The 240,779-nt window shown below is 32.6% G+C and overlaps 5 protein-coding genes and 1 long non-coding RNA gene across 11 annotated transcripts; 2 read left to right on the forward strand and 4 right to left on the reverse strand.

Moving 5' to 3' along the window:
• Positions 1-17,188: 17,188 nt before the first annotated feature.
• Positions 17,189-37,650, reverse strand: LOC145304036 (F-box/WD repeat-containing protein 4). 6 transcript variants are annotated; one of them, XR_013873956.1, is made up of 16 exons: positions 37,495-37,650; positions 36,732-36,848; positions 35,614-35,668; positions 35,059-35,132; positions 29,110-29,220; positions 28,580-28,683; positions 27,234-27,333; positions 24,163-24,438; positions 23,517-23,558; positions 22,760-22,880; positions 22,150-22,231; positions 21,669-21,797; positions 20,262-20,330; positions 17,873-19,877; positions 17,503-17,663; positions 17,189-17,289 (listed from the first exon to the last, which is right to left on the reverse strand). XR_013873956.1 is itself a non-coding variant. In XM_080145797.1 (14 exons), the coding sequence occupies exons 1-14, from the start codon at positions 37,579-37,581 to the stop codon at positions 19,799-19,801; spliced, it is 1,446 nt and encodes a 481-aa protein (XP_080001923.1). In that variant the 5' UTR covers positions 37,582-37,650; the 3' UTR covers positions 17,799-19,798. The 6 variants fall into 6 exon arrangements, 1 of the variants encoding a protein (XP_080001923.1); XR_013873953.1 differs by having other exon boundaries at positions 17,189-17,663; XR_013873957.1 differs by lacking the exons at positions 17,189-17,289; positions 17,503-17,663 and having other exon boundaries at positions 17,799-18,712; positions 19,400-19,877.
• A 270-nt stretch (positions 37,651-37,920) lies between these two features.
• LOC145304040 (BLOC-1-related complex subunit 8 homolog) lies at positions 37,921-43,411 on the reverse strand. The gene is made up of 8 exons (XM_080145801.1): positions 43,227-43,411; positions 42,411-42,577; positions 41,866-41,967; positions 40,694-40,791; positions 40,046-40,144; positions 39,346-39,462; positions 38,415-38,483; positions 37,921-38,068 (listed from the first exon to the last, which is right to left on the reverse strand). Exons 1-8 carry the CDS (start codon positions 43,237-43,239, stop codon positions 37,960-37,962), a joined length of 774 nt encoding a protein of 257 aa, XP_080001927.1. The 5' UTR covers positions 43,240-43,411; the 3' UTR covers positions 37,921-37,959.
• Positions 43,412-45,024: 1,613 nt separating this feature from the next.
• On the forward strand, positions 45,025-54,657 carry LOC145304535 (double-stranded RNA-specific editase 1-like). The gene is made up of 12 exons (XM_080146440.1): positions 45,025-45,494; positions 45,954-46,016; positions 46,597-46,656; positions 46,796-46,894; positions 48,644-48,724; positions 49,846-49,899; positions 50,226-50,333; positions 50,809-50,922; positions 51,306-51,380; positions 51,811-51,898; positions 53,352-53,422; positions 53,973-54,657. Exons 1-12 carry the CDS (start codon positions 45,402-45,404, stop codon positions 54,012-54,014), a joined length of 948 nt encoding a protein of 315 aa, XP_080002566.1. The 5' UTR covers positions 45,025-45,401; the 3' UTR covers positions 54,015-54,657.
• Positions 54,658-62,834: 8,177 nt separating this feature from the next.
• On the forward strand, positions 62,835-216,244 carry LOC145304038 (serine protease 3-like). The gene is made up of 19 exons (XM_080145798.1): positions 62,835-62,859; positions 65,745-65,817; positions 68,424-68,509; positions 69,344-69,485; positions 70,184-70,351; positions 72,436-72,515; positions 74,515-74,613; positions 113,661-113,759; positions 119,577-119,642; positions 119,770-119,919; positions 149,778-149,829; positions 151,586-151,607; positions 171,602-171,734; positions 172,774-172,873; positions 184,983-185,011; positions 197,344-197,403; positions 213,169-213,218; positions 215,371-215,412; positions 215,939-216,244. The coding sequence occupies exons 2-17, from the start codon at positions 65,745-65,747 to the stop codon at positions 213,211-213,213; spliced, it is 1,404 nt and encodes a 467-aa protein (XP_080001924.1). The 5' UTR covers positions 62,835-62,859; the 3' UTR covers positions 213,214-213,218; positions 215,371-215,412; positions 215,939-216,244.
• Positions 127,556-128,905, reverse strand: LOC145304039 (26S proteasome non-ATPase regulatory subunit 14). Its single transcript, XM_080145799.1, has one exon. The coding sequence runs from the start codon at positions 128,877-128,879 to the stop codon at positions 127,941-127,943; it is 939 nt and encodes a 312-aa protein (XP_080001925.1). The 5' UTR covers positions 128,880-128,905; the 3' UTR covers positions 127,556-127,940.
• On the reverse strand, positions 129,838-130,560 carry LOC145304041 (uncharacterized). Its single transcript, XR_013873958.1, has 3 exons — positions 130,483-130,560; positions 130,186-130,260; positions 129,838-129,968 (listed from the first exon to the last, which is right to left on the reverse strand). It is a non-coding gene; the product is annotated as an uncharacterized LOC145304041 (long non-coding RNA).
• Positions 216,245-240,779: the final 24,535 nt, after the last annotated feature.

Below are 240,779 nucleotides of genomic sequence, written 5' to 3' on the forward strand. Positions count from 1 at the left end.
CGAATATAAAAATGTACAATCATAAGATTAAAACCAGTTTTTTTTAGCCCGTGCCTTCGGCATTCTTTTCATTTTAATAAAATAAAAATTATTTAACTACATTGGAAATAAGTCACTTTGTGAAAACACTCTTTTTTAAAATGTAAAGAATTGAAATAAAAGAAGACTTCTTATTGGTTCAGACTTCAGAATTATATGTTTTATTGTATATGTTAGATTTTTAAATAAAATTAATTGTTTAAAAAAAAATATTTCTATTGAACAGAGTAATGTTTTTTTTATTGTATCAATATAAAGTGAACTATATAAATTGTTCTAAAAGCCACAATATTACCCCGAGTAAAAAAGACCTTTTGCTCTAGTCGAAATGACTAGAGGAACACTAAAAATTAATTTTTAAATCCCCCAAAAAAAGGTTTATTGGGGACTTAATTCAAATTTGGGCTCTGCAGTCTGATTCTATAGGTGTCCTAGTATATTTTTGACCCCCCATTCAAAAATAGGTTAAAAACAGTTAAAATGCTATAATCGTTATACAGAAAGTCTATTTAAAACAGCAGTTACAGCGGTGTATTTCCTACAGGCTTCTTTTCATCTTGGTAACTGGAGTATGCAAATGTGTGTGTAGCAGACAGACCTATGGTAAGAGTAGCTGCGATCCCTTTAAATGTTTTGTTAAAATTTGTCTATTTTTATAAATTCTAATCTTAACCTGTGTAACCATTGCATATTTGATTCCTACCCAAAAATATATACAAAGAGAAGGAATCTAGTTATATTGGATTTGACCTATCCTAATTTTAGATATAAATATTAGAATTGTTAAAACTTTAGAATAGAATCTCTGTTGTTGTTAGGTTTAAAAGCGAAGCTTCTCTACAATTGAAAACAAGTAACGTCCTTCCGCCGTGTCCGTAGCTTACGTCCATATAACTAAAAATACACCTTAACTTCATCTAAATAATTTACTATGATTTTTTATTTCTTGGTTTCCATTGAAGTGCTAATTAAATGCTATACTTGAATACGAAATCAGGGATCTAAAGTAATAAGACAATTGTCGATAAATTTATGTACTAATGATGATGCATGAAATTACCCTTTCTGTAGATTACAATTGATTGTTGAATCGTTTGAACCAGCCAATCATAAAGTCAATAAAAGTCCCCAAAGTAGAAAAACCAACGAATAAGAAAACGTTATTAAAAAGTAACCAAATCTGCTTCAAGTCATTAAAATTTAAGAAATCTAAAATTATATTTTCACTAAAACTAAACTTAATGGATTTATAATTACTTGGATATTGCACCAGATTTTCGCCTACTCTTATACAATAAATCTTCCGGCTGGCCAATATAACGATAACCACTAAATGAGGACTATAGTATCAACCTAAATAAATGACAAAAATACCTCTGTCATACTATCCAGGTATATTATGAATCCATTTGTCCTTTTAGGTGAATTAAGAGCAAAGCATTCGTACAATTGACCTCTTTAAAAACATGGCCATACCATATATTTATACTCCAACTCTCAGAGAGGGAGGGGAGAGGACCTTGAGCTGTTTATTAAATTAGTCCCCAAAGTTTTGCTATAGCGTTTTCTTATTTATTGGCTTAAAAACTTTTTAAAGCCTTTTATTGAATTTTGATTTGTTGGTTCATTTGGTGTACATGTGGTATCCGCCGAGGATAAATGGCAGACACCGGAGTTCAATTAGATTACGGCAGTGTGACAGACGTGGACACCTTACTATAGAGAAGCTACGCTTCTCTAGCTTTCACTAGATAATGATCAACATCTATTTTCAGTTGTCACTTTATTGAAGGGTTAAGAGATACTGAAGCTATATACAACAAACAATAATTACATGGATAGGAATAAATAATCATAACATAAAGGCATAAATAATACATATACAATGGTCAGTTTGGGCAATAATGATTCCCCCATCCCTGGAAAGGGTGGGGGAGAATTAAGAATACAGTTAACCATAATAAACATGACAGATTCAATCATTAATTCTAAGCGTAGGGAGGGGGTCACTAGACCCCTTCCCCAGGACTCGGGGGAGGGCCATTGACCCTCCACCGAACCCCAGATCAGGGGTGCCATAGACATGGCTCACGGTTGCCGAATACCACAACTCTCCCCTCGGAAGGCTGGGAGGTGGTTTCCCTACCAGACTTCCGACAGTGGTTGAGGCCTTCGGCCCGCTCTTTAGGGCTGAAATATATACAAACGATAATGATTCAATGGAATCCTAGTGGTGAGTATCTTCTTAGGGTTGATGGGCTCCCAATATGGGATAAAAGGCAGAGGCTGACTTGGGTTGGATACGTTGGTCAGCGCCGGCAGGTATCAGGTTTGCTAGTGGCACAGTTGTTGCTGGAACGGTCAGCAGTGGGGCCTGCTGGTTGTTGTTGGCAGCGGCTGGGGCACTGGCTGCCAGGTTGATTGTCTGAGCAGCGGCCTGTCCTCCTGAGGGGCCGCGGGGTCTGCCAGAGGGCGGTCCTGGCCTACCTGGGCGGTCATGCCCGCTGTCAGTTGATTTCATAGACACCATTTCCTCGGCTGCTTCCCTGCCGATGGGAATGGCATCCCAGTCCACTGAAAAGTCCCGGGACTTGGCATGGTTGAGCCTGGCTCTAGCCAGCGCTTTCCTATATAAAGCTGGATGGAACAGGAACATTTGTGATATCGCATTCAGGGCTGCCCGGACTCCTCCCTGTGCTGCTGCCAGAGAAACGATGGTTAGGTCCCCCAGCAGTTTGAGGATCAACAACAGCAAGCACAGTATGGCTGCGCCATCTCCCCACTCGTGGATGGCTTGTCTAAATCCTGCCCAGACATCCAGGGCTGCCTCTCCTTCCTCCGCCAGTCGGTCAATGTTGTAGGACACTATCCCATGGTCTCCTGTGGCCGAACAGCTGCCTTGCTGAACGCAGGAGCCATAGGATAGGCCGGTCAGCATGGCACTCTTGTATGCTGGGAACGCCAGCAGTTGTTGCCAGTCGTTCAACTCAGCCTGCGAATACAAACCACCTGAACTGAAGTCATCTAAGGGTTCTGTCAACAACTGCTTAGGCGTATCCAGCGGGGGTGGCCTCTTCTTGGGAGCAGGGGTTAACTCTATCCAGCCTTCCTCCGCGTGCACAGTCAGGGGGTAGGTGGAGGAGCAGGGAATCTTGGTGGCGTGCTCACTGTATACCCGTGTCACAGCGTCTACAAAACCTGTGGGCTCTACTGGCACTTTGTCCCAACACTCCTTGTGTTCGCGGACAACGTACTTGTGCCTTTGGCAGGTCAGCTGCAGCAGGATGTCTCCCCTCAGTACCGAGAACGTGCTCCCCTGGACACGCACCGGGTGGGCCGGATCTAGTTGCTGGAGCTTCCAGCAGTTGGCCGCTACTTCTTCTGCTGCAGTGCTTTTCATGCGCGTTTCCAGGGTAAACCCAATATAACCTGCATGGATCTGTGCTTGGAGGGGAACGTCAACATCCCTGGCCGACACTCTGGGCAGCGCAGCCGCGGCTGGGTCAGCTGCCACGAACAACGCTGGATGGTTGGTGGCATGGGCCTCGAAGTCGCAGTTCACAATCGAGGTGGGGTTGGTCATGTTGATGAAAAACTGGGCCTGATGGTCAACCAGATATGCATCCATCACCAGGCTGGGCTGGAGGCTGCGGATCAGCCTCAAGGGGCAATCTCTTCCCAGGTGGTCCCACACGTAGGTTGCTTCCCCAGTGATGCAGGACAGCTCAGAATGGGGACACTCTAGGGTCAGGTGGTCAGACTGGGACTCCACCCGTCCATCCTCCACCACATAGGTCTCCTCCTTGACCAGCAGCCGCCGCTCCTGGAGCACTAATTCGTTGCGGTAGAGCTGGCCCTCAAAGTGGACGTCCTCCCCCTCGCAACCCACCCCCTCGGGGCTGTTGACGAGGGCGCCCACCATGTCGATGGTGAAGAACAGGGGGTGGTTCAGCTGGAACGTCAGTGGCTGGGTCTTGCCTGGCAACGTGTATACTCGGTTCCTGGCCAGGTCTCGGCACGCTTCTGGGTCTATCTTGGTTGGCCTCATGAGGGTGGGGACCGAGGTCACCTTGAGGTGACCCCATACCCCACACCTGAATGTCCACTGGGACACGGTGAGCTGACAGCTGAACCCAGTGGTTTCCCTCACCTTGACTTGCTGCAGGACGTGTACTTCATGGCCCAGGGGCACCTCCTGGTGTAGGGGCTCCGTGTCACACATCTTTTCTTTATTGTAAGACATGACATGGGTGGGGTTGGCACAGTCCCACCCCACCAGGACGTAGCTGGTTGTAGGCCACACGGCTGCCAGCAGGAGGCCCCACAGGACCATCCACCAATGGGAGAGGCTTCCAGGTAACCATCTTCCTCGTACACGCGGCTGGGGATCTTCAGCTCTGGTCACGGCTGCTTCTTGGGGCTGGACACGGCTGGGCTGCTCCTGGCTAGATACAAATTTCCATTGAGCGTTATCTGTATGCGGCCGAGGCACCCCGATACCCTCCCCAATGACAGACTGGCAAGCGACTGGCACTTGCCTGGGTGTCGGCTCCCCTAGCCCCAAGTGCTCCCTTCCCTTGTCCAAGGCATGCCCAGTGGCATGGGGCTGAAGTGCATGTGGCACAGGCTCGCCCTTACTCACTGCCCTCCCCTGCCCTAGGAACTCAGGTGCATGTGGCACAGGCAAGTCCTTATTTTCCCAAATTTCAATCTCCCCAGCCTCAGGTGCAGGGGGCACAGGCAAGGCTGGGTGTTTACAATATTTTGGATACAACACATTTAACAAATTCAACTTATCCTGATGTTGAGCAGCTGGGTTCCCTTGGCTGGCAGGGGGCTCTGGACGGCATGTAGCTGGACTCTCCCTGCAGGCTGGTGGCGCTGGCTGGCATGTAGCTGGGCTCTCCCTGCAGGCTGGTGGCGCTGGCTGACTGGGGGTGACGGGTGTCACCCCTTCCTCTGGGACCGCTGGCTCGTTCCAGGACTCAGGTCTCTCGGTGGCGGCGACGGTTGTCGCCCCAGACATCAGGTTGGAGGCGCTGGATAGCACCCCCCCATCATCCCAGGTGGCGACGCCGGGTGGCGTCCCATACATCGATGCAGAGGTGCTGGCTAGCACCTCCTGCCTCTCTCGTTCAGCGGCTGCCAGGGCCTCCCCATACACCGTCTCAGGGACGCTGGGCAGCGCCCCTCCACTCTTGCTGGGTAGGCTCAGTCGGGCAGGTTCCATCATGTTGAGGCTAAAGGGCTGGGGCCTCAGCACCTCTGGCTCGGCTATGTTGTTGGGCTGTATCAGCTCTGGCCCCAGATGGTTAAGACTGAAGCCTAGGCCAACCCGGTTGGGTTCAGCCGCGCCGCCAAGTACGTTGATCCTAGCTGGGACAGTCCCAAACTGCGGCATCCCATCGGCTCGGTCCGCAGCTCTGGGGGCGGCTGCTTGCTGTGGTGGTGCTGGGGGCGCGCTCCCTTCCATATGGGCCACTCTGCTGGGCTTCCCTGGAGGGGCACCCTTGTCGGCGGTGCGCCTGCGGCTGGCTACCTGGGCCCAGTCGGCTCTACAATCGGCCGCCGTGTGACCGTCATAGTGGCAACGCTCACACTTGGCAGAACGGTCACGGCGTGGCTGGGTGCGTCTCTCCTCTAGGCTAACTTCCACAGGCGTTGGGCAGTCTCGAGCTCGGTGGCCTCTCCCCTGGCAGCGGTAGCAGCGGCCTGGAACCTTGTCATCTGGAGCGACCTTCCCCATCTGGTGGAGACCCGGAGCCAAGGAGCCAATCTCCATTGGCTCCGACTCGTCATATTGGGGCAACTGGATGCAGGCAGATCCAGTCAGCCCGTCGGTCGAGTCCACTAAGCACACACCTTCCTTCAGCTGCTTAGTAACCATGGTCACGGTGAACATGGCCTTACGAGTGTACTCAGGTACACTCGTAATTTCATGGTTCATCATGAGGCGTTTTACGTTGGCGTTACGAATTCCACGATTTAATTCGTCCACCAACAACTCAAGATCCTCATGGTTGTAGGCGTCCCTATACAAGGCGCACTTAGTTGATATGTACGCTTGTATAGGTTCTGTCGAGTGTTGCTTGTAATCCCTAAACGCTTGTTTAAGCGTTTGGGATTCAAAAGCAGGGCGAAATAGCGACTCACACTCGGTCTTGACCTGTTCGTAGGTCAAGGCTTGGCCTGCCTCGCCAAACAGATGGGACGCCATTTCCGCCGCTTGCCCTACCAGTGACAGTAGTAGGGCGTTGCGGCGGTTGAGGGAATCATGAGGTGGTACGCGGTAAGCCGCCCATGACATCTCAAGTCTGCGGATATGTGCCGACCAGGATTGCTTGGGCGGCCCTCTAAACTCCGGCAGATTGCTCAGCATCAGCTTGCGGTACTCGGCTGGGGCCGGCTGAGGGTCATCCTGGAGCCATCCTGGGGCTTGGTCACCTCCTGGGGCTTGATGCTGGTCCATTGGGTCAACGGTGAAACGGCGGGCACAAAGTTATACAGTACTAAAATTGAATGGTTTGTCACTTGAGGCTTCCTAGCCTAACAGCCAACACTGTTTGTATCACTAGGTTGGGCGTTTAGTTACAAAGATATAACTTAGCTGTACTTATCACTAGTTAGGTGTTGAGGTTGTAGGGTAGGCTGGTAGAGGTAGATAGATGTTGAGGGTCTGAACTGCTGTCAGGAACTGATTGGGTTTTCCCTTATCACACTAGAGCTAGAAGGAAAGAAACTTGCAATTCTTTATTTGCTAAAAATACCCCTGTTAAATGCTATGGAGTAGCTCCGCTCTGGTGTGAGTGTGTGTGTGTGTGTGCATGGAATCTCCTGTCCTTGTAACGCGCGTTCGCGCCGTCAAATCCGCGCACACGGGGAAAACGCGCTCTCACCCCTCAACTCGCTCTCTCATTGGTCCGCTTCGTCCGTTGGATTTATGATATTTTCCGCACTCTGTTGCGCTACCCGTGAATGGCGCTCTGTGTATCCGATCGCTAGCTCCACACTACAGACGGACTTAGTCTAGTGTGGGTAGGAAGGGGGAAGCGCGTGAGGGGACGGGGGTAACTCCGTCCGTTCCCCCTGTGAGGGAGGGGGGTAACTGTGTGCTGGTGTAATAGGGCCTTTTCTTCTTAATCTTAGGCTTATCTATTATATCACCCTGATTGTATTTGCCTTCAATGGAGAGGGGCCCCTCCCCTTCCCTTGGAATAAGGGGTGTATTGTTGTTGTGCTGTGGGCTTGAGATTGTTTTGATTATATTACATCTAGCTTCTATTTTTGTCCTTATCACAATTGCATAACAGATTTGTTTACCAACTCTGTTCTATTTTTAGCTGTTATCACAATACACAGTAATCCAAGCCTGTTCTATTCTTAGATTTATCACAACACAACAATTTGTTTGCCAAGCTTTGCTCATAAATCTATTGTTTGGCCATCACACTAGGGTGGTAATCCCTGCAAATGTGATATAATATCTGTTTTCTAGATGGGTGGCTGCGTTGTAGCTTCTCAGGATACTCGGGGTTGACGTAGTTTTTCTCTGTTCTGGTGCACTACACTCGTATGTTAGCTCGCAGCTTGCAGCTATGTGGCATGTTTCAGCCTATCGGCGGCAGGGAATGTCCCGTCCTGCTAGCGCCGCTGATCCAAATCCGGCTGATGGCGGCAGGGAATGTCCCGTCCTGCTAGCGCCACTGGTTCGGATCCTGCTATTTCTTGCAGTAAAGTTGGCCTATTTTCAGCCGTTTACACTTATTTGGCTTGTTTCAGCCGGTCCGCAGGCCTGTTTCAGCCCTTTTGGCGCTCAATTCTCCGTTAGATATCAGCGCTGCTCGCGGTTATTCGTCAGATTTCGCTGTCTCGATTCCACAACTGCCGGATGCCGAGTTAAACTTTGCTGTCCAGGGTGGGTAATTCAGGTTGCTTGCGTCAGTTTTGCCAGATTCACTGCTGGGAGTACCTTAGCCTCAGATGCGCGTCTGCTCTACACTTGTGGTTCGCCGTAATCTCACAGCTGACACCAAAGTTGTGGTATCCGCCGAGGATAAATGGCAGACACCGGAGTTCAATTAGATTACGGCAGTGTGACAGACGTGGACACCTTACTATAGAGAAGCTACGCTTCTCTAGCTTTCACTAGATAATGATCAACATCTATTTTCAGTTGTCACTTTATTGAAGGGTTAAGAGATACTGAAGCTATATACAACAAACAATAATTACATGGATAGGAATAAATAATCATAACATAAAGGCATAAATAATACATATACAATGGTCAGTTTGGGCAATAATGATTCCCCCATCCCTGGAAAGGGTGGGGGAGAATTAAGAATACAGTTAACCATAATAAACATGACAGATTCAATCATTAATTCTAAGCGTAGGGAGGGGGTCACTAGACCCCTTCCCCAGGACTCGGGGGAGGGCCATTGACCCTCCACCGAACCCCAGATCAGGGGTGCCATAGACATGGCTCACGGTTGCCGAATACCACATACAAACGTTTCAGCAACTAATAATAATTCACAAAAGGGGTAATTTTGTGTAACATCATTGGGAATGTAAATAAGTTTATCGGCCATTGTTGTTTACCTTCGTCACAAATGCTTAACTTTAACGTAATTTTTAATAAAAAAAATATTCTTGTTTCAAACAAATTTATTGATCTTATAATTTGATAAAAAAAACACGTAGTTATATTAATAATATTGTATAAGTGTAACAGGAATTTATTCCTTCAATCTCTAATTCTTATTCGTTCTTTACATATATGTATACTAGTTGCTACTAACCTATAGGCCTCTAGGGGTACTTGATGTGGTGGGGGGTTGCAAGTCGACTCCTGCCCATTTTCAATCTTAGTTTAAAACGAAAAAGTAAAAAATAAATGGAGAGGTGACATTTTTTTCTTTGGGCGATTTTACTTGGGAGGGTATTTGAAGCTTTACAATCATAAAACGTAAAAATGAGGGATTATCCATCTTTTTTTGGGGGGGTTTTCTTTCCCACTACTCCTCTCATCTCACTCATTTTTATGACGTCACATGGCTGACACTTTATCCATTTACAATAATATGGCTGGTTTGTTCCTCCGTTTTGTCCTTAACAGATTAGAGATCTAAATCTAATTGTAGATAGAGCCTTCAAAAATCTCTATTATCTGCTGCACATAAGTTCAGGAACGTCCTAAGGGGGGGTGTATAAAGTGGTTATTACCCCCCCCCCCTCCTTTAAATAAATTTAGTTTTTTTTTTAATATTTACCTCCCCTCCCTCAAAAAATGAGCTTGGACGTACTTTCCTCTATAATTTCTCTCCCCCCCCCCCCCCAAATTAAAAAGCTTGGACGTCCTAATAATTTCCTTAATTACCTACCATGGAAACTAGATCAATATTGAAACAATATAATCATCAGGGCTCGGCAGCCGCGCGTCAGCCGCGTGTAAGCCTCGGCGAAATCGGCACATTGGAACTTTAACACTCAGTTGGATGTCTAAATCTGGTACTAAACAGAAATTTTTTTGTGCTAAACGGGTTTCAATATGAGGCTTATGCTTGGCTAAGGCGCTGCTGCCGAGCCCTGATAATTATAGAAGAGAAACGAGAGTAAAGTTTTAAACAATGTGATGTACAGTATAATTTAGGTCGTTCTACATTTAATTCAAACATTTTTTTGTTTAATTCATATGATTCCTATCTCATTTTGTGATTATTTATTTTCAGTGAGGGAGGGGGGGGAGAGTTCAATGGAATATAAATGAATTTATTTCCTAATTATGAAAAATAAAATTTTTCAAAATCTAAAGCTAATCTATTCGTGGTGAGGTTTGATACTTTGTACTACCCAATCAAGATACAGTATTTCATTTTTACATTTATCGTTCCTCGTTATTAGTGTTTCTTATGTATTGTCCAGAGAGGTATAGGACATTGAACTATAAATTGCATTTGTACCTAAAATATCATAACCACGTTATAATCGTTGGTTCAAAAACATTGGGTTTTTTTATTGAATTTTGATTGGTTTGTTCCAAACTCTTAATGTCCAAACTTTCAACCAATAATTTAATCTACAAAAGGGGTATTTTTGATTATCATAATTGGAGACGTATATCAATTTTTCGTCCATTGTCTTGTCCCTTGAGATCACTGGAATAGTCTAAATACCACTCAAATTCATAATAGTTATTTCTCGCATCGTATTATGAACGGCTTTTAATATATAATATTATATAATCTTATGATTGTACATTTTTATATTTGTAGAAAGCTGGATATAATACGATGCATGCTAGACATAGTTTTTTCGTATGGATGAGAACCGGTTCTTATCCACCGGATTCGAATGAATACGAGAATAGTTATTTCTCGTATCGTATTATAAACGGCTTTCCGCGGATATAGAATGTACAATTATAAGATTAAAACTAGTTTTTTTAGCCCCGTGTCAAAACTATTGATTTCAAACTTTGCATGATGAATCCTATAACCGTTAGGTACAATTTAGAAAGCGTAGCAAGTTTATAATCGTTACCAGAAAGTCTTTACGTCCATTCAAAACATGCCTATTCAAAAAATTGTAAAATATAATTATTCTTTTCCTCTGATTTTTGGAATACTGATTTTTTAGGACAACAAGGTACAGTATCATAAGCAAGGCATCTCTATAATCAGATCTTGAAAATGAAAGTATGCCCTTTTACTGTATCCTATATTTACGCATTTTTGTAATCCTTGTTTATTGATAGATTACCTGAAAATGCCAGAATTGGAGGTGTACAAAAGGAAAGTTGGTTTTATGCTGCTCATATTTGCATTTGTGATTGTCGTAACCAGCATCCCAGTTATGCCAAGGCAGGGATATAGGAATGGGATAATGGATAAAAAATCATTGGACTTTGGGAACTAGATCTAATGCAACTTTACTTATTTTGGCTAATTTTAATGATGTTGGGGACTAGCGCACAGAATGCCGCGAAACTTGTTTGGGTCCTAGCAAACCAAACTCGGTAAATAATCTACACGATTTCCCATCTCAATATCCACGTGATGCCAAGGTGGTTGGTGGTCAGCGTAGATGTTCTGGCTTCTATCTACTGTGCCCTTATATATTATATATAACTAGCTACTACAGGCTTACTCATATTTATCTTACTTTTTGCTCTGTCCTCTAGGGAGCAATTTACTGTAAAACATTGAATAGAAAATACAAAGAAATATATTAATTGTAATAAATTACAGAATTAGGAGTTTTTTCTTGAGGTTCCAGGCGAGAACAGAAATCTCATGCCCAAATGGCAAAAGGGTTGTTAGCTTTTTGTTTGTTTGTTAATTACTTTAGGTCAGGTTAGGTTGAGTTATATTGGGTACCAGGCAACCCGGCAAGGTTTGAGCACCCTACAGTGGTTAAGCACACACAAAAACTCCCTCTTTCTTTTTAAAATCCAAATTAGGAGGGGGGGGGGGGAATCAGTCATACATTAGAATAACTAGGGTGCTTTCCCTAAAAAATTCTAGCGAGAACAGACCCCCCGCCCCCTATCAACTCTTAAAGGGACTGTGAACGTAAATTTTTCTCATCTTAATATCAAATATTAACATTATCTCATTCATAATATTTTGTTTGCTTAAAAAACGGCTTTTTCCGACGATTTTTATAAGGTACGGGGAAAGGAAGAAATTTTCCGTATTATATAAAATGTGCATTAAATTGCTTTTTTCTCCCATTATAGCTAAAATTAAACTTTTTCACATAGTTCTAGATTTTTCCTAACAGTTAAGCTGACTTTTAACATAATCCTTGCTTTAATCCAATGTATAGTTACTTAGAAATTGATAAAATAAGCAATATTTTTTTATTGAAAACCAAATACAATAACAAAGCCAGAAACAGGTTTTTTATTAGTATCCAATTAACTTTAAATGGCCCATCTCTCGCCCACCTTTAATTACAAATTTGTAAATAATAAAGACGCAATATTTCTTTATAAACAGTCTGATAAAAGTGTAAACTAATTCTCCAAAGTGGGTTATTTATTGTTCAACACAATAAAAAAGGATATTATTATTTTATATAGCCTATGAGATTCAACCCTTTGTAGACAGTAAGGTATTTTTTTGTCAATAATACGAATTTAAAATATGTCTTTATTACCTAATTACTACGTTATAAAAAAACGAATTGGCAATTTTATAGCATAAAATAAATCCTTAACAGTAAGTAAATTGTTTCAACTATATATGACAAGTTAAATATCCCTACAAACATTATAAGAAACAAAAACGTTCAGATTTTCCCTGTTTTTTCCTTTTTCCCTCTCAAAATACCATAAAATCAAGGCATTATTTCTGGATATTTTTGTGAATAGGACATTTTTGGTTGATCAGTGTAGTGAAATGTGCTTAGTAAATGTTAAGATTTGATAATCAGATGAGAAATTTTTACGTTCACACTCCCTTTAACCTTAAAAAATATTTTGAAAATTTAGGAGAGGGATTGCCTAACACTGTGGGGATACACGCCACCTAAAAGTACATAACTTAATGTAAATATTTCTTGGGGTTCTGTGCTCGCTAGGGGTTTTTGGGGAAACTGCCTAATAAAAATTTTGTGTAGAGACCTGTTCGAGTCTCAGCTGGATATAAATGCAGCCCTAGATTGCAGAACAACAAATTCTTTGAAGCACTGTTGACTAAACCTTTATCTGTGTGGAGAATGATTACCCTGTTATTCTACCTGGTGGGGCTGTGGTGGGACACCCAGAGCAATCATCATGATGGCCATCTGGAGGTTGGGCTGTCTGGTACCTGCCTGCTGGGTACTCAAATCTGATAAAATTTTGTTATATTTTTATAATAAGTATACCTATTAGAGATCATTAATAATATTAATATTAATAAAAGATCTTTTTTTTATGTAAAATTATATAATTAACAGGGTGACTGTTTGTCTATGTGTAGCGAATTATCATGCTAACTGCTCAACCGATAACGTTTTCTTTTACAATAAAGTTCCTATAGGTCTAGGAAAGGTTTAAAACTATTTTAGGGAGAGGGTACCTCCATCCTTTTAAGGTTTAAGTTTAATTGAAAACACTTTACAAATAAAATGCATAAAATAAGTTATCTTTATAGAAATATTTACTTTAAAACGAGGGTGACACGATCCAAGAGTGCAAACCCCACAAAAAATCATGCAATAAACAAACGGACAAAGTGAGTTATAGAGCAAGTTATCAGTTGTAAAAACAAAAAAAAGAGAGAGATAATATGCAAAAACTCACAAAACCTTTAATAAGCATGACCGACACACAGATGAAAAAAACATGTATAGACTAGATGCACATATTTCATAGGAATTTTCACTGAAAAACGTCAATAGCAGCCGAGAAAATCATGACGGACACACAAAATAAATCATATAGTAGCTTCGCTACTAAAAATATTGATATTTTGATAAACCTGTTAGAAATAAAAGGAAAATTTAAAAGGTTGATTTATGCAATTAGCTTTGAAGAAAATTAGGTAAAAAGTAAAATTCATTTTTTACCTAATTTAATCTTAAGATAAAATGTTAGAAAAATAGCGAAGCACAAAAAAAATGTTGTTATGAAATGCTGAATAGTAAGCTATAAAAATTGGAAAGAATTTTAATGAATATAATAGATTTAAAATCTGCATAAAATTTTAAGGAATTTTTATAAAATTCGTTTTTTGTATAATTCTTTATCTATAAGCGCAAATACAAATTAAGTTAAATAATTTTTACATCTGTGATTGGTGGATTGAAAACTATCTGCGCCCTGATTGGAGAAGCTTAAGTGACGTACATCATTCAACCAATTAGAGCGCAGGTAGTTTCCAATCCACCTATCCTATTGGTCAAAATTTATTAACTTAAATTGGATTTGCGCTTTTAAATAATGAATTATATAAAAAAACGAATTTCATAAAAAATCCTTAGAATTTTATGCAGATTTCAAATCTATTATATTCATTAAAATTCTTTCCAATTTTTATAGCTTACTGAATAGACAAAGAAACACAGCTCACGGTTGGTTTTTTATTAAATGAATAAGTTAGGGTACAATGTTTGGCACTTTCGATATAAGTAAATGATAATAAACAACCCATAGAATGCGATAATAACTTCATAAAAATCGACGAAAATAGTTTTCATACTTAATTAACGTTTTTAAGTTTTTCTTCAAAAAGTTTAGATAAGATGCCTTTAAAAGTCGTCTATGATTTTGTCAGGGATAAAAATGTAACTTTAAAATAAGAATTACAACATATTTTTTCAATTAGTACAAAGTAAAATTTTGAACATTTTATTGATCAGTATATTTATTAAAATGTGAAGTAGAAACCTGAATATTTTATCATGAAAATTGTGTTATGATTTGATTGTCTGCTAGATTACAAGAAAAAAGATACTGACAGAGATCGGTTTTTAATAAATGCCGCGTTTTTTCGACAATTTTTTAGACATTGATTGATTGAACGAATGGAATAAGGTTTTTAGCAGAGTATACAACTTAAGTATTCAAAATTTTAAAATTATTATTTTGGCCATTTGTATAATGTCTAATACAGATCTAAAAAGATGCATTGATAAATATGTAGCGAAAATGGATTTAAGTTGTATGGCTAAAATAATAATTTTAAATTCTTATGTTGTATACTCTCCCATCGTCTTGGTTCAATCAATCAATGTCTAAAAAATTGTCGAAAAAACGCGGCATTTATTAAAAACCGATCTCAGTACTTGTTGGTTCTTTAAAAAAAATTATTAGGTAGATTACTTTCAGAACCCCTCTTTTTGCAACGTTATTTCAATAGAACAGAGCCGTAGTCTTAGTGTACTCAATATCTAGACAGCCAACCATTGTTTTAGAATTGTTCAATTTTTTTAACTTCTGATAAAAACAGAATTAATGGTATTTTTGTAATATTATACCTCCAAGAAATGGCTATACTTCCCAATCATATGTTGTGTGATATTTAAGAGGAATTATTTTGATATAATTTAAAATATTCGTTGAAAAAAGTGCTATTCTAGCTTATACTTTACATTTTAATGTGTATGATAATTCAAATAAAAGATAATGAAGATTTATATTATATCTAATTGTTGTATACAGTGTAAAAAGATGTTCTCGTTTTAATTTTAAGTAATTTCAAATGCATTTTAATACCTTTTAATGATTTATTTTTTGAAACATCTTTTTTATAAAATGTTATTGATTTTTGAAGTTATATGTTAAAATGTTTTTAAATTTTGTTAACGTTTTGTTTTAAATGTAGAAAATTGGTAATTCTAAACATTCAAAAAATGATTTTATTAAATTTTCATCACTTAAATTGCATGTTTGATGAAATTTTCAACTGATAATTCAAGAAAAATCGTTTAAGTTTTATTATATTTTACTTTGAAATGTTAAAAAAATATAATTATTGTCAAAAATGTGGAAGTTATACTTTCCTCAAAAAAAGACCTACAACATGCAAATTAACATGTGTAATGAGATTTTTTTTCTTTCAGGTTTAATTTTAAGTAATTATTGATATTTTTTGTAAAAAGGATTTTATATAAAAAGTTTTAAAACTCGAGTTATGTAGTGGTTCTAAAAAAGGTTGCGAATTTATGCAATTTTCTTGCAAAAAAAATTTTCTAGGATTTTAAAAATAGCAAAGGGTGTTATTAGACGTACTTACAGATACAATTGCTAAGTCATTTTGGCCAAACACTAAAATAAAGTTTTTACATCTGAGGGTCCAACCGTGAGCTAGAAAGTTGTTGAGTTGAGTTATTTACCTGTCCAGAGACAACCTGGAGGCATGCAGCACCTGAACCTGGAGGCCAAATCCAATTTTTTTTTAAATAGAAAAACTACATCCCAAAAATAAACTTTTTGGTGAAATAATCTATCCTCTCACTTCAAAGACAAAGCCTATAATCAATGTTTACGTTAAAGTGTCAGAACTTAACCCCTCCCCCCTTAATTTTATTGGTGAATATACTGGTTAATTACCTCGTTATAGCAAGGTTCACTTTAGTTTTCAAAACATCTTCTAGCTCATTATCCGCTTATAATAGAATCATTGGTAAAGTAATATCCAACTGACAACCAACCCGGTGGCGTGCACAGTCCTAACTGCATAGTAATGCGTTGCGCCTGTATATAAGCCAATTCACTGCTTCTTTACGTCTCTAGTACGACACGACGTGGTTCAAACTATCCCTCCTGCAGGCACGATATCGTTTACGCCAATGCCGCGGGTTTTGAAAATATACTAGGATTCTTATACATGTAGTTAAATTAACGAATGTTTTTATCTAAAACAAGGATGACAACATCCATAAGTAGCAAAGCACAAAAATTATGTATAAGAATTTAAATATTAGTTGTCAAAAACATGTAAAAATCACGAAACCTTTACAACATTTGTTTTTAATTTTTTAATACTTATATATCAGTACTATGACTAACAGACTGACGGCCAAAGTAAATTACATACTGGATGCTCAAAACAACGCGAAATTTAATTTTGATATTTTTAACTAAAAAATTTTTGAAATTGGACCATAAACACCAAAGATATGAGGAAAAATGAAAAAAAAATAAAAATAGCCAAAAACCTGCAAAAAGGCAGTCTGGCCCCATTGATGTTTTCTTGAAAAGACGGGAAATTTAATTTTGATATCTATAACTGAAAAATTTTTGGAAATCGGACCATAAACACCAAAGGTATGAATAAAAATGTGAAAAATACAAAAATAGCCTAAAACCTGCTTAAAGGCAGTCTGACCGTCATAGTTGTTTTCTTGAAATGATAGGAAATTTAATTTTGATATCTAAAAATAAAAAAAATGTTGGAAATTGGACCATAAACACTAAATATATGGAGAAAAATGTAAAAAATACAAAAATAGCCTAAAACCTGCTAAAAAGCGGTCCGACCGCCATTGATATTTTATAGTTAATTGGGCTCCTTAATCATGGGAGTGTTGTCAAAAATTTTCAGCCTTTTATTTTTCATAGGAGCCGAGAAAATCACGTTTCCCCCAAACTAAGACAGACGGACATTTCAAATTATAGAGTAGCTTCGCTACTAAAAACATTCATATAGGTATATTATTTTCAAAATTTATTGTGAATAAATGTTCTTTTTTTCTTGTTTTTCAATAATAACATAGTTTATTACAATCTTAACAATATCGTCACAATGTTGATCCCTTTAAATTTAAAAAAAGGGTAATCTTTTGTGTAATTCCGTAAACTTAGCTGTTGGGTTGATGTCAAATGCTCTAATTAAGTCAAACTGTTCTTAATTATGAACCAATTCATATTTATACATTTGGTTATATAATTAAGAACACTTTATACTTAATAGGAGCATTTGGCTACAACCCAACGCCCAACTTTACGGGATTACGCGAAAAAATGACCTTCTTAATTCAATATTATTATTTGGTTTTATGTTTTGACCATTATACCGTATATTTATCAAAATAAACTAATGTATTAAATCAAAATAAACTAATGTATTAAATCATAAAAACTGATATCTTCAACTAGAACATCAATAATATTCTTGCTTAAATAATTTCTAACAAGTCAGGTACCAAAAGTTTTGGTTACAAAGGAATTTAAAAACCGGACCTTAACAAATTGCAGTTAATTTACTTTTTTACCAAAGGATATAAACCGGTAATAATAAAAATTGACAAAAAAATTATATAAATTTTGTTAGCCTGCAAGACCTAGTCAGTCACTGGTCCGGTTTTGTAATTTTAGTGTGACCAAAATTATTGGTACCTTTTTTCTAATATCCATGAAAGTGTAAAATGTGATTATAATATATAGATTTGGATTGTGGTGGGAGTTCGTTTCCGCATAGCATCACATTCAAATCATAAATTCATTCTTACAAAAACACTTAATAGCATTATATATCGTTGGATAATGAGGGATCTTAAGGGATAAGACAATGGACAGTAAATAGCACATTCTCTAGATAAAAATTATTGGTTGAAAAGTTAGGACACTACTAGTTTTGAACAACCATTCACAATTTGAGTAAAGAACCTAACAATATAAAATGACGTAGTTGTAAAACTTTGGATACCAGTGTAATTAACAGTGGTATAGAGCAATGGATAATTTGCAGTTCTTATGAAAGGAATGGAGGGGACACATTGTACTAAAATTTAAACAACAGAAGAGGTAATTTTGATTATCATCATTAGAGAAGAACATCAATCTATCGTCCATTGTCTTATTCCTTAAGATTACTGTGATAATGTAATACATATGCGGAAATGAAAGAACATTTTCTTGGCTACTACTTAAAATTTTTTCCCGTCTGGCTTCGAAACCGATTAATATCCGCTGGATTAGAACCGGTTCTAAGTCATACTGAGAAATCATGTATAGCAACGTATTAAAGACAATTTTACACGAATATTTAAATAAAAATCATAATATTAACAACAGTTTTGTTAGCCCGGGCCTATAGTTACTCTGGGTTAACAAAACTTGTTTTAATCTTATAGTTTTTCATTCTACTAACCGCGGAAAGCTGTCTATAATACGATGCGATAAATAACTATACATACATACTTGGCTAATTATGGATTGGTTCTGGGTGGCTGTTCTCTTTCGCAGGAAGGATAATTATAGGTGGTTTCTCTAAAAGTTCCCGTTGAGCACAAAAACTCGCCCCCCCCCCCCCCCCCTAAAAAATCATAAGGAAGAAAGGTCAGTTTTTCATTTGTTTGTTTGTGTTTACTTTAGAGCAGGTTAGGTTAGGTCATAGCGGGTACTAGGTAACCAATATGCCCTAGCTAGTAGCTAGGGTTAGGACTCCACGTGGGGGTTAGGCATGGTCATGGTCAACCCTCCCCCCCCCCCCCTCGCAGCAATTCCAAACTTATTTAACAGGGAGAGGTGGGTCAGTCCTCAACAAGCACTTTAGGGCAAAGCACCACAAGGCTTTATAAAAAACGATCCTATACAAGGTGCTGACTCACTATAATACGCATAATACTATAATATTTCTAAACATAAAACAAAAATATTTTTAAAAGCAAAAAAAATAAAATAGAGTTACACACATAGGCTAACTTCAATAAAATATATAGAATTTTTTATAACACACCAGTTTTATGAAAATCTGAAAGAAAACAGCCATTACACTTTGCGGTGTAAAAATAGGCAAAATATTATGAAAATAGACTCAGCTAGGGGGTAACTACATTTGTTTATCATTAAAAAAATATTTTATCATAATATTTGACCTATTTTTAAACCATAAGTGAATTTCATAGGTACGTTTAGACTCACTTTTTTTCAAAATCATACAAGAGAGCAAATTTTAGTTTAAATTATTTTTTACCTTTTTTATTTTTTTTTCTGCTGTTTTGTATAGGTATTACCAATATATTATTAGCAATCATCAATAATGAGCAAAAATTATTTGCAAATTTTATAATCTCTGTCTAGGCCAAAAAGGAAAAACATGTATCGTAATTAAGACAATTTTCTACGAATAATAAAATAAAAATTATAATATTAACACTATAGCCCGGACCTTCGGAAAACTGGAATTAATCTTCATTTTACTAAACCTTTATTTTTCTTGGAATACATACATAAGGAAATACTTAATGTTCAAACATTTTATGCTCACTATTGGTGATCTTTTAGTTGATTAAAGTTGAAATAATAGTTAATAGGAGGATGTTACTGATGATGATTAAAGTTGAAATGGTTGAGAGATTGGTCCAGAGCAACGTACACATTTGTTGAATCCATAGCAAGACTGAAATAAGATAAATAGTTAAAATTAAGTAATACATCTAAAGCCGGAACCAACACCTGAATTAGTTTTAAAAAAATATTTGGTAATTTTAGCTGTTTTTTTTGTGATTTTGAGTGGCAGCGCTTCGTAGTAACGACGACTTTTTATCTACCCCTTAAATATTATTTTAGATTTATTTCGCTTGTTGGCTATACCATATTCCTGAATACATCCCAAAAAGTAAAGATTAACATAATATAGCAAACGAATATTTACAAACATAAAACGGCTGACATAAAAATGTATCAAAATGTTCTAGAAATCAGCCATTAAAAACTCAAATAATATGACAATTATATAACTTATATAAATTTTAGGGTTAATAAAAGAAACCAAAAAGTATACCTGTAGATTGGGCTTGACTGTCCTCTTCTGGCCGGAGTTGAGTACTTGCAGTACAAGGATTTTGTACTCCTACAAATTAAAATTAAATAAATGGATCATGGAAAGAAAACGAAGTTTTGGATTTAGTCGTATTTTCACTTGAGCTTTTCTCCTATTTCTGGTCACTGCGGATGGCTCTAACCCTGTAGGACCTATTTCCTGTGGGGCAATCATTAACACTTACCTAACCGTCCTTAAATAACCTTTCAAAAGCTACTGTGAAAATGTAATGAAACCCGCAACTTCGTAGAACATCTAGATCCCTAGTCATTAAATTGGACTAACAAATAGGAACAATCGGGTCATATTAGGTATTAAAATAAAATAAAATTTTTTTTTTGAAGAGTTAGAAGTCAACCTATGAAACAAAATATGCATATTTTTAAATGTTATTCACATATTTGAAGAAAAAAATGCATATTTTGGTTCATAAGATGACTTCTAACTCTTCAAAAAAAAAAATTTTTAATTTTTACCAGTACAGAGAGGACCTGGAGGCCTGCAGCTCCTGAACTTGGAGGCCTATCCAAAAAATCTTTAAACTTGGGAAAATCCATCATATAAGAATGATTTTATCCCTAATAACCTATCCTCTCAGTCCAAAGATAAAGCCTATACTCACTGTTTACGCAAATGTGTCAAAACTCCCTCCCCCCCTTAAATCAAATAAAAAAATCAAATGTTTTTTTCGCGACACACAAAGCTGTTTCATACAATTCAGAAAGATGATCATTACATATCATATAAAATTTATTGTTAACCTTACAGACAAGGCAGACAGACAGATTATATAGACAGACAGACAGACAACACTATCAGATAAATAATTAGCTCATATTCCAGACTCTAACCCTGCATTACATACTAGTGCCAGTAATCAGGGTGTTAACCTTACAGACAGACAGGCAGGCAGACAAACAGACAGACAACACTATCAGATAAATATTTACCTCATATTCCAGACTCTAACCCTGCATTACATACTAGTGCCAGTAATCAGGGTGTTAACCTTACAGACAGTCAGACAGACAGACAGACAGACAGACAAACAGACAGACACAGACAGACACAGACAGACACAGACAGACACAGACAGACAACACTATCAGATAAATATTTACCTCATATCCCAGACTCTAACCCTACCATACATACTAGTGCCAGTTATCAGGGTGTTAACCTTACAGACAGACGGGCAGACAAACAGACAGACACAGACAGACACAGACAGACAACACTATCAGATAAATATTTACCTCATATCCCAGACTCTAACCCTGCCATACATACTAGTGCCAGTGATTAGGGTGTTAATCTTACAGACAGACAGACAAACAGACACAGACATACAGATATAGATATATTTACCTCATATCCCAGACTCTAACCCTGCCATACATACTAGTGCCAGTGATCAGGGTGTTAACTTTATCAGTACCCAAACTATAGACGGTCTCATCATATGGTTCCATCCAGTACGTTACACATCTTCCAGTTCTAGAAAATTAAGAAGAAACTTAAACATCGTCCTTTTATAATAGTAATATGATGTCTGACAGTCTGTTTGTACCGAAAAATCTAGCTGACCGCTAACCGACATGGTTTTCCTTTACTATGTAGCTTCTCAAAAGGTTCTGGGGATTACTAACTTGGGGGAGGGTACCTTTACCCTCCAAAGAGATATAGCCCCTACAAAAAACACCCCCCCCCCCCACACACACACAAAAAAGAACATTCCCTATACCAATGAGCGTCCAGTCAGCCAGTCAGTCATGCTAAAAAATTCAAATATTGAAAATAAAAAAATATGCGTGAAAGGTTTCGTGATTACTTACAAAATGAAACTAACCTCGTATCCCAAAGTCTAGCACATGTATCATATCCACAAGATAGAATCATATTTCCATTCAGAAACTGTGTGTCCAACATTCCTAAACAGATAAGGTATAATATCCACAAGATAGAATCATATTTCCATTCAGAAACTGTGTGTCCAACATTCCTAAACAGATAAGGTATAATATCCACAAGATAGAATCATATTTCCATTCAGAAACTGAGTGTCCAACATTCCTAAACAGATAAGGTATAATATTCACAAGATAGAATCATATTTCCATTCAGAAACTGTGTGTTCAACATTCCTAAACAGATAAGGTATATCCACAAGATAGAATCATATTTCCTTTCAGAAACTGAGTGTCTGTCTAACATTCCTAAACAGATAAGGTATAATATCAACAACAAAAAAAATAAAATTTCCATTCTAAAACTTCTTTAGATCAAAACTACCTACTGAACTAAAAGTTTAGGTAAACACAAAAGGTAGGACACCAACCAATCAAAAATTAATAGAAATACTTTTATTATTTTAGACCAATAGATAAGAAAAAGTGGTTAAAAACTGTGATTTTAAGTGTAATTTACAGTTTTAATGTACCCTCCACTGCACTGCATACCTGCGCCATTCTTGAGATTTGCCCCCATGTCCAGAAATATTTGCCCTGTACCCAGATCCATAAGCCTGAGGGGTGGGGTTCCAAACCTCGCCCCTGTTCCCACTGCTGTTATACCAGTATCCTAAATATAGAATCAAGTTATTTAAACATCATCCAGTATATAGTTATCTATTTACTCGCGGCTACGTTCCATGGGGCATTTTGATGTGGTGAGAAGTTGAATTCGCCCCTTCCATTTTTTTTCTTCAATTTTTAAAATAAAATATCGAGTCAGAAGTTTTTGAGATTCTGCGGTAAAAACACAAAAATATCATGTTACTTTATTATAAGGATTTATTTTAAATAAGAAGCGGGGAGTACTGTGCTCGACTAGGAACTTTCAGGGAAACCACAGAAAAATGAAATTGATCAGATTTCTGAGATTCTTCACTCAGACAAAAAGACCTATGAAATACAGAGAGAGAGGGGGGACAATGGGCTGTTTATTAAACAAGTCCCCAAAGTCTTACATGAACGTTTTCTTATTGGTTGGTTTAACAACTTTGGGGACTTTAAGTCAATTATAAACGGTTTGTTTAGGTATTAAGTTCAGTGTTCTAACGTTTCAATCAACCAATAATTATAATCTAGAGAAGGGATAATTTATAGTGTTATCATTGTGGATGTACATCAATTTATCGGTCATTGTCCTATCCCTTTAGATCCCTGATAAAAATATTCCTAGTAGATATTCTAAAGTGATTTAAATAATCCTCACCTGACAAATTCCAATACTCCACACTCTATCTCCAACATTCACCTATATCAATATGAATAAATAGTTAGGATAAGAATAATAGATAAGAATCACTTTTTCAAAAATTAACTAGTTTTAGCATGTTTTTAAGAATCATTTGATTTTTAATTATTTTTTCCTTGGTGATATATAAATATTTTAGTAATATAATTTAAGGAGGGAAATTAAATTTTTGGTCTCAACTAGTAGTGTCCAAACTTTTCAATAAATAAGTTTAAGCTACCAACAGAAGAGGCAGTTTAGTTTATCAACATTGGGGATGTATATCAATCCATCGTCCATTGTTTATACCTAAAGATCCCTGGTAATATTATAAACAATATGAATCTAACTTAGTCCTTATACCCAGAGAGAGAGAGAGATAGGTGACAATGGACTGTTTATTACACAAGTCTCAAAATTTTTATAAAAACGTTTTCTTGTTCGTTGGCTTAACAACTTTGGGGACTTAATGAATTTTGATTTGCTGGTTTATTAAATTGGTGTCCATACGTTTTAACCACTAATTGTAATCTACAGAAGGGGTAATTTTGTGTATTTAACATTGGATAATATGTACATCAATTAGCCGGCCATTGTCTTATCCCTTTAGATCCCTGCCTAATACCTGATTAGCCAACAGAAGCGAGTTTCCCTTTTCCATTTCCCTGGCCCATACGGCCACAGTCGCATCCCTGGACCCACTGACCACAATACTGCCGCCGTAGCCGGCGGTGTCCACTGCCGACACCTCCATGGCGTGGCAGTAACGGCGGGAGAACAGGAATTCGCCGGTCTTGGTGTCCCACCCGAAGATTGACTTGTCGCGGGCCCCGCAAACCAATACGCCGGCGCTCTCGTTCACCACAAAGCTACTGACGTCATCTTTTGGGCCTCGCAACATCTGAGATAAAATTTTTTCGTGTATAGATGTATAATAATATTGTACAATTCTTAGTAGCATTTGAGACAAACTTTTATTGAAAAACACTTTTTCACCTTATACACGTGCATTTTTTTGGTTGAGTTGAGTGCAAATATTAGGTCAACTTTTTTGGAAAATAATAAAATTTTCTAAATTGATACAAAAATGACATCTAAACTTAAACAATGCATTGGTTAAGTTTAGATGTACTATGGTACATTGCAATGGTCTAAATATCAAGCTAGAAACTTGAATTTTAAGCCTAGTCCTATAGGTATTACATCTAAATGGCAAAAAAATCCAAAAATTTTACTTTTTAGGTTAGGTTAGGTAAGAAAAACTCTGCGGAAAAGCTGTTTTGAAGCTTATAAGGGGAAGGGGTGGCGTAATGACATCTGAACTTAAACCGTGAGCAAAATGGTCTAAATATTGAGCTAGGTTCTTGAAACTTGGTACATAAGCCTAGTCCTATAGTTACTACATCTAAATGAGAAAAAAAAATCAAAAGTTTTTTTTTAGGATAGGTTAGGTACGAAAAACCCTGCGGAAATGGGACTTTAGGCCTTTTTTGGTCTATTTTGATGTAGAAACTTTTCTTTAATTGTTTTTTATTAGGTTCCCATTTCAGCAGGGTTTTCTTACCTAAATTAAAAAAAAAACTTATTTTTTCATTTAGATGTATTACCTAGGGTAACGCGGGGTAATTCCGGTCAATTTTTTTCTTCAACTTAAAAAAAAACATACTTCCCAAAAACTTTTTCCGGTTTTTAAGAGTGCAAATGAACGATATGGCAATAACGAAGAAGCCTGTCTTGGTCCCATTAAGATCTCGCAACTAGAAGTCGGTCAAAAATCGGTTTAAAGGGCGGCGGTTGGCCTATACCGGAATAGCCCCACCGGTGGGGCTATTTCGGTCAGTTGACTTTGGGGGGGTGGAACACCCTCTTAAAGTATTTTTTTTTTTAATTTTAAACTATGAGTAGAAAGCTGTGGTCATTAGCTTTCTAACAGTACTAGTCGCATGCAGATCAGACAATTTTTTTTCAACATTTTCCCCATTTTAAAAAAGTCGGTAAAATCGCAAAAAAAAACATCAATTTTTTTCATGCAAACTTTTTAAAAAAATCATACTTTTTATTATATGATTAGGTTTTTTTAAGCTTTATACATAAATTAGAGGCAATTTCTGATTCGCAGGTCTTGGAATTTCTTGAAAAAAGTGATTTTTTCCAAAAAAAATTTTAATTTTAAAAATCCTGCCAGTTTTGACAGCAGTTTTTGATACAATTTTTCTTGTCTCAAATTGGCTAGGATTGACCTACAAGGGTGGTTAAGGTGTCTAAAGATGCAAAATTACATGCCTGACAATTAACTCGAAATGATATGGGGTCTAACTCTAATATTTCAACACATTTTATGCAACAGGAATTTTGAAAATGCAAAATTTTGAATATGTACTCTAAATCTTGGAGATAGAACCCATATCCTGGGGAGTTTTTGTTAGGACATGCAAAGAGCTTTCTATAGACACCTTAAACACCTTTCTAGCTTAATCCTAGCCGATTTGACATAAAAAATCCAAACCGCGCAAAAATCGCGAACACCCTCTTATACGAAAAAGATGTAAGAGTTTCATATGGAATTTAAAATCTTCTAGCGGTCTTTCTATTAGACATACCCCTTCTTACATGAACCAATGCAGCTGATACATCTTCAGGCAAATATTTAAGGCGTTCCTTTGGGTGATATACTCTTCCCATTACTATAAAAATGTGTCTGAAAAATTTTAAATGTCTTTACAATTTGAAAAGCTTAGGCAACAAAACATGACATAATACAAGCAGTAAAATGACTAATAATGTACATCTAACAACAGGCAAGGGAAGGTTAAAGCCTTTGTCATGCATTGAGGTTGTTCATGCTTCCAGATCACCTGAAAAAAAAGTTAGGGTATTATAAATTTATAAATACAGTAATAAAAAAAAAGTAAAAAAAGTGACCGGAATAGACCATATTTTTGAGACGAAAAAAAAATTATGAAAAAATCAAGTTAGAACAACGCCTCCAATTGCAAACGATAAATCAATGCCATATCTTTCATTTTACAAAAACCCGCGGGTCAATAGGACTTACCATTTTTTCACAATTTTAGGTTGAACATGGCCTATTTTGAAATTTTTTTTTTGCAAATTTTTTGCAACTTTTTGAGGGCAAAAAAATCATAGAAGGAGTGATCTGACAAAAATTTGCTGATGTAAGAAATGAAAGTATAGGCAATAAACTACAACTTTGCTTTTCTGAAGATCTCTCGCAAACGTTTAGAACACCGTTAAAAAACGGTTTTAAAAAAGTTAGTCGAGTGACCGGAATTAGACCCCCCTACCGCATTTACCCCGCGTTACCCTATAGGACTTGGCTTATGTACAAAGTTTCAAGAATCTAGCTCCATATTAGACCATTTTGCTCACGGTTAAAGTTTAGATGTCATTACTCACCCCCCCCCCCCCTTTAGCAAGAAAAAGCAAAAACGAATTCCATTTTGTACCCCATTAGAGTAACTGCCATGCCAAATTTTGAAGTTCTAATCCTGTTTTCAAGTTTTAGAACACATACCTCTTTTAAATAAGCAGAAAAAAATACCCCCTTTGTAGTCTGACTCTACAACCTTCGCAAAACCTAAGTAATGCTCAATAAAATGAAGAACCCAGAGGTGCTGCAGTTATCGAAATCTTTACCTACAGATAGAAAAACCTTACTACTTTAAGAATTCCAACCTTGGTTGTAGTAGATCTGATGGCGCCATTCTTCACCCTTGGATGACACCAGATTGTTCGTCCCCAGGACACCCATAGCTTGTCGCGTTGCAGTTGCAACCTAGATAGATAGATAGTTAGATAATAGATAGATAGATAGATAGATAGATAGATAGATAGTTCGACCCCAGGACACCCATAGCTTGTCTCGTTGCAGTTGCAACCTAGATAGATAGTTAGATAGATAGATAGTTAGATAAATAGAAAGTTAGATAGATAGATAGTTAGATATATAGATAGTTAGATAGATAGATAGTTCGACCCCAGGACACCCAAAACTTGTCTCCTACAATATTACCTATATTACATTAAAATCTATTCCTTTTAAAAGAAAAAAAAAGATAGCCAGAAAATTGTGTCTTAATACTATTTAATAAACCAAGAACAATTGTAAATAGCAAAGATACTCAAATCATACATCCAGATATTTTGGCAGACAGATAGACAACAAATTACCTACTAAATAGGTATATCGACTGCAAATTTGATTTAAAACTTTTAAAGGCGGTTCTTTTGAGACAAAAAGATTTTTTTGTTTTGTTTTTCAAGAAGAAGTAAAAAAAATAATTACCAACCTTATTATTAGGGTTGGGCCGGATATCCGGTGTGGCCGGATATCCGGCCATTTTCAATATCTGGCCGGATATCCGGCTCTATAATTTTTTATACTTTACACCAAAAATCTCTGCTTTTAATATTTTAAATGGTTATAATTTTCTTATTATTGAAGCTAGAAGAACATTTTTTCTGAACAAGTTTAACTTTATGTAAATTTATACCTATAAGATTTCTGAAGAAATTTTTTTTTGCTACTTTAGTATCTGGTAATTTGGCCGGTTATCCGGCCGGATATCCGGTAATTTGGCCGGATAACCGGATATTTGACGGATATCCGGCATTAGCCGGATATCCGGCCGGTTACCGGATATCCGGCGTTTGAAATCAGCCGGATATCCGGTATCCGGCCAAAAAAGTATCCGGCCCAACCCTACTTATTATAATGAAAAAATATAATTACATTCAAAGCTAGAATATCAGATAGATAGTCAGTTAGGTATATAAGATACCTTGTCAAATATATTTGATATTGTGAACAGTCAAGATAATTTTCCTTGCTTATGTCAAATGGATAATGATATATAGTTAGTCAGATAGATAGATAGATAGATGGCAGATAGATATGATACCTTGGCAGATATTTTATATTGTGAACAGTCAAGATATTTTCCTTGCTTCAGTCAAATGGATAGATAGTTAGATAGATAGATAGCTAGATAGATGGCTAGATAGTTAGATAGATATGATACCTTGGCATATATTTGATATTATGAACCGTAAGGATATTTTCTATACATTCTCCTTTCTTCCATGCCAAGCCAATTCTCACTCTATCTCGAGCTGTTAATCTTGCCTAAAAAGTTTAAAGATATTGTACAACAGCAGAAAGTATCTCAAGTTTTTAAACAACGAATGAGATAACATTTACAGTCCAATGTCCCCTCCCTAGCTAGTAAAATTGACAATAATAAAAAGTAGAGATGGATTAGATGAAAAAATATTATGCTTTAACTTATTAATTATTGATAACACCCCCGTAATTGTCAAAAATTGAAATAAAGACGAGTAATTTTTATATAGCTAACCCCTGCGTGGCATATACTTGCAGTGTCCTAACCCAGTACCAAATAAAAACCTTGCCGAAACTGATTTAAAGTAATAAACAAACATATAAAAAACTAGGTACCTCCTCATTAATGTCCATTTAATTTCTTTTAAATAGAGGGTAGAGACATCAGTGCTCGACAAGGTAGTTTGTGTGAAAGCAAGGTCCACTTACCTGTGATTTGCTCCTGCTGTCTGGATGTAGCTGGTTGCTGGCCAATGCTCTGGCCGCTCCACGCACCCACAATGATTCTGTATAGGCCAAGGTACGGAATTGCCGGCATACCTATGAGAAAAAAGATTGGTTTAATCTCTATGACAGACAAGTGGTCAACAGACAAGGCTATACTCGGCGAGGGTGAGATAATAATGAGGAGCTCTCGTGTGATAGCGGGTCAAGTCATAATGTGCTTGAACGTTAAGCTTGATCTGGCCCTCTGGTGGATATACAGCATGACCCTCGAAAAAGTATTTTTAAGCATCTGCAGCCCATATTTCTCAATTAATTATCAAAAAATGTATATGTCCTTGTTCTCTGTAGATTTCCACCTAAGTAGATATAAATATATTTTTTTTACATCAATTAACAGCTGAGATTTTTAGAGCCAAAGTTTTGAAAAAGTGGCTGAGGAAAAAGTAACTTTTCAAGAAAAATGTTTTTTTAAAGTGAAATGACGTGTTTTCCTCATAATTTCAAGACTTTTTATAAAACTTATATAAAGATGATTCCAAGAAATTTATTTCATGCTGAAAGCACTTTTTTCACTTGATCTAAAAGGCATTTTTAGATTAGTGTAAATTGCAAAAATACCCTTACAGAAAGAAATCCTATAAAAAATAGGGTAAGGGGGGGGAAGTTTCGGTAAGGGGCTATTCTCGGTAATTTCGACCTACCTTCATTAAATGACCTTTTTCTCCATGTTCCTTTCAAATGACAGAAAAAAACATGAAAGCAAATTTGTTCCTTATTAAATTGCCTACAAAAAAGTATAAAATGAATTTTTTGTGAGATGAATATTAAGGGTACTTAGGGTAACGCGGGGTAAATGCGGTAGGGGGGTCTAATTCCGGTCACTCGACTAACTTTTTTAAAACCGTTTTTTAACGGTGTTCTAAACGTTTGCGAGAGATCTTCAGAAAAGCAAAGTTGTAGTTTATTGCCTATACTTTCATTTCTTACATCAGCAAATTTTTGTCAGATCACTCCTTCTATGATTTTTTTGCCCTCAAAAAGTTGCAAAAAATTTGCAAAAAAAAAATTTCAAAATAGGCCATGTTCAACCTAAAATTGTGAAAAAATGGTAAGTCCTATTGACCCGCGGGTTTTTGTAAAATGAAAGATATGGCATTGATTTATCGTTTGCAATTGGAGGCGTTGTTCTAACTTGATTTTTTCATAATTTTTTTTTCGTCTCAAAAATATGGTCTATTCCGGTCACTTTTTTTACTTTTTTTTTATTACTGTATTTATAAATTTATAATACCCTAACTTTTTAGTAGCGAAGCTACTCTATAATTTGAAATGTCCGTCTGTCCGTCCGTCTGTCCGTCCGTCTGTCCGTCTGTCCGTCCGTCTTAGTTTGGGGGAAACGTAAATTTCTCGGCTCCTATAAAAGATAAAAGGCTGAAATTTTTTGACAACATTCCTATTATTAAGGAGCACAATTAACTATCAAACATCAATGGCGGTCGGACCGCTTTTTAGCAGGTTTTAGGCTATTTTTGTGTTTTTCATATTTTTCTCCATATCTTTGGTGTTTATGGTCCGATTTCCAAAATTTTTTCAGTTAAAGATATCAAAATTTAATTTCCTGTCGATTTAAGAAAACAACTATGACGGTCAGACTATCTTTAAGCAGGTTTTAGGCTATTTTTGTATTTTTCACATTTTCTTTCATACCTTTGGTGTTTATGGTCCGATTTCTAAAATTTTTTCAGTTAAAGATATCAAAATTTAATTTCCTGTCGATTTAAGAAAACAACTGTGATGGTCAGACTGTCTTTAAGCCGGTTTTAAGCTATTTTTGAATTTTTCACATTTTATTCCATACCTTTGGTGTTTATGGTCCGATTTCCAAAATTTTTTCAGTTATAGATATCAAAATTAAATTTTCTATCGTTTAAAGAAAACAACTATGACGGTCAGAATTGCCTTTTTTCAGGTTTTTAGCTATTTTTATATTTTTTACATTTTTCTTAATATCTTTGGTGTTTATGGTCCGTTTTTTTAAATTTTTGTAGTTAAACATATCAAAATCAAATTTCCCGTTGTTTTGAGCATCCACTATGCAATTTACTTTAACCATCAGTCAGTTTATCATAGTACTGAAATATAAATATTAAGAAATTTAAAAAAATGTTGAAAAGGTTTCGTAATTTTTTCCTAATATACATTGCTTTTGACAACTAATATCTAAATTCTTATTTAATTGTTTGTGCTTCGCTACTTATGGATGTTGTCATCCTTGTTTTTCAGGTGATCTGGAAGCATGAACAACCTCAATGCATGACAAAGGCTTTAACCTTCCCTTGCCTGTTGTTAGATGTACATTATTAGTCATTTTACTGCTTGTATTATGTCATGTTTTGTTGCCTAAGCTTTTCAAATTGTAAAGACATTTAAAATTTTTCAGACACATTTTTATAGTAATGGGAAGAGTATATCACCCAAAGGAACGCCTTAAATATTTGCCTGAAGATGTATCAGCTGCATTGGCTCATGTAAGAAGGGGTATGTCTAATAGAAAGACCGCTAGAAGATTTTAAATTCCATATGAAACTCTTACATCTTTTTCGTATAAGAGGGTGTTCGCGATTTTTGCGCGGTTTGGATTTTTTATGTCAAATCGGCTAGGATTAAGCTAGAAAGGTGTTTAAGGTGTCTATAGAAAGCTCTTTGCATGTCCTAACAAAAACTCCCCAGGATATGGGTTCTATCTCCAAGATTTAGAGTACATATTCAAAATTTTGCATTTTCAAAATTCCTGTTGCATAAAATGTGTTGAAATATTAGAGTTAGACCCCATATCATTTCGAGTTAATTGTCAGGCATGTAATTTTGCATCTTTAGACACCTTAACCACCCTTGTAGGTCAATCCTAGCCAATTTGAGACAAGAAAAATTGTATCAAAAACTGCTGTCAAAACTGGCAGGATTTTTAAAATTAAAATTTTTTTTGGAAAAAATCACTTTTTTCAAGAAATTCCAAGACCTGCGAATCAGAAATTGCCTCTAATTTATGTATAAAGCTTAAAAAACCCTAATCATATAATAAAAAGTATGATTTTTTTAAAAAAGTTTGCATGAAAAAAATTGATGTTTTTTTTTGCGATTTTACCGACTTTTTTAAAATGGGGAAAATGTTGTCAAAAAATTGTCTGATCTGCATGCGACTAGTACTGTTAGAAAGCTAATGACCACAGCTTTCTACTCATAGTTTAAAATTAAAAAAAAAAAATACTTTAAGAGGGTGTTCCACCCCCCCAAAGTCAACTGACCGAAATAGCCCCACCGGTGGGGCTATTCCGGTATAGGCCAACCGCCGCCCTTTAAACCGATTTTTGACCGACTTCTAGTTGCGAGATCTTAATGGGACCAAGACAGGCTTCTTCGTTATTGCCATATCGTTCATTTGCACTCTTAAAAACCGGAAAAAGTTTTTGGGAAGTATGTTTTTTTTTAAGTTGAAGAAAAAAATTGACCGGAATTACCCCGCGTTACCCTATTGGGTCTCAAAGTCGGACGAAAAATTTTTTTTTTCCAAAAATTTTTTAGTAGGTGTGTAAAGATCGACCTACACAAAAATTGGTAAGACCTAGAGCTGATCTGAAAAACTTTTTGAACTAGAAATTGCCCGCTTTTTCCAAATCCGTTGAGAGCTTTAAAATCGGGTTAATATTTTTTTAAAAAATGACCAAAGTTGGCGCCGGGGGAAAAATTGGTAATTTCAAAAGAAATTAAAATTCAACTTTTAAGGTCATGTTTTCATGTTTTCTTTTGTCAAATCTATTATTCCCAGTGTTCTGGAGCCGGAGCCGGGAGCAGCAACATTTTTGGTGGAGCCGGATCCGGAGCCGTATTTTTCGTTAAAAACGGCTCCGGCTCCGGACTAGCTAAAAATGATTTTTTAAAGTAATATTATAATTTGGCAATGGTCTATTTCCATATAATAAACTGAAAAACTATTGTTACTTAACAAATAGACACACATCCTTCTACTTCTATATAGCTTTAATCAAATAAAAGCAAAATATTTTATATTATTTATTTTATTTTATCAAATTCAATAATGAAAAAAAATTGATATATTAATTTTAAGGTAGGAGCCGGAGCCGGAGCTGGAGCCGGAGCCGTATTTCCAAATACGGCTCCGCGGAGCCGGAGCCGCATCAAAATTATACGGCTCCGGCACCCTGATTATTCCATATGGACTTTTTAAGAATTAGGCCTAAAAATGAATAGAACAGATAAAAAACAAAAAAAAATTAATTTTATTTTTTGAATCAAAATTTTGCGAGGAAAAAATCAAAATTTCTGGTCCTTTAAAAAAAATATTTTTGACATAGGAGGAATAGTCCGATCTTTATGAATTTTTTTGTGGTTAATCCCAATCACCTATACTAATTATGATTTATTACGCTTGTTTGGTCGTTTGGCCTTTTTTCATCGATTTTTTTAAGGTTAAAATGTAGTCAAGATTTTTTGCAAAGATGACACTTTTGCTTCAAATTCAATTTTTGAGGTCAATTTTTAATCAATTTTCATGTTTTTTGGGCTAAATCTATAGTTCAATGTGAGCTTTTTTAGGATCAGTCCTAAAAAGTAATAAAATACGTTTTTTTCTTATATTAATTTTAAGTTTTTTAAAAAAAAATTTTCAAAAAAAAAATCGAAAATTCGCGTCTTTCAAAAAAATTCATTTTTAACATAGAAGGAATAGTCCGATCATTATGAAACTTTTTGTGGATAATCCCTATAACCTATACTAATTATGATTATTTATGTTCGACTGTCCGTTTGGCCGTTTTTCATCGATTTTTTTTAGGTTGAAAAAAATTACCGATATTTCCCCCGGTGGTGGGGAAATATTGGTAACTTTTTTGCGGTCAATTTCGGCCAACTTCTAAAAGTCCTAGGATAATGTCCTTTTAGGACCTGATAGTCCTTTCCGTAAGCTTTCTACTGGTCTTGGTTTCATTTGAAAATATTAATATTTACCCCATTTTTTTTCAAAAAAAACCGAAAAAAAAAACAAAATTTCCCCCCCCTTACCCTAGTAGCAAATTGAAAGTTTACATAAACAGAAATCAAACACTTTTTATTTTATCAAAATAAGTTAAAAAACCAAAAAGTTACAGCTACAAACTTTTATTAAACATTTAACAATTGAAATGATTTTTATGTGTCTTAGATTAATTTGATGAGTGGGCGTGAATTTATTGGTAAAGGTGGCGCTAATCCTTCTGGTAATGAGCATAAATTGGGGAGGGGTTTATTTAAGGTCATATTAATAAGTGGGAGATATTATAAGATTTGAGGGAAAATGGTTATAAGAAAAATGTATTCAGTAAAATTTAAAAAGTAGTTTTTTATATGTAAAAGTAACGTTTTTTAATGCAATAAAAAAAGTATCAATTGTAAACTTGCTCTTCTTTCTTAATTGTTTTTTAACTGGTTGATAAAAAGTAATATACTAATAAAAAACTAAGAAATATTTAGCAATATCCAGTTTCTCAAGCACTTTTTCCAAACTTTGGCTTTAAAAATCTCGGCTGTTAATTGATGTAAAAAAAATATTTTGATATCCTTTTATGTAGAAAATTATAGAGAACAAGTACATATGAATCTTTTAATATTTTATTGAGAAATATAGGCTGCAGATGCTTAAAAATACTTTTTCGAGGGTCATGCTGTACAAAAGTGCCTTGTCCTGCTCATGACATAATAATTCCAAACACTAAGAAACTTTCGCTGATCAATCAATCAATAATAATACCTGAGCAACTCCTACCAAAGATCTGATATCTAAATATTTGAATACACATAACAGGTCATCTAATGTCTGTCTGTCAGTCTTTCTTGTCTGTCTGTCTGTCTATCTATCTAGTCTCTATCAAGTAATACCTGGGCAACTCTACCCAAAGATCTGATATCCAAGTATTTGAATACACACAACAGAACATCTACTGGCAGGTAGTCTAAATACAAATAAAATATTTTCCCCGTTAGCTTCGAAACCGATTAATATCCGCTGGATTAGAACTGGTTCCGAGCCAAACTGGTATAAACCTTATATTTAACTATAATATAAGTAAAAAGCTTTTTGATCTGTCCGTTGGGGTTCTCCAATTCAGGGAAGCTTCTTATTTGTAAAGGAATAGCTTTAAGCTATTTTCTGCCTCAATCCCTCCCCTCAAAAATAAAGCCAAAAGTTAATCTATAATTCAAAATAGCCGTTCGTCTTAAGATCTCGGTAACCGCTTGGTCTCTACCCTCTACTCTATCGATACTGGTCCTGCAGTGGTTTTAAGCTATTTCTTAACGAAAGGGACAACCCTTAACTCAAAAAAAACTATTGGGTATCATGTGGTGCAATTTCCCTTGATTTCTCCTCTCATGGGGCAAAGCCATTAGTTTCATATCTAATAAAACTACTAATTTTTGCTATAAATATTTTACCTAGTTTCAAATAGTTGTCGTTCTCGTCTTTATTCTCCGTCTCCATAACAACATTCTAAAATAATAATAGATTATTTCAATTTCCATTGAAGTAAAGAACAGATACATTAACATCAAATACAATTAAGGTATAAGATAGTCAGAAGTTAATTACAACAAATTTCAAGTTTTAATCTCAAATAGCAGCTGAGTAAATCACAATTTGCTATAATGCGGTGCCGTATTCCTACCTGACCTGAAGTCATAAACGAAAAACCAACCCTTCACCTTCTTTATTTTCAATTTATTTTTTTTAAAGGGAGGGGGACCTGTGCCGAACAAGGCACTTTGAGGGAAACGCCGGTAATCTTAACAAAAAAAAAATCATCTTTCTTAAATGACTACCTACTGAGATAATCTTTAAGATAGACACTTTAAATTATAAAAAAAACCATCGATACAAGCTCTAAAAAATATAATTTACCAAATTCATAAATAGCTTGATAAGCCATGATGTAATTTTCAGTAAATATTCTAATAACTCATAATCTATGCTTCTTGTAAGCATAGAACTTTTTAACTAAAGACAACAAAACATTTTTTTATTATCTCTTAAATATGAAAGTAATATGGTGCAATTTCAAAACTATAAAAGTATGACTCATTTAAAGTTTCATGATGAAAAGACGACATTTACAACACTATTCAATTTTGTTGAATTTGAAGAAGCACATAGTAGGCAAGATTAGTTTTCATTTCAGCAATATCGATTCAAATTTAGTTCAATTGGCCCTGGGCAGGTTTTAAGCTATTTTTTAGCCACTCTTCTAAATAATTTTTCTTTATTCTTAGGTAGGTAAACTAAATTTAACCCTCAATAATAGTTCAGTGCTATGGAAGACACTATTCTTATAAATTGTGATAAATTTAGAGAAGTGGGCAGTTTACCTCAAAGTTCCTACCGAGCACAGAACTCCCCCCCCCCTCCAAATATTGAAATAATTTGTAAATAAGTTGATGGGAGGGATAATTTTTCGTGTGTTAGTATTTTGCCTTAAAGTAGTTTAGGTTATAAGAGGTTCATCAAGGTAGCTCCCGCAAGATTAAAGCCTCCCACAAGGGTTAGACATAACACTAACCTCTTCCCAAATGTAGTTCAATCTCTCGCTGGCGGCCAAGGCATTCTCTCTGGAGTCCGGATCCAAGAGGAACAGGATGTCCACCAGGATATGATCTGGCAGATCCAACAATCCAACCTAAAATGTAAAGTTAGATCATAGATGCCACTTGAATTGCGTAACAGCACTGGTATCCTAAGGGATAAGACAATAGACAATAAATCAATATTCACTCCCGAAGATGTTAAATATAAAAATTATCCCTTCTGTAGGTATTACAATTATTGAATGAAAAGTATAGACACCACCTTTCTACTTGCCTGGAACCAACCAATGAAAACTCAATAAAAACACCCACAACTTTTGAACCAACGAATAAGTTAACGTGGTAGGTTGGATACCAGTGTAATTTAGAGAACAATGTCTCCTCCCTCCCTCATAAAAATAAGTTGAATAAAAACAGGGATTCCCACATCCATAGAAAAGAAGCGAAGCAAATGAAAATCATACTCTTTTCTTTAGGAGATTACCTATATCGTCTAAATAATGCGTCGCTTGTATTATTGGACTAAATCTTAAGTCTATTTTTTAATTATGTAGTCTGCTAGAAACATCTCTATAAACTGGGCGGATTATTGAGTTAGATTTACCATCTAGATCTACTATATCTATTAGGTATCATATAAGACTAAATATAAAATTTCTTCTAAGTTAAACAGATTATTTTGTATAATAGACCATTGGGGTTTTTAAATCTCTTGCTAATGATTAAGTATGAACGTACCTCCTCCTTCTCTTCCATATCTCCTCTCTCTGCTAACTCAATCCTCCTGAGCTCTGCCGAGATCAAGGCTAGATCTCTGGCAGACATTCTTAATATTACAATACAACCCTGTCTCAAAGTATAGGTAGAATAGCTGCGCTACGCAAAATTTTTTATTTATATACAATTGTATCAAAATGTCTGTGACATGAAAATGAGAAGGGTTTTGCTGTGACCTTACTGACCACTAACAACCAGCCCCCCTTCAACAAGGGGGAGGAGCCCCTCAACACTCCCTGACCTCTGACCTTGGAGGCCGGTCAACTGATTTATTCACTCAATTATCACAACAAAAATTTGAGAGAGGGGAAAATCCTCAAATTAGGATGAAATTTACTGTTGTTTTTCTTTTATTTTCACAAATTCGCTACATTTTAAGTTTTTATAAAGTTTTGTTTGTCAAATTTAGTTTTTTTATTGGAAAGTTTATGGTTTATTGTTCAAAGCTTCATCTTGGCTGTTATTGGTTGGCAGCAGCTGCTGATTATCAGCTGTTTTACTGTTGTCAGCCTGGCTGTCACTGGTAGGGTTATCACTAGTAATTATCATATTGTTATTTTCATTAGTTAGATTATCCCTATATAAAAGAAAACGATGTCTATGTATCTATGTGTCTGTCAGTCTGTACCTGAGAATCTTGCTAACCGCTGTGAACCGATAGGATTCTCCTTTACAGTGTAGCTTCTCATAGGTTTTAACTATTTCGGTGGAGGGTACCACACCCCTCACCCAAAAAAATTCTTTTTCTTTTTAAAATCAAAATAAATTGAGGGTGATGGTCTATTTCCCCCCTTTTTGGATGGGGAACAGGGGTACAATTAATTTTCAAAAAGCCGTGCAGACAGACAGACGGACGTACAAATAACAAATAAAATAAATTCCTGGTATTAGTCTCTGACTGTTGGTGGTGTAGTTGTTGGGTTCTGTCTGTTCTACTACCCCAAGTTGACCTAGAATAACAAGAGTTAGTTCTATAGGTTTTTACACCAGGGATCTAAAGGAATAAGACAATGGCAGATAAATTGATGTACATTGTACAACCCCGTCCCCAAATGATGATACACAAAATTACCCCTTTTTAGATTACAATTAGTGGTTGAAACTTTTATTCACTTAACCTAATGAACCAATCAAAATTCAATAAATGTCTCCAAAGTTGTTAAGCCAACGAATAAGAAAATATTATTCTAAAACTTTGGAGACTGGTGAAAAAATAGCCAAATGTCCCCTCCCTTCCTGGTTTTCTCACACCTGTTAAATACCTCTGGGTAAAAGATAAAAACCAGTTAGGAAGGGACATATTGGACTATAAATTATATTCATATTGTTATGATTGGTTGAACGACGAAAACCCTCCAGATTTTAGTAGTGAAGCTACTCTATAATTCACTCTGTCTGTCCGTCCGTCAGTCAGTAACGCTATGATATTTACTCAGCCGCTATCAAAGCTAGAACTCTGATTTTTATTGATAACATTCCTAGTATTATTAAATAAATAATAATAATAATAGAACTTTTATTCAATAACTCTTCAATCCTGTTATGAGTAAATCACATAGACAATTAATTATTAATTATTATATTGAAATTACATGTTAATAATTCATAATATATCGATAATAATTATATGTTTTTATTATTACTGGTAAACATAATTGCGGATTTTGATAAACTAGGTGATTTCTATTGAGCATATTTAGGAATCAACATCCCTGGGGCGGCAGCCAGACTGTTTTTAAACAGCTATTTAGCCGCTTTCAACTTTTTCACAGTTGTTCTTGTATTTATTATGGAAATTGTAATAAAGTTTACCTGCGCGCAGCGCCCAGACTGGATTCTGTCAGCTCAGACTTGGAGCGTGTACACGCTACCTTGCTCTGGTTAGTTTTGTCCTTGTTTATTGCACTCTCCACGCGTTGAGCAGTTTCCCTGAAAATTATTAATATTCGGTATTTAGATTATTTGCTTAAAAATAAAGGAAAGGACAATTATATCCGTATATAGCGCAGTAATAACAGTAAGAATACAATTACGATACAAATGCTTTGTCAAATTCCATTCCTATTAATCTATTTTAGCTGAGTAACAAAGGTCGGGAAAAACATCCCCCCAAAAATAAAATGCTAATTTTAATGATCATATATCAATAAAGCTATGAAATGACTTCTGATCAAACCATATGATATACTATCTATCTATCATGCTATCTACTTTCTATCTATCAAACTATTTATTATCTTCCTAAAGTACGTTCTTAAATTCCGGAAGCTAGATGTACTTAATATCTATCTTCTAACTGTATATCTAGCTTTCATCTATCTACTATCTATCAAGCTATCATCTGTATATCTATGATTCTACCTGGCGCTTTCCATGAAGTCTGTAAGGTCTGGAATGTCTACTGAGGCCAGATGTACTAGGTACCTATCTTTAAACTGTATGTCAAGCTATCTAATATCTATCTATCTATTTATCTGCCAATCCAACTATTTCTATCTATCTACAAGTCTACCTGGCACTTTCTCTGAAGTCTGTAAGGTCTGGAATGTCTACTGAGGCCAGATGTGCAGAAAATCTCTGGTAAATTGAACCAGCTCCTCCTTTTTTCACCCTAAATTGAAAAAAAATATTTTTTACAAGAAATAGAAGACTCTAGGTAGTCCATTTAGTTTTACTTGACTGTTGAACTTAACGTTATTGCGTCATGTAGAGAAACATTGGAGTGCACAGTGATTCACCAGGGGGTGTGTGAAACTATTAGGGGGCTAAAAAAGGGGGAAAGCAGGGCCAGGCCTTCCAGATTTCAATTCTAAGAACTTGTTTAACCCGTATCTCGTAGTGAAATTAATGGGATATAATCCTGTACTATAAAAAGTATGAAACTTTTTGTGTCAGAAGCTGGTCCGAAGGGGTTGCATTTTTCAGGGTATCTTGGGGGTAGCTTTATGCTATTTTCCTGACCTCCCCCACCTCCCCTAAAGGCTAGAGGATTTTGTACTTGTCTAAAATCACTAGAGGTTGAAAAGTGTGAACCTAACTAGTCTAAATCTAACCAATCAAAGTATCGTAAGTTTTTAAGCCTCCAATAAGATAACGGTTTATAAAACTTTGGGCACCAGTGTAATTTACAGTCCAACGTCCTCTCGCTCTATGTGTTTACCTCTTTTGTGGAGCATGATTAATCTGTTGCTGCAAGGTTATTGACTTCTGCAGCAATACCTCAATGTTACCAAACATTGGCAGGCTTTCCTCCATGGCCTAGATAGATTGATAGATGGTGGATAGATAGATAGATGGATAGATAAATGGATAAATAGATAGGAAGTTAAATAAATAGTTAGAAATAGGGATGGGAATCCGTCGAATTTTTGGGCCGGATTCGGATTCCGGATTCTGAAGGAATCCGTCAAAAAAAGTGACGGATTCTTGCGGATTCCGGATTCTTATTTTTGGCGGATTCCGGATTCGGATTCCGGATTCTAGCAGTATTTTAAAAGGCCGTCCGTCACAGAGGGATAGCTTTTTTCGTTAATTTATCACTATGTTACTTGGTTGAAGCCTTGATTTGTTTAAAGTGTTGACTTCCAGCATAACTAAAACAAATACATAACATTAGTAATTATTAAAATTTGTTATGTAGAAAATTTTTTTTGATCTTTGCCTTCAAACAGAGGGAGTTGTAAGATAAAAGACGGTAATTTTAGCCTACCAATTTAGAATCCGGAATCCGCTATAAAAAACGGATTCCGGATCCGGATTCGGATTCCAAAATTGGCCGAAAATTGGGCGGATTCTGGATTCCGGATTCGGATTCCGGATCCGGATTCCCATCACTAGTTAGAAACCTAATCAGACTAAATTAACAACATCCTAATGTTACCAAACATTGGCAGGCTTTCCTCCATGGCCTAAATAGATATATTGAAATGTGGATTGATAGATGGACAGATAGGTGGATAAATATATTGATAAATAGATGGTTGATAGATGAATAGATAAGAGTTATGGATAGTTAAATAAATAAAAACCTTCATGACCAAGAGACCTACCTACATAGATAGTTACTAGATAGTTATAACAACAAATATTTCAATTCCAAATAAATAATAAGAAAACTTTTTTTAAAGAGCTATATTGATAGAAATATAGTTATAGATGGTATTGAATTGATGACTGTTGCCGAAAATGATAGATACCTAGTAGAGAAATAAAACATCTACATAGTTGAACAATGAAAATAAAATAAGTGTAGAAAACTTCCGATGTGATTTAAACAGTTACAGAATAGCTATTTAACCTGATATACGCCATTTGGGTACCCAGGGCACCTACCTTAATGTTGTCAAGTCCATATTCAGCATCTGCATGAGCTCCCTGGAGCTGAGCGTGCAGACGCGCAACTTCACACCGGGACTCGACAGTCGGGGGCAGAGCCTAATATTGAAAATTCATTGAAAAAAAAATTAATAAGGTGAATCCTAGTTTTAACAAATCAGATGGACACACGAAAAATGCCAATCTTAAAATGAAATGTCTTTTGCTAATGTAACTAAAATCAAAACATTAATAATATATGTGTAAAAACTTGATAAGGGTAAACAATAGGTATTTAATATGCTTGAAGTTAGATTACTACAGGCTATTTGAAATCGACGTACTGACGTTATCAGTCTTGATTATAGAGATACTTCGCTTATTACAAGTTACTAAATCATTCTCTAAATCAACAATGTAAAATGATTGCTAAAATATCGAAATTAATGTTTAAAATGGACGTACATACGAATGAATTGTTAAGGACCATAGAGGTACAAATTAGTCATTGGTGCTACTAAGTCAAAATTGTTTGAGGAAGTTTTATTTATACTCCCATTTACCTTTCTGACGTGCTCAGAGATGCGATAAAGCGCGAGACTTGGCTCGTTCGCAATAATGTGCAAATTTTCACAGATTCGTCGTGTGGCTCTTGTGACGCGGGATTCTAGTTCTGGGTCAATACGAGAAGTGCAGCTGAGAGAACTTGATTTGTTGTTGTCTTCGGTAACTGAAAAGTAAGTAATAGATATATACCGCATTTTTTAGAGACAGCTTTCCGCGTATATTAGAATAGAAAAAATTAATGATTTAAAGCATTTGTTACCCAAAAGTGGCCGAAGGCCTCGTATAATAAAACTGGTTAAATTTTATTATTTTTATTTTATTATTCGTGGAAAATTGTCTGCAATACAATGCAAATTATGATTTTTAAGTTTGACACAGAACCAGTACTAATCCAATTAATAACACCTTATCAGTTTCGAAGCCATACTGGAAATCCAATTTATGGGAAAATTTCAGTATGGGTAGGTATTAAATTGAAATAGTTTATTCCTACTTAAGCTAGATGACGTTAACACTACAAGGTCTTATTTACTCATGTACCCAATACCAATTATTTGTCTGGGTGTCCTAACAGTGCGTGCATGATAATGAAATGGGCCTTTTCTTGAACCAATGCCATTCCCTTGTATATTACAATTCATTAACCACGTAAATTAAGGTACATGAGACATCTAAAAACATAATAGAAAGCAAAAACCTTTATATAGCATTCTAGAAAAAGGTATAAGTTATACCTAATAAAATACCAGAATGTTTATTTTTCAATTTAAAGTTTGTTTTGAAGTTATAAATTAAATAAAAAAATTAATTACCTTTATATGACATATCTCTTTGGCAAAGGAACTTATTTTAGTTCATTGTTTGTTACAACTATCTGTTTGAATTACAAATCTCCGTTTTATGAGATCAATATTCCACTGTATTATAGCGGACTATTGGCAGATAAGTGTAAACACCCAACATCTTTCTGATAAAAACATTTTGAACACACGGTAATATCTCTGAAAAAAATGGATTGGTAATATTAGATCAAGCTTAAACCTTATGAATTGTTCTATTGATTTTAAACTTTAAATGAAGATTCCAATAACATCTTAGTGCAATCAATAATCGTTGCTAGGAGGTCCGTACGTCCATTTAAACATGCTAATTTTTAATCTTTTTTGACAAAAGTTTCTTTGTTAGATATGATAATCATAAATAATAGGACAACACAAAGTATATTCAATTTTCGAAGCAAAGCATCTTTATAATCAAGTCTTAAAATGCAATTGTTTCGTATCTTCATGCAATTTTTCAACGAGGCTATATACTTTTTTGTTTTAACATTGAATTGATACTCCGCTTCTTAAGTTAAACTTCTTTAAACCGAGCAATATTCACAAAATTTTACATTTTAAAACAAAAAAGCTTTGATTCTATTTATATGCATTAATGACATTCTAATTTCTAGTCAATTCTTGAGTGACAGACGAACGTACGTAGTGACATATTTTCTAATTATAGTCGAGTATATATATTTTAAGCTACAAATTCAAAATATACTTTTTAAAATATATGGGATGGAAATAATTAGATAACAACGGCATAATATTAACTTTAAATATCTTAAATTTAATAATGACAGAAATGGTCTAAAAGGCCTAAATAGGCATTTTGTTCCTAAAATAGGCCTAGACAACATTCTGAGGCCACAAAAGCGCATAAACAAATAAATGCAGCTTTCATTTTTTATTTATTAAAACGTCGTCTTTGCTGAAATGCTTGGACTAAAACTATACAACAAAACTTTCCCATTTAAATTGTTTTGATTTTTAACTATTTTTTATTTCTTTAGTGTAACTTACTTTCTTTAATTTTAAATTTTTTACAGAAATCACCAAAATGATTCAAGATTCAAATAATTTTAGAGTAAACAAATATTATTTTTTATAGGGAAAATATATTCAGAAAAATTGTGTAAACCACCTGAAATTTTTTTAATGTTGCCAGATTAACTTTTTTTGTAAAAATACATTTTTACATTTATTTTGTAAAAAAAATATTTACCGTTGTTTTCAAATCAATTTTATGAATAAAACTGAGCTCTATGTTATTCAAAAACAACCTTTTAACCCCCCCCCCCCCTAACTCTCTTTCAGATCTATCAATTTAGAACCCATTTTTCAATTTTAAGTTTTATTTACAAAAATTAGGTTAGGTAAATGTCGTTTATAATAGAGTGGCCCTGCAGGGTAAGGGTAATGCGTTTCAGGCCCAAAAGGGTTAGTGCCCCCATTGGGATTAGGCGAAAAATTCAGACCTAATTTGCAATTCATCCACCCAAATCAATTTTGAACCCTCTTTTTTTTAACCTTTTTAAGTTTTATACCCCACGTTAAGTTAGATTATTTTGTGTAAAGGGTAGTAATGCATGGTTAGGCATTAGATAAGTAAGTCTTTGATACGATGCTATACATGATTTTTCAGTATAACTGAGAGCTCGTTTCTAATTCTGCGGATATTTATCGGTTTTGAAGCCAAACGGGAACTATATATCTGGCAACATTATTAACCTCGGCTCCAATGGCTACGGAGAGAGGAGTGGGGGGAAGGGAAGGGGCAGGCAGGTGGAGAAAATCCTTTGATGCCGGCCCAAATTTTATTTTGAAGTTTACTTTTCAATGTTGTTAATAATAAACAGTGATTATTTCATTTTTTAACAAAAGATTGTTATCTGTAAGTTAAAGTTTATGCTAGATTTTTAAAAATATTGATTTCTCGGCTATTATTAAAGATAGATTGCTACTATCTGGTAAAATGTTGGTGTTACTGTCAAGATTCCCCTGTGTACCTACCAATATCATCCGTCAGTATTCTGCATGTCAATCTTTCAAAAGTTTGTAAATTTCTACTTTCTTTAAAACTATTTTTTTAATGCACTGAATCAGTGCAGAATATCTTCTTTCGATCATTTAACTCAATTTAATTGTTCGTTTTGTTTAAACATGTATGTTCAGATATTTATGAAAATTTTGATTTCAGACCTTCAACCAATCAACAATAAAATGCCCCGCGTCGCCGCCAATACAACTACCCAGGTATAGTAGATCTAGATGGTCAAACAGCTAGCCCCCCCCCCCCCCCCCATTAATCTTCAAAACACAGACGACAGACGAAACCTCTGTTGTTTCATTCTTATACTAAGTATTCATTGCAATAATACGTGCGACGAAAATTTTTATGACTTAGCTATCTTATTCCTAAGAAATATAACTATATTCATAATTATACTAAATTATAACTACTCTCTCTTACTATATAAGGTTTGTCCTATACGCTTCACATACGAGGAAAAAACATTTTACATGATATATTTTACCAAAGAAAAGCTTTTAATCCTAATAATAAAACCATTTTTAGCTAATGCAATTTGCGAATGATTAGGTAAAAAATAAATGCTCAAAATCTGTACACTTTCTAACCAATAATATGGCGTAATTGTTTGCCTGTTGGATGATTTAGAGTATGTATTTAGTTTTATAATTTCTATTATCCAGGTGAAGATGGAAACTGAGGGATCTGCAACCAATGGAGATGCTAAAAACGACTGGTTGGCCAAGGTAACGTTTCATTTGTTTCACCAGTGGCGTGGCCTAAGGACGTCCAAGATTGAAATTTAATGGGGTTAAATTGGGGGTTTCAGAGGTTTGAAGGGGGTAATCTAATGTACTTTTTAAAATTTCAAGGAAGTTAAAATGAAGGGATTCAAAATATGACGGAGACAAACCCCACCACCCCCCACCCTGTGACTTCTATGGCGTGCACAGGGTTTACAAGAGCAGGTTCATGAACCTTGAGGGGATAAAATAAATTTTAATGTAATGGGACTGTTGACACCCCCCTCCCTCACCAACTAATAGGGGCACAAAAAAGCCTATAACATTATCCAATTAACCCTAAATCTAAAAATGTAATAGCTTAAAAACAATTCCGAGACCTATTGAAGCTTCCATACAAAGGAGAACTCAATAAGTTGTTCAGTTATTGAAGTTTTAAACTTCAGACAAAATAACATTACCACTTTATATAATAGGATACCTAAGCAATCTGGATTTTTTAAGGGCAATTCTATGGACAATTATGTATTTACATATGGACAATTATGTATTTACATATGTTGTAATGTTAGTTTAATTTCAGAAGAAAACAGGACAAATAAAGAAGCTTCCCAAGGATGTCCTCAAGCGCAGAAGAAACTCCAGGAATCATTCTTAACTAACTTTTATTTCATAACAGACATTACCTAACTCAAATGGATGCTTTGTCATACACTAGGTAATATTTAGGACTTTAAAACAAAAGATAGATTTATAAAAGTGTTAAAAATGATTGACTGTATAGGCTTGGTCGCTTGTTGAACCCCAAGCCCCCAATGATGGTCCTCATGGAGCTCACTAAACAAGGAGAAGTCACTTTCGAGAAGTATATTTCTGATCCGGTACATACATTTCTCTCACACACACCCACCCTCCCTCCTTGCAATTTATCCCCCCGGATAAGGGTTCTTTCTATGGACTGTACCATGTCAATTTAAAGAAGTCAATTAAGCATTCTAGACTGTCATAATCTGCTAAAAATAAAGAGTTACAGTTCAAGGTCTTTTAATTTCTTTGCTTTAATGTTAAAAAATGTGGAACCGTGAAAAAAATACGGCGATGCAATCGTCGTTTCTGCCGAATATCGTATTTTCTCAGTGATAATTGTCCCAACATTAAACTGCGAAATGGCGGTTTTTCAGCTGTTTCTTCACGGTTTCACACTTTACTTCATTAAAGCAACTGCTAAACTAAATTCCAGATATGTATTTCTTTTTAACTGTTTTATTTACTTCCAACCCCCTCAATATTTTTTGTTTAGTTGATTAAAAGGTAGGTAAATAACTAAGACGATGCTATGTTGACTATTTTCATTTGATACCTTCCATAGAAAATTCCCTTATAAGAATATAAGATTTTCTTGAAGACCACATTAGTCTTTGAAGAAAATCCATTAAAACATTTATTCTCAGTTATTTGTCATTGTTCTAAAATATGAAGCTATACTATGTTTAGCTTTGTCTGTCTGTCTATCTCGTTAATATATTGAAACGAATACATAAAAGTTATCTATGTTGATTTTACTGAATAATGGTAAGTTTTCTAACGTTATAGAATCAATGACAAATAAATGTAGAAAATGTGAAAGAAATATTCTAGAAACTTGCATCCATTGAAATTTTAGTTTATTACAACAGGCATCATCAATAAATGATTCTTATTTTACATGGCTTTTACTTGAAAAATACCTTACATAAAAACGTAGGTAAGTAAAAGAACTTGTAAAATATGAATTAATTTATGTTATAAAGGAAAGTATTTTTAATTTAAATTATTTTGGATGCAAATTTATCTCGTGTAACAGAATTATCATGCCAATATTTAGCTTTTTTAAAATTTAGACTTGATAAAGCTAATTTTTGTCATGAAAAATTATGTTATGAACCCCGGAAAACCCCAGAGAACCACCCGCTACAACAACTGTGAGTGCTCGGATTTGGAATATATTTTACTCTGAAATTGTCATCCGACATTTTTTAATCGAGCTAAAGCCTAAGATTTGATAAAGATTAAATAGAATATTTATTTATTAAACATTTTTATCGTTTCTTAGGCACAAAGCAGATTATTTTTTTAGTTACTTTAATGAAAGGTTTGTGCTTTGCATATTTTTTGTATAAAGAACATACCTTCCTATTGTTTTATAAATACCCCATTCGTATTAATTAAAACGCAAACAGACCTTCTAATTCGATAGGTAACGGCATTTTTTTGGGCTTATCTGCAGCCAAACTACTAAAAGCAGCAGGGAAAGTAAATAGTTAATAATTTCTCCATTTTTAATATTTATATTCTTCAAAACAGCTTGGCGCTTAGGTCAGGTCTGCATAATAAAGAAACTTTAAATCTTTAATAGCCACTACTCGTTAATCTTAGTTTGTGCGCGGCTAAGGTAAACAAACGCTTTTATTATTTTAACTTATACAATTTAAATGTAAAATGGAGAATGGTTGGAATGTTGATTGCCTAAGAAAGGAAAGGAACAACATAGGTTACAAAATCTCAACCCCCCCCCCCCCTTCCATTTTTTTAAGTAAGTGCAACTAAAACAAAAGAAGCCTTTAAAATTTTGAATTATTTTATGTTCACAGATGAGCCGTTTGTTGAAGTGCACCGCGCAGTATGATGGTACAACTTTTGAAGGTGTCGGCCCAACAAAAAACATCGCCAAGGTATTTATTTACAGGGAGCGAGGGGACATTGGGCTGTTTATTACACTAGTCTCGAAAGTTTTATAGCAATGTTTTCTTATTTGTTGCTTTAACATCTTTGGGGACTTTACTGAATTCTGATTCGATGTTTCATTAAGCTCTGTGTCGTAATCGGGAAATTGTACACAAATTATCGGCCATTGTCTTATCCCTTTAGATCCCTGATTTATTTCGCACATTTGTTATGTGCACACCAGAGGAATAGGTATTGCAGTCAACCAACCCTTTGATTGTACGGTTATTTTTGTGTGGATTTTGAACTACCCATTGGCTTTTTAATGCCTTTTTTATTTAAAGTTTTTTTGGGTGCCTTATGACATATTGATATTTATTTTGTATTGTGAATTTTAATAGAGATTTTGTTGAATTTCGTTATTTTAAAGAAAATGAATAACATGGGAGTAAATTGATCTAAAACAATTTTTTTTTAAATTCAATTTTATTTAAGGGGGGGCTTTTAATGCAACCATCTCGTAATCAGTGATTAAATGGCACTTAGAATTGGAATTTCGATCAGAAATTTTGCATGAATAATCCTTGGTAGGTCTATTTTCCCTAAATCGAACAAAAAGTTGGAAAAGTAACGGCTGGCGGCTCAGCCGTTTAGCCGTTTTTTTGCCTATTTTCAGGGCAAATTCATCATTAATTACGTAGGAATCAACTTTTTAAAACATATTTTTGGTTTAATTCATGTTAAATGATAGCAATAACCAATTTTTAAATTTCTAGTACCAACAGCTACCGGCTAGAACCGTTTGATAAGGTTTTTGAGTGAGAAAAGTATTATGTGAAAATAGGTTTCGTGACTTTTTTGCTCTTAAGATAGTAATAAAATGGCAAAACAGCTGAGCCGCCAGCCGTTAGCCGTTACTTTTCCAACTTTTTGTTCGATTTAAGGAAAATAGACCTACCAAGGATTTTTCATGCAAAATTTCTTATCAAAATTCGAATTCAAAGTGCCATTTAATCATTGATTACGAGATGGTTGCATTAAACCCCCCCCCCCCTTATTACCTACACAATTTTTACCAAAATACATTTGTAGTTACCTACCTAGATAACAAAAACTTATTTTATTTTAGAATATTTGCTCAGAGGCAATCTTGCAGTACATTGCATTCAAAGCTTGTGAGAAGGTAAGTTTTCTTATAGTTTACAAGCGGATACGCCCCTAGCGGCCTCTAGGGAAGGGGAAAGTCGATCCTGTACTTTTTATTTTAGTTTAAAGGGATTATTTCTCACCTCTCTAAAATGGTTACAAACCTTTTCCTGACCTATAAAAGCTTTAGGTACTGTAATGGAAGATCATATCTGTCTAGTGGTTATCTAGATCCTTTGCTACACACAGATAGACATCATGTAACTTTCATATAAAATTAAGATACTTCTTTTTAATCATATTTTTAATGTTTGAATACATATGATCTTTTTCTTAAATAACAAGAACAATAATTATTCACAGGATCAAGCTGAGGCAGCTAGCGCAACCAAGGGACCCCACTCGGAGGAGGAAACACCCTGGACAGCCCTAGCTAGTGTGGCCCTCTTCAAGATGTTTAATGATTGGCAGGTAAAACTTTGGATACTTTTCTTAAATCCTGATTGGATGGTTGCGAAAATAAAGTAAGAGAATATAGGGAGCAGGAGTTTAATAACTATATTAAAGGGTTGGGATGGGACTTAGAATATCAGCCGATAGCGTCGGAATTATTAACACAGCCAAGTCGCTTCAAAAAAGTAGAAAGCAATTTGCTAGCTGACGATAAAGGAACCTAGTAGTTATATGGGATATATATCATTATCTATACGTATACATTTATTGTGACAAAATTACTTTTATGTTTTAAGACCCAACTTTCTCATTATCACCTAACCGAACCTTCCCTAATGTAATAAACGAACGAATAACTGTTAACCTCCTACCCCCCTTCCCCCCAAACACACACTTTACTTTCATTTCAATTTAAAAATAGGGAAGGGAATTGTTTCTGTGCTTGATTAAGAACTTTGATGGAAATCGCCCAACTATAAATTTATCTATTAAGGCTCAAGGGGCAGTGATCCCACCTGAACTGATGAAATGTGTGCCCCGCGCTGCCAATAACTTGGGTCAAGCTGGTCTAATTGAGGACATCAAGATGGAGGACGCTACGGAAAAGGTGGGTGTCAATTATATCCCAGCTCATTGCAATTTATATTTAGTAGATCTAGATCCTAAATTAGACAAAAAAGATTAATAACACAGGATAACGATAGCTTTGGGGAAATTATATCAAAAGTTGGCAAAATAAAATCTCTTCTAAAATTTTTTTGACAGGTTATTTATTAGTTGCCTATTTTAATTTAAAAACAAATCTTAAGATTTTATCGGGATAGGAAATTAAAACCTTTCCAAAATACTATGGTTGACATTGATATTTTATTTTTGGTAGCTGGTTAATATTGGCACTGACTTTACTATCTAGTTCAAATGTTTTATTTCAACCCGGTTTTAATGTTCGCCCTATTATATAATCATAAAATTATTGATTGAATGTTTCAGAAGCCCGCTAAGCCTAAACCAGCTAAAACTAAGGAAGCCAAGCAGTTACCAGCTGATGCAGCTACCAGACATCCAGTAAGTATTTATATATCCAGAAGGTATCTAGCTATCTAGACATCCCCATTTTAAATTTAAAAAGGGGATAATTTTTCAAGGGGCTATTTCTCTCAGTTTGGTGGAGTAAACGTTCCATAAAATAGTTTAAAACCTTCCCGGGACATTTGAGAAATTATAAATCGTAAAAGAGCGATACACTGACATGCATCCTGTTACTTTTGTATTAGAATAAATTTTAAAGAAAATAAGGGGCTATATTTTGAGACAAATCTTTGAAAAAAAACATGACAATTGTAACATTACAGCACCAAGAGACATCATAATTACAATAAGCCTTGCAAAAAAATAATATTAAGACACATCCCTCCACCAATCCCCACTCTTGGTATTGCTTAGGTATTTTTTTACCTACCCTCGATTGGATATGGCCAACTCTACAATACTTTAGGTCCAAATGTTGCACGAGATGGTCGGAGCCTGTAATTACGAGACAGTGAGTGATGGTAGCCCCCCAGATGTTGTCTATCATATGTCAGGTATACATAAGAACTATAGTATGGGGGGGGGTAGGAGCCCCTGAAATTACGAGACAGTGAGTGATGGTAGCCCCCCGGATGTTGCCATCATATGTCAGGTATACATAAGAACTATAGTATGGGGGGGGGGGAGCCCCTGTAATTACGAGACAGTGAGTGATGGTAGCCCCCCGGATGTTGCCATCATATGTCAGGTATACTTAAGAACTATAGTATGGGGGGGGGGGAGCCCCTGTAATTACGAAACAGTGAGTGATGGTAGCCCCCCGGATGTTGCCATCATATGTCAGGTATACTTAAGAACTATAGTATGGGGGGGGGGGGGAGCCCCTGTAATTACGAAACAGTGAGTGATGGTAGCCCCCCGGATGTTGCCATCATATGTCAGGTATACTTAAGAACTATAGTATGGGGGGGGGGAGCCCCTGTAATTACGAAACAGTGAGTGATGGTAGCCCCCCGGATGTTGCCATCATATGTCAGGTATACATAAGAACTATAGTATGGGGGGGGGGAGCCCCTGTAATTACGAGACAGTGAGTGATGGTAGCCCCCGGATGTTGCCATCATATGTCAGGTATACTTAAGAACTATAGTATGGGGGGGGGGGGGAGCCCCTGTAATTACGAAACAGTGAGTGATGGTAGCCCCCCGGATGTTGCCATCATATGTCAGGTATACTTAAGAACTATAGTATGGGGGGGGGGGAGCCCCTGTAATTACGAAACAGTGAGTGATGGTAGCCCCCCGGATGTTGCCATCATATGTCAGGTATACATAAGAACTATAGTATGGGGGGGGGGAGCCCCTGTAATTACGAGACAGTGAGTGATGGTAGCCCCCGGATGTTGCCATCATATGTCAGGTATACTTAAGAACTATAGTATGGGGGGGGGGGGGAGCCCCTGTAATTACGAAACAGTGAGTGATGGTAGCCCCCCGGATGTTGCCATCATATGTCAGGTATACTTAAGAACTATAGTATGGGGGGGGGGGGGGAGCCCCTGTAATTACGAAACAGTGAGTGATGGTAGCCCCCCGGATGTTGCCATCATATGTCAGGTATACATAAGAACTATGAAATGGTGCCAGTTTTCTTCAAAGTACCTTGTTGAGCACAGTAATCCCCCATTTTTTTAAATATTGAAAAAGGGGGAAGTTTTTCATTTTTTCGTTTATTATGTAAGTACTTTTGTTTTGTTTAGATTATATTTTGTATTAGGGCTCCCTACAGTGTTTGGGCATTGAAGAAAAGATAACGCTCCGCTTATTTTAATTTTTTTTTAAATTAAGGAAGGAGGGCTCAATGCTTGATAGGCATTGCACTATAAGGGAAAATACCATAACGACAGTGTGTCATTTCCGCTATTCCCCTAAAAAATATGTCTCAAGTTATTTATTTCCATGTCATTTTTAAAACTTCTTGAAATCTCATATTTTTGTGTTTTTTTAGTTATTATAAATGAGCAGAAGTTCACCGGAAGTGCGAAGAACAAGAAGGACGCAAAGAAGAGGTGTGCAATGGTAAGATTTTATTCATTTTAAAAACGAGAGTGATAACATCCATAAGTAGCGAAGCTAAAAAAAATATGGATAGAATTACGGAAAAGAAGTTTTAAATAGCATTCATATTAATCAAGAATAGATTTATTGGAGAGAAAAAAAGAACTTACATCAAGAAACCTTTAACTCGTATTTTTGTTTTCGATGATAATATTTTGTAGCATGTCTTACAGACCGATAGCAAAGTAAATTACATAGTGGAAGCTCATTTGTATAGGGAATATTCACTAAGTAATTCGACCGTCTTTCTTGAATAGCATCCGAGAACAATCACATTTGCTATGCTACTAAAAAGAAGTTTGTATTTACATATGGGGGTGAAGTTATATAAAATATTAACCTAAATTTACAATAAAAGTATCCCAAGTTTTTGAGCTAGCGAATAAGACATCGTTGTTAAATACTTCGTGTAACATTACCAATGTAATTGACAGTCCAACGTCACAACCCTTCTTGATTTCACTATAGTTTAAAGTTATTGTCTGCCTTATAACTTTTTATTTAATTTCAGGAGGTTATGAGAAACGTATATGGCGTAGTCTACCCAGAATAAATTAAACATCACTATGAAATAATAAATCCACCAAATACAAAAATGATTTTTCAATGAAAAACAAAATAAAATTCCACTAAATACACTTAAAGCAGTTAAAACATTTTTTAGTTAAAATCAAATGATTTTCTTATACCTACCGAAATAATATTTATGTTTGTAAATAATGGAAAAAACATGTACCTCATTTTAATTTTACACAAATAGTTAAAATAGTTGGTTATCGCATCGTATTATAGACAGCTTTCTGCGGACAGTAATATACAAAAAATAGGATTAATTCTAGTTTTATTGGCCCCCAAGGGTCGAAGGCCATAGGCAACAAAACTATTATCAATTTTATAATTTTAATTCGTGTTAAATTGTCTACATTACGATACAAACCATGGTTTTTCAGTATGGCTCAGAACCGGTTCTAATCCAGCGGTTTCGTAGCCCTACTGGAAAAAAAGTTAATTTTTGATCTGAAATTCGCACGTTATACTTTGTTTGTTTTGAACTTTATAACTAAAATATTGTAATACTACTAAACCTGTTATCTATATTACCTACCTACTCTCCTAGTAATGTTTTTTTGGACCGTTTTGTTGTATAATTTACTTATCTTAGCATTTTCATTTCAAAATAAATTTTTTTATAGAAATAATTTTTATTTTTGGGTGATATTACACTACATGTCTACTGTTAGCTTATTGTGTAGGGATATACGTTAGTCTGGTGCTTTTCCCTTAAAATAAAATAAACCTTCTATTAAAAGCGAAGCTTTTCTATAATTAGGGTTGGTATGTCCGTGCGTCCGTAACGGATAGCTCTTATCGTTAATTTAGGCATGCTAGAATTGTCCTATAAATTTTAAACCTGGCGTGGTGATTCCTAAAAGCGTATGAACTTAATAATCGTAACCATAAAGTCTGTATGATTTAACTTGTTTGATAACTTTTTTCTTCTATTCAATATATTTCTAAAAATTAGCCATGGGGAGTTTTGTGCTTGCCAGACTTCCTAAGGGAAAGCACCATCTCTTAAGAACCCCTAACACTCATTTCATTTTGGAAAAATTATTGAAGGACATATAGGTTGAGAATTTCCAGGGTTCGGCAGTCGTGCCGCTGCGAGTGAATTCATGTTTAAGGCTAATATTAAGGTTGAGGGTGGCTGACACAAAGAGAAGCGGTGGCTGACTAGCTCTCCAAATCAGCACAGTTATTTCCTTCAGCTTCTTTAGTTTTGTTTAAGCTGTTTTATTGAGTATATAAACGGGTCCAGCTTCTAATTAGCCGTCTATAGAAGAAAGAGTCTTTATGAGTGGATGTGGCTGCCGAGCCTTGCAAATAACGTTTTAAACGCAAATAGAAATAATTTTGCAAGTGTTATTTAGCAAAATTGATTATATTTATTGAAAAGATTTAATGAAAGCCCTTTTCAAAAAAAATGATATATTGATTTTAGACACGCAATTTATTAATTCATCATTTCTAAAGACACATTGCAATTTAAATAACGTTTTAAACGCAAACATAAATATTTGGCAAGTGTTACTTAGCAAAATTGATTACATTTATTGAAAAGAGTTGAATAAAAGCCCTTTTCACAAGATTTGATAAATTGACTTCATACATGCAATTTATTAATTCATTATTTCTATTTAAGATATTACTATTTAAATGGCACTTCAAAATACAAGCTTTTCTATAATTAGGGTCGGTATGCAGTGGATAGCTCTTTTTGTTAATCTAGATATCAATGTAAATAATGTCCTCTTGATTTTAAAGATTGCCAGTTTATTTATGTATGAGTTAGATACGATTTAGAAAGCGTAGCAACTTTAAAACCATTACTAAAAATTCAGTTTGTCAATTATAAACATGATAATTTTTTATATTTGGTAAATTTTTATTCTTTCAAGAAAAACCTCCGATGGTGTAAAGATTTAATGCTTAATCTTATTGAAGTTTTATCCATTTAATATTAGTTTGACTTTCTCGAGGCATTTGATAGTCAATTTTATGGTTCTTTGTTATCTAAACAAGAAAGCATGACTGCTCACTGATAGGTTCTTCCGTTACTATGTAAATCTCTTAGAGTTAACTTAAGCATGTCAGGATTGTCCAATCAAATTTCAAATTTTGCATAATGATTCCTTATAAAACTTAGCAACTTTTATCAATTACAGATATTTTGTTTTAAAAATGATGATTTTTAAGCTTTTAAAGAACAAAATTTTAAGAATTTTGGAATATGGATGACTTGGACGATTAGGTATAATATTATAAACGAAGCTTTTCTATAATCACGTCTTAAAATGTAAGTATGTCTGAGTTTAATTAAATTTCGGATAAATTTATACAAATTTTCGTTTAGACTACTAAATGACATTGAATATTGAATGCTTTTCTACTCTACATTTGCTAACTTTTGTTTGTCTACCTGTTCGATTAGTTAAACTTCGCTGTTAAGAATACTGTCATCCTTGTTTTTAAATACATTGCTTACGTACACATAGACACGACACAAATGCAATATTTTCTTTATAAATAATCCAGTTTTTGCCAGAAAAACAATTTTTATTTTTAACTCTTTTCATATTGTTTCGTAAATATCAATAAAAAGGCAAAATCAATAAGAAGATTAATATTGAAAACAAATTGTGGTAGGGGTCTGTTATTACTTGACAGTAAGTGGTGGTAGCCCCCTTAGAGGTTGTCAGTGGAAATGCAGCTCAATCGGTTCAGTGGTTACTGAGATCTTAAGCTTCAGACAGACAGACATCGTTCTAATTTGTATTATAGATACATCTATTGGTCCTGGGTATTTTGAAGCTATTTTCTTAGGGTTTGAAACACTCCCATCCCCCCTTGGTGCGACGCACGATTAAAAATTGTAAGAATTTTTTTTACATTTCTTATATTTTCATTGGTGCAGCTGCTCGATAACCTGATAGTTCAACTATATACAAAATCTTTTGTTACCGACATATATTTGTTACCTCTATTTCAAAGGATGGTTAAAATCGTTTATCGAGAATGTCATATTTTCTTGCTGAGCCCTAAAGGCGTGGACACGATCATCGCTGGGCGATACGTTTTTATTAAGATTTGTTTTCTTCATATCCCTCCATTGCATTGGTAGACGAAGAAAGTTCCTCAAAAATCAGCATGTTGCGTCATAAAAACGAGGGATTATTCATCTCTTTTATAGGGGTTTTCTTTCACACTCCTCTCCTCATTCCTCATTTTTATGACGTTATTAAGGCACTTTCTTCGTTTTATACTATTGGGAAGAAAGTTGAGCCATATTTCGATGGATCTTTTACAGATTTTTTTGGTTTTAATTATTTATACAATAGTTTTATTCTCCTCCACATTCCTATAGCTGCCTTTTTAGGTTACATAAGTTTTTTCTCCTTCGCAGAATACAGATGTTATTTGAAATATTCGGCTTTATTGAACCTGTCATCCTTTCACAATATCTTTAGAAATCACAAGTGGAGATATTAGCGAAACAGGGAAAGGAAAATAGAATAAATTACCTGTCAATGCTGGAAATCTACATGTCTAGAATGGCATTTCCAGGGAATTGTCATAAAAAGTTTATTTGACAAATTTACTATTTCATATATCCCTAGAACACCCTGAGTAAATAATATTACAAATGGTCAGCTGAATTCTAGTTTCCAATTGTGTACGTACATAGCACCCTCATCCTATCTCAATATTTACTACCAGCTAAAAAATCGTCAAAATTAAAAAAAAATCTAAATTTTGAAAAATTAAAATTTTGAATGTATCATGTATAAATCGTTTATACATTATATCACTTTTACCGGAGTAGCTGAAAATAGCTTTTGCAAAAGTTAGGTTATCTGCTGTAAAACTTCGGAAATTAGAGAAGAAATCGTTAATCAATTTTTAGTTGATCTTATACCTAAATACCTTTAACATGCAAGGTGTGTTCCTTTGCTTTATGATTGGAATATCATTTAGATTGTGTTCAAAAAAAAAATATTTAGTAGTGTGTAAAATATTATCTCTATATAAACCTTGATGTTGAAGGTTTGAAGTATGTAAAAAAATGAATGAAAACAAATTATAAGTAAGATTTGTTAAAACTTGGCCCAATTCGGCCAAACAGTGTTAAAATTTTGTTTTCATTTTATTTAAACTTTGCACGTTTTCATTGATGCAATAATTATTTGCAATTTAGCTTTAGAAAATTTCTCTTTAGAAATAACAGGTGAATTTAATGAAAAGAAAAATGACAGCTAGTATTGCATCTTAAGCAAACAAATATCTTACTGAGACGTAGAAGATTATATTTATAAATTAATTATTCTTTTTTTAATTATAAAAGTGTAATCATGCAATGCTTCTTCATAATCAAGTCTATGTAGACACATTCAGTAGTATCTAAGCAGTATTTTTGCGGGATAATTACATACAGATTTTTTTTCTCCAGACTTTAAAATCATGTTCTCATCCATTAAGTCATCTCTCTATTTGTTAAGAAGCATTAACTTTACTGATAACCTGATAATATAGATCTTTCAACTTTTAATTACTTATTAATACTTACAGGATACAGAATACAGCAGGCCTCGGATTCTCGGGCGCATCCGCCATCTCGTCCAAGGCAGGGACCCAATTAATGCTTCGCAATTGTCCATAGACTCTTCTGCTTTGATCCGACTAGGACCTAAATAATGCATGTTAGCACTGTCTAAGGGTGGCTTGGTGATACCATGCCTAAATGATGTATTAATGATCAAGTACCGATTGATGTTTTAGCTTTTAGTGAATTATTTAGATTTGGTCACAAATTTGCAAAATTTTCTTTAGTTCTAGGATTTGGAAGTCCTTTGCTCGTAAGGTGTTGTTACCAAAAAGCTCCAGTCTTAGCTTGTTGTGTCTGGGCCAACTTCCTATAAGATGTTCGATGGTTTCCTCATGGAATCCACACTGTTGACAGCCCGGGTTGTCTGCCAGGATCTTTCTAAATAAGTGTTAATAAGTATTTACATGACCGGTTAGAACTTGACATGCATACATAACGCATGTCCTGTTCTTGTTCTGGATATGTTTCCAGACATTGTTTCTAGCCTCTTTGAAAACATGTGTGTCTGCCTACAGAATCTTGGACCGACTGGATTAATCTACTTATGTTGATGAGTCCTGTCAGCCCATTCCTTGATTATATCGTTAGTGTATGATGTTGGGATTGGTGCATATGGTTCTGGATAAATTACCTGTCTGTCATTCATTTTGGAGCCAAGTTTGGCTAGCATGTCCGCGATCTCATACCTTTCATAAATACTTAATTGTAAATAAAAAGTAAATTTGTTTTCTCTTTAAACTAATTTAAATCTTACGGCAGAGTTTCACTGGCAAAGTAAATATTGATCATGATATCATATGATACTTTTATAGTTTAAATGCCATGAAAAAGTATTGTTTAGGCCTGTTTTTTTAAAGTTAGTATTTCCTGTTTAGCTTGTTTTTTTTCTATAAAACTTTTTAAAAATAATTGTTGACCATAAAAAAAAAACATTCTAAAACATTTTTAATTTGAGTGCACAGCGTGAACAATTTTTTTAAAACTAAGAAATTAAAGCAGAAGGTCATTGGGACAGGGAAATACAGTTATGTAACCCCTTCACCATCTAGTGTTTTACTCTAATGTTTGTCCTTCCTTTGAAATGGAGCTTCGCTTTTTTCAATGTTGTTATCCTTATAATAAAGTAACAACATAACGATTAATTTAGATATGTAAATGTAGTATCCAGACCGGCTGGATAGCTGGCGGGTTCGTGGTTATAACGGACTGAGGTAGGCAATATACGTACAGATCCAAAATCTAGAGAAGCTTCGCTCCTATCCCAATTGATCAAAGAAGATTAAGTCTATTTTAATTGAAATCAACAGTTCACAAGCAGCTAACTACAAACATATAATTCATTACATTCATAGGATCAGGTATAAACATATACAAAGATTAAATTAGAATAGATTACATATTAATACTGCAATGGCTTAGATCAAAACATATCCCTGTCCTTAAAGGATGTGGGGGATTAACTCAATTTATTAAGAATCTATTGTGCATAACTGCAGGTGCTGAAATAAACGATTTAGATGGCTATCTATAAATGCCTTAGATCCTTTAGTACAAACAGACTCACACACACAGATCTTGTTACTTTTATAAAAGGATTATACTTTGGTTACGAGATCGCCGTGTAAATCCTGTCTTACTTTGCAATTTTTTAACAAGATTGAGTACATAGAAATAGCTTATATTCACAACGATATTAATTCGGAAAAAAAATCACTAAATAAATACGTTATTTTAGCTGTCATTTGGGGACAACACAACGTAAAATTGACGACTTCTCCATTTGCCCCCCAGATATTATTTCCGATTTCTTTCGCTTGTTAGCTATACCTGACATAGAAATGTAAAAAACGGGAACAAAATAATTTTTCAACAGTTAAAAATCTAAAATAATTATTGCACACAGATGCACAAACTCTTGCCACGATTAAGAAGCTAAAAAGCAAGGACGTCCAAGATTTTTTTAAAAAGAATATACAAATACCAATAGGGGGGGTTTAGATAGCGTTAAGATTGATAAGTCGCAGTTTGAGGGAGAAAGACAATTATAAAGATGCTATGCACTAATAAAAATGCGCTAAATAAATTCAAATCTAAAGTTATTGAAAATCAATTATATCCTATAGAAATAGCAAGTGAAAACAATTTCACCAATACATCACAATATCTTTAAAGAAATTGCAATTAAAATACTTATTAGCCAATATCGCAAATCGAGTGACAATTTTAAATTCAATAATTATATTTGAAAAGAATTTAGTTAGAACGAATGAAAGTTAACCCAGCCATTAATTTTGTTAAGATAATCAAAAATTGGCAAAAGATAATTGTAGGATCTAAATTTAAGATACAGATATATAACCCTGTTTTTTAAAAAACAACCTTAAATCTGAAAGTTGTTATCTTGGCTAACAAACTTTAATATGCGTTCTAATAATATACACAAGGTGTGCTAAAAGACTTCTACTCCCTTGCTCTATCTGTAAGATATCAAAAAATTCTTTGTTTAAAATAAATAAATTGGTTCAGTTAAAAGTAGTATATTTCAGAATTTAGACCTTACACTTTTCTATTATGGATTGAATATACTTTAGTCTCTTTTTTTATTTTTTTTATTTGATCACCCAGCAGATATTTTTTCATGCTTATTTACGGTGTTTTTCACGAATTTATTAAAAATTTTTCATAGGCGTTATAAGTAAAAACATGAAAAATTTTTCATATGTTTTTAATAAATTATGAAAAAAAAAATTTTCACAAAACCCAACGCTTGTTTTTCATCTTTTTTTCCCGGTTTTTTTATGAAAAATTTTTCATAAATTTGTGAAAAATTTTTTCAACTTTGAAGACACTAATTTTTCATGTTTTTCATAAATTCATGTAAAATTTTTCATCAAATTCAGTAAAATTTTTCATATTTCTAATTTTTACCTATAAATATGGTTCATTATTTGTAAAATTTTTCACAAAGTGTAAAATTCTACACAAATTTCACAGATTCATTATTACCCAGATAGACAAAGATTATTACCCACCCAGATAGACAAAGCTGGGTAGATAGCATTTAGATGATACCATCTAATGGGAGGGCATTGAAAATAGTAATTTTCAATTAATAATAACAGCACCTCCTTAAAAAGATCATTAGTTTCTGCATTATTATAAAGCCCCGATTATAAAGCCCCGATTAAATAATTAAAAATATACAAAATTTGAGTCAAGGTATTGTATAATTTAGTTACAATTCATCTTTATATATTTACAAAAACACCACCTAGCGGCAAAATTATGAACTACATATAATACAAGTTATAAATTTTGAATTATTGACACTTGAAAATGAAGTTGAAAATTTTTTTCAAAATTTTGTGAAAAATTTTACAACTTTGATTTTTTTGTACAAGTCCAAATTATTAACACTTAGCCTGAAAATGAAGTTGAAAATTTTGTGAAAAATTTTGTGAAAAATTTTGTGAAAAATTTTACAACTTTTGGTAAGTCCGAATTATTGACACTTAGCCTGAAAATGAAGTTGAAAATTTTTTCAAAATTTTGTGAAAAATAATGAAATTTTTTTTTTTGGATTATTGACACTTACAGAAAAATTTGTAAAATGAAAAATTCATTTTTTTGTCTAATTCTGAATAATTGACACTTTTTTCATAAAAGTTCATAAAAATGGTGGTTGAAAAATTTTTCATTAATTTATGAAAAATTTCCAAATTTTTAAAAATTTTTCATGTTTTTCATAATCGTGTGAAAAATCCGGAAAATTAGCATGAAAAAAATATGAGCTGGGCAATTACATTTATCAATCATTTGAAACTCAAATGTCTATAAAAAGGTCTTTATATGCCCCATCAAAAACTACATATAAACATTTTAAGGCCATCTACAAGATTTCAAGGACTTTTCAAGATAGTTTGTTCTTATTTTAAAAAAAACCCTGTCTTTATTTGTAATAAAATATGCACTCTGTAGGGAGTGCAAAATCCTTCACAAGGGATAGGTTTTAAGCCGTAGTTCTCTGTAGAGGTGAGTAGATTCAAAATTGTTGTTTTAACACCTTTTACATACTCTAATAACTTTGATACTAAGAGCACTTTAATAGCATTTCAGATAGACAGACTTCATAAACTTTGTATTCTTATTGATACTAAATAGAAACACCTGTTAATGCCTATAAATACAACATAATTTAGTAAAGTTTTCGTAGTGATTCATTATCCATCTCAAGGTAACTATTCATTACTAACAAACTATATATATGTGTTTTATTAACCTCAATTTTTGGCCCCTTGCCGGGCTTATTTATTGGACGAGGGTATATCTTACTTTAATTTATTCAGTTTCTGATAGATCTAAAGAGCTAGATGTTTTTGTGTTTCCTTTCTTGAAAAAGAGTAACACAGTCTTCTTTTCTTAGTTTTAAGGTCCTGTTTTTTAAAATACTGTTAAAATACTGTAAGTTTAAAATAATTTGTGGCAGTTGCACGAAATGTATTTAAACTTGAATTTATTGAACTGCATATTTTTCCTGTTCAATAGTTTAAACTACATTTATAGGGTATATTATATCATACAGAATTTGAATTTTCTACCAAGTTTTAAATATATCAAGACTTGAAAATTGTATTCTTGTGATATATGCAATTTATATAGCTGACTTATTTTAACAAAAACAGTATGGCGACTAATTTAGTAGTGATGTTTAATTATTCGTTATTTATTGTAATACAAAATTATATATATTTGATGGTATATTTGTAACTTCTGCTTGAAATCATTTTTTTTTTAAATGCACTTTATGCAACTATACCTTTGTATTTATTATTAACATCAAAAGCTTTGCACAAATTTTAGCACAAATCTAGTTTTTTTGGTGCTTATTTTCAAAAATGCTTTACATTTAATTTTCACTTTCTCAAATTGTAAATAGCAAAATAAATTCAAGTTCTATATAAAAAATCTTGAAACTGTACAGGGTGATTCAAATGAAACTTTGCCCATTTTCTAATACGACTAGAAAGAATACAGAAAAAAACAGAATCATATATCCATATTCTCTTTTGAAAGTGATAAGTGATAAGGATAATATTAATAGATAATATGCCAATTATTGTGTTGACTTTTTAAAAAATCATCTATTTTGTTTCTTTGCATTTTGTGTAAATGTAAAAAACAGCTTTTTTAATATGTAAAGTGAAAAAAGTAACACTGAAGATATTTTTTGTCTTAAGTATGTTCTAAACTAAAATATGAACAACTTTGATAAAAAGATTTCTTCTAAATCATTTAAGGCATGATATTAATTTTGTAAATTAACATTCCATTGCAAAAAACGCGATCTTTGGTTTGTTTAAATGTTCATTTATTTAGCATTTTTCAATAATGTCAAGCGTGGGAAAATTTTTAGAATGTGGGAACCATTTATTTTGATTTAAATGGTACATATGATTTTCATTTAAATTCATTTTTAGGACCCGTGAGAAAATTTTTTTAACGTGAGAACCATTTAATTTTCATTGAATTTCATTTTTTGGAAGTGTGGGAAAAAACGGGAGAAAGAATATGTTTTAGTATAAAGAAATGTTCTATCAGTTTCAAACCTTTTCCATTCGATAGATCATACTGACTTTGGAAAAACTGTCAGACCGATTTTTGAAATTCAATCTGTGAAAAAAGATATTCAAGTTTTAATTTTTTGTTTTAAAAATATTATTTTACATGTATTGACGCCATCTTGGATTATGATAATTTGTTTTTGTTAGAAGATTTTTTTTCTAAAATATTTTTAAAGAATTAACTTTTTACAATAAAAAAATCTTTGAACTTAAATTGACCAATAATTCAAAGATTTTTTCTCTTTGATTTAGAAGATTTTTTATGATTTTTATTTTTAATGTCAAATAAAAACACAACAGTGAAAAAAATGAAAATTAAATGAAAAAACGTTTTATGATTTTATTCAAGAAATTATTTGCTAACATCACCTTTTTGTTGCAATAGAATGTTATTTAAGCAAACAAAATTTAGCATAAATGGATATTTAAATCCCTCGGTATTAAATGATGAGCTAACGCTCGATCATTTAATACCTTGGGATTTAAATATCCATTTATGCTAAATTTTGTTTGCTTAAATAACTCATTGCAAATGTTTGCTAATAACTTGCAAATATGATTTCTGCCGTTTTTCTAATTAACATAGGCGTTTTCTAAAAATACCCCTCTTGTGAAGATTGGATAAAAAAACTTTATGATCAAGATTCCAGAACTGTGTAGGAGAATGAAAAAAATAATTATATGTTCATATTCTCTGTAAAATATATGAATAATTTTTATAAATGGCATTTTTTAATATCTCTTAAAACAACAGTGCATATTAGAGCATTTTGTGCTATAAAGTTGTATTAAAATTTTTATTTACTTGAAAACAACATTATAGCATGGACAACAAAACATAGACGTCCAAGGGGGGGGGGGGTAATGGGGCGATTACCCCCCCCCCTTAAAATTTTTTACCCCCCCCAAAAAAAATAGCTTGGACGTCTATGCAACAAAATATTATAATATTTTCTTTTTGCTCGAATTTAATTGAAATATGATCAAAATATGGTTAAAATTTTGAGCGCGCATAATCTATACCTTCCACCGTTTTGCCATTAGCAGCATATAAAGTTCATAGAATTTTGGAGAAAATCATTACCAGAAAAATTTCACCGTGAATCGCACTAGATCCATGTTTTCTGATGCCTAAAGCTTTTGAAGAAAAAATAAATGAATAAAAATAAATTATTATAAAACGAATTGACCAATTTAAACATTTTAATGGGAAATTGTTCATCATTCTGAAAATACTAAATGTCCAAAAGAATTAAAAGATATTTGACTGGCATTCCTAACCCCCCCCCCCCACACCATCTCCATAAAAATTTTACTCCTATGTCTCCCCTTTTTTAACATTTTTAGGGAGTAATGTTCTCAAAAAGTCTATGTAAACCCTTTTAAAAAAGGTCTATTAAGCCTTGAGTTTTGTTGTTGGACTTATTTTTTGTTTTTGGGGAGAAAATATGATTTAACCATCTAAACAATTTACTTAAAATAATTAAAAAATATTTAGATGGATGTGAAAGTTTTTGCTGTGCTCTTTTGGGCATGTGCTACTTGGCAAATATCAGTCAATGCAAATGAAGGTAATTGTGTAGTAATGTGATCTATTGGTACTTAGAAGGTAGTGGGGACAAAACACCTTATTTAAAAATACCTAATTTAAACAAGGATGACAACATCCATAAAAGCGAAGCACTGAAACGGTAGGACAAACGGACATTAGCACTTGTATAGTGTCTAAACTAAATTATCAGAATATAAAAGTATAAGAGTCGAAGCAAAATTGTAAGTAAATTTGTTGAAAAACTTCTTGATACAGGATAATGTTTATTGAGTTTATGGGCATACTTACATTTTTAGGATTTGATTATAGAGTTGCTTCGCTTAAAATATTGTTCTTTGTTGTCCCAGGAATCAATATACCAAAAATCAGATCAAACGGATAATTAGATCACATAAAAATTTGCTGTTAAAAAATTAGAAAAATCAACATGTTTAAAATGGACATACGGACATTCTGGTAATGATTATAGAGTTGCTACGCTTTCTAAATCGTACCTAACTACTACAGGAATCATCATGCAAAGTTTGAAATCGATAGGACAATTCTAACATGCCTAAATTAACGAATAAAAGCTATCTATCTCGGACGGACGGACGGACGTACGGACGGACGGACCCTTATTATAGAAAAGCTTCGCTTTTAAAAAATGCCTAATTTTATAAATGTCTAAAGTGACAAAACACCTAATTTAAAAATACCTAAATTCTGTAGTTGTAATTAGTAAGTAGCCTTGATTCAGTTGCTAATTAAATATATCTGTGCAATTTAACTCTTAATTATTATTTCCACAATTTCAAATCCCGTTAATTTCTGAAGAATATCATTGTTAAATTGTAAAAGTATGACTAATACATGATCAACATTTATCAAAAAACAATTTTGTCAGGCATCTTGATTTATATACACTGGATCTTTAAATCATTTAGTGGTGAGCCGGATCGGGGTGCGCCAGAGGTGATCCAGATTGGCTCACCTCATATCGATCTTTAAATCAAAATGGCATTGGCGAACCGGCTCTCCAAGTGAATCACCTCTGGCGCACCGGCTACACTCGTTTGGTATAGCCACCGAGGCGGATCGGGGTGGGTTGTATTTAATAAATTGATATTTTTTCAATTAGTTTTATACTGGAACCCAAAGTTTGGATCTACTGCAGTTCACGGTAAAACATTGCTGGTAACGAATAATGGCTAAAATCTATAAATTTTAGAGGCTGCTAGCTGCCAAACGGCTGAACATACAGATCATACCCGCACACCATTTTGAGTAGTATAAGAAGGCCTACAAATAATTTGGAATAGCCAAGAACCAATGATGCACAGGGAAAGCTTCACTGAAGAAAAAACGCGTAAAATAGGCCTTTTTCGCGCATTTCTCTGCACTGCGAGATAATTATGCATTACTGATTTATGGCTATTCCAGATTATTTGTAGGCCTTCTTATGCTGCTTAAAACAGTGTGCGGGCATGATCTGTACGTTCAGCCGATTGGCAGCTAGCAGCCTTTAAAATTCATAGATTTTTGGCAATATTCGTTACCAGCAATATTTTACCGTGAACTGCACTAGATCCCAAAGTTTTATAATGGTACCCAAAGTTTTATACTGGTACCAAAATTTTATACTGATACCCAAAGTTTTATACTGGTACCCAAAGTTTTATACTAGAGCAAAAATGTTATACTGGTACCCAAAGTTTTATACTGGTATCCAAAAATTTATTCTGGTACCCAAAGTTTTATACTGGTACCCAAAGTTTTATACTGCTACCCAAAGTTTTATACTGCTACCCAAAGTTTTATACTGCTACCCAAAGTTTTATACTGCTACCCAAAGTTTTATACTGGTACCCAAAGTTTTAAACTAGTACCCAAAGTTTTTACTGGTACTCAAAATTTTAATCTGGTACCCAAAGTTTTATACTGGTACCCAAATTTTTATACTGGTACCCAAAGTTTTATACAGACAGGTACCATAAGTTTTATACTGGTACCCAAAGTTTTATACTGGTACCCAAATTTTTATACTGGTACCCAAATTTTTATACTAATATCAAAATTTATACTGGGACCCAAAGTTTTATACTGGTACCCAAAGTTTTATACTGGTACCAAAATTTTATGCTGGTACTCAAAGTTTTATACTGGTAATAAAATTTTATACTGGTACCCAAAGTTTTATACTGGTAATAAAATTTTATACTGGGAACCAAAGTTTTACACTGGTACCCAAAGTTTTATACTGGTAATAAAATTTTATACTGGGACCCAAAGTTTTTTACTGGTACCCAAAATTTTATTCTGGTACCCAAAGTTTTATACTGGTACCCAAAGTTTAGTTTATTTATTATTTGGAGATTTTGTTCTTTTGGGGGTGAGCCAAAAAAAAGTATTTAAAGAATGATATTTTATTGAGTGTCACTAGTGATCTTTTAAAGAACAATGTTTTTTAGCAGTGGCTGTGGCTCACCTCCGGCCCACCTCCAGATCACCTTTGGCGCACCCCGATCTGGCTCACCACTAAAATGATTTAAAGATCCAGCTCTGCTTAATCTTATGCAATGGCAAAGAAAAGTATTTTAAATTGGATAAATATAACCTTAATTTAATCTGATAAATGTTTCTTAGGATGTATATATGAAGGAAAACAACTTAAGAAAGGCCCATTTCCCTTTGAAACCCATCCAAATACTGATACAGAAGAAAAATGCAAGGTAATGTCATTTCAATGCTAAAACATTTAATATTAAAAATATCATAGAGCACTTTTTTCAAAATGAATCTTAAATTCTTATGTTATAAGTAATTTTCATAGAATAATGCCTTAAAAATTACGTAAAATATATATAAAGCTTAACAAATTCAGCAAAAAATTTATTCATCAGACAAAAAAGAAAAATTTCTCATTTTGCAAAATCATCTCACCTAGCTTAAGATGATCATGAATTTGTAAACTTTTTTTTACATATATCAAAGATCTATTATAATTTTTAAGAAATAAAAACTTTGAAAAATTTTGTTAAAAATTCATAATTTAAACTTAACACATATAAGGGATCTTGGACAATTTAGCTTCAGACATAAAAGCCTCGGACAAAATAGCCTCAGGACAAAAAAGAGTCTCAGGAAATTTACTTGAGGAAAATAGCCTCAACTGTTAATACATAGGTAGTTTAGAATTTCGTGGATTTTACAAAAAAAAAGTGGTTGGTAGATTTTTTTAGTTTAGTTTTTCATATATTTTGGCAATTTTTAGTTTAGGCTAGGTTTGGTTATATGGCTAGGAGGCTGAGCGCTGTGGCTATGATCAGTAATAACAGGTAATGCTATTTTTCTAAAGAGGCTATTTTGTCCGAGGATATTTTGTTCTACAAGATATTTTGCCCGAGCCTATTTTGTCCAAGACCTCATAAAATCAGTCTCTGAAATGTTGTGGTCCAGACTGTATATCTCTCTGAAATTGGACACTACTGATCATGCTAATGCCACAAGTGCTAAGCTCCTCAGACATTTTTGATTAACTGAATCCAACTAATAACATTGTACAGGATATATGTGATTCTGACCCACTCTGCGTCATTTGGCAATGGCAACCAAAACAAAAGAAATGTTGGATAATTTATCCCGATTTCAAGAGAGATGCAAATTCAGATTTTGGCATCAACAACTGTAAGGACGGAAAGCCGACAGGTAATATAATTTTTCTACATAATTGAGGAGGGTTAGGGTATTCCTCCAAGTAGAGGAGTGTCTATCATGCAAAATTAATACATACTGTAGGACAGATTCCTCCTTAGTTTAACTTTAGATATAGGGATAAGTGATATAGGCTAGTCTTAAATTCATAAATGTCAAGCTTAAGTAAAGATTTTGATAGGCATACTTAATCCTTACATAAAACTCTCATCATAACTTATCTTTGTTAAGATTAGGGATACTTAAACCTGTCAAATAAGTGTTAGGTTAACCTAATCATATACCAAACCTTTCTTATTACATCAACTTACAATAAAAATAGGAATATTTTAAAATCTTTTTTGGCTTATCCTTTGTGTATTTGTTTATTTAAAATTATGTGGATTTAATATTAGATATTTCACAAATGTATTACAGTTCTCTTTATGTTATTTGTAAAAAGATACTTTTTGTATGATTATCATATTTATATTGCCCTTTTTTTCAATGTAGAAGAATTTAAAGAAGATTAATTAATTTTAGTTTTAGAAAATTTAAAATTAAATAGTTAAAAAAATATTTTAAAAATTTTCTGGCAGTTTTTCAGCAGTGTTAGAGCGATGTATCTCTTGCAGGCTTCCTTTAAAGGGCTAAATAGTGCTCACAATTTAATCAAATAACAAATTATGGAAAAATTTCTATCACTATTTTAGAAAATGCTCCAGAATGCAAAGTAGAGAAAGGAAATCGAGAACATAAATTGAAAAACCATTGGCGTATGACAAGGGAAGAATGTATTGCAATATGCAGTGAGGATTCAGATTGTCTTATTTGGCAATATTTTAGAAAAGAGCGTCTATGCCAAATTCACAAGCTTGAAGGTAAGTAATAAATATTTAGATCTAGAACTGTTCATGGTAAAAATGTTGCCTACCAAAAAAAAACCGATTAACTTTACAAGCTGTTAGTGGCCAAGGAGTGCACACTAATGTAAATTATATATTCTGAAAATAAATTGATTAACCAATTTTTAAAAAAAATAATAAGCAAATAATCTTTAAAAATAGATATAAAGAATTTACATTAAATTCACAAGAAAAAAAGAAAATGTCAAATTTAAAGGCATCTTCTGCAGACAGGTGCTCTATATGCAATATTGGCAGGAAGTAATGGGAAAATGGACTTAAATCACAATGGTTTCCATAGTTTATAAACAAGCTTTTTCATTTACTGTGTTCAAGTTGGGTACTTTTATCAAATCCTGATTGGCTGACAATGAACATCAATAACAATTTATTATCATTTACCTATGCTAATGTCGTATGGGTGAGTTGCACCTGGACTGAACAGTCAACTTGTCAACTCAAGGCCAGACTCTTGGTCCTTCACCTCATACCCGTGGTACAGTACATTACAGACAACCAACTCTCTGTGATGCACGACCTTTGTCTGAGAAGTCCTAACTGTGCATGGTAACGAGTTGCGCCTGTTTTGGGCCAAGGCATTCCCCCCACTCTAACTATTTACGTCGCGCATCTGACATAGTAGCAGTGGGAACCATTTTTAACGTCTTTAGTTATGACGCGGTGTCGGACCGAGATTCGAACCTAACACCTTCCCGACGACGAGCGGATGCGCTACGTGTTGAGCCACGGTCGCGGGTATCATTTACCTAACTATATCTCTTAACTATATATAACCATTAGCAACTATATCTCTTAAAGGCTTAAATTATTGGCTTATGACTATTTGATCTAGATTAAGTGAGACTAACTGAAGTTGCTCATTACAATATAAAAATTATTTGTAACATCCAACTAAGTTTTCAATTCAAGAAACATTTTATTGTGAACTGTAACTGATCTGAAATTTAGTCATTGAAAATTATTCAATTTGGATTATATCATTTTGCCGGGAGTAAGGGGGGGACAATAGATCGAATATTCAATTTTTAGGAGTCTCAGACTTTGGGTACTGGCTTAAAGGGAATGTACAAGAATTTAGCAGGTTCTGACTGACTTTAGGTACTAACGCATCATTGCTGCTAACTCACTGAGTTTGATTTTAATAGATTTGATAGTAGACAAGTATCAATGAATTTAATTTTTAGCAAATTTTTCTTTCTCCCAAAAATATCATTTCATAGATGAAAACTTTATTGAGATATTTTTGTAATGAACAATCTAAGAACCCTTAAATTTAATTCTTTTATATAGTGGCTTTTTAAAATTCAGGAATACGGGGTGAATGAGTTCCAGGGACAATTTTTTAGTAATTAATTACAGAATGGTTACATCAGTCTGATGTACTGGTAATCTACTTTTCAAACAAATGCTTTTTTAAAAAGTTTTCTAAATTTGATTAACACACCCTTTACAATTTCCTCAGATTTTCTGGATAAATCTAGATTTCATGGCCTTTCAGCAAAAAACTCTTAAATTGAATTAATTGCCAATTGTCCCCTTCCTTACTCCCTGGGACAATTTTTTGAATAAATCTGGTTTTCATTGCTTTTCAACGAAAACTCTTAAATTGAATTAATTGCCCATTGTCCCTTTCCTTACTCCCTGGGAAAATTGGCAATTAATCTAATTTAAGAGTTTTCGCTGAAAAGCAATGAAAACCAGATGTATCAAAAAAATTTGAAAAAAAATAGTAAAGTGTTCATGGTAATCTAATTTAAAACAAAAATTAGTTCCAAGAAATAAGCATTTACTTGAAAAATATTTTGTCTGCTAGATATTGTGTTACTTTTTTTTTTATTGGTTTTTGTCTGCTAGGATTATAACAAATTAAGTGACAAATGTGCGCTAGTTCCCAAAGTCCCCAAATTCTTGCTAAATCCTTCACAAACACTTTGGGCAGGTGTCCATGGTTTTAGACCCCAAATAATTGAATATCAGTCTCTTGTCCCCTCCCTTACTCCCTGATTATTTTGACTTTTCATATTTATACATATATTTAGTTGATACTACAAAACAATCTCAAGTTGGAATTCATTACTGTAGTTCTAGTACACAAAGTACATGCAGTTCATGCAAGACGGTAAGTGACTTTGATGCTTTTATTTTCTATATGAAGGTTTGGTCATGTAGAGCCACACATTTTAACCCAATAAACTACAAAAATACGACAAAGTAGCTTTTTTTAGATGGCTCTTAAAACTGACAGCAATGATCAAACAAATAAATATACAGCATGACCCGTAAAAAAGTAATTTTGCATTATTAGATCACAATCCTTGATATTCTATTTTATAAAGTAGTAAGGTTTTTTGTCTGTAGCTCAAGATTTCGATAACTACTGATCCGATTGAGTTCTCCAATTTATGGAAGCTTCTTATAGGTCCCTGGATAGTTTTAGGCTATTTAATTTTAATATCCAAGTTGGTTTTAGGCTATTTTCCTACTTTCCATACTCCACTGAATACAGGGCTCTTAGATGCTAGGAGCGCACCCGCTAGTATTTTTAAAAGTAGCATAGGTCATTGTTCTCTTAATATTTTCACACCATAATATATAGAAAAAATTCACATCAATTAATAACAGAGATTTTTAGGGCTAACGCTTTAAAAGAGTAAAATGAGGAAGAAGTAACTTTTAAACCAAAATGATTTTTTAGTATAAAATGATTTTTTTTTATGAAACTTGTATATTATTGATTCCAAAAAAAAATTCGTAATTTTTTCACTTGTAATTAAAGGCATTTTAGAAGCGTGTATACAGCAAAATATACTTTATACTAGAGGCCGCGTTTTAAAATTATCCCGCTATGTGCTAGATTGAATATTAATCTTTTTCTTCCATTGTCCAGTCCAATTCCTGAATATCAACCCCACTACAAAAAAAGTCACTATTCATAAAGATTACTACGACTTTAGTTTCGTTTTTCATCAGGTTTTAAAGATAAATGTCCCTCTCTCACACTTCCCTTTCCTTTCATCTTTTATAAATTTCATTATTCTTATTTAAAACCGTATTTATAATTTTGTCTCTCTTTTTTAAAAATATTTTAGGATCCTAGTATTTTTTTGTTTCAAATTATCGTCCTAAAAGGGTTAAAATGTTTAGTTAAATGTTAAATTTTAGTTTAATTTCTGAACACATTACGGACGCGTCGCTAGTATCACATTATTTTAAAACTAAGTTTTCTTTGATTTACTACTTTATAAATTTAAATTTTCTATTTTATTAATAGAAATTTAATAGTTTTATATAATTCAAATAGCAACATGAAATATGAAAAATGAATTTATTCTTAATAGAGTAAAATAATAGGTCTTATCATTCTGGTCAATGAGAGTTTATTATGGATTATTGGAGCACTATGAGTATTAAACACTCTACTATTGGAAGATTCAAGCTAATTATAGACATTTATTTCCTATACAGATCTGTAATGGATCATAATGCAATAGGGCAAGCCGTTTTATAAAAATCTGTCGAAAATAATTCATATAATTTTGAAATTAGTTACCGGTAATCTAAGTTTCTGACAAAGATAAGGTTATAATATTGTGTATAGGTGACGTAATTTAATATTGTAATTTCTTTTAATTTAACCAATGGAAATCTTTCAAAATTTTCATTGCAAATAAAATGTAATTTTGGAATGCCTTGAACTTTTTTGTTATTGAAGCTGAAGGCTTCAAATTTTGGGTATTGGATCTACTTGTGGCAGTCTTTCAGCAGTTAAAGCGTTGTACTTCTTGCAGGGTTCCTGTAATGACATTAAGTTACCAAGGTATTTAGTCCGATATAGTGATTGAAAGACTATGACACAATGTTAATTGATATGTCTGTTTTTTTCCGGACACCAATGGACATATGAAAATGAGTCTGATTTTTTAAATTGTGCTAAAATATTTAGTCAACCACTATCATTTAAAGTCCAATGGTCTAACACATAATTTTCGCAAAGTGCCTGAGGATTGGACTTTGTTGATTTTAAATCCTGAAGTTCTTTAAATTAGTTAATTGCTTTATTCAATCTAAATATTTTGATGAAATTTAAATACTTAAACTTTCCAATTGTTTAACTTTAGTGTGGTGTACCTGTAAGAGACAATGCTTCAAGAAATGCTTCAATGCTTTCTAGAATAGTAGGAGGAGAACCTGCTACCTGGACCGATTATCCATTTATGGTAAGTTTTTAGAAATACTTTATTTCAGTAAATTTTTTTTCAGGGCTGGGGTATTCCAAACTCGTCCTTAATTTCAATGTTTCCACACACTAAAAAGTGTTAGAAAAACATAAAGATGAAGTTTTCTATATATTTTTTCAATGTTTTCAAAGGTTTTGATGTGATGTTTATTTTCAATGTTTCTCTGGGTTTTTATTCAATGTGTTTCAAAAACATATTAAGAAAACAATCTTTAAACTGAAAAACATAGAGAAAAAAATCCTCTGATGAAAACATCCATAAGAACTTTTAAAATCTAGTCTATTTGAGGCAAGGAAGGGAAAGGGAGGGTAATTTTCCCCAAAAATATTTGAGAGCAGCCGTTAGTGCCTAATAAAAAATGGCGCCATACAGTCAGAACATTAAAAAAGTATTTTTAGCGTCTGCAGCCCATTAATAAAATATTAAAAGATGCATATGTCATTGTTCTCTATCAGTGGCGTGCGAACCGAAGGGGGAATTTGGGGCAATCGCCCCCCCTCCCTAGCGACCAAAACGCCCCCCCCCTGCCCCCCCCCTAAATGTTGAAAAATGCCCCGTTTTAACCCCCCCCTAGTCAACAAAAATGCCCTTTTTTGCCCCCTACCCTACAAAAAGCAAAACTATCCCAGTTTCCAAAAAAAAGATCAAGAAAAACTAAAAAAAAAAATTGTATATTGTTGCCAAACAGACAGTTATTATTCATTTAACCTTACCAAATTTTTTAATTAGTGTAGAAATTTTTCTCTTTTCACTGAACATAACAAACCAGGTAATAGGAAGTATTTTATTTTGTATAATATAAACATTTTACCAAAGAAATTTTGTACATTCTAAATGATGATACACAAAATTACCCCTTATATAGATTACAATAAGTGGATGAAACGTATGGAAACTGAACTTAATTAACCAACCAATCAAAATTCCATTAAATAGGTTAGGTTATAGGCTAGGGAGCCGAGCGCTGCGGCCACGGATGTTCGTTGTCTGGGGTACTTTAATTTTCTAAATTTCAAAAAACTATTTTAGGTTAGGTTATAGGCTAGGGAGCCGAGCGCTGCGGCCATAGATGTTCGTTGTCGGGGGTACTTTAATTTTCTATATTTCAAAAAACTATTTTAGGTTAGGTTAGGTTAGGTTATAGGCTAGGGAGCCGAGCGCTGCGGCCACATATGTTTGTTGAATATTCACGGCGAATATTTTGGTAAACTTCCTGACTAAAGAGTGTTAACTGTAATGACATAACTGTGCAATTTATATTTATATTAGGTGTGTGTCCCATTTAAGTGCGTGAGAGCGAGCACTCGCTCTCCAATTCTATCTTAAGAGGGTGCCAGAATAAGAGTGGCTGTTATTGGTTGGATTTTATTAGCGAATACCAGAGCAGAATGTTCGACTGGAAAGGAGGGAGGGGTGGGAGGGAGGGTATATAAACACGTAGTGACAGCTTGTAAAGTTAGTCTACCTCTGACTGGCTTGTAGTGCGGAACTGAGTTTCTTAACTGGTTGCCATGGTAGACTAATGAGGCAAGGCTCATGTCTCGCTCTTTATATACCCTCCCTCCCTCCCACCCCTCCCTTCCTTCCTGTCCAACCTAATAATAGTTTACTTAAATTATTATTTTGTTGTTGGGGGGGGGGGGGGTACTCAAAATTTTGAAATCGCTAAAAATAATACTAAGAGGAAAATACCAAAAAGAAACAGCGTTGATATTTATCTAAGCCTTTTTCTCAACACTGTATGTCTGTCTAAATGAATAACTATATATGATGTCATATGATCGATTTTAAGGATAAGTAAGATTTTTTTGTGTACATACCCTTACATAAAGACATGTTTTTTTATGGCAATTTTCATTAAAAACCCTTAAAACTAACTACACTCTATATTCCTAACTTGATAAAATACGCCACTCTTGTTGTCTTTAATTGATTTTAGTTCAAAGGGGAAGTAAATATTTTTAGGGGTGCTTTGCGCACCGCCCTAATAAATCCTTGGAAACACCACTTCATGAAAAATTGACATATTTATAAAGTGCCATTTGAAGAGGGTAGGATATGTTGATATAACTTATTAGCTTCTCTATAATTCACTATGGCTGTCAGTTTGTAATGCTAAGGAGAAAATGTGATTTTCTCAACTGCAATTAAAGATAGAAGGCTAAAACTTAAGGTTAACATTCCCATCATTATGGAGTATAATTAACTATTAAAAATTCATGGAGGTCGGACTGCTTTTTCAGGACGTTTTTGGCTTTTTTGTATCTTTCACAATTCCCTCATTGTTTGGTCCAATTTACAAAATTTTTGTAGATAAGGGTATCAAAATCAAATTTTGGGTATAGTCCATTTCGTGGCATTGCCTCTTAAGGGGCGTTTCATAGTATTTTCACAGTAGCTTTTCCCCTTTTTATAGCTCCTGCGGGGCCAATTGCCTAACCCTGCGGGGAAATCATCTGACCTAACTTAACCTAGAATAACATATTAAAAGCTACTGTGAAAATACGATGAAATGCCCCTTAAGAGGCGTTGCCACGAGAGAGACTCTACCCCAAAGTTAAGACAAGAAGATTTAAAGAGCATTTGTTAAAATAAATATTTATTTTAGGTAGAAAAAGTCACAAATCCTTTTTCCTGTGTGTTGTGTGATGACAGTCAAAGTAAATTACATACTGTATGCTCGAAACAACGAGAATTTTTTTTTATATAATAATCCACTTAAAAATCCCCCCCCCCCCCTAGACAAAGTGCTTCCCACGCCACTGTGAATCTCTATAGATTTCCACATAAGAAGGATGACAACATCCATAAAAGCGAAGCACTGAAACGGTACGACAAACGGACATTAACACTTATATAGTGTCACAACTGAATAATCAGAATATAAATGTATAAGAGTCAATGCAAAATTGTAACTTGTAAATATGTTGAAAAACTGCTAGATACAGGATAATGTTTATGGACATACTTACATTTTTAGGACTTGATTATAGAGTTGCTTCGCTTATACAATTATTTTTTGTTTTCCAAGGAATCAACATACCAAACATCAGATCAATCGGATGATTTGATCACATAAAAATTTGTTATTAAAAAAGTAAATAAATCAACATGTTTAAAATGGATGTACGGACATTCCTGTAATGATTATAGAGTTGCTAAGTTTTCTAAATCTTACCTAACTACTAAAGGAATCACCATACAAAGTATGAAATCGATAGGACAATTCTAACATGCCTAAATTAACGAAAAAAGCTATCCATCTGTGACGGACGGACGTACGGACCGACCCTAATTATAGAAAAGCTTTGCTTTTAAAAGGATATGAAAATAAGTTTGGAATAATTGGCTAAGGAAAAAGTAACTTTTTTAGAAAAATATATTTTAAATTAAATTATGTACTTCTTTCACAATTCCAATACTTTTTATAAAACTAATGTAAGATGTTTCCAAGAATTCTTTTTGCTATGGAATAAGTAAATTTTTCTGAATCGAGATGTGTCTTTTCTTTTTGGGTAAAATTCTTGCCTACAAAGAATTTTTCTTCATAATATGATTAAAAGATAATGATAGTAAAACAAGGATGACAACATCCATAAGTAGCGAAGCTCAAAAATTAGGATTGTATATCAGGAAAAAAATACTATAAAGCAGTGTCATATAATAAATATTAATAATGGTAAAATAAGGAAATCATCACACCTTTAAAATCACGCAACCTTATAATCATGAAAACTTAAAAATCTAGGAATCGATCTAGCACCGCAATTAATAGACAAATCTTAATGAAACTTGATGGAAATATGTAGAACACGAGCATACTCAATCCTTGAAAAGGAGTTGAGAAAATCACGAAAACGTAAAATTATAGGAATCGATCTAGCACCCCAAATAACAAACAGACGGACAAAACAATGTATATATTAGATGGGCATATATAGTGGGAATCTTCACTAAAAATTTCAGCTGTCTATCTTAAATAGGAGCCGAGAAAATCACGTTTCCCCCAATTCATTAATTATGGACAGACGGACGGACGGACAGACGGATAGACAGACGGACGGACATTGTGAATTATAGAGTAGCTTCACTACTAACAAGGATGACAACATCCATAAGTAGCGAAGCACAAAAAATTGTGGATGGGAATACGTAGAAGTAGATTTAAAGTGTATTTATTAAAATCAAGAATATATTTATTGGAATAAAACACGAAATCTTGTTTTATTTTGTATGATGAAGACGGTTAAGGTAAATTACATACTAAATAGATGCACATAACAATAGGAAAAAATATTTTGAAACTGTTAATGCAAAAAAAGTTTTAAAATTGGACCAAAAATACCAAAGATATGAGGAAATATGTCAAACATATAAAAATAGCCAAAAACCTGTTGAAAGGCAGTCTGGCCGCCATTTTTTTTTCTTAAAACGCCAGAAATTTGATTTTAATATCTTCAAACGATGGAAAATTTAATTTTGATATCTTTAAAAATTTTTTTTGTAAATTGGACCATAAACACCAAAGATATAAGGAAAATTTGGAAAATATAAAAATAGCCTAAAACCTGCTAAAAAGTAGTCCGACCGCTTTGATGTCTTATAGTTAATTGTACTCCTTAATGATGGGAATGTTGTCAAAAATTTCAGCTCTCTATCTTTTATAGGAGCCGAGAAAATCATGTTTCCCCAATTCATTAATTATGGACAGACGGACGGACAGACGGACGGACGGACATTGTGAATTATAGAGTAGCTTCGCTACTAAAAATAGCTCTTTTGATTTTATATTTATAGTAATTCATTAAAAGTTAAAGATGTAGGATATATCTGTGAAATAACATAAAAACTATGAGGATTCAGCATTAACCAATGACAAAACTAGAAATCTTTAAATTTTAAATATAGTGTTTTCATAAAGTGACTTATTAGTAGCGAAGCTACTCTATAATTCACAGTCATAAGGAAAAAGGATAAGAGGATGAATACTCACCCCCTTTTCATGGTAAATACTACTTCCCCATCTCTAAATTTTTAAAGAAAATCTAGCAGACGAAAATCAAAAGCCGCCCAGGGCTTTTTGTATGTTTATCATAAATAATATTGTGAATAAAAAGAAAAGCGATATTAAGCAAATAGCCGTGGGCGGTCAGAATCAGCTGAATGTTACTTATGAAAAGAATTTCCCTTTTTTTAGAAATTGAAGGATTCATCCTTCATGCAAAAATTTTTTATAAATAAAAATAAAATTTTATTTAATTCTTAATTAAAACATTAAAACGACTATATCTAAACATATGATTTTATTTTTAATTTAAATATTATATTCTAATTATTAAAGCTTTACATATTATTTTTTAATCCTCCCATTTGAAAAGAGGTAGAATAGCAATAAAATTTAGCGCGGCAACAGCGCTGAGTAGGCCTCTGGGCCCACTGCCTATTTTCGTCTTCTAGTTGCTTCGATTCCTCTCTTTTATTTTTTTCTCTATGGGTTTAAGGCTATTTAACTGACCTACTAAAGTTTTCGTTGGGTGACAGTATAACACTAGTCCTCAAAGTTTTATTGTGACGTTCCCTTGTTTGTTGGATTAGTAATTTTTGGGACTTTCATTTTTTTCTGGTTGGTTCATTAAGTTAAGTAGCCAAATGTTCAAACCAGTAATTGTAATCTGCAGAAACATATTTTGTCTCATTCATGCTAATGGGTTATTTTTGTGTATTACTTTTATCTCCCTACCTCCCTCCCAACTTTTATCAATAAATGGAAGAACGAATAACCCTACCCCCCCCCCCCTCCTATAACTCTCGTGTGTCCGTGCTCAATTTTTAAACTCACTTCCTCAACTTTTTTTTTTTTTTTTGGGGGGGGGGGCACTTAAATATTCTTGTAACATGCAAATATGTTGTTTATATATCAAGGACCAATTTTTAAAAGCGAAGATTTTCTGGCGTTATCCTCTTATGCTAGACATGCAAGGGAGCCGAGCGCTGCAGCTAGGCAGGCTAGGGAACCGAGCGCTGCGGCCAGAGTTCATAGTTCGCTGTCGGGGGGGGGGGGGGGGGTAGATATACCACACTTTTCTGGGATCTTGCCAGATCAAGTATCAACTGTGGGGAATACCAAAGGATGACTCCATGCAAAATTTGAGCCGGGTCCGGCCAAAACCGGCCGGGATTTTTATAAAAAACCGTTTTTTTCCGGTTTTTAGGGGGTATCTGTAAATCGAGCCCCCTCCTGGGTACGCCCCAATGATGATTTTTGCTTTAAGGTCTGATCTGAATTCCTCAACACTGGATATGACCCCTAGAGTTGAAAAAATGGTTAAAATCCGGTCTTTTGACCGGTTTCCGGCCATTTCCGGCCCCCCAAAAAAATTTTAAAAATCAAAATTTCATCTAAAATTTAAAAAAAAATGCTTCTAATTCCATTTTTCATTAATAATTTTTCAAAAACCAAAAACCTTAGGTAATGAAGATAATTTTTGCAACTTAAAATGTGAAAAAAGATTGAAAATTGACAAACTTGTGTCAATTTGAAAAATGTTGGTAAATCTTAAAAATTTGACGGATTTATACATACATTAGAATTTAGGTTGACTATGGTCTTTAAGACACACCATATCCAATAAAATTGCAATAAGAAGGTCTAAATGTTTTTCTGAACCAAAATTCTACATACCCTGGCGGTTCCAGGGATATATCATTAAGGCCGTATGGCTGGCCAGAAAGCTTTTAACAGGTGGCCGACTAAAAGCCGGATTTGATAGTCATCAACTGTAAAAAGTAGCGATTTTCGTTTTTTTGGCCAAAACTCATGAGGCCTAGACTTTATATTTGGTGACCCTGGGGTGACGGGTTCAGTGCCCCCCACACCCACGAAGTGGGCATACTTTTGAAAATCACGTTTTTTCAGTTTTTCCCCTTAAAGGAGGGGAAGGAGTCGTTTTAGAGACTTCAAGCATCTCTGTGATGTTGAACAACTCTTTGAGGCAGACATTTCTTTATTTATGTTTCATTCGCCTCCGGCTGACCGTTTAGCCGTTATTTGCCGCCGAAGGCGTGATTTTTGGCGATTTTTGCCGTTTCCGAGGTTTTAATGGACATTTAGGAGGGGAAAGAGTTGTCCAATCAAGTTGATGATGAAGTACATTTTAGTAGGCAATTGCATTGGCTAAATTTCATGTGAAGTAAAATTTTTTGTACCTCTAACCGGTTTTGCTCCAGCTGAATCGATTTACAGATACCCCCTAAAAACCGGAAAAAACCGGTTTTTCATAAAATTCACGGCCGGTTTTGGCCGGATCCGGCTCAAATTTTGCATGGAGTCATCCTTTGATATTCCCAACAGTTGATACTTGACCCAGCAAGATCCCAGAAAAGTGTGGTATATCTAGGGGGGGGGTACTCAAATTTTCAAAGTTGAAAAAAACATTTCTAAGAGGATAATACCGATTTTCTAATATCTATAACAGATAGCGCTTATCGTTTATTTAGGCATGTTAGACTTGTCCCTTCGAATTCAAACTTGGCATGGTGACTTTTGGAATACTTATTCTATTGTAGGATTTAGAAAGCGAAGCATCTCTATAATATTTACTTACTAGCCCACAGCTCACGTTGTTCGCTGGTCTGTAATACTCTTGAGAATATTAAATATCCGTACTGGAAAGGTAGAAGGCTAATGCAATTATTAAGGTATAAAATCCGATCAGTTAAGAATTTGTAGAGAGCCCGATCTTTCAGGGTTATGACAGAAGAATTATTTTATGTTTGCTGACCAATGCACGTCTACTCTAAGTATAATATTGTCTGTCAGTCTATCAGTAATGCTCTTAAATAATTTTCCCAGCTTTTATCAGAGATATTTTTGTGTAAAGATTCACTATGCATCATTACTTTATATGTCAGTCTGTTGTGCACCCTTTTTGCTTTCATTTGCTTTGCCTTTTGTTTTTTAAATTTAAGAGGTTCTATAGTTATGGATGTTATCATCCTTATCTACCTGTTAAATGTTAGTAGCGAAGTCAATTAATTTAAATTTAAAAAGTTTTATTCCACACTTAGTCCGTTATTCCGTCTTAAGTGCTCTGAAATAAAAAGAATTACTGTAGGGGAAATGTTTATTTTCCTTTTCTGCTATTTAATATAGAAGATTTTTTTTTTTTTGAGATCAATGTACTTCTGTCCGCCTATCCGTTGATCAATCAGTACTGCACATAAACACAATTTTATTTTCTGATATAAAAGACTACTAATATTTTGTGTAAAGATTTGTATGACCACTGCACTGATCATCGTTCGTCTGTCTGTCGGTTATGCCGCGTTTTCTTCTTTTTGCTTTTGTGTTTTTACTTTTACAATTTGGAACTTTGTTACTTATGGATATTATCATCCTCTTGATGATTTTTAAACTCAGGGATCTTAGGAAATAATGTTTTATATTTATTTTACATCCCCCATGATGATAAACAAAGGTAAGCCTTCTGTTGATTTAAAAGTTTGAACACTTCTTGTTTAGAACTGACGAAACACTGATTAAGTTTTTTAGTCAAAGTGGTTACTAAACTTTGGTTAACAGTGTAATTTACAGTCATATGTTACCTCCTTCCCTGAGGAAAAGAAATTTTGTAATTGAAATTATCCTTCTTACTCTATAATTCACTCTAAAATATTTGTTTACTCAGCTGCTATAAAAATTAGATGGCTTAAATTTTTAATCAAGATTATAATAGACATTTGTTATTTAAATTGCTTATTGCTTATTTATAATTAAAAATGTCCGTCCGTTCGTCTGTTGGCTAGGATTAGAGGAAAAAGTAATTTTCTCATTTGCTATTCAATGGCTGAAATTTGTGCTAATATTCCCTACATAGCTTGCCAGTATGGACCTTATTTATTGGTCAGTTCGTTCATCCAGTAAGAGGGAAGGAAATGGGTTAAAAGAGTTGTATAGATAGCCCTATCACCATAACGTTAGGATGTCCATATAAAATAACTTTTATTTAAGCTATTAAATGATATATTTACTTAAATTATTTGCTGAAATCTAGATATTTTCTCTTTTAAGTGCAGTTACTCTATATTTCTTAATGTTCTTTAGTAGAATTGATTAATGTTTCTCTTCTCTTTTACGGATTTTGTCATCCTTGTTAATGTTATTAATTATCAGAGATAATTACTCTTTTTAAATATTCTCGCTCTTTGCCTTACAAATTTTATTCTCTTATTCTTCAATTAAATGTTCATTTTTATTATCTCTTCAATTTCTCTCTTCCCCTCTCTCTCATTCCCTCGTTCTCTCTCGGTCTCCCCCCCACCCCCCTTCTCTTTCTATCTCTCTCACTCCCTCTCTTTTTCTCTTTCCTCTCTCTTTCTCTCTTTTCATATACGTTACACATAATGATTCGATTACTACGACTTACGTCTTACGTTAGAATATCTGTTTTAATATATATTTAATCAATAATTATTAGTTTTATATTTACACCCAATGTAACAATACACGATTTAACGTTTTGCTCCATTTTTTTATCATATTTTAAAGATTGAAATCCTTATATTCTTCATTTCAATTTATCGTCCTCAAGGGGTTGAAATGTTTAGTTTAATATCTGACCGCATTACAGGGGTGTCGCATGAATCATTTCATTTTAAAACTAAGTTTTCTTAGATTTACTATATTATAAATTTAAGTTTTCTGTTTTATGAATAGAAATCAAATACTTCAATGTTATTTAAATAGCAACATGAATTAAAAAACTGAGTTTATGATGCTAAAAGTAGAATAATGGGTCTTAACGTTTTGGTCAATGAGAGTTTAATAGGAATTATTGAAGCACTATGAGTTGTATACACAATATGTTTGGAAGATTCGAGCTCGATTATAAACGTTTATTTCCTATATAGATCTGTCATGGATCTTGATGCAATAAAGCAGGCCGTTTTGTACATGTTAAAAATTGGAAGATTTCATTAAATAAAAGTTGTTGCAAATATATTTAGTAAATAATTTTGTTAATACTTATACATTTATATTCTGATTATTCAGTTTTTGAAAACAGACAATCTACAAGAGTTAATGTTTATTTTTACTACCATTTTGTTTATATGGAAGTTGTCATCCTTGTTGATAAAGTTTATTTGCAAGGGTTAACGAGTGTAGAATCTTAGCTTAGAAAACTGAATATTGTTTGTTTTTAATTCCGAGGATCTTTCAGTATAAAGGATAACAGAAGCAATAGTTATAATCCAATGAATATATCATAAATGGGGGTTTAGGTGGATTATATGGTCTAATTCTGTGTAAAATAAGTGAAACAAGAACGATAATATACAAACGTCAAGCAGTATTTAGCCTTAAGTAAATAAGTAGACGATTAAAAAAAGGTATAAAGAACATTAAACTTCAGGATTTTTGAGTCAATTTATGTTTTAAAATTTTATTGAATCATCTTAGATTTAAAGTTTAGTTTATGGTTTTTGGCTTTCATTTTATTAAATTTCTAATAAAGCTTCCTAAATTGACCCTTTAAATTTTATGCATTCTATTAATCAGTCGGAGTGATGTTATGATTTACTGACAGACCTGAGATATTGAGAAGCTATACTTATTAACAATGGGAAGGGGGTAATATTAATTCCTGGGTTTACTTAAAGCAAGCCGGCAAGAAATACAATGCTTTATCTGCTGAAAGACTGCCACAAGTACACTGCATGATAGACTCGAAATAAAGTATTACCAAACTTTACCAATAAACTGTAAACAAATATGATAAATATACAAGCAAAATAACGAGTTAATGTTGAATTTCAATTCCTTCTCATCCCTTCTTAAGCATAAAATGAATTTGAAAATTTTGAAAATAGATTTTAATTTCCTTATAAGGATGTTGTTTTTATATGTCGTCTTTATGACAGGTAAATATTTTATAAATATATTTCTTAAATTATATATAAAAGAAAATATTATACAATAATATCAAATTAAATTAAAAGTATTTCAACTTGTTTTATTTTTTTGGTACTAAACTCATCCCTGACTTGAATGAGAGAAAAAGTTTATTTTGAATCAGATTGCAGAAAGAACATAATAATAAAATACACAATAGTCTCTTTGTGAGTTTAAATTTATAACATTATTTTTTGTTAATGAATTAATGAAAATTATTTTGTTTAAAATTTGACTAAATGACATCTCGTATAATATACTTTACATTACATCTTAAAAATAAATCTGTAAGGTGTATATATATGTTTAGATATCTGTAAACCACCAATTTATGACTATTGATTTTTGATCAGCTGTAGGTTTCAATACTAGATATTTTCTTTAAGTAGCGCAGCTACTCTAAATCTAGAGAATAAATCTAATTTTGCTTAGAATTTACTTTTAGGTGTTTTAAACATTGTAAATTAAAGATTTTATTTTAATAATTAATATTTTACAACAATATCTTCTAAAAACTGTGAGGAAGTTTGATAAAATTACGTTTATTTTGCAAGCTTATTTGAAAATATTTCATTATTTTTATAATTCTGACAAAATAGATTTTCTGTTTAAATAAATAACATAGCCACAAAAAGGTTTAAGTAGTTATTGAAATATTCTATTACTATTCTTGCTAATTAAATATTCGTTAACTATGTTTAATTTGCATTTTTAAAATAGACAAGAAAAATATCCTACTTAAATGCTAATTTTATGAAGTTATCTAAAACCTTTTCCAAAAGTTTGTTTTATAAATCTTTTTTATTTTTCATTGATTTTATTGATTATATAGGTTAAAAATATCAAAAGTATTTTTCAAAGGCTCTAGATAAATTTTGATTAATTTCGATTTTTGATTTTTTTAATTTTTTTAAAAATCTGCAAGAATATGCATGTCTATTCAAAGAATAGATTATATAAAAAAACAAAATTAAACATATTTAGGCTATCAAAAAGAAAAAAATATTCTTTTTTACCATTAAATCGCAAATATTAAAATCATTAGATTTTAAGCTTATTTTGCATGGAAACACATTTTTTCAGTTATTTTTTCTCATCAATGGATCTTAAATGATTATTACTGGAAACTTTTATGAAAATGTTATTATCCAAAACTTCAAATAAAGGAAATAATTGCTGTTTGCAAAAATGTGTGCAAAAAGTTGCCAATATCTCGTTAGAAGGGACTTAATGGATTTGAATTCTTACTGCTTATGAGTTAGTGGACTATAAACTATTAGAAAAGTATCACTTTAAGGTGAAATTTTGAGGGTCAATTTTTTTTCTTTTAAAATTCGCAGTGAGTAGACCTAATACCCCAAATTGGAAGCCTCCAGCTTCAATAACAAAAAAATTAAAAGCATTTCAAAATGACATTTTTAGTTCCATGAAAATTTTCAAAGATTTCCATTTCAAATGGTAAAAAATTCAATATTAAATTACGTTGCCTAGACACATTATTATAAGCATATCTTTGTCATAAACTTAAATTGCCTGTAACTGATTATAATTTTACAATATTAATAAAAACATCATATTTTTTGATTGGCTGGAAATACAACAGTACTCTAAGTACAATGCAGGTTAAACTGAATTTTTTTCAATGATTTTGATTATAAAAATGGTCATTATCATTGAAAAATCTTATAAGTTACAGGCAACCTAAATTTCTGACAAAAATGAGCTTACAATTTTATTTCTAAACAACGTAGTTTAATTTTGAAATTTCTATCATTAGCAATGAAAATCTTTTAAAATTTCTATGTAACTAAAAATGTCATGTTAAAATGTCTGTAACTTTTTTGTTTTTGAAGCTGGAGGCGTTAAATTTGGGGTATTAAGTCTACTTGTGGCTGTCTTACTGCATATTTCTTGCAGGATTCCTTTAAAATCATAATTGCCAAAGAAAGTGTCTTAACTTTATTGATTTTTATTTAGTAAGTAGAAGATGTAAAATGGTCTATAGAATTTAAATATGCAATTGTTTTTTTTTGTAGACCTCTTTATTTGAAGTAATTTAAGTTTAAAAATAAAAAACTAAAACTAAAACACAATGAAAAAAGGTAAAACTTGTCATTATGAACAAACATAGTAAGACCTTTAATTTGACACCTTACTTTTTGAATTTTGTTGAGTAATTATTGAACAAATCAATCTTTTTTAACCTTGGTGAACAAAAACTTTGAACTTAAATATATCATAATACAGGCATAAAAAGTATGTGTTTATATATACCTTTAGAATAAGCAAAATTGAAAGCAAATAAACTATGATAAAAAAAAATTATATGAAAATTGTTTAAATCGTATGAATCATAAATGGTCCTTACAATCAGCAGGTTTAAAATCCCAGTTTTTAAAATATTTTTCACATTTATATTGCATAAAAGAGTAATGAAGATATGGTAATAAATAAAAGTTTTCTCTAAAAAGATATCTCTTTTTTACCATCTACAGTATGACCCTCGAAAAAGTATTTTTAAGCATCTGCAGCCCTTATTTCTCAATGAATTATTAAAAAATGCATATGTCCTTGTTCTCCATAGTATTCCACGTAAGTAGATATAAAAATATTTTTTTTACCTTCATTAACACCGGAGATTTTTAGTGCTAAAGTTTTGAAAAAGTGACTGAGGAAAAAGTAACTTTTAACATGAAACGACTTTTTTAGCAAAATTAAGCTAGAAATCCTTTTATTTTTGTTACTAGCAGAAACTTTCTACAAAAATGAAATAAAAAATTTAGTTTTTGAGTAAAAAGCATTTTTTTACACATTTTTTTTGAGTCTTTTTAGTTTAATGATATTTTGAAAAACTTACTTATTAGGCAAAATTGTTTAAGATTAAAAAACCAAATAAATCTCTATGAATATAGCAGGAAAATTGTTTTTGTTTCACAATCCTAAATTTAATAACAAAAAAGTTATAAAGAAAATAAAAATAAAACATAATGATTTTTTAGTCTAAAAAGCTTAATTTACCCCCTATTAAATAATTGAGATGTCAGAAAAGTAGGCGGAGCAACTGTCATAATTAATCCTTTTCTATAAATAAGGATTAATAAATAACCTAAAATTTGCAAATAATCAATTCATTCAGTAGTATTTTTTGCCATTAAAAATTTATATTTTTTGGTGGAATAAAAAAGAAATATTTAGTTAACTTGTTTTTCTTTGTGTCTCATTATTCAGTTGCCAGAAAAACATAATATAACCTTCCAAAAAATAAGAGAAACAAAAAAAAATTCTTTTTCTCAGTCACTTTTTCAAAACTTTAGCTCTAAAAATCTCCGGTGTTAATGGAGGTAAAAAAAATATTTTTATATCTACTTACGTGGAATACTATGGCGAACAAGGACATATGCATTTTTTAATAATTCTTTGAGAAATAAGGGCTGCAGATGCTTAAAAATACTTTTTCGAGGGTCATACTGTACAATTGTGACTTTATGTAGATTAAACATAATTGAATAACCTTAAAAAACAATATGATCTGAGTTAGTTTTACTTTTGTTATTTTCCTCTCGTTTCAATGGTCTTTTAAGTAGGAGCACAAATAACCCTTCCACCTTATTTTGATCAGCTGATTGTAAGGGCCATTTATGATTCAACATTTAAACAATTATCATCTAATTTTTTTAATCATATTTTGTAAACTTTTCAATTTTGCTTAGAATGGATTCGTAATATTTTTCCGATTCTAAAGGTATGTATAAACACATATTTTTTTATGCCTGTATTATGATATATTTAAGTTCAAAGTTTTCGTTCGTCAAGATTTAAAAAAAACTTTTCAATAATTACTCAACAGAATTAAAAAAGTAAGGTGTAAAATTAAAGATCTTACTATTAAAAAGAGGGTGTTAATGGGTGGAGATTATAGCATCTGCTAAGAAATGAAACAAGGATGAAAACATCCATAAAAGCTAAGCTTAGAAATGGTAGAACAAATATCAGCATTTGCAAAGTGCCAGAATTAAATATTAACAATCAAAACATAAATGTATAGAAGTCCAAACAAAATGATAAGTAATTTTGTTTAAAAATTGTTAAATACAGGATAATGTTTAAGGAAATACTTATATTTTTAGGACTTAACTTTAAAGATGTTTTGCTTAAAACATTGTACTTTGTTATCCTAGGAATAAGTATTTCTAATATCTTAACAATTGGATAATCATATCACATAAAAAATGGTTGTTAAAAAAGTTTACAATCAACAATTCTAAAATGGACGTACAGACATTCTGGTAATAATTATATAGAGTTGCTACGCTTTCTAAATCATACCTAAGCTTTACAGTGCGGACTAGCTCGTCATTGGGGAGGTGATAGGTTCGAAACTCGGCTTAACACCGCATCATAACTAAAGATGTTAAAAATGGTTCCTACTGCTTCTTTGTCAGGTGCACAACCTTAATAGTTAGAGTAGAGGGAATGCCGTGGTCCAAAACAGGCGCAACTCATTACCATCCACAGTTGGGACTTATCAGACAAAGTTATAACTTTTAAAACTCTTCATGTTTAAACATCAAGTTCCTATTGTAAAGATTTCTTTGGGTGGGGGGTGCTCATAAAAAATTCTCATAAAATTAATCCCTTACTCAGCCCCCACGCTCCTCTTCTTGGTACCCCATTGAAAACTATTTATTAACTACCTACTATCCTATTATCCATTGAAAACTCTCTTTATAGATTTCATTCATGGCCAGTTCTTTAGTATTTTGGACTTCACTTCATCATACTATGAGAGAGGGTACTTTGGAACGCAAATAATATTGGTCTTGATTATTAATTATGTTTTACAAACTATCAGTGCCATGATTGATATAAACAATGTTTACTGTATTTAACTTATAAATCCACACAATACAAGAAATTTTTAAAAACTAAAAAACAATTTATTCTGGAATCAAGATTATTTATAGATTTAGTAAACAAGTATTTACCCCCCCCCCCCCCGGCCCCCCAATCACCAAAGGTGGGTTCTATAAACAAAACTGTTAAGGTATCGACAGCTGCAAATACGGTATCAACAACAAAAATCTGACGCTAGACGTTCAGAAGTCATCTCACTGTATACGCAATCGCTGTAACATATCGCTGTTATGACGTCATCTCTTAAAAATATTTAATTGAAAAAAAAATAGGTAATCTAAAAGTAAGTAAAAAAAAATTTCCGGGGGGGGGGGGGAGGGGAGATTTCCTTTCCCCCTCTCCCTTCACATTTTCTGTACTTTAAAAAAATAGGCTGAATTGACCAAAATTCAAAGACGACATTTGCTTAACATCCCATTTTTTGTAGTTTTGCTGTTGATTTTGTTGTTGATGACAGCTGCAGTACTGCAGTTCTATCACTGTACCATATTACCGTATTATCTCTTACAGTAATGTTTATAGAACGCACCGACACACAAAAATGGCCGCCAGAGGTACCGCAATGTGAGATACCATGATAGAACAGCAATGTGATAGAACTGTGATCACAGTTCCGACTATAGAACCCACCTCAAATACATAGGTACCACGTAATAATAACGCCCATTTAATGGTTTATTTATTGATGATTCTATTATTTCAAAATCCATCCTGGCTCCCTTTAATTAAAGTTGCTGATAGGTAGGAAGAATTATAGATTGGTGTTAAAAGTTTACATTTTTTCCACCCCTCCCCCCCCCTGTTCCTAGAAAAAAAATTTATATATAAAGATACCCCCCCACTACAACCACACATACATTAACCCTCCTCATATTTCCCTATCCCCTAATACAAACTTTGAAAGATAAAAGGCGGGTTCTATAAACAAAACTGTTATGGGATCGACAGCTGCAAATACGGTATCAACAACAAAATCTGACGCTAGATGTTCAGAAGTCATCTCACTGTATACGCAATTGCTGTAACATATCGCCGTTATGATGTCATTTCACATTGCTGTAGATTTCACAGAAGGATCTGTGATAAGAGCAGCATCTCACAGTATAAGCTATTAAAAGCTGTCAAAATTCCTACTTTTACAGACGAAAATAATGTAAACAAAACAAAAAATCATGCATTGAAAGCATGATTTATTTTGAAAAAACAGGGCATTTATAAAAGATCTTTTTGCAGAGGATAAAAAAATTTAATTAAAAAAATCTAAATGATTAATAGGTTTAATTTTTTAAATATTCAGTTCAGGCGCGTCTCTCTTTTGGACTCTGTAGTCCAGAGAATACGGCCACCCTATTCCTCCATGATGTTTTGTCCTTGGCATGTTTTTCAGCTTCTCCCCATTTTAATTTTAAATTAATGAGGTCTTTTTCAGTGCTCTGCCTCCAGGTCATTTTTGGTTGTCCCTGTTTACGTTTACCAGTGGTGGGGTTCCATTTTAAGCACTTTTTTGGAATCCTGTTAAGTTCCATTCTCAGCACATGTCCTAGCCATCTTAGTCTTTTATATTTCACTTCTGCTTCGATACTATTGCACTTGGTCTTAGCATACAGTTCAATGTTTGATATTTTGTTTGGCCAAAATATTTTTAAAAATTTATTAGACAGCTATTGTGAAATGTATTAAGTTGATTTGTTTCAGTTTTCACAGTTCTCCAACATTCAGCTCCATAAAGAAGAACTGATTTCACATTGCTGTTGTAAAGTCTGATTTTTGTTTTCAGAGCAAGTTTCTTTGATTTCCAAACGTTGTGTAGACTGTTGAAAGCAACCCTAGCCTTATCAATCCTGGTTTTAATATCAGCTTTTGAGCCATCTTCACTGCTGATAACACTCCCCAGATAGGTGAATTTGTTGCTTTGTTTCAATTGTTCACCATTTATTGTTATACTTTGATCTGGGTTTGTGTGTATATTCATAATTTAGGTCTTCTTGACATTAACAAAGAGCCCGCCTTCTCCTGCATATTTGACTAGTCTATCTGTCTTAGCTTGTAGATGTTTGATTGTTTCTGAAATCAGTGCCAGGTCATCAGCAAAGTCCAGATCTTCTAGGTGTCCTAGTATGCCCAGCTGGACGCCACGTTTTTTGTCCTCTGTGGTTTTCTTCATCACCCAGTCAATGACCAATAAAAATAGAATAGGTGATAAAATGCATCCCTGTCTAACTCCAGTGCTTATTTTGAAAAAATCAGATGTCTTAATGTTTCCAACTGAAACACAGGCTTGGAAGTTTTCATAAAATTTAGTTATCATAATTATCATCTTTTCAGGTATACCATAACTTCTTAGTATTTTCCAGAGTGTTAGTCTGTGTATGGAGCCTTAGAAAAATCAACAAAATTTAAATGAAGTGGCTTGTTAAATTCAACACATTGTTCAATAATCATCCTAAGTGTAAAAATTTGGTCAACACAGCCCCTTCCAGCACGGAATCCAGCTTGTTCTTCTCTCAGTTTATTGTCAATTTTCTCATCAATTCTGTTTAAAATAACTTTACATAGGACCTTGCTTGGGATAGAAAGCACCATAATTCCTCTCCAATTATCACAGTTGTTCAAATCTCCCTTCATAGGTAGTTTTATGATAATTCCTTTAGACCAGTCCGTTGGTATCTTTTCTTGCCTCCAAATTTTATCAAATAGATCAGTTAGAGTCCTAGCAGAAAGATCTATGTCTGCCTTAAGCATTTTGGCAGTTATCAAGTCAGGTCCAGGTGCTTTGTCATTCTTTAGACTATGTATAGCAGCTTTAACTTCTTGAATATATGGTGGTCTTATATCTATGTCTATTTCATGTCCTGGTTCTGGTTCAGCAGTAATTTCTGGTTCAGGTCTGTTCAACACTTCTTCAAAATGCGATTTCCACCTTTCAGCAACTTCTTTTTCTGTAGTGAGTAATTTACCATCTTTAGCCTTGATAGTTTCACCACTCTTTTTGTTATATTTGCCACTTAATTGCTTAGTTATGTTGTATACTGTTTTCATGTTACCGAAGTCAGCTGCTCTCTGGGCCTTTTCAGCCAGATTGTCAATGTAATCTCTCTTGTCTTTCCTTGTGCACTTTTTGACTTCTTTGTCTTTAGCAGTATATTCAGCTCTTAAATTGCTCATGTCAGCCAAATGTTGAGCATTATGGATTTTGTTTTTAAGCTTCTTTCTCTCTTCTATTTTGTTCCATGTTTCTTCAGAGATCCAGTCCTTTTTCTCTGGTTTCTTGTGTCCTAGGATTTCCTTAGCAGTAGATTGAAAGTTTTCTTTAAACTGTTTTTAACCTATTTTTAAAACGTATATAAAAACTATACTATGACACCAGTAAAATCAGACTGCAGAGCCTAAATTTGAATTAAGTCCCCAATAAACTTTTTGGGAGGGATTTAAATATTAATTTTTACTGTTGCCGTGGTCATTTTGACCAAAGCAAAAGGTCTTTTTTTTATTTGGGTAAAATTCGTAGCTTTTAGAGTGTTTTGCTTCATAAATATTGTATTCTGGTATAGAGTAAAATTAGGCCTTATGATTTTACTATAAAAATTCACTAAAAAGTTAAATCTTTACAATATACCAATGAATTAACATTAACATGTTTGTGTTCGTTCACCTTTTTTAAACACATAAAAATTGGCTGTAAAGGGTTAAATTTGTTGACAAGATGACATGATGTCAACAAATGTTTATGCAATACAACAAAATTATTTTTGACACATATACAAGTAAGATTATTCAAACTTATTTTTTAAAAATATTGTTAAAAAGTATGTATCTTTTACGTGTATAGTTTTCATTCTTTTCATTTTTATTAAATAAAAATAATTTAACTACATTGTAAATAAGTCACTTTGTGAAAACACTCTTTCGGAAATTATAAATAATTAAAATGAAACAAGAAATCTTATTGGTTTAACTTTAGCATTAGTTTTATTGTATTATGTTAAATTTTTTACTGAAATTGATTGTTTAGAAAAAAAATTATTTCCATCGAACAGAGTAGAGTTTTTTATTATTGTATTGATATAAACTGAATCATATAAAATTGTTCTGTAAGAAACAATTTAACCACAAACTAAAAGTTGCTTTTGCTCCCGTCAAAATGATCACAGCAACATATAAAATTAATTTTTAAATCCCCCCAAAAAGTTTATTGGGGACTCAATTCAAATTTGGGCTCTGCAGTCTGATTCTACTGGTGTCATAGTATATTTTTGATATATGATTAAAAAATAGGTTAAAAACAGTTTAATTGAAGTCCATGTGATCTCAGTCTTGTCATTTAGGTCCTCTAAGACTTGAAATCTATTTCTGAGTTTTAGGACAAATTCATTCTTTATCACAGGGTCCATTAATCTTGAAGAATCATATTGTCTACCAATCTCACTCTTTTTATCATGGCCAGTACGCTTCAGCTTTAATTTAATCTTACTGACAACTAGTTCATAGGCACTAAATATGTCGGCTCCTCTATAGCTCCTACAGTCTTGCATTGACTTGACCCATTTCCTATTGATCATAATGTGGTCAATCATGTTTCTTGTTTGTCCATCAGGTGTTGTTCAGGTATATTTGTGAATGTTTTTGTGTTGGAATAATGTACCTCCTAAAACCATATCATTATTTAATCAGAATTCAAGTAAAAGTTCACCATTTTCATTTCTTGTACCTATGCCAAAGTGTCCCATTGCATTCTCCACTCCAGTCCTGTCAGTTCCTACTTTAGCATTCATATCTCCAAGAACTAGACACATGTCATGTTTGGGTACTGAGTTTCTGATTGATTGCAGTTGATCATAAAACTCTTGGATAATGGTTAACTTGCAGTGCCTTGATTGGAATCTAGCCTTAATTATTCTGTCTGATATAGGTTTCCAGTCTATTAGTAAATTGACATGTTGTTTTGAACAATTATAGCAACACCATACATATGTTGGCTTTCATGACCAAAATAAAGTATTAGGTGGCCATCTTTGGTTGTGGTTTGTCCTTGTCCTGTCCATCTATATTCTGCAATTCCAAGTATTCCAATATTGTAACTTGTCATTTCTTTAACTACTTGAGCTATTTTAGTTGACTCATACATTGTTCTAACATTCCAGGTTCCTATCTTACAGCTTTCCTTAGAACTTATTGGTCCTGTCATCAAGTTGATAGCTTCCTTTCGGATTTCACCATCATCTTTCATATTCCTAGTAAACTGAGCATCAGTTCCAACAGTTCTTGTTTCATGCAAACCTCTGGCTGTGTTAAAGCCATAAGTGTTTGAGGTTTTGCGGGAGGGTGAAGGGTGACTGGTAAGGGGAAGGACGTCAAAAACCCCCAGTACTTCAAGAAGTACCTCCTGCCCAAATTTTTTTTTTTAAATATAGATATTTAAAAAAAAAAAAAAAAAAATTTTTGATAATAAATAATTTAAAAAAATAAAATTTTTTTTTTTGGAAGATAAAATATTTCATTGGAAAAAAAAATAATCTATAATTGAGTAAAAAAAATTTAATCAGATGGGGATGTTAGGGGGCTTTCCTTCTCCCCTCTCCCTTTTCATTTTCTGTACTTTAAAAAAATAAACTAAAATGAACTATGAATACGACATTTGGTTAATATTTTATTCTTATGAGTTCTTGTCGATTTTGTTGTTGTTGACAGCTGTAGTATTGTTGTTCTATCACAGTTCCATATTACCGTATTACATCTCACAGTAATGTTTATAGAATGCACTGACACACCAAAATGGACGCCTGAGGTACTGCAATGTGAGATATCATGATAGAACAGCACACTGCGAATTTTAAAAGAAAAAAAGTTGAACCTCAAAATTTCACCTTAAAGTGATACTTTTCTAATAGTTTATAGTCCACTAAGTTGTAAGTAGTAAGAATTAAAATCCATTAAGTCCCTTCTAACAAGATATTGGCAACTTTTTGCACACATTTTTGCAAACAGCAATTATTTCCTTTATTTGAAGTTTTGGTTAATAACATTTTCATAAAAATTTTTAGTAATAATCATTTAAGATCAATTGTTGAGAAAAAATAACTGAAAAAATGTGTTTCCATGTAAAATAAGCTTAAAATTTAATGATTTAAAAAATTTGCGATTTAGTGGTAAAAAAGAATATTTTTTGCTTTTTGATAGCCTGAATATGTTTAATTTTGTTTTTTATATAATCTATTCTTTGAAAAGACATGCATATTCTTTTAGATTTGAAAAAAATTTAAAAAATAAAAAATCGGAATAAATCAAAATTAACCTATAGCCTTTAAAAAATACTTTTGATATTTTTAACCTATATAATCAATAAAATCAATGGAAAATAAAATAGTTTTATAAAACAAACTTTTGGAAAAGGTTTAAGATAACTTCATAAAATTAGCATTTAAGTAGGATATTTTTCTTGTCTATTTTAAAAATGCAATTTAAACATAGTTAACGAATATTTTATTCGCAAGAATAGTAATAAAATATTTCAATAACTACTTAAACCTTTTTGTGGCTATGTTATTTATTTAAACAGAAAATCTATTTTGTCAGAATTATAAAAATAATGAAGTATTTTCAATCAAGCTTGCAAAATAAACGTAATTTTATCAAACTTCCTCACAGTTTATAGAAGATATTGTTTTAAAATATTATTTATCAAAATAAAAACTTTAATTTACAATGTTTAAAACACCTAAAAGTAAATTCTAAACAAAATTAGATTTATTCTCTAGATTTAGAGTAGCTGCGCTACTTAAAGAAAACATCTAGTATTAAAACCTACCAGCTGATCAAATTTCAATAGTCATAAATTGGTGGTTTACATATATCTAAACATATATGTCTTACAGATTTATTTTTAAGATGGAATGTAAAGTACATTATACTAGATGCCATTAAGTCAAATTTTAAACAAAATTTTTTTCATTAATTCATTAACAAAAAATAATGTTATAAATTTAAACTCACAAAGAGACTATTGTGTATTTTAATGATATGTTCTTTCTGCAATTTTAATCAAAACAAACTTTTTCTCTCATTCAAGTCAGGGATGATTTTAGCACCAAAAAAATAAAACAAATTGAAGTACTTTTGATTTAATTTGATATTATCGTACAATTTTTTTTTATATATATAATTTAAGAAATAAATTCATGAAATATTTACCTGTCATAAAGACGACATATAAAAACAACATCCTTATAAGGAAATTAAAATCTAAATTAAAAATTTTCAAATTCATTTTATGCTTAAGAAGGGACGAGAAGGATTTGAATCTCAACATTAACTTGTTATTTTGCTTGTATATTTATCATATTTGTTTACAGTTTATTGGTAAAGTGTGGTAATACTTTATTTCGAGTCTATGCCATTGTGGCAATGTGATAGAACCTTGAACACAGTTCCGACTATAGAACCCACCTAAAATCAAAGGTTTTGTTTGTTGAATGACCCACTGACTGCCCATTGCTTTTAGGGCAAATATAGGTTCGATATGTTATGAGCTTATATCAAAGGTGCCATTACATAGTTTTAGAATATCTATGCCAAATTTAAAAATTCAAAAAAATCCTTAAGTAGATTTTGCAATTTTCTGTTTCAATTGAACATATAATAAATCAGATGGCCTACAAAATCGTTTATTTTAGCCCTTTACAAGACTTTTTTTGACTAGTTTTCTTAAGTTTAATTGATTATTTCATTGGCATGCATTTTAAATGATAATTTAAATGTTTATTTTCTTTAATTATATACTATTTTATTCAAATTTTAAATAGCGTCAAAAATTTTGCTTTATAGTGCATCATTAAGATAAATATTAAGTTTTTAAATTTATTTTCTCTACTAAGATTTTAGATTGATTCATGATGAATTCAATATATTTATATAAAAATATATAATATGTAAAATATATTTACCCTATGGAGCCCACAAACATAATGCAACTTTTAGCAAACAAAAATAATATTTTAATTTTAAAATATTTTTAAAAAAAAAGTTTTCAGCCCTCCCTTTTTCGATGTACTTTTACAAAATTATGTTATGAAAAATTTATTTGATCAAAAGTAAAAGTTGCAGCATCCTTTTTTTTCCCATTCCTTTCGTCTTCATTATGACTGATTGAACAAAAGCTTTATAATACAACCTTCCGACACAGCCTTGTGTGATGCAGGAATGTTTGGATTTCTAAGGGAACCACACTAGTTACGCGAAATGGCGTAATTATATCGACGAATCAGTTAGGTTTTAGGCTAGAAACGGACTTATACAGTTAAATATGTCAATGTCTTTAAGTTATTTATAATCTATATAATTGCACGCTTGAAATAAGCTCATATCATATCAAACCTATATTCGCCCTTTATTGCCCCCCACACACACACATCATATTATAGACATTTTTCTGCGGATTCGAATTTTTCAATCCAAGTACATATTTATTGCATCGTAATATATGTGGATTATTTAGAGATTGGGTGATTATTTTACAAAATATTTATTCTAAACTTTATTAAATATATGCATATCTTTAGATATATGACAATAAAAATCATTTGGAATTAGTTCTTTGGGGAAAATTTGCACAAACCAAATGAAAGCTCGAAGCCAAAATAAAATGGACTTAAAACTGTTTTAAACTCTAGATAAGACATTTGCAATTACTTTAGCAATTATATTAATTTGCCCCTAACATAAAAAAGTATGTCTTCTTAATATTTTTTATTGCAATAAATCAAATTTCAAAATTAATTTAAGTTCAGGTGCATCACTCTTAAGGACTATGTAGTCCAGAGAATACGGCCACCCTGTTCCTCCATGATGCACTGGTGGGAATCCTTCTTGAAGGAAGCCTGCAAGAAATACACTGATCTAACTGCTGAAAGACTGCCACAAGTAGATCCAATACCCCAAATTTGAAGCCTTCAGCTTTAATAACAAAAAAGTTGTAGGCATTTTAAAATGACATTTTATGTACAATGAAAATTTTATTGCTCATGTTAGAAATTATACTACATAGCCTAGAAACAAAATATAAGCTTATTTTGGTCATAAATTTAGGTTACCTGTGACTAATTATATTTTTGCAATCAGCTTGAGAACCAATCATAGCTGAGTTTGCATTAGTTTTATTTGCATGATTTTACACCTAAAAATGCAAATTAAACCAATTTTTTTTCAGAGATTTTGACTATGAAATGTATTGTTTTATTGTAAAAATGTAATCAGTTACCGGCAACCTAAGTTTCTGACAAAGATAAGGTTGTAATTTTGTGTCTAGGCGACATGATTTAATATTCTAATTTCTATTATGAGCAATGGAAATCTTTCAAAATTTTCATTGTACAAAAATGTCATTTTAAAATGCCTAGAACTTTTTTGTTATTGAAGCTGGAGGCTTCAAATTTGGGGTATTGGTTCTACTCGTGGTATATAGCTGTTAAAGCGTTATATTTCTTGCAGGCTTCTTCTAAGCACTTTTTAGAATCCTATTATGTTCCATTCTGAGCAAATGTCCTAGCCATCTTAGTCTTTTATATATCAATTCTGCTTCAATACTATTGCACTTGGTCTTAGCATACAGTTCAATGTTTGATATTTTGTTTGGCCAAAAAATTTTACAAATTCTTCTTAGGCAGCTATTGTGAAATCATTTAGTTGATTTATTTCAAAATTATGTCACCCAAAACTGCAAAACTAATTATTGCTCTAGAAAATGAATTTTTTTAGCTTGATTTATGTATATCAGTTTTCTAGAATTAAAATAACTATAATTACACTATCTTAAAGTTAAAATATAATTTTTTACTATTGCAATTATTGAGTCACTCAATTATTGTTAAATTAATAACCCTTAAATCAGATGCAATTTGTAAGTGAAATACAAACAAATTAAAAAGATTTGTGAATCATTGATTTACTGTTTTTGAAAGCAAAACTTTTTATAATTAGGGTCAGTATGTCTGTCTATACATACATCATTGTTAGCTATTTTTTTATTAATTCAGGCATGTCGGAATAGCTATCAAATTTAAACATTGGATGATGATATCTGATGTTCATTTAAATCATGCAGTCTTTTAACTTTTTGAAAATCAACAATATAATTATCCTATTCATCAATAGACATGATATATCTAGATAGTCCATCTGACCCCATTTTTATAAAACTAAATAAGATATATTAAAGGGCGAAATAAGTTGAATATTAAGATATATAAGTTGGAAAGAATTTTAATGTTTGAGGGAGATTTAATATCTGCATCAAATTTTAAAGATTTTATGTAAAATTCGTTTTTTGTCTAAAAGCAGAAATACAATTTAGGTTAATTAATTTTGACATCTCTGATTGGTGGATTGAAAACTATCTGAGCTCTGATTGGAGAAGCTTCAGTGTTGTACATCATTCAACCAATTAGAGCGCTGGTAGTTTTCAATCCACCTATCACAGATTTCAAAATTAATTATTTTAAATTGTATTTGCGCTTTTAGATAAATAATTGGTAATATCCTCTTGGCGCTCAGCACTCAGCACTCGGCCCCCTTGCCTGTAACCTAACCTAACCTAAAATAGTTGTTCTCTGTTGGGGGGAGGGGGAGGAGGGGGTACTCAAATTTTCCAAATTGAAAAAAAAATTTGAAGAGGATAATGTCAAAGAATTATACAAAAAACTAATTTTATATAAAATCCTTAAAATTTGATACAGATTTCAAATCTCCCTCTAACATTAAAATTCTTTCCAACTTATATATCTTATGAAACATGATTGAGTATCTATGCCAAATTTAAAAATTCAAAAAAATCCTTAAGTAGATTTTATGTAAGTTTAGTGGTCAACTCAACATATAATAAGTGAGATTACCAACAAAATTGGCTTTTTTTTATCCTTGATAAGACTTTTTTTTGCTATTCTTCTTAAAGGGCGAATATAGGTTTGATATAATATGAGCTTATTTCAAAGGTGCCATTATATAGATTATAAATAACTTAAAGATATTGACATATCTAATTGTATAAGTATGTCTATAGCTTAAAACCTGTCTAACTCAAGATAAAATTATATAATTAGTGTGGTTCCCTAAGAACTCAAACACCCTAGCATCACACAAGGCTTCGTAGCAAGGTTGAATTAAAAAGCTTTCGTTAAAGGATAGTCGTAATAACGTGGAAACCAATTAATCAGGGGTAAATATACCCATCTTCTACCTTCATACAAATTATATAAAGTAAAATATTTAAAAGTTTAAAAAAACATCAAATAATGTAAAAAGTAAAAAAAAAAATAATTGATAAAATTTTCTTGGAGGAAGAATGATTTCAAATCCCTGTTTTTTTAAGGTTCGTGTGTGTGTGTGTTAAAATGGCGTACTTGAGGGTTTTTATATTTTCCAGAATTAACCAATGATCTTTGTACAGAAAAAAAACTTTAAGACGTATTATTTACCCTACACAGGTCTCCTTAGCATAACCTTAGATTTAAAAAAATCTCGAAAGAAACGGACAACAGGGCCTTCAAATAGGGCACAGTGGTGGTCAGAATCCGTTGGAGATTAAATCTTAGCTGCTCCTTCTTGCCAGATATTGCAATTTGAAGTTTTGTGGTAAAAATGCATAAAATTACAAGAATTCCAAGGCTATATATGTATAAGTGAACACCTTAATTCATCAAATAAAAAGGGTGAGTTTAACATTTGAGGAGTTTATATGTCTCTGCATATGTAAAATACACAGTCCCTCCCCATTTAGAAAATTTGAATACTTGAAAGAAATTATTCAATGAAAAAGGTACATTTTCCAGTTTACAACTTTAAGCTAGAGGCTGTACCCTGTAACCAGTAGAGAAAACCTCAGTTCAAGTTTACATATAGCTAAAGTTAATTATAAAAATACTCTCCCCCCCCCCTTCAACCCCCCCTAGCAACCCATACATTTTAGGGGGGAGGGGTTGGGAAAAGCAACAGTATTATGTTTTACTCAAAACTACTTGAAGTATTGTGAGAAAAAATTACATGAAGAGTTCTTTAGATATCACTAAAGAAATATATAATCTTTAGTACTTGAACTTTAGTAGGCATCTTTATCTCTTACAAATATTGCTGCAACAAACCCCCTCCCCCCACTAGTAAAATGTAGGTTTTTTAGCCAAAAAGAGGAATACTCTGGAAATTCGACCTGTTATCATTTATTTATATCTAAATAGAGAGCCCCACGTCTCTATTTAAATCATAAGTGCATAGCCTAATTTTTTTCATATTTTTATATTTTATACCTAATAAAACCCTCTATTTTCCAAAAATCTAACATCATTTCAACAAGTTTTATTCATTTATTTTATATGAAGTTCTTTTAAATCCACAATAATATTTGTTTTTTTGTATAAATACATTTAATTAACTAAGATGGCATTCAAAATTTAAAATAAATTTCAAAGTATATAAAGATTTCAAAAAAAATATTATAGCAATTCAGATTCTCATAATGGAATAGGTCACTAGGACGAACGAACATCAACACTTAGAGAATAATTATAATATATGTAAATATTTTAAATGTCAAAACAAAATTGGAGTAAATTTATTGAAAAACTGAGTACGGACATTCTGGTAACGATTATACAGTTGCTACGTTTTCTAAATAAATACTTAACTACTAAAGGAATCAACATGCAAAGTTTGAAATTAATAAGACAATTCTAACATGCCTAAGTTAACAGGGAAGAAACTATATGGATGGGCGAACGGACCGTCACTATTTTTAGAACAGTTTTGCTTTTAATAGACACATCACTTTGAATTTATAATTCATAATTACAAATATGTTTTATAAACATGTTTTACAAGTATTACAAAACCCTGTTAGTTCCTTCATTTGCACAAGAACAAAGACTGTTTCATTTTTCTCTTAATCCTGGCAATTCTTGCCTTTTCTTTCACAAGCAAAACAAATTGTTTTAGAGCTTTTAAATGATCTATTGCAAAATATGGTATGTTTGTAATTTATGAAATAATCACACTAAACATGAATTTTATTACTAAAAAGCTTCCCGGATTTTTCATATTTTAACTTACGGATTTTTTTTAATGAATTTGTTAGGTTAAAAACACATTTTTACAGCTTTTTTCAAGAAAAAATACACTTAAGTTCAAATGCAATTTATTCTTTAGGCTATGCACTTATGATTTAAATAAAGACGTGGAGCTCTCTATATAGGTATAAATAAATGATATCTGGTCGAATTTCCAGAGTATTCGACTTTTTGGCTAAAAAACCTATATTTTAGTAGTGCCCCCTTCTTAGACCAAAAATTATTAGAAGGTGGCAGTGGATGTGGAAAATACTCTTGTGTTACTTTGAAATCATTGAATTATATTAAGCAAACTTTGGATTTAAGCTTTTTTAGGATATTAGTTACTTTTAAAAATATTGCTGAATCCACCCCCCCCCCCCTCCATCTGCTGGAAATATTGGCTAGTGGCATAGGTTAATAATATTGTATATCATTTAGAAACCTCTAGAGATATTCAGGGTTAATATTTTAAGTAATGTAGGCCCATATTTACTTTTATAAATATCTATTCCAACTACAACCCTCTCAATCTAGTACAATTATTTTGCTTTATAATCTCCTCCAAACTTTTGGACTTATAAAAGAAATATTGTCAACCCATTGCTACTTCCCCAAAGCAATTTGGAAATCTAAAAACTTTATTCCAAAGTTTGCTCCTTATTGCTTTAGGGTTTCTGAGTAAAATACAGGTGGTGAGGTTGTATGGAGGATAGCTGTAGAGGGAGGGAGAGGGCAAGCAATATTCTAATATTTTTTATGGGGATGGAGGAATTTGTGCAGCAAAATAATTTTTCTGGGTGGGGTTGGTTGAGGTTGGGGAAAGGTCAGCAATATTTGTTTAAGTATGAAGTAATAATGTACCTACTAAAGTTTAAATCCAAAAGCCCTATACATCTTGAGTATTCTCAAAGTAAATCACAAGGGTATTGCTATACTCCCTTCTATTACTTAATTTGAGGGAGGGGGGGGGAGATTGTAAAGCAATAGGAAGGGAAAGGGGGTCTGGAGGAAAGTTTCAGCTAAATTTGTAAAAGTTACTTTTGATCTAACAAAGCATATCTTAAAGGTTTGCTTTGGTGCTATAATTCTAGTAGTTTCTTAGTAACACACTATAGCAGTACCCTTTCAACTGTAACCCATCCCCCCCCCTTTCTTTCTTTACAAAATGTTTTATTTATGAGAGGAGGGGAAGAGGTCAGCAATATATGTAAAAGTGCTTTGGGTCCTACAACAATACAAATCCAAAAGCTTATATATATCTCCAATAGTTTTTTAATACATATTGGAATGATCTTCTGCCACCCCCCCCCCCCTCCCATTTAGGTTAGGATAAGGGGGAGGGTTAGAGAAGGTGGTCAACATAATTTCTACAAAATTTTGGCCTAAAAACCTTACATAAATTTTTTTCCCTCTATACGTCAATTAGTTTTTGAGAAACATATAATAGTATTACTATGCTCCCCCCCCCCCCTCCACCCTAAAGTTTGTAGGTTGTGAGAGTATGGGGGTTGTGGAGCAGAATTAATAAAAGTAACTAGGGCCATATGTAAACTTAAACTGAAGTTTTTTTCTACTGGTTCCAGGGTAACAGCCTTTAGGATAAAGTTGTAAATTGGACAAACCTCTTTAAGCTTATTTATTACTCTTATTGAAGTTAAAAACATCACTTATAGTAGTAAAATTTGTTCCAAATGGGGATAAAGTTTGTAGTTTACATATGAAAAGATATCTAAACTCCTCAAATGTTAAACTCACCCTTTTTACTTGATGAATTAGGGCGTTCACTTATGAATATAACCTTGGAATTCTTGTAATTTTAGGCATTTTTACCACAAAACTTTAAATTGCAATATCTGGCAAGAAGGAGCAGCTAAGATTTAATCTCCAACGGATTCTGACCACCACTGTACCCCATTTGAAGGCCCTGTTGTCCGTTTCTTTCAAGATTTTTTTTAATCTAAGGTTTTGCTAAGGAGACCTGTGCCTAGTCAAAACTATTGGCATACTTTTATGCAAATTAATTTTACTTTTTTTAAAAATTGAATTAAAGAGTCTATAATCTAAAATAATAAACATTTAAATTATTATTTAAGATGCGTGCCATTGTAATAGTCAATCAAACTTAAGCAAAATAGTAAAAAAAAAGTCTTGTAAAGGGCTAAAATAAACCGTTTGTCGTCAATCTCATTTATCATATGTTCAATTGAAACAGAAAATTGCAAAATCTACTTAAGGATTTTTTTTAGTTTTTAAATTTGGCATATATATTCTAAAAGTATGAAATGGCACCTTTCATATAAGCTCATATCATATCGAACCTATATTCGCCCTTTAAGTTTAATTGATTATTACATTGGCAAGCATCTTGAATGATAATCTAAATGTTTATTTTTAAAAATTATATACTATTTTATTCAAATTTCAAATTGCGTCAAAACATTTTGAAGAAAAAAAGAAACAATATTAACCTATTATTTTTGTTCCCTTAAAATTAATTATAACAATTTTACCATATATTTTTCATGCTTACATGAAATAAAATTTCTCCTGTAAAAGTTTTAAAAAAAAATACCTTTTTTGCTGGGGAAAATTGTTTTGAAAGAAAAAAAACAAGATCCATTATTTACTGGTTTCCTCTTTACTACGACAATCAATGAACGAAAGCTTTTTGATTCAACCTTCCGACTAAGCCTTGTGTGATGCTAGGGTGTTTGGAGTTCTTAGGCAACCACACTTTTAACAAATTATGTCGAGTCAAGATACGAACGACGAAATTTTGCAATAATTTTTAATGATCATTTTTTACCATATTAAAAATCTTTTAGTGCTAATTTTTATCTCTAACAAGTTATAAACTTATTTCTGAAAACTCAAGATTGGCAGCTGTACTCTAAAGAAAAACCATTAACATCCAATGCATAAATCCCTTTTTAAAAAGTTAATTAAACATATTAAATTTTTAAAATGAGAAAAAAGTATAAAAAAAGATATTTTCTATTGAATTTATGGTATCCATATTTATAAAAACATTAAAACTTGCATATTTTACAATATTTTCCTTAGTTTTCCATTTATTACAAAGGAATGCGGCCTTGTCTCGCGAAACAACTGATAGTAAACGTCCTTATAAAGTACGGTATCCTAATAAAACAACAATTTTAAAGCTCGATATCATTTTAATTGTACTGAACTAAAACCATTTGAATAATTGAACTGAAATTAGTAACACAAATTAATTTCACATATTACATTCATAAAAACAATATCATCAAATATATCCTAAGTTGAATGGTCAAAAAATTAATGGACATGGAGTTATTTTTAATCATATAATTCATTTGCAAAAACAATTGGACAATTTTGAATTCAATAAATTATGTCACTGCTATAAAAAATGTGATGGACAATATTACATTTTTAAGTAATATTGTGGTAGGGTGAAGCGTTTCAACCCTACCAAGCGAGTTCGATTCAAAAGAGCCCCTAGCCTTAAGGATTCTATCAATAAAGTACTACAAGTAGTTACTGTTTGAAAGATATATTTGAACTGAATACACATACAACAAGTTAATAGCTTTATATACAAAACAGATTACAAATGGGTTAGGTAGAGAAGGGGTGTAGAGGAGATGGGGGAGCCCCAGCCAGGTGAATAGTAGGGGGGTAGGCTCCGGTAGGGGGTAAGGTAGACGTCCCCCGGAAAAGGGTAGGTTACTGGAACATGTAGAGGGAAAGGGTAACTCCCTCCCTATATCAGCGGTGGATAAGTTGACCGCTTTCTTTGATGATCAAACAATGGCAGAATGGGTTGGCTAGAATTGTGATAAGGCAGGCGTCTTGGTGTTAGCGGTAGACACGGAGCATAGCATACTCTAGGAATGGCCTATCCGTCTGTCCGACTACCACAACCTCCCCTTCAAGGGTTGAGGGACCATCGGGACATCAGGCCTTGAACCATGGTGGGCGGCAGACTCTCCCTGGGGCACAGTGCGGTGTAGGACAGCTCAGGCCACACAGGCCCCTCGAGACACTCATTGCTCGGTCTGGCTGTGGTTGGTGATCAGCATGGTCAATTCTCGGTTAGCTCGTAGCTGGGGGTTGGTGACCGTCAAGCCTCGGCGCTGGAAATTAGGCCTCGTCTGGAGAACTATCTCTGTCTCAGCCGGCAATTTGACATGGAGGCCCAAGCTCACTCTGGAGGCCCCTAGAGGGGGGACAGCGATGATAGTAGGTGCATAGAGATCCATGGGTGCGCCCGCCTTGTCCAGGTTACTGGGGGCCTTGGCTCCAATTCTGATGGGTATAGCTGTCATCTGGAGGGGGCACATCGCTTCGGCTTCGTCCTCAGGGGCCGCAACTTCCATCTCAGTGGCGGCTTCTTGTCCTGGGGGCTCGTTGCTGGCTGGCAGATGCTCCATGTCTGCATCTGGGTTTCATATCATATCGGTAGGTGGCGCTGGGGCCGACGGTGCCGCCTGGGGTGATGGTTGTTGCTCGCCGGGCTGACTGGTCAGGTTTTCTTCTACGGGGTCGCGGTCCTGGTGGCTAGGTAGCGGTGCTCCTGTGGACCCGGCAGCTGGCTGATACACTGGGAAGTGGCCTTGCCCGCTGGGTGGCACGTCTGCGGCTTCGGCCAGCAGTTCCGTGGCGTCCTCGTCTCCGTCCAAATCGTCCTGGATATCCGCTGGAATCTGCTGGGCGGTGACGTCTCCAGTGTATCGGCGCAGTCGGCCAATATGCGCGGTGACCTCCGAGATCTTAGCTGTTGGGGAGGCTGGACAGATAACGTAGTGGACGTCTGTCGCCTTGCGTACTATCTTCCAGGGGCCAGTCCACCTCTTCGTAATCTTGGCTGCTTTCCCAGGCACCAGGCGGGGGGCCAGATACCAAACCAGGTCTCCAACCTCGTACTTGGCCATCCCTTCGTAGGCCGCCGCGCTCCGGCGGATGGTCCCATCTTCCCACTGTTGAATCGCATCAAATACCGCGTGGTAGCGCTGTAGGATGGCCTGGACATTGGCTGGGACTGAAGAGTATTCAGTGTCAGGCAAACGAGCACCAGGTCCACCGGCAGTTTGGCCTCTCTCCCAAAGTAGGCCAGGAATGGGGTCACGCCCGTAGTTTTACAGGTTTTCGTGTTGTAGGCTAAGGCAATGGCGGGAAGGTGCGGCTCCCAGTTGTTGTCGTCTCGATCCAAGAACAGCCGCATGCCTGTGTTGAGCGTCCGGTGATTGTAGGGCGGCGGATGTGTCAGGCCAATCTTTAGCTGGGCGGCCAGCTCCTTGAACACTTGGCCGGTGAATTCCATCCCATTGTCGGAGTGGATCTTCAGGGGGCATCCGAACGTGGCAATGTGGTGATGCAGTAGGGCCTTGGCCACAGTGATGGTGCGCTTGTTGGGGATTGGATAGAGGCTGACAAACCGGCTGAATCCATCTTGGCAGGTGAGGATGTAGCGGTTCCTGGCTGGCGTCTCAGGCAGGGGCCCTACCAAGTCAATAAATAGCACTTGCTGTGGATACCCTTGCCGGGAGGGCACGTGGATACCGGCCTTCAACCATTCCTTGGTGATCTTCTGCACACACTCTGGGCAGGTCTGGACCATAAGGCTGATGTCGCGGTGCACGGTAAGCCACCAGAAGTGCATGGCGACGCGAGCTATGGTGGCCTCCATCCCATGGCGTGCATGAGGGCCTCGGCGATGACAGCAGACCCAGGTACACGGTTGCCAGAATCTACCATGGCGTCAACCTGTACGTGCTGGGCAGGGTCATGAGTGGGGAACCGCACCCTGGTGTGGCAAGGAAAGTGCAAATCCTGGCCACTAGACAGGGGGTTCTCACGTTCCGCCGGGGTTGGGCGGAATTTCGGCGGCGGCCGGGCCGCAGCTATGGTGCCCTCTCCTACCATGGTGGGGCACAGAGTTCCAGAGGCTGATCTGGAAGCGGTGGCTGCAGGGAACACTCGTCCTGTAAGCCGGATAGCGGGCGCAAGTGGTGCCGTGGGTTCGTGTCCTGGGGCTTGTCCCAGCTACACAGGCGGACCAGCTACTTAGCTGTCCGTCGCAGGGGGCACGATGGTGCAATTCTTGTTGGTGTCCTGGGGGCTCATGCCCAACAACACACTCTCAGGGGGACCAGCTACTCAGCTGTCCGTCTCGGGGGTTAGGCCTTACTTGTGTTCTGGAGCTTCCCAGCCACACATTGCCTTCTCAGGGGGACCAGCTACTCAGCTGTCCGTCTCGGGGGTCTGGGCTTACTCGTGTCAAGGCGCTGCCCAGATGACACGTTGCCAGTTCTCAGGGGGGGGGGAGACCAGCTACTCAGCACTCTGTCTCATAGAAAGACCAGCTTTGCAGCTGTCCGTTTCGTAGGTCTGGCCTTGGTGTCCTGGGGCTTGTCCCAGCTACACACGCCAAATTAGACCTGGTATTTTAGCCGTATGGGCTAATATATCCAGTCACCGTGGTCGCGCCCCTAGCGCAGCTACCGAGCGGTGTGGAAAACGCTGTCCAAAACTGGTGCGTTTAGCAGGCAAAACTGCCTGCAGCAGGCAAAATTCCTACGTGGTGCGTTCAAATGATGGAAAAGTGGCCTGAAAAAGGCCGTCTCTCGGGTCAGTTGGCTTCTTGAAATTTTCTGAGGTGCCAATTGATTGTCCCCTTGCTTGAAAAGTATCCAATTTCTCAGCCAGAAGTGCTTCTTAGGTTGTCAGTTGACTGTCCCCTTACTTGCAAAAGGGTCCAATCAGAGATAGAATCGGCTATTATTTTAGCAGGGCTCGATTGAAACACGCTGACACCAAATTGTGGTAGGGTGAAGCGTTTCAACCCTACCAAACGAGTTCGATTCAAAAGAGCCCCTAGCATTAAGGATTCTATCAATAAAGTACTACAAGTAGTTACTGTTTGAAAGATATATTTGAACTGAATACACATACAACAAGTTAATAGCTTTATATACAAAACAGATTACAAATGGGTTAGGTAGAGAAGGGGTGTAGAGGAGATGGGGGAGCCCCAGCCAGGTGAATAGTAGGGGGGTAGGCTCCGGTAGGGGGTAAGGTAGACGTCCCCTGGAAAAGGGTAGGTTACTGGAACATTATACTATATCAGCGGTGGATAAGTTGACCGCTTTCGTTGATGATCAAACAATGGCAGAATGGGTTGGCTAGAATTGTGATAAGGCGGGAATTAACGTCTTGGTGTTAGCGGTAGACACGGAGCATAGCATACTCTAGGAAAAGCCTATCCGTCTGTCCGACTACCACAATGTCTCTGAATAATACATTTTCACCATATTAACACTCATTTCAATAGATGCATTATACTAGACTAGCGGCTTCGCCCTTAGCCTCTAGGGGCTTTGCCCCAAGAGGTGGTAAAAAAAAATAATATTTATTGTTTTTAGTGAAAGAATGTTGCTATTCTTTCATTCAAAATAAATGCTGGAATATAAATAACTAGTGGCTTCGCCCCTAGCCTCTAGGGGCTTTGCCCCAAGAGGTAAAATTACATCTTCTATTACTTACCCAGGAGAACGAATCGCAAATTTTTGCACCTACCCAGCAGGAAAACATTTTCTCGTTTAAATAACGAATTCGCAAAATTCGTAAAAAAAATAGTCTAATGTGTTCTCAAGAAACTACTGGTGCTGCTCATAGTCTAATGTGTTCTCAAGAATTTTTTTTTTTTGGGGGGTAAATTTTTATATTTTTGAGGGGTTGGGGGTGTCCCACCCCCCAAGAAAATAGCTTAAAACCACCACAGAACCGATAGGTATATACCCTGAAGAGTAGAATCCAATCAGTTCAGTGGTTACCAAGATCTTAAGCTTCAGACGGACAGACAGACAGACGGACGGACGGACGGACAGACATCAAGCTACTTTGTATTATAGATAAAAAGGGCAGCCTGCGGCAGCCTGTAGCAGAGCAAAATAAAAAGTAAGGGGGGGATTTTTTGTTTTTGGGGGGGTTAGGGGTGTCCCACCCCCCAAGACAATAGCTTAAAACCACCACAGGACCAATAGGTATATACCCTCAAGAGTAGAATCCAATCGGTTCAGTGGTTACTGAGATCTTAAGCTTCAGACGGACAGACGGACGGACAGACGGACAGACAGACGGACGGACGGACGGACATCAAGCTACTTTGTATTATAGATAATCAGTTTAAGAAATCAAAAGTGAAAGATAATTTGCTCTACTACTTAATAAATTCAAAATGTTTTAAAAGAATCTTTACCTCATTTTTGCTTACAGGCTTGCTTGTACTTGTGCTTGAGATGCTAACTCTTCAAGAAATCTCAGTTGAATAAATTAATTTATTTAAATTAACTTTTTCTCAGAATTAAAGGGCGTAGAAAACAAAGCATATGAACCGCCAAATATATTTTTTGTGGGTGGTATATAGTTGCAAAATATGCAGGCTTATTTTCTTGGTGAATCATGCATTGAAAGGGATGGATGACCCACATGCGCATGGCTAAGGAAATGTGGGAAGAGGAGGAAATTCCCCCTTTTCCTTGGGCACATATTCATGCACCCAACATATACAAGGATTTGAATTTTCATGGTTATAAACAGCTAAAAATAAAGTAGCGTCTGTCACAGATACACACTATATAGAATGACAATGCCTTGAATACAGGGAAAGTGAAATGGAATTTAAAAAGGACATGTCCTTAGACAAAAAGAATTACTGCCTTTACACTCCCCTGGTGAAGGACTGAACTTTAAAATCAACAATATAAATGTTACTTTATCCCTGAAAGAAATTGCGAAATATCACACAACCTTTTGCATTTTACTAGCTTAAAAATCATATCAACACTGGAGCTTCCATCAGAAAACATGACCAGTGTTAGCAGTCCTGCATTGTCCTTGGCCACCACACTTCTCTCAAAGGTCACGTCCTCCAGCTTGGCTTGATCCTCCAGGGACTCAATCAGGCACTGGTGTAGATCCTCTTGCAGGACTCCATCCCATGGCAGGTTTAGCAGGCAGGCCTTCCTCAACATGGCCTTTATCTTCAGCGACACTAGACCTAATAAACCTAAAGGGTCATACAACTGATATGTTATACATTTAGTTATTAACCTGGGTAATTCTTCACGAAAATTTAACAGATTCAAGTCAGGGGAAGTCTTCTTGCCCATCATCTTGCTGGTCTGGTTCCACAGAATCTCCAGGACCTTTATAGGCTTCGCCTTGTCGCCTCTGTATGTCAGGCAACTGAAGGAAAAATTGCCATTACCAATGATGTCTGATACCTCACTGATCAATCTGCTTGGCTGCCTTCTTGTTCTTGTCGCCGCTTAGGAAGTCGTCCATGAAGGTATCAGTCTGGAGATTGCTGCAGCAACTCAAACTTGCTCTGCTGCAGGGCTGCTGGCAGGCCCCTCATATCAATGTAGGCCTCAACATCAGCTCCCTTCACAGTGTCTCCATGCAGCTGCTTTACTTCCTCATCAGTCCGTCCACCAAAAATCTTAGCCATGAGTTTGAGAGCTGTGACTGCCATGGCTCCAGCTGTGACCTCCCCAAAATTAATCTTGCATGTGAGGTAGATCTTCAGCTCTCAGAATCAGGCGAGAACCACACCCTTTTCCATTGCTGGTTAAAGGGTGTGGCCTCCACAAGATTGTGAAACAGCTTGTTCTCATGCAACCATTATCTTGTTAAGAGTCAGACCCTCATACTCCAGGCTAAAATTGACACAGATGTGCAGGGGGGTGGTGGTGCTTTCCTTGTGTGCAGTGAGCAGGTTCATAGACTCAGATCTGCTTATATAGAATGTCAATGCCTTGAATACAAGGAAAGTGTAATGTAATTAAAAAAGGACATGTCTATAGACAAACAGAATTACTGCCTTTACACAAAGTACACTCTTTATTTCAATACTGATTACTTGGGATTGTAAAGAAACTGTTTCAGTATGTAGGGTTGAAAAAGGTCTGTTTTGTAGATATTTTTACAGAGTTATGTACAAATACATGGTTGACCATATAAAAAGAAACAGAATTTATGTAGAAAGTCATAAAAGATATAATTTGATATTTAATCATTTTTAGGTAAGGTTAGAGATTTTTTTCCAACAACAAGAAAACAAGCTAGTTAAAAAACAATGTTCAGGAACCTTTATCTCAGATCCTAACAACAGCAACCAAATGGTACGTATTATGTTTCAGAAAAAAACTGCGTTTTCCGGTTTTGGGAAACAACCAGTAGTAGTATGAAAAAAATAATTATATATTCTTATTCTCTATAAAAATATGGATAAATTTTATAAAAGGTGTTTATAAATATCTCTTGAAACAATAGCGCCTTTTAGAGCTTAAAGAATTCAAAATGTATGTGTGTTGTTTTATTCTTGTAGAATTTAGGGCTATAATTAATAATTAATTTTAATTAATTAATAATTAATTTTTACTTGAAAACGACATTATAGCATACTCAACGAAAAATTCTAATAATTACATTTTAAATTTCACTTAAAAATGCTTATTTTTACAGAACAAAATGATTAACTTTATTCTTGCTTTAATTATAATTCAATTTGATAGTATTAAAAATCCTCATGTTCGTTCCTCACTCCTCCCCCTTTAATCTCCTAATCCCTTTGATTGAAACATGACATATTAACATAAATATCAAGTTATTAGAGAAAAGAACTTTTAAGCAAGTATTTTAAACCAAGATAACTTGATTATTTTTAAAGAAATTGAAATGAATTAAAAAGTTACTTGTTTTATTCTTTAATGCGCACAGTATTATAAAAGATTCCTTACTAAAAATGAAAAAAGTAAATTCTGAAGAACCTAAAAAGCTCTTTGTATGTAGCAAAAAAAGGAAATATGTAAAAAATCTCAAATGAGGACATTGATTTAACCTTTTGTTACTTTAATATTGCACTTTTCAACCTATATGTTGCACAATAAATGAGTTATTTGATTATAATTGTTATCTCATTTGTAACATCAGGCATTTTTACCCTACATGTACCTATCAGTACAGCCGCATTTTTAGAGATATCGAAAAACACCTTAAGTAAATGTTATGTACATTTTTACAGAAAATATGGACATGTGATTATTTTTTTCATACTCCTACTGGTTTTTTCCCAAAACTGGAAAATGCAGTTTTTTCTGAAACACCTTGTATATATTGAAGTAATATCATATTACCTTTAAGAAAGTAAAATCTTTTACAGTTTTGATAAAGTAAGAAAATAATAAGATTTTTACAAGGATAAAGGTAAAAATCAAATTAGTGTATGTGACAATTAATTTTTAAGTTCAAATTGTCATAAAAGTTGTCATAAAAGTTGACATATTGGGATTCTTATCACCTTTAAAGGACGCCTGCAAGAAATACCACGCTTTAACTGCTAAAAGACTGCCACAAGTAGACCCAATACCTAAAATTTAAAGCCTTCAGCTTCAATAACAAAAAAGTTCTAGGCATTTCAAAATAGTATTTTATGTACAATAAAAATTTTGAAAGATTTACAATGCTTATAAAAGAAAAAACATTATTAAATTACGTCGCCTAGACACAAAATTATGACTTTATCTTTGTCAGAAACTTAGATTGCCGGTAACTGATTACATTTTTACAATAAAAACACCACATCTCATAGTCAAAATCCATGAAAAAAATTCGGTTTAAATTGCATTTTTAAACGAAAATCAAACGGAAAGGGGGAAACTAAGACAAGCTCAGCTGTGATTGGTTGTTTAGCTGATTCAGCCTTCTGATTGGCTACAGTACACTTGGTACAACGAAAGTTAAACTTAATTGTTTTAATGATTTTGACTATAAAAATGGGTATTTTTATTGTAAAAATATAAATAGTTACTGGTTGCCTAAATTTATGACAAAAATAAGCTTATAATTTTGTTTCTAGGCCACATAGTTTAATTTCAAAATTTCTAACATTAGCACTGCAATTCTTTCAAAATTTTCATTGTACATAAAATGTCATTTTAAAATGCCTAGAACTTTTTTGTTATTGAAGCTGAAGGCTTAAAATTTTGGGTATTGGGTCTACTTGTGGCAGTCTTTTAGCAGTTAAAGCAGGCTTTTTTAAAACTGTTTTTAACCTATTTTTATAACATAATCAAAAATATACTATGACACCAGAAGAATCAGACTGCAGAGCCTAAATTTGAATTAAGCCCCAGATTAACCTTTTTGGGGTGATTTAAAAATTAAATTTTACTGTTGCTTCGGACATTTTTGTCCAGAGCAAAGTTGTATTATTTTTTATTGTGGTAAAATTCATAGCTTTTAGAGTATTTTAATTCATAAATATTGTATTCTGGTTTTGTGTAAAATCAGGCCTTTTTATTTTATCTATCAAAATTCATTAAAAAGATAATTGTTTACATTATATCAATGAATCAACATTGACATGTTTGTGTTCTATCACCATTTTAAACACATAAAAATTGGCTGTAAAGGGTTAAATTTGTAATATGAAATTGAATGTATTTTGCAATACAGCAAATTTATTTTTGTCACATATACAAATATGATATAAAATAAGAGTATTCAAACTTACTTTTTAAAAATATTTTTAAAAAGTATGTATCTTTTATGTGTATGGTTTTCATTCTTTTCATTTAAATTGAATAAAAACTATTTATCTACATTGGAAATAAGTCACTTCGTGAAAACACTCTTTTGGAAATATTAAGAATCCAATTGGTTTATCCTTAGCATTATGTGTTTTATTGTATTATGTTAGATTTTTCAATGAAATGAATTGTTTTAGAAAAAAAAAATATTTCCATTGAACAGAGTAATGTTTTTTTTTATTGTATCAATATAAAGTGAAATATATAAAATTGTGTTGTAAGCAACCTTATTACCCCAAATGAAAAAAAAGACCTTTCGTTCTGGACAAAATGTCCCAAGAAACAGTAAAAATTAATTACATTCCCCCCAAATAATTAATCAGGGGCTTAATTAAAATTTTGGCTCTGCAGTCTGATTCTACAGGTGACCTAGTATATTTTTGACCCCCCATTTAAAAATAGGTTAAAACAGTTTAAGTTGACAAATAGAGTTGCTGAAAAAAATAGAGTATTCAATAGATTTTTTTTATGTAAATTAATATTAACCAATTTGCTCAAACATATCAATAAAACTACCTTAAAGTAGCCTTGTTTCAGATAGCTCTGAAAACCAACAGGGATAATATATAAAAAAAATCAAAATAGATGTTTAAAGATTATGGAATAACCTACCAAATCTACTTCCTGATATTCTGTAGTAGGGTGTTAGATTATAGCAACCCATTAAAAGTACATGATGCTCATGGGTTCTGTAATCTGAAATACTAAGAGTATCCTGTCCAAGGTTAATTCAGGTTTTGTTGATTTTGTTGTTGCTGTAGCGGCTTGAACCAGGCCCCCTAAATTTAAAGCCCAATCATTAGCTATGTTTCCAAATCATTACTATACACACCCCTCCCCAACCGAACTTTATATTAAAAAAATGTCCCAAACATTTGGACAATTGGGCGTTCAAATAGGACCTAGTGGTAGTTAGAATCAGTTGAGAACATAATCCTAGCTGTTCCTTCTTGCCAGATATGGCCATTTTAAAATTTTTGTCAAATTACACTAAATAACCTGATACAAACTTCACTCTTCTTTGAATATTTTAGTGTAATTGTAATGAGACAGCCCCATAATAGAGTAGCTTTGCTCCTCTGACCAAACTGACTGGCTGGAGTTCCTGACAGGAAGTGCCTTAATGTGTTATCACAAGTGAGGATTCGAACCCATTCCCAAAACTATCCAACATGGAATAGCTGTATATTACAGCATGATGACAGTAATTTGTATATTGGGCTTGGGCAATAGATGCCCCTCTGGATTCCCTCTGCTAATCCTGGCTGTTATTGGTGATCAGCAGGGTCAGCTCCTTGTTGGACTTGTACCTGGGGTTCCCCACAGCCAGGCCTCTGCGCTGGAAGTTTGGCCTGGTCTTGACCACCATCTCTGTCCTTGGAGGCAGTTTGATGTGTAAACCCCAACCCTATCCAATTCGCGCCTCCTTGAGGCACCTTTAACACTATGGGGGACTGGGTGTACAACATATAATTTATATATTATTTGATTCTTTATTTGTCTTAATTATATACATAAAAAGTTAACATCTGAATCCAATTTTCCAGTTTCACCTCCTTGGGGCCCCTAACTTGATGGCAATGGCCAGCAACTCCATGCTACCTATATCCTGGTCATTGGTCAGCTCTGAACAAATGGGGACAATAGCTGTGGCTGACAGTTGCCTTTGAGAGCTGCCTTGGCCAGACAGTTAATTGTACAGCTAGATTGAATCTTGCCTTCAGTCGCTGGTGGTGGGAGGGGCTCTGGGCCTTCCCCAGGCTTGGCAGGGCTATGGCCACTGGCTTAATGGGAGTAGGGGCAACCATGGCTACTCTCCCAACTGATCCATACCATCATCTCCATCAAACAGTAACTGTGTCCCCCAACTCCCTCAGAAAGAACTCTCCCAGGTTTAGGGCATTTTTCAAAAAGCACATCACCATGATCTCCTGGAGGATCAAGATCAGGATAGAGCTAAGATGAGATGCTCCTCTGCGAATCCTAGATCAGCACAGCTGCTATGGAAGGTTAGCTGCAGGTGGTGGGTTGCATACCTACGCTTAGGATGCAAGATGCTGGTGTGCATCTTGAACCATACCCTGAACCTGGGAGGGTTCTTTCTGATAGAGTTTGGGGACACAGTTACTGTTTGATGGACCCAAGCTGATGGTATAGATCAGTTGGGAGAGTAGCCATGGTTGCCACCACTCCCATTAAGCCAGTGGACCCAGCCCTGCCAAGCCTGGGGAAGGTCCATACAAATCAAACTAACCTCGAGGACAGGCTGTGGGGAACCCCAGGTACAAGTCCAACAAGGTGCTGACCCTGCTGATCACCAAAAACAGCCAGGATTAGCAGAGGGAATCCAGAGGGGCATCCATTGCCCAAGCCTTATAGACAAATTACTGTCGTCATGCTGTAATATACAGCTATTCCACATTGGATAGTTTTGGGAATGGGTTCAAATCCCAACTTGTGCAACTTGTGTTAACACAAGAAGGCACTTCCTGTTAGAAACTTCAGGCAGTCAGTTTGGTCAGAGGAGCAAAGCTTCTCTATTTTGTGGCTGTCCCACTACAATTACACTAAAATATTCAAAGAAGAGTGAAGTTTGTATCAGTTTATTTAGTGTAATTTGACTGAAATCTTAAAATGGCCATATCTGGCAAGAAGGAACGGCTAGGATTTTGTTCTCATCTGATTCTAACTACCAATAGGTCCTATTTGAACGCCCAATTGTCCAAATGTTTGGGACATTTTTTAAATACAAAGTTCGGTTGGGGAGGGGTGTGTATAGAAATGAATGTGATCTAGTGTAGCTCAAGCTCATGGTAAAATTTTCCAAGGAACGATTATCTCAAAAAAAATATAGATTTGAAAGGCTACAAACTGCCAAATGGCTGAATGTACATATTATTACCGCATATAATTATGAGCTGCATAAGAAAGTCTACAAATTTTCTGAATTTAACAAGATCCTTAATGCACAATAGAAAACATGTGTAAATTTTTTTTTCAGTATTGCTTTGAAACCGATTAATACCTGGTGAATTAGAACTAGTTCTTAGCAATACTGAAATATTAGGTATAGCATCATATCATTTTCAGCTGTTTACAGTATGATGCGATAAACAAATTTTCTCACATTTACATGAACTCCAAGATAACTGTGCATTATTGTGTAATGCATATTCCTGATTATTTGTAGGTTTTCTTAGAAGGTTAAAATTTTGTACTGTCAAAATATATAGGTTAAGCCGTTTGGTTGCTAGCAGCCTTTAAAGTTCATTGAATTTTTAACCGTAAGCTGCACTAGTTATAAATGTTATATATGTTATAAAGCATAAAATTTTTATCTAATTCTAGGTAATACTTACAGCAGCTCATTGTTTATACAGAGTAAGAAGGAAACCTACTGCAATAGACGCAATGGTAATTTTTGTTAATCAATTTTGTTTTAAAAAGAATTATTAGATTCAGATCACATTTTAATAACAAAAATTCTTTACATTTCAGTAAAATCTTTCAAATTAATTTTCTAATTATGTCTACTTAACAGATTAGATTTGAGAGGGAAAACAATAATAATTTGAAAGTGAATATTTGTTCTTATTCTAATCATCCTGGATTTCTACCAACCTATGAACATTCTGGAAATGATATTGCTGTTCTCACTGTATGCGATTGGGACCATGATTCAGTAGCAATGGTAAGAGGGTCAAATTAAACATCCAGGTTATAGCCTTGCTGCTAAAACTATGTAGTATAAATAGTATGAAAGCAAATTGTCACACAAAGTGTCCCATGGACTGGCAGACAAGGTAAGTTGTATTTGAGTACTTTCAGAAAATCTAAATATGCGAAACATAAAAATAAAGCTACTTGTGAAATGTAAATGATACATCCACCACTTTCTTCCTTTTCTAAGGATCATTTATTGAGGCACTTTGACCCAACATTGATAACAAATATTATACTGAATTTAACTGTGCATTACTAATACTACATCTCTCTAAAACCATTTGTGGGCCCCTTGAGTTGTGTTTCCATAATACATTAGTTGCCGTAGTCGTGGCCAGAGGTACAGCCACTAACCTAATAACGATCTTTAAATTAAATCAACCACATGTTGCCGTGGCCATAATTAAACAATGCAATCTTTAAATCATATTGGCAATGCATTGCCCTGGCCTGGCCATCGCTGTCCATGCTAAAATTGACTACAGTCAGTTAGTGTTGCTAAAGCCACAAAGACAGCTACTTTTGATAATTCTAACATAAAACCATTGAAATTGAGGTTTCTTTCATAAATAATAATCAAATTATCAACTGGATGTTTTTCGTATGTATTTAAATGTATAATTGTTTGTACAGACACATAATGAAGAGAAAAAAAAGTCCTGTCATGTCCGTATTGGGTATTTTGCCTGCCAAACCTTGTAAGGGACAATTTTAAATAAATTAATACTAAACTATATACCTAAAATACTTTTCTCTTAATTCAAAATATAAAAATTTACTCTTAATTTAAAGTGTATTTTAAAATTAAAATTTAAATTTTCTGTAAAAAAACTTCAAAAATTAGGCATAATGATTTTTTTCTTTGATAAAAATAATTTATTTTCACAGGGTGGGCCATAGAAGAAATTATAGATCTATATTTCTAGGTATAGCTGGCATTGCACTGCTGTAAAATCTTTCAAAAATCCATGTTTTATTGGCAGCACTGGCAGTGGCGACGGCTTTGGCTATGGCAACAGCTACCATTACGACTACGACTACGGCAACAGCCATGGTCACTGCTATGGCAACGGCTATAAATTGAGTTTTAAGTTTTGCTATGAAGTAATTCTATCTTCCCACTTCCCCAATAATACAAATTAGTAATGACTCTCCTAGCTCTCTCTCCCTGGCCCTTTCAATCTTTTTCACCCCCTTTATTTATTAACCAACCCCCTTTTCAACCCCATTTGTACTTGTCAGTCTGTGTCTGTCTATATATCAGTTTCTTAACTTCATACTCAAAACATTAGACTAGAAATCATCCTTATTAGACGTTCACTCAAAGCCCAAAAATAATGGACTTAAAAGTGTAATATACTTTATATAAGACATTTGCGGATATATTGATACCATTAATTTGCCTCTTAGATAAAAAAGTATGTTTTTTTAATATTTTTCTCTTGCTACAAATCAAATTTCAAATTTGAGTCACCAAAAATGCTAAACTAACTTTTGCTCTAGAAGAATCATTTTTTGGAGTAAGAAAGTGCTTAATACCTCATTTTAATCGCCTGGCATTGCTTTATAATGTACAGGTAATGACTTGGTTGTTTATAGAATAGTTGACTAAAAAATCGAGGTTTTGTGATAAACCCACTTTTGTTGTTGCTCCATAACTGATATTTTTTTTCTTAATTTTTTTGGCTGTAAAGAAGCTTTATATATTCATATAACATCCACCTAAATTTGACTTTTGGAAAAAAAATATCAATTTATATTTTACACTGTTATGCATTGTTTTTGTTCTTGTTTCTAAAAAATATTTATAATATTAAAAAGAGAATTATTTAACGCTTCTATAGGTATGTTTATCATTTTTCTAGGCTAAATATAACTATAATTATACCATTTTAAAGTTAAACATCATAACATATAAACTCACTTATTGAAACTGTTTTTAACCTATTTTTAAAACATATATCAAAAATATACTATGACACCAGTAGAATTAAACTGCAGAGCCTAAATTTGAATTAAGTCCCCAATAAACTTTTTTGAGGGGATTTAAAAATTAATTTTACTGTTGCTGTGGTCTTTTTTGATCAGAGCAAAAGGTCTTTTTTTATTTGGGTAAAATTCGTAGCTTTTAGAGTGTTTTGCTTCATATATATAGTATTCTGGTATAGAGTAAAATTAGGCCTTTTGATTTCATCTAAATTAATTCATTAAAAACTTAATTCTTTACAATATATCAATGAATTAACTTTATCGTGCTTGTTTTCCATCACTTATTTAAAACACAAAAAAATTGGCTGTAAAGGGTTAAATAGTGAAAGATGACAACAAACGTTCATGCAATACAACAAATTTTTTTTTGTCACATATACAAATATGATAAAATATAAGATTATTCAAACTTATTTTTTAAAATAATTTTAAAAAGTATGTATCTTTTATGTGTATAGTTTTCATTCTTTTCATTTTAATTAAATAAAAATTATTTAACTACATTGGAAATAAGTCACTTTGTGAAAACACTCTTTTTTGAATTGTAAAAAACTGAAATGAAACAAGACTTTTAATTGGTTCAGACTTCAGAATAATATGTTTTACTTTAATGTTAAATTTCTTCTATATAAATTATTGTTTTAGAAAAAAATTATTTGCATCGAACAGAGTAGAGTTTTTATTATTGTATTGATATAATCTGAATCACATCAAATTGTTCTGTAAGAAACAATTTAACCCTAAACTAAAAAATGCTTTTGCTTCCATCAAAATGATCACAGCAACATATAAAATTGATTTTTAAATCCCCCAAAAAAAGTTTATTGGGGACTTAATTCAAATTTGGGCTCTGCTGCAGTCTGATTCTACTGGTGTCATAGTATATTTTTGATATATGATAAAAAAATAGGTTAAAAACAGTTGAATCGGTCTGTATTATTAAGCTGGCAACTCTTAAAACAGCTGCATTTCATTATTCTATTATATAAAGTAGTAAGCTTTTTTGTCTGTAGCTTAAGATTTAGATAAGGTTTTAGGCTATTTTACTAATTTCCTTACTCTTTTAAATTCAGATATCCTAGATCCTTGGAGCGCAGCTGCTAGTAAACAAACAAGGAAAACGATTCGTGAATAATTGATTTACTATTTTAATAACATTTTTATAATTTGTTTATGTGTTTATCCATGCCATGGTTAGCTCTTTTTGTTAATTCAGGCGTGTTAGAATTAATCTTAAATGTTGGATGATGATTTTTGTAGCAGTTAGGTTCTTAGCAACTTTACAATCATCACTTCATGTAAACTCCGCCCCCCCCCCAAAAAAAAATATAAAAAGCTTAAACATCCTTGCCTCTATGATATAAAGATTACCCCACAAAATGAACATGGGGGTGCCCAAATTTAGATATTTCCCCCAAATCAAAAAGCTTGTAGGTCCTTGATTATGTAAGCTCATTTAAAACATACTGAAATCAATTTGTGTACAACGATTATCCTATTCATCTGTTTTTTAGTAGCAAAGTTGCTCTATAATTCAAAATATCCATGCGTCCTTTGTCTGTCCATTCATCTGTATGTCTGTCCATTGGTATGTCTGTCTGTTCATCTTTTCGTCTGTCAGAAAGAGGGATAACGTGATTTTCTCATCATCTATAAAAGATAGAAGGCTGAAATTTTCATGGATTGAATATTCTGTCTCTCTCTATCGATACTCCATATTTTCATCAAGTTTCATTAGGATTTTTCAATAAACTGGGGTGGGCTATATCAATTCCTACATTTCAAGTTTTCATGATTTTCTCTACTCCGATTCAAGATAGATGGTTGAAATTTTCAGGGATTGAAAACTTTGATATTCTGTATAATTTTATCAAGTTTTATTGAGATTTACTTATTGGAGTCCTACCCCAAACGCAGGAGTCCCAAATGCTGGAGTGGACAAACGCAGGAGTCCCAAACATCGGAGTAAAGATATTTATTATTAATTCCACTAATTATAACAAATTTTTATATAAGTTCATTACATTGAATAAACAATATCAATAATAAAATATTAAATATAACTAGGAAGATCATGGCACTACATTTGTATAATAGATACTATTGTAGGTTTACCCATGACTTAATTTTAATTTTCATGTTACTGATTGTGTGAAGACGGCGGAGGACAAGGCAGGCTGAAGGCTGAGAGTATGTTCATAAGTAATTATTTTATGGACATGTACAAGGGTTATTGTGTAGGTTTTAGTAGCAGATATTGCAATTATGATCGCTACAGTTTATGAATAGTTTGTATTTATCTATAAAGTGTTTTAGTATTGCTATTTTAAATTTTTTTCTGTTTTTTATTTGTTTTAATTCTATATTTAGTTCATTCCAGTCTTTGGGAATGGTAAATTTTGTTATAGATGATTTGTTTGCTCCGTTTACTTTCAAGTTCCAAATATTCCTGCGTAGTCTCTCATGTGGAACTTCTTTTTTATTAAGTTTAGAATTGCAGTTGGTGCGTATTCATAGAAAACGGAGTGTCCTATTAATAGGTTATTGTATGTGATTAGATCTTTGAATTTGAGAATTTTGTATTTCTTAAAGAGTGGTTCAGTGTGGATTCTTCTGGATGAACCATGTATGTTTAAAATGATACGTTTTTGTATAGTAGTGATTGTATTTAAAGCTTTTGTGTTGTTTGGTGCCCAAATGCTAATTCCATATTCTATGAAAGGCTTACCTAGTGCATTGTAGCATAGTATTTTTTGCTTTGTTGGAATCTCTTTTTTTATGTTTCTTAAGATATGATTGCATGTATTTAATTTACTTATTGTTTTATTGATGTGGCTATTAAAATTTGCCTTTTGATCTAATAGAAATCCTAGGAATTTGAAAGAGGATTCTTGAGTATTAATGTGATTGCTTTTAACAGTTTGTATGATGGTATTGTTTATTTTAATGTTAATTTCTTGTTTTGTGTTGAAATTTATAATTCTGGTTTTAGTGGGGTTTAAGGTTAGTTTATTGTGGTTGAACCATTCAGTGATTTCTGCCATTAAAGTGTTTCCTAGGGTTTCTATTTCTGTTTTGTTTTTGCCACTTACTGCAATCATGGTGTCATCTGCAAAGAGATTTATGAAACATTTGATCATGTCTGGTAAATCATTTATATAAATGATGAAAAGTAATGGTCCTAGTATTGATCCTTGTGGCACCCCAATTTTTGAAGCTAGAAAGTTGGAGAATTTTTCTCCGATTTTGCATGTATGTGTTCTGCCATTTAGATAATTTTTGAACCAGTTGAGTTCTGTATTTTGTATTCCTATTTTTTTTAGTTTGGTTAGTAGTATGTTTATGTCAACGGTGTCAAATGCTTTGGTAAGATCCATGAATATGGAAGATGTTGACCTCTTATTATCTTTGTCCTTTTCGATTTTTTCCATAGTTGCAATCATTGCATGGATGCATGAGTGTAATGATCTGAATCCAAATTGCTTGCATGAAAGTATATTGTTTTTTTCTAAGTACATTCTTAGTTGGTGAGCAACAACTTTTTCAAGCACTTTGGAAATGGCATTTATAAGAGCGATTGGTCTGTAGTTGTTAGGATCGGTTTTGCTGCCTTTTTTGTAGATTGCAACGATGATTGCTGCTTTTAATCTGGTGTGAACAGTACCTGAGTGTAGCGAGCTGTTTATTATATTAGCTAATACTCTGGGTATTTTTTGTAAGATGGTTTTGATTATGACACTTGGGATTTCATCTGGTCCTGCAGATAGTTTAGGTTTTAGTGTCTTATTTATTTTTGTTATATCATCAGCTGTTATGTTTTTGAATTTGAATCTAGTGTTTTGTTCATGTATGTTATTTATGTATTCTTGTTGTTTTGTATTGTCTGTATGAATTTTATTTGATAGCTCTGTACCAATTCCGTTAAAGAATTTGTTTAGCTCTGTAGCAATGTCAATATCTTCAGTTAGTTCTTTATTGTTATTTATTATTTTGTCAGGTTTAGTATTTTTTTTGTTATTAGTGTGTCTGTTTGTGGCTTTGTTGATTGATCTCCACATAGCTTTGGAGTCGTGTTTAGTTTTTTTGAATTCATTTTCATAGTATTTAATTTTAGCTTTCCTAATTTTGGATTGTAGCTCTTTTTTAAACTCTACGTGTTGTGTGTTATGTAAGGATAGTTTACTTTTAAGTTTTTTAAGGTATAATTTCCTTTCAATTTTGAATAGTTTCTTAATCTCGTCATCTATCCATGGCGAAAAATTGGTGTCTTTTTTTTTATCTTTTTTTAGGGTGTATTTTTTGTTTGGGAATGATTCATTAAATATATTGTCTATTTTATTGAAAAATTTGTTCCATTTGTCAATTGTGTTTTTGTATTAAGAATGTGCAACCAGTCTTCACTGATTAGTTTGTTTGAGAAGTGGTTTATGTTGTCAGTGTTAAATTTTCTACGGTGATAAGTGTTGGTAGCATTTTTGTAGGTGATATCTGTCTTTTGTATGGATTTAATGATTAAGAAGTGGTCGGTAATTGAGTTGCATATGATATAGTTTTTACTGTTATTATAATTATTTGATAGTATATTATCAATGATAGAAGCAGTGTTATTAGTGACTCTGGTGGGTCTGTTGATTAGGGGTATTATGTTTTGATTTTCAAAGGTCTGGTAGAATTTTCTAGTAATTTCCATAGTGTTATATTTAAGGATGTCCATGTTTAGATCTCCAAGTATATCATAGTTAGTGTTTGGGAAATGTGTGTCCTTATATTCCAAGAGCAGTTTAATATCTGTAATGCAGTTTTCGATGTCATGTGTACATTGTGAAGGGGGTCTGTAGAGAGTTGAAAGGATATTGGTTTTGTTTTTTGTTTTATATTCGATAGTTAGGAATTCAATATGACCCTTTATAACTGTCATTTCTTTTATAACTTTAAAGTTTATGTAATCTTTGCAGTATATGCTAACCCCCCCCCCCTCTTTTATTTTTTCTAAGTAATGTTGCTGGTTCGTGGTATCCAGGAATGATAAGGTTATTAATGTTACCCCATACTTCTGTGAAGCAGATTATATCTATGTTAGAGTTTAATTCATTTAGTAGATATAGAAAATTATTTGAATTTTTGTCAATGCTCCTAATGTTTTGATGAGCTATGCTGAAGTGTTTTAGGTTTTTTATGTGAGAGCAATCAACATAACTGGATTCAGTATTATTGATGTTTATTGTGATTTGTTGGAAATTAGTTGGTAATCCTCATCAGCATTTATTCATAAGAACACGAAATTTGTATGATTTACAGAAAAATAAAGTACAAGGTAGTACTACTATCATAATAGTACATAATAACATAAATAGACAAAAGTTCATTTTCTTAAATAATAATTAATACGATATTACAGATAATTTAATCACTTTTCAAAATATATAAAAAAAAATTTCATAATTTTAGCGTTAATTTTGTTTTAGTACAAATATCATCTAGCATAAAAATGCAAAATAATTTTCTTCAAGTAATTGAAGTTTTAAATTTAAAAAAAATGGTTGACTTACATAACAGAAATCCATATGCTTAAAATATTTTTTTTTACTCAATTGGAAAAGGGAATCTATTGTTTATTTGTTAAAAAGGTGTTGTTGATGTTTACTTGAAACCAAGATGATGTTGTTTACTTGATACCAAAATATTGTAGTTGTTTATTTGATACCAAAATGTTGTGGTTGTTTACTTGATACCAAGGTTTTTGTTGTTGCTTACTTGATACAAAGACGATGCTGTTGCTTAATTTATATCAAGGTTTTTGTTGTTGTTGTTTACTTGATTCCAAAGTGGTGTTATTGTTTACTTGATACCAACGTGTTGTTTACTGATACCAAGGTGTTGTTGTTTACTTGATACCAAGGTGTTGTTATTGTTTATTTGATACCAAGATTTTGTTGTTGTTTACTTGATCCTTTTGTGGATAATTTACTCAATTTGATATCAAGAATTGTAGGTACTTATTTACTTGAAAACAATGGTATCCAGCATAGCACCAAGACATTGTACAACATTGTTGGTCATCAGAACATCAACCTTCTCCTCAAGATGTCTCTTAGGGTCTAACTTGCCGACATTCTTGATGGCCAATTGTTCGGCCGACATCTTTTCCTCTTCCTCAAGTGCCTTGTCATAATTCTTGGCAAGTTGTAGCATATCAGACACGGTCTCCTCGTTTAACTTGCAGTGATCCTTGTAATCTGTAAGAGTAAGTCCATCTGACCAAGATTTCTTGTTCAAATTCATCAACATTCTCTGTTCCAATTCATTCTTCCTATAGTTGATAGCAATACTGTAGTAGTGTCTGTTAAGACCATGAATTAAAGCTTGGATACTTGGCTTAACAAGGTGACCAAGAACACTGGTAGTTTGCCGGGGCTCCTGTCCTAGAACCATCATGTTAGGGTTGATAAGCCTGAAGGCGTCGATGACAACTTTTCCTTTGACGGACTGAATTGGGTCGACAACAACTGCCACTGCTCTGTCTGACAGTGCCTCAAAGGACTGCTGGGTGTTTATGTCGACTCCTGACAGCCAGCAGCCAAAACCAGGATGTGAATGGTACCACCCCACGACCATTTCTGGTCTGCCTGTCTGTTTCAACATGTCCAACATTTTTGCTTGGAAAACAGGATCTACAGCTTCGACGGAGACTCCAGTACCTGACTGCGGCATAGCAAAGACATCAATAACTCTGACTGTATATTCATCAACAAATTCACCCAACATGAGACCCATAACCTCCATAGGTACACCTGCCCTGCCGTGTTTCAACATCTTGAGAAGTGCTAGGGAGGAAATATAAACCTGTTCGGCGGTATCCACAGCGGGTGTATCTGATGGGGGAGCAGAGCCGCCCATTCCTCCCATACCAGCCCCGCCCAGGCGTAATAATCTGTCCATCTATAATACAAAGTAGAACGATGTCTGTCCGTCTGTCTGTCCGTCTGTCCGTCTGTCCGTCTGAAGCTTAAGATCTCGGTAACCGCTGAACCGAATGGGCTCTACTCTTCAGGGAATATACCTACTGGTCCTGTGGTGGTTTTAAGCTATTTTCTTGGGGGGTGGGACACCCCCAACCCCCCCAAAAATGAAAATTTACCCCCCCCAAAAAAATACTCCTGGTGCTGCTGGTGCAGCTGGTGCTGCTGGTGCAGGTGGTGCAGCTGGTGCTGCTGGTGCTGGTGCAGAAAATTATTTTTTTCTAGGGGCAAAGCCCCTAGAGGCTAGGGGCGAAGCCGCTAGTTATTTAATATAGAACTCTCTTGTAGAAGTGAATCAAGCAATATTAGCTTGGTCGTTTTAATCCTTGTACATTATTACTAATGTCATTCATGTTTAAATTTTATATTTTTTTTAGTTTTTGTAGCCTTCCTTTCTGCCTTAACCTTTCCGCCTTGAGGATAATTATGAAAATAGTCTCCATTGGAGAATATATTTATGAATAAACTAGGAAACGGTAAGCAATTTGATAATTTATCATATTTTATTAAACATACATATTACAGTAGGTAAGAGTATTTGAAAGTGTTGAAATTTATTATCTGTTACTGATAAGATTTTGAGTATATAATTACTCATGTATACTTTCATGAAGTAGTTTTTTTTACTAATATACTGGTTATGTGTTAATTAATGCCATTAATAAAATTTTCAGTTGTAATTACTGTTAAATGTAATTTAGTACTAAATATATTTTGTTATGTTACTTAAAGATTTGTGCTTGTTATTTTTGTCACTCTTATAGGTCTACTTAAGAATAGAAATTTTTATTGAGAACTGTTGTGTTTATGCTTGTATTAAGCTTGTTATTTTTGTTACTCTTATAGTTCATAGTTCGTTTATTTTTAGTAAAATATGATCAAGATTAATGTAATAATTTATTAATAACATATTTAGTTTGGTTGACAATCAATGCATTAATTAACATTTCCATTTGGTCTTCAGTTTGTTGTCTTAAAAAGGCGGTGTAGTTCTACTGGTGGGTGTCGGCTGAAATATAAAAGTAAATAAATATATTTTTTATAATGTGGTTATCTAGTATGAAGTTGTTAATTTTAGCTAGAGTTACTCAGTCAGCATAACTTTATTCATTTTTAATAATAGGAATTTTATAGTTTTAAGTCAGCGAGTTTTCTATTCTTTTAAGGTAATATTTTAACTTATGGATAGTTAAATTGAATCATTTAATTTTTATTATGATAGTTACCTTTCAGTAGGGTGGTGAAAAAGCCAAACAGTTTGTTGTCTTAAAAAGGTGTGTGGTTCTACTGATGGGTGTCGGCTAAAATATAAGTATAAGTGACTGAATATATTTTTTATAGTGTGGTTAACTAGTATGAATGTTGTTAATTTTAGCTAGAGTTAATCATTCAGCATAATTTTATTCATTTTTAAAGATAGGAGTTTCATAAGATTTAAGTCAACGAGTTTTCTATTTTTAAGGTAATATTTTAACTTAGTGGACAGTTAAATAAATCATTTAATTTTCTATTATGAAAGTTACCTTTCAGTAGAGTGGTGAAAAAGACCAAAACATTTTGTTGTCTTGAAAGGTGGTGTAGTTCTACAGCTGGTGTCGGCTGAAATATAAGTATAAGTAAAAGTAAATGAATATATTTTTTTTTATAGTGTGGTTATATAGAGTTGTAACGGATTTTCTGGTTTTTTTTTTTTTTTTTTTTTTTTTTTTTTTTTAGGTAATGCTTTATCTTAATGGACATAAAAAAGATTTAATTAAGTTTTATTATTGTAGTTACCTTCCAGTTGAGTGGTGAAAAAAAAACCCACACAATGTTGAATCTTGCAGTTGCACTTGTAGTGTTGTTTTTTTGTCAATTTGGCGATTGTCTGACTGAAAAATAAACATAGTTAAAATATGTATATTATTTTTTTTATAGTGTTAATACACAGTGTAAACAATATTAGCTGTGTTCAGTTAATAATTTTTCCTATGGGAAAATAAAACTGTTAGTTAAATGTCATAGGGTTTGTTAGGCATAAGGAATGTTAAAGTGTAATTGTTAGACATATAGAATGTTAGATTATTATAAGTGTGTAATAGGTGATTTATTTATTGTATAGTATTAAAGTTCAAATTTGCTAGTTACCTCTATTAAATGTTAGCAGTTAATCCTTGTTCTTGCTGTTTTTAACAGTACTGTTGTTTTTGGTGTTATCGTAGTTACTGGCCTGAAATAAATGTTTTTTTTAGTGAATATAAGATTACGTCATCATAGAGAGAGAATTTTTTGCTTTCTTATTGCGAGGAGGACGATATAGAGAGAGAATTTGCTCTTATTTAACAAGGAAGATAATATTCATAAGGTGTAAGAAAATAATAATTAGTATATAACAATCATGTATTACTTTTTAGTTTCTATATTTAATTGTCTTTTTTCTTTCATATGGTATATAGGGTATTTTGATTGCCTCTTCCCAATCTTTTTTGATGGTTTTAAAAGCATTTGCAACTTCAGTTAGTGGTTGCCAATTTTCGCTGGCTTTTTTGATTTCTAATGTGTATCTATATGTTTTGAAGTCTATGTTTTGTCTCGTTTTAGAGTTCTTTTTTCGTAGTTTGTAAGCTATTTCATTAAGCTTTTTTACGTGCTGTTTAGCACAGTGGGGTATCTCTCTAGTTACCTGGACAAAATCTTCTTTCTCCTTATTCTTGTTAAAGCTTGCAAGACCCATCAGAAAGATTTCAGCTGGATAATAACCTGTATCATATGAAAGATTGAACTTATTGTTAGTAAAAGAGATTTTGTAGAGGCAACCTGCTTTTTTCTTCTCTTTCTTGTCCGTCTTTCCGCCCATGGGAATCTTAATGGGTGGGTTGTTGATCATTTTTGGGAAAGATTTTTCAATCTCTTTTTTTGTGTCTGTTTTTCCGTCCGTTTTTTTTACAAGTCCATCATAAAGGATGTCCCTAACTATGTTGTCAATTTCCTCTGGATTTTGGTCATTTTGGGTGGCTAAGAAGAAGCAGTTTTTCGAATTAGCGAATTCTCGTTGTATTTTAGGTAGTATCCCCAATTCTATCTTGAGTTTTTCAAGCTCAGAATTGAGTAGTTTTGTCATTTTTTCAGTGAATTTTTGTCTGTTGTTTATATGTACAAAATCGGAAGAATCTTTTATCAATTTAGTTTTTAGATTTTCGAATTTTTGATCCATGCTTATTGAGTAGTGGGAATTATTCTGTGTATTATCTTTCTTTTTTAGTCAGTATGTATGAAATATATATGTATTAAATATATTTGATTGTTTAGTGTAAAAATTGCTTACCTAGCTATTTAATCACAAATACATAGCCGAGTCGAGAATTTAGAAAAATGAATGTTCACTGTTCAGCTTTCTCTGTTCAACTGATTCAGCTTTCTCTGTTCAACTGAGCTTTCTCTGTTCAACTGAGCTTTCTCTGTTCAACTGAGCTTTCTCTGTTCAACTGAGCTTTCTCTGTTCAACTGAGCTTTCTCTGTTCAACTGAGCTTTCTCTGTTCAACTAAAACGTAGGAATGGGACAAACATCAGAGTGGACAAACGTCGAGGTGGACAAATGTTGGAGTGAACAAATGTTAGAGTGGACATTGCTTAAATAAAACCTAGAAGTGTCTGCTATTTTAATAATATGACAATTTTGAATCTTTTTATACCCCTGGCCTAACCTAACCTAACTAAGAAAAGTAACTGGACAAAGGGGGGGGGGGGGGGGGCTGGGTTTATATAAAAAAAAATAAAAATTGAAATAAGAATTCAAAATTTAAAAAATAGTTTGGGATTCCTGTGTTTGTCCACTCCGACATTTGTCCCAAAAATCCTGTGTTTGTCCACTCCAACGTTTGTCCCACTCCTACGTTTGTTCCACTCTGACGTTGGGGACTCATGCGTTTGTCCACTCCAATGTTTTTTCACTCCTATGTTTGGGACTCCTACATTTGGCATGGAACCGATTATTGGTTGGGGTGCTAGTTTGATTCCTAGATTGTTAAGTTTTTCTGATTTTCTTTACTCCTATTCAAAAAATTTAAAGATGCTGGGTTTATACCACCCATAATATATTAATGGGGATGATTACCCCCATCCCCCCAAAAAATTACACTTTTACAGGCACTCCCCCCCTGGATATCTCTGCACTCTCCCTTGTAGTGACCAGGCCAACTTCATGGTCTCTGGAAGCCCATTCAGTTATAAGAAGTTCACATTATAAGAGCACTCTTATAGCATCCACTCTATCATAAACGTCCAAGGGGGGAGGGTAAAGTGGCGATTACCCCCCCCCAAACAAATTTTTATTTTACCCCAAGGGTAAGTTTTGGGTGGGGTAAACAAAATTTCCCCTGCCAACAGATTTCTGGAGGGGGAATTACCCCCCAAAAGCAAATTTTACCCCCAGGGTAAAAATTTTTTTTGGGGGGGGGAAAAATTTGCAACGTGCTTCGCGCGCCATTTTACCCCCCCCCCCCCCCAAAAACCGAATTACCCCCCCCTTGCAAAAATTTTACCCCCCCCCCCAAAAAAAAAGCTTGTATGTCTATGATCTCTATTAGCATTACATGTGTAATGCATTATAGACAGACATATAGATATTGTGAGGGATCCTACACTTTCTAACACCTTGTTTTGCATGGTAAAAATTGTTCCAATAGTTCTTGATATTGATATTTTTAAAAAAAATTACAATAACTTGAATATGATGATGTTTAAAAAATGCTGAAATTATAGTTATATTTAGACTAGAAAAATGATAAACATACCTATAGAAGCATTAAATAATTCTCTTTTTAATTATAAAAATATTTTTTAGAAACAAGAACAAGAACAATGCATAGCAGTGTAAAATATAAATTGATATTTTTTTTTCAATATTCTAAAACTATCCGGGACCTATAAGAAGCTTCCATAAAACAAAGAAGTCAATAGGTACAGTAGTTATCAAAATCTTAAGCTACAGACAAAAAAGCATACTACTTTATATAATAGAATAATGAAATGCAGCTGTTTTAAGGGTTGGCAGCTTAATAATACAGACTGATTCAATAAGTGAGTTTATATGTTATGATGTTTAACTTTAAAATGGTGTAATTATAGTTATATTTAGCCTAGAAAAATGATAAACATACCTATAGAAGCGTTAAATAATTCTCTTTTTAATATTATAAATATTTTTTAGAAACAAGAACAAAAACAATGCATAACAGTGTAAAATATAAATTGATATTTTTTTTCCAAAATTCAATTCCTTCTTGTGATGTTATAAATAATATATCAAAAGTCAAATTTAGGTGGATGTTATATGAATATATAAAGCTTCTTTACAGCCAAAAAAATTAAGAAAAAAAATAGCAGTTATGGAGCAACAACAAAAGTGGGTTTATCACAAAACCTCGATTTTTTAGTCAACTATTCTATAAGCAACCAAGTCATTACCTATACATTATAAAGCAATGCCAGGCAATTAAAATGAGGTATTAAGCACTTTCTAACTCCAAAAAATTATTCTTCTAGAGCAAAAATTAGTTAAGCATTTTTGGTGACTCAAATTTGAAATTTGATTTGTAGCAAGAGAAAAATATTAAAAAAACATACTTTTTTTATCTAATAGGCAAATTAATGGTATCAATATATCCACAAATGTCTTATATACAGTTTAATACACTTTTTACATTATTTTTGGGCTTTGAGTGAACGTCTAATAAGGTTGATTTCTAGCCATTACTGTTGCTAAGTCAACAACAATGATTCTTTCAGGGGCAACAATTTTTTGGGTTTACCAAAAAAATATATATTTTTGAAAATAGAGTTTTTATTGTATTTCAAAATAGTAAAGAAAATAAATTAATGTAAATATAAGTAGAAAACAATAGAGGAACTTCTCAGTCTAGGAGTTTGACTTAACCCTATAAGTCTAATTAACATGAGCTCTCCCTCCTGAAATGTCATGAATTGGGTAGATTTAAAAATCTAACTATTAGGGACAGAGAGAGGCTATGAAAGAAAGCCTAAAAAAAAATAAAAACCTGAAAACATCACAGGACCTATGAGAAGCTTACCCAAAGTAGAGCACCTAATTTTCATATTTATTAAAAGAGGTCATTTTTTATTTAAGATTTTTTTTTTGCAAAATTTTCACTTAAAATATTAAATTTTTATCCTTTTTAAATATTAACAAAATTTGAAACCCCTGATTATTTCAGTATTATTAAGAGAGTATTATTAAGGGAGTAAGGGAGAGGAAAATGGATCAAATATTCAATTTTTAGGAGTCTCAGACTTTGGGTACTGGCTTAAAGGGAATGTACAAGAATTTAGCAATTTCGACTGAGTTTGGGTACTAGCACAAGAAATGCCGCTACTTGCTCTGTTAGTTTTGAATATAGCAGACAGAGAGTAGTTTAAATATAAAAGTTAAAATACACTGCCCCCCTTCCATACTTTATTTCACTCCCCTCTCCCACATCTCCCTTTTTTAATGCAGACAATAGGAAAAGGGAGAAGGGAGGTGGGGGCAAGGGATCCCTAACATCTGGAGAGTTCAAGGGAGATTTTTCTAGTAATTAATTACAGAATGTTTAGGTCAGTCTGATATACTAGTAATCTAATTTTCAAATGATTGCTTTTTTTTGGAACCTTTTTCTTAGAGTATAGTTTATTAAAGGACCAGGGAAATCTTATGCCAATTTTCCTAGAGGCATTTTAATGAAATAAGTGTTAATACAATTTTGTGAAATTTCAATTAAAGATTTCATATATTAAATTATCTTTTTTAAAAATAAGTTATTTTTATAAAAAAATTTAATCGACAAAAATTTTCCTTTTTCCGCCATAAAATATATATAATGGTCCGAACAATGCTAGAAACGATTAATAACTCCAAATGTTTGTTCTGAAGTTGATATCCAAACCAATTCTCGTCTTATTTTATCCATTTCTCTCTTTCCCCCCAACCCCTTCTTTCTCTTTCTCCCTCTCAAAATCTTACAATTATTCTCCAACTTTTCCCTCCACCCCTTCTTTCTCTTTCTCCCTCTCAAACTCTTACACTTATTCCCCCACCTTTCCCCCTTTTCTATTCTCTCTCTGTCTCTCTCTCAATGCACTTATACATATCTAATCAGGTGACTGGCTGATTTAAACTAGCAGACCAATGGTTCTCTGTGATTGGTCAATCATTTTTTAATCAACCCACCTCTTTCGGGTAAAAGAGAAAGAGAGAGAGATGGAGAGAGAAAGAAAGAGCACAAGAGAAAAGTGGGGGGGAGATGTAGATGTACAACAAGTATTTTTTTTATGACAAATAACCTTTATCTAACCATGTTTTTTTTAATTTTAATGATAAATTAAAAATAACAAAAATAAGAAATGAAATTATAAAAAAGTTGTTGATATTAATATTATTTTTAAATGGTTTTATTATGGCAACTCTGTTTATAGTGGGAGAGATATATAGAGAGAGGGAGAAGGAACCATAGAAAACAAGGGGGGGGGGGGAGTTAAAGTAATGAGTCGAAATTTCTTAATATCTTAGAACACATGTAATAATTAGTTTTGCTACTTGTTCTGAAGAGCGGTTTTAATCAAAACATATCTATACCTTTTTTTCCATAATGTGGAAACTTGTCAATATGTGTCAATTAAATTTTTGGATTAAAAAAAACATAGAAATAATATTTTTTTTTTAAATCAACAATATTTTAGAAATCTACATAAAAAATTTCTCAAATATATTATACAGACATGCAGCAGGGATTAGGGATTTGCAGAAAATTTCCTAGGTCCTTTAATTAACACCCCCTTTACAATTTGCTCCAAATTTTCTGAATTAATCTGGATTTCAGCACCATCCCAGTTGAGGAGTGAGATTCTACCCCATCTGAAAAAATAAACCCCCCCCCCTGCCATCTATCAAAATAAACCCCGGCATCATGTGATTTTGTACCCCATCTTAAATTTTGGTCCCTGTAATTTTCAATGAATAAAACAAATCTTGGTGGTAAAAAATTATGAGTTATAGGGGTAAAATATTACATATGGTGTAAGTATTTAAAATATGGGGAACAAAAATCACACATGGAGGTCCAAAAATTAATATGGGGTAATTTTTTCATGATGGGGTAGCTTCAAGTGCTTATATCTGGATAACTTTAAGAGATAGAGGCCTAGTTGTTTTGTAGGGGTAAAATATTACATATGGGTTAACAATATAAAATATGGGGAACAAAAATCACACATGGAGGTCAAAAAATTATTATGGGGTCATTTTTTCATGATGGGGTAGCTTCAAGTGCTTATATCTGGAGACCCGTAAGAGATAGAGGCCTTGACTGTGGTAACTCAGATTTACATAAGGAAGCTATTTAAGCACATGGGGGACCAAAATTTGATATGGGGTATTTTTTTTCATGATGGGGTGTCAAAATTTGATATGGGGTATTTTTTCATGATGGGGTGGGTTCAAGTGCTTATATCTGAGCTGGATCTTTAAATGTGTAGCCGTTGGCGTGGCTGTAGCCGTGGCCATAGTCATGGCTGTGGCTTTAGCAACGCTTTAGCCACACTAACGGACTGTGGTCACTTTTAGCGTGGTTAACTACGCTACGACTACGACCACACGTTGCCAATATGATTTAAAGATCGCATTTTTTTTTTGTGGCCACGGCAACGCGTGGTTAATATGATTTAAAGATAGCTATTAGGTTGGTGGCTGTAACTCTGACCACGACTACGGCAACGGCTATGCTTTTAAAGATCCAGCTCTGGAGAACCGTAAGAGATAGAGATGCTTGACTGTAGTAACTCAGACTAAACTAAGGAAGCCATTTATGCACTTGGGGTATCCAATTTAAATTTGGAGGTCAAAAAACACATATGGGGTTTTTTTGTGGATGGAGTTACCAAATTTAATAAAGAATAAGGTTTGAATCAGAGAGACCATTTACGAGATCTTAAAGCTTCATTCAGACACAATACAATTAATATTTTGTATTAGGATATCAGAAAAACTTTGAAGCAATCAGCCAATCAGCGCCCGTCTTCATATAGCATGGCCAATAACAAATTGAATTTATCTGACTCATTATTGACCCTCATTGGTCGTTTTACGCATACAAACTCAAACAGACAAATCAGACAGACAAATGTAGGGTCTCTTTTTTTTCATGACTAATTTAAAGCTAGCTTATTATATTAATAATTAAATCTAAATTATGAATCAATATGTTTTTTTTTAAATTCTTTGATTATAATTTATTAGAAATAATTAAAGCTAGCTTTTAAAATATTAATTTAACGCTAAAAAAATTCGTGTGTAAGATAGATAGATAGATAGATAGATTATAATCAAAGGGGGGGGGGGAAATATGGTGTTGCTATGAGGACAAAATGGGTGTGGCTACAAAACATCTAATTACATTAGATATAAATTAGAAAATTAATATACATGAATCTAGATTCTACATGGTTGGGTTAGGTTAGGTTATAGGCTAGGGGGCCGATTGCCCGCAGCTAGGCAGCCTAAGGGGCCAATTGCCCACAGCTAGGCAGACTAAGGGTCCGAAAGCTGCAGCTTCACAGTTATAAAATGATAATTTACTATCACACACAGGTGGGTTAGGTTAGGTTAAAGGCTAGAGGGACAAGCGCCTGCGGCTAGGCAGGCTAGGGGGCCGAGCGCCCGCAGCCAGACAGGCCAAGGGGCCAAGCATTGTAGCTTTGTATAATATGTAAATTATTTTTGCTAGTTATTAAATTAGACCTAACGTAATTAGATGTCATGTTGTAGTAACTCCATGTATTTTGAAAGGTGTTTTTACAAGAACAAGAACAAGAACACAGAATCTATCCTTATTTCAGAGCTCCAAATCTAATCAACTTGACATGCAGCTTATTTTTTGTACCTAGGAATTGATTTTATTCTAAGTGTAGAGAATTGTTGAAGCTAAATATTAAATATTGTATTTTGTAAAAACACTTCTTTAGCTAGCCATAGGATGGGGGTTATAATTATAAGTGATGCAGATGTGTGTGTGTCCTTGTGTGTCTGTGTGTGTTTCTTCAGATAAGTGTTTTTGCAAGAACACAAAAATATATTTTAGGGCGAAAAATGGAAATTGACATTTTTAAAAAATTATTTAAATAGAAGTGTTTGATCCATTCTTATTTTACATCTCTAAACATTAATTAACCTGACTTGTAGTATTTTTTTGGATCTAGTAATTGATTTTTTAGTAAGTTTAGAATGTAGTTTGGTGTTTTTAGCTAAATATAAATTTTACCGGGCCAAGCGACCGCAGTTAGGCAGGCCAAGGGGCCGCCCCCTGGCCTGCCTAACATTGATTCTATTGATTCAAATAGAAGGGTTTGATCCATTGATTTATCCTTATATTAAATAAACCTGGAATATTTTTTGGTCTAATAATTGATTTTTAGTTAATATTTTGGTCCTATTTGCTAAATATTAAGATATTACATTTTTGTTAAAACAACTTTCTTTTAACCCACACAGTTGGTATGATCTCAGCCAATCACATATAAGGGTGTGTACTTATGTGTGTGTTACTTTATTTCATTTTTGTTTTTAAATTTTTATGCAATAGGTGGCGAATTTTTTTGTAAAATACTATTTGAGTATGTCTATTTTACCTTTTTAAAAGCGAAGCTTTTCTATAATTAGGGTCGGTCCGTCCGTCCGCCCGTCCGTACGTCTGTCCGAGATAGATAGCTTTTATTCGTTAATTTAGGCATGTTAGAATTGATTTCAAACTTTGCATGATGATTCCTGTAGTAGTTAGGTACGATTTAGAAAGCGTAGCAACTCTATAATCATTACCAGAATGTCCGTATGTCCATTTTAAACATGTTGATTTTTCTAATTTTTTAACAGCAAATTTTTATGTGATCTAATTATCCGTTTGATCTGATTTTTGGTATATTGATTCCTGGGACAACAAAGAACAATATTTTAAGCGAAGCAACTCTATAATCAAATCCTAAAAATGTAAGTATGTCCATAAACTCAATAAACATTATCCTGTATCAAGAAGTTTTTCAACAAATTTACTTACAATTTTGCTTCGACTCTTCAGTTTAGACACTATACAAGTGTTAATGTCCGTTTGTCCTACCGTTTCAGTGCTTCGCTTTTATGGATGTTGTCATCCTTGTTTTCATAATTTTACATAACAAAATTTTAAGATAATAAAATAAATTTGGATAAATGTAAAAAAAGTCATAAAAGAGAAAAAGAAAAAATAAACAAAGGCATTTTCAGGTTTTATTTAAAATATTTTCAAATCATGGCAAGTGCAAGGCATAGTTTCATTTATAGTGAAGCTTTGTAGCATTGTGCTGCCTAATACATATTCTCTCGCGCGAGGCTCCCCTTGAAAACCCCTCTAGACTCTTCTCTCCGCCTACTGATAGTTAAATTCCCCTTTTGACACTCATTTCCCCATCTCTCAAATCAGACCCCACCTTCCAATTCTGGCTCCATGTTCTAATTTAGACCCCATCCTCCATTTTTGTCCCCTGTTCAATAATTTATCCCTTCTCTGACATTATTTTGTTTCTCTTGGAAAGGTACAAAATATGAATATGGGGATCAAATTACATGATGGGGACAAAATCATATGATGGGGTATAAAATTTCATGATGCCGGGGAGAGGGGGGGGGGTTATTTTGATAGATGGCGGGGGGGGGAGTTAATTTTTTCAGATGGGGTAGAATCTCACTCCTCAACTGGGAACTTGCCCTGGATTTCAAAGCCTTTCTTTGAAAACTCTTAAATTGAATTAATTGCCCATTGTCCCCTCTCTTACTCCCTGAAGAGAATATGTATGTATTTTTGATACACCGTCAGCCCAGCATAAGCACACACCCGCATCAATCGACCTATTCTATGGCTAAATACCTACCCAATGGCAGGGAGGGGTCAACAAAAGTCACACACACACACACACTGAAGCAAACTTATGGCAGGGGTCAACCAAAAGCAAGCTTACAGCAGGGGCAAATGAACGCCAAGCGTTTGGCTGGCCTGCCTGCCTGGTTCTTGGCACTGCACACTGTTAAAAATATTTTATTTATTTAGTATCAAATGATACTCTGGAGAGTATTGGACTCGTAAGTACGCTACAACTATATAATTAATATATAGTAACAGGATGTCTGTGTGTCTGTGTGTACCGAAGGATCTTGCTAACCGCTAACCGATTGGGTTCTCCTTAACAGGGTAGATTCTCATATGTCCCGGGAAGGTTTATAACTATTTTGGGGGAGGGTACCACCACCCTCCCTAGAGAAATTAAATTTTTTAAAAATTTACCAATTTTAGAAAGAGAGTTCAATGAAAAATAAACATCAAACATAAATTTTTCATAACTTTTTCTTTTAAAATCTAAAATAAGAAATTGAATTATCAAATTCGACTCTCTCCTAAGGCCTCTAGGGGCGTAGCCGCTAGTACTATATAACACAATTATTATTACTATACAGAACCCATACATTTTTTTAGTATCGATTGATATGCTCTAGGGTACTGGAAAATACGCTACAGAAATGTTTATTAAAATAGTACTATTTGATACACTCTAGGGTACTGGAAAATACGCTGTAGAAATGTTTATTAATTTAGTACTATTTGAAACGCTGTAGAGTATCAGACAATACACAAGAGAATAGTTTATTAAAATAGTAACTGTTCATACCTTCTAGGGTACGAATCTGTACTGTAAAGAATAATTGAAACAGACACCATGCGTGCACACCTCTCATGGAAGTGTTTCAATGCTTGGTCGTTTTAGACAAAGATAAAATGTTAGTATTTATGCTCAGATTTATAGTTTTGATTTTTAGAATTATGGCTGACCATAGTTTTTATTTTTAAGGATCATGTTTAGCCCTAAACATCTTTAAAGTCATTTTTTTTACTAAATTTACATTTAAATTAATGTTTTATGGCTCTGCTTGGTATGTTTGTTGATATAATAAAATGTATATGTACATATAATACTCATATATTATAAACTAATCTTTCATTCAAAGTAAAACAGTTTCATACTCTACAAAGTATCAAAAATTATGATAGAGGGTATCAAAAATTGCGAAGGAGAGTATTAAAAACTTACTTCTACCGTATTGAATATTATTCCAAAGAGCGTATTGGATAATACTATACGGACAAATACATTATTTAGTACTACATGTTACTCCATAGAACACTAAGTAATACTCAATACAGTATTGGAATCTTCCTTGTATCGTAATAAGGTTTTTTTTCCTAGAACGTACGGATTGATACTATACATTAATGTGAAGAATATATAGTATTATCTGATGCTAAAAAAAAAATTATTTTTAACAGTGCATGTGTGTGTGTGGGTTGTTGGTAGAAAAATTCTAAATTGTGCTGTAAGTTTTATAACAGGTTTATCCCTTTTTGGACTAAAAATGGGGAACGCTCTTGCTTTCATGAGAAATCTTAAAAATAGTTTCAATATGTGGGCTCGTATTAACCCCTTAGCTGATGATAACGTGAACAGTCTTAAATAATTTAATTTAAAAATGTTTTTTTTTTATTTTCATTTGGGGTTTATGGTTTTTAGTGTTGTTTTTACGATTGTAATAACTTTTTTTGTATTCATGTGATATTAATATATTTTTATACAGAGACTACCAACTACTTTAACTAGCTATGTTTGAAATTTCATCCATCTACGATGAAAGGCTAACGAGTTAATGACACTCAAAGACAACCAACATTTTTTATTTAATAATATAAAAAAATCTTTTTTAAACATAGTACCTACGGACAAAGATTGCATAATTAAAGGATTTTAAACGTAAAAATCAAGAATGAAGAATAATAGAACGGCACATTTGCAAAAACAGTGAGTATAGGCTTTATCTTTAGTCTAAGAGGATAGGTTATTAGGGATAAAATCATTCTCATATAATAAATTTTCCCAAGTTTTAATATTTTTTGGATAAGCCTCCGAGTTCAGGAGCTGCAGGTCTCCAGGTTGTATCTGGACAGGTAAAAAAATTTAATTTTTGTTGAAGAGTTAGAGGTCAACTTATAAAAGAAAATATGCATCTTTTATCTTTAAATATGTAAATATCATTCAAAAATATGCATATTTTGTTTTATAAGTTGACCTCTAACTCTTTAAATAAAATTTGTTTTTTATTTTTGCCTGTCTGGAGACCACCTGGAGGCCTGCAGCCCCTGAACCTGGAAGACTGCAGCTCCTGAACCTGGAGGCCTAAACAAAAAAGCTTAAAACTTGGGAAAATTCATCATATAAGAATGATTTTATCCCTAATAACCTATCCTCTCAGTCCAAATATAAAGCCTATACTTACTGTTTACACAAATGTGTCAAAACTTCTCCCCCTCTTGATCCGAAATTTAAATGTAAAACCTACGGACAAAGATTACATAATTAAACAATTAAAAGAACGGCAAATCTCATTTGTCTAAGGAATCTACACAAGAAATTTCAGACTCCTATCTTTATTTTACGAGGTTTTGCATGCACGAAAAGTTAACATTAATTTTGTTAAAGGAAAAAAAATTTATCCTAAATTTAAACCTAGTAAATGAAAACTAGCATAAATTCTGCCATGTGGTTCTGCCTCCAAACCCCTTACCCCCTTAGCAATAAATGAGGTCCATATTAGCACCCTAACTATACAACAAGTTCTACCTTGTGAATATATTCATTGAATTAGGGATCTTTTTTTTCCATTATGGCTTTGCAACCGATAAATATCCGCTATTATATTATATTACAGACAATTTTCTTTCAATTAATAAACCTATAATAAATACGGCAAATGATATTAACAGGACTAACTGGGACCCAAACTTTTATAACCATTAGTAAACAATGGACTGTAAATTAAATTTGTTACCCAAAGTTTTATAACCATTTGTAAACATTAGACTGTAAATTACGCTTGGTACCCAAAGTTGTATAACCTTTAAGAAACATTTGACCGTAAATTACATACATTTGGTACCCAAAGTTTTATAAACCTTTATGGCTATATCCACTAGATTAGAATTGGTTCTCAGCCATACTGAAATGCATCATATTACAGACAATTTTACACAAAAATTGTTAGAAATTTAATGGCTATAGAAAATCGTTTTCACATTGTTTTTACATTGAATTTAACGATACTTTTTAACAATTATTATTAGTAATTTAATGGCTATAGAATAACAATTTTTTAAATCATTTTTTACATATTTTTTATGTTAAAAACCATCAAATTTAACAATACTTTTTAACAAATATTATTAGTAATTTATTTGCTATAGAATAACTTGTTTTTTGATAGTTTTTTATGCTGTTTTTACATGAAATCTGTCCAATTTAACAATACTTTTTAACAAATATTGTTAGTAATTTAATGGCTATACAATAACGGTTATTTTAATTGTTTTTTACGTTGTTTTTGCGTTACAAGCCTTCCAATTATCGATACTTTTAATTAAATATTGTTATTAATTTAATGCCTATAGAATAACATTTTTTACTCCGTTAAGTTAAAAATGATACTTTTTAACTCATGTTTTTTTATTTTCATTGCAACTTTTTCGGTTGTCAATAAGCAAATTTGATAACAACAGTATAAAAAGCAGAAGATTATCTCTTATTTTACAAGTATGAATTTATTAACTCCATCTGTGTCAAGAGAAATGACTACAAATCTAAAAGTTTGTTTAGCACATAATTGTGTAAATAAATTTTTTTGGGTACTATAGCAAATTTAAAAGTAGAAGTTTTAGAGTTCTTTTTTATATCAAATTTAGCAAAAAAAAATTTATAATTCTAAATAACTAAGCAATTCCTAATATATATCAAATTTTTAACACTTGCTTCATGATCACTTTAACATAATCCTTGCCTTTAACCAATGTATAGTTACTTAGAAATTGATAAAATAAGAAATATTTTTTTAATATCAAATACAATAACAAAGCTAAAAACAGTTTTATTTAATAGTAACCAAGTAACTTCAGTTGGCTCATCTATTGCCCACTTTTGATTACAAAGAAGGTGTATTAACTTTTTTGCTTTTTATTTAAGATAGCTAGCCCGTGCTTTTAGTAAGTAGTAGATGTAAAATTTTTCATAGAATTCAGATATGTAATCAGTTTTTTTGTAGACCTCTGATTTTTAAAGTAATTTAAGTTTTTAAAAAAAATAATTAAGTCGGTTTTAAGGTACTAAACGCAACAAAATAAAAGAAGAAAATGGCCAGTATGAACAAAAAATAGTAAGATCTTTAATTCGACACCTTACTTTTAAAATTCTGTTGAGTAATTATTGAAAAAATCTATTTTTTTAACCTCGGTTTAATAAAAACTTTAAACCTAAATATTTTCTCAAACAGACATAAAAAATATGGGTTCATATATACCTTTAGAATCAGAAAAATATTACGAATGTATTCTAAGCAAAATTGAAAAAGTTTTATAAAACTATAATAAAAAAAATAAGTTTATTTTAAGAATCATAATTTTTGGCTTTAAAGGGTTGACTTGAACAAAACCTGAACAAAACCTAAACAAATGTACATACACTGTAACAGATATTTTTTAAACACAAGAAACAATAATGCATTTTTAACTGTATTGTTTTGAAGTTTATAAACAGACTGAAGCATACTTGTTCATAATTTTTCATTCTTTACATGTTATGTAAGTATCACTATTTTTATTGTAGTATCTATTGTATATATTGTTTGAACATTATCCTTTTTTTTTGTTAATTCTATTGGTTAAGTTTTGAGGTGAAGCTTCTTGATTCGTCAATTTTAGAGATTTTTGATTGGCTAGTTTAATAGTTACAATTAAGTGTTGGCTGTAAAAATATAATATTTTAGGCCATTTTTATTTTTTTAAATTTTTACTTTTTTTCAATTTTGCTTAGAATGAATTCGTAATATTTTTCTGATTCTAAAGGTATATATGAACCCATGTTTTTATGTCTGTTTGAGAAAATATTAAGGTTTAAAGTTTTTATTAAACCGAGGTTAAAAAAATAGATTTTTTTCAATAATTACTCAACAGAATTTTAAAAGTAAGGTGTCAAATTAAAGATCTTACTATTTTTGTTCATACTGGCAATTTTCTTCTTTTATTTTGTTGCGTTTTAGTACCTTAATTCCGACTTAATTATTTTTTAAAAAAAATTAAATTACTTCAAAAATAAGAGGTCTACAAAAAAACCGATTGCATATCTGAATTCTATGAAAAAATATACATCTACTACTTACTAAAAGCACCGGCTAGCTATCTTAAATAAAAAGCAAAAAAGTTAATACACCTTCTTTAAAAATAATAAAGGTTATTTTCCAACACAATAAAAAAGGATATTATCATTTGAAATAACCTATGAGATTCAACCCTTTGTAGACAGTGAGGTACTTTGTTGTCAACAACATGAATTTAAAATAGATCTTTATTTCTTAATTACTATGTTATTAAAACATAAATTGGCAATTTTATGTCATAAAATTAATCATTGACACATAGACGTCCAAGGGGGGGGGGGTAATGGGGCGATTACCCCCCCCCCATTTAAAATTTACCCCTACCTTGGGGGTGCCGTAGGCACCCCCAACCATTTAGGAGGGGGTAAATACCCCCCCCAAAATAAAAAAATCTGTAATAAAAAAAATTTTTGTGCGCTTCGCGCGCATTTTTAATACTATATATATAATAAAATTTCAATTACCCCCCCCAAAATTTTTACCCCAGGGGTAAATTTTGGGGGGGGGGGGGTAAACTAAATTTACCCCTGCCAACAGATTTCAGGGGGGGTAATTACCCCCCTCAAGCAAATTTTACCCCCGGGGGGGGGGTAAAATAAATTTGCGGCACGCTTCGCATGGCATTTTACCCCCCCCAAAAACGAATTACCCCACCCCTAACAAATTTACCCCTGCCAACAGATTTCAGGGGGGGTAATTACCCCCCTCAAGCAAATTTTACCCCCGGGGGGGGGGTAAAATAAATTTGCGGCACGCTTCGCATGGCATTTTACCCCCCCCAAAAACGAATTACCCCACCCCTAACAAATTTTACCCCCCCCCAAAATAAAAAGCTTGGACGCCCCTGAATTGACAGTTAGTAAATTGTTTTAACTATATATGACAAGTTAAATATCCCTAGAAACACTATGATTAACAAAACGTTCAGATTTTCCTTGTTTTTCTATTTTTTCCTCCCAAAATGCCACAAAATAAAGGCATAAATAATCGATATTTTTGCTAATAGAACGTTTTTGGTTGATCAGTATAGTAAAAGGTCCTTAGAAATATTAAGATTTGATAAGCAGAGGAGAAAAAGTTTTACATTCACAATATCTTTAATTCTTTATTATTTGGTTTAAAATACCGTCATAAAAAATACTCAATGTAGCCTTATAATCCACACAATTCATTAAGAAAGGGTTCAAATGTACCTAAAGAGTTTTCTGGTTTAAAAGCCCCTGCACAGTGCGTATGAAGGTGCTTTGACTTTTGTGTCAGAACCTAAATTGTGACATAGTGCATTTCATTACCCTAGGTTAGGTAACTTTATTTCACTTTCAATAAAATCTAAAATGCAGCCGTTTTTGAGAAAATTAGATTTGAAAATTTCAAGTTCAATTTATTTAAAATTTTGAACAACTTTGCTTTTATAAAGTCTGTCATAAAACCTCTCTATATATGATTTATCAAAGGCTGAATTTCTGTGACCTTAACAAAGCAACTGATAAAAATGGCCATGAATCAACTAACAGGAGTTATTATTATTATTTGATTCTTTATTTGTCTTAATTATATACATAAAAAGTTAACATCTGGATTATAACAATATTAAATAACTTCAGGAGTGGTTTTATGAAGAACTTTATAAAAGCAAAGTTGTTCAAAATTTTAAATAAATAATCTTTGCTTTTCTTGTCATGATTATGCGGTAACTTCTAGTGGGTGAAATTTGAACTTGAAATTTTTAAATCTAATTTTCTCAAAAACGGCTGTATTTTAGATTTTATTGAAAGTGAAATAAAGTTACCTAACCTAGGGATTGAAATGCACTATATCCTAATTAAGGTTCTGACAAAAAAGTCAAAGCACCTTAGTGTCCTGGTTCACTAATGCTAATTGTATATGCTTTCATAAAACTTTATTCTAGTAACAATAAAATATACTTCATGCAGGGGTCATAGAAAAAGTGGCATCATAACAAAAGAGTGCACACTTGTGCATTCAAAATGGCTACACAAACAACATTACAGGTTGTCTTTGCTTTACTTGTCTTACTTTGTATAAGGAATGAGAAATAATGACTTGAAAGGACCAACATAAAGCTCATGGTCTTATCCCTTTAGGTCCCTGGTAATTTCTCCTTTGAGGGCTTCGCCCAGGTGTTGTCCCCAACCTCCTTTTTTCTTTGGTTTATTAACAAAATGTAAATGGGCTTTTTCTCTTTTTTATCGAGAGTTTGGGGTGTCCCTTTCCTCAAAAAAATACCATAAACCAGGACCATTAGCTACATTCCCTGAAGAGTAGGGGTCAATTGATTTAGCAGTTACTGAGATCATAGGATTTGCATTTCTAAAATCAAGGCCTAAAAGTGTATGTTTGTCATTAGATAATATCCTGCATTTAAACAATATTACATTATAATCATATTAGCAGCTTCGTCCCTAGTATCTAGGGGCTTCTCCCCAAGACGTCCAATCCCCTCCTATTATTGTTGTTATGTTTGTTATTATCAGCGTAGTATATATTACCTATTTTTGCGACAATCTTAACATCACAGAAACTGTAGGGTTTCAAGAGATAAAAATATATCTTTATTTAAGTTTTTAAGGGTAGGAGATATATAAATACAGGTTGTGTCAAGGTAGTTTTACCAGAGTTTAGGATCAACAGGAAGTTGGGGGGCACCAATTATAAATATACCATAAGTCTTAAAATATAAAGATATAAGAAGATATATCATAGAGTAGGATACATTAACATCACAATGAACACACTCCAAGGTATGTATACTACAGGTGGGTTGTAGTAGGGAACCTAGTAAAAGTGTCTGACTCTGATTATGACGTAAAAAAAGAGGCCTCTCATTGGCTAATTTTTTTTACGTCATAAGCAGAGTCAGACACTTTTACTACGTTCTGTAATAGGACTTTAATTCAGCAGAAACAATTCTTATTATAAAGTAACAGGATGTCTATTTGTCTGTGTGTTTGTATGTTTGTACCAAAGGTTCTTGCTAACTGCTGAACCGATCGGGTTCTCCTTAACAGGTTAGCTTCTCATAGGTCCTGTGAGGTTTATAACTATTATGGGGGAGGGTACCACCACCCTGCCATGTGAAATCACAAAAAAATCAACAACAAAAATTTTCGCGTAGAGACTTGAACGCAACATAGAAATTATTCCTCAAGTTATATATTTGAAATAAATAACAAACATTTTAAGTGCCACTAAAGGCCTGTAGGGGGCGTAGCCGCAAATGCTACAGTTTAGAGATAAAAAATAATAATGCAATAGAATTATTCGCCTTTTTAATAAAAATCAGGCTATTCTAGCAATAAAGAACAAAATACATTCAGACAAAAACTCTTACAGAGTAACTTCAATACTAATTAATCAATAGCTAATTTTAATTTTGAATTTATATGGGTGTTATATTTCTTAGCTTTAGAAATGAAAATTTTGAAATAAACAAGAAATTTACTTTTTTAAATAGGCAAAAATAAATAAATCATTTTATCAGTTTATTATTATAGAATGGAGTTATACCTGCGTGTCTTCTTCCACGAAAAAAAAATGATTATTATGGTATTTTTTTATATTTATGACAGAAAAACTTTAATTTTAAGCTAAAAAGATAATTAGATCATCATGATTGAAGCAATACTTATTACTTTGTGCTTTTTATTTAAAGGGTTACGAAGAGTAGAAGAAAATAGCCTAAAACCATCCTAAGTCTTAATTCTAAAAATATAGCCTAAGACCAGCCTGCAACCTATGAGCAGTTTCCTCAAAAAGTTTCTTTAAACTTAAGACATAAAAACTTAGATATTACATTTTTACAACAAGTGTTGCATGAAAAATTTAAGACCTTTTTTATATTTAATTATTTGTATTATAATACAGAAATCGAGTTTGAATCAAATAAAATAAAAAAATCACCCTTAAACTGTTTTTAACCTATTTTGAAAGGTATATCAAAAATATACTCTGACACCTGTAGAATCGAACTGCAGAGCTAAAAATGAGAATAAGAGCCCACATCGATTTTTATTAGGATTTCAAAGTTTAGTTTTTATTGTGGATTAAGTAAATTTTACTGAATCGTGAACTGTCTTTCTTTTTGGGTAAAATTCTTGCATACAAAGCATTTTTCTTCATAATATGATAAAAAGATAATGTTAGTAAAAAAATAGCTCTTTTGATTTTATATTTATAATTATTCATTAAAAGTGAAAGATGTAGGATATATCTTTGAATTAACATAAAAACTATGAGGATTCAGCATTAACCAATGACAAAGCTAGAAATCTTTAAATTTTAAATATAGTGTTTTCACAAAGTGACTTATTTCCAATACAATAGAATAACTTTTATTGAATCAAAATGAAAAGAATGAAAACTATACACATTAAAGATACATACTTTTTAATAATATTTTAAAAAATAAGTTTGAATAATCTTATTTTATATCATATTTGTAAATGTGATAAAGATAAATTTGTTGTATTGCATAAACATTTATTATTATTTTACAAATTTAGTCCTCTACAGCCGACTTTTATGTGTTTTTAATGTATAATAGACATGAAACATTTTTATATTAATTCATTGATATATTGTAAAGAATTAATTTTAAATTAGTTTTGATAGATAAAATCAAAAGACCTAACTATACTGTATACTAGCATACAATATTTATGAAGCAAGACACTCTAAAAGCTAAGTATTTTACTTACAAAGGAAAGAAACATCACGATTCAGTAAAATTTATTTAATCCATAGTAAAAAATAAACTTTAAAATCCTAATAAAATCAATGTGGGCAATTGTTCTCATTTTTTGGATTTGCACTATGATTCTACTGGTGTCAGAGTATATTTTTGATATACCTTTCAAAAATAGGTTAAAAACAGTTTAAAGGAAGCATGTAATATATATACACCGATCAAACTGTTGAAAAAATGTTTTTTCAGAATTTTTGCCATTTAAAAACTTTATTAAATTGGTTTGTCTCAACTTTTGCATTTCTCATATATCTAACACAATAGTATCACAATTGGAGTGGGAGCAAAAATTGTGATGATTTTGATCAAACAAGACCTAGAAATGCCTTGTCAAAGTATTAGAATTATATCAGTATGGCAAGTAGTTGTCTGAACTACGATTTGTTGGACATTTTATTTTCAGTCTGTGTAAGACAGATTCACACTTGTCAAGAATAAGAAAAATAAACTTTAATCATGATGTTCTAAGAATTTTCTTTTCTTAGATTTTTTGACTTAATAGTTTTTAATAATTTTCTTTGGAAGTCCATATAAATGTTTAATTTTGATATTTTTTAGGAGTTGGTTTGGAAAAAGTTAAGTAAGAAATGCTCGGAATGTTAAAAAAAAACTTAGGGCGATGAAAAAACATTCTAAATTTCAATATTCATATTACATTTACAGTCTGTCTAAAAACAAGGATGTTAACATCCACAACACAATAGTAATGAATAGATAGGAATACAGACAAGGAGTATTTGTTAGAAAAGGATAGATTTATTGGAGAAAAAATAATGAAATAAATTACATTCTAAATATTAATAGGTATAAAATTGGATTTATTATTATTTGGATATTATGTCAGGGGAGAAATTTTCATCAATTTAGGTTGCTATTATGGTCCCGAGGTATTGATCAGAATGTTCATCCAATAGCAGAAATAGCAATGGGAAGGGATGATAACAAGCTGCTACAGCATATAAGGGAAAAAAGGAATTTAAAGGGTTCCATTTACTAATTAGAATATACAGATTTTAGATTATTACTGAAAGGAAGCTTGCAGAAAATACACCGCCATAACATATTACAGTCTGCCACAAACTCAAAATTTGAAAATTTAACAAAAAAGGGGAGTGGGGACAAAACACCTAATTTAAAAATGCCTAACTAAAAATGCCTAACTAAAAACACCTAAGTTTAAAAATACCTAATGTTAAAAACACCTACGAAACACCTAATTTAAAAACACCTAATTTATAAATGCCTAATTTAAAAACGCCTAACTAAAAATGCCTAACTAAAAATACCTTATTTTAAACTAACTAAACGCCTAATTTAGAAATGCCTAATTCTAAAATTTTAAATATTTTCACTAAAATACCTAAAATTTTGATAACATTAATCCAATTGTCTGATTGTTATTGCTGAAGGATCTTGCTAGTCGATTAACCAATATGGTTCATCTTTACAATGAAGCTTCCCATGTGTCTTGGGATGGTTTATATAAGGTTGGGAAGGTTTTGGGGAGGTTACCAACACCTTCCAATGAGAAATCGCTCTTTGAAAAAATCCCCCCCCCTCCGTTTTTTAATATTTCTTCAATCTTTCTTTATCAAACTAGAATGGGGGATGATCAACTATTACCCCCTAAGAAAAAAAAAGTGACGCTACAGCTACTTAGGTTAGGGAAGAAACCAATAAAGATTTAAATTCATTTGTTTCCTTGTCCTTCAACCTTTAAAATTCTGGAGGGGGGGGGGGGTCATAAACCCTCACCCCCCCCCCCCAAAGACTTAATTGAATTCCCCTCTGCACAGTTTTAAGATATACTTAAAATTAGGTTTTTTTAAATTAGGTATTTCAAAATTAGTTATTTTTAAACTTTTGTTTATAGTTAGGTGTCAATAAAATTAGGCATTTTTAAAATTAGGTGTTTTGTCAAATAGGCATTTTTTAAAATTAGGTATTTTTAAATTAGACATTTTTAAATTAGGTATTTATAAATTAGGTGTTTTGTGACATTAGACATTCATAAAATTAGGCATTTTTAAATTAGGTATTTTTAAATTAGGTGTTTTGTCCCCACTCCCAAAAAAGGTATATGTAAACCCCGAACAAACATATGATGCGAATCTGAATTTTCAAAATAGCAGCTTTATTATTCATTTAGGATGATTTTACAATAAATATGAAATGTAGATGCCTCCTTTGGTTACAAAATTCCACTGTTATTTTTTTATTAATCAGCACCAATAAAGCACAAGATCTCAAAAACAGCATTTGGGGGAAATACTGGTGAACAAACATAATATGCAAATCCAAAACAAAGCAATAAAAAAAAGGTTTTTGGGCACTTTTCTCTTCTTTTAAAGATTGATTCTGATAACTTAATAATTTTTTAAAGGGATTTATGCATTAATTATTATGAAATATAGTGTAAAGTAGAAATTCATGATTTTTCTAAATAAGATATGTTTGAAAAAAATAAATTTGATCCCTATCACTTTAGAGGACAGCTGCTGACCCCCAGTCTTATGGATGAACCTAAATACATGATAAAGATAAAAATTACCCTAAAAAGTATACAAAAATGTTTTTTTTATGTGTTAAAAAAATTCATTTTAAAATCTTGATTTTGAGTATAATGTCCTTTCAGATGCTCCTGTTGGTGGTGATGGTGAGCCAAATGTTATCAAAGTGCATGTCCATGATGACAACTTGTCTATTAACCTATGTACCGTGTTTTGTAGTCATAGCAGCCTCCAATGGAGCCTTCAGACAAGAAATATAACCATCTTCTATAAACTACAGTATTCACCTTATGAATTGAAGTAAATAAAATTGCAATTCTTTTCTTTTTTAATAATGCTGGGCTGGAGGCTGCTATGACTACATCAATTGGATCATAGTTTAATATATAAGTTGTCATCATGGACATGCAATTTGATAACATTAGGCTCACCATCACCACCAATAGGAGCATCTGAAAGGTCATCATCCTCAAAATCAAGGTTTCAAATAGATTTTTTCAACACACCAAAAAACATTTTTGTAAAACTATCTGGGTAATTTTTATCTTTAACATGTATTTAGACTCATCCATAAGACTGGGGGTCAGCAGCTGTCCTCTAAAGTGATAGGGATCAAATTTATTTTTCTCAAACATCTCTTATTTAGAAAAATCATGAATTTCTACTTTACACTATATTTCATAATAATTAATGCATAAATCCCTTAAAAAATTATTAATTTATCAGAATCAATCTTTAAAAGAAGAGAAAAGTGCCCAAAAACCTTTTTTTTTATTGCTTTGTTTTGGATTTGCATATTATGTTTGTTCACCAGTATTTCCCCCAAATGCTGTTTTTGAGAGCTTGTGCTTTATTGGTGCTGATTAATAAAAAAATAACAGTGGAATTTTGTAACCAAAGGAGGCATCTAGATTCATATTTATTGTAAAATCATCCTAAATGAATAATAAAGCTGCTATTTTGAAAATTCAGATTCGCATAATATGTTTGTTCAGGGTTTATCTTAAACTAATATTTTAGGGAGTTTAAAATCTTCAAAAATTTCAATAATAGATATAAATATATTGTAATCATATATTGGGCTAAAGTTAGGATGCCAGTAACTGATAATACTTTTACAACAAAAATACCCTTTTACACAGTCAAAATCCTTTAAATCCATCTTATATATGTATTAGTTTCCTTTTTTTGCCGCCAGGATTTTAAGTTTAAACACAGAAATTAAACTAAATCTATTTAAGATCTTTACTAATTATTTTTAAAAAGAAATCAGTTACTGGTATTCTCACTTATTGACCAAATTGAGCTGGTGTATTTTAATATTAAAATTTCTGAGGGCTGGAAAATTTGAAGATTTTCAACTCACTAAAATGTCTTTTTAAGACCCATTTAACTTTTTTTGTTATCAAGCTGGAGTTTTCAAATTTTGGGTATTAGGTCTACTTGTGGCTGTCTTTCTGCAGTTAGAGCCGTGTATTTCCTGCAGGCTTCCTTTAAACTGTTTTTAACCTATTTTTGAATGGGGGGTCAAAAATATACTAGGACACGTATAGAATCAGTTTGCATAGCCCAAATTTGAATTAAGTCCCCAATAAACTTTTTTTGAGGGATTTAAAAATTAATTTTTAGTGTTGCTCTAATCATTTTGACCGAAGCAAAAGCTCTTTTTTTACTTCGGGTAATATTGTGGCTTACAGAACATTTTTATATAATTCACTTTATATTGATACAATAAAAAAAACATTAATCTGTTCATTGGAAATAATTTTTTTTTCCAAAACAATTAATTTCATTAAAAAATCTAACATTTACAATAAAACAAATAATTCTGAAATCTAACCAATAAGAAGTCTTGTTTTATATAATTCTTTACAATTCAAAAAAAGAGTGTTTTCACAAAGTGACGTATTTCCAATGTAGTTAAATATTTTTTATTTAATTAAAATGAAAAGAATGAAAACCATACACATAAAAGATACATACTTTTTAAAATTATCTTAAAAGATAAGTTTGAATAATCTTATTTTATTACACATTTGTATATGTGACAAAAATAAATTTGTTGTATTGCTTAAACATTTGTTGTCATTTAACCCTTTACAGCCATTTTTTATGTTTTTAAAATAAGTGAGAGAACACAAACATGTAAATGTTAATTCATTGATATATTATAAAGAATTAACTTTTTAGTGAATTTTTATAGTAAAATCAGGCCTAATTTTACTCTATACCAGAATACAATATTTATGAAGCAAAACACTCTAAAAGCTACGAATTTTACCGAAATAAAAATAAGACCTTTTGCTTCGGTCAAAATGATCACGGCAACAGTAAAAATTAACATTTAAATCCCCCCAAAAAAGTTTATTGGGGACTTAATTCAAATTTAGGCTCTGCAGTCTCTTTCTACTGGTGTCATAGTATATTTTTTATATACGTTTTAAAAATAGGTTAAAAACAGTTTAAAAGGAATAAATATTCCTTTCAAAAATTTAATTTTTACAGGCCTAATATCTCCTGTTAAAAATGCATTCACTCTGTTTCAAGTATTTTTGAAACGGGAATCAAAACTATACTCTGACACCTGTAGAATCATACTAAAGAGTTATTAATTAGAATAATAAAACACATTGATTTTTATTAAGATTTTAAATTTAAATTTCTTTATTAATTGGTTCCATTTGATCAAATATTTTTGTGTCTTTTCTTTTTGGGTAAAATTCTCATCTTTAATAGTGCATTGCTTCATAAACATTGTACTCCAATATATGATAAAATTAGGTCCTTATTAAATCAGGACAAAAAATTATTTTAATTACATATATAAATATAATATAAAATAAAATTATTAAGGCATATTTTTTAAATATTTTTATAAAGTGTATAACTTTAATGTACATAGTTTTTATTCTTTTCATTTTAATTAAATTAGATTATTTAGTTATATTGTAAATAAGTCACTTCGTGAAAACACTCTAGCTTTGTTATTGGTTAATACTGAATAATTCTATATTTATACTGTTTTGGCAAATCCGAAATCGAGATCTTTTTATAACTGGCTACAGAACACACATCCTAATACTAACCAACGGACAACCCAGTAGTTTCCAAATTCTTTATTTAAAGATGAAAACTGTTAAACTGAAATGCTATAAAAATACATTAGATAAAGCAATACAAACAAATGCAATAATCGAAATAGGTTAAATGTGATAAAATCATAAACAGCTTCAACAAATACAAAAAGGATATTCAAGTGTAATACAAATTATTAATACATTACATAGGTACGTTTAATCTAGTAGAGTTGTAGAACTTGGCGATGTCAGCACAAGCTCTGACACGGTAGCTGCAAAACCTGATCACATTTTGGAACAAAGTGTACTTAGGCTCTGGCCCATCCATCAATATATAATTCAGTGACGTTCCTTTGCAAGCCAATGTAGCATTGGCACAGATCCTTAGCAGATTACTTCTACTGTCTTCTTTATAAGCTGATACCAGGCTACTAAAATATTTAGTTCCTGGATAATTCCTTTCCTCTTCTGTGGCAATTTTAAAAGCATCGCGGGCAGATGCCTCTTTAAGCATATCCACAAACATCTGGAACTCACCATTCTTCAATTTCTTCTTGCAATCTTGCTCACAATTTTACGAGCCTGTTCACTGTTATCAGGCAGCGTATACGGACTTTTCTAAAAGGGATAACTAGCAATCCAACGTTTAGCCTTTAGATGCAAGGAAAGGTGGCGTTCCATTGCTTCTTGCTTCTTTTGATTGTGGACAGATTTACCAGCCGCCAGAGCAGCGCAGTTTTGATATCCTTTGCAGCCAGCGCACAATGGAGGGGGCCGGATCCCCAGCAACTTGGAGCTTAAAAAATCCCTGAACCCTGCCTTCCATGCTGGATACCACACACAGCCACTGCCAAACATAGTCCGGTACAATCTACTTTCTCCAACTAAGGCGTCGACAACAGGAAAATATACTGGGTTTGATATGCCCCAGAAAAAGCTCCACGGGTCCAGAAACAAAATCAAAATCTTTAGGGTCATGACCGAAAATCTTGGCAACATCTTGAGGGTTGATTCTTTCCATGCCCTCTGCACAACCGATACTTGGAACTACTGTTCAATACCATGACAATAACTTTATAGGAACCTGCATTAAGGCTCCTATAAAGTCAAATAAGGGGAGAATGCCTTCGTTTACTTCAGGTAAAAAGTTGGACGGTTGCTGGGGAATTAGCTGCTCTTACGGCGCAACAGAACAAGCTATCAGAACAGAGGTTTTGAGATCTGAAAGCATTGTCAGTTTTACCCCCAGCTTGTCAACACTCAACTCAATTTCCTCTAAGAGTGTAAAAGAAGACCAATCAATTACACTTGACAACAAACAATATTGGTCCATTTGCATCCTGATGGCATGGTGCTTCCCACCACGACAACCGCTACATTCCAACCACTTCAGGATGGCTTGGTAAACCTGCATAGTGGCATTAAACACAATGTTGATCTTAGAGCAATCGTTTTTAAACTTTCTCTAACTTCCGTCACTTATGATGTGCAAGTTTGACACTTTAATTTCACTTGTTATGTCTTCCAGGTGAAACTTTGATAGATCATTCACCAAAATGTTTGGAGTGGCGTCAAGCTTACCATGCTTCATGAGAACTAATTTAGCTTCGTGGAGCACTTCACTGAAATCGGTAATCAATGAACATCCTTTGTCACAAAGTTCAATAAGTTTAATACGGTCTCGTTTTGACATTATGTTCTCATTCACTGTGTTAGTTCAGGTTTGCTGAAGTCTTTATTCGGCTTTACACAAGCCAGAGTCCAGTTTGCATTGATTCGACATATTCAAAATCGAGATCTTTTTGTAACTGGCTACAGAACACACATCCTAATACCGTCCGACAGTAGTTTCTGAATTCTTTATTTAAAGATGAAAACTGTTGAACTGAAATAATATAAAAAATTTATTAGTAAAGCAATACAAACAAATACAATAACTGAAATAGGTTAAATGTTATAAAATCATAAACAGCTTCGACAAATACAAAAAGGATATTCAAGTGTAATACAAATTATTAATACGTTACATAGGTACGTTTGGTCTTTTTTATCAACAAAACAAAGGAAAGAGATTTGCTTTTTTCTTTTAAATTAAAACATTTTGAAATTAAGGCCTTATTCACATCATGCATGACATGAATCATTACCTGGTTGCTATCCCTGCAAGCAGGACAGTTTCTAGAATAGATTCTTTATGCAAATGCCGTTTCAACAACAATTGACATACATCTTATGTCTCGCACATTCTATAAACAACAGAAAAACACGCACTAATCAGAGCCAAAGCGCATCTCACTAGGAATGCCACACTCAAGGAAATGTCGTTGTCGTTGTATTGGTGTAAGGATTAATGACTAAAGGACTTTTCAGGATAGTGCACAACACAAAAGACACAAAAGCAGCTTCCTTGTTGAGACACATACGTTAATTCATAGATTTCATGAATTTTTATAAATACAATCAAAAGAGTTATCATTATGTTTTAATCATGAAGAAAAATGCTCTACAAACTAAAACTTAAATCAAAATTTAAAATTCTTATAAAAATTTATATGGGTTATTATTTTTATTTTTAACTCTGCAGTAAGATGTTAGATGTTAGTATTAATATTACACTTCTAATAATATTCTTTCTCGTATTCATTCGAATCCGTTGGATAGGAACCGGTTCTCATCTATACGAAAAAACTATGTCTATCATCGTATTATATCCAGCTTTTACGAATATAGAAATGTACTATCATAAGATTAAAACTAGTTTTTTTAGCCCGTGCCTTCGGCAACTCGGGGCTAAAAAAACTAGTTTTAATCTTATAATTGTACATTCTATATCCGCGGAAAGCGGTTTATAATACGATGAAAGAAATAACTATTCCAATTGAAGTATATTAGATGCTATAATTTGTTAAATAAAATATGTTTTTTTATGGTTTAATTTTCTCATTTATCTACGGTATAGAATTCTCACTGCCTGTTTTTCAAGAGGTTTGTTCCAACGGAAAAAAGAAACATATAACCTTTAATTTAGATTTTTTAAAATGAAATAAAACAGATAAAATTTGTTAATTCAACATAAATAATTTGGTTACATAAACTTTTATTTTAAATCTTTTCTTTCAAAAATACTTCAAAAATAGTTTAATTTTGCCTAGCATGTTTCTAAGAAAAGATTACAGTAAGAAACTTATATCAATGTAGTACACCGCCAGAAAACGACCAGCGGTAATCCTACAAATAACAAGACTGTGAGATGTTGATTTCAGAACTATATCTTTATTACTGAATGTACATGTTTAAAAACAGAGTTTATATACACACTATTATACAGGCAAGTTATTAAAGGGACTGTAAACGAGAAAATTTCTCATCAGATCATCAAACCTTAACACCATCTCATTCATATAATCTAAAAGATAGGGCAAAACTGTCTCTCGTTTCCTTAAAAAACAGCTTTTTCCACCAATTTTTATTATGTTCAAGATTGGTGAAAAAATTTCCAAACTATATAAATGTGCAATTGTCTTCTATAGCTAAAACTAAACTTTTTGAAATATTTCTCTATTTTTCCTAACGGTTAAGCTGACTTTTTACATAATCCTTGCTTTAAACAAATGTATAGTTACTTAGAAATTGATAAAATAAGCAATATTATTTTTATTAAAAACCATATACAATAACAAAGCTAGAAACAGGTTTTTTTATTAGTATCCAAGTAACTTTAGTTGGACCATCTCTCGCCCACCTTTTAATTACAAATTTGTAAATAATAAAGGTGCAATAGTTCTTTATAAACAGTCTGATAAAATTGTAAACTAATTCTCCTAAGAGGACTGGTCGCCGGAAGGGAAAAGCAGTTTTTTGAAACAGGCTCTCTGAGATTATTACAGATTCTGATATATACATATATAGACTAATAAAAAATGCAAAAAACAAAATCAAAAGCTTTCCTTCTTGAGAGAAAATGCGGGAAAAAGATTTTAGCTATTTTTAACCTAAAATTCACATTGGTCAGCCTGTAAAAAAAATATACATACATTTTAAACATGTCATTGCTCAGCACCTAGAAGTGGTAGAAAAATGCTATACATACTATTGGAAAGCTCATAACTTCTAGTTTTTATATTGGTATATTTCGTTTTTGTACTATTATTAGTTTTTTGAGCTATCCTCTGAAGTATACACAAGTTTTAAAAATGCAGTTTTTTCTTGAATTTTAAGTTTGATACTTGTTACACAGATCTTTTTCAAATTATATTACTTGGCACCTAGGAGTTATATTTATCATTAGTTATATAATTATTTTATATAGATAAAATTGTATATTTTGGGTACTTTCAATTTTAGCTTAATTAAAAATTGTCTTTGAAATGTGGGATCATGGAAAGAAAACAAAGTCATTCCTTAATTAGGACAGAAGTCACCTTCCTAGGAAGGACATAAATAGCTTCCCTTATGTGAGAATTTGAAGGGCATAACTTGTCTCCCTTAACAAAAATTTTAGAAGATGAAGGACATAAGTAGCATTCCTTCACCACACAAAACCTAGCTTTTTGGTCCTTCACATAGCAAAATCTTGCATAAAATAGTTTATCTGTCCTTCACATAGCAAATTCTTGCAAAACATAGCAAATTCTTGCAAAACTTAGCAAATTCTTGCAAAATATAGCATTTATGTCCTTCACATAGCAAATTCTTGCAAAACATAGCAAATTCTTGCAAAACATAGCAAATTCTTGCAAAACATAGCAAATTCTTGCAAAACATAGCAAATTCTTGCAAAACTTAGCAAATTCTTGAAAAACATAGCATTTCTGTCCTTCACATAGCTAATTCTTGCAAAACATACCAAATTCTTGCAAAACATAGCAAATTCTTGCAAAACATAGCATTTCTGTCCTTTACATAGCAAATTCTTGCAAAACATACCAAATTCTTGCAAAACATAGCATTTCTGTCCTTCACATAGCAAATTCTTGCAAAACATGCCAAATTCTTGCAAAACATAGCAAATTCTTGGAAAACTTAGCTTTTCTGTCCTTCACATAGCTAATTCTTGCAAAACATAGCAAATTCTTACAAAACATAGCAAATTCTTGCAAAACATAGCAAATTCTGGCAAAACATAGCAAATTCTTGCAAAACATAGCAAATTCTTGCAAAAAATAGCAAATTCTTGGAAAACTTATCTTTTCTGTCCTACACATAGCTAATTCTTGCAAAACATAGCAAATTCTTGGAAAACTTAGCTTTTCTGTCCTTCACATAGCTAATTCTTGCAAAACATAGCAAATTCTTACAAAACATAGCAAATTCTTGCAAAACATAGCTAATTCTGGCAAAACATTTAAAATTTAGAAATGTAGATTCTCTACAAAAATGTAGTCTCTTGATTTTTTTACTAGGCTCATTACATATTTTTTTTGTATTTTTTAAATATATTTTTTTTGCCACCTATGAATTTCATAACAGTAAAGAAGGGCAGGAAGTAATGTACTGTTTGAACTTCTATCTAACAGGAGATGAGAACTAACCTAACAATAGTAAATAAGGTTTAAAGAGTACATTTTTATATTATCTTATTCAGTGTTTATTTAAAATAACCAATAAAACTAAATCTTTATTCCACAATTTCATGTAACTGGAACACTTATGGAGAAAATTAATTTTAATCCATTGTCCTATCATTGAATTAAAGAATTTATATAATATATTTAAGAAGATTAATTCTATTTCATGTGACTACCAATTGGTAGGTCTTATGGAGTAGTTTAATTTTAATTTATTTTTTGGATATAGTCCCTTAACTGGCAACACTCCTGAAGAGGTGATTCTTCATTTTTTTTCACAGTAGTTTTTTTTGTTATTTCTAGCCCCTGCGGTGCCATTTTCCTAACCCTGTGGGGTAATCACCTAACCTAACCTAAAATAACCCAATAAAAGCCATTTTAAAAATACGACGAATCGCCCCTTAAGAGGCGTTGCCACAAAAGGGAGTGTTCCCCATTTTTTATTATTGAATTTTGATTTGAATTTTTTTGATGTTAAAATTTTTTTCCTCTGTTTTAATTAAACGTTCCCCCCTCTTCCTCCATTACATAAATTGCGCCGATTATGAAACAATGTCAATATTGTCTGCTAAAAAGATCCAGTGGATTAGAACCAGTTCTTAGCAATACTGAAAAATTATATAAAGCATTATATTATAACCAATTCTATAACTCTAGTTTTAATCTTATATTTGGATGTACATCATTTTTTTTGCCATTCTCTTAGTTCCTTTAGATCCCTGGTATTATTTAATTTAAAAAGCCGCGCCGTATATATATATATACTGTATAATAAGAGATATAAGTTTTCCGGAATTTTAATGTAGAGAGTAGATTTGAAATCTGCATCAAATTTTAAGGATTTCTTATAAAATTCGTTTTTTGTAAAATTCTTTATCTAAAAGCAGAAATACATTTTAAGTTAATTAATTTTGACCAATAGGATAGGTGGATTTTAAACTACCTGCGCTCTAATTGGTTGAATGATGTACGACATCCAATCAGAGCGCAGATTTTTTAAATCCACCAATCACGGATGCCAAAATTAATTAACTTAATTTGTATTTCCGCTTTTAGATAAATAATTATACAAAAAACGAATTTTATTAAAAATCCTTAAAATTTGATGCAGATTTCAAATCTACTCCCTACATTACAATTCCAGAAAACTTATATCTCTTACTGTATAAACTTATTTAGACAATTTGCCTTTTTACTTGCAACACATTTTTAAAAGCAAAGCTTTTCTCGTATTCATTCGAATCCAGTGGATAGGAACCGGTTCTCATCCATACGAAAAAACTATGTCTGGCATCGTATTATATCCAGCTTTCTACAAATATAAAAATGTACAATCATAAGGTTGAAACCAGATTTTTTAGCTGGTGCCTTCGGCACCTCTGGGCTAAAAAAACTGGATTTAATCTTATGATTGTACATTCTATATCCGCAGAAAGCTGTTTATAATACAATGCGAGAAATAACTATTCTTTAATTAGGGTCGTCCGTCCGTCCAGAATGGAAAGTTTTTTCCGTTAATTTAGGCATGTTAGAATTGTCCTATCGATTTCCAACTTTGTATGTTGATTACTTTAGTAGTTAGGTACAATTTAGAAAGCGTAACAACCCTATAATCATTACTAGAATGTCCATTTCAAACATGATGATTTTTAACTTTTTAACTAAGATGACAACATCCATAAAAGCTAATCTCTGAAACGTCGTAAGGAAAATCGTAAGGAGATATTTACTATATTATAGCAAAAATCGAATTTACGATTTTATAGGGATTAATTCAAATTTGTAGTAAAAATCATGACTATCGTATGTATCTCGCATTTTATGTTTGTCAACACACACATACAAACAGACACACAACCAACATTTTCAAAATCATTGTGTGAGAAATATAGTTTATAAATTGGCCACTAGGTATTCACATTACTTTGTATAGACAATTATAATCTTTCTGTTTTCAAACAAAATAAATTAAAAACTGGTCTAACATAATATCAAAATGTGTTTATGGTCTTTTATTGAAAAAAATTTTTTTTAATCATTTTCATTTTAAACCACAGCAAGTGTACAAAAATATCTAAATGGCAATTAAAATAAGATGAATTTGGTAAAAAATTCTAAGTTCCTCACCACAATTATAATTGTAATGGAAACAGATTTAAAATCACCCTTATAAATTCAGAGGAAACACAGAGATACACCCTCTCTTTCTCTCTCTCTCTCTCTTTCTTTCTGTATGGAAAGTACAATTAGTTTATGTTATGAATATTATTGTTTTACGTAACCATTTCCTTACCTAAAACTACACAATGTTAAATAAATTTTTTAATGTACTTCTTATTTACGATTTTGGTACGATATCGCGCGCGATACTTACAATATCACTTACGAGTTTGTAGGTGTATCGCGCAGCTCTAAGTACCTTTTTGACCATTTATCGTAACATATCGTCAATGTGCATTGGACGACTATTTAGCGATATCGTAAGAACTCATGCTCGATTGCTACACGATATCGTGCGCTATAGTAGCGCGATAGTAGCGCGATAGTGATGCTACTTTCTGGCTGGGAACATTGACACTTTAAATCAAATTTAATTAAACTTTAATTGAACTTGAAGAATGTCAGAACTGAATAATCTTAGGGATCTAAAGGGAAAGAAAATGACCAAAAATTGATGTACATCCCTAATGATAATGCACAAAATTATCCCTTCTGTGATCGAAATTAGTGGTTGAAACGTTTGAACACTTAACTTAACTAATCAACAAATCAAAGTTCCAAAAGTTGGTTAACTCTCTACCTGGAATAATCTAAATTTAAATTATTTATATACACATATACAAGTATAAACAAAATTAAGCAAGGATAACAACATCCATAAAAGCATAGCTCTAAAATCAGTAGGGTCTGTTATGGGAATCATCATGCAAAGTTTGAAATTGATAAGACAATTCTACGTATAAACGAACGGGCCTAATTATAGAAAAGCTTCGTTTTGAACAGAAGTCTCTGGGATCTTCTCCTTCATAACCACCCCCCCCCCCCCAATGAAATTCGCATCCACAGAATTTTAAGAATGTACTATATACGCTCTCCTCTGTCATCTGCCTATTCAAAAGGAAAGTAATTCTTTCCCCCCCTCTCCTCACACCCATGTCCTGGCTTAGTCTATCAGCTCAAATTTTTTTCTGAATTTTACTTATTTTGAACTCAAAAAAACGTCCCTAAACTTCTTTTCTGAAATTCTGAAAGGTATTTTTTATATTGAAATAAGGAATTAATCCCCAGAGACTAAACCATCTCTAAAAATTTTTAATTCTGTATAGAGGCTAGACTAAACTAAAAAAAAAAGTTCTCTCTGACCGTTATTTTCCATATCGAAAAAGCACACTTTTTTCTATGCCTGACTATCCCTATAAACTTAACCCATCGAGGATACGCCATCTCTACCAACTTTTATTCATAGAGGCTAAACTATTAATTAATCATTTAGAAAACACACCAATCTTCTAGCTTGCATTGCCATTTCCATCAATATTTTAATAGACCGATCCCCTTCATAATAACTTCATTGTATCAGCTGATTTAAACCAAAAATAAAGGAGTTTGCCAACCATGCAAAGTTTGTAATATGTAAATGGGGATGTAAAAAAACAAACAATAAATAGGATGATACTAGCAGTTACGCAACAACTAGAGGCCTTCTTTAGGGGCATTTGATGTTTGATGTAGAGAGGGGTGTACTTTTTATCAAATACAAATGCCGTACTCTATGGTTTTTATTTTATTATAAAAGAAACTTTATTTTTATCTTTTGGGAGGGTTAGTTATTTTTTTTCCTTGGGCAATTTCTCCAGTTTCTTTTATATAAGCATTGATAATTGTATAGGTATTTTTTTGAAGAAAAAAATAGTTTTATATAATAATCAAAAATAAATATGTAAAAATTTTAGTTTCAAATTAAATACTTTTTGGTCTATTATTTTATGTGTTGGCTACTGTAAAGGATTATGAAATAAGTTTGATAGATAGATAGCCGGTTAAGGAGAGGGTAAAGGTCAGGGAATACATAAACACTAACACACATAGTACAAGGGCAGACAGAAAGCTTCAACTGTAATTTGCAAACAACATTGTTACTCCATTAGTGTTATGATATCCTGGTTTATTGAAAACAAAAAAGCAAAGTTTTTCTGTCTGTAGCTTAAGATCTCATAAATTAAAAGGACAGAAATGCTATGTTTTGCAAGAATTTGCTATGTGAAGGACAGAAATGCTAAGTTTTCCAAGAATTTACTATGTTTTGCAAGAATTTGCTATGTTTTGCCAGAATTTGCTATGTTTTACAAGAATTTGCTATGTTTTGCCAGAATTTGCTATGTTTTGCAAGAATTTGCTATGTTTTGTAAGATTTTGCTATGTTTTGCAAGAATTAGCTATGTGAAGGACAGAAAAGTTTTCCAAGAATTTGCAATGTTTTGCCAGAATTTGCTATGTTTTGCAAGAATTTGCTATGTTTTGTAAGAATTTGCTATGTTTTGCAAGAATTAGCTATGTAAAGGACAGAAAAGTTAAGTTTTCCAAGAATTTGCTATGTTTTGCAAGAATTAGCTATGAGAAGGACAGAAAAGCTAAGTTTTCGAAGAATTTGCTATGTTTTGCAAGAATATGCTATGTTTTGCAAGAATTTGCTATGTTTTGCCAGAATTTGCTATGTTTTGCAAGAATTTGCTATGTTTTGCAAGAATTTGCTATGTTTTGCCAGAATTTGCTATGTTTTGCAAGAATTTGCTATGTTTTGCAGAAATTTGCAATGTTTTGCCAGAATTTGCTATGTTTTGCAAGAATTGGCTATGTTTTGCCAGAATTTGCTATGTTTTGCAAGAATTTGCTATGTTTTGTAAGATTTTGCTATGTTTTGCAAGAATTTGCTATGTAAAGGACAGAAAAGCTAAGTTTTCCAAGAATTTGCTATGTTTTGCAAGAATTAGCTATGTGAAGGAAAGAAAAGCTAAGTTTTCCAAGAATTTGCTATGTTTTGCAAGAATTTGCTATGTTTTGCCAGAATTTGCTATGTTTTGCAAGAATTTGCTATGTTTTGCAAGAATTAGCTATGTGAAGGACAGAAAAGCTAAGTTTTCCAAGAATTTGCTATGTTTTGCAAGAATTTGCTATGTTTTGCAAGAATTTGCTATGTTTTGCAAGAATTTGCTATGTTTTGCAAGAATTTGCTATGTTTTGCAAGAAATTGCTATGTGTTGCAAGAATTTGCTATGTGCAGGACAGAAAAGCTATGTTTAGTAAGGTTTTGCTATGTGAAGGACAGAAAAGCTAAGTTTTGCAACATGAAGGACATAAGCAGCCTTCCTAATAAGCAGACAAAGGACATAAGTCACCTCCCTTAAGTTAGATTTTGTTAGATGAAGGACATAAGTAGCCTTCCTTAGACCAATTTCCAGTGACTTCTGTCCTAATTAGGAATGAGTTTGTTTTCTTTCCATGATCCGAAATGTGTATAGTTTATAGTAAGAACCAAGGAGGGAGGAGGGGAGTTTATACACTTATAGGAAATAAAATTCAGTATAGATTTTTGCCCTGGATGTTTTTGGGCTTGTTGTTATAGTTATTAACCTTTTTGTAAAATCTCTTCTATGATTAAATTTACCAGTACAACATTAAAAATTGAATTTTGGCACTTTTCTTCTAGGGGCTAGTGGGTTAAAACAGCCCCCAAAACACTAAAATCTAAGGTCTGAGAATATTTTTTGAGATATCAAGCCAATCTTTATAATGCAAACCTTTTTTTACATAATTAAGCTAAGTAGTCACTAAAGATTTTATTTTGGCACTTTCCTTCTTGGGGTTAGTGCGATATAACACCCCGCAAAACACTAAAATTTAAGGCTTGAGCTTATTTTTTGAGATATCAAGATGATTTTTTTAATTGAGATTTCATTTTGGCACTTTCCTTCTTGGGCTATTGGGGTAAAACAACCCCTTAAACATTAAAATTATATCTCAGTATCATATTTTGCCCTGACTGTTTGGACTTGTTGTTATAGTTATCAAATGATTCTTTTTTAATATTTTCTTATATGATTTGATCTACCTTTAAAGCTTTAAAAATTGAATTTTGGCACTTTTCTTTATGGGTTTTTGGGGATAAAAACACTAAAATTGTAAGTAATGAGATTATTTTTAAAGATATCAAGCTAATTTTTTAATGTAAAAATTTTTCACATAATTGAACTAAGTAGTCACTAAAGATTTCATTCTGGTACTTTCCTTCTAGTGGGGTAAAACACCCCCCAAAATACAAATATTATTAGTTCTGAGCTTATTTTCAAAGATATCATGTTGAATTTTAATGAAAACTTATTTCACATAATCAAAAAAAAATAATTTAGTCCTTGAAAGAGAGTGCCTAATTGAAATCTATAGTGATTTGAAAAAAAAAGTATTTATTAACAAAATCAGCCCAATATTTTTTAAAATAAGCCCAGAACTTAAAGTTCTAGTAGTTTTGGGGGCAGTTTTACCCCACTAGTCCATAGAAGAAAGTGCCAAACCTAAGTTTTACTGGTAGATTTAATCATATAAGAGATTTTACAATGGTTTATAACTATAACAACAAGCCCAAACATCCAGAGCAAAATTTTATAATGAATTTCATTGCCTATAAGTGTATAAACTCTCCTTTCCACCTTGGATCTTATAATTTTACAATTGGGAGGGGTGTTTCACCCCACTATTCCATAGAAAGAAAGTGTTAAAATGAAATCTTTAGTTGCTACTTAGCTCAATTATGTGAAAAAGTTTACATTAAAAATCAGCTTGTTATCTCTAAAAATAAGCTCAAGCTCTAAATTTTTAGTGTTTTGGGGGGTCTTATACCCCACTAACCCCAAGAAGGAAAGTGCCAAAATAAAATCGTTAGTTGCTTCTTAGCTCAGTTATGCAAAAAACGTTTACATTAAAAAAAATGGCTTGATATCTCAAAAAATAAGCTCAGACCTTAGATTTTAGTGTTTTGGGGGCTGTTTTAACCCACTAGCCCCTAGAAGAAAAGTGCCAAAATTCAATTTTTAAAGTTGTACTGATAAATTTAATCACAGAAGAGATTTTACAAAAAGGTTAATAACTATAACAACAAGCCCAAAAACATCCAGGGCAAAAATCTATACTGAATTTTATTTCCTATAAGTGTATAAACTCCCCCCCTCCCTCCTTGGTTCTTACTACAAACTATACACCTTTCAAAGACAATTTTTAATTAAGCTAAAATTGAAAATACCCAAAATATACAATTTTACCTATATAAAATAATTATATAACTAATGATAATTATAACTCCTAGGTGCCAAGTAATATAATTTGAAAAAAGACTTGTTTAACAAGTATCAAACTTAAAATTCAAGAAAAAACTGCATTTTTAAAACTTGTGTATACTTCAGAAAATAGCTCAAAAACTAATAATAGTACAAAAACGTTATATACCAATATGAAAACTAGAAATTATGAGGTTTCCAATAGTATGTATAGCATTTTTCTACCACTTCTAGGTGCTGAGCAATGACATGTTTAAAATGTATGTATATTTTTTTTACAGGCTTGCCAATGTGAATTTTAAAATAGCTAAAATCTTTTTCCCGCATTTTCTCCCAAGAAGGAACGCTTTTAATTTCGTTTTTTGCATTTTTCATTAGTCTATATATGTATATATCAGAATCTGTAATAATCTCAGAGAGTCTGTTTCAAAAAACTGCTTTTCCCTTCCGGCGACCAGTGCCAACACAATAAAAAAGGACATTATTATTTTAAATAACCACTGAAATTCAACCCTTTGTAGACAGTGAGGTATTTTTATATTACAAATTTAAAATAGAACTTTATTACCTAATTACTACGTTATTAAATAACTAATTGGCAATTTTATATCATAAAATAAATTCTTAAAGGAAGCCTGCAAGAAATACCACGCTTTAACTGCTGAAAGACTGCCACAAGTAGACCCAATACCCCAAATTTGAAGCCTACAGCTTCTATAACAAAAAAGTTCTAGGCATTTTAAAATGACATTTTATGTACAATGAAAATTTTGAAAGAATTGCAATGCTCATGTTGAAAACTTTGAAATTAAACTACATGGCCTAGAAACAAAATTATAAGCTTATTTTTGTCATAATTTTAGGTTTCCATTAACTAATTATATTTTTACAATAAAAATACCCATTTTTATAGCCAAAATCATTAAAAAAAATTAAGTTTTACTTGCGTTGTACCGAATGTACTGTAGCCAATCAGAAGGCTGAATCAGCTTAACAACCAATCACAGCTAAGCTTGTATTAGTTTACCCCTTTGTTTCCGCTATGATTTTCGTTTAAAAATGCAATTTAAATCGAATTTTTTTTATAGATTTTGACTATGAAATGTGGTGTTTTTATTGTAAAAATGTAATCGGTTACAGGCAATATAAGTTTTTGACAAAGATAAGGTTATAATTTTGTGTCTAGGCGACGTAATTTAATATTTTTTTTTATCTTTTATGAGCATTGGAAATCTTTCAAAAATTCCATTATACATAAAATGCTATTTTGAAATGCCTAGAACTTTTTTGTTATTGAAGCTTAAGGCTTTAAATTTGGGGTATTGGGTCTTCTTGTGGCAGTCTTTCAGCAGTTAAAGCATGTTATTTCTTGCAGGCTTCCTTTAACAGTAAGTAAATTGTTTCAACTATATATGACAAGTTAAATACCCCTACAAACATTATAAGAAACAAAAACGTTCAGATTTTCACTTTTTTTTCCCTTTTCCCTCCCAAAATACCATAAAATCAAGGCATTATTCCTACATATTTTTGTTAATAGGACGTTTTTGTTTTATCAGTGTAGTGAAATGTGCTTAGAAAATGTTAAGATTTGATAATCAGATGAGAAATTTTTAATTTTACACTCCTTTTAATAAGTAATTGGAAAGCAGCTATCACATTTGAGAAAGGGTTAGAGATTGGAGTGTTTCTCATCACAAGTTTTAGGAGCTGTGGTGATGGAATGGACAGGAAAGAGGGAGATTAGACTGCTGAGGGGGTAAGGGGGAGGCATTTCCCTCTTCTCTGCTGGCTAGGAAAGCATTATTTGGAATAACTGCTGCCGTTTGACCAGAACTGGGACACGGCCAGCTTTCTATCTAAATTTAGGGAGATACGTTCACAGTGGAAATCTGGATAAATTTGGGAAGCGCTGCTACTCTATATACACGCGTGTTGTCTGTCAGTAGGGCCCTTGTTTTTAGAAATTGTGAGTTTGAAAACAAAATTACAATTGTAACATTTATGTATTGTGTCATCTAATCAATAAGGTAAAGAATGTCTTGATATTAATAATATTAAAAAATAACAGTTCTGAGCATTTATTTTCCAGACTCTGGGCCTTAGGATATGGTCGTACTGGTCCTGTACACCGTGATGAAAACCTTCATATTGTAGTACTGCAAGGAATCTCAAATGGAGTCTGTGAAGCCAAAAGTTCAGTGCTACTTCCTTCTGCTGATATGGTGTGTATTTTTTTGTAATTAAAGATAATAATGTCCACAGCATTTCAGTAAAATTACCTATAACTAAAAAGATTTACAAAATATATTAAGCAACTTTAAAGGGCGAATATAGGTTTGATATGATATGAGCTTATATCAAAGGTGCCATTACATACTTTTAGAATATCTATGCCAAATTTAATAATTCAAAAAAATCCTTAAGTAGATTTAGCAATTTTCTGTTTCAATTGAACATATAATAAATGAGATTGCCGACAAAATCGATTATTTTAGCCCTTTACAAGTCTTTTTTTTGACTATTTTGCTTAAGTTTGATTGCCTATTACATTGGCACACATCTGAAATGATAATTTAAATGTTTATTATTTTAGATTAAATACTATTTTATTTCATTTTTAAAAAGCGTAAAAATAATTTGCGTAGAAGTGAGTCAGGAATATTGACTAGGGTAAATAATACGTCTTAGTTTATTTTTTGTACAAAGATAATTGATTAAATCTAGATGATATAATCACCCTTAATTATGCATTTTCAACACACACACACACGGCCACAAAAAAAACAGGGATTTGAAATCATTCTTCCTCCAAGAAAATTCTATTGATTATTTTTTTTTTACTTTTTACATTATTTAATGTTTTTTTAACTTTTAAATATTTTACTTTATATATTTTGTATGAAGGTAGAAGGAGGGTATATTTACCCCTGATTAATTCCCGAAACCTTTTTCTCATTTATTTGTACTGCAAAATAACAACAGTATTTAGGCAAACTCTACACGCATCCTGTTGTGAATATGGGTATTTGAATATGTTAGGGAACCACTCCTCTGACGTCACAAATTAGCCCAAATGGCTAGGTTTTTAGCTATAACGGCCTTATCCAATGGAATATCTTTATTTGCTTGAGTTATTCATAATGTATATACTTGCACCTTTGATATAAGCTCATATTATATCCAACCTATATTCGCCCTTTAAGGGACAGTATCTAAAAAAATTTTCATCTGATTTTAGTTTGTTTATTATTTCAATTTTAGATGTGTGCTGAAATTGCGAATGAGAACAAAGGGATTTGTGATGGAGATTCTGGTGGTCCATTGATTGTAGAAAACAAGAATGGCAATAAATATGTAATAGGTATTTTTATTAATACTATCCTAACAAATTCTATGTAATATTCAAATCCTTATAATAAAGAAACAGTATGTGTGTCTGTCTGTTTGTTTTTGTGATTTCTGTACCGCTGAACCGATCAGGATCTCCTTGACAGGGTAGTTTCTCATAGGTCCCAGGAAGGTTTATAACTATTTAGGGGGAGGGTTACCCCACCCCCCCCCCAAGAGAAATCACAAAAAATCTAAATGTTTTTGTTGTTGAAAGCAACTTAGATATGTATCTTATTAATTTAAAAAAAATACATTTAAAGTGCCACTAGTATGCAAAAAAGTATTTAACTTGCTATTTTGTAAATCCAAACCTTACCTTACTAAACTAACATAGTAGATAAGAGGGGAAAATATGACATAACATTTTCATATAAACTTAAAGGGCGAATATAGGTTGAATATGATATGGGCTCAAAAAAACCGTGCCATTCCATAGATTATAAATAACTTAAAGATATTGGCATATCTGATTGTATAAGTCTGCTTATAGCTTAAAACCTGTCTATCTCAAGATAAATAATATTATGTAATTAGTGTGGTTCTCTAAGAACTCGAACACCCTAGCATCACACAAGGAATCGTAGCAAGGTTGAATTAAAAAGCTTTCATTATTAACGTGGAAACCAGTTATCAATGTATTTTTTGTATCTTGGAAGTTTTCTTCCTTAACAATTATTCCCCAACAAAGTATAAAGTACATGAATTATATTTTTATTTTTAAACCTTTACAGGAGAAATTTTATTTCATGTAAGTATGAAAATAGGTGAACATTGTTTCTTTTTTCTTATATTTTTTCTGGAGAAAATTTTGCATTCGATTCGTGTGTCTTTGTGTGTGTGTGTGTGTTTAAAAATGGGTACTTTAGGGTATTTATATCATCCAGAATTAATCAATGATCTTTGTACAGAAAATAAAGTTTAAGACGCATTATTTACACTAGTCAATACTCCTGACGCACTTTTTCGCAAATTATTTTTATGCTTTTTAAAAATTGAATAAAATAGTATATAATCTAAAAAAAAACATTTAAATTATCATTTAAGATGCATGCCAATGTAAAAGTCAATCAAACTTAAGCAAAATAGTAAAAAAAGTCTTATAAAGGATAAAAAAGCCGATTTTGTTGATTCTGATTTTTTATATGTTAAAGTGAACACGAAAATTGTAATATCTACTTAAGTTTTTTTTTTGATTTTTAAAATTTGGCATAGATATTCTAAAAGTATAGAATTGCACCTAAATTTTAAGCCCATATCATATTTAACCTAAATTCGCCCTTTAAATTAAGATAAAGTTAGTCTTTTTAGAAATTGCAATATATTTACTTTATTGTGCAGTCTAAACTGTGTGCAAGGCAAAAGAGCAAGTTGGGGGTGTAAGTAGAGAGGGTTAGGGAGTGAACCAGGATCTTGCCATGAAAAGATTGCCACAAGGGAGTCTAGGCCTAACTTTCATAGATATCAGACATGCCTAGTACTCTCTACATACTGCATAATTTAGGCTGAACTTGGAAGTTTAAATATGTTGCCGTATGTAATTGGACTTAAATCCTTATATCAATACTTAAATTAAGATAAATTCTGAAATAATCATACATCTAGTGTTCAATAAATCTTTTGAGTGATAGATAAAATAAAACATTAAAATAGGCAGTTGGACACCAACCTTTAAACTACACACTTCTAAATTGTCTTGTAATTAAAATTACACTTGGAATTAAATATTAAAAAGTGATAGTTAGGAGTGGTAATAAATTTACTTTACCTATTGTTGATAATCTTTTGGATTATAAAAGATCCAAAAGAGGTATTAACTTTGTTCAATATGCTGAAAGATTTATAATTTGTTGTTGATTAAAAACATTTTATAAGATCAATATATCTAAAGATTTATAAATTAGAGTTAAAGAGCTTAAATTATAAGATCAGTATGTTTAAAGATTTATAATTTGTTGTTGAATAAACTCATTTTATAACATCAATATGTTTAAAGATTTATAAATTGGAGTAAGAAAAACAAAATTTATAAGATAAAATAAAATAGACACATTATTGACATATTATTGGATATCTAGTATCTATAGAAAATAGATATGTTATATGTTTTAAACTGTTTTTAACCTATTTTGAAAGGTATATCAAAAATATACTCTGACACCTGTAGAATCATACTACAAAGCCAAAAATGAGAACAATTGCCCACATCGATTTTATTAGGATTTTAAAATTTATTTTTTACTATGGCTTAAATAAATTTTACTGAATCATGATGTTTCTTTCCTTTGTGGGTAAAATACTCAGCTTCATAAATATTGTATGCTAGTAAACAGTAAAGTTAGATCTTTTGATTTTATCTATCAAAACTAATTAAAAATTAATTCCTTACAATATATCAATGAATGTTTCATGTCTATTATACATTAAAACACATAAAAGTCGGCTGTAGAGGGCTAAATCTTTAAAAACAAAAATAAATGTTTATGCAATACAACAAATTTATCTTTATCACATTTACAAATATGATATAAAATAAGATTATTCAAACTTATTTTTAAAAACATTTTTAAAAAGTATGTATCTTTAATGTGAATAGTTTTCATTCTTTTCATTTTAATTAAATAAAAGTTATTCTATTATATTGGAAATAAGTCACTTTGTGAAAACACTATATTCAAAATTTAAAGATTTCTAGCTTTGTCATTGGTTAAACTGTTTTTAACCTATTTTTGAATGGGGGGTCAAAAATATACTAGGACACCTATAGAACCAGACTGCAGAGCCCAAATTTGAATTAAGTCTCCAATAAACTTTTTTTGGGGGTTTTAAAAATTAATTTTTAGTGTTGCTCTAATCATTTTGACCGTAGCTCTTTTTTTACTTCGGGTAATATTGTGGCTTACAGAACATTTTTATATAATTCACTTTATATTGATACAATAAAAAACCATTACTCTGTTCATTGGAAATAATTTTTTCTCTCCAAAACAATTAATTTCATTGAAAAATCTAACATTTACAATAAAACAAATAATTCTGAAATCTAACCAATAAAAAGTCTTGTTTTATATAATTCTTTACAATTCAAAAAAAGAGTGTTTTCACAAAGTGACGTATTTCCAATGTAGTTAAATATTTTTTATTTAATTAAAATGAAAAGAATGAAAACCATACACATAAAAGATACATATTTTTTAAAATTATTTTAAAAGATAAGTTTGAATAATCTTATTTTATAACACATTTGTACATGTGACAAAAATAAATTTGTTGTATTGCATGAACATTTGTTGTCATTTAACCCTTTACAGCCATTTTTAATGTTTTTGAAATAAATGAGAGAACACAAACATGTTAATGTTAATTTGTTGGTATATTATAAAGAATTAACTTTTTAGTGAATTTTTATAGTAAAATCATACCAGAATAAAATATTTATGAAGCAAAACACTCTAAAAGCTACGAATTTTACCCAAATAAAAAAAAAACCTTTTGCTTCGGTCAAAATGATCACGGCAACAGCAAAAATTAATATTTAAATCCCCCCAAAAAAGTTTATTGGGGACTTAATTCAAATTTAGGCTCTGCAGTCTCATTCTAATGGTGTCATAGTATATTTTTAGTAGCGAAGCTACTCTATAATTCACTTTGTCCGTCCGTCAGTCCGTCAGTCCGTCCGTCAGTCCGTCCGTAACGCTATGGGGGAAATGGGATTTACTCAGCTCCTATAAAAGATAGGATGCTGAAATTTTTTGACAACATTCTTATCATTAAGGAGCACAATTGACTATCAAACGTCATTGGCGGTTGGACCACTTTTTAGCAGGTTTTAGGTTATTTTTATATTTTTCACATTTTTCTCCATATCTTCAGTATTTATGGTCCGAATTTCAAAATTTTTTCAGCTATAGATATCAAAATTAAATTTCCTGTCGTTTAAAGAAACCAACCATGACGGCCAGACTGCCTTTTTAGCAGGTTTTAGGCTATTTTTATATTTTTTACATTTTTCTCCATATCTTCAGTGTTTATAGTCCGATTTTCAAAATATTTTCAGTTATTGATATCAAAATGAAATTTCCCGACTTTTAAAGAAAACAATCATGACGACCAGACTGCCTTTTAACAGGTTTTAGGCTATTTTTACATCTTTCACATCTTTCTCCATATTTTCAGTGTATATGGTCCGATTTTCCTAATTTTTTAAGTTAAGGATATAAAAATTAAATTTTCTTTCGTTTTAAGAAACCAACCATGTCGGCCAGGGTTTTGGCTATTTTTATATGTTTTACATATTTCCCCATATCTTTGTTTTTTTTATCCAATTTTCAAACTTTTTTGGAATATCAGTATCAAAATAGTTTTTCTCATTATTATGAGCATCTTTTATGTAATTTACTTTGACCATCGTCATCAAACAAAATAAAACAAGGTTTTGTGTTTATTTTAACCAATAAATCTATTCTTGATTTTAATAAATACCCTTTTCCCATCTACAATTTTTTGTGCTTCGCTACTTATGGATGTTGTCATCCTTGTTTATATACGTTTTAAAAATAGGTTAAAAACAGTTTAATGCTGAAACCTCATAGTTTTTATTTTAATTCAAAGATATATCCTACATCTTTCACTTTTAATGAATAATTATGAATATAAAATCAAAAGAGCTATTTTTTTACTAACATTATCTTTTTATCATATTATGAAGAAAAATGCTTTGAAGCAAGAATTTTACCCAAAAAGAAAAGACAGTTCACAATTCAGTAAAATTTACTTAATCCATAGTAAAAAATAAACTTTATAATCCTAATAGAAATCGATGTGGGCTCTGCAGTTCGATTCTACAGGTGTCAGAGTATATTTTTGATATACCTTTCAAAAATAGGTTAAAAAAAGTTTTATTGTATAATCATATTTAATCATTGAAAAATTATTGTAAAAATATCTGCTATCTTATGACATAGTGATGTTAATCCTGGCTGAGATCTGATGACTTGCTGATGGCAAGGGGGGGTTATATTAACTCCCTTATTGATATCTATTAATTGATTATAAATTAATAATTAACAAAGAAAATTCAACACTTACCCCCAACACCCCTCCTTTGTTCATCCCTGTCCCACCTAGAAAAGCTGTCTGATATATGGAAGCTTTGAGGGTAAGGTGGAGGTAATATCTAGAGGAAAAAACTTTGGGAGGGGTTATAATTTAGCTGGTACAACGGATAAATCAGAGAATTACAATAAAAAACCATGTGGCCAGTACATATTTCCCAAAATCTTTCAAGTATATTTTAGAGATTTCAAGTTTGAAACGTTGTGATATTGTTAACTTTGCATTTTAAGTCATAAAAGAGTAAAGTCAGACCAATGATTTTGAATTTATTTTCTCTTAATATATTTACCCTTTGCATATCCAAAAAAAATAACGCAACTTTTAGCAGAAAATAAATATTCTATTAATAAAATACTTTTTGTAATTAATGGTTCAGTCTTTACTTTTTAAATATTATTTTTGTCTTCAAAATTATGTAATGGAAAATTTCATCAAAACTAAAAGTTGCAGATACCCAAGTATGTGGCCGGACTGTTTTAACTTCAATTATATGCATACAGGGAGATAAATTTTCTCGGTAAATATTTTCCTAATATTTAATATCAATATTTTCCTAAATAATTAGATATGTTTGATTAGATTTTCAGTAATGTCTAGGAAGTTTTTTTTCCAGAAACCTTTTTATAATTTATTTGTACTGCAATATAACAACAGTATTTCTGCAACCTCTACACGCATCCTGTTGTGATTTTTAGGGAACCACTCCATTGACGTCATTAATTGCATGAGATTGCTAGGTTTTTGGTCATAAACGGCCTTATCCAGTGGAATATCTTTATTTTTTAATACCTGCACATTTGAAATAAAATCATATCACATCAAACCTATATTTGCCCTTTAAGGATTTTTTGAATTTTTAAATTTGGCATAGATACTATAAAAGTAAAGAATTGCACTTAAATTTTAAGCCCATATCCAGTGGCGTGCGAAGCACTTTGTCTAGGGGGGGGGGGCATTTTGAAGATTTTGTAAAATTTTGTCCCCCCCCCCCTAATTCAAAGTGCCCCTGGGGGGCACTTTGCTTTAGGGGGGGCATTTTGATTATATATACTAATTTTAAATAAGGGCGTTTTAAGGGGTGGGATTACTTGATTATGGGCCTTCTAGTCCTTATCCCTTCTTCCCTATCCCTTCCCCCATCCCTATTTCCCGTTTATATCCCCTATCTCTTTCCCCCCATCTCTTCTCCCCCATCCCTTCTCCCCACCCTGCAATGACCGAAGGGAAGGGAGCTAGAAAGCATCTTCGAAAAAAAAGTACAGAATATAATTTAACCTCACCCCCCCCCCCCCACCACAAAACATTTTTTATGGGTGGAAGGGGATGTTATAAAATCTCAGCAGGAAGGATGAATAACCCCATTAAAAAAATTTTGGGGGGGGAGGAGATAAAAACACTCATTTTGAAAATAATTTACCAAAAATTAACCTAATATGTAAAACTGATTTTAAATATTTCTTTATTGTATGACAACAAGGATGACAACATCTTTAAGTAGCAAAGCACAAAAAATCATTAATAAGAATACAGACAAGAAGATTTAAAGAGCATCTGTTGAAATAAATATATATTTTAGGTAGAAAAAGTCACAAATCCTTTTTCCTGCATATTGTGTGATGACAGTCAAAGTAAATTATATACTGGATGCTCGAAACAGCGAGAAATTATATTTTTTTAATATTATAATCCACAAAAAAATTCTTCATACCATAAAAACCAAAGATATAAAGAACTATGTAAAAAATAAAAAAAAAAATACTTGTCCTTTCATCTACAGATCTAAAAATCTCTTAGAAATATGGAAAACTTTGGGGTATAGTCTCTTTAGTGGCAACGCCTCTTAAGGGGCATTTCGTCATATTTTCATAGTAGCTTTTAATAAGTTATTCTAGGTTAAGTTAGGTCAGGTGATTTCCCCGCAGGGTTAGGCAATTGGCCCCGCAGGAGCTATAAATAGGGGAAAAGCTACTGTGAAAATACGACGGAATGCACCTTAAGAGGCAATGTCACAAAAGGGACTATACCCGAAATTTAAAAGATACAAAATTAGCCAAAAACGTCCTGAAAAGCAATCCGACATCCATGAATTTTTAATAGTTAATTATACTCCATAATGATGGGAATATTAACATTAAGTTTTAGCCTTCTATCTTTAATTGCAGTTGAAAAAATCACATTTCCCCCTTAGCATTACGTACTGACAGCCATAGTGAATTATAGAGAAGCTAAAAAGTTATATCAACATATCCTACTCTCTTTAAATGGCACTTTAAAACTCTGTTAATTTTTCATTAAGTGGCGTTTACAAGGATTTATAAGGGCGGTGCGTGAAGCGCACCTAAAAATATTTACTCCCCCTTTGAACTAAAATCAATTAAAGACAACAAGAGTGGCGTATTTTATCAAGTTAGGAATATAGAGTGTAGTTAGTTTTAAGGGTTTTTAATGAAAATTGCCATAAAAAAAAACATGTCTTTTTGTAAGAGTATGTAAACAAAAAAATGATAAACTTATCCTGAAAATAATATGACATCATATATAGTTATTCATTTAGACAGTCATACAGTGTTGAGAAAAAGGCTTAGATAAATATCAACGCTGTTTCTTTTTTATATAAAATAACTTTTTAATTAAAAATTTGTTGTTTACAAATGTTTTTATAGAAATAAAAACAAAATATACAATGCATGTGATAAAAAGCAGAAACCATTTGGAAGTGCGCGAAGTGCAATTTTTTTTTCTTCAAATATGCAGGGAAGGAGGGGTTTTTGGGCTATTTATTACACTAATCCCAAATAATTCATATAAAATTTTTTTATTCGTTGGTTCAACAACTTTGGGGACTTTAATGGAATTTTGATTGGTTGGTTAATTAAGTAGAGTTTCCATACATTTCATCCACTAATTGTAATCTATATAAGGGGTAATTTTGTGTATCATCATTGGGGAGGTACAAAATTTCTTTGGTAAAAAGTTTATATTATACCAAATAAAATACTTCCTATTACCTGGTTTGTAATGTTCAGTGAAAAAAGATTATAACCTAATTTCTACACTAATTAAAAAATTTGGTAAGGTTAAATGAATAGTAACTGTCTTTTTGGTGCGAAGCGCCAACAATTTTTTTTTTGAGTATTTCTTGATCTTTTTTTTGGAAACTAGGATAGTTTTGCTTTTTGTAGGGTAGGGGGCAAAAAGGGGCATTTTTGTTGACCAGGGGGGGGGGGCAAAATGGGGCATTTTTCAACATTTAGGGGGGGGGGGCAGCAGGGGCGATGGCTAGGGGGGGCAGGGGGGGGCGTTTTGGTAGCTAGGGGGGGGGCGATTGCCCCAAATGCCCCCTTCGGTTTGCACGCCACTGCCCGTATCATATTCAACCTTTATTCGCCCTTTAATATAATTGTTTTATTTCTATGCATAATTTAGTTTTTTAAAAAGACATTTTTATTGAAACACCCTGTATATTACTAAAAAAAATAAATGCACAAATAATGTGTAAGAAACAATAACTATATAAATCTTATACAACATATTACATAACATTTACTAATATAATATGATAATTTATTAATTATTATATTATGTGATGGGCGCTCTATTTGCAAAAAAAAACTAACAAAGAAACGTAAAAATAATTTTGGGTTTTTTTTCTCTTGGGAGGGTGGTGGTACCTTCCCCCAAAATAGTTATAAATCTTCCCGGGACCTATGAGAAGCTATCCTGTTAAGGAGAACCCGATCGGTTCAGAGGTTAGCGAGATCCTTTGGTACAAACAAACACATAAACAGACATCCTGTTATAAGGATTGTATCTATGATGAATCCTGTAAAGCGACTCTTTCTAGATGAATTCAATTTTATTAGACGTTCACTCAAAGCCCAAAAATAATGGACTTAAAAGTGTATTAAACTGTATATAAGACATTTGCGAATATATTGATACCATTAATTTGCCTCTTAGATAAAAAAGTATATTTTTAAAAATATTTTCTCTTGCTACAAATCAAATTTCAAATTTGAGTCACCAAAAATGCTCAACTAATTTTTGCTCTAGAAGAATCATTTTTTGGAGTTATAAAGTGCTTAATACCTCATTTTAATTGCCTGGCATTGCTTTATAATGTACAGGTAATGACTTGGTTGTTTATAGAACAGTTGACTAAAAAATCGAGGTTTTGTGATAAACCCACTTTTGTTGTTGCTCCATAACTGATATTTTTTTTCCAAATGGTTTTGGCTGTAAAGAAGCTTTATATATTAATACTAGCGGCTACGCCCCTAGAGGCCTCTAGTGGCACTTTTAATGTTTTTTATCTAAAATATCTAATTAGAGAAATAATTGGTTTATGTTTTGTTCAGGTCTCTTTTTCGGGAGGGGTAATTTTTTCTAGGGGCGATTTCTCTTGGGAGGGTGGTGGTACCCTCCCCCAAAATAGTTATAAACCTTCCTGGGACATATGAGAAGCTACCCTGTTAAGGAGAACCAGCGGTTAGCGAGATCCTTCAGTACAAACACACAAATACACAGACATCCTGTTACTTTTGACTTTTAAATTTGACTTTTGATATATTATTTATAACATCACCATAAGGAATTGAATTTTAAAAAAATAATATGAATTTATATTTTACACTGCTATGCATTGTTCTTGTTCTTGTTTCAAAAAAATATTTATATTATTAAAAAGAGAATTATCTAACGCTTCTATGGGTATGTTTATCATTTTTCTAGGCTAAATATAACTATAATTACACCATTTTAAAGTTAAACATCATAACATATTAACACAATTATTGAATCAGTCTGTATTAATAAGCTGGCAACCCTTAAAACAGCTGCATTTCATTATCCTATTATATAAAGTAGTAAGCTTTTTTGTCTGTAGCTTAAGATATCGATAACTACTGTACCTATTGAGTTCTCTGTTTTATGGAAGCTTCTTATAGGTCCCTGGATAGTTTTGGAATTTTGAAAAAAATATTAATTTATAATTTACACTGCTATGCATTGTTCTCTTCTTGTTTCTAAAAAATATTTTTATAATTAAAAATTATTTAACGTTTCTATAGGTATGCTTATCATTTTTCTAGTCTATTTTTAAAAATATCAATATTAAGAACAATTTTTACCATGCAAAACAAGGTGTTATAAAGTGTAGGATCCCTCACAATATCTATCTGTCTGTCTATAATGCATTACACATGTAATGCTAATAGAGAGGATGCTATAAGAGTGCTCTTATAATGTGAACTTCTCATAACTGAATGGGCTTCCTGAAACCAGAGACCATGAAGTTGGCCTAGTCACTACAAGGGGGAGTGCAGGGATATCCAGGGGGGGGGGTGCCTGTAAAAGGGTAATTTTTTTAGGGATTTATGGGGAGTATAAACCCAGCCTCTTCTGAAATCTCAAATTTTCTGAATAGAAGTAAAGAAAATCATGAAAACTTAAAAATCTAGGAATCAAACTAGCACCCCAACTAATAATCGGTTCCATGCTAAATGTAGGAGTCCCAAACGTAGGAGTGGAAAAACATTGGAGTGGACAAACGCATGAGTCCCAAACGACAGAGTGGAAAAAGCGCAGGAGTGGGACAAAATTTGGAGTGGACAAACACATAATTTTTGGGACAAACGTCAGAGTGGACAAACATAGGAGTCCCAAACTTTATTTTCAATTTTGAACTTTTTTTATACATACCTAGCCCCCCCCCCCCCTCTGTCCTGTTAGTTTTCTTAGTTAGGTTAGGTTAGGTTATAGGCCAGGGGGCCGAGCGCTGCGGCCGTACTCATTATTTTGTAGACAGGGGTATAAAAAATTTCAAAATTGTCATATTATTAAAATAGCAGACACTCCTAGGTTTTATTTAAGCAATGTCCACTCCAACATTTGTCCAATCCGACGTTTGTCCACCTCGACGTTTGTCCACCTCGAAGTTTTTCCACTCTGACGTTTGTCCCATTCCTATGTTTGTCCACTCCGATGTTTGGGACTCCTGCGTTTGTCCACTCCAACATTTGGGACTCCTACGTTTCGGGTAAGATGCCAATAAGTAAATCTCAATAGAACTTGATAAAATTATGCAGAATATCAAAGTATTCAATCCCTGAAAATTTCAACCATCTATCTTGAATAGGAGTAGAGAAAATCATGAAAACTTAAAACGTAGGAATCAATATAGCCCACCCCAGTTTATTGACAAATACTAATGAAACTTGGTGAAAATATGGAGTATCTATAGAGAGAGAGAGAATATTCAATCCATGAAAATTTCAGCCTTCTATCTTTTATAGAAGCCGAGAAAATCACGTTTCCCCCTTTATGTCTCAGACAGACAGACGGACAGACAAACAGACAGACATACTGAAGGACAGACATACAGATGAATGGACAGACAATGGACGGACGGATATTTTAAATTATAGAGTAGCTTAGCTACCAAAAAACAGATGAATAGGATAATTGTTGTACACTAATTGATTTCAGTATGTTTTAAATGAGCTTACATAATCAAAGACGTCCAAGCTTTTTGATTTGAGGGGAATGGGGGGGGGGTTAAAAAATTAAATATCTAAATTTGGGCACCCCCATGTTCATTTTGTGTGGGTAATCTTTATATCATAGTGGCAAGGACGTCCAAGCTTTCTATATTTTTTTTTGGGGGGAGGGGTAGGTTAAAAATAAAAAATCTAAAAATTATGGGGTTGCCTCAAATTAATTAATAACCCTTAACCCCCTCCCCCCCCCCCCCCCACCTGGACGTCCCTTTACATAAAGTAATGATTATAAAGTTGCTGCAAAAATCACATTATTATGTGCCATTCCTTCGAATATAGAGTCCCTAGATGCCAGGGACGCAGCTGCTAGTAGTGAATATAGCAGTGAAGCAAACAAAATGTGATGTAGTATAAATGGCCAAAATAAAACTAAATAATGAAAAACTTTATAACAAATTTTATTTTTTTTAGGTGTGAGTAATGAATCAAAATGTATAAAGGTAAATTCTAAATGAACCTAGTAATAGTGTCTAACTTTTTATCTTTGTAACGTAACAAAAATCCATCTCTTTTTTAAGGGTTTCCTTTCCCACCTCCCCTCTCATCCTTCGATTTTTGTTACGTCACAAAGATAAAAAGTTAGACACTATTACTAGGTTCATTCTTTGTTTTTTTTGTAAGACTTAACGAATAAGATTGAAAGAACAGTTCAAATAGAGTTTAGATTACCTTTTTTGCCAAGGAGTTTTTTAATTTTGGTAATTTTGGCATGTTAGTTTTTGTTAATACTTATCTACTATGCTTTTCTACTAGGGCCCTTTTTGATTTTGAGGGACTGAATGATTTTTTCTAGCTAAAGACTTTTGATTTGCAAAAAAAACTATGAATGAAACCAGGACAAATACGTCCATTAGAAGCGAAGCTGTTTAAAATTTTTAGCTAAGCTCATACGAAGCGTGCAACATAAAACATGGATCTAACTACTAAAAGACTTTGCAAAGTGAAACTTAATTATTTGAAAGTGTTTATTTATTCATTGTCTTAACAACCTTGGGGACTTTTATCAATTATGATTAATATGTTCATTTAGTTGAGTATCCAAACGTTTCAACGCCGGATATCCGGCAAACTACAGGATATCCGGCCAAATTGCCAGATATCCGGCCGGATAACCGACCATATTGCTGACGTTTTATTATATAAAACTGGCGGCTACGCCCTTAGAGGCCTCTAGGGGCACTAGGGGGGGGAAGTTGAATTTTATAACCATTTTTTTTATTTCAGATTTAAGAAAAAAAATTTAGGGGGGGTGCTGACGCCCCTTATTTTTATATTTAGTTGAAAAATTAAGTAAACATATTTTTTTTGGGGGGGGGTGGGGTATTTTTTCTAGGGGCGATTTCTCTTGGGAGAGTGGTGGTACCCTCCCCCAAAATAGTTATAAACCTTCCCAGGGCCTATGAGAAGCTACCCTGTAAAGGAGAACCCGATCGGTTCAGTGGTTTGCGAGATCCTTCATTACAGACAAACAGATAGACATCCCGTTACTTTATTATAAGGATCCAGGTTAAAACTTAAAACCTGTTGGAGGATGGGCGGGGAGGTGGCATTGAAACATTATTTTACTTAAACAAAGCATTTTATGTTATCAAATACTTAAATATTCTATAGTCGTACATCCTCATATGAAATACAGGTATTGAAGTCGATTTCAGGTTCCAGGTATAGTCCTGCAAGTCCTGAAACTCCAGGTCTCCAGAAATCTTTAAACGGCTCCTGTGACAGCAATTTTTGACTTCAAATTTTAAATTTAGGCTTTTTATACAAATGTCTTCAGACATATTACAATTTCATAAAATCCGTTGCTGTTTACTTGCCGACCGCCAGTTTGAGGCTGCCAAGTACTGCTGCCCCTGCCAAAATTAATGTTTTGAGATTTTTAATATAAAATTTACATGAAGATAAACATATTCAGAAAAAGTTGTTCTTATAGCTTCAATAATAAGGAAATTACAGCCATTTATAATTAAAAAAGCAGAATTTTTTATTGTAAAATGTAAAATATTTTATTTCCGGATATCCGGCCGGATAGTTTCAATATCCGGTATCCGGCCGGATATTGAAAATGGCCAGATATCCGGAAATAAAATATTTTACATTTTACAATAAAAATTTCTGCTTTTTTAATTATAAATGGCTGTAATTTCCTTATCCAGTTATGAGTTATCCAGGTTTTAAGCTATAAACAGACTTATCCAATCGAATATGTCAATATCTTTAAGTTATTTATAATCTATGGAATGGCACATTTACTTTGAGCTAATATCATATTCACCCTATATTCGCCCAGATCAGGTGTAGTTCACAGTAAAATCTTCCTGAGATTGATTATCTCAAAAATTCCTCGAACTTTAAAGGCTTATTTATAGTGGGCAAATTTCACAGTGGAATTTTATGTTTACACAACCTTTCAACCAACAAAAGAAAGTTTACAAATAATCTGAAATAATCTTTACTCAATAATGAGCAGTGCTCATAAATGCACAAGAAATCAGGATAGTTAGTCTTTTATATTTCACTTCTGCTTCAATACTATTGCACTTACTATTGCATACAATTCAATGTTTGATAATTTGTATAACCAAAACATATTGCAAATTCTTCTTAAGCAGCTATTGTGAAAGGCAATTAGTTGATATGTTTCAGTTTTCACAGTTCTCCAACATTCAGCTCCATAAAGAAGAACTGATTTCACATTACTGTTGTATAGTCTGATTTTTGTCTTCAGGGCAAGTTTCCTTATATCGAAACATTGTGTAGACTGTTGAAGGCAACCCTAGCCTTATCAATCCTAGCTTTAATATCAGCCATCTTCACTGCTGAAAAAACTCCCCAAATAGGTGAATTTGTTGCTTTGTTTCAATTGTTCACCATTCATTGTAATATTTTGGTCAAGATTTGTAGGTATATTCATAATTTCAGTCTTCTTGACATGAACAAAGAGCCTGACTTGTCCTGCATATATGACTAGTCTATCTTTCTTAGCTTGTAGATGTTTAATAGTTTCTGAAATTGTCCAAAGGGTGAAAATTTGGTCAACACAGCCTCTTCCAGCACGAAATCCAGCTTGTTTGTCTCGTATTTTATTGTCTATTTTCTCATCAATTCTGTTTAAAATAACTCTTAACAATTGTCACAATTTTTCAATTCTCCCTTTTTAGGAAGTTTAATTATAACTCCTTTAGACCAGTCGGCTGGTATCTTTTCCTGTCTCCAAATTTTATCTAGGAGATCAGTTAGAATCTTAGCAGGAAGATCTATATCTGGCTTAAGCATTTCAGCAGTTATCAAGTCTGGCACAGGAGCTTTGTTATTCTTTAGACTATGTATAGCAGCTTTAACTTCTTAAACAGTTGGTGGTCTTATATCTATGTCTATTTCATGTCCTGGTTCTGGTTCAGCTGTAACTTCAGGTTCTGGTCTGTCCAACACTTCTTCACAATGCAACTTCTTCAGCTACTTCTTTTTCTGTGGTGAGTATTTTACCATCTTTAGCCTTGGCAGTTTCACCACTCTTTTTGTTATATTTGCCACTTAATTGCTTGTTATACTGTTTTCATGTTACCAAAGTCAGCTGCTCTCTGGGCTTTTTCAGCCAGATTGTCAATGTTATCTCTGTTGTCTTTCCTTGTGCACTTTTGGACTTCTTAGTCTTTAGCAGCATATTTAGCTCTTAAATTGCTCATGTCAGCCAAATGTTGAGCATTATGGATTTTGTTTCTCTTCTATTTTGTTCTATGTTTCTTCAGAGATTCAGTCCTTGTTCTCTGTTTTCTTGAGTCCTAGGAATTCCTTAGCAGTAGATTAAAGTTTTCTTTAATTGAAACTCATGTGCTCTTAGTCTTATTATTGAGGTCCTCTAAGACTTGAAATCTGTTTCTGAGTTTTAAAACAAATTCATTCTTTATCACAGGGTCCTTTAATCTTGAAAAATCATATTGTCTAGCAATCTCACTGTTTTTATCATGACCAGTATGCTTCGGTTTTAATTTAATCTTACTGACAACAAGTTCATGATCACTAAAATGTCAGCTCCTCTATAACTCATGCAGTCTTGCATTGACTTGACCCATTTTCTATTGATCATAATGTGGTCAATCATATTTTTGTTTGTCCATCATTGTTTAAACAGAATTCAAGTAGAAGTTCTCCATTTTCATTTCTTGTACCTATGCCAAAGTGTCCCATTGCATTCTCCACGCCAGTTCTGTCAGTTCCTACTTTAGCAATCAGTACCTACTAGACACACGTCATGTTTGGGTACTGAGTTTCTGATTGATTGCAGTTGATCATAAAACTCTTGTTTTACTTTCTCATCTTTGTCATTTGTTGGGGCATAGCATTGGATAGTGGTCAACTTGCAATGCCTTGATTGGAATCTAGTTTGAATTATTCTGTCTGATATTGGTTTCCAGTTGAATTTTGACATGTCGTTTTTGAATAATTATAGCAACACCATACATGTGTTGGCTTTCATAACCAGAATAAAGTATTAGGTGGCCATCTTTTGTTGTAGTTTGCTCTTGTCCTGTCCATTTACATTCTGCAATTCCAAGTATTCTAATATTGTAACTTGTAATTTCTTTAACTAGTTGAACTATTTTAGTTGACCCGTGGTGCATTATTTGCCAAGTGTACCACTTTTCTGCACTACCCCTTCGATTTTGTTAATACTCTATATTTTAGTCCGTTGGGTGATTCAAGGATGCTGAATGGCCAATAAAAAGTTTCAGAGTCCCTGGATGTCTAGATATCTAGCTTTCTATCTGAAGGCAGGTAACAAAAATTAAAAAAAACACTGATTTTTTTACAATTTTAAAAATTGATTTTTTCATTAATCTTACATTCAACCTATACATTTTATACACCTAAGTGATCATTTATTCATGTAAAAAGTGCACATAATGATATTTTGGCCAAAACTCTAATTTTACAGGGTGTTAAACAAAAAGTGTATTTTGGATATCTAGCGTAATACCCAAAATACCTGTCTGTAAAAAATCATTTTTTTTGGCTTAAATCCTGAGTTTATCTGTGGGCATATGTGGTATATAATGGTTCGGAGGACCCGGGACTATAAAGTTGTAAAATTTCACTTTGGGACACCCTGTATATGTGATTTTTGTCTTTGTAGAGCTAAAACTTGGTCCATTTTTAAGTTACTTAAAACTGTCATATAGATAGAGATTTTGATTAATAACAATAATATTTGCCTATTTTTACAATTTTTTACACTTTTGGTACAACCTGTGCAGGATTTTTAAAAATGATGGTTTTTGCCCCTTTTTGGGGGAAAGGAGTCATTTTAGGGCCATAGACTATTTCTTTATTTTTGTAAAACTGTTCAAGACACATCATTTGTTAGTTATGAAAAAACCGCAAAAACCGAACCGTTTTGCCGTTATTCACTGCCAAAGGCGGAATTTTGACGTTTTTTGCCGTTCCCAAGGTTCTAATGGGCATTTGTGGTAAGAAGATGTTGATTTATCAAAATAACTGTAATTTACTAAATTTCATGTGAAGTGAAATTTTTTGTATATACAACCGATTTTTGTCAAAACCAAAAGAAATTTCAAATGCACATGTTTTATGTTTCTTTTATTACTTATGTTATAGCAATTATTTATATTATGATCACTTCATTTTCTTGTTTGAAATCCATCTCGACGAAAAACGATTAGCTGCACAAAAATTTTTACTTGATATGAAATTTAGTAAATTAAATTTCATAAATAAAATTAGTTTACAGTTATCTTGATAAATCAACGCCTTCTTACCAAAAATGCCCATTAAAACTTCGGGAACGGCAAAAAACGTCAAAAATTTCGCCTTTGGCGGTGAATAATGGCAAAACAGTTCGCCGGAGGTGGTTAATGCATATAAACAAAAATGAAGAAATAGTTCATGGCCCTAAAACAACCCCTTCCCTCCAAAACCATCATTTTAATAAACATGCACAGGGTGTCCCAAAAGTGTAAAAATTTGTAAAATAGGCACATATTATTGTTATTAGTCAAAATCTGTATCTATCTATATGACAGTTTTAAGTAACTCAAAAATAGAAAAAAAAATTTTTAAAAAACAAAAAAAATTTTCTCTTTTTTCCAAAAAATAGGAAAATATAGTTCTGGTCAGAAAACACTATGGCCAAACATACTAAGACACATATTAGAGTAATTTGAAAAAAATAGCCAATTTGGAACATGTTTTAGCTCTACAGACACAAAAATCACATTTACAGGGTGTCCCAAAGTGAAATTTGACAACCTTATAGTCCCGGGTCCTCCAAACCATTACATACCACATATGCCCACAGATAAAACACAGGATTTAACCCCAAAAAATTATTTTTTTTGGACAAGTATTTTGGGTATTACGCTAGATATTCAAAATACACTTTTTGTTGGACACCCTGTAAAATTAGAGTTTTGGCCAAATTTTTGTTACCTACCTTCATAGATAGCTAGATATCTAGACATCCAGGGACTCTGAAACTTTTTTTTGCCATCCAACATCCTTGAATCACCCAACGGACCAAAATATAGAGTATTTACAAAATCGGAGAGGTAGTGCAGAAAAATGGTACAGTTGGCAAATAATGCACCTCATACATTGTTCTAACATTCCAGGTTCCTATCTTACAGCTTTCCTTAGAACTTATTGGTCCTGTCATCAAGTTGATAGCTTTCTTTCTGATTTCACCATCATTTTTCATATTCTCAGTAAACTGAGCATCAGTTCCAACAGTTCTTGTTTCATGTACACCTCTGGCTGTGTGAAAGCCATAAGTGTTTGAGGTTCTGTGGGTGATTTCTTAAACTTGCTGATTTTCTAGCAGGATAGTTAGTCCTACGCAAACCTTGTCAATATATCCACTACCCCGTCCACATTTGAAAAATTGCGATGGTACAAGCACTGCAAAGTTTTTAAAATCTGCAAAAAAAACCCTGTTTTTATGGCTTTTTTGGGGCTTTTGTACCTTCCCAATTTTAAAGATTTTTACAAAATTTCAATTCAAGTGTGTTGATATATACCTGAAATTTACCAAAAAAAATGGGGGAAGTCTCAATCATAACATATGAAGGTGTAGCAAGTAATCTTCCAAATACAAAATTGTCAAATTGCATACATATATAATAGGGTTGGGCCAGATACTTTTTTAGACGGATATTGCATATCTGGCTGATTTATAATGCCGGATATCCGGCATCTGGCCAGATATATAGCAATTATCCAGTAATTTGGCCGGATATCTGCTTATTCGGCCAGATATCCGGTAATTTGCCGGATACCAAATTTCTTGCATTATAAATCATCCGGATATCCAGTATCCGGCCAAAAAAGTATCTGGCCTACCTCTATTATATAAGTATGAAATTTGTTTGATACACAATACTATCCCTTCTGTAGATTTAACTTAGCAGTTGAAACGTTTATACACTTAACTTAATAAACCAACCAATCAAAATTCAATAAAATTCTCAAAAGTTGTTAACCTAATGAATTAGAAAAACAATTATAAAACTTTGGGGAAAAGTGAAATAAACAGTCCAATTTCCCCTCCCTCTCTAAATTATACCAGAGTGTACCAAAAGTCTAATAATAACTTGGGAGGCAGAGCACAATGGGCTGTTAATTACACTAGTCCCCAAAGTTTTAAAAACTTTTTCATTTCTTTGCTCAAAAACTTTTTAGATTGTTTGAAATTTTAATTGGTTTAATAAGACGTTCCAACCACCTATTGTAATCAACAGAAAGGGTAAGTTTGTGTATAATCATGGGGTATACACGTCCAATTATCAGCCATTGTCTTCTCTATCTAGACCCTGTACCCAAAGTCTAATAATAACCGGAACAATTTCATTTTTATTACATAACAAGAAATAACATGTTACTGAAGGATCTAAGGGATAAGACTATGGCTAATGAATTGATGTACATCCCCATTAATAATACACAAAATTAACCCTTCTGTAGATTAAAATTAGTGGTAGAAACGATTGAACACTCAAATTAATAAACAAATCCATCAAAATTTATTGAAAGTCCCCAAAGTTATTAAGTCAACGAATAAGAAAAGGTTATTTTCAAACTTTTGGGAAGAAACAATTGCATACATATATAATAGGGTTGGGCCGATACTTTTTTGGCTGGATACCGGATATCCGGTTGATTTCTAATGATAGATAATCGTTATATGGCAAATTACCAGATATCTGGCCGAATAAAAGAACATCGGCTGAATAACCAGATATCTGGCCGAATAACCGGATATCCGTCCAAATAACCGGATATCAAGCCAAATAACTTGATATCCGGCCAAATAACATATGTTTGCCGGATATCCGGCATTATAAATCAGCCAGATATCCAGTATCCGTCCAAAAAAGTATCTGGCCCAATCCTATTATATATGTATGCAATTTGACAATTTTGTATTTGGAAGATTACTTGCTACACCTTCATAATGTTATAATTGAGACTGCCCCCATTTTTTTTGGTAAATTTCAGGTATATATCAACACACTTGAATTGAAATTTTGTAAAAATCTTTAAAATTGGGAAGGTACAAAAGCCCCAAATAAGCCATAAAAACAGGGTTTTTTGCAGATTTTAAAAACTTTGTAGTGCTTGTACCATCGCAATTTTTGCATTACAGTAAAAATATTTTGCATGGGTCATTTTTATGCATAAATCAACCATATTTTGGCTGGGGGCAAAAATTTTAACAAAATTTTTCAAATCCGGGACGGGGTAAATTATCCACATATACTATTTCCATTACTATGGCAATAAAAGGCTTTTGAAAAATTTAAGCTCTAACTATTAGGTTATCCCACTAGGTGCAACGTGGGAGGCATATATAAGAGAGAAAACAACAACCTTCACCACTAAAGGAGCACAAAGAAGAGTGAGATAACTTAATAGTTGGAGGACATTCCTAAAATCTGCTTGTGGACAGACCTTTTTATTTTTATAAACTATTGTGGTTTAGTGGATTTTTTGTTTGCATCACCTTTCATTATTTAGAAAATGATACAATTTCCCCATAATTTCTCAATGGTATAATACAAATTTTAGCCCCCCACTGCCAGCTGAAAAAGGCAATTTAATAAAAATGTTGCATTATTTTTTGTATTAATTTGCCTGTTTGTTACACCTTATTCCTGATAGGAAATACTTAATTTATGCATTTTTCCTGTGTATCATAGGATCTTAGATACTCTAGATTAAATAGACCTTCATATCCCGCTTATATCTAAGGGTGGGTAAAGAATGTACAGGGTGGGGCAAATAAGACCAGATAAACTTTAAACGGCCATAGCGCCAAAACTACTTGACCAATCAGGACGTTTGACCACACTATAAAAAGCTTAGGTAATGACCTTTTAGCACAAAAAATCTTTGGATGAAGATGGACATTGGACATGTACAATGAGATGGCCGCGCATATGTTTAACAAGGCAGATTCCAAATGCACTGGTGGTTTATTCTTGATTCTCGACTAGGGCCCACTAAATCTGACCTCAGCCAATCTGTAGGTGAGGTAGAGCTATGCAACTTGCTTGGGATACTGTTTGATACATAAGTAAGACGCTAGAAAAGACTAGAGCTCTCTATCTGAAATGTCTTGGACGTAGTATTCCAACAAAGTGAAATGGGGCAGATTTTGATATGTAAAAAACGTCACAAAACCGTGAAAATTTGTGAAAATTTCTAAGTTTTTTACTTCAGGGACCCAAATTGAACTTTAAAACTCATTTTAGACTATGGTTTTGCGCTGACAACCCTAGCTGAAACTTCATGCCATTTCCAAAAAAGTAATGAACGTCGTTATAGCTCAACTGTTGTCCAAATAAGATCCTCCGTGTATAAGGGTATTGAAAGTTGGGCTAATTTGGATCCTGCGGTTACTCACGTTCCTAAGGAAATGTGGCCTCCCAGCAGCCTGATCTTATGTCAATGGACTATTGGGCCTGGGGCTACTTTGAAGCATGCACCAATAGACGTGCCCATACCACAAAACCCCCCTCATTGCCACTATCAAGGAGAACTACGCCAGCTTGGATAGGTACATTTTTACCTGGACCTGCCAGCGGGTAGAGGCGGTGATTAAGGCTGGTTGAAATTTTATTGAATAATCTAATAGTCATATACCTATTTAGCTTGCCAGTTTTTAAATAAAATCTTTAAAATTGATGATTTTATGTTCATATGTTTAGAAGTTATAATTTGTCTGGTCTTATTTCTCCCACACTGTACATCTACCCGTTTGGCACCTAGCAGCCATTAAACTGTTTTTAACCAATTTTTTAATGGGGGGTCAAAAATATACTCTGCCATTTTTAGAATTAGACTGCAGGGCCCACATTTTAATTAGAACCCCAAGTTAGTTTTTTAGGGGGATTTTAAAATTTATTTTTTACTATAGATTAAGTAATTTTTACCGCATCCGGAGTGTTATTATTTTGTGGTAAAATTGTCGCTTACAGAAGAATTTTTTTAATTCACTTTATATTAATTCCATACAAAAACATTACTCCGTTCAATGCTAATAATTTTTTTTCTAAAATAGAAAAAAAACTTTACAGAGGAATAACATTTGTTATTTTTTCGTTTATTCTCTAACACTTTTTTCCCCCCAGATATTCAGAGACTATAAACAAGAATCAAGGGGAAATAAGTGTACAAAGTTATTTACCCATGAAACCAATAATTTATGCCGCTATTTCTTAAAAACAAATTCCCGTATATTTTCTCCCACAAATTTTACAAGGGAACAATACATTGAAATTATTATAATGAAGAAATTGTCCATAATTTATTTTAATTACCTATCCAGACTGATTTTATAGCTGAACGATTTTGTTTTAAAAAAAGTATTTAATTTTGACAAATATTTTTTATTTAGTATATCCAATCATGGGCATACAAATGAAAAGAAAGAAAGAAAAAAGCAATTAAAATAAAAGACGCTTCTGTTGTGGTAAAAATTACTGAATCAATACTAAAAAATAAATTTTAAAATCCCAAAAAAACTATCTTGGGGACCTAATTAAAATTTGGGCCCTGCATTCTGATTCTAAAAATTTCAGAGTATATTTTTGACCCCCCCTTCAAAAATAGGTTAAAACCAGTTTAAAGTGATCACGAAGCAATGGGTCTGTGGACAAGTGCGTAGCATAAGTTTGGTCCCTGCCTTGGACAAGATGGCGAAGTCGCCCAAGTTCCTGAGGCCTGCTATATTCCGATTCCCGATTCCCCGATCAAGTTATAAAAATTTGATAGTAACCATAATTTTGTGATATTACAATCAAAGTTTAATGTTCTTTGGATTGAAATATATGAACTTTAAAGTGATCGCGAAGCAAGTTATAAAAATTTAATATATATTTGGAATTACTTAGTTATTTAGTATTATGACAGAAAAATTTCTATATTGGATATTAAAAGTGCCTGAAAACTTCTACTTTTAAATTTGCTACAGTACCACAAAAATTCATTGACACAATTGTGTGCTAAACAAACTTTTAGATTTGTTGGCATTTCTCTTAACACAGATGGAGTTAATAAAATTCATACTTACAAAATAGAGACAAATTTCTGCTTTTTATACCATTGTTATCAATTTTGCTTATTGATAACTGAAAAAGTTGCAATTAAGTGTTTAAAATGTTGGACCAAATGACTAAAAAGATATTTTTCAGCTTATTTTAGTGCAACTAACATATTAGACAATCAGAAATAGTGTAGAATAATGTATTATGGAAACACAATTTAAGGGGCCCTTAAATGGTTTTAGAGAGATGTAGTATTAGTATCACACAGTTAAATTCAGTATAATTTTTGTTATCAATATATTATAGTCTAAATATATTTTAAAGTTCTTTATTGATATTATAATTACAAAAGAAGACCATTAGAGCTCTTTTGAATGCAAATAAAAGGCTTCAGTATGGAAAAAATCTTTTTAGTCATTTGGTCAAATTTAAACCTTAATTGCAACTTTTTCGGTTATCAATAAGCAAAATTAATAACATTAGTATAAAAAGCAGAAATTTATCTCTTATTTGACAAGTATAAATCTTATTAAATCCATCTGTGTTAAGAGAAATACCATCAAATCTGAAAGTTTGTTTAGCACAGAATTGAGTAAATGCATTTTTTGAGTACTGTAGCAAATTTAAAAATAGAAGTTTTAAGGCACTTTTTATATCAAATTTAGCAAAATTTTTGTCATAATTCTAAATAACTAGGTAATTCCAAATATATATCAAATTTTTATAACTTGCTTCGCGATCACTTTAAAGTTCATATATTTCAATCCAAAGGACATTAAACTTTGATTGTAATATCACAAAATTATGGTTACTATTTGTGCAATTTTGTGCACACAGGAATAGGTTTCAAAATTATTCTGTCAATATAATAATCACATGGCAAAAATTTGTAATATCAACTGAAAATTCTAATTGATGGTTTGTGCCAATTAAATACCCTTTGTTTCATTATTTGCAACAACAGCCTGCTGTTACCTTATTCCCTTCCCCTTGCTAGTTTTGCTATTAGAGTAACATACTTACCAATAACTGAGGACTATACAAGCAACCTTAATCGATGACAAATTTCTCCTCTCATTGTATTAACTTATACTATATCCATTATTACATACTAAAGACAAAGTAATGATGTCTGTTTCTATAATACCAAACAGAAGACCCTGTGTTATTTAAACAAAACCCAAGAATATATATATTTTTTTGTTTAATAGGGAGTGATTAAGGGGCCATCTACATTTGCAAGAGTTCATGTACATCTTAAATTTATTAAGGTAATTAATTTTTTTGAGAGATATAATTACAATTAATATTTGTATAATGAAACAGTGTTACAGAAAGTTATCTGAACCTCTGTTTATAAATACATGCGTGCAGGAGTATTCGTCCTTATAATGCCCTTACTTCAGACTTAACATAATTATAGAGGCCAGCTATAGGGATCAAGTTCATGCAGATGTGTTCATATGATTTATGTGAAGCATAAAAATAATAGGAGCAACATCTTAAATAATAACAAATTAATCCTTATACTAAAGTAACAGGATGTTTGTGTGTCTGTACCAAAGAATCTCGCTAACCGCTGAACCGATCGGGTTCTCCTTAACAGGCTAGCTTCTCATAGTTCCCGGGAAGGTTTATAACAATTTTTTGGGGGGGTGGGACACCCCCAACCCCCTCAAAAAATGAAAAATGCCCCCCCCCCCAAAAAATTTTTTTTAAATTTTTTAACTAAAATTTAAAATGAGGGGGGGGGGGGCACTACTCCCCCCAAAAAAAAAAATTTCGCCCCCCCCTACATTTTTTTTTACTTTTTCATTTAAAATCTAAATTGATATTGGGTTATTAAATTCGACTCTCTCCTCCTCAAGTGCCCCTAGAGTCCTCTAGGGGCGTAGCCACTAGTTATATATAAAGCATGGGTACATTTTCATTCAACTTAATTTAATAAATTTTCCAAAAGAAATTAAATCTGTATACCTTAAAGGGACTGTGAACGTAAATTTTTCTCATCTTAATATCAAATCTTAACATTATCTCATTCATAATATCTCACAGATAGAGCAAAACGCGCTTTTGTTTGCTTAAAAAACGGCTTTTTCCGACGATTTTTATAAGGTACAGGGAAAGGAAGAAATTTTCCGTATTATATAAAATGTGCATTAAATTGCTATTTTCTCCCATTATAGCTAAAATTAAACTTTTTCACATAGTTCTTGATTTTTCCTAACGGTTAAGCTGACTTTTAACATAATCCTTGCTTTAAACCAATGTATAGTTACTTAGAAATTGATAAAATAAGCAATATTTTTTATTGAAAACCAAATACAATAACAAATTTAGAAACAGGTTTTTTATTAGTATCCAATTAACTTTAGATGGCCCATCTCTCCCCCACCTTTAATTACAAATTTGTAAATAATAAAGACGCAATATTTTTTTATAAACAGTCTGATAAAAGTGTAAACTAATCCTCCAAAGTGGGTTATTCTTTGTCCAACACAATAAAAAAGGATATTATTATTTTAAATAACCTGTGAGATTCAACCCTTTGTAGACAGTGAGGTATTTTTATGTCAATACTACGAATTTAAAATAGGTCTTTATTACCTAATTACTATGTTATAAAAAAACTAATTGGCAATTTTATATCATAAAATAAATCCTTAACAGTAAGTAAATTGTTTCACCTATATATGACAAGTTAAATATCCCTACAAACATTTTAAGAAACAAAAACGTTCAGATTTTCCCTGTTTTTTATTTTTTCCCTCCCAAAATACCATAAAATCAAGGCATTATTCCTGCATATTTTTGTTAATAGGACGTTTTTGGTTGATTAGTGTAGTGAAATGTGCTTAGAAAATGTTAAGATTTGATAATCAGATGAGAAATTATTACGTTCACACTCCCTTTAACAAAAATCTTTTGGTGTTGCACAATTATCGCTTAAAAATAAAATCTTTAGCAAGGCTTTACATAGATAAAAAACAAGCACAGCATAAACCCTTCTGATATAAAAAATCTGCTTTTTAGTCTTACAATATTTTTAGCATAAAATAATAAATGTACATGAAATAATTATTTTACTAAATTCTCTCTAACTTTATCCAACGTTGTGAACACATTTATATACACCTTTTGGTAGGGTTAAAAATGATAATTCAACATACCTGTTTCTGAAATGATCCAAACACTCACACCAAAAACTCATTTAATCCACTAAACACATTTTTCATTCCACCTCAAATAAGAAAAGTTTTTTCCTTGTGCTACCAGACATTGTGAGCACACACACACATGGAAGACAACACTTCCATTCATAAAGGAAAACATTTCTCTCAACAAACGTTCCTTTCAGAGGAATTCTTTTCTTTTCTGCAGACCTGCAGCCTGTAGTATCTCTTCAATTGGTTCTGGTTCAGTAATATAACAATATCATCAACCTTCAGGCTGTTTCACTACTGGTTCCACTTGCCTGCATGTAGCAGCTGTGGCAGCACTTCCTTCCCATACACACTCCAAAACTCATCCACTTTCTTCTGCAGATATGAATAGGGCTGATCCCTTTAGATTACACCAAGATCCAATAAGACCCTGCTCCCTTCCTACTTACAGGTGTGAAGGAGTTATACACTTAAACTCCAAGCCTCCTGCATTCTCCACTACCAACGGTCTACTGTTCAAAATCTTAGCTACCACATTAACTATTACCACCAGCTCATTGGTGGTCAAGTGCATCCCATTCAACTTCTTCTTTAGCTCTCTCTTCATCAGACCAATCATACATTCAGCACAACCAACATAGTGGGGCGCCTGGGTAGGCACTATTGCCCAGGTAAAGTTCACATCAGAATAATTTCTTTCCATCAATGCCTTGGCAACCACCAGCTGACACAATCCTGCTGGGCAGTTTGTACATTGCTGCCAGCTTTCTCATACACATCAATATTGAATAAGTAGAATAATCCTCCAGCACATTGATAAAACATGCATGTGAATACTGACAAACTATCATTTATAACCAGACAGGCTTGCCTGGCTTTGACTTCCTCGTATTACAGCCTGGTTTCAACACTTTCACCTGGCCTACAAGGTCCAGCTGTATGTGTGAAATCGGCTCTGATGCTCTTGTTCTATCACCTGTTAGATCTGATATGAAAAAAATTACAATAATTACAGTTCTTCACTACAGACTCTGATAATCTTTTTCCTTACTATCCACACCATCTCCTTCTTCTTGCCTGGGTATGCTTAACCCCAGATTGCATGATAACATAAACATTGTTCATGACTAATTTTGCCAACACATTTGTTGGCTCCAGCAAAACCAATCCATCAGGACCTGGATCAATTTTCAAACTTTTCATACTTTATTTTCAAAAGGTAACAAATTGTTGTACTTGCCTCTATCCAACAAGTTTATCTCCTGTTTCTTGTGACTTGACACCAGTAACAAATCAGCAGCCAATCCAAAATCCGGAGGGGTAGGTATGTTTATTTCATCATGAACTTGATCCACCCCCTGACTTGTTAGCATGCTCTGAAACTTCTGGCGTTCTCCTCAGAGTTCATAGTTCAAAGTTTAAAAAATATTTCTAAGAGGATATTACCAAACTTCCTACATCCTTCAACACAGTTATAACCACTCTCTTTACCTCAGCACAATTTTGTGTTCTCTCCAGCCGTCTTGACTGACCAAGATCCTTCCTCCAGCTTCAACCACTTCTGTCCTACCTGATAGAGAGATCCTGGTTCTACATCCTGTAGAGTAGCATTGGGTCTGGTCCCCAGATCAGCAATAGTGTCCAGCCATCCAATAACATTCCTTTAGTTTTGTAAAAGCTTGAACTTCAGAATGTGCATTAAAAACATTGAGCTGTCCTGACTCAGATTGTATCTGGAGTAGTGCACAAGTGTTGTCTGTCAGAAACCTCCTCCCACCCAGCTTCAACAGTATAGCCTCCTCCACAGTCAAGGCTAACTGTACATAAACTAAACAACCAAGCACTCAAAGAAGCTACCCTAGTCTTCATTGCGACCAACACAACAGAATATCCATTAACTGTTGGCGATCTCAGGTACAACATGCAGCAGAAAACACCACTAATATATGCGGACCAGCTCATTTCTCTCTGTGATCTTGCTAGCTCGGAAACTTTGTCTTCCCAGTCCAACTTTTTAAAGTCTCATTATAAGCTTCCTTTAAAATGTTATTGGTGACAACAACCCAGCTGGATCAAAGTCTTGAAGTAGCAACTGCCACACCATTAGTTTAGTTATATTCAAAGGAATACAATTCTCCAAATCATCAATATTAACTGCTGGACTAGTTTTCATTCATTTCTTCTTTACATGAACATTTGCATTCAAGTCAATACGCAGCACATCAGCTTTACAATCCCATACAATACCTAAAACATGCATCTCCTTCCTTTTTTCTCCATTGTACACAACTTCTTTAAACTTGAATCAATACTATCTAAGGATCTATTCTCCAATATCTTAGATGCCTCAGAAACCATGGCCTTTACTCCCACCAAGGTATTCCCACTAGGAAGATCATCAATATAGGTATCTTCAATTAACTTGGTAGCTGCTGAAGCTTGAGGCAGTTCAATAACTTGATCCAGCTTTAGAGCTAGGTAGGTAGGTATCAGAATTATTTTCATTCTCTGACCTATGCATATGAACATCTTCACCAGTAATCTTACTGGACTTGAATAACTTTTTGGCACCATCAATTGTTTGGTCACCAAAGATTCTTGTGGTTAACTGTAAAGGGGCAACCACCACCTTCATTGTAAGATAAATGCTGGGTTCTACACCCACTGCTGGACCCAACCATACTCTGCAAATGTTAATCTCGTACATTAGCATCCACATAATTATAAAAATACTGCACATCTGTAACACATACAACTCTGTAACCCCTCCACCTGAGAACATTTTACAGTAACTTCTTGGATGGAGCATGCCCTGCTATCATTGTACTGTTCAGGCTCAATCCATGCATAGTTAAGCTTGAATTCACTTTCCTCATATGCCTCCACAAGGGAGCTAAAATAAGTTGGACACTCATATTTTAGCTCCACCACTCTCTCTACACAATCTTCAAATGCTTTGTTGAATTGAACCAGTACATCCTTTATCTCCAGGCTCTTCTGCTGCTTCAACCAGATACCTCTAGCCAGCTCACTATTGTCAGAAAGCAAAGCTGGATCAGTACTATTATACAGTACCCACCTGTCCACTTTTGACTATCTAAGTCTAAATTTAAGTTTTTCTCAATCAACTTCAGCTGTTGTAACTCCAAGTATGTTGTGCCTGTTTGCCTGATGAACCTTTTTGCAGCTGGTGTAGCCTGAGCAGACCAGCCTTGGCCCAATTTCCAAGCACTCCATGGTCAACCAGTCCTCCACTTTAGATTCAACTTTAACAGCTCTGTACACAATTGGTGACTTCACAGGAACACCATTAGCTGTTGACATAAAGAATAGTCCATTTCAAAAAAGGGACTTGTACAACCTGGCTTTGCACACTGTGTATTAAGCATGTAGGTAAAATAGACACCTGCACAGTACCTAGCAATATTTCAAACTTGTTGTTGATCTTGTTTATCTCAAATATTTCCACTGCTAAAACAGAATCCATTGATTCCACCTTGCCCTAAGTGACTGGTTCCACCACACAAGCCTCAATCATATGTGAATTACCATGTTTTCTATGGTTCCTATGTTTGCCGTGTCTACGCCGCGGAACCACCTTCTACAGCAGCAGCAACACCATCAGCAGCAGCAGAAGAAGCCAAGAGCAAACACTTACAATCTCCCACCTACCTTACCAACATCGTCAACCACCATCATGCTTCCATTTGGTTTTTTAACATCACAGACAAAGAGGAACATCCCTCAGCTAAACAGAGTTTTTAATATGCTTGACAAAGAATAAGACAACACCAGCCTGTCTTATTCGGCTTCTTCTGATAAGAGCTGGCATTGAACAAAATCCAGGCCCTAAAATCTGGCACTGCATTATTTGTTCAAAAGTTCTTTCACCAACATCTGTTCAATGTACCAATTGTCTGCAGTGTCAATGTTCCAACTTAAAATCATCCAAAGAACGGAAAAAGCTTAAACAACATCACCCCCTCCCCCCCCCCCCGCCATCACCCCCTTCTCCCCCAGCACAACCCCCTCCCCCCCCCCCACGCACAAACTCTTCATCAACCATGGCTACAACCTGAATACCCTGCAATACAACATCAACGGCATCACCAGTAAAATTGATGAACTTCTCCATGATATGAAGAAAGATAACATCCCCATTGCGGCTATTCAAGAAACAAAATTGACAAAAAATTCTAAGCAACTCAAAACTCCAAATTACACCTTTATGAGGAAAGATAGAAGCACAAATAAAGGCGGAGGTTTAGCATTTTTAGTTCATAAAGATGTGAAATTCTCTGTCGAACCAACACCACCACAACTTGAACAGGATCTATTCTTGGAAGTTCTTGCCATCAGAATACCTGGAATAAACAAGGACTCCCTCTATATTTGTAACATCTACATTCTCCCTCACAGCAGCTGTCCGCAACCTGCCGGTCAACCTCCATATGAACCACCCTTTAACCATATCCTCGATGGACTGGGTGAGTCATATATGATCCTTGGTGACTTCAATGCTCACAGCCAACTTTGGCATTCTGATGCCACAAATGACACCAGAGGAAATGCCATTGCTGATTACATCACTGGACAAACATGTGGCATTATAAACGACGACCTTCCAACCAGAATCACTCACCTTGCATCTACAGCGCCAGACATCAGCATGATATCAGCCAACCTGATACCCTACACCAACTGGAGGATTGCCAACAAGTTGAGTTCAGACCATTCACCTATCATCATTAGTCTAAAAGCTGATCTCCAAAAACTTAAAGGGAGTGTGAACGTAAATATTTCTCATCTGATTATCAAATCTTAACATTTTCTAAGCACATTTCACTACACTGATCAACCAAAAACGTCCTATTAACAAAAATATCCAGAGATAAAGCCATGATTTTATGGTATTTTGGAAGGGAAAAAGGAAAAAACAGGGAAAATCTGAACGTTTTTGTTTCTTATAATGTTTGTAAGAATATTTAACTTGTCATATATAGTTTAAACAATTTACTTACTGTTAAGGATTTATTTTATGATATAAAATTGCCAATTAGATTTTTTATAACAAAGTAATTAGGTAATAAAGACCAATTTTAAATTCGTATTATTGACCAAAAAATACCTCACTGTCTACAAAGGGTTGAATCTCATAGGTTATTTAAAATAAGAATATCCCTTTTTATTGTGTTGGACAATAAATAACCCACTTTCGAGAATTAGTTTACACTTTTATAAGACTGTTTATAAAGAAATATTGCGTCTTTATTATTTACAAATTTGTAATTAAAGGTGGGTGAGAGATGGGAAATCTAAAGTTAATTGGATACTAATAAAATAACCTGTTTCTAGCTTTGTTATTGTATTTGGTTTTCAATAAAAAATATTGCTTATTTTATCAATTTCTAAGTAACTATACATTGGTTTAAAGCAAGGATTATGTTAAAAGTCAGCTTAACCGTTAGGAAAAATCCAGAACTATGTGAAAAAGTTTAATTTTAGCTATAATGGGAGAAAAAAGCAATTTAATGCACATTTTATATAATACGGATAATTTCTTCCTTTCCCTTTACCTTATAAAAATCGTCGGAAAAAAGCCGTTTTTTAAGCAAACAAAAGCGCATTTTGCTCTATCTGTGAGATATTATGAATGAGATAATGTTAAGATTTGATATTAAGATGAGAAAAATTTACGTTCACAGTCCCTTTAACTCCAAAAATCAAACTTTCATTAATTTTTCAAAAGCTAACTGGCCTAATTTTGAAAAATACATTGAAGACAAAATTAAAAAGTCAAGAAAAATTAAAAGTGTCCACAAAGCTGAAATTTACTTTCGTCACACCCTCCAAAAAGCTGCCAAAAAGTTCATCCCAGCTGGCAGAATCCCAAAAGTCTTCAATGCCCTCCCCACCGAAGCTGCTAACCTAATGGATGAAAGAGATAACATCAAGAAAGATAATCCGGCTGAACCAAGAATCCCTGATCTTAATTACAACATCACCAAAAAGATTAAAGAGCATCACCGCAAGAAATGGATTGAACACATTGCCAGCTGCCAAGCAGGTTCTCAAAAGCTCTGGAAAACCATCAAGAGCCTGAACAATAACCCTGCCCAACCTGACAATCAAGGTATTAGTTTTGACAACAAAATCACCACAGATGCTAAGTCAATTGCCAACAACAAGCAATACACCCCACACTCTGACAAAAAACCAGCAAAGATTCTGTGAAGCACACTTCGTAAATTGAAGTGTAAATCAAAGGATCCACCTGTAGTTTTCACCCCCGTGCAGACACTGGCAGCCATCAAAAAGTCCAAGAACTCAAAAGCCTTGGGCCCTGATGGTCTGTTGTCGATTATGATGAAGCATATTGGTCCATATTCCATCAAATTCTTGACCAACATCTTCAACAAGTGCTTGGAATTATCGATCATTCCGAACATCTGGAAGACCGGTAAAATTATCCCTCTACTTAAGCCAGGTAAACCTGCTGACAAAGGAACCAGTTACCGCCCTGTATCCCTCCTGTCTCCGGCCATCAAGATTCTGGAAGCCCTTTTACTTCCAGCTGTGACAGAGGCCATCCAGCTAGCAGACCACCAGCATGGCTTTCGTAAGGGAAGATCGACAGGTACAGCCCTCCAACGTTTTCTTGACCACATCAACAATGGATTAAACAGGAATAAACCAGTCCACAGAACTGTCAGTGTAGCAATTGACCTGTCACGTTCCTTTGACACTGTGGACCACACCATCCTTCTAAAAGACATTAAACAGCTTGATCTTAATGAACATATTAAGAGATTCCTGTGCGCATACTTGCGTGGAAGACAGACCTATGTAGTATTTAGAAACTCCACCTCTAAATACAAGGGGGTGTCCTGTCCCCAATACTCTTTAACCTCTACATGTCTGCCATGCCTGCTCCCCCAGGTAACATCAGACTGGAAACCTATGCCGACGATTCAAATATATTAATTCGGGACCTGTTGTTGAAGAAATCAATGAAGATCTGGAAACACTAAACATTTGGTTTAAGAACAGAAACCTGGAAATTTCGCCATCTAAATCATCTGCTACCCTCTTCACTACCTCTTCTAATGAATGTAAAACAGAGTTAGCTGTTAAAATTGATGGTGAAATTTTCCTACTGTCCAGAAACCTAAGATTCTTGGCATAACATTTGACAACCTTCTTTCTTTCAAACAACACGCTACAGACCTCAAAACAAAAGTTCAGTCCAAAACTAACATCTTAAAAGCTCTCACTGGATCCGATTGGGGCAAAGAAAAAGAAGTAGTTGTCAACACATATAAAGCCATTGGTCAGTCACAACTAAATTACTGCTGCCACATATGGACACCTTCATTGAGTGAAACGTCCTGGAAAGGTCTTCAGACAGCGCAAAACGGCGCTCTTAGAGCGGCCACAGGATGCCACAAAATGTCTGACATTGATCATCTACACACCAAGACCAAAATCATGAAGGTAAAACCACACTGTGAAATGCTCAGTAAACAGTTTCTGCTCGCCACTCAGAAGCCCCAACATCCCAACAAAACTGACCTGTCAAAGCCACCCCCACCTCGACAGATGAAACAGACCCTGTCCTCCAGATTTGGAGCTGTTATCAGGCAAATGTCCAGACCTGATCTCCCTGAGGACGAGTACAAACAGAAATTAAAACAAATTCACACTCAATCTGTCTCTCAAGCTATAAGTGACATGTTACCCAATAAAGTTCTAAATGCTGTTCCTCCCCCTATAAATGCCGCCGAGAAACAGCTTCCTAGACAAACCAGAGCAACCTTGGCCCAGCTCCGCTCTGGATATAGCAACTAACTGCATGGTTTCAAGTCCCGCCTGAATCCAACAATACAAGACACCTGCCCCCTCTGTTTGAACGCCGGACACACAACACAACACCTCTTTGAATGTCCCAACAATAGGACAGATCTTACAGTACGAGACCTGTGGACAAGACCAATGGAAGCAGCCAGATTTTTGTACCTGGCAACCCTAGACCATGACGATAATGGATGAGTAGAGAAGTGGGCTAAATGAATGAATGAATGAATGTGAATTACCATGTAAATCCATCAATTTAAAAGAAACAATTTGGCTTATGTTTATGATACTTTCTCCAATTAACTCCAATAGGAACTGTGCAAAAAAAATTATCAGATTATCAAACCTTAACATCATCTCATTCATATAATCTCAAAGATAGGGCTCTTGTTTCCTTAAAAAACGGCTTTTTCTGCTGATTTTTAATAGATCCAAATTTGGGGAAAAATTTCCAGAGTAATTTCCTAGATTTGTTAATTCTAGCTTTAACATATGTCAAAGTGCCTCCAGCTTCATCAATTTTACTTCCAAGATACTCAAAGCAATTTACATCCTCAAGAATTTGGTCTCCAATAGTTATTGGTTCTTGGGAGTTTGCATTTAATCTGAGTATTTTAGTTTTTGGAACATTTATTTCAAGTCCAACTTTCTTGGAAGTTTCAGCTATCATGTTAGTCCTTCTTTGCATTTGACTTCTATTGCTTGTTAACAAAGCAATATCATCAGCAAAGACCAAATCTCCCAAATATTTGGGATTGCCAAATAACTGCCAGTGAATGCCATCATTACTTTCACAGTTCTTCATGATCCAGTCAATAGCAAGGAGGAAAAGGAATGGAGAGACAAGGCATCCTTGTCTGACACCCGTTACAATCTCAAAAATGGTTGATAGTTTACCTTTATATATTACATTACCACCTCCTTTATGATAGATAGCTTTAATGATATTAATTATCTTTTCTGGAATAATTTTCTAGTGTCGGCAGATTTTCCAGAGAGATTTCCTGTCTAAAGTCTATGAAGTTTACAAAAAGCTCAGAGTTCCATTCCTTGGATTGCTCTATGATGATTCTTAGAGAGGTTATCTGATCAATAGTGTAAAGGTTTGGTCTAAATCCAGCCTGATTAGGTCTTAGCTTTTCATTAACCTTCTTCTTTTTTATATTAGGAAGAATCTTAATAAGGATACGTCCAGGTACTGAAGGAAGCATTATCCCTCTGTAGTTTCCACATTGGGTCAAGTCTCCTTTTTTGGCCAGTATTGAGATATGACCAATCTTCCAGTCCTCTGGGCATAACTCATTATTCCATATCTTAGTGATCAAAGGTAGGAATGCCTCAGCAGATGAATCTAGGTCTGCTTTTATGACCTCAGCTTGGATGTTATCAGGTCCAGCGGCCTGGTTATTTTTTAAACTTTTAATGGCCTCTTTGATTTCCAATAGATTTGGAGCTCGACAGTCAATGTCAAGTGCATCTGAGGGTGGAATCTCAGTTTCTTCCTCTGGAACTGGAAGATTTAGCAGTTCAGTGAAGTGCTCTGCCCATCTATTTAAAATATCCTAATCAGTTTTAAGGAGTGAACCATCCTTGTCCCTGATGTGTGATCCTGATTTGTGTACTTTACCTGCAATGCTCTTAGTAATCTCATAGACATCTTTCATTCTATTTTGATTAGCAGCATTTTCTGCTTGCATAGCAAGGTTTTCCAAGTGTTCTTTTTTTTCAATTCTGACACTTCTTTGGATTTCCCTGCTGAGCATCTTATACAGGTCTTTATCTTCTGGAGAGTTTCTAGAGAGTGTCTTTTGTCTTACCTCTCTTCATTGATCCATGAGATCAAAGGATCTTTGAGTGATCCACGGCTTAGCCTTGGTTAGCCTTTTTGAAACCTAATTTTTCTTGGCTAGTATCATTATAAACTTTTTTGATACCTTGCCAAATATCTTCAACTCCATCTTCCTCTTGAAGAGTCAACAACTCAAATCTGTTTTTTAGAGTGAGCTTAAACTCTTGTAGCTTTTCAGAGTTTTGAAGGGTTGTTAAATTATATTTCTTCCTTGGGTTAGGCATATAAGTATTTTTTTCTGTTTAGCTACTAAACGGTTAAATCTACATAAAAATTTACCCTTTTTTGAATTAGTCAACCCTAAAAACCACCATTTTTGTATATAATACTTTATATTACTTCTCACATAGATTTACGGAAATATTAGAAATTGCCCTATAAACTGACTATTAAGAATAAGGTAGGTTAAGATACGACAATTAGTATATAATACGTAAGGGATTCAGCACTAATAAAATGTTTCTTTAAGCTGGTTAATATAACAATAAACCCCCAACCACCCCCTCTTTCCCTCCCCTCCTAATGTAGGAATGACCTGACCAATAAATTATATAAATATTAGCAACCTTAATTGACAAAAACTTTCCCATCTGATAAAATCCACGTATTCTATACCCATTAATTGTTTTCAGCAAAGCTACTCTATAATTTACTTTGTATGTCTGTCAGTCAGTCGGCCAAAAAGTTCAAGTGCTATTATCGTATTTTAATGCAGAGTTTACCAAATAATATTTATCTACCGAAAGATAATTTGTTTTTCAAATTATTGTTCATTGTCAAATACCTTAAGAAGATAGCTGGTATAATGGAACTTGTTCCTTATTTTAAGGGTTGTTATGATTTTTGGTTCGTTAGGTATCCAAAGTTTTATAAACATTTTTTTTTATTTTAAAATTATGGGTACTTTAATTGAATTTGATTTGTTTGTTTAAAATAAGTAGTAAACAAAGTTTTACACCAATAAATTTAATCTTCATAAGGGGTAGTTTGCCTATCATCAATGGGGATATATTTAATTTTATTGTCCATTGTCTTATCCCTTGTACATTTGTTCCTTTTGTTACAGTTTTTAATGGTTTTTATGATTATTAATTCATTACAGGTACCCAAAGTTTTATAACCTCGTTAGTTCTGAAACTATGGGTAACTCCTAATTTATTAAATTTTGATTAGTTTGTTTATAATCATTAAAATGTATAACTTTTTTTTGTCCATTGACAGGGATGGAGGGGACATTGGAATATAATTTAAACTGGTCCCCAATATTTCATAAAATAATATCATTTGTTGGCTTTACAAATCTACTATGTTTAACTTTTCCACCAATGATTTTAACTTACATTGGGCAATTTAAATTTATTAATCATCCATTGTCTTATCCCTTAACATCCCTTATGTTAAATTCTTGGTTGACTAATTATTTTTAATAACCTATGTCTCTCAGGGATAAAAGGGGATTAAGACTATGGATGATAAATTGATATACATTATACATTCCCAATGATGATAAACGAAATTATTGGCTAAAAAGTTTGAACACTGGAAACAATGAATCAAAATTTAATAAATATACTCAAAATAATTCTTAAGCTGAATGTTGTGTGACTATCATGATACACAATTGCATCCTTGAAAATAAGTGGAATAGAATATTTATCAGTTCCCACTTCCCTAAAAATCATAGTAAGGGGGGATAGAGGGGTGTTAAAACTTGATGCAAGACATAAATAAATAAGGAAAAAACATGACTTTATTATTATAATTAAATAAAATACAGCCATCTTTAAAAAAAGAAAATATTATGATATTTGATAAAAAAAAATGGGTTGTATCTTTTTAGATATCCTTTCCGGCTAGTTTATTTTCAGGTTATCGTTTTTGTGGTCAAATTTACGTCCATTTTGAAAGGTTTACCATTATTGTGGCTTAAAAAATAAGAAAGTTAGAATTTTGAGCTTCTACACCAAAACAGCGAATTTTGGAGTAGCTGCGCAAAAATTGTTATTTGAGTTTAAATGATTTTTTAAGTTTCAGGGCCTTTGGAATACATATTTTTAGCTTGGCCAACTTGGGAAAGTGTGAAAATCAAAAAAAAAGGGGTAAATCAACTCACCTTACTGAGTATAGTATTTTCAAGCCAGAATGATGTTTAAACTTTCCATTGTTTGTCTACCTTGATTCGGTGATAGCCAGGATGTCAACCTTGGCCTTTAGCATTTCTTGGCAAATGTTTTCTGTCTGGCCTGACTGAAACATTGTCCGAACATTCCAGGTGCAAATTTTTGCTGGTCTGCGGGAATTCAGAATCATCCGCCTGACTGGTCTGTTGGCGGTTTCCCAGCCAAACATCATATTTTTGTTTCCAACTTCTACTTCATACACAAGTCTAAAGTTAAATTGGTCATTACTTTGTGCGGTTGAACATGAGCATGTTTTTTCTAGGGAAGGATTGTTACCCCTATCCAAACCCCCTGGACTGGGGGAAGTGACCAGAATTCAGTCTGGCATCTACCCTAGGACCTTTCTAGCACAGTAGGACTCTTCTGATGTAGCTCCTAGGATCATTTATGCACGGTGCAGGATGGACGGCATGCACGTACCTGGTCTCAGACTTCCATCCCCAGAAAATTACGGCCATTTGATATTTTTAAGTAAAAAAGGACCTAAAAACAAAGGTTGTTAAATAAAAGTGTGAAGGAAGCAAAAATTATTGACTTTTACTAACTTAAGAAGTAAAATTATTATCAAACAGGGGACTTGCACAAAAAATTTTAGCACTCAAACTCTTTTTTTACTTCGGTTAATATTGTGGCTTACAGAACATTTTTATATAATTCACTTTATATTGATACAATAAAAAAACATTACTCTGTTCATTGGAAATAATTTTTTTTTCCGAAACAATTAATTTCATTGAAAAATCTAACATTTACAATAAAACAAATAATTCAGAAGTCTAACCAATAAGAAGTCTTGTTTTATTTCAATTCTTTACAATTCAAAAAAAAATGTTTTCACAAAGTGACTTATTTCCAATGTAGTTAAATAATTTTTATTTAATTAAAATGAAAAGAATGAAAACCATACACATAAAAGATACATACTTTTTAAAATTATTTAAAAAAAAAAAGTTTGAATAATCTTATTTTATATCACATTTGATAAGTGACAAAAATAAATTTGTTGTATTGCATAAACATTTTAACCCTTTACAGCCATTTTTTATGTTTTTAAAATAAATGATAGAACACAAACATGATATATTTATTGATATATTACAAAGAATTGATTTTTTAATGAATTCATTTAGATGTAATCAAAAGGCCTAATTTTACTCTATACCAGAATACAAGATTTATGAAGCAAAACACTCTAAAAGCTACGAATTTTACCCCAATAAAAAAAAGACCTTTTGCTAAGGTCAAAAATGACCAGAGCCTCAGTAAAAATTAATTTTTTAATCCCACCAAAAAAGTTTATTGGCGACTTAATTCAAATTTAGGCTCTGCAGTCCGATTCTACTATTGTCATAGTAAATTTTTTATATATGTTTTAAAAATAGGTTAAAAACCGTTTATTGATCTTGGGTAATTTTGCAACATCTCAGAATTTGATTGATAATTTTTCTCTCCTGTTCAAGTGTAAATATTTTGAACCAAAATTCTTTTTTTATCGGGATTAGAAAAGTGCAGGGCTTTTTAAGATACATTAAAAATGAACTGGAATGGACCATATTTTAAAATCGGAGATTTTCTTTATCACTACTAATTCTATGGGGGAATTCAGTAAAGCCATGTGCATTGCTCAAAGGATGCCCCATAATTTGTTTTAAAGATCTAAAACTTGAGAATATTGATTTATACAACATTCAACAAAATTTTGAAAAGCACCAATCTTTTAATTGGAGTAAGCCATAATAATTGATACCATCAATTTCCAATTTTTTTCTGTAAGTATTTGATTAAAGAAATGCTACGCGTTAACTGCTGAAAGACTACCACAAGTAGACCCAATGCCCCAAATTTGAAGCCTTCAGCTTCAATACCAAAAAGTTCTAGGCATATCAAAATTACATTTTATGTACAATGAAAATTTTGAAAGATTTCCATTGCTCATAATAGAAATTACTGTATTAAATATTATTTTTATCATAACAGCTTTTAATTTAGCATTACAAGTCATGGAATGTTGAGTTACTACATGTGATGCCTTAAGAAAGGTAATTTTAAAAGTAATCATTTATTTTCAGAATTTGAAACATTTTTTTTCTAAAAGCAATACACATTTTTAAAGAAATTATCATTTTTTTTGTTTTTTTGCTTAAAGGGACAGAGCACCAAAACATTTGTCATCTGATTATCAAACCTTAATATCATCTCATTAATAATATCTCATTACCAATTTACCATTCATGAGAATCTCAAGACAAAATTCGTGAAATGAAAGGGTTGGTTGTCTGCTAGGTACTGTACTATGGGTATGAGGTGAAGGACCAAGAGTCTACTAGGCTTGCAAACCCAATCTTGCTTAAATTGTAGCTGTACCTTCCCTACTATGATTTTTTATAAAAAAAAAATTTCTTGGCTGCTGGGTTTCATTTTGCCTTCTTTTAAAAATAATTTCAGTATAAAAAGTGTTTTTGTGAACTATTACACAAACGTCAATAGTTATATATGCATAAATATCCTTTAACAAAATATATTAAAGAATACTATCAAAAAGAAGCTTTAAACATGGATCAAATAATACGGAAGTATTACTTTCTGAAATATCTTTTTAAAGTTGCACAACATATGCCACTCACATTTAATGGTCTTGTGACCTTCATTCACATTACACAACTGGTTTACTACAACCTAGGACTCTCAGGTACTTAGCTATATTCTTCCTGTGCTTATTGGAGATTTTACTCTGACATAAAAACTCACTTGGATGTTGTTAAGATTTATTTGTAAGGAATGACTTGAAAACAGCAACTTAGTTTCTTATGGAGCTGGATTTAAAACAATCTTTGCATTTATATCCCTTTGTTGAAAGAGTAAATGATGTATTTAATCTTGAGTTTGTGTATGAATGAATAGCTTAAGATTTTATTAAATCTGTTTTGATCTGATCTTTTTACTTGAAAGGTAATTTCCATACACTCTAACAATATGATCAGATGAATGACTCAAATTACATTGATGATTGATATCAGGTCACTTCTTTTTTAAGGTGTTTTATTTGGAAGCTTATACTAATTCAGATTAACCATACAGATTTGTATTTTTTTTTTTTTTCAATCTTATCTCTGATCAATCTTTTATAATTGGCATGTGATCTTGTAGTAAAACAAATTTAAATTGGATTTCTGCTCAGTTTTATCACCTAAAAAGGCATTTCTTTGCATAATAAGATCTTTATAATTAAACATAGCAGATAATTTAGTTAAATTACCAGTATTTTTTGCAGTACTCAAGGCATTACATTGTAAATACCAGTTGGAAACACAGGGTTTTTAATATCATAGTATGCATTGATTAAATCTACTATGTAAAATATTTCAGTATGATCTTTATCAAATATCTTTTTACCTCAAAGGGCACAGACCTTTGCCTGATGAATTATTTGCCTGATGGTGTAAGGAATATTTAGGGTTACTTGTTCGAGAAATATTATAAATTAGATCATTAAATTTAATTTAATTTTATTCATCCCAAACTTCAAAGATATAATTTGCAGTAGAAAAATGAAAAATTTGTAGGTGTTTCAGAATTGTGCGAGAAACATTCTTGGACAATCTGATACAGATTCACCAGGCTTTAATCAATTATATTAAAGATAAGGAACAACTTTTATTGCCTAAATGTAGATTAGATAATTTTGAAAGTATCTTTTTAAAAAAATTTTAAAGAAGTAACAAAATATGAATTTTTAAATTTTTTTTATTGATGGATTCCATTATATGATTAAAATATTTAGTTAACAGTTAGATTTGCTACATAACCTTTGTAAACTATTTAGCTTGCTAAAGCAAAGAATTCATTTAATAATACTCTTAGATGGAGAAAATGAAACCCAGCAGCAAAGAAAATGTATTTTGAAAAAAATCATAGTAGGGAAGGTACAGCTACGATTTATGTAAGGGTGGTTTTGAACTTACTATACTATCCTAGAAAACCCCTGCTATTTAGTTTCTTTGTCGTGCTTAGGTAAACCTGTACCTGGCCTATGCTAGCCTTGAGATGACTGTTCAGTCCAGGTGAAGGTTGGGGGGGGGGGGTGGGGGGTAGGGGTAAATAACCCCATATAATCTGTGGGGGGGGGGGGTAATTACCCCCCCCCTAAAAAACTACCAAACTAATAACTAATAAGTACTATTCAATATTTAGTAGTATGATTCTCCTGTAGAGTGTAACTTCAAATAGGTCCTGGTAAGATTTTTAACTAGTTTTGGGGAGCCAGCAAGGACGTTCAAGTGAGGGGGTAAAGGGGTGAATACCCCCTTCGATGTCCTTGATGGCTCCTATTACAATAAGGTACAATTTTATAAGCTTAGCATCTCTAATGCTCTAAACAAAATTGAATTGGCAAACTAAATGTTCAGATTTTCCATATTTTTTCCTCTTAAAAAGCCACAAAATCAAGTCATCAATCCTCAATATTTTTTAACAAAGAATGATTTAATTAAAATTATAGCTAAATAACTAAAACAAAAATCAACATTCAAAAGTTAGAAGAATTTGATATAATGTTAGAGTAAAGAGTGAACCACAGAAACTCTCCTCCATAGTAATAATATTTCCAACTTTACTTCTTTACATGATTTACTTCTACTCTTTCCCTATGATTTACTTATCAAGTTCTTTCATTTAAACCTTACTCAGAATAACCTAACCTAAAAAAGTGTGGTTTACTGTTGACTGAAACGAAATTGCTTAAAGTTCTATATATTTTTAGTTTATGGACTACATGAACCATGGAATAATGAATCTTGCCTGTTGGAAAAATTTGCACTTTTATACTTTACACCTTTTTATATTTTTAGATTTTAATCACATTTCAAAATTAAACCCATAACTTCCATATAAATTTTATAATAGTTCTATTGAATTAATTATTGTTTTTGTCAAAATTAATTCAAGGTGTAATTATACTTGTACATTGCACAATTTTTATATGTGTTGATAATTTTGAAGCAAAATTTTATTTTGTATTTCACTTGTTGTTTGTACTTTGGATAAATAAATTTTGTTTGCATTACAATTCAAATGCAATATGTAATAACTAAAGGATGATTATGTTCAAAGTAGCAATTAACCCTTACAGATTGGGGGGGGGGGGCTAAATCAGCCCCCACACCCTCCAGTTTTTTCAATGTCATTTTTTGTAGGCAAGATAGAGAGCTGTGACTTCATGAATTTTCAAGTTTAGTAATTATACATAGGCAATAGTTAATTTTATAAAGATATCTGGTCTGTGTTGGTCTGGTCTGTGTCTGGTCAAAGTCAGTTAGATGACACCAAAATAAGAAAAAATTCTAAAATTTGGTGCTCTAGGGCTGTTTTAATATTTAGTGGCTGGCTGCTAAAAAGCAGCTAAGGAGCGGTCTGGCTGCTTTGACTACAAAAAGTAATTTTCTCTAAAAATGCACATGAACCACAAGAAAAAAATTATGTCTCTATCTGTAACAGAAGCTGAGGAATTGGGGGGGGGGGTAAATTAGCCCCCCCTCCCCCAATCTATTAAGGTGGTAATTGGGGCCCACTCTGTAAGGGTTCAGTAAAAACATGACAACATCCATAAGTAGCAAAGCTCTAAATTAATATGATAAGAACATTTAAGCAAATGGAAGGAAATAGGCTGCTTAACAGACTGACTGACAGGCATGGTAAGAAAGTGGTCTTACAAATCATTTCACAAAACTTCAGAAGCTTATCTTTCATAAAAAAAACATTATTAGGAAAAAAAGTACTTATTTTGATTTTTAGTTCGAAATTTGATTAAAGGTGCTTTGAGTGGAATGCAACTATGATATCAAGGTTTTAATATAGATGCGACATCTAAGTTTCAATAAATTGAACAACTATATTGACTAATTAAATAGATGCTATGCTCCCAGCTGACAGATTGCTTCCTGTCAGGTGCCTGTAAAGGTGGTATAATTGTAATATACAGTGTCAATCAACAAAACACTTAATTACACTTAATTGCCTACCTCATATAATCACTTCTATATTAATATAGCTTTAAGAATAGGCCAATAAAACATCATATATTAACAAAATAGTGCTTTATTTACCTTTTTGTACCATTCATACATATTCTCAGGCCTATATGACCACATAAGGACATCTCTTATTATATAAATACTTTTGCTTGTATTATTTGTATTGTGAATTTATTTATATATCTTATATTAAAGGAAGCCTGCAAGAAATACCACGCTTTAACTGCTGAAAGACTGTCACAAGTAGACCCAATACCCCAAATTTGAAGCCTTCAGCTTCTATAACAAAAAAGTTCTAGGCATTTTAAACATAATATAAGTTTATAGTATTTTTCAAAATATACTCAAAATGTCTAAAGATGGGTGATTTCGTAGAGAAATGTTACTGTTTTCAATATTTTCTAAATACTAAAATAACCCTAAAAATATACAAATTCCCCAATATTTTCGAACGACAGGAAATTGAGACTTTGCACCTTTGTGGATATTTTCATACGGATAGAATGGGTCAACTTATACTAGATTTGGGATGTGTTTGTAAGATACTACATAGGTTCACATATCTTTACGGTCACACATGGTCAGAAAATAATAAAAAATCCGGAATATATGATCAAACGAATAAGTTTTATGGCCTCGCCAGAATTTTATGACTTTGAATAATAAGGTTTCGTGAATAGATTTTTTTTTCTATCATCATGCAATCCCGTAGCAAGATTATCTTTAGTTAAGCATAGTTCTTATTGCTAATTTCTCTTGCTTTTTTATCTAGCGGCAACTTTTGACCTTTCCAGTTACTTTATGTTCTGTTTTGTTTGTCAGTTCAAATACAGAAATAGGATTTTGTAGTTTTTAATTATGTATTATTTGTGAAAAATGTAATGTAAGAACCCCCCCACCACCCCCCCCCCCCCCCCCCCCAATTATATTTATTAAAATCTCTTATACGTGAGTCACACAAAGTAGAGAAACAGGTGCATATATATTGTTCATGAATAATGATCAGATTCAGAAGTAGCTATTTATTTATCTAATATACCAACCAAAGGTTTTTTATAATATCTATATGAGATACTTAATTTTTCAAAATATTGCTTGACTTTTATACAGAATAATTCTTACAACATTTCTGTACGAACATCCTTGTTGACCATAATAATATCATCATTATCATGTTACCTCCAACCGCCCCCCCCCCCCCCAATTGTTAAAACATTTCTGTTCATACATTGTTAATGAATTCCGGCGGGGGGGGGGGGGGGGTGGTTTTACAATGGTGTATCAATGATCAGAAATAGCTATTTATTTATGTAATATACCAAACAAAAAATTTTGGCGTTATCCTCTTAGAAATTTTGTTTTCAATTTTGTACCTAAAAATCAATCTGTTATGGGCTTTATGGCAGACAAACAAAATTATATATAGAAAAAATTTAAACTTATAAAATCATTATATTAATTTAATATCCCTCACATATATTTTTATTAATACAACAACAGGAAGTTGAGGTTTTGATATGAGCAAGGGGTCCAACCTTACTTTTTATAAAGCACGGCTTTTCTATAATTAGGGTCGGTAGGTCTGTCCTTTAAACATTATTCTGTATTTAACAGTTTTACAAAAAAAATAACGTATAATTTTGTCAAAAATAATACAAAAATATTATGCTTAATTTATTCTGACACTCTACAAAGGTTAATATTAGTCATTCCATTTTAGAGCTTCGCTTTTATGGATGTTGTTATCCTTGATTTTCTCAAAGTAGATAGTGTAAAAAGTAATGATAAATTGGAGGGGGGGGGAGCAGTATTTTTAATTATCCTATTATATAAAGTAGTAAGCTTTTTTGTCTGTCCCGAAGGATCTCGCTAACCGCTGAACCGGTATTGTTCTCTTTTACAGTAAAGCTTCTTATAGGTCCTGGGAAGGTTTTAAACTTCCCCCCAAAATATTCTTTTTTTACCCTTTTTTTTCCACCCCCTTTTATTTATGATGATAATCCACATCTCTATTAACCCCATTTTATGGGGGGGGGGGGGGTTGAAAATGTATGAAATCTGAGTACTAAGCTTATTGAACTAGCAGAGTCACGGTGGGAGTGGACATTGGACTGTAAATTATATTAGCTTAAAAACTTTGGGTATAAAATGTATTTATCAACTCTGTGATCGTTGCTTAAAGATTATGTGACAATTTAAAACACAATAAAGTTAAGTGTCCAGACATTTTAAACTTAAATTGTAATCTAATGAGGGGTATTTTTGTTTATCATCAAAGTTCCCTTCAACTGCAACATGCAACATGAGTATTTTATAATATAGCTCTATCAATATCCAGGGAGGGAGGGGACAATGGGCTGTTCATCACACTAATCATATATTCGTTGGCTTTACAAATTTGGGGACTTTTATTAAGTTTTGAATTTTGATTGGTTTGTTCATTAAGTTGAGTGTCCAACTTTTCAACCACTAATTGTAGTAAAAAAAGGGGTAAATTTGTGTATCAATTTATCGGCCATTGTCTAATCAATTTAGATCTCTGATCAATATCCTTGTCAAAATGCAATTTTATTGGTTTATATCGACTACAAGAAGAGGAAAATTTAGGTTGCAATATCCCCTTACATTTGTTGGTCAGGATGGAAGGGAAGGGGTAAAGAAGAGGAATTGGGGAGATATAAATTTTAGCCCGCCGAATAGTTTACTTTTTAATAGAACATGAAAATCTGATGTAATATCCAAGTAATTATAAATCCATTTTAAAGTCGATACTATCCCAAATAAGGACCACTGCACTGTTAAGGACATTTGATAATTAATGACACAAGTACTCAAAGTTTTATTAATAAGTTTTTTTACTCGTAGCTTAAAAAAATTGAATTGTGATTGGTAGGGCCCGAACTTGTAGTGCCCAATCTGTTCAACCAATGTTTTATATTGTATAGATTTTTATTTATTATTTTTGGTGATGTACATGAATGCAAAGTCCATTTTCTAATCCCCTCAGATTCCTGGGTATGAATCATAGATTATTTGTGTGTGTGTCCATTCCATTTTAGAGGCGCTACTACAACGGAAATATTATTACTTAGATGCTGCATCATATTTTCATGTATTCTGATAAAGTGAAACTCCCTGAAAAGAAGAGCCCAATCGGTTCGGCGGTTACTGAGATCTTAAGCTTCAGACGGACAGACAGACATCGTTCTACTTTGTATTATAGATATATCCGCCCATTTCCCTATCCAATTTAAATTTTAGCTAACAAAAAATAGCTATTTGTTCTGAACGGACGGAACGATCCTAATCATAGAAAGCTTCGCTTCAAAAAAAAGCTTATTATATAAGTTTTACAAGCAGAGAATCAATACAAAACAAACAGATTCTATTTAAAAAAAGATTAATTTTGCAGATTTGTAATTGATTGCTTTCTACCTATTCCCTAGAAAGGTCCAGGTCATGCTCTAACTAAGGATCTCACTAACCGCTGAACCAATGAACAATAAAGCTTCTTAATTAAAAGTGAAAGTTAAATTTTGTTTCTTTTAGCTTTTAAAACTGCTCATATTTAAACATCAAGTTCCTATTGTAAAGATTTATGGGAAGGGGTTTTAATTATATCTACTGCTGTTAAAAACAAAGCTTTTCTATAATTGGGGTTGGTTTCACGTCCGTCCGTCTGTACATCTAGAACAGATAAGAAAGTGGAACAACTTTATAATATTAACTTATAATTCTGTTTATACTTATACATTTATATTCTGATTATTCAGTTCTGACAATCTACAAGTGTTACTGTTTGTTTGTACTACTGATTCGCTTTTATGGATGTTGTCATCCTTGTAGTTGTTGATAAACCCTCCGATTTCCTTTATTTGGCTAAAGTTAAACAGAGTTGCCCCCCCCCCCCATATCCAATTGAATATGATTTACTACTATTTTCTGCCAAAATAAAAGTAAAAGGTAAAACATGGACAATAATAGTTATTTCTTTCATTGTATTATAAACGGCTTTCCGCGGATATAGAATGTACAATTATAAGATTAAAACCAGTTTTTTTTAGCCCCGAGGTGCCAAAGAAAAAAAATAATTCTATATTCTATTCTCCCTTCCCCCCCCCCCCCCCAAAAAAAAAAAAAGTTGCTCCTAAGAATTCATTTGTAGTTCAGGAAGGGAGCAGAGAAAATAAGAACGGCTTGTTTTTTTCCTATGCCTTGTAAAGTAAATCATATTCAATTGAATATGGGTGGGGGGGGTTAAAAAAGATGACAGGTAATACATATCTGAAAATACGCAATGACGCAAAATAATACGCAAATTCAGTTCACAATTCTCACGTTTATCTAAAAATGCAACATATAATAATAGCTATTAAAACAATTTACAAGCATAACTTTTATCTTATTAGGATAACAATTAAATAAGAAAAATATTTTTACCATATGAAATTCGTGATCAAACACCTAATTGAAAAAAAGGCAAGACAACAGACGCCCCCAGAAGCCTCTAGGTGTTCTTAAGGTGGGAGGGGGATAAGTCAACCGCCCTTCTATTTTTTAATTTGAGTTTTAATAAGTAATATGCAGAAAAAAAATTTGGGGGGGGGGATTTTAAATTGGGAGGGTGGAGATTCGCTCTCCCAAAATAGTTAAAAACCTTCCCTGTACCTAAAAAAAAGCTTAATTGCAAAGGAAAACCAAACAGATGTCATTTTTTAACAATTTTATAAAAAAAAAACATTGGCACACTTGTGTAAACACCTTATCGCTAACAAGTTTTGGAATAGATAATCCAGAACTGTGACGTTTTCGGGTAAGTAATCAACAATTTAATTATAGTAATTTAAGTTTGTATTTCTATTTTTAAGTATTACAATCAACTGAATCAAAATTATTCTATAAAATAACAATATAACAATACAAAAACACTTGTTAGATAGATAGATAGATGTATTTCAACATAAGCATACAAAATGATAATAATATTTCTTACACATATTTACAAAATTTTATGCATAGTTTGGTACTTTCATAACCTGGGTTGGCCGTTGCAAAAGCTGGAAGTACCGATTTAAGACAAACATATTCAAATGATTTTTTAATGTTTCTAGCTACATAGAAATTTTAATCAGATAATTAAATTGGATATATACATATAACATATAAATAGGTTTAAATAGTATAAATAAATAGTAAGGTATTAATGATGCTATTTACACTATGATACAATGGGGTTAGAGAAATTCAAATTTTGATAATAAATTAAGGCAAATTTTAATTATTTTTACAGACAAAACATTTTTGCTTATTACAATTAAAACTCTTATATTTATCTAAAGCTTTCTTTTTGATGAGATTTTTAGTGGAATTTTTAGTTTCAGCACACCTTATAGCAGTGTCTAGGTTGTTCCATATTTTAACAAAGCAAACATTAGGAAAAGTTTCTAGAGCTTTATGTTTAGGTAAAGGTACTTTTAATTTCATTACTCTGTTGGATAACATTGGTTCAAAAATATTATTGAATGAGTCTGGCATTTGTCCTGCAAGGAAACTTTTTACAAAGCTACCTATGTTAACAGTCATAATATCTTCAAGTTTAAGTAAATCAAGTTTTTCAAGTAATGGATCTACATGAGCATTGTACTTTGCATTAGCGACATATCTCACAGATTGCTTTTGTTTTAATAATAATCTATTCATTCCTTCACATTTAGCATTACCCCATGTTATAATAGAAAATTCCAAGTGCGATTTTACAAGGGAATTATATATAGATTTACGAATTTTAGTTGGTGCAAACTTTTTCAATTGATTTAATACAAAATTAGCACTAGATACTTTGTTAATAACTGAGTTTATATGGTGTTCCCACGTTATAAACTCATCTAGATGAACACCTACAAATTTAAAAGATTTAATATTACAATCATTTCCAATTCTTTCAATCTTTTCACCACCAATTTTTATGACTAGAGAATCTTGGACACACTGCATTTTTTTGGTTCTAAAAACCATAAACTTAGTTTTGGCAACATTAAGTGAAAGTTTATTTGCTTGAAACCAAAGTTTAGCTTTTTCTAGTTCAATGTTAACCCTTTCCTCTAATCTTTTTAAATTGCTATCACTGTGTGCAAAAATTGTGTCATCAGCAAAAAGTGAAGAAAATATATCAATTGCATTTGGCAAGTCATTTATATATAATAAAAACAGTATAGGACCCAGAACACTACCCTGCGGGACTCCATGGGTTATGTTTTGAATAGATGATTTGACACCATTAATTTCTACATATTGAGAACGATTATTTAAATAAGAATGAAACCATTTATTTGATAAACCTTTAAAACCATAATGGTTTAGCTTGGTTAAAAGAATTTGGACATTGCAAGTATCAAATGCCTTTTTTAAGTCAATGAAGCACCCCAGTGTGTATTCTGGTGTTTGAGAATCAAGACCTTGGTATATTTTATTCAATAATTGAATTAAGGGCTGTGTTGTGTTGTGCTTGGGTCTAAATCCATACTGATGTTTATAAAGAATATTGAACTTATTTAAGTATTTAAACATTTGACAGGCAACTATTTTTTCCAGTAGTTTAGAAAAGGCATTTAATATACTAATAGGTCTATAGTTATCAAATGAATTATTCCTTCCTGATTTAAAGATTGGCAAAATTTTAGCGCATTTATAATTGTTTGGAACAAAGCCATGTTTAAATGAAAGATTAAATAGGTGAACAACAGGATCTATAATACTTGGCATAATTTCTTTTAAAAGTTTAGTAGAAATATTGTCAGGTCCACAACTTAGTTTAGGTTTTAGCTTATTGAGAGTAGAAAAAATTATTTGAGGGGTGATTTTTTGAAAGACAAAATTTTCATTGACTGGAACCCCAAGGTAGTCATTAAAATCATTTTCGCAAAATGGAATTTCATCTGCTAGGCTGGGACCAACATTAATAAAAAAATTGTTAAAACCCTCACAAATATCTTGAAAGTTTTCATAAGATCTGTTATCATCAGTAAAAAGATTTGGGATAGAATGCGTTTTTTTATTCTTGTTAATAAGTTGATTAATTGTAGACCAAGTTTTTTTCATGTTAGACGAAAATTCATTGAATTTAGAAAAATAGTACTCTTTTTTGGCTTTCCTAACTGCAGATTTATAAATATTATTTGCAATGACAAATTTTCTATTGCTATCAACGGTTTTATCCTTAAATTTTTGTCTTAATAACATTTCCTTTTTCTTTCTTAGGTTTAGTAAATCTGGTGACATCCAGGGATTTTGGGGGATAACTCTTTTGTTGGGTTTTATAGTTTTAAAAGGGAAACATTTTTCAAAGTTTTCATTGATAACATTAGAAAAGTTTTCAAAAGCACTCTCTGGATTACAATCTGTAGTTATGTCAGAGCAATCAAAAGAGGATAAGGATTGCTTAAATATTTCAGTATTTTCATTAGACATATTTCTTTTTTGTATAAAAGAATCTTTGTTTTGCTTAGGATTACTAACATTTAAGTAAAATATTGGGAGATGGTCAGATAGACTTGAGTAAATTAGTCCGGCATTGTAATTATCCATCCTTTTATTTGTAAAAATGTTATCAATCAAAGTGGCACTTGTTGGTGTAATTCTGCTAGGTAATGTAATAACTGGTAAAAAAGAATGAGAGATTAACATATTTAAAAAGTCGTTGGTTGGAGAATGTTCATTATATTTAAGCAGATTAATATTTAAGTCAGAGCAAAGAATTATTTCTTCTGCATTCATAATTTTGAGAGAAGTTAGAGTTGTATTAAGCCAATCAGAAAAAAATTGTATATTGCTATTAGGTATTCTATAAATATTTGCGATTATCTTAAACTTGTTTCTTGAAATGTAAACTTTAATTATTAAAGATTCAAAATTGTCATTAAAGCACGAGAATTCTTTGATAATTTCATAGTTTTTTAAGTTAGATAAATAAATAGCCAAACCCCCTCCCCTCTTTACTTCCCTATCTTTTGAGATTAGATTATAATTATTTAGACAGACTAAATCTTGATTTTTGATTCCCCACGTCTCTTGGACACATAAACAAGAGAAATTAAAGTCTTTGTTTTTGGATTCCTCTATCAAGTCTCTAAGATCATTTGATTTATTTGAAATACTGCGAATATTTAAGCTTAAAACGGAAAAAATTTCACTTTTATTACTAACTAGCGATTTGAATTCATTTTGATCAACATACTTACAACTATGCCCAAAATCACTATTCAATACAAGCTCATTCTGACCATTACTTGAAATTAAATCTATATCATCATCAAAGCCCTATAATAACAGATAAGTTTAAATTTTACAATTAAAAAGTGCCAATTTGGAAAATTAATTTTATAAGTTATACTATTAAACCCCAAAATAGTAAACTTGATTATCATATAGTAAGAGATTGGTGACATACAATAGAGATAATGTGTAGAGTGGTGACGTTAGTTTAAACATATATTAGATTTGATATCAGAGAATGATTTTTAAATTTAGAATCAATTTAATTCTTTTTCACATATTTTGGCTTTATATCAGATTTAACACCAACATGGTTAGGCAGATAGCTGTCGATATCACTTATGGTGTAAGTAAATGAATTTTCACTTTTAGGATAATAAGTTAACCATACAGGTTTTTCGCCTTCTTTGACAGTCATGTTAATGTCTCCATTTTGGTTTGTATCAAATTTGTGAATGGATCCTTTTTTCTTTAGAAATTTGATATGACCTAAAATCTTATAACGATTTTTAGTTAGCTGGAAGTTTATGAAGAACCTTTGTCTGGGAATGTATGACTTTACCTTCGGCCCAGGATGTGAAGAGTCACATTTCTTGGTCATATCCTCCCCCTCCTTCTTGTCCCCCTCCCCCTCCTTCTGGTCCCCATACCCCTCATTCTTGATCCCCTCCCCACGCAGATCCCCGCCTCCATTTTTCGGTATATCTGACTTCTTTACTCCTCCTCTTTTGACAGCGGAAACCAAATCAAAATAGGGTGACCCATTTTTTCTGTTCCAAATTTTTAGCAGGACTGAGTTGTTTTTTAGTTCATGTACTGCTGTTATGTCAGATTCAGGAATTCTGACTCCGTAGCACTCCTGGACAAGATCTAATGTCCTTTCAGTCAGAGTTCTTGTGTCCTGTTCATCATGGGGTTCAAAGAGACTTTTCCATCCTTTTTCAATATTAGGCGGGCTAGTAAGTATAAAGTTGCCCTTAAGATTACGTTGCAATGAGTAATCTGCCGTATTCAACGCTTCTTTAGCCTCAGCCTTAGCAGTCTTCACATCATCCTTCAGATTTGTGCATTTGCCATCTTTGCCAACAGTTTTCCACTCTGATCCACTAGTGGAAATTATGTGCTGGCAAACAATAAATAGGTAGTTTAAAAGTGCTTTGTTGTTATTAACATCGACTTCACACTTTTCTCTTCCTATTTTCTTCAATACATCTTTCACTACCTCGACATCAACTTTCTTGGCCATTTTTTTAGAAATAAAATTTTTGTGTCACCCTACTAGTTTAACTGTAATTCACATGAATAGGATTATAGCGGTCAAACTAATTATGTGTTGCTTGCTTGAGAACTAGATCACAACTGAAAGAAAAAATGGAAATCCTAGTTTATTTTACAATTCTGGTGCAATCTTGCACATAAATGTTTGATATTGATTTAAGAAAAGTTTTACTTGTAAATTTACTCTTAATTTAAATAATTTCTACTTTTTTTTTTTTACTTCAAATCTAAAAATAACAATTTATTAATGTAACAAATAATTAAAGGTAGTTACAATCTCCCTCTTTCTTTAAAAAATTTTACTTATTTCAATAAGAATAAAAATTATAATTAATTACTTTAAAAGATTAATAAAATTTAATTTAAATAAGGTTTTTGTTTAATTTTTTAAACGAAGAAACTAATAATTCCTTAAAACTTTCCTTTAATTCAGTAAAAAAAATTAAAATTAAAGAATAATTTCTTTAAAAAAATTCATTTGTAACTACTAAGACTTTTTTTTCAAAAATTCATTTGCAACTACTAAAACTTTCATTTAGTTTGAAAAGAAAAATTTCCTAAAAAAAACTTTTGATTCAAAATTTGGAATAGCTTTACTTTCAGTACTATAATAATAACTATATTAATAACTATACAATATAATAATATTTTTCAGGTTGGATTACATGAACATCCATTGATTTGGTTTCTTCTGGTAGTTGATTGGTTCATCATGGATAAAGCTTCAGCACATCAACAATAAAGTCAAACCACTGTCTTCAAGCTCGCATACGGCTTCAGATGGTTTTCTCCAAGAATAGGTGATAAAATGATTCCTCTTCCAATCAATCCAATTAATTATTGATCTTCATGGTGCTTAACTCGAACACGGTTAGCATATTATAGTATTTTTGATATCCCAAAGACTTAAAAAAATAAAAAAATAAAAATCTAGATAGAAATCTTCAAAGTTTTTAGGAAAATATTATAGATATCAAATTTCCTTTTTATAAACTTCAATCAAAAGAAAAAATTCAAAGGAAAATATTGGAAATATTAAATTTTCTTACTATAAAGAAAAATCTTAAAACTTTAAATTTACTTGTTATTAAATTAAAACAATTTTTCAAAAAGAGTATGAAAGAGAGACTACTTCAATATTATAGAATTAAATAAACTAAAATTGTTTGTAGATTACTTTTTCTTCTTTCCTTGATTTCCGGTTTCAAATTGTTACAATTAATACAAGTTTAACCACTAGTTTATTTCTTTTAATAATAAATTAACCACTAATTTTATCTATGTTTCTATATATATCTATAGTGATACATAATTATGTCTGTTTAAAAATACATATAATTTGTTTGCTAGAAATTTGGATAGCTTGTATTTCTTTTAAAATTCAGTTGACTAACTTATATTTAATCTTTTTTTCTGCAATTATAATTTTGATTTTATTAATATTCTACTTTTTTTCATTTCACCATTTTCCATTATTTCTTTATTTAGCGGAAAACTAATAAATTTTGTAGTTTAAATTTTTTGCAATTTTTCAGAAAATGAGCACTTGTAGTAATATGCTTTATACCCAATTCACAAAATTATTGTCAATTTTTTCTATTTTGCAATGCTTTAAATTTATGCTCACCGAGCCTATTTTTATCAGGGAATTCAGACGTATCCCTGGAAGCCCTGAAGGTATAACATTTTAGCAATGATTTCTTAATTTTAGCATCATTCACATTACTAACTCAGACGTATCCCTGGAAGTTCTGAATTTTTAGCATCATTCTCATCACTAATTTTGACGTATCCCTGGAAGTCCTGAAAATATAACATTTTTCCTTAATTTATAGCAATACTTCCTTAATTTTAGCATCGTTTCAATAACTAGAATTATTTAGCGAATATCTTCACATTTCTCTGAGCAAAATATCTCTAATATATCTTTTACAAATATCTCAAGCTATAATACTATATCTTTAAACATTTCTTAAAATTTTGTTAAAGTATTTTATATATCTATGGTTTAATTTATATTATATTGCTTTATTTTGTTTAGGGAAAAATTCCTGCCCTGGATGATTACAATTTGTCTGCGACCAATTTTTCTGCTACCATCATGTGGATATTTCTCTCTTTCAGCATTATTCTCAACGTTTTTCTCTTATTTATAGCAGGTATTTCCTAAAAAAATTATTTATTAGTTTTAAGGGGCATTTGGGCTAAATTGAATACGTCTTTGTGATCTAGGCTGTCTAACCATAGGTCTATTCTCTTTGTTTATTACTGTTACCATTTCAATATCTCTTTTTTTCTTTCTTCTGAAGCATATTTTAATACACTTTTTCATAACTTTTTAAAAAATGCTAAGTATTATATATCCCAAAATTAAATTAACCATATAAATACTAATTTGTGTGTAAATATTTTCAGAAGCAAATTTTTCGAATATCGTCTTCTCGTCGGTAAAATTATCTTCAAAGTCTTTATATGTCATAAAAGATTGTTCTGTTACAACTCCGTTTTTCTTAAATTCACAAATCTTTTTACACGAATATAATCTATTATATAAATCAATAGTCTGATCTTTTTTTGTTTTCTTAAAAAGGCATTTGTCCATGGGTTTTTTCTCTTGTTTACAGGGTAATTCCAATATTTCTTTAAAACAATAATTATTTTTAATAATTTTTTCCTCACATATTCCCAAATTATCTATCACATAAGATTTAGCATCCAAAATAAGGCATTTTTTATCAAAACAAAAGGGAACTGGAATTACTTTATATGCAGGAGTATAAAATTTTTTAAATCCATATAACGTGTTATTTAAAACAACTAGGCTTTTAAATTTTTCTACTATTTTACAATCTGAAAACAATTTTTTATCTAGGATAGTTATTTCTAAATGTTTCAAGATTTTATTCAAGTTTAGCATATAATCCAAAATTTTTATCAATATTTCCATTACACTGTAATTTTTTTGTCCATTTTCTAAAAATGATTTCAGTCCTTCAATATTAAAAGGTTTTTTCTCTGTTGCGAAATTTAATTTACTCTTTTCAAAATCCAAAACTTTATTTAAAGTGGCTGTGAATTTGCAAATAACGTTATATATATAGGTAGATAACTGGCAATTAGAGATAATTTTTTAAAAATATTGCCTTAAAAAATGACAATTATTCAATCAAATGAAAAAGAATTTTTAAATTTTCTGAACTTTACACTACCGTGAACACCATTTTTAAGAAAACTGAATAATAAATGCATTAAATACGAATAATTGTAGTGATTTATAGATAATTGCATTCAAAATAGTTAATACGTTATGTTTTTTTTAAAAATGTCATTTAAAAGTAACACACAAGACAGTCATTTTAATGATAAAAATGCAAAAAATAAAAAAAAGTAACAGATCAAAACTTGAAATGTTATTTACTGGCCCGGCTTTTTGCGTTACCTCTCTCTCTCTCTCTCTCTCTCTCTCTCTCTCTCTCTCTCTCTCTCTCTCTCTCTCTCTCTCTCTCTCTCTCTCTCTCTCTCTCTCTCTCTCTCCTCTCTCTCTCTCTCTCTCTCTCTCTCTCTCTCTCTCTCTCTCTCTCTCTCTCTCTCTCTCTCTCTCTCTCTCTCTCTCTCTCTCTCTCTCTCTCTCTCTCTCTCTCTCTCCCTCTCTCCCTCTCTCTCTTTCTCTCTGTTTCTCTTCTTTCACTTTGCTATTTCTACCTCTAGGTTAGTTGTTAATCTAAATTTATATTTTCTAATTTCTATTTAATATTCAAAGGGATATAAAAGGGCAGAAAAATAGCTTAAAACCAACGAACGACTTTTTTAATAAAAATAAAATAGCCTAAAACCTTTCCCAAAAACTATAAGAAGCTTCACAGTAAAAGTGAACCATATCGTTTCAGCGGTTAGCGAGATCCTTCTCTACAGATAAAAAAAGCTTACAACTTTATAAAATTGTTAAATCTTTTCATTTAAAACTCACCCTTCAGTATGTGATTGTATGCAGGGAGGAAATGGATATTTGGCTTTTTATTACATTAGTTCCCAAAGTTAATGACATTTTGTTAGTTGGCTAATTAACTTTGGAGACTTTCATAGAATTTTGTGTATATTTTCATTGTGAATATCCATTAATTTAACGGCTCTTGTCTTATGCCTATAGTTCCCTGGTTAATTATGTAGCAATGGGTGTGCGGGTGGGGCGTTAAGTGTGTGTGTGTGTTAGTGTATACTACGATAGTGTGTGTGTGCGTGTGTGTGTGTGACAAATTGCAATAACTATTCATTTTGGAATAAAAAAAGTAATGTTTATTTTTATGGAAAAACTTTAATAAAATGATTGAATTTTTTGCTGAAGTATATAGCAAATATAATAAATTTTTACTTTTTGAACAATTTAAATCTTAAATATCATTCTTTCTATAGATTTAAGCAATTTTTCTATTGTCTTTATACCAGCTGAAACATACCGAAATTCTGTTAATGATTTTATAAAATAAACCAAACTTTTTCATTACATTTTAAAGAAAGTTCAAAGACAAATATTATTAGAGGTTTATTACAAAATTATTTCCTAAGTATTGATTTTTTAGTTTTTATCTGCAAGCGAAGAAATGGCTTTTTTTCTTATAGTTTAATTGTTGCTCAGACTTTAACGTTAACTTCGTGTTGAATTGAGCATGGCATTTTAATCAAATTTTTTTCTAACTTCTTGGAGCTTTTAAGAAATTATTGTACGAAAATTACTTAAAAAACAAGGAAAGGTAAATAAAAATGAATTCTGAAAAAACTAATTCGTGATCTCTTTAAGTAGTCTTTAAAAGAAATTAAAGAAATAATTTCCTCGTATATTTTTGAAGACTCTTTTTCTTGGCTAAATTCTATATCTGATATGTTTTCAAGCATAAGTACCTTTTTTAAATTTTCTTTCATCACAGATATATCTACTCCATCCCTCGTACATTTTGCAGGTGTAGACTGACAAATGTCTCCATCAGCACTCCTCTCAGTTTTATCTCTATTATTAGTAAGGAATGAATTGTCAATACTATTTATTTGGTAAGACTTAAAAGTTAAATTTATTTGGTTAACCATATTTTTTAAACTCTCAACCATGCTCAAAATTTTTTACGAAATATTAATTTTTACATTACTACTTTCCCCCGAAACTGTATTTAATTCCTCTAATTTTTCTCTTTCCTCTTCAGATAATTCACTTATCATTGCTGAAAAGGTATCTTGCAATAATAAATATATTTTTTCAAGACAATTCATTCCTTCCTCGCCTCCAAAATCATTAGATAAATTATTCTTGATTTTTGATAACTGCTCATCAATCTCATTTAGTAATCCATGTAGTTTTTCTCCAATTTTGCTATCTATTTCTTCACTAACAAAAGAGAAAACCATTTTTCGTATACTTGTGTACAAACTAAATATACCCTCCTTTTCTAGGAAAGTGTTTGTATTTATCTGAGAATGATTATTATCACTATTGTCTATATTATTACTTTCATTACCAATATTCTCATTATTACTTTCTGTGCTTGAAGATTTATTTTTTTCCGTGTGGTCATTCTCATTATTAGAGTTTTCTTCACTATCTCCACTGTTATAACTTCCACTATTTTCACTGTTATTGTCATTGTTTTCATTATCTCCACTGTTATTATTATTACTTTGACTATCTTCACTGTTATTGCTATCCTTTTCATTATCTCTACTATTATTGTTATCATTTTCACTATATCTACTGTTATTGTTATCACTTTCACTGTCTCCACTATTATTGTTATCATTTTCACTATCTCTACTGTTATTGCTATCATTTTCATTGTCTCCATTATCATTTTCACTATCTCTACTGTTATTGCTATCATTTTTACTCTCTCCACTATTATTGTTATCACTTTCATTATCTCAACAGTCATTATTATTATTGTATGCATCATTTCCATTTATAGCAGGGTTACTTAATTCTTTTCCTAAAACAACATTGAACAAATTAATTAATTTCATTCTTAAATCATTTAAACTTGCCTTATAAATATTTTTTAATTCCTCTCTAGTTTTTAAAAGAGGAGAGGTATTTATAAGATTATATGTAATGATCATTAACAATTCTCTTTTCCTATTATTTACTTGACAAATTAGAAACAATCTAAAATTATGGAATCGCAATTGTGATTTTTCAGCGGTTTCAGCATCAATAATTTTTTGAATAAGATCTGAGCTTTTTTCATATATTTCTTTATTTTCTGTCTTAATTTTTTTCTCTAATTCTACAAATAAATTTTCTATCTCTTTGTCAGTAAGTTCATCAATTTCCTCAATGGATCTTTTTTCTCTCGAGTTACTACTTAATATATAATTTATTGTTTCAATCAAATTAGTAATATAGCAAGTATTTTCATTTTCATCATTTATAGCAATATTGTTGAATTCGCTAAGTTTTTGTTTTATTTTATTCTATTTATCACTAACATTTGGTTCCCCTTTCAATATACTTAAAAAAGGGTTTTTTCTATCTCTAGGTTAATGGCTTTTAGTTCCTCTATACCCAAAATTTTTATATTAATTATAACTGGCTTTTTAAAACTCCCTTGTAATATTTCACTTACTTCATAGTGAGAGATGCCATGTATCCAAGTATCTTCTTCTCCTTTAACTGTTGAATTTATGGCTGTCAGTATGGCTGTCAGTATCAACACTAATTTTATCACTATGTTCATTATTTGTCTGAAAGCAAAATTATTTCTTAATAAATATTTACTTAAACAAAATTATTCGCAAATAAAAAATCAACTTGATATTTAATTATTGCAAAGATATTATAGCAGAGTTATTTAATCAAGTTTTTTATACTCAATGTGATACTAATTATTGCAAAAAAAATTTTTAGCAGAGTTATAGCAATCAAATTTTAATAGTTAACTTAATAGTATTTATCGCAAAAATACTATATCAGAATTATAGCTGGTGATTATTATCTCAGGATTTTATGACAAAGTAATACTATAAAATACTATAGCAGAATTATAGCTGGTGATTATATCTCAGGATATTATGACAAAGTTATATAAGTATTAGTAATTATCACAATTTAAATTTATATCTTAAATCTGACAATTTGTACAAATTTATGACTCATAATTATAAAGGTTTTGGTTTTTATTTTTATAAATTTAACTTCTCTAACTTCTTTTTTTCCAATAATTAAAAATATTTTATTCTTTAGAAATTTAAATTTACAAATCTTTTTATTAGGATTAGTCATGAAAGTAATTTTACACGTGTAAAATTTTCTTAACTGTTTATAGCAAAATTTTAACGTCCAAATCTAAAGTTTAAATTTACCAAATGTTAAACTTCTTTTAAATATTCCAAATGATTACTTGAATCTTAAATATTATAGCAAAGTATAGATAAACAATTTTTCTCAAATATTATAGCACGAAAACAAAACTCAACAAAATTTTCTCAAGTATAAATTTTAACCTTAGATATTATAGCAAGAAAACAAAGCTCGACAAAATTTTTTCATGTATAACTTTATAGCAAGAGTACAGTTTCAACAAATTTTTTGAAGTGTGAAAATTTTTTATTTTAACTGATAACACTATAGTTTAATCCATAAATTTTTGTAAGGTTCATTAATTGTCTATTGAAAGTTTAAATAAAGTTAAAGTTAAAGGAAAAAACCTTTACTAAGGTTATTAAACAAATAAAACTTAAAGGGACTGTGAACGTAAATTTTTCTCATCTTAATATCAAATCTTAACATTATCTCATTCATGATATCTCACAGATAGAGCAAAACGCGCTTTTGTTTGGTTAAAAAACGGCTTTTTCTGACGATTTTTATAAGGTACAGGGAAAGGAAGAAATTTTCCGTATTATATAAAATGCACATTAAATTGCTTTTTTCTCCCATTATAGCTAAAATTAAACTTTTTCACATAGTTCTAGATTTTTCCTAACAGTTAAGCTGACTTTTAACATAATCCTTGCTTTAATCCAATGTATAGTTACTTAGAAATTGATAAAATAAGCAATATTTTTTTATTGAAAACCAAATACAATAACAAAGCCAGAAACAGGTTTTTTATTAGTATCCAATTAACTTTAAATGGCCCATCTCTCGCCCACCTTTAATTACAAATTTGTAAATAATTAAGACGCAATATTTCTTAATAAACAGTCTGATAAAAGTGTAAACTAATTCTCCAAAGTGGGTTATTTATTGTTCAACACAATAAAAAAGGATATTATTATTTTAAATAACCTATGAGATTCAACCCTTTGTAGACAGTGAGGTATTTTTTTTGTCAATAATACGAATTTAAAATATGTCTTTATTACCTAATTACTACGTTATAAAAAAACGAATTGGCAATTTTATAGCATAAAATAAATCCTTAACAGTAAGTAAATTGTTTCAACTATATATGACAAGTTAAATATCCCTACAAACATTATAAGAAACAAAAACGTTCAGATTTTCCCTGTTTTTTCCTTTTTCCCTCTCAAAATACCATAAAATCAAGGCATTATTTCTGGATATTTTTGTGAATAGGACATTTTTGGTTGATCAGTGTAGTGAAATGTGCTTAGTAAATGTTAAGATTTGATAATCAGATGAGAAATTTTTACGTTTACACTCCCTTTAAATCTTAAATTATAGCTTAGAAATTTTTTCCTTAGATTCAAAATTTGTTTAAGTATAAATTTTAAATATTATTAAATGTTTTACAAATTTTCTACAACTAATAATATTTTATTTGTTGATAGCTTAAAAGTTCAACTCTTACTGGTGTGATTCAAATATTATTCTACTATATATACATAATTACCACCTGTACAATATTTACACATGACATGACATGACATGACGCAATTTTTTTAATCCCTTTCTACCTCAACTTTTAATTCCTTGCTGTCATCATCAGGAACTCTTTCCATGAAGTCTGTTAATGCAGACAAATCAGGTTCATCTTCTTCAGTATCATCACTCTTTTCAGCATATTTTATATTGTGTTTATCTAATTTCTTTTTCAGATACACTATCTTTTGTTCAGCTTCGTGTAGGTCACAATTATTGTCTACAATGTGTTCATTAAGATATATAAGTTTTCTGGAATTTTAAAGTTAGGGGGAGATTTGAAATCTGCATCAAATTTTGAGGAATTTTTATAAAATTCGTTTTTTCTATAATTCTTTATCTAAAAGCGGAAATGCAATTTAAGTTAATTGATTTTGGCATCTGTGATTGGTGGATTTAAAAAATCTATGCTCTGATTGGATGGCGTACATCATTCAACCAATTAGAGCGCAGGTAGTTTAAAATCCACCTATCCTATTGGTCAAAATTAATTAACTTAAAATGCATTTCCGCTTTTAGATAAAGAATTATACAAAAAACGAATTTTATAAAAAATCCTTAAAATTTGATGCAGATTTCAAATCTCCCCCTAACATTAAAATTCCGGAAAACTTATATATCTTAGTGTTCATGGTTTTTTCTGTAGTTTTCATACTTCTTTTTCTTTTTGCAAGTTAAGTATTTCTTCTCTTGCCTCATTTTCTTTGTTCTCCATTTGACAAAGTCTCCAGTTCAATTCTCTGATTTCTTCATCCTGTTGTCCTATCTCTGTTTTTAGTTTTTCTAAATCCCCGTTTTTTATTTCTTTTTGATGTTCCATAAGTTCTGTCTGTACATCTTTTATCTCCTTAAAAAACTTTTCAATATCCTCCATTTTTTTAAGGTTCATCTTGCATTTGTAGTCAATTTTTTTCAGTTGTTCTGTTTTCATTTTGTCAGTTTCTTTTTCTGGTTTTTTGCATGTTTCTTCATTTTCGATTAAATTAGCTTCAATTTTCTCTTCAAATCTTGAATTTTCTTAGTTCTCTCCTTTTCAAATTCCTTCTTGCTTTCTTCAACTTGAAGTTTGTACTTCTCTTGTTGTTCTTCCTTTTCTTTTTTCTGTTTTTCATACTTGTTTTCCAGTGATAGTTTCATTTCTGGATCATCTTCCTTTTCAGCTTCAATTTGAAGCTTTTTCTCATTTCTCTCCAGTGTCAGGATGTACTCTATCAACAGTTGTAGAGTCTCAGGTTCCTCGTACCTTTTGTTCTCAATTTTTGTGAGTTTATTGGTCAAATCCTCCAGTTTCTTGTTTTCTTGATTTTCCACCATTTCTTTGAGTTCATTCTGTTCATTCTCTGCTTTCAATTTCATCAGATTCAAATGCTTCACTTTTTCTCTCTGACATCTTAGCTTTTGAGTTTTGCTATCTCTAATTGTTGGCTTGATATCCAATTTATTCTCTTCTGTGTCTGATACTTCACCATATTCCTTCTCATTATATTGAACTTGTCTGTACTTTATATAAATATCATCGGATTCGTTCAGTATAATGGTCATAGCCAGCAGGAACAATTTTGTTTCCATAGATCTTATGGCTTGTCTTGCCTGTGTCCAATACTTATAGGCGTTTTCATAGTTGTACAGAAAATGCATTGGCACAGTAATATCTCCCATCTTTCTACTCTTGATCACGTTAACATACTCCTTATAGGTTGAACTACGTTCATTGGGATTATTTCTTCTCATTACTGATATTGTTGAAGCAATTCTAATATGGCTGAGATACTCTATCTTCATTTGTTTCATGTTGAGTTTACATTTTTCCTTCAATCGGTATAAGAATTGATATCAATTCTTGTCTCGAATGTGTATATCTTCTTGCCAGTTAGCTGGGAAGCTGGCTAAGATCATTGTAACATTCTGATTTTTTTCAAAATCAGCTTTTGCATAGATAGTTTCAAATAGTTCTTTAACAAAATTCTCTAGGTATCTGTCAAAGGATTCGCTTGAAAAACTTTCAAATATGTCTAGATCAAAAATGATCTTAGTGATCTCCTTGGGGTTATTCTCATTTATGTCTTCAACAATCTTCTCCATGATGGTTTTATCCTGACCTTGCCATTGTCTTTCCTGGATTGAGAATGTATAGCAATCTTGAACTTCACTCATCATAGCCACCAATTCAAAATTTTTTGGTGACACAAACATTTTAGTTTTTTTCATTGTATTCTTCATCTCACCCACTTTATAGCATGATTTTTTAACATGTTGACTTATTTCTTCAACAGAACTATTGCTGGTTGAGCTACCAGCCCTCTGTCCTTGATTTTTATTGCTTTTCTCTAGGTACATTTTCTTCTCTTGGACAGCTCTTTCACGACTGGACTGGTTTGTCCACTTTATCCCCTTGTCCCTAGAGGTGCTTCTGTACCTAAAAAAAACAATAATTTTAATTATTTTAGGTTTACTGTTTAAGAAGTTGTTGAATAATAAGAAGCAACTGAAAATACTACAGAGTCTCCAAGTTGATCTCACCCAACTTACTCAACTTTCTAATATACATGATACTTCCATCCCTGTACCCAATATTGTAATATCTCCTCCTGATCATATTAGTTTAAATGTTTAACTATCAATTAACTACTGCTTTAACATTTTAAATCTTAATTTTATCAAAATTTTAAAAACCAATTTTAATTTATTTCCAATTTTATCTATTTTATACCTTTCTATTATAAACCCCCATAATTTGAAAGACTTATTTTACCATTTTACTATCTTATTTTATATCGCAATATAACAATTTTTTTTATAATTTATTGTAAAAACCTCTAAATATACTTTTTCTTTTTCTTTCATATCCAAAACTTCACAATCCCTTTAAAGCCCTAGTAAGTTTTTCGAATTAAAAATTTAATCTTTTTTATTACTAATATTTTGTCAGATTAAACTTTAATGTCGTTTTATAAGTATGTATAATATATATTTTTATTGTAAAACTATGCTCTTAGCAATTTTTCATCATAATGTATAAGCAACATCCATTTCTCACTAAATAATCTGTTTATGTTTCAGAAAGGGAAATTAAACAATGTATCACATATCCTTCATATACAGAAAGGTATTTAGTTTAAGTTTAGTTATCATACTTTCACAATGTTCAATCTTAGCAAGGTGAACATTTGCGAAATTGCGTGTAAAAAAGAGTTAATAGAATATAAAAGTGAGCTTTTGACCAACATGTCTATTACCAGTGACGATATTACACTATCGCAAGATGTTATAAAGGATTATATTCTTGATCTCATGTAAGTTGTAACAAAGTTATAATTTTAAAATTATAAGATAAAATGTTTAAAATGTTCTAAAGTATTATAAAAGAAAATTTTATTCAAAATATGAATAAATAAGCTGGAAAACTTATTTAGCGAATACATTTTTTATGTCTTAAGATTTTATACAACATTTTCAAAAACTTATTTAAGGAATTTTTCTAAAGTGTTATAAAAGAAAATTTTATTCAAAATATGAATAAATAAGCTGGAAAACTTATTTAGCGAATACATTTTTTATGTCTTAAGAATTTATACAATGTTTTATCTTAGAATGTTTATCAAATATAGTTATTTTTTAACAGGAGGAACTTTACTCTCCAACAGCCTACAATTCTCAGCGATGGACTCACCAATTTTTGGTCGAAGCTTTCCTACCCAACCCAAGAAAAAATTCAACTTGGATTGGTTAATTTGTTGAACGCACAAGTTAGTTATTTTATTGCTATATTATAATTTTCCTAACAGGGGTTTTAGCATGGCATTAAATTTTATCTATTTATAAGTATTTATCTAAGTTTTAGCATTAAAGTACTTAGATTAGAGAATCAACATTTTCTTTGAGTATTAAAATAAGTGATATATAAACATAAACAAATTTTTTTAAAGAAATTTCCTTTTTAGGATGGAACATTGCTCAGCCTACTTACTCAACAATTGCTTGGCCTTAACTACGAGATTGTCAAGTACTTATTTTTGGCCTACTCTATCGTCATGATCCTTCAGGTAAATAAAATGTAAATTTAAAATTGACATTGGAAAATTTTTCAATTTTAAAAGTGATTTATTATTCATATGAGAATAATATCTTTTGAAAACTAATATCGTTAAGTTTTAGCTTAAAAAAGCTTAGACCTATTTCATCGTTAATTTTTAGATCTAAGAAAAGTGGCTAAGAATATCTAGATATATTCTGAGTTTTTATCTAATTAATTCACTCAAGCGATTGATATCTAGTATACCAGTATCATACAGAATTTAATGCTAATTATCTGCTACTGTGCCTTAGACTTAAAATTCATATATATTTTTTAGGTTATTATGCCTATCATTTATGTGGTTTCCTTTATTCGCTGGATTCGAAAACAACTGCATAGATACTGTGAGAAGAAAAAAGAGAAAGTAAAGGAACTCCAGGGAACCGAAGAGATAAGGTAAGAAAAAATTTTACCTTTTATCTATATCTCTGTTTTTCCTATGATCTTCTAATGATGCTTTATCCATTCTTCTGAAAAATTTTTTATGTTTTAATATCACATTATTACTATATTAATTCACATTTGTCAATCACATTATATGCATACTTTTAAATCACTACAAAATATTAAGTTATTATTTTAAGTACTACTACTTTTATAAAATGCTAAAGCCAATTAATGCCATAATTATAACTATGGTATTTTATTCTACCTATATGTTTCTCGTATGAGATGTTAAAGGTAACTAATATCTTAATTTTATCTTGCCTAATGATATTGTATCTCTTATGAGATGCTAAGCTAACTAATCTCAGGTAGTACATGAAATAATTTTATTTATTACCATTGAAAAGATGTTTTATAATAGGACAGTCTTTATTTTGAGAATTATTATTTTAACAATAGATCTTATTTCATAAATAATATTAATCATACAACAAGTGTTTCTTTTAACAAAAGAACGGTTTATAATGTTATCTATATCAACATTTTACTTAAATATTTTATATTTTTGCCCCAAAAAATTTACAGTGGCTAATTTTAACGAGATTTTTTAACGAAAATCTAACTATTTTATGTCTTGAATAAATTAATTTATTATATAAATATTCAGCTATTTGATAATTTCCCTTAATATCTC

This window comes from Acartia tonsa, chromosome 13 (assembly GCF_053477335.1).
Source record: "Acartia tonsa isolate MP-2025a chromosome 13, ASM5347733v1, whole genome shotgun sequence".
Taxonomy (NCBI): Eukaryota; Metazoa; Arthropoda; class Copepoda; order Calanoida; family Acartiidae; genus Acartia; species Acartia tonsa.

Excerpts from the sequence above, each read along its gene's own strand:
- LOC145304039 (XM_080145799.1), bottom strand. The coding sequence starts at position 128,879 with ATGGACAGATTATTACGCCTGGGCGGGGCTGGTATGGGAGGAATGGGC.
- LOC145304040 (XM_080145801.1), bottom strand. Across the intron at positions 40,145-40,693 it reads AATCATGCTCCACAAAAGAG|GGTGAAAAAAGGAGGAGCTG; the intron begins GTAAACACATAG and ends TTTTCAATTTAG. Across the intron at positions 38,484-39,345 it reads AGTCTGGGCGCTGCGCGCAG|GTCAACTTGGGGTAGTAGAA; the intron begins GTAAACTTTATT and ends TTGTTATTCTAG.
- LOC145304036 (XM_080145797.1), bottom strand. The coding sequence starts at position 37,581 with ATGTCTGCCAGAGATCTAGCCTTGATCTCGGCAGAGCTCAGGAGGATT. Across the intron at positions 35,133-35,613 it reads CGACAACTATTTGAAACTAG|ACTACCTGCCAGTAGATGTT; the intron begins GTAAAATATTTA and ends ATTTGTATTTAG. Across the intron at positions 22,232-22,759 it reads AAATCTCAAGAATGGCGCAG|GAATGTTGGACACACAGTTT; the intron begins GTATGCAGTGCA and ends TTATCTGTTTAG.
- LOC145304535 (XM_080146440.1), top strand. The coding sequence starts at position 45,402 with ATGTATGTTCAGATATTTATGAAAATTTTGATTTCAGACCTTCAACCA. Across the intron at positions 46,017-46,596 it reads AAAACGACTGGTTGGCCAAG|AAGAAAACAGGACAAATAAA; the intron begins GTAACGTTTCAT and ends GTTTAATTTCAG. Across the intron at positions 49,900-50,225 it reads CATTCAAAGCTTGTGAGAAG|GATCAAGCTGAGGCAGCTAG; the intron begins GTAAGTTTTCTT and ends AATTATTCACAG.
- LOC145304038 (XM_080145798.1), top strand. The coding sequence starts at position 65,745 with ATGGATGTGAAAGTTTTTGCTGTGCTCTTTTGGGCATGTGCTACTTGG. Across the intron at positions 69,486-70,183 it reads TAAGGACGGAAAGCCGACAG|AAAATGCTCCAGAATGCAAA; the intron begins GTAATATAATTT and ends TCACTATTTTAG. Across the intron at positions 185,012-197,343 it reads ATGAATCAAAATGTATAAAG|GGAGTGATTAAGGGGCCATC; the intron begins GTAAATTCTAAA and ends TTTGTTTAATAG.